General features: G+C 40.5%; 22 protein-coding genes across 33 annotated transcripts; 10 read left to right on the plus strand and 12 right to left on the minus strand.

Moving 5' to 3' along the window:
- Positions 1–7,196: 7,196 nt before the first annotated feature.
- Positions 7,197–10,938, minus strand: LOC119729039 (protein mab-21-like 2). Its single transcript, XM_038201533.1, has 4 exons — positions 10,460–10,938; positions 9,518–9,656; positions 8,852–9,029; positions 7,197–8,348 (listed from the first exon to the last, which is right to left on the minus strand). Exons 1-4 carry the CDS (start codon positions 10,907–10,909, stop codon positions 7,844–7,846), a joined length of 1,272 nt encoding a protein of 423 aa, XP_038057461.1. The 5' UTR covers positions 10,910–10,938; the 3' UTR covers positions 7,197–7,843.
- A 78-nt stretch (positions 10,939–11,016) lies between these two features.
- LOC119729037 (protein tilB homolog) lies at positions 11,017–18,732 on the plus strand. The gene is made up of 15 exons (XM_038201531.1): positions 11,017–11,132; positions 11,877–11,970; positions 12,506–12,579; positions 12,727–12,804; positions 13,202–13,298; positions 13,522–13,597; positions 13,994–14,104; positions 14,581–14,675; positions 15,003–15,095; positions 15,237–15,329; positions 15,646–15,726; positions 16,393–16,528; positions 16,949–17,044; positions 17,180–17,277; positions 17,555–18,732. The coding sequence occupies exons 1-15, from the start codon at positions 11,123–11,125 to the stop codon at positions 17,727–17,729; spliced, it is 1,407 nt and encodes a 468-aa protein (XP_038057459.1). The 5' UTR covers positions 11,017–11,122; the 3' UTR covers positions 17,730–18,732.
- Positions 18,286–23,365, minus strand: LOC119729038 (tektin-B1-like). The gene is made up of 6 exons (XM_038201532.1): positions 23,199–23,365; positions 22,487–22,927; positions 22,017–22,231; positions 21,078–21,300; positions 20,190–20,413; positions 18,286–19,593 (listed from the first exon to the last, which is right to left on the minus strand). The coding sequence occupies exons 2-6, from the start codon at positions 22,910–22,912 to the stop codon at positions 19,389–19,391; spliced, it is 1,293 nt and encodes a 430-aa protein (XP_038057460.1). The 5' UTR covers positions 22,913–22,927; positions 23,199–23,365; the 3' UTR covers positions 18,286–19,388.
- A 1,103-nt stretch (positions 23,366–24,468) lies between these two features.
- LOC119729042 (O(6)-methylguanine-induced apoptosis 2-like) lies at positions 24,469–33,904 on the minus strand. The gene is made up of 9 exons (XM_038201535.1): positions 33,577–33,904; positions 31,708–31,829; positions 31,187–31,291; positions 30,081–30,260; positions 29,519–29,630; positions 28,041–28,144; positions 27,036–27,103; positions 26,049–26,242; positions 24,469–25,054 (listed from the first exon to the last, which is right to left on the minus strand). Exons 1-9 carry the CDS (start codon positions 33,653–33,655, stop codon positions 24,978–24,980), a joined length of 1,041 nt encoding a protein of 346 aa, XP_038057463.1. The 5' UTR covers positions 33,656–33,904; the 3' UTR covers positions 24,469–24,977.
- Positions 33,905–35,140: 1,236 nt separating this feature from the next.
- LOC119729041 (ribonucleoside-diphosphate reductase subunit M2 B-like) lies at positions 35,141–41,162 on the plus strand. The gene is made up of 8 exons (XM_038201534.1): positions 35,141–35,416; positions 35,690–35,740; positions 36,793–36,849; positions 37,046–37,138; positions 37,624–37,928; positions 38,226–38,454; positions 39,003–39,221; positions 39,909–41,162. The coding sequence occupies exons 1-8, from the start codon at positions 35,321–35,323 to the stop codon at positions 40,059–40,061; spliced, it is 1,203 nt and encodes a 400-aa protein (XP_038057462.1). The 5' UTR covers positions 35,141–35,320; the 3' UTR covers positions 40,062–41,162.
- A 5,019-nt stretch (positions 41,163–46,181) lies between these two features.
- Positions 46,182–56,086, minus strand: LOC119729043 (probable E3 ubiquitin-protein ligase RNF144A). 2 transcript variants are annotated; one of them, XM_038201538.1, is made up of 9 exons: positions 55,950–56,018; positions 54,322–54,517; positions 53,264–53,368; positions 50,767–50,827; positions 50,543–50,652; positions 49,980–50,104; positions 48,748–48,892; positions 47,934–48,023; positions 46,182–47,375 (listed from the first exon to the last, which is right to left on the minus strand). In XM_038201538.1, the coding sequence occupies exons 2-9, from the start codon at positions 54,448–54,450 to the stop codon at positions 47,235–47,237; spliced, it is 906 nt and encodes a 301-aa protein (XP_038057466.1). In that variant the 5' UTR covers positions 54,451–54,517; positions 55,950–56,018; the 3' UTR covers positions 46,182–47,234. The 2 variants fall into 2 exon arrangements, with proteins under 2 accessions (XP_038057466.1, XP_038057464.1); XM_038201536.1 differs by lacking the exon at positions 55,950–56,018 and adding an exon at positions 56,020–56,086 and having other exon boundaries at positions 46,183–47,375.
- Positions 56,087–60,769: 4,683 nt separating this feature from the next.
- Positions 60,770–74,818, minus strand: LOC119729044 (patched domain-containing protein 3-like). 4 transcript variants are annotated; one of them, XM_038201542.1, is made up of 6 exons: positions 74,431–74,818; positions 69,974–71,904; positions 69,038–69,270; positions 67,190–68,714; positions 64,862–64,910; positions 60,770–62,354 (listed from the first exon to the last, which is right to left on the minus strand). In XM_038201542.1, the coding sequence occupies exons 2-5, from the start codon at positions 71,115–71,117 to the stop codon at positions 64,900–64,902; spliced, it is 2,913 nt and encodes a 970-aa protein (XP_038057470.1). In that variant the 5' UTR covers positions 71,118–71,904; positions 74,431–74,818; the 3' UTR covers positions 60,770–62,354; positions 64,862–64,899. The 4 variants fall into 4 exon arrangements, with proteins under 4 accessions (XP_038057470.1, XP_038057468.1, XP_038057467.1 ...); XM_038201540.1 differs by lacking the exon at positions 64,862–64,910 and having other exon boundaries at positions 74,551–74,818; XM_038201539.1 differs by lacking the exon at positions 64,862–64,910.
- A 1,444-nt stretch (positions 74,819–76,262) lies between these two features.
- Positions 76,263–81,685, plus strand: LOC119729046 (dTDP-glucose 4,6-dehydratase-like). 4 transcript variants are annotated; one of them, XM_038201547.1, is made up of 2 exons: positions 76,263–76,757; positions 79,989–81,685. In XM_038201547.1, the coding sequence occupies exon 2, from the start codon at positions 80,003–80,005 to the stop codon at positions 81,032–81,034; it is 1,032 nt and encodes a 343-aa protein (XP_038057475.1). In that variant the 5' UTR covers positions 76,263–76,757; positions 79,989–80,002; the 3' UTR covers positions 81,035–81,685. The 4 variants fall into 4 exon arrangements, with proteins under 4 accessions (XP_038057475.1, XP_038057474.1, XP_038057473.1 ...); XM_038201546.1 differs by having other exon boundaries at positions 76,267–76,757; positions 79,984–81,685; XM_038201545.1 differs by lacking the exon at positions 76,263–76,757 and adding an exon at positions 76,778–77,078 and having other exon boundaries at positions 79,984–81,685.
- A 4,258-nt stretch (positions 81,686–85,943) lies between these two features.
- On the plus strand, positions 85,944–100,969 carry LOC119729048 (vacuolar protein sorting-associated protein 28 homolog). The gene is made up of 7 exons (XM_038201548.1): positions 85,944–86,164; positions 90,048–90,079; positions 90,596–90,723; positions 91,608–91,713; positions 92,487–92,588; positions 93,784–93,929; positions 100,686–100,969. Exons 1-7 carry the CDS (start codon positions 86,122–86,124, stop codon positions 100,807–100,809), a joined length of 681 nt encoding a protein of 226 aa, XP_038057476.1. The 5' UTR covers positions 85,944–86,121; the 3' UTR covers positions 100,810–100,969.
- A 3,913-nt stretch (positions 100,970–104,882) lies between these two features.
- On the plus strand, positions 104,883–111,602 carry LOC119729049 (actin-5-like). Its single transcript, XM_038201549.1, has 6 exons — positions 104,883–106,032; positions 106,833–106,970; positions 108,300–108,539; positions 109,294–109,540; positions 109,817–109,957; positions 110,996–111,602. The coding sequence occupies exons 2-6, from the start codon at positions 106,845–106,847 to the stop codon at positions 111,370–111,372; spliced, it is 1,131 nt and encodes a 376-aa protein (XP_038057477.1). The 5' UTR covers positions 104,883–106,032; positions 106,833–106,844; the 3' UTR covers positions 111,373–111,602.
- A 2,257-nt stretch (positions 111,603–113,859) lies between these two features.
- LOC119729050 (meiotic recombination protein SPO11-like) lies at positions 113,860–149,657 on the minus strand. Of its 2 annotated transcripts, none has more exons than XM_038201552.1 (12): positions 149,546–149,657; positions 121,851–121,964; positions 121,110–121,198; positions 120,733–120,799; positions 119,875–119,983; positions 119,679–119,765; positions 119,475–119,511; positions 118,690–118,799; positions 118,049–118,148; positions 117,561–117,598; positions 117,077–117,265; positions 113,860–114,648 (listed from the first exon to the last, which is right to left on the minus strand). In XM_038201552.1, the coding sequence occupies exons 3-12, from the start codon at positions 121,171–121,173 to the stop codon at positions 114,529–114,531; spliced, it is 921 nt and encodes a 306-aa protein (XP_038057480.1). In that variant the 5' UTR covers positions 121,174–121,198; positions 121,851–121,964; positions 149,546–149,657; the 3' UTR covers positions 113,860–114,528. The 2 variants fall into 2 exon arrangements, with proteins under 2 accessions (XP_038057480.1, XP_038057479.1); XM_038201551.1 differs by lacking the exon at positions 149,546–149,657 and adding an exon at positions 122,440–122,661.
- Positions 149,658–153,314: 3,657 nt separating this feature from the next.
- Positions 153,315–166,515, minus strand: LOC119728101. Its single transcript, XM_038200174.1, has 11 exons — positions 166,253–166,515; positions 165,548–165,680; positions 164,614–164,888; positions 161,943–162,069; positions 159,674–159,830; positions 159,022–159,197; positions 158,665–158,806; positions 156,959–157,087; positions 156,457–156,542; positions 155,430–156,206; positions 153,315–154,812 (listed from the first exon to the last, which is right to left on the minus strand). Exons 1-11 carry the CDS (start codon positions 166,348–166,350, stop codon positions 154,504–154,506), a joined length of 2,409 nt encoding a protein of 802 aa, XP_038056102.1. The 5' UTR covers positions 166,351–166,515; the 3' UTR covers positions 153,315–154,503.
- A 4,946-nt stretch (positions 166,516–171,461) lies between these two features.
- Positions 171,462–181,718, minus strand: LOC119729052. The gene is made up of 6 exons (XM_038201553.1): positions 181,462–181,718; positions 179,895–180,078; positions 177,924–178,114; positions 175,911–176,120; positions 175,053–175,334; positions 171,462–174,159 (listed from the first exon to the last, which is right to left on the minus strand). The coding sequence occupies exons 1-6, from the start codon at positions 181,712–181,714 to the stop codon at positions 171,779–171,781; spliced, it is 3,501 nt and encodes a 1,166-aa protein (XP_038057481.1). The 5' UTR covers positions 181,715–181,718; the 3' UTR covers positions 171,462–171,778.
- A 2,280-nt stretch (positions 181,719–183,998) lies between these two features.
- Positions 183,999–188,683, minus strand: LOC119728102. The gene is made up of 6 exons (XM_038200175.1): positions 188,300–188,683; positions 187,719–187,767; positions 187,007–187,136; positions 186,026–186,157; positions 184,978–185,059; positions 183,999–184,482 (listed from the first exon to the last, which is right to left on the minus strand). The coding sequence occupies exons 1-6, from the start codon at positions 188,408–188,410 to the stop codon at positions 184,345–184,347; spliced, it is 642 nt and encodes a 213-aa protein (XP_038056103.1). The 5' UTR covers positions 188,411–188,683; the 3' UTR covers positions 183,999–184,344.
- A 2,890-nt stretch (positions 188,684–191,573) lies between these two features.
- On the minus strand, positions 191,574–195,971 carry LOC119728103 (transmembrane protein 179B-like). Its single transcript, XM_038200176.1, has 5 exons — positions 195,955–195,971; positions 195,581–195,799; positions 194,540–194,680; positions 193,385–193,463; positions 191,574–192,144 (listed from the first exon to the last, which is right to left on the minus strand). The coding sequence occupies exons 1-5, from the start codon at positions 195,969–195,971 to the stop codon at positions 192,004–192,006; spliced, it is 597 nt and encodes a 198-aa protein (XP_038056104.1). The 3' UTR covers positions 191,574–192,003.
- Positions 195,972–200,343: 4,372 nt separating this feature from the next.
- LOC119729053 (choline transporter-like protein 1) lies at positions 200,344–218,612 on the minus strand. Of its 3 annotated transcripts, none has more exons than XM_038201556.1 (18): positions 218,360–218,612; positions 216,025–216,122; positions 212,120–212,227; positions 211,492–211,634; positions 210,756–210,983; positions 209,683–209,761; positions 209,262–209,325; positions 208,933–209,091; positions 208,687–208,757; positions 208,186–208,305; positions 207,480–207,608; positions 206,717–206,877; positions 206,024–206,110; positions 205,643–205,758; positions 204,974–205,140; positions 202,683–202,775; positions 201,623–201,715; positions 200,344–201,131 (listed from the first exon to the last, which is right to left on the minus strand). In XM_038201556.1, the coding sequence occupies exons 2-18, from the start codon at positions 216,064–216,066 to the stop codon at positions 201,036–201,038; spliced, it is 1,956 nt and encodes a 651-aa protein (XP_038057484.1). In that variant the 5' UTR covers positions 216,067–216,122; positions 218,360–218,612; the 3' UTR covers positions 200,344–201,035. The 3 variants fall into 3 exon arrangements, with proteins under 3 accessions (XP_038057484.1, XP_038057483.1, XP_038057482.1); XM_038201555.1 differs by lacking the exon at positions 218,360–218,612 and adding an exon at positions 217,665–217,714 and having other exon boundaries at positions 216,025–216,124; XM_038201554.1 differs by lacking the exons at positions 216,025–216,122; positions 218,360–218,612 and adding an exon at positions 212,898–213,005.
- Positions 218,613–219,244: 632 nt separating this feature from the next.
- Positions 219,245–224,352, minus strand: LOC119729054. The gene is made up of 6 exons (XM_038201557.1): positions 224,068–224,352; positions 223,522–223,769; positions 222,535–222,603; positions 221,716–221,814; positions 221,114–221,242; positions 219,245–220,532 (listed from the first exon to the last, which is right to left on the minus strand). The coding sequence occupies exons 2-6, from the start codon at positions 223,753–223,755 to the stop codon at positions 220,296–220,298; spliced, it is 768 nt and encodes a 255-aa protein (XP_038057485.1). The 5' UTR covers positions 223,756–223,769; positions 224,068–224,352; the 3' UTR covers positions 219,245–220,295.
- A 956-nt stretch (positions 224,353–225,308) lies between these two features.
- Positions 225,309–232,482, plus strand: LOC119729058. Of its 2 annotated transcripts, none has more exons than XM_038201561.1 (7): positions 225,309–225,432; positions 227,972–228,216; positions 228,775–228,843; positions 229,244–229,366; positions 230,035–230,163; positions 230,636–230,753; positions 231,742–232,482. In XM_038201561.1, exons 2-6 carry the CDS (start codon positions 228,010–228,012, stop codon positions 230,699–230,701), a joined length of 594 nt encoding a protein of 197 aa, XP_038057489.1. In that variant the 5' UTR covers positions 225,309–225,432; positions 227,972–228,009; the 3' UTR covers positions 230,702–230,753; positions 231,742–232,482. The 2 variants fall into 2 exon arrangements, with proteins under 2 accessions (XP_038057489.1, XP_038057488.1); XM_038201560.1 differs by lacking the exon at positions 225,309–225,432 and adding an exon at positions 226,878–227,022.
- A 735-nt stretch (positions 232,483–233,217) lies between these two features.
- LOC119729055 lies at positions 233,218–239,431 on the plus strand. Its single transcript, XM_038201558.1, has 7 exons — positions 233,218–233,335; positions 233,968–234,216; positions 234,479–234,547; positions 234,901–235,035; positions 235,898–236,026; positions 236,519–236,675; positions 237,944–239,431. Exons 2-7 carry the CDS (start codon positions 234,010–234,012, stop codon positions 237,973–237,975), a joined length of 729 nt encoding a protein of 242 aa, XP_038057486.1. The 5' UTR covers positions 233,218–233,335; positions 233,968–234,009; the 3' UTR covers positions 237,976–239,431.
- A 1,638-nt stretch (positions 239,432–241,069) lies between these two features.
- LOC119729057 lies at positions 241,070–247,689 on the plus strand. Its single transcript, XM_038201559.1, has 7 exons — positions 241,070–241,144; positions 241,681–241,929; positions 242,195–242,263; positions 242,611–242,745; positions 244,076–244,204; positions 244,709–244,862; positions 246,105–247,689. The coding sequence occupies exons 2-7, from the start codon at positions 241,723–241,725 to the stop codon at positions 246,134–246,136; spliced, it is 726 nt and encodes a 241-aa protein (XP_038057487.1). The 5' UTR covers positions 241,070–241,144; positions 241,681–241,722; the 3' UTR covers positions 246,137–247,689.
- Positions 247,690–249,338: 1,649 nt separating this feature from the next.
- On the plus strand, positions 249,339–255,436 carry LOC119729059. The gene is made up of 6 exons (XM_038201562.1): positions 249,339–249,589; positions 249,852–249,920; positions 250,260–250,397; positions 251,730–251,858; positions 252,356–252,509; positions 253,947–255,436. The coding sequence occupies exons 1-6, from the start codon at positions 249,383–249,385 to the stop codon at positions 253,976–253,978; spliced, it is 729 nt and encodes a 242-aa protein (XP_038057490.1). The 5' UTR covers positions 249,339–249,382; the 3' UTR covers positions 253,979–255,436.
- Positions 255,437–257,101: 1,665 nt separating this feature from the next.
- Positions 257,102–261,651, plus strand: LOC119727377. The gene is made up of 6 exons (XM_038199246.1): positions 257,102–257,347; positions 257,611–257,679; positions 258,018–258,155; positions 259,490–259,618; positions 260,116–260,269; positions 261,540–261,651. The coding sequence occupies exons 1-6, from the start codon at positions 257,141–257,143 to the stop codon at positions 261,569–261,571; spliced, it is 729 nt and encodes a 242-aa protein (XP_038055174.1). The 5' UTR covers positions 257,102–257,140; the 3' UTR covers positions 261,572–261,651.
- Positions 261,652–262,086: the final 435 nt, after the last annotated feature.

Raw genomic sequence — 262,086 nt, forward strand, 5'->3', positions numbered from 1 at the left:
AGCTTTTCACGAATAGTATAGACGAGTATTATTAGCGGCCCCCGTCAATGGCGATATTGGACAAAAGGATTATATAATACGGGGGAAACTGGGGGGAAAAACCTGGGCCCTGAAATCTCTAGGCCATTGTTCGAGAGGAATGTACGACATCAAAAAGCTTTTCACGAATAGTATAGACGAATATTAGCGGCCCCCGATTCTCTAAAAGAAACAGTTTTGGAAGTTTTTTTCTTGCTCCCCCCCCCCCCCTACACACACACGTTTGTTTTACATACGTTATGTGGACATTCCTTTGTTTTCGTGTAGTTAAGAAAACTCGGTACAAAAAATAACTTTACTTAAACTGTAAAAACTCTTTCAACCCCAAATTTGTTTTTGTTGTTGATTTCCTTGAATGTGTCTCTTCACTGATTCTGCGATAGATAACACCACATTTTGTCAAAAACCCCGCACATCAGCAACAAACAAAAAAGGGTCAGCCATTTCTCAATGACTGCAGGCGGCAAAGTGTGTCAACAGAAACGAGGTACGGTACGCAAAGGGTTCAAGGATACAAAGGTTTATAAGTAACTGATTAAAAAATGTCTCACTTGCACTTGTCCATTCATGAAAACGACCACACTGTAAGTTGCCCCAGTGGCTTATTTCCGGACCATTGACAATGGTACGCGCACGCGTACACAGACTTGAAATTTGTTCCCCCCCCCCCGAATTATTTCCTTGCCCCCCCCTCCCAATTCCCCCCACCCCAGTGTTGGAGTCTGACGCCACCAGCGTCCCTGATAACAACCGATAAAAACTGATAAATAGATGTTTTCATCGGATGACCTCATTACATTCCGCCCAAGGGCGGATCCGGGGGGGGGGGCAAACGGGAGCCATGCCCCCCCCAAAAAAAAAAACGAACCCAATTTTTTTTAAAGTGACGTCGCAATAAAGGCAGACACTGCGTACTCCACCATCTTTCCTCAGAAATTGCCTCAGATCGCACCACAGAGCATCTAGAATCAATATTATTTTCGGGGCCCTTAAGCGGGCCCCAAACCCCACGCCGTAATTTTTGGGACCCACTTTTTGGGGATCGGGACCAATTTCTTTTTTAGTCCCCCCCCCCCCCCCTCCCCCCAAAAAATGTGTTCTGGATCCGCCCTTGATTCCGCCCCGATCTATAGCACAATGATTTCGCCATTGAAGGGGGCCTATGATATAGCATGCCCGGGTTGGTACATGGTCCGTATACTTAGAAAAATGTCTTTGGTCGTCCAATGAAACTTACAAGGACAGTTCGTCAGGCAAACATATATTTTAATTTGACTGGCCTAATAAGATAATATAAGGCATGACACATTCATGCATATGCAAAACTAAAAGTTTGAGTTCAAATTTATATAGTTTCACGTCATCTGACCTAGCTTCTTTTTGACCTCCGTTATAACATTGGAGTTTGGACCCATAGATAAGAAAAAAGTTTGTGCGACATCTAAAATGTATGGTGAATCACAACGCCGCCAGATTATGACGATAAAACAGAGGTTAGCCGGGGAGTCATGAAATAACAATGAAATAACGGTTAACCGCTATGCCTTGTTGGCCTTTGACTCGATGAGCATAATTGGAGGTGGGAAATGCAGGTAGATTTAAGAATCCGCCAGAGCTAGCTTTCCGACTGGTTTCGGTCTACAGTTTGATACTGCTCATGCTCAGTATATACTAAAGTGATAGAGTAAATCATTGTTGCTGGTTAATTAGATACAGAAAAACGCAGCGTTATGGGCATGGGTAACAGCGAAAAAGGCAAAGCTTGTTTGGGCGTGGACTAGGATTGTGTTAGGGTTATCGAAGTTTAAATTAAAAAAAAAATGTTTCAGGTGAAATCACACACATCTTTATGTATTAAATGTAGTGTAAGGGAAAGAGTGACATTTAGAACCAGTATCTCAATCTAACGTTGGATTTGAGATACTCTAAAAAGAAGAAGGATCGATCCAGTGGAAACTCAATCGAATGAAGTTCACTCAAAAACGTCTGGTGCCTATGGTTGCAGTCGGTGGGAGTGAATTTTCATTATTCCGGGAAATAAGAGCGTTAGTTAGCCTCAAAAACTGCCCCCCCCCCCCCCCCCCCCCGTGATATACTTAGGCCTATAACTAAAATCTACACTGGTTCCAAATATAACGCAGGCAAAAATATCATACCACATAATTATCTATGTGTGGAAAACTTTCTCAACTAGTAGGTGTAAAAGTGCATGGTTTATCTTGCCATCTTGACCTTTTTTTGTTGATATTTTGTTCACGTTAAGAAAAGCTGCAAACATGATACGTGGGGCATGGCCGACTCGATTCGGGATGGCCGACCCGAGATTCACATAGTTAAATGATGGAAGTACGATCGAAAACTGATTTTGTTCGAACAGTTTTATTGGTTGTTATAGTAAAAAAAAAAGAAGTCTGTCACGAGCCACACACACTGTAAAAACGTTGGGCATTAAAACGTTGGGCAAAGCTAAATTGTCCAGAAGTGGGTCATTTTTAGTGAAGATGTTGGTCATTTTTCATAATATTTACCCAACATCGGGTGCTCTAATTTGGTGAAAGACATCAGACAAAACTTGTAGAAAATTTGACCAGATCATCGTAACTTCCTTACCCTAACTGAGTTGGGTATTTTTTTGTCCTCTCAATTGACATTGGGCATACAAACGTTGGTTAAAGCTGAATTGTTCAGATGTTGGTCCTTTTTAGTGAAGATGTTGGTCTTTTTTTTAATAATATTTACCCAACTCCGGCTGCTCTCATTTGGTGAAAGGCAAAGCTGTGTTGGGTATTGATTGTTGTCCTCTAAATCGGGTAACATTGGGCATTGAAACGTTGGGTAAAGCTAAATTGTCTAGAATTTGGTAATCATAGTGTTACAGTAGAAGTTGGTCATTTTCCATAATATTTACCCAACACCTAATTTGGTGAAAGGCATTAGACATGCACAAATTGTAGAAAATTTGACCAGATCATCGCAACGTGGGCATCGAAATGTTTGGTAAAGCTGTAATGTCCACAAGTTGGTCATGCAGTTTTAGTGTGAGTTGGTTGTCATTTCCTAAACTATTGGTGCTCAATTACTTGGAAACGGCTGTCTGATCATTAGCTGGTAATTTATATTTTACCCATCTTCTGGTCAAAATGGCCTGCCAATGACAGTTGGTCATTAAGTGACCAAAAGTTGGGAAGTTAACATTTACACCAATTTAGGGCAAGCACCAATTTAGGGCAATGCACTCCATGATGATCGTTATAACTGATGCGATATTCTTGAAATTCGGCCTCAATTTGCACAATCGGATAATGCCCGAACCGAGCAGCAATCTGATTAGGACTTATGGCACAGTCGACAGCAAAACATCGAATCAGAAAAATCAACAATTTAAGGCATTTTTTGACAATAACCATTCTTCAAGTTTTAAATTAAAATAAGATTGAAACACAGTCGCAATGTTTTACACAAGTTTAATGATATGTTTAAATGGAGACCAACTTGGCAAATTTAGAAAGTTTTACTGCCGATTGACAAAAACAATCTTGAACATCCGTGACATTTATGTTTCCATTTATAGGAATAATTGTGACAGGAAGACTAACGAGGACGAAAAATAACACGGGTGTTGAGCAACGGGAAGCTTATAGATTTACAAACTTGTATAAAAGAGGACACGATATCAGACGTTCTTCACAGCATTTCGAATTTGTGAACATAAAAAAATAAATGAATAAAAAAAATCTAAATAAAATTGCAAAACCCGTGCTCTTCAAAAATGGATTTATGTATTTTTTTCTCAAAATGATTTTTCAATTGATATGTTTTGTATTGAAGGCAATGTACAACATTTGCTTTTGCTGCAATTTTTTTAAATAAATGGATTTGGAGGATTAGTATGTCTTAGCAAATGTTGTTAAACTGACTTGTTTCACTTTTTGGGCTTGTAGATGCTGGAAAAATCAAGAAAACCAATCGTGTTCTTGTAGTCTGGTTCCCTGACCCTGCACTTCAGATAAAACGGAGCAATTTATAGACTTTGTGGAATTGTAAGGTCAGAGAATCAGTTTAGCAGGCTTGTAATCCTTTACAGGTGTGTAATCAATCGCAAAGAAAATGTGGAATAGCAAAATATGAAAAAATAGGAGCAGTTTTTTAAGGAAAAAAACAACATTTTTTGATCATTTCGGTTTTTTTGGCTGTTTGCAAATGTTGTGTCTTCCCTTTAACGGAAAAATCAGTAATTATTCCTATGTATTGGGCGTCAGCAACCCTATGACAAGGGCTTTCGTTTCGGGCACAAAATGAGCCCTCCCTGCGAGAGCCGAATTCTTGTCTGGCCGCTATAATTCGAATTTTGTGGAGAAATAATACAGAGTAATTAACGTCGGTGGCTTTTTTTTTGTTCGATGTCTCACTCAAAATTGAAAAGCTTTAATTGCTATAGTAAAATTGCAGTTGAAAAAGAAAAAAAAAACCTTTTTTTTGCGGTGTGAACTCGAAAATAGCATTGGGATTGCATCTTCTTTATCCAACGTCATTTTTTTGTCTCATATACTTACCTGATTTGTCTTGAAGCGCCAACCGAATGGAACAAAATATGATGACGTTGGAGAAACATATCAACCCGCCGTATCGAAGGATCTCTAAAGTAGTCGGCATCTTAACAAAAACCGTTGTTTGATGGATTACACTGAGAGTGTGCGCGTCCGTTTCGTCTTCTTGCCCTTATATATCAGCTATACGGTGGGTCTGACCAGACATCATCAGTGACTGGACATCACCAGCGCTACGTCACTTGTATTTGTAACGGATAGCGTCATTATGCTAATAAGCATATATCCATTAGAAACACCCACAGTAGCAATAAAAAAAAATGTTTACATTATAGTCTTGAATATTCACGTACAAGCGTAAAAAGTGATCTATTTAGGTGTTGGATGACTCTTTTGGGTCACCGGAGCTTCATGACCTAATGCACCCCAAACGGCGTATTATTCAGATACATATGACAGACATCAGTCTTTGTTCGTTGTTCCAGTGTGATTTGATCTCTGTCCGTTTTACCTACTATTTATGAGTAGGGGGGGGGGGGATGCAAGGGCGGATCCAGGGGGGGGGGGGCCCAAAGGGGGCCATGCCCCCCCCCCCCCCAAACGAAACCATTTTTTTTATTTTTTATGTGACATCGCAATAAAGGCAGGCAATGAGTACACCACCATCTTTTCCTCGAAAAAAATTGGTTAAAGTGGTCAGAAATTGCCTCAGATCGCACCACAGAGCATCTAGAATCCAAAAAAATTTTGGGGCCCTTGCCCCGAACCCCACGCCGTAATTTTTCCGACCCACTTTTTTGGGGGACCAAAATTTTTTTTGGCCCCCCAAAAAATTGTGTTCTGGATCCGCCCTTGGGGGAATGCAAAAGTGTTGAATGATGAAAAACACAACGCTTGATCGTTGCTTCTATGCTTGTAACGAAACAAACCATGGAGGTAGAAAGGCAACAACGTCTCTCGTAGAAATAAATACCCCAAGCCACGGAGCCTATTCGGAACCAAACTTTTTGAAGTAATGGTTCAATTCGCTTGGTCTGTACCATTTTTCTTCTCCGTTTTTGAAATCCAATTAATAAATTTGGACCGTTGGAAAGTTCCTAGATAACATCAAAATCGGGATTTTCCCCCTCAAAAATGGGAGGGGGGGGTTGATGGTCCAATGGCCCATCCCCAGTTAAAAAAAGGGATTTACGATCATGTGGTCGGGGATCGTTTCGCAGTGATCCCGGCTTTCACCACGGGACGAGGCCGGTTTACTTCTTCAGACGAAAATTGACAGCGACTTACTACGGGTTTCAGGGAAATATTTACTCACTAGATAGGCCTTCGTGCACCAAAACAAACCTGTTTTTTATATTGCCAGGTTCTATTTGCGTGTGATTTTTTGTGGCTGCAATTGGCAAAAACAGGCATATGCATGCAGAGCTAGTTAACGGTGAGATTGTCTTTGTCTTCAGTTCTCCCGACAGCTGGCCGGCACACCGAAAGCACCAAACTGTTCACGTGTTGACGTCATGTACTGTTTTTGAACTGCAAATGCTAGCTAAGAAGCACGCGGTTGTGATGGTATCGACCAAAACGAGGCTACGATGATGTCACAACTTTAATCTTAGTCCATACAAGTGTCCCAAATCATGAAGTTTGTCCTACGGCGTGCGCGCGACGCACGGCCGTTTGGCTCGTAAACATAAATCGTTTCCATGAGTAATTCACGGGTAATTCTGCATTAGGCCCAAAAAAGTCTCCGGTTTCTGGTATGCGCGCGCGTCTCCGTAGCCATACGCGTCGGCAAAATGAAAAAGTTTTTTTTTTCAATGAAAGATGATGTCTCAAAACCGCCAAACTCACTGGTTTGACTGGAATCCTGCTGCTGCACAATTTTAACGTGTTTTTAGATTGGGTTATGGTCGAGAATAAGCTTTATGTGGCCTCTCTGGACTCCCATATATTTGCACTAAGTTTAGTCGGGCACCATTTGCAGTCATCAGCCGACATTTGAAGCAAAAAAATCAGATAAAAAAAAAAAAAAAAAGCCGCGTCGCCGCACCACCACTTTTTGGGCAAGCTCCATACCAGAAACCGGAGACTTTTTTTTGGCCTTAGGTAAAAAAAACGGTAAAAAAAAATCTCCCACAACCTTAAAATAGTGACTTTAAAACAGTATTCGAAACCAAGGAAGGATCCGGGGGGGGGGGGCAACGGGGGCCATGCCCCCCCCCCCCCAAAAAAAATCCAACCAATTTTTTTTTTTTTAAGTGACGTTGCAATAAAGGCAGGCACTGCGTACACCACCAACTTTTCCTTAAAAAAACATTGGTTAAAGTGGCCAGAAATTACCTCAGATCGCACCACAGAGCATCTAGAATCCCAAAACGCCGTAATTTTTTGAGCCACTTTTTTGGGGGACCAACAATTTGTTTGGTCTGCAATTTTTTTTAATCTGCAAATTAGCTCTTAAATCTTGTCCCGTATTATGTTGTGTGGCTTAATGGCATTTTGTGCAAGCTGCATGACTCTTCTCACACCGACCAACTATTTTTTTTTACGGTGAGGGCGCTGTCACTTCATTATTTTCTGGGCACAGACAGAATAAATATCATGTTGAATGAGGGCGTTTGGCAACTTTAATTCAATCTGAAAATTAAAATTGTCAAAAAGTACGACTTTCGAATCATAGATACCTGTAAATTAACGTCAAAAACCTGGCATTCACGTCTTTTGTACTCCGACTCAGGCGTCGCTACAGCGCCCCCTCTCGCTAAGAATCGGCCATTTGTGAAGTCCAACAAAGGGGCGGGGCTAAGACGGGCAGTACTTAATAACTTCACACCGAGTTCCAAGTCGAGAAGAAATGCTTTATAACAAGAAAACCACACAAACCTTTGCAAAGGGTTTCGAATAATTCTCTTTTGCATTATACCACCTTATTTTAAATAAATTGAGCAGAAAAGCATCATTTTAACAGTGGCTTTGTCACCAGAAACTACTTTGACAAAACAAGAAAACAGGATTTTAACTACAAAGTAATGCTTTCAATACCTGTCAAGACATGAAGAATAATTTTATACATCTCTCACGTTGAAGTGTATTTCTTTTTTTTACTGTCTAGAATTTTTTTCGTATAAAACTACTGCACAAAATAAACATACGTTTTTTAACCATATACAACCTCATTATAAATTAATGTTTATCTCTCTAGGAATTAATAGTTTATCTCTAGGAATTTCTTGCAGCCTCAAATTTGAAAATGTATTATGCTAAAATTTGGGACCACATGTGGTTTTTAACCGAGTGTATTCCTTCCGCCCTTTCACATCTCCCAAGAAGAAGGTTTTGTCCGGCCGCTGCACAACATCGTTCAGAATCGCCTTGAGATGGTCAGCCACGGGCTTGAGATCTCTCCTGTCGTAGCCGGCCAAGAGGTTCGTTTCGGGGAGGAAGAAGTGAGGGCACGCCCCTTTTAACAGGGCTTGGATGACCGCCAGGAATAGGTCCACGAAGGCGCGGCCCAGCTTGTCTGGTTCCCAGTCTTCATCCTGCGGATACTGCACGCACTGGTGGAGGAACACCGTGCGGATGATGCGGGGCCCGACCGGATTGAAATCCTCGTGGTTTTCCTCCTGCATCGCCAGGATGGCGTCGAGCGCCCGGCGTCGGCAAGTAGGATAACCGCGTCCTTCATCCGCCTGTGCTGCTAGGAGATTCTCTCCTGGGTACAAACAGCTGCACCAGAGTTTACGAGCATCCTCAGTCCCTTTAGGCCTATCGATTGGAGGGGGAGAAAATCATTATGACTTTTGAAATTCATTCATGAAACTAGCGGATTCTTTAGATTTTACAACTGGAAAAGCCTTTTGTAACCACAGCAGCCTGATCCAGCATTGGCCAAGTGAAAATGCCCATACATAGTGGCCACAACCTCGTTAAGTTTTAACAAATAAATAAATATTTAAGGTGTTTTCTGAAATCCTATAATCCTCGTATAAACTATCGAGGTTTCCACTTTTCCAGGTTACATATTTTGTTTTGTACTAAACATGAAATCTTTAAAAAAATAGTGAATGAAAACATCATTCTAAACACAAAAGTGTAAAAAATTTCCAATTATGACTAAACTTCAATACAAATTCATTAAAAAGAAATTAGGAAGACAGACAATAAACAAAATGATTTTTCTATGAATAATTAGGAAAACTTCATATAAAAACATATATCCCCACTCTCCCGTTCCATTTTAAGCCCCATGTACATGTTGATCCACAAACCTGATTGCAAAGAGGTAGAAATGTGGCTTGACGGACTCGATTCTGTCCAGCGACATCCAGGAGCAGTGCGGCCATTGGCTCAACGTCCCCTCCGGCCAAGCGTTCACATTGACGGCCGGTAAGAGACTAACAGTGTATGAGTTGCCTCTCATAAGCAGGGTAAGTGCCACAGCCGGACCTGAAAGTAGAACATGAAAAAGGCAAATTTTTATCTAAAAACTTCCTCAGCCATAAGCATGCAAAATACAGTGGATACTAACAAAAAATGAAAGATTAGTTTCTATTTTTCCCATTTTCCAATTTAAGTTCAAACTATGTTTCTAACTCTATCTCCTTTTCTTTGCATGAAAAACTGCAATTTCAGACTTCTGCATACATTAACCCACTTTTGTTATCTTTAACCAAACAAAACAAAAGCGTCAAATGAATATTTATGTGAGCATGCACCGTTTCAGGCATGGGAATGAACTTCAATGAACAAACCGAAAACTTGTGTAAAAACACGAAATAAGATGTGAAATCAGGCAAAAAAGCCCCAAAACAGGCTCAAAATACATAAAAACGCAGAAATTTGGGCAATAAGAAAGCAGGAATTCCTGTTTAAACAGGAAGATCTCATGCCTGACTATTTTTAAAGACTCTGAACTGGTTTATTCCCGCACTGACCCTGCAGCTCGACTGTGACCTGGTAGACGGTCGGCTCTCTCTCCCAGAAACATTCCTGCTCCAATGCATTCACTGCCTCCTCAAGGAGACGACAGAAGCGACGCAGCACTTTACCAGGCATCAGCAACGAACCTTGCTCCTAATAAATGCATATAAAGACATCCATTCAAACCATGAGATTGGTCTAAGAGATGACTGTGGACTCAAATGAACTTCTGGACAGTACTGCATATTTTTTAAATCTTAAGTTTTTTGGATTAGGATAGGAATATAGTAGATTTGAGATTCGAGTCACAGTACATGAAGTTCTCTAAATATTGAAGTATATGTAGTTTAAATACTATTATAAGATGGAATTTTACGTCGGGGTGATATAAATCAAATTAGGTTTTTTGCCCTTCACCGACATTTTTTAAACACTGTATACTTAGTGTGTTACCTCCCGAGTGAAAGTTGGAAAAAAAATTTTAAAAAAAAACGTCGGTGAAGGGCAAAAAACCTAATTTGATTAGTTTAAATACACTTTTTAGGAACAAAATACGTTTTCCACTAGGCCCTATTGACTTTATTTCAGTATTTTTCAACATGATTTTAACACAATTTGAATTAAAAAAAAGATGAAACAGAAATTAAAAAAATTGAAAGCATTCAACAAATTACTAAGGACATTAGAATTGATTTAATTAAAAATCACCAAATAATAAAAAGCGAGTTTGTGAAAAAACAAATTCATAGTATCATACTTCATTTTTACAAAAAAATGTTTGTTTGAAATCTGTAAAGAAAAAATACAAAACAAAAAAACCGGACAATTTGACAGAAACTGTTGTTACTTTTTAGGATTGTAATTTTTTTTGCATAACTACAGTACAACGGTCACAGAAAATTTAATTAATTTGCTCAAAAACAAAAAAGCAACATCGGGTAACCATGGCAACCTACATCCTCCTCCCTGCCGCATAAATCCTGCAGAAATGTGACAGCCGGGTCTGTCCTCAAGAAGCCGAAACCCGGCAGGGGCGCGACGTAAGGATTGTCACTCTGACATGAGTCCGTGTAGGTGAAGCACTTCTCATCCCCCGAGACGTCTTGCCTCTTACGGGTGAGAAGGTTGCGAAGCGGGACCAAAACATCGAACCTATGTCCGCCCGTCGCGGTCACCCCGAATGTGCAGTCCGAAGTTCTCGGTACTTCGCTCTGAAAACGGTCGTCCTTTTCGCCGACTAGCCGGAGAAGCGGCGCCAGAGCCCTGTCAATGAGTCGTTGGTGACACAGCTTGATGTTCTTCTTTTCTGGATAAACATGTCCTTCGAGATAACTGGTTACATTTGCAGTTAAACTTGGTTGAGCGTTGGCCATTTTGAGTACAGTTTCATGCTGAACACATTTCATGCATTTTGTCAGTGGAATGTTTAGGTGACAGTAATTGAACTACTGGTGGCGCTATTTATCAATAATCATGTGTCAGTGAACTATTGGTGGCGCTATCACAGAAATTCAATGTCGTGTAAAGTTTATTTACAACCGACCTGCCAACCAACTAAAACTTACAACTTGCCAACTGAATGATCAAAACATCCCTGCTGGATAAAACGGCCGCTAATTATGGTTCGAAGTAAGTTTCACATTTTACCGTTTCACTTTTTACTTTCCCGAGTTTGGATCGGCATGATCGGTGGGATAAAAACATCCGTTTCTAACTTGACAATCAATCATGATTGCAATACGCGTGGGCAACAATCCAACATTTTCATGATTTTGAATGGTGGGGGGAGGGGGTGTGCTTGGTTGGAAGGGAGGGTTTACACATGGTTTACGGCACTTGGAACATGTGATAGTTAAGAAGCAGAATCTGTTAACGCAATAGAAAAAAAATCTTTAATCAAAACAAAAACTGAAGGAAAGCGTTTTTATAAAGGCAGTGTATATTTTGCCGGAGACGGCAAACCTTTAGTAAACGTTAGTTTGCCGGATATGCACTGAACATGCGCAGTTACTGGTTTTTTGTACTTAAACATTTTCCGGTGACAAATTTTAGTCTGGCTCCATGCCAAAATTATCGTTGTAACCTCGTATTCACAAAATGGGATTCAGACCATTTTATAATTTCAGATTTTATTTACCTTTTAAAAAAAATCCTCCAGAGCCACAAATCTGAAAAAGAAAATGTAATACTCTGCAAAAACATGTTTGAGACATGTTAAAATAATAAAAGAAGAATATTCTTATTTATTTGGGGATGAGAAAATGGATACCTGTGTGAAACGATCTATGGACAGTGCTTTTATCAAAATGAATCATTTTAAGCACCTATCCTAGTTTCCTAGTATCATGACTGTTTGTTTTTAACCCCCTCCAGTTACAGAGGACCTTATCCGCAAGCGAGCGGAGCACAATAACATGGAGATATCAACGTTGGAGGAAATCTCTCTCCATCAGCAGGATATCGAGCGGTAAAGACCAGAAATAATATTTTTACACTTCAAACTGAGTTATTTCGTAGAAGTCTTGTATGGCTCTCTGTTTCTAAATAATCCCTCCACAAGTCATGCCTATAGTTACCATTATTACCAAATGGTGCTTTTTCCCCCAAAAGATGGACATGTGCCAGTCTAATCAATCTGTTTAAAATTCTCTGTTGCAAGAGCTTTGAAAACTCCATTTCCGTAAAATTTTAAGTGGGACCTCATGTTTGGATGGTTAAAAAACTTCAGAGAAGTTACATTTTTCTGGAAATTTTGTGGTAATTTTGGAGAATTTTTAGTTTAGGTCATTCATCATGCTTTTCTGCACTCAATGCCTCTGTCTGGATTGGTTCCATTTGTTATGAATATTCATCTTGTTTTGACCAATAGGATAGAGCATTTGGACAAATTGGAGCATTTTGCTGGCTGGAGAGTGAGTGTGGACCCCTATTATGCACTTGTTGTCTCAGCTGTCTGGATTGGTTCCATTTGTTATGAATATTCATCTCGTTTTGACCAATAGGATAGAGCATTTGGACAAATTGTGCCGTGAGCTGAAGATTCTCTATCTACAGAGCAACCTCATTCCCAAAATAGGTAAGGATGATTCCAGGAACTTTAAAGAATAAAATACCAATAATCATCGGGTGTCATAGAAACATTAGCAGCATTCAGTTTGGACATGGTAATGTATTTTGCATTCATGAAATGTGATCTTTGCTTGGCCTTTTTTTTTTTTGTCAGAGAATGTTGGCAGACTGAAGAAGATGGAGTATCTTAACATGGCGCTGAACAATGTGGAGAGAGTCGAGAACTTGGAAGGTGAGGAGAATTGCAAGATTTTGAGGAACTGTTAGCCATGTTTTGATGATTCCAGTGTTGTCATGATTTTTTAAAATTCCTAGCCTTAAATTGGTTGGGCTTGGTTCAAACCCAACCAAGTGAACAGTAGAGTAGGCTACATGTAGGTTGTGGGGCCCCATGGTCATCCATAAAATTTGTTTGTTTCGTACAGCTTCCTATGTTCATCGATTGAGGGCAGCAATTTAGGTAAAGTATCATGCTCAAGAACACAGAATTATAATTGACAAAATGACAAGCTGATATCACTGCTGCAAAGCAAGTTGTCTTTGTAACCGCTGGATTTGCATAGTTTGTTATCATACTCTCTAAAATTTGTGGAATAACAAACCTTTAATTCTTGCTTTATTTTGCCCAGGTTGCGAGTCGCTCAAGAAATTGGACCTCACCATTAACTTTGTAGGGGAGCTCACAAGCCTGGAGAGCCTGAAGGAGAACTACAATCTGAAGGAACTGTAAATAAGAGGCTTGAATCGAAGACTATTACTTGATTATAAGAAGTAGTGATAATGGAAACGTTTTGGGTCAATTAGTGAAGCCGTTAGCTCTTATAACAAATCAAATTCTGGTTCAGTACTCATGAAATCTGCTGGCTTGTAAGCCAAACTTTAACTTTAGATTTGTATTCGAAGATGCAGTAGTACAATTGATTTTTTGGATTGTTTTTCTTATTTTCAGGTTTTTAACCGGTAACCCTTGCACAAAGTTTGAAGGCTACAGGGAGTACGTCATTGCCGTCTTACCACAATTGAAGGTATTCTATTTATTTGAGGTGGTTTCATTGAAAAAAGTTCAAATCACAGAAACTAATTGCACATTTGATTGCACACTCTTCTTACCACTGCTCATCAGAGAGTAGCAATTGTAGCAAAGTCTCTTGCCTAGGGACATAGCACCATTATCTGGGCTTAGTTTTGACCTACACTCGGAATACTGCTGTTGCGCCTTCCTTATCAAAATTAACCTTTTTAAATCTGCTACCTGTGGCTTTGTTTTGTCGCAATGGTCACATATTGCTGAGATAAAAATTAAGAATGTGTTGACTGCGAACACTCTGTAAGCACTCTGTGAATACAAAGGCTTCCAGATTTGTATTGCAAGATTTCCGAACTCTCCTTCATGAAAAACTCAAACCTCATTATTTTAACAGTATCTTGACGGTAAAGAGGTAGATAAATCAGAGCGGATAAAAGCAATCCAAGCTTTGAGGAACATCCGACCGATGATCTTGCAACAAGAAGAAGACTACAGAATAAAAAGAGTAAGTAGTCAATACAGAAAAATATTTCAAGCCAGAAAGGGGAATACTGCGAAAACAAAGGAATGTCCACAGTAGGTATGTATGGTAAACATGGGTGTCGGTCCGAGTGTTCCATTTTGGTTAGGTTAACTGTTTAGTGCTGTCATATGAAAAGTCAGACTTCAATCTCAACCAAACTTGTTGACAATAATCTTTGGGTAGGGGACTTCAGATGACTGGAGACATTTGAGGTCAAAGGTCATCTAGGGGTCCAATGAGGTCATTGTTGATTTTGGTTAGGTCAACTGAAACATGCTATCCTTACTAACGGACTGTATAAATACTGCCGGCATGCCAGGGGGGTCGCGCAATTTTCATTTGCAGTATTTCTTTGTTTTTAAACTTGGCCTCAAATATCAAGAGTTAATTATCAGTAGATTAATAAAAGCCTGCAGAGGCTGTCCTTGAAATGCTCATTTTTCTTCTTGTTCGCTTAGGAAAAAGAGAAAGAAGCAAGTGAGAAATCGGAGAAGCAATCAAAGGAGACGAAGAAAGGGTTTGATGGCCGCTGGTACACGGACGTGAATGAAGGGTAAGTTCTTGAAACAGAAAATGGCGGAGTTGTAATCATGCCAATGACAAGTCTAAAACAAGCTAAATCCAATGAACGGTGTCAAATGAATGCCTTTGATACAGTTCATTTGAATCCCTTGTCCTTTGACTTGAGACTCAGACGATTCATGATTGACTTGTTCTAAAGACTTGAAAACAGCAGACTGGGAAGCACATATTTTTTTAATTGGGAAATCAGCGGCTGTGCATGCTTGAATTGAGAGTAGTTCATTGAGTGCGCATTTTGATACCATAATAACCAGATTTATATCAAAATTCAATTGTTAATGATTGACTTGCTTCACAGCGACTCATCAAAAGAGCAAGGCAGCACAAATGGCCATGGAAACAATGAAGATGATGAAGCGGAAACCATGGAAACAGAGGAGGACACAAGCAGGTTGGTTCCCTCTTTTTAAAATTTTGGAGACTTGTCAGATGCCTGTGATTCAACCTTTTTTTCTTTTCTCTTTTGAAGTAGAAAGGAGACAAGTGGAAAATTGAGGGATATATTTTGTATAATGACTTTTTCTCTTTGTAGTTTTTGGCAAGAGGAAACGGACTTCACACCTGAGTCGAGAATAGCGGTCCACGACCATGTCAAGAAGGCAAGAGAAAAAGACGAGAAGAAATCGTAAGTTAAATAATGAAAGGTTTGCGAAAACACAGGAACGTCGAGTTTATACCTCTGGTTCTTTTCAGAACCATTCTCTTAGTTGAGAAATTATTCGCACATGGTGTTTCCGCAAACCTTTCATTATTTAGTATCTCCACCATGCAAAGCCTCAAATCTTACAAATCATAAGTTGATATCATTATAATTCTTCTTGCTCTGTCAAAATCCTGTAGTCTAGTCTTGCCTTAAAGCGGTATTTTTCATCAGTCATACCCTGCCATTGCATTATTCTTGCTTTTTGTTGTCATTGCCTCTGTTGTCCCTGTTATTGTAGGAAACCCGGTCCTGATGTGCCCAAGCGGAGGATCCGGTTGAAGACGGATGACGGGAAGCTGCTGAACGTCAACGAGGCAAAGTGAGGCCAGTCGTTACTTGTCAAATCTAAACTTACAGACAAATCTAGCCATTTTCTGCGGCAGCACCAGGCTTGCATGAGTCGCGCTCGGGTAGTACACACGCACTCCGGCTCCCTCGACCAATAGGAACACCAAAATGCGCATGCGCCTCGTCTTTAAGAACGCGTGCAGCAGACGCGTGGGCGTGACACCGCCGCAATAAAAGCTTCTTATTCTGGTCGCCGGATTCCATTATATGAAATCTGTGCAGGAACAATAGGTTGTGTGTCAACAAAGGGGGCGCTTTTTGACCACTTTTCAAAAGATCCCCTGGATGGGGCACACTGCGAGTGCGTACTGGTTTGCACGCATTTAGCGTGAAGTATGCGCGACTTCATTTTTTCTGAATGTACGCAAAGCCATAGCGTCTTCACGTCAGCATCAGGCATTGCCGGTAATGCTATTCGAATGTCTCTCCCAGTAGTCTGCCCCAAATTCCCCCTTTTCTTGCCGTTGAGAGGGTACTTCTGCACTGAGCCAAAAGGGTTGTATAATTTCTGCATGCACATGCTGTTTCATATGCTTATAGCATGAAGTACAAATGACCAGTTTTCATCTGAATGCAGAGAAGATCTTACAATCGCATTAGTCACTTCTTTGAGGTTTTTTCCTCTTTTTTTTTGCAGAATCGATTTCTCACTGACAGACGACGAAGAGAACAACTGTTTATGCCTGGATGTTGCGTGCTACAAACACCTGGATACATCACTCCTTGACGTCGATGTCCAACCGACGCACGTCAAGGTGGTCATCAAAGGAAAGGTCAATAATTATTTCTTCGTTTTTCCCCCCCTCATTGACATTTAATGTTGTACCAACCATGAACTTCAACAAATTTGGAATTTTTTTTTCTGACAAATTTTAAATCTGTAAAAAGTTTTATTTTTATCAAACAAATTGTTTTCCCCATGGTGGTTGTCTGCAACCCTCTGTAAAAGGCTTTTGCACTTAGAATGTATAACAAGATATGCCTTGATTACCGTCGGGTTGCAAATAATTTGAAATTTGAAAGGTAATTCAAAGTTTGTAAAGTAACTTTTTCATATGGAACTCACTTCCAAAATTGCATTATTTTTACACTGCTAGAAAACTAACTATTTGAAACTCAAAACTTGAACAAGGAGAGAAATTGTTATGTCAAGATTGTGCATTTATATTTATGTGTGAATTCCCTGTTTATAGGTTTTCCAGTTAGTTTTGACGGAAGAGATCATGCCCGATAGCAGCAAGGCCCAGCGATCACAGACAACAGGTCATCTGCTCATCAAAATGCCTAAGGTAAAAGGTCCATTCACAAAGGTCAAAGGTCATTTGCCATGAGGTCATCTTTTGAGGGGTCAGCAGGAACTGCTAAATTTACAAAGTAAAAAAAAGAAAATTTTGATTCGTCTCTATTTTGATTTTTTCCTTTAGGTGAACCAGGTCATAAAAGCCAAAGTTACCAAGCCAGCTAATACCTCGAAAGAAGTCAGACCAGCAGATGAAGGACAACAGAAGAAATCAACAGGAAGGTTGGTCCTTATTGGTTATCTCTGCACCTCATACATATTCATGAACCTAGCTCTGCATTGTCATTGGTCCAGTCATTAGAATAGATATAAAGTAGACGATGTAAGTTTTTCTTTCAATCTGAATGTACACAAAGCAATATCTTCACTTGAGCATAAGGTGCATGGCATTTATGCATTCGAGTCCGTCCTACCTTTCTCTTTGAAACCAAGCGAGGGGGTACTTGTGCACGGAGTTAGTTCAAACTGACAACTCAAGATTTATTTTCTCTCTCCCCAGCACTTATGGAGGCACCTTGGAGGTCGATCCCACATCAGCGCAGAACGTGGACCTCATGGTAACGGAACAGTCTGGCCAACGCAGACCGTACGAGTGCGCCAAGAGGAAAGAGGCCGTGGATAGACCCAACAGCCAGGATTTTGTGGATGATCCAGATGTGCCTCCATTGATGTGAAATAAACTGTTGCATAAATAATACATTCCAGCAGCATTTTGAACATGAATGTACATACTTATTCCGTCCGAATCAAGATTTTAAAGGAATTATACAGAACTTTGGAAATTGTCAGTCATGTATTTTAAAGTTGTATTTTTTACGTGCTCTTTGTATGTGCAGAGCCTATATCTATAGCCAGTTGGAAAAAAACATACATGCATGTGTACACACACACTTGTTCCGTAGTTGTGGGGACTACACACGAGTTGTTCCATGGTACTACGGGGACCGAAGATGCTGTGGGGACAGCAGAAAGTCCCCATAACTCGGTCCTAATTTGCCTAACAATAAACAACTTCCCCATATACATTTTGTAATGTGGTGACACTACTTCGCAAGATTTTATCGTTTTCATGAATTTATTCTCTGATGTGGAATAATAAATGTTTGAACAAAACAATCTTCTGAGGAATCAATTTTTTCGAAAGTTTCAGAAGATTTGGAAGAGAGCATTATTACAAATGAGGGGAATATTAAATAATAAGACAAAGTGAATACACGTAGTTTCAAGTAATACTTTTACGACAATTTTTTTTATTAAGATATTCATGCATTGCTGACATTAAACAATTATAAGATGCAGTATACACACAATATTTACAGTGCCAGAAATTGCTAAATTGCTCAAAAGTGCATGTGAAAATTCATGGACCATGGTGGATTTCATAAAAAAACATGCAAAAGTGGTTGGTTAGAAGTGTATGAAGACATATCTAAACATGTTCCTCAATCCCATCCCCAGAAATTGTCTTCAGGCCCGTAAAAAAAATGACACAAACAATATTAAAATTAGTGTTGCTTCTCCCTAGTTGTAACTTTCAAAGACCCTGTGTAAACAGAGCATATTAAAATAGTAACATTGGCCCATTTGCGACAACAGTCCACTGTAATTGCAGCAATTTCCAAATAGAATTTTTTCCTTCACTAAAGTTGGTTTCATGTGATTATTTATTTGAAAAAATACAGATAAATATAAAAATCAGCTATAAATGCTGGCCTGCTGCGTTATTGGACGGAATTTCCGGGACGGGTAATAGTCGGCAAAACCGCCTTATTTTGGACGGAAACAAATTACCAGATCTCATGATAGTTAAATACACAATGACTAAAACAGTCTTGTTGGAATTATTAGTTATTTTTATACAAAAGGTGAAGAAGTATCAGAACTTCCATCCAGTACATTTTAAAAAAAAATTATATTCCTTCATGACTGAATGCACATTAATCCGTCAACTTGGTAGCAAAGATCTGGATTTTTGCAAGGAAAAAGGAAAATTTATGAAAGAAATTAAGTGTCGGTCAGTGTCAAAATTTGAGCATATAAACAAGTACAGTTGACTCTGTAGTCGACTTTAGTTGTACTTTGCATTAAGGTTCGGACTGTACAAATGTACATGAATCTGAGTCTGTTTTGTACACGTTTGGAGCATTTCGTAAGCCCTGAATTAGCCAAATTTAGCAATATGCCATTCAAAGTGGGGAAGACATTAAAGCCAACATACAAGCTAAAGCAAAGCCCGGTGCTGATTCGTTTGCTACCAAGTCAAAGGATTTCCACAAATGGTTAACAAGGTCCCCTTGTTGAATTTGAACCCCACCCCCTCGCTTACAACCCCCTCAGTATTGAATGGCGTTCATGGCGGTGTAGACCTCCCTGTCGGTGCGGAAGGTGCCCAGGTTCTTCTGGGTCTGGGTGACGGGGCGTGAGGTCAGCTGCTCCCGGACCCTCATGCACTTGTTGTCCAGGTCCAGCGAGTTGTTCTTGAGAACCAGGTCCTGCTTGATGCGGTACAGCTGCTTCTCGTTTGCATCCCGGATGTTGCTGTTGGAAAAAATAGGCAAATAGAGGATTAAATGTGGCACGATACACACGCGAAGAAATAGATTTGATAGGAAGGTTGATTCCCAAATGATGAACAAATTAAAATATAAACAAAGGATAAACTTTGGCATGGAAAATCATCAACAATGTCGGACAAGTGACAACATTTTTGAGCTAACAAATAACGAAGTACTGTGCAATATTTTGCTATCTCATTGTAAATTTCCACATGACAACCATGCACAAACAAAAGGAACTGACTACAATATAACCATGGGGTAATCTGGGCAAAAAGGCAATTAATTGATTAAACAGGAATTTTCTTTTTCTTGAAGTATTTGTTAAGGTTGCATTTTACAACTCATAGCATTCCTTGACTTTTTGCAGCTTTATGGTTAAAAATGTAAAATCAAATTACCATAACACAGCTGGGCTAAAACTGGCATGAAAAACAAGCCAAAAATATTTGGGGTACCAAAAAAGAAAAACTTCTTTCTTCAAGTACATGTACTTGTTAGGAATATTGTTTTTAAAACTCCAAGCTTTCTGTTCTTCGTTTAAACACTTTTTACAACATCCAACGAAGAGCAACTTACTGTGCGTCCTGCAGCTTTTTCTGCAACGCCTTGATGGAATCCTGGATCTCATGCACCTCGCCTACCAGGCCGTACTGGGCGTTGTCCCGGCACAGCTCCACGTTGGGTCGGTAGGTGCGGTTCTCTAGACGCGTCATGGCCAACATCAAGGGGTTCTGCTTGTCCTGGATGGCCCGCTCCAGATCCCGAATGTTCTTCTCCTGTTTTGCGATCTCTTCTTCTGTCTGTAATTTGGAGTAGAGAAATCAATAAGCAATTTGAAAACTGTTTGTCCATGTTCTCGTAAAAAGTTTTGGTATACTCTGTACTCAAACTATCTCTGCTTGATCAATTTATTTTTGAATGAAAAATAGCATTAATTTCAGTCAACACTTAATTTGGTCCTCCAAAAAATATTGTTTTCATTTCATTCTACATTTACTCTCAACTACTACAACATTACTACTGGGATCACAAATATGACATCGCTAATTCAATGCTGGAAGACAATGGAATCTGTAACTCATTGTGCCGTTTATTTTTACACTTTATGACTTGTTGAAACTTTAATTCAGTGAATGCTTAAAAAATAGCAAGTCGGGGATGTCCCAAAAAGGATTGACAGTACAGCGAGTTTTAGCTTGAAACCAAAACTTAGCAGCTTGAATTTGATCATGGGCACTTGGCATTTTTAATCGGGAGATATTGTCTCATCCTTTCTTCAATGGATCGATTTACATATTGCAATAAGCCCCGCCCATCTTTGGTTTGTACATTTCTAACAGTGCTTGTAACCGAGTGTGATCAAGCTACTGTGGTCACCTGACCAAAGCTTGCAATCTAATTGGCCAAAGGGCACTCTTTGATTGACAAATAGGAAGCATTCATTCTACTTTATCCTGGACTCACATTTTTCTTCTGCCACTCGTCCTCATCTTTGGCCTGCTCCATCTCGTGGATGCGTTTCCGTAGGGCAAACTCCGACGCCTGGCGTTGGGCTTCCAGGTCGTTATCAGTCTGCTTGATGGTGCTGTTGATGGCCTCCCGCAGGTGCGTGGAGGAGCGGATCTCGGCGTTGGCCCGGTCCGTGTTGTACTGGCTGAAGTCCTGCCATGTCTGGGGGGTCACACTCCTGTTATGATAAAAATACAAATCAAAGTTGAATTAGCCTTTATTTTAATACATTGTTTAACATTGTATGTGCTCCTTGATAAATCAATAAATTATTCAGTATAAGGGGGCATTCTAGAGAGTTTTAAGAAGGGGCACTTCGGGGCGGTACGGGCCGGGAAGGAATGACTTGAAAAAGCTTGAATTGTTGGCTGAATTCTGCCCGAGTTATTGTTGGCTGAATTATTCTGTCTAATTAAGATTAGATAGCAGAAATATAAAAATTAAAAGTAAAAATTGCAAAACATGCCTGTGCTTAATGATGCACTGTCTGTGTGCGATTTTAGTGTTTCATCCTGAACAAAATCTATAGGCCTACTTTTTGAAAATTGCTATTTTTCTAGCAATAAGTTATTCACTTTTGAATGAGATTTCAAACCAAATTATAGGCCCCATTTAGTAATAAAATAATTACTTATCAAATTTAAATTATATGCGGCATGACAAAGGAGCGCAAAGGCAACCCCAAAAATGAACATTTTCTGGAGAGTTCCAGATGTCCAAACTAGTAAAAAAAAAATTGATTTTGGCAAAAACAGAAAACAAATTTAAAATCAAATTTGGACTTAAGATGGGCATGGCTGGAATACGCAGTGTGGCTCAGGGGAGGATGCACATGTTGGCTTCTGGTCAAATGTGGGGCGGCCCGTATTGTAGACAATTTGTCATAAAACTGACCCCTTGGGTGTGCGTGTGGAGTTTGGCTGCAGGCAGATATCGGGCGAGTCGATGCTCAGGTCCTGGCAGTACGTGTCAATCTGCTTGGCTTCTGTCTTGTCCCGCAGGTCGGCGGCTAGTTGTTGGCGGGCCTCCTGGAGTAGACAGAGCTGCTCAAAGGCCGAGGCTACTTTGGCTTGAAGGGCCTCCTTGATGCCTTCGATCACGTCCACTTCCTGCGGTGGGAAAAACGATTTACTCATTGTTTGGTGAATGATTTTATGGTTAAAAAAGAAAGGATTATTTGTTGTTTTGATTTTGATTTTTTTTCTTGCCTTTACGGGCCTACAAGGGAAAAATATTAGAGGAATTTATCAAACAGCAAAATGTTTTTTGGTTATAATTCAAAGCGAACCTGAAACAGTGCAAATAAGACTTTCTCGATAATTGATGATTTTTTTCCAAAACAGACAAATGTAGTCTCTTTTCACCTTATTTAATTGCGCGCTTGCTTCATCATCAACAACGTCAATTTTCCTGCGTCCATCTCGGAGCGTTACGCACTCTGTGGCTACGTCAAGGGGCAGCGCTTTGGCCTCTAGCGCCCTCTCCGCCTCATCTTTGTCGCGGGACAGCCGCGCAATCTCCTCGTCCGTATCGGCAAGTGTCTTCTCCAGTGTTTCCCGCCATTTTTCGATGTCGTCGATGCGGTTGGACAGTCGCGTGGTGCTGTCGTGGATGCCCCAGGCCGTGCGGTTGTAGGTGTCGTTGCGCAACTGATGGGAGCTCTGCCGTGTGTCGTGCGAGCCGTCTCGGAGCTTCTCGGCGTTGGTCGCCAGGAGGTGGTTGTTGGTGTGCCAGTCTGATGGGGCATAGTGGGTTGCTGGCTTGCTGGCTATGTCTGCTCGGATAGACATGATTGATTGTGCTTCCTGCAAAGGCAAAAGTTAAGGTAAACAAAAAAATATAAAAACCTTTAACGAATACTACATGCTAAATTCAAAATCTGGAAATCAAACTTCCACCCCCCCCCCCTTCAAAAACAAAAATCTACCCCCGAAAATCTGCCATCCATTCCCGGGATCCCCAACATTAACACACACAGAAAGAAACACCGGTGCAAAAAAAAATCTTCTTATTTTATCGACACGAATATTTATTAAATGAATTCGACCCATCAAACAAATAAAGCAATTAACTTACCACAACTGTAATTAACAGAAACTGTAGATCAATGTGACTTTCTGTTACACAAGTCTCTTGATATAAATCTGATTTCGTTGTGATGTTTCTTGTCAACACTCAAACCACAGCGCGACGAATGCAATAATCACAGAATGCATGCGGTCGTATGATACTGTGTGTGGTGGCAAGACCAAAACACACTCCCCATATGTTCGTCACTAAGCAACAACAACATCTACCGAGACACCACAGAAAGGCGCCTTTGATTTGTCGGTTCCTCTCTATACAGCATCACTTAACCAATCGAATGACAGTTTATAGACCACACGGTAGCGTGTTGGAAGGCGTCGTGTTAGTGCCATGGAAACCGTGACGTTTACTGGGTTGAGACGCAGTTGGACGTTGGTGGCGCTTTTGTATAAACAGCGTCGTCTGCTATTGACGCTGGAATTTTACACAACAAATTGAAGTCCAAATATTATTAATTTGAGCGATTGCCACACTGTTCAATCTAAGAAAATACTAATAGAATTCGTATTTAAAAGGTAAACACTGGTGAAATCTCTAAAAAAATAATGCAAGTGTCATTTTAATTATGTTAATCCCAGCCAGTTTGGAGTCTAATTGTAAAAATGTCAACACCAAGAACAATTTTTTTTGGGTCAAAATGTTATCAGTTTATTTTGATATTCTGCATATATACAATAATTCACAAATTTACAAACACAAATATAATATCCAATTGTATGTACACATTATACAACAGTTGAAAATGAAAATATCTTGAAATAAAACTCACATGGAACAGGGAAAGATTTCCATATACGAAGTTCACTAATTTTCCTCTGTATTGACTAACAATCCCCCAGATAGCAATTTCATGTCATCAAAGTCAATTTGAGCAGTGAGAAAATACAAGCATTTTCTTAGAAAACACTTAGAATTTTTCAGTCCAATCTCATAGGGTTTGTACACAGGGTGTTGAGTGAACTTCGTATATGGAAATCTTTCCTGGAACAGCTTTATGCACCATAGAAGAAATTATTTTTAAATAAAAAAAAACCAAACAGGCCACTTCCTTATTGGTGGAGAAATTCTAGACCACAAACATGGCTTGAAGGGTCAGATTCCGTAAAGGTTTGGAATTTGTGGCCAATGTTTTGAGAATTTGCTTAATTGTACAACAGCCTGAGGAAAAGTGTTCATGAAGGTTGATGTGATTTTTTTTGTTGGGGTTGGGGTGTGGAGGTGGGGGTGGGGGTGGGGGATTGAGATTGGGGGATGGGGGAGTAGCTATAAATGGGGTGTGAATGTGGACACATGTACTTTCAAACTCAATTTTGCACAAGTTAGTAAACAAAAATCCTTCCCATTTTCGTAAGAGCACATGAAGTACATTAACGGCCGCCACACAGAAATTTTAAAAACACAAGAAAAATTACATATATTAACTTGGTGCTGAAACCAAGTGGGAGATGCCAATTCATTGTTTCTAACATATCTTCGTACTCTGTTTCATCATAGAACCCTCAAAGAAATCACATTTTACCAGTGACAATAAACATGACCATTTTGATTGGATGGATCTGATAGAAATGGTTTCTATCGGAAAAGAAACTCATGCTGAAGGGAGGTATGTTAACAGCTTCAATGATTGAAGCTATATGTGTACATGTCGTTAGAAAATGTCTGGGGTTAAAATTTGAATAAAACCTGGCCATCCCCTGGCCTGTTGTCTTTGACACTACGATAAAGGACTCTGAACATATAAACCGAATACATGGAAGTTTCTGTTGATCACGGACAGACCCATTTCTTTTGGGCGTTGTACAGGAAGGACTGGCCCTTGTTGGTGGGCTCTGGTCGGTAAGTTGCTGTAGAAAGAATGAAAAAAACAATGGTAATTAGAATGAGGAGATTTAATCTTTCGTCGTGTTGGGCTCTGTAATGAGAAGTTTTATACATGAACAAGAACAGTATACATGTTCAACCTGGGTTTGCACAAGAATATAGAATAAAAACCAAAATATGTCAACGGGAAAAGGCCAATATTGAATTTACATCACCCCAACGCAAATTCCATCTTATGAATAGTATGTTCACATTAGCCGTAGACTGGGGGGAAAAACAGGACAGCGTACTTCTAAAACATTGAATTTGAAGAGTTGGTACAAACTAAAGTGTCCGCAACTGCCAAAATTGAAAGAAGACACCAGCATACCCCTCATCAGGCATGCAACTGGGAATTTGGAAAAAAAAATTAAAAATTCCAAACCACACAAGACTTTGTACAGTGTTTGAATTTGTAATGGCATTCATGAGAAGTACAAAAACGAGGAATTGGCGGATCAAAGGAAAAGTTGCTTGCCTGCCTCATAAGGCTACAACTGATACTGTCTGGCCTCACTTCCCGAAGACTGATCTAAAGGTCTCTCTCAAAGATGGCCATCTTTGTGGGAGAACTGCAACTGCATATTTTACGATATCAAGCACGCATTGCGCAGTGTTGAAAATGTTCCAAACACGCACACTTGTTGCTAGAAATGTGTTCAAAATACGACGCTGCCAATGCGCGTTATGCAAGTTGACGCTCAAAATGCCGATGCACGTGGACGGTCTGTAGGAAATGACGTCATTTGAGAGCGACCTATACAGCATTTGGGTTTGTCATTTCCAATGAAATTACAACCGTTCCAGCATTTATTTCACTATCTCATTTTTAAAAATTCCTCTCTGTCTTATTAATAAATTCTTTTCAACATAATCATAAACTTGTGTCCTTATTTTTAAGTTCACAAAATCACTGCAATTTGTTACTAAGCCCCTCCCTAAAAAAAAAGGAAAAGAAATAAAAAGGAATATTCATACCTGGTCCTGGGTTATCGGATGTCCTATGGAGGTTTCCCGTCCATCGGCTTGTCGTCGATACAAACACTGCACCGGACATGTAATGCTTGGGGGCGCCCTTGTAGTTGACTAGCTCATAGCTGCCTGGGCCGGGCTCCGGTAAGGGAGGGGGGAGGGGCATCGCAGGGGCGGATATGCATAGATAGTGCTTTCTCCTGTGGGAATGGACGAAATAAATGATGCTGATAGTGTATACTGGCTATGACTTACAGGGTTAAATTTAATACTTGAAAAGAACAACTGCTAAAGCCAAGTGCTTTTATGTAAACATACATCCTGTCATTAAAACCCTTCTGCTATCTGAACAGTCACAGACAGTCAAAAATCGTCCTCTTCTTCTGCCATTCTGCACAGGCTAGTCACCAACAGTCAGATCATATTTTAAGCAAGTACTGTGACTAGTCAAATTCAGTCAACAGACAAAAACAGGCAAGTGGTATTCATAGCTGGCGTATCAATCACCTACAGTCAAAGCATAGCTGTGTCAAGTTACATAAACAGTCACAGCCAGTCAATCCTGCTTTATGTAGGCTGGGAGCCCTTAACTGTAAAAACAGTCACTTGATTGATTTTGACTGCAATGGCAACTTGGCACAAAATGTATATTTGCATAGAAGGGTAAACAGTATAATAAATAAATGTTTTCCTGGGTTAATAGGGCCTATTTCGTGAAGCCTCTAAGCACTAAATTCTGCTAGGCACATAGTATTCACTGGTCCACCATGAGATACCTAAATGTGGATGCTCTCTAAAACACTGCATGCTGGTTATGAAAATAGTGGTTGCAGAAATATTTCAAAGAGATGGCTAGACTATAAGGCAGTATGATGTGAGTAAGGATATGTAAAATGTAATAGAAAGCAGCTGAGCCATTACACAGAATGAAATTTTTTTTTTTTTAAGAAGGAAACAGAAATGATAAAACTTTTTACTGCTTTGGACACTTACGGCATGAGTAGCCTGTTAGCTGGTTCTTCAACGGGCTCATGAGGCCTGTACTGGCCCGGACCAGGATTCTACAAAACCAAATCCAAGAAGAAAATCACATCACATTAAATGAAAATATGGGACTCTCGGAAAATTTGGGACTCTCAGTACTGTGTATGAGAGTCCCAAAACTTCAGATAGTAAAAACATGCAAAAACAAGAAAACAGAGTGGCACATGAAACAACCAGTCCAACATCCCTTAGTTCTGCATCAATCAGCTGTGTCAAAAGAAACATCTGGTACCTAGCTCTATTTCTACACATTCTCTATAGTCATGCCACCAGACTACTGCAGGGTCGATCTTTTCAAAAAGTTGGACATATACCAGTCTAGTCTTAGACTTCAAATTAAAAATCACTTGACTTCACTCTCAGGTGCGAAATGTTGCAGAAAAGTCTCCTTAAAAATTGAATTGAGACCTCAACTTGGCTGGTGAAATACTGAGGACCTTGTCTTAGCCTCATGAAAATTTTGGAGAATTTTGTCGGCTAAAGAGTGAGTACAGTTGGCCTGATGTTGTTTGGCATGTTTTTCTGCACTCAAGGTACCAGTCTGACCAAATGCATGCTCCTATCTTCCTTTTTACATTGTGTAAAATGTCGGAATTTGATTCATTTTACGCTGTTCAAACTTTCAAAAATTTAAATGTAGAGGCAGGCCACAAAAGGCTTTTGTTCCAATAGTATAACCGTGTGTTACATCCTCATAGCTTGTGAAATTATACAAAAATAAATTGAAGGACAGTCTTTCTTGTTTTGCATTCATGCCCAGGTTCAAACCTCTGACCCAAAGACACTAATAATTTGTCCATATTCAATGAAAGTTAGTCAATTTTGGTGTGATTGGTGCAGTACATTTTGTTTTATTATGCAACTGACAGGCAGAGGCGCTAATTGGGGTACTGCAGACCCAAAGTTCAGGGTCTTTTAGCACAACCTGTCAGTGAGAGAGAATGTATGACTTACGTCGGCGGGCGTGACGGCCATTTGTCGTTTGGTTGTTGATTTGAAGCTACTGGTGGGTGCATTTGCGGACGGTTTGGTGAGACTGTCGCTGATATTGTACTGGCCTGTGGATTGCGAGGTCAAAACAATTAATGAACAAGACAATTTTTATAAATATAGATATTTTTACAGTTAAAGGGAATGTACATCATTGGCTTTCGCTGTAATTTTCAGAAATGAACTATTTGAGGGGTTAGTATAATAGATCAAATATTGTTACACTGACATGTTTGAAGTTTTGTGTCCGAAAATGCTGGAAAAACCAAGAAAAACAAAAAATGTTCAAGTAGTCTGGTTCCCTGACTCCACTAAAGATAAAATGGATCAATTTATAGATGCCGGAAAATTGTAGGGTAAGGGAACCAGTCTAGCTGACCTGCACCCGTTCATGAACATGTAACCAATAGCAAACACAATTTGGACTGAAACAAATGGTAAAAATGGAGCAGTTGTTGAAAAATAGTTAGGTTTTTCCAACGGTGGTCGGCCAACCACTGTTGGAAATGTATACAAAAATACCATTTTCTTGAAAATGACTTCACACCAGGTGCCATAATTTTACAGAATGCTTTAGACTGTCATGTACCAACATCCTAGTAAGGTATTTCGTAACAACTTGGTAGTTTTATTTTTCGATGTTTGCAAATGTTGTATTTTCCCTTTAATACTTTTTGCGTTGTTGAGTATTGGTACTGGTTTGCAGTAACGCCTATGTATTAGTCTCTAAATGAGGTCCCCACATGGAACAAATAGATTTAGGGTAGGAAGGGGTATTTTCGACGGGTGGAGAATCCGACTAGGGTCTGACTAGGATTGATTATATGCTGCAAACAAAGTAAGTGCGTAGTCATGTTATAATAGTAATAACAGTTAAGATCTCACTCTCTCAGTTACACTAGGCAGTGCTGGTTTTACTTATTCGGTCGAATTCTCCTCCTATCCCATCTGTTTATCAGTAAGTTGGGGGATAATCAACAGGAGGCAGAATCCGATCAATCAGTACTAAGCAAAAACAACTTGGATTTACCCCACCCGTTGTTTTTTTAGAATTCACTAGTCACCATCAAGAAGAATTAAAGTTAGCAAATTGTTTGAAAGTTTCTCCACTGACTTTCTTAACGCTATGCTTATGTGCATTTTTACACTAAAATACTATAATTTTCTTTGGATAATCATAAATTTTGTAATCAGAATGGAATTTTTTTCTTCTTCATAAAATTAGGTTAACTGCAGAACGTCAACTTACAATTAATAAATTCTCAGTTTCAAGGGAAGTGATACCTTATAGACGACAAGTAATATTAAAAATAATAATAGTAATATTGAAACCAGAATTGCCTATTATTACTGACTAAATGAAGATCTTTGTTGGCCCATCTACAAACAGGTTTGGAATGAGGAATACTTTGGAAGACCATCAATGAAGATGAAGCACTTACAAGGAGCAGGCGCTAACGTCTTGGGCCCCTGGAAATCTATTCTCTTAGATGTCGACTTGAATGATGCTTGGAACTGACTGCCATGGTGCTTGTGTAATCCGCTGTCTGATATCTGGATTTGAACCCAAAAAACCAAAAAAAATATATATTCACAAAAACCTACAATCAGCATCCGGGACACGTTCTCATTCAGCCGATTGCAGCTACGCAACGTCATGCACTGAACTGATGAATAATGGCAACCGCAGGCGCGCGTGCGTCGTGTCAACGCTTGCGCGCACCCATTCAAGGATTCGCCGAATTGCAAACCAACTGCTAACGGAAATTTCCAAAAATGCGTCACTTGACCCATCTTTGGAAATGGCTTTCGAAGTTTATTGTTTTCTTCAAAATGACAGCATGCCAGAAAGAATAATTTCACAGGGAGTTTAGTGCCATTACTATCTTTTAACCAAAACTTTTTTAAAAATAATTTTGTAAGTCACGTTTTGGATAGCTGCAAATGATGTACTCTATCTTTAAGCCAAAGTGACAGGCCTGTAAATGATGCCGATGTGCTCACATTGTACTGATTTGGAGCTGGTTGGTCCCCGCGCTTGTCCTGTGCAACCGCAATGGGCTTGTGGAATGAACTGGAGGCAGGTGCCTGGTTGCAGTCAGTCTGGGTCCTGAGTAGACTGGGGAGATTGTAGGCAGCTGAGCCGGGGCCTGGCGTACCTTTCTGCCTTGGCATTCTGCGGGTCTGGTAAACAGGAAACGGGAAACTTAATGCCCTGAGTAAGGTGCGGATTTGGTTAAATACTTTTAAATGCAGTTTTTTGTTAAAATTCTTGGAGCATGAGCCATTTTGTCTTACTTATCAATCTGTTATGTGCCAACAGAGTTTTAAAGGGAATATACAACATTTGCTTTTGCTGTAATTTTCAGAAATGGATGGATCTGGGGGTTAGATTTTTTTTAGCAAATATTGTCACACTGACCTGTTTAATGTTTTGTGTTCGTAGACGCTGGAAAAACCAAGAAAAAAATGCTGTTCTTGTAGTCTGGTTCCCTGACTTCACTTAAGGTCAGGGAACCAGTCTAGCTGGCTTGCACCGGTTCACGGATGTGTTACCGATTGCAAACACAATTTGGACTAAGTGAATTGTAAATTTGGGGGCAGTATTAGAAAGAAAAATAAAAGCCAGTCCTTTTTCAATGATTGTCAGTTGACCACCATTGGAAATTGATATAAAAATCCAATTTTCTTGAAAATGACAGCACAACAGCTCCCATGATTTTACAGGATGCTTGTGGCTATTATTCAATCACCGTCCAGTAAGGTATTTCATTATAATTCGGTAGTTGTGTTTTTTATGTTTGCAAATGTTGTATATTGCCTTTCACCATGCAAATCACAAGTCGGGCCAAAACAAAAGTAAGGGTATAAAAAAAATAACAAAGGAATTGATTCTTCAGTTAATTTGAATAGCTATAAACCATTTGACTTGAGACTTGGTGATTTTTAACAAACCTGGAAGGATTATGCTTTAGTCCCCCCCCCCTCCCCCCCCCCCCCCTCTTATAAAAATGTCTGGCTACACAATGGGTGCAAATATTTGTGCACCACAGTTTCTGAGGGGCGAGTGAACAACAAACCAGAAATTGAGGGATGTCAATCATTCTCACCTTGGATACAAAGCCAACGCCCACCCCTTTCTTGGAGAATGATGAACTATCCCTGACAGCTGCCACTCGGAGGTTGCCATACGTTCCTGGACCAGGGTTCTCATTCTAAGCAGAATCAAGCAAAGAACTTGTATATTAAAGCAATGGAAACAAATTCACTTATCCTTAAACTTTACAAAATACTTTTCGGGTCAAAATAGCATTGCAGTAAACTTTTTCAACATGACAACGATTATTAGAGTAAGGACCGTTCAAGACGCCGTGCTACTTTCGCGCCAAACTTAATTGAAATGAAAGCGGCAATAGCTTGACTACAGCACGGCAGTTGCTCCAAACGCGGAATATCAATTGCATGTTTTCACTACCTTAACTTTTGGGACTCTCACTCATACACAGAATTGAGAGTCCCAGATTTTCGGACTAGGATTGTCCCGACTATAGTTGGGGCCATTGCTATAGTTGGGGGTTATAACAGCTTCAATATATTCCTTCTGTGTGGAATTTTAAATGTTCACACTTACAACATTGACATCATGGTTGAATCTTTTTGTTGTCCCACCAAATCCTCTTTTATCTGTATTCGGTGTGACGATGGTTTGATATTTGGTTGGTATTGACGACGTAGCAGCAACAACACCAGGGCCTGTGGAGAAAGAAAAAACATAAAATGACAGGGTGTGAGGTCACATTGTATTTAATTGACAAGAGACAAAGTCTTGTTAGTTGTAAAACTAAAAACATTCATTTTAACTTAAGTTAGAATAAAGTCAATGAAAATGAAAGTCATGCAAGTAAAAAAAATGTTTGAAAATAACATTTTCCAATTTTGCAGTAGGCCTACCGGGTAGCTGGTATATGGTTAGAAAATCAAGATACTACATAATTTTTCACTTTCTAGCTTTTTCAATTAAATTATTTACATTTAACCTTTTAATCACAGTCATTGTGGTGTTCACTTAAAGAAATCAAAGAAAACTAGAAATGTGTTTGTGGACAAACACTGAGCTGTTTCGACCGTTTTATTAATGACTGCCGTAAAAGGAGTTTCATCCAGGTCGAATGAACATGTACATGCGTATTCTATACAAAAAGTGTCTATCCTACGTCCCTGACTATGCATGAAAAAGTTAGCCGGAAATCGGCTGAAACGGTCACTGTGGACAGGATTTGACCTCAGCAACACGTGCGCTGCGCGCGGGCTGACTGACATACGATATGTACAACGTACGTGCATGTACATGTACATTGTGGACTGTGCATGTTTTAAAGCAGAGTTATTGTCAACCTGAAGTTTTAAGCGTGCGCAGGGCATGTCCGAGTTTGCTTATTGCCTCGAAGCTTTGAAATATTTTAGACCTACCCTTAAATAGACAATTATAGTAAAAACTAATATAAAAACTGCCATGGTTGATTTTTCAGGAATTTTTTAAGGAAAAAGGTTTTTTTCATTATAACTTCCGGTCTGATGACGTCATCCACCTTAAACTTCGCACACATCTTAAATGGGTCAAGGTCATCATATACACCAATATTTAGGCGATTCCGACAAACTTCGCCACAGACATCTATTCAAAATACATTTTTGAAAATTTTCAACCTGTCGCTAGAGGGCGCTCGAAGATTGCATGACGTCATCGGTAGATGATTTGAAGAATACTATTAGCCAAGAGACTAACACAGTTAAAAGCAAGTTCATATCTATTACCACTTTTAAATAATAAGCCACTTCCGGTTTTGGCCTTTTTCGACCGGAAGCAAGGGTCACGTGATTTTACGCACACTGAATGAAATAAAGACCTCAACCTACTCTACCACTTGCTGGCAACAGAATGCTGCGGACGCGTACGGTTGATTTCTTATGCATTCTTAAATATTAAAATTGTCACAATTTAATTGCCTATAAATAAACACCGGATGACGTCATCATGACGTCATCATTACACAATGTTGTTTGAATTAGAGTCTTTGCTTGGACAAAGATTGGTGTAAATGAATTACTGGCAAAGAGTCGAAAATGCCCTCTGAAAATTGACATTTTTTTTTTAATTTCTGTGTACAAAGTCTATGGGACAAATTAAATATTCAAAATTCTATAATAAATCACGTGATGACGTCAGCATGACGAAAAGTTTCGGGACACATCTTCAGATGGTGGTCTAAGTGTGTGCCAGGTTTGAAGTCGATCGGATTTGAAAAAAAGCCAAAAGTGACTTGTAGAACGAAAACACGTGTTATCCTATGAGAAAAAAGTCTGAAAAATAAAAGAGAAAAAAAAAAATAACAGAAACAAGAGCTGTTTCGGTGTGTACACCGAAACAGCTAAATATTTTATCACGAAATAGATAAAATAATCGACACACCGTACAAGTTCCACTGAATTTTGGACCTACCTTTATGAAGTCTACCGGATCTTTCCCCACCCACAGACCTCCTGTAGCCAGGTTCTAATGTCTGCACACTATCTGCCATTTTATTTCGGCATAAAAGATAATTTACAAGGAAATTTTAAAATTTTTGAGCACGTTCCCCCAACAATTCTGTAAACATTGTCTTGCACCGTTGCACGCCTAATAGTTTACAAATATCACTGCGCGAGAGAACTATGTTTTATAATCTTGTTCTCCAAATGTGGACAAAATCATCCAAATGTGAATAATATTTGGATAAACTGTAATCATAATTACACGAAAACGTGTTTTTATCAGAAATAAGTTGTGTAAATCCAAAAATTGCATGAAAACTTATGGGGAGCGGAATGATATCGTTACTATGACTACAAAGTTGTCTATGATGGTTAGCCTTTTCACAAGCGAATAAAACACACTGCGGATGCGACTGTTCGATGAGACTACTAAAAACCGCCTGAAGCAAACGATTTTCGGATAATCGTTCCCAAAGTCGCCCCGGCCACTTATTTCGGTGAAATTCGAAAACAGCAAGGGGAGTCATCTTGTGTGATCTTTGAAAATGATCTTGCTGACTGGATTGCCCTGAAATATGCAACAACAACAAAAATAAAACAAATTGCACGGTCTAATATTTCGATGTGAAACGCACTGAAACAGACGGAGCTGAGGATTTAAATAGAATATGTCATGGCGTAAAATATTCTCTCCCCAAATCTTTTCGCGAATTAATATACCCCAGCTAAGTAAAATCATATGAATGTATTAAACTGTTATGTTAATAAACTCTTGCAAAAGTAGTTAATTTGATTAACCAAGGTAGTCATGTGTGCAGGGTGAGTCTTTTTTCTGACTGAAAAATTAACCTATTATACCGACTGGACTTTTTGCTTTCATACTACTAGGGCCACGCTTTCAGAGAAAATATGGAACATTTTATTATCACATCGAACTTTTAAAGTGAAGTTAAAATTCGGTAAGAAAACATCATTCGATGTATAATTTTTTTTCGACAGCAAAAAAATGTCGAGTATGGGGCGACCATTGGACCCCCCACCAAAATCAATACCCGTACCCTGTGCGCGCATGCAACACAATGTACAAGTTCTTCAAAAGGACTATACCAAACTATCGAAATGTTTCAGAAAAGGTTATGCAACGTATTATGTAAATGTGTACAAAATAAATAGTACCAAATTATCACTCATTTACCAATTGAATCAAATCTCTCTTCGTATTGATGAATCAATTTTTGTTAAAAAAAAACTTTTACTACAAGATTCATTAACAATAATTGTTAAGAGTTTGTGAACACCCCTGTTGGTCAGTATGGTCCTTTCCATCTCTCTAATCACGGTACATTGCACTCTCTGTGGTTGCAGCTGTTATCGCTATGTGCGTGTAAGATATTATGCAAATTATAAATAACCTATCACAGCGAGGTTTATTGAAGCGGAATTAAGAAAGACCAATCATCGACTTCAATTTTGGGTTAGCCCCGCCTAGCCCCGCAAAGCTAAAGCAGTGACCCTGCCGGGCCAACCACAACTGGGCGCGCCACGTATATCCCATAACCCGCGAAAATCAATTTTGGCGTTTGGAATTGTTCATTCGTCCTGTTGCTCCCGCCCTGGCCACATCTGTTCAACTAGCCCAGTATTTACCCCCATTAATAGTAATTCACATCCTCGTCTTTGCAGCTGTAAAGTAGCCCTTCAAATCACTCAAAATGTTGTCGATGCACTCACCAGATTCCACCGCTAACAAGATGAAGACCCTGACCAATAATATGCAAAATTCGAGAATCAGCGACCAAGAAAACCAGGTGAGTTTTTACATCTTTGTCAAGTTTGTGTTCACATTTTGATTGGAGGGAAAATTACTTTTTGGACAGAGAAACAAAGTTCTTCAACTCAGTCCAGATAGGCCTGTATCATAAGATATTATCGATATTGAGAGCTGTTTTTCTTGTGAAACTGAATGCTAAAAAACAAGCTAGGCCTATGCAGATTTTGGCTCCATTTCATCATGTTCATTTGGAAATGAAACGGTGGAGAGTTTAAGTTTGTGATTCCTTTTTTCCCCATTTCCGCCACAGCATCCAATGAGGACAAAACAAGTCAAAGTTCTTGGAGACAGCCAAAAGCAAGTAAGTGGAGTTGCCCCTTTGTTTTCCGACCTTAGGTAACATTTCGGTTAAAACCGGTAGGAATTTTTTGTTTTGAACGGTTCCTTGTGTAACCAGCTGATATTTGGGGTTACGCAAGGGGTTATTGTTGGCCCCGAGCGCGGGAAGGCTAACCGGCACAATGGATCCCATTGTTTGCGTAAAGCTGTACGCTCATTGAATATTCAACGATTGAGGATCAGAAAGTGAATGGTTTGGCACATAATGACTAGCTGTGTGTTGATTGCCCTGCTGCTAGTGCTACTCTGTCATGCTCAATGGTGATTGTTGTTGAGAGCGAATAGGTTTTTTTTATGTTTTGTATAAAAGAATAAATTGAGTTTTTGTTTCGTAGCATGTTCAGCCTGATTCACTATGCTGCTGCATATCATTTATCATCAAATAAAATAAATGGCATTTCAATCCAAATTTTTTTTTTTTTGTATAAATAAACTTTCATTGGGGACTAATTGATGCTTGGCCAAGCATTACAAAAAAGAATTTTGCCATGTTTACCAATGACAGTCTACATTTTGGCAAAAAGGTTGAAAATAACTTTGAATAAAGTAGAAAATTGAGAAATATTTGAATTTGATTAAATACATTTTTACTTCAACTAACAAACATCGATAGGCCAAGACCGACTTCATTTTTCATTTTCTATTTTTTTTTTGCTGTGATAGGCCCAATTGCCTAACATTAATTAATGACCTAACTTCCTGAATTTCCAATTAATTTTTGGAAACAAATCATGAAACAAAAAATAGGACACTTTGTTTTGTTTTCCCATTACAATTAGTAGAAGCCATCTTCATGATAAAATTACAACTGCGTCTTCAACGCCATCAGTTGCGTGTGCACACAGTGTGCAAAGTGTTCTAAGCATGCATGCATGTTGCTCGAAATTTCTACAAAATGCAGTTTAGCCAATGTACATCAGAAAAAGTTGACTCAAAAAATGCTAATGTTGTGACAATCTGTAGGCGGTGACGTCATCTGAGGCCTAATTTGTTGTCTTGTATTTCCATTTATAGAATATTATTCCCACAACGAAGACCCCATCGAAAGAGGAGAAAAGGAAAGAGCTGAAGGTAAGTAGACAAAAAGATTGATTTATCAATTTATAAAAAGAATTCAAACAGTTGTTACTGTTTCAACTTGGGTCACTTCACTCTAACTAAGCAAAACAATCAGATTATCATTCCATTGTTCAAAGTTATGAGTAGTTTGAAGAGGTTTCCTACCAAAGAGTTGCTTGTTTTTAACAAATCAACTTTTCTTCTACAGGAATTTAAGAAAAAGCAGCAAGATTTGCTACAAGATGAGCCACTTCTACGCGAGAACCCTCATCGGTTTGTCATCTTTCCCATTCAGTACAAGGTAAAGCCAATTAACAATGGGTTAACTTATCCTTTCACCAAAATGATATTGTCATGATTTCCAACATTCACAAAATGTTCCCACTGCCTTATGTGCTCAATGTGAAATGGTTTTATTTTCTTCTTCTTTTCCTGATCTGAGCCTGGGAATAAAGTGACCCACACCCTCATACTAGTGGGCATTACAAAATCACTTGACTCATCAACAAACAACATGCTTATATTAAAAAACTATCTTATGCTAGCATACATATTCTGTGCAAAGTTGTCCTCTCGGTCAAAAATCAATCAAGTGATTGTTTCTAACAGTTAAGAGTTCCCAGCCTACAGGATTGACTGGCTGTGACTGTTTGTGTTACTTGATACAGCTTTGCTTTGACTGTAGGTGATTGATAATTCAGCTGTAAATACCAACTGTTAGATATCTCATCATTTAATAAAAAAAAAAAAAAAAAGATATCTCATCATTGCCTATGTCAATTTCAGGACATCTGGGACATGTACAAGAAGGCAGAGGCGTCGTTCTGGACGGTCGAGGAAGTCGACCTCTCCAAGGACCTCCCAGACTGGGAGTCCCTCAAGCCGGACGAGAGGCACTTCATCTCCCACGTCTTGGCCTTCTTCGCCGCCAGCGACGGCATCGTGAACGAGAACCTCGTGGAGCGGTTCAGCCAGGAGGTTCAGGTGCCCGAGGCGCGGTGTTTCTACGGGTTCCAGATCGCCATCGAGAACATTCACTCCGAGATGTACAGCTTGTTGATTGACACCTACATCAGAGACCCCAAAGAAAGGTAGGCGTCCCAAATTTGGCTGTGGACTAAGATCTGAAGTTCAAGACAAATTTTTGATGCGACTTAAGATCAGAAGTTCAAGACAAATTTTTGATGTCTCAGACATCACATGCAGAAAGTTACAGAAAATTGGGTATTTCTATTCCAATAAAAGGCATCAGGAAATGTCACACAGTAAAATCTCTCATGAGTTGACGATGGCTAGGTAAATCAGGAATCTGCCGTGGATATTGTGGTTTGAATAGGAATACAGAACAATAATTAAAGCTAAAATATTTCATCTTTTTTCTTAAAAAGGACGTTCCTGTTCAATGCCATTGAGACCCTACCTTGCGTCAAGCAGAAGGCTGACTGGGCGCTGAACTGGATCAACTCGGACATGTCCACCTACGGCGAGAGGGTTGTGGCCTTCGCCGCTGTGGAGGGCATTTTCTTCTCGGGATCCTTCGCCTCCATCTTCTGGCTGAAGAAGAGAGGACTGATGCACGGCCTGACGTTCTCCAATGAGCTGATCAGTCGCGATGAGGTACATCGTAAAATATTAACTCGACTAACTGTGTAGGGAACAAGAAATCGTTCTTTGTATCTTGACTCTCAAGTCCCACGAAAAGTGTTGCTGGGCTCCTCCTTAAAAAAAATTGCAAAATGTACAAAACCTGACGAATTGGGAGGCTATGGGAAAGGGCTAATCAAACACTGTGTCCCTTTTAAGGGATTGAATCTCGAAACTCTTTGTAGTCCTAAGAAGTAGTTTCATCAGAATTGCACAGTTGAAAAACTCTTCACAAAGACAAAGAATTTGTTAAAGACAAACTATAACAAAGGAGAATTTAAGGTTTTAGGATTGTACAAATCTGTACTGAACCTTTAAAAAAAATGTTCATCAAAAAGTCACAAAAAGTCCCACCATTTGGAAATGGTCAATGGTCACACTGTATCATACACCAAGAAAATGTTTTCAAACTTTATAAATTAACAAGGTCTTGACTAACATTTGATTAGGTGTTCCATACCAAACCTCAACATATTCGAATGCTATAATGCAACTCCTTTTTTTTTCTTTCCATTTTCCAGGGTCTGCACTGTGACTTTGCCTGCCTCATGTTCAGCCATCTCGTCCACAAACCCTCAGAGGAACGCATCAAGTTCATCATCAAGGAGGCTGTCAAGATCGAGCAGGAGTTCCTCACGGACGCGCTGCCGTGCTCGCTCATCGGAATGAACGCCAAGCTCATGAAGCAGTACATCGAGTTTGTGGCCGACAGGTTGCTCCTAGAGCTCAAATGCACGAAGGTACGTTCCAAGCTAGTGTGATTAAATAGCTCCTGGCAATATTTGCAAGGTAGTAAAGACCTTGGAAACATCTGTGAAAACATTTCAGTATCGAACAGCTGAATACTGAAATAGATACAATGTCTTAACACCACCCCTAACCGGATTCTTCAAAGTCAATCAGTATGAATGCAAGGATTAATGAATGCATAAGGCCAAATTAAATAACAGTTCTGCTTCCGGTTACCCTACCTACCCTATTTTGACAGCCCCTACCCTAATTACTTCGGGGAAAATGAGGGGGAAACCATCAAAAATCATCAATTACTACTGTTTACCCTTGACTGCACGCAGACACCTCCATATGATCGTACACAAAAAAATTGCCCTACCTACCTTATTTTCAAATGCCATGTAATCGGAAGCAGAACTATTTTTTTTTTGTGCCTAAATAGAAAGAATATCTTGAAGCCAACCCTAACCAAATTCTTCCAAGCCAATCGGGATGATTGCAAAGGATTAATGAATGTTCAACTCGTTGAAAGGTTTAACTGCATAATCGATTATTTTCTGGCACACTTGTGTATTTTGAATTAATCGGGAAGGTGCCAGCAAGACTGCTGAGGGTGTTATGAGAGAAATATTGCAAATTTATTTTGGATTTGCACTGTGTTCATGGCTTTGTGTTTCCCTGCCTTTCTCCTACAGATCTGGAATGTCGAGAACCCCTTTGATTTCATGGAAAACATCTCTCTGGAAGGCAAGACCAACTTCTTCGAGAAGAGGGTCGGCGAGTACCAGAAATCGGGCGTCATGGCGTCCAAAGAGGAGCAGGTATTCAGGTTAGACGCAGACTTCTAAATAAAGCACTGAAATAAACCAGATATAATCCTTATCCCTGTCTGGAATGTCGAGAAGCCCTTCGATTTCATGGAAACATCTCCCTGGAAGGCAAGACCAACTTCTTTGCTATGCAATATCATTTTGGAGAGCGGATATGAGTGGGTGTAGAAAATGACTTATCGAGAATCTATCTTAATGCAATAAGTTTTGGACACTCCTTACTCGTGGTGCTTATTTTTATCCGAATGTTTGTCCAATTTTGTGTAACGTTTTATACCTCATTTCTTACAAAAAAAATTACGAAACAATTGTGAGTTTTTATCAAGTGTGTCTGAGTGCGAGTCTTTTGATAACAATTTTCAATTTGAGTAGAGCTGAGCGTTGGAACTGAGCGTTGGGCAGAGACTAACAAACGTCATGGGCCAATGCATGCTGGGAAAACCAGTACGCAGGGCAGCTTTCGCGTTTGTTTCGTTTGAACAAAGAGAAACGTGAGCAACAGGGAACACATACTTATTTATCAATCCTGTACAAAAAGAGCATGTTTTACCAAAGTCGGACACTTTTTGAAATTTTTAATAAAAAATAGTTTAAATAGACGTGTACATTCCAATCGTACCTGTGACCTTATGTTACAAAAAAAACAAAATCTGTCCGAACTTTACATACTCTAAATTTGAGGTTACAAACAGTAATGTAGATGTTTTCCTAATAGTGCCTTCGTATTGTAAATGTTAACTTGATATGTTATAGTTTTATTGTAAATATCAGTCTTTGTGTAGCGATTTTATAAAGTTTGAGTTCATACTGACCAGCAAATCCACTGCCACAACGCAAAATATTACAGCAGACGAAAAACATACAAATCCTAGCTTGAAAATATTGCTCTATTAGTTGTTTACTTTGCTTCAGTAGTTCTTGTACATGTAAACTTTTGATAAAGGCTGGATATCGGGACCAAAACTGAATATTATTGCTTTTTGATAAATTTGACATTTTTTTATTGTGTACTTCATGAAACTTTTGTATCATGCATTTTATTTGTACTCAAATTTCTTTTTAAATGGTAGTGCCGTTTGTGCCTTAATACTGAAAGTAGAAATTTTAAACCAATAATTATATTTACTAAAGTAGAAGAGTTGAAACCACTTGTAATAAGCTATGATGATTGCATTAATTTCTGACTGAAATTCATTTTGTGCGGGTTATCATTTTTAGCTGTGATTTAATTTTAGTTAAATTTGTTTTTTATATTCCTGCTTTTGCCCATTTTTTGGGCCTGGCAGTAGATGTACATGTACAAGCCTATTTCTGCCCAACTGCCAAAGTTTGGTGTTGAAAAGACGACATAAATTCCGAATGTCTTCTCATCCTACCATTTATGGTACATGTAATTTGATTTTGCATCGGAGATGTAAATTATTGAAATACAAGGTTTTGCTCTTAACTGTTAATTTAACAGCCCTCTAAAAGCAATGTTACAAGCATAGCAGAGCGTACAATACAAAATGTATTACATGTACATAGATGAATGACAAAAACCTTGTATTTGAAACAATTTTTTTGCAAGTTGTTGAGTGTAAATAATTTGAGCCCATCATTCCTTAAAAATAAAAAAAAAATAAAAAAAAAATAAACGTGATTGTGTTATGTGTTGCTGTATTGAAGTCTGTACGGATTAGGCACAAGCTTATTGGCCTTGCTTGGATTAGTAACTGATTTATGAATTATAAACGGCCTCAAAACTAGCTGAGCTTCTGAACTTAACAAAATTAAAGGGGCCATGAGATGTAATTGTCTTCGGAACATTTTGTGCAACTTTCTACTTTCATGAGGGATGAAAACTCTGACATTCTTTTTTGGTTAATTTTATTGAAAAGTGCACTTTAAACTTAAAAAAAATGCCCTTGTAAATGGAAAATTGAAAATAAGGTTAAATAGGAAACAAGCTTTTTTAACAATTGCATTAACAATTAAAAAATACAAGCCCTTTAAAAAGATGTGAATTAAAGGGAAAATACAACATTTGCAAACATCAAAAAATAAAACTACCAAATCATTTTGAAATACCTTGCTGGACTGTTAGTGAATGACAGTGTAAAGCATCCTGTAAAATCATGGCACCTGGTATACTGTCATTTTCAAGAAAAGTGGTATTTTTGTATCAATTTCCAACGCTGATCGGCCGACCAGCGTTGGAAAAAAACTGGCTTTTTTCAAATACTGGCCCCAGTTGACCATCGCACTTGTTTGCAATCGATTACATACCTATGAACGGGTACAAGCCAGCTAGACTGGTTCCCTGACCTTACAATTCCCCAATATATGTAAACTGCTCTGTTTCTTCTTAAATTGAGTCAGGGAACCAGACTACAGGAAAATGATTGTTTTTCTTGGTTTTTATAGCATTTTCGAACCCAAAACCTCAAAAAAGTCAGTGTAACCATATATTTGCTATATATTTCTAACCCCCCAATTCCATCCATTTTTGAAAATTACAGCAAAAGCAAATGATGTATATTCCCTTTAAATGAGCAGATATAATATGCACGAGGTGTTAAAAGTTGTAATTGTGCTTTGGGGAAAACAAAGGAGATGACATGTGCATGTACTTTCGTCCAATATCATGGCATCACCCAAAAACAAAAGTTTTACGCTTATGTGCGCATTAATTTGCCTAAGATTTAATCACTGAAGAAAACCCGCCAAGGTATTTTTGCTTTGAGATACATTTTGGGGTGTGCAAAAAGACATCTAGAACCACTGTGGCTATTAAGATCATCCTTTTTTAATAAGATCGCTGTTCTAAGTTGAAAAGTAACACTAGAGAAGGCTAAAAAAACCTACAATTTTGAAAACAGCTACAGGGAGAATGGACAGTTTGAACTGTAACTAACACCTTGCTAACATTTTCATTTAGACAAAAAAAAAGTGATATACATGTACATGTACTGTACATGTACATGTACAAGTCTTATCTTTTTCACGACTGGTTAAGGAGCATAAAATTAGAGACACTGTTTACGTACCTGTCCAATTGCCCAAGGGTCAAACCACAGTGCTGTGCTTTGTGCGACACTGAAGACGCTTTCTCTTTTTTAAATCCTCACCACAAAAGATAGGGAAGTGCGGCTCTCGATTTCACATCTAATAACAAATTCATCTGCAGAATGACACAGTCGTGGCAAAATTGTCCACAGTGTAACACTGAGTTGAACACTATCAGTGAAAGGCAGTGACTGTCGGAAACAAATAATTAGTAAACAAATTCAACACGCTTAATACAAAAACTCAATCTTTTAAAATACTGTGGCAAATTCTTTAGTCAAGTTTAAATATAGTGCTTTATTTGACAATCTGCATTTAATTAATTCACAGTTGTGTGTTTTTTCCCCCTCTACACGCGTGCAAGATGACAGTTTTCATAAAATGTTATATTTTCCTCGACCTCGAATTACCTAAAAATGGAGCAATACATCTACTGCTCATAACACATTCGTGACTGGATTTGGGATAAACAGAAATAAAAAATGCAAAAGAAAAATTGCAAAGAAGAATTGCAACTTCGAATAATTGGCGTACACTCGAGTTGTCGTAAATGTCATTCACATGAAATTGACAAAGAACTGGTTGCAATGTTTATCGCAGACCTACATTCAATTGAAATTATCCCTAACTTCTGGTGGTTTTGGTTTGTTTTAAATATCAAACACCATTAAATCCAAACCACAATTTGGTGTTTACCTTGGTCCCTATTTATACAAAAATACAAGTATTGTTGCATGTACAATACATTTCATGGTAGTTTAAACAGTTTGCATGGGTATAGCAAAGATACAAAAGAACACCGATTTATGGATCACATATCTGACCCGGCCACCACAAAATGGGCATAACGTTGGACAATTGAGTTGATTTTATTTCTGGATTCTTCAGAACATCATGGAGTTAATAGCTCCATGTTCAGAACAAGCGCTTTCTAATGGACTATGGACTCTTAACATTTAGGGGTACTGAGTTTGGTAACAGAAATATAGACCGCCTACTACATTTAAGTTGTAGAACTAATTTTTGAGAAAATGGCATTTAAAATCCCGCCGTTGTGTGACGGTGAATGAACAGTCAACTAATTAAACGGGATGAAAGTAAGGGTTAAAGATACTTGATGGAACAAAGAAACATGGGAAAGCTAGGGCAGAACAGAACTTGAGGTTCGTCTGAAAACAAAAATCTACTACCCCTTCAAATTTTGGCTTTGTCCCACTGTCCTGCTGAAAATGGCAACTTCCAACATAATGGTCATTTTGTGATGACAGGCAAGGGTGGATCCAGAAAGAGAGGTTACTGCCAGGAGGCGAAGGTGTGATGGGGGCAGAAGGTGGGGGGGGGGGGGGGACAAAAGGGTTCTCTCAAGTGAAAAATTTCCTTATTTGATGAAGGTTTGCGGAAACACCATGTGCGAATAATTTCTCAACTAAGAGAATGGTTCTGAAAAGAACCAGAGGTATAAACTCGACGTTCCGGTCAGTATGCTCTGACCGTCTTCAGGAGAGTCGTGTAGGCGGTCAGAGCATACTGACCGGAACGTCGAGTTTATACCTCTGGTTCTTTTCAGAACCATTCTCTTAGTTGAGAAATTATTCGCACATGGTGTTTCCGCAAACCTTCATTATTTAGTATCTTCACCATGCAAAGCCTCAAATCTTACTTTCCTTATTTGAGAAAAATTGGGTCACTGCCAGGGGGCAGGCGTCCCCTCTGCACCCCCTGGGTACGCCACTGAACAGGTCACATCATACAGGGAGTGAATTTACTATTCACCCTATGGTATAAAAGACTTAATACATCAGAACCCTGAAGCAATGCCAAATGGGGTTCCACATGCGTTTTTCTTGTAATAAATTTCTTACCACGTTTTCGCTTATCCAAATTTTAGTTTGGTAAAATACTAGACCGAGCAACAAAAGGAAAGTGACTATATTTTCATGTAGGATTTTCCTTAATTATTATCGGACAGCGCCCTAAAGTCCAGTAAGTCGGCTACGCTACTCTTTCTCGTGCATGTACTTATGCAATGCTGTAGGTTCGGCTACATTTTTTTATTTTAACACTTTTGAAAGACACAATTGTGAAGTGCGAGTCGTAATTAGAACTCAAACATATTTCAAGAAAGACTATAAAATATAATTGCAAAGAAATTGAAAAGAAAGAAAAACATAATGTGTGTGACAATTAGCCCGTTTGCATTTCCCGCGTTTGCATTTTGTTGTTTTTAGAAAGTGGCGTAGAAGTGATTGCTTTTCACACAAAATGTAACAATTCAAGGAATGTATATGTACATGTTTACAGTGCAGTAGGGATCAAAACATTTGCGAAAAATTAGACATATATGACCAAAATATACACATACATGTTCATTAACAACAACAAAACAAAAACAACAAAATAACATTTTCAAAAAAATAAACAGAAGTATGTACAAAACACAATACAAAGGAACATAAAATTAAATTTAATACGCAAATTATATTGTATTGTAATATTGTGCAATTTAGGCATTATGTGGTTGAAATGTTTACTAACAATGTTGAACAACTGGTGGCATGTTTCTTGGATGAAAAATAATCCTCCGAAACAGAAAAAAAAACATTCTTGCAATGCTGTATGCAACATTGATGTCAGATTAAAATATACACAAGAAATGAAATTAAAGATATAGTCCATCATTTGTAATTTGTGCATTTTGTTCGTTTGAAGCAACAAAAGTGTTCAAAATCTAATGAATGATACTGAACAACTAACCTGATAAAGTTTCAGCTCAGCTTCAGCTGTATATTTCGAGAAAAAACAGCATTCTAGGATCTCAATTTCAAATCAAAAGTTGCTGAATCATGTTTTGAATTGTTTTGAATTGCAGCTATACGCGATGTTGCGCACTGATCCGACGAATTATAGCAACCGCGGGCATGTGCGTCGTGCCAATGCTTGTGCGTGCTGCGCCGAATAACAAAACGAACTACTAATTTAAATTTTCCTACAGTGCGTCTTAAGACGCACCGTTGGAAAGGCCTTCTTTCGTTCATTACTTCAAAATGATAGCTTGCCAGAAAGATTAATTTCACAGGGAGTTTAGTCCACTTACTATCTTTCAACCAAGTATGTTTTTCAACAATAATACGCCAGTTACTTCTTCGGATGGCTGCAAATGATGGACTATAGCTTTAACTCATTTTTCATTCAATTAATTCATGCGCATTAAAACTTATAATGGCCATGACAAAACTACTGCTTTCCCCTCATCCAATAAACATATAAATAAAAACAAAAGCATATATACATATATAGATATATATAAATAAAAGAGTTATTTTTTTGTCAAAATTACCCATGAAGTTGCTCAAGAATAGTAATCATACACTTTGTGTACGATTTATTTTAGGAAATAGAAAAGGCTATTCTGGGGATATTATGGCAGTGAGTGAACATGTATTCAGAGGTTTTGTAATCAAGTCATCGAAAAGTCCATCACAAGTAAATTCTGACACAAGTCCGGTGAAACGTCACTATCGAAGTGATTACCGAAGATCTGCCAAAATCGGTCGTTGGCACAGCAACAGGATCACGCCGATGCAAACATGGCCGCCACTCACTACGGACTTGTATACTCTCTGAGCATTTTTGTGTTGTTTCGTTAGGACATTGGACCAAAAAAATCCACAGGTGTGTTTTTTATTTGTATGATTATAGTCCGCAGCGAAAGAGTTGAACGTTGTGAGGGAGCATTTATTGACCAATTTTCCGAACGGTTTTACTTCGCTTCGAATACACATGCAGTACCATTCTATTTTTCCCTCGGCTTTCGCCTCGGGAAAAATCAAATGCTCCATGGATCACCTCGGGAGGCTAGTTTTACTACACCACTCGAAGCAGTCACTATTTGTATGCTGTGTGGTATGAGAACAAAATGGCGTCCTGTCAATCAAACAGAGCTCACTGACCAATTAGGTCACAACTTTTGATCAGGTGACCTAACATCGTGATGCAATTGGTCAAACTCGGTCACAAGGGGGTGAGAAATGTACACAAACCATTGGGGCGGGCCTACAGTCAAATCTAGAATGGTCCATTGGCTTTTGATCACTTCAGGGGTTTTTTTTGGTTGGGGGGGGGACAAATTTTTCCAGACCTCCGTTACGCCGGGGGTAGGTCATCATCTTCGTCGCAGCATCGACACCATTTGCATTTACAGCAGAGGATGCAGGGGGCGACGAGCAAGAGAAACGGGGAGGCTAACAGGAGGAGGAGACCAAAGCCGGCAAAGATACCAACCACCTGTCGGGTAAACAAAACCGACCAATCACAAGTCAATAACCAATACAACGTAAACAAATCTGACCAATCACAAGTCAATAAACACGACGACACCTGCTTCATGACACTGTTCTTGCATTACATACAGGAGTGCTTAGACAATTTTTTTTTGGAACATATTCTTTGTACACTTAAAGTAGCTGTGGCAGAATGTTTCTGTAAGGAAGGGGGGCCACAATATGCAAAAAAATCTGCAACTGCATGGTACCACACTTGATGCATTTTTTCTCTCTTGTGAATCTGGCTAAAAAAAAAAAATTCAATCAAACTAAATTTCAAGTCAAGCTCTATTATGTCAATTAAGGTCAAGTTTTATATAATTCAAATATGACCTGCTTAACTCTTGGACTACAAAACTAATTGCCTTAATTAAACAGAATGATCTTCAAGCCGATATAGGATCACTGTCTCTAGCGAGTTTTGTTTCAAGCTGAAAAAAAAATGGCTCATGGACGTTGGACACAAAGTGTTCCTATTTTGTTTTGGAAAGATAGAGTCTCAATTTTGCTCTTTATATACCTGTGTTCTGTGCCATATAACTGACGCTCTGGAGTGACCTAGCTTGTTTTTGCACGGTCCTTTGTCGTAGTGTCGCAGTAAAAAATCATCCTGTAAAAAAGTACGAATAGAAAATGACCTTCACAACCCAGATAATTTTTTTTTTTTTCGAGAGGAATCTTTTTTATCAATTTACAAGAACCCAACAGCAACATTGGAGGATTTTTCAGTTCCCTATTAATTTTTTCCCCTGAGTAGCTCATCAGAAGTTTTCCAACCACAAGTCTTAACTGCATTTTTTTGTTTATATTCTCAAAGTATTTCTTCAGGATTGCAAACTACAGTGCTTTGGGGAATTTTGGAAAGACAAAATATTTATTAAAAAGACAGAATATATCGGCCGAATCTTAAAATCAGGTCAAACACAACAAATATTGACTCTTGACAGTCACTTGTAAATCATTCGTATGATACTTCTCACTTTAAATTCGTGTCTTAATTTGCAACATCCGAGGCCCAGCCAAGGAGCGATATTTGCTTCGAGGACGGGCCGTGTACAGTGGCCAAGTTCACGTTCAACACACGGTGTGTACAAAACCAATGGGAACCCCTGACGTGTATACACGACCACCGCCAGACAATCGGGGAAAGTTTGACAGTTAAAAAGAACAATCGTCACCCGCCCCTGCAACATATATTGCCCGATCGTGTTTTAACGTCCTAAGGCAAAAGAACAATCGTCACCCGCCCCTGCAAAATATATTGCCCGATTGTGTTTAAACGTCCTAAGGCGTTAACTGGTTAAAAAGCGTAAAGATGGTGATGGAATACTTACGTCAAGGTTTGCAAGGCAGTACCAGCAGAAGACGTGCTTGCATCGTTTGCACATCATTTGCGCGCACCCCTCGTCCCGTTCGATGGGTATATGGCACATGGGACATCGCTTGATCTTCGCAACCTCTTCGTTGTCAAATGGTATGCTGGAAACAGAACGGCGGGCAAAATTAAAATGTGGCTGTAACTTTCCGTAGAGGCGCTCTCCCTGATAATTGTGGAACTATTCAGTACATTTGTATACTTTTTAATGGTAATCAAGTTGGTGGTGAATTTACATGTAACTACATGTGACCTGAAATATCAAGGTGCATACCTACATGAATGATCCTACATATTACATGTGCATCACGTCTGAAGTGGATGATAGTTCTCACGATTAGTGTGCGACGGTTAAAAGAAGATCTATGGCAGCGAGCTCGTCACAATGTGCTTGAAATTTTCTCCATTTTTCAAGACACCTTACATGGACAAATTTACGATTCTGGTGAGCTTTACTGTATATTTTATGAATGTCCCAACTCTCAGGAATACAACGGTGTAAAGGAAAGTGTTCAGCGATATGCATTTCAGGAGATATTTGGAATCAAAATCTATCAGGCATGCCTTGTGAAGCGACCCTTCGCGTATTTAGCCACCCCCAAAGCAGGGCTTTATTAGCGACAGTTCAAGACCGATTTTAAAAGTAAAGCCAAATTACAGCCCTGTTTTGTACGGCTACCAAATACTATACTTTAACCCTAACCGCCCCAACTCCATCAAAATCAAAATCAAGTGGATTTTGGAGGACTTGGTCCAGATGGCGTGGAGTGACTATTGATGGAGTATGATGGACTTGGGCCTAATGACCTGAAGCTGTGCTAGGGGTATCCGATTGATTTTGCCTAGCTTCCTGTACTGCTATTGTGAAAAAAGCCATGTGATAAAAACCAGTGCGTCGGTGGTGGGTTCCATTATGTCATGTACAGTTTTGTGGTAGACGCACAGTGATTGATGGATTTTTATGAAATTGGTCCAGTTCCCAGTAAAAGACGCTAGGGAGTTGGGGTAAAACAATTTGCCTTTTTACAGACAAGTGACAATCTATTCTGCTTACAAGCTCTGTACATAAAAAACACCACAGTTACAAGCAAATGTCTACAGCAATGTAATACTACTGAGCCATTCTAACCTTGCGACTAACACATGTAAGCAAATTTGCTTAGTAATTTCTCCGTAAGCTTCCATTCTTACCCTAAAGCCTCCAAGACCTGAGATGAGCTGGAGCCGGCCTTGTGTGTCAGCGTGCCCATGTACTCCCCACACGACAGATTGGCGTGCCAATTCGACTTACATATCGAACAGAAATTTGTGCCACACTGTTTAAGAAACAAAGAAGTCAAAATGAGGGTTTGGTTTTTGAAGAAGCTTGGATGGCCAATGAGACTAACAAAACAAGTTGAATAGTAATTTGTATTAAGAATTATGGCAAAGTCGAAATAAGACTTCGATTTTGAGAAAACGTTGATGTTTAATTCCTTTGTCCAAAAAACTGCCATGCGATTTTGAAAGAAAAGTTGAAGAAGTTGACCCGACCCAACATGCCGTGCGTGATGCCATTGAAGCTACTTTTGAGTTACAAGTCGTTGAAAACAAATCTTACACAACAGCCAACATTTTCAAAATTTCAATATTAATGAAAGATTTCAAACTGACTAGTGTATCAAAATGAAGGGCTGATTATGTTCGCTTTAATACAAATGAAAAATTAATTTCAATTAATTAATTCAAATTTGATTTCAATTTTCGACACTTACAGTCGGGCAGTGTACTGGTTTAGCTTTAGACGGGTCCCCGGTGCAGACATGACAGATAGTCTCACAGCCGACTTCAGGGCACCAGGTTCGATTAGGATCTAGGTCTACCTCTGAGGGACAGAGTACAAAAAAAACTGGAGTTACCATGGAAACATATATTTAATTTTTTTTTTTTTTTAAATGTACGCTATAAATTAAAACTCTTATCGAAAGCGTGTTCTTACCTAGTTCAAATTTGACATGCTTGTATCTTTCAAATACGTCATTCCCAACAAGGAGTTTGACCTGAAATAAATAAAAGTTAATAACCCGTGGATATATGTAAAGTATTAAAGAGTGTAAGGTTATACACCTTTTTCAGTTTAAGGTTATACAGAAGAAAGAAAGAAAGGTGTTTAACCTTTTCTTGGCAGTGTGTCAAAAAACAAAAACAAAACAAAACAAAACACCAAACCAAACCAAATCTGATGCGATTAAAAGCAGGGTGACCATTTTAGTCGAATTTCGGCTAAAATTGACAGAATTTTTCGAAAAAAAACCACCAAGTTTGACAGAAAATTTAGCTGAATGTACTTTTTTTAGCCGATTTCTAGCAGAATTCTGTAAATATATGTCAGATTTGAAAAACATAGCCAATTAGTTTTGAAAAAGCTTCAATTTGAGGTTCCCTGACGTGTATTAGTGCACAGTAAAGTACTTTAGAACACTGCAAGCCAGGCTAGACACGTGCACATTTTTTTATTTATTTTTTATTTCATTTTTTAAAGGAAATTTTATGATTTTTGTTTTTGTTGAAGGAAATTTTAATAACATCTGCATGTGATTATAAGTGTTCATAATGTGTTTCGCATAATAATAGGTGATTTAGCAGATTTTTGTAAAATCTAGCAGATTTTTGAAGTGCATCTAGCAGAATTTTGCCATTACCTTACGGTCATTACCTTAAAAGACTGAAGTGCAGCAAAATACATAGAAATGCGCACAAAAAATATACTGTTACCAAAAATTTTACAAATCAGCAGTTCTGAATTCATTAATTTTTTACGATTTTTTTTCTCTTCGCTGTGCAAGTTTATTCTTGCAAACCTGCTGATGACAATGCTACATGTGTTTTCAACGTTACTTTCATTTTTCATTGATCTTACTGCGTTCAAATCTACAGGTACCCACACTGGTCTCAATGAAATTTTTTTTTTCTGCATGACAGTCCTTATAAACATGGCTTACATTAATCGTTCCGGTGACACAAGACTTACTGGTAATTCCTAAGGCCGATAGCGATATTTTGTTTGGGACAGAACAAAGCCACAAATTTTGCTTAAAGAGAATGTACATCATTGGCTTTCACTGTAATTTTCAGAAATGAACTAGTTGAGGGGTTAGTATAATAGATCAAAATATTGTTACACTGACGTGTTTGAAGTTTTGTGTCCGAAAATGCTCGAAAAAACCAAGAAAAACAAAAATGTGCAAGTAGTCTGGTTCCCTGACTCCACTAAAGATGAAATGGATCAATTTATAGATGCCGGAAAATTGTAAGGTAAGGGAACCAGTCAAGCTGGCCTGCACGCCCATTCATGAACATGTAACCAATAGCAAGCACAATTTGAACTGAAACAAATGGTAAATATGGAGCAGTAGTTGAACAATAGTTAGGTTTTTCCAACGGTGGTCGGCCGACCACCGTTGGAAATGTATACAAAATTACCATTTTCTTGAAAATGACTTCACACCAGGTGCCGTAATTTTACAGAATGCTTGTGACTGTCACTTACCAACATCCTAGTAAGGTATTTCGTAAAAACTTGGTAGTTTTATTTTTCGATGTTTGCAAATGTTGTATATTCCCTTTAAGATATAGGATCATTTTCAGTTCATGCGTTTTGATCGTTTCCAATAATGGCACCACTCAAAATCCCAAAGACGAATGTTCAAAACCTAACCTGTTGAAGTTTCAGCTCGGTGGACATTACACTGTTCGAGAAAACAGTGAAAAACTACGCAAAACCTTTTGATCACAAAACAGGATTTCAAAACCGTTGAAAACCGCAGATAACGGTCGGCGTATTTCACAGATCAGTAAAGATATATTTGTTGGCTTTTTGGTACGCATTTTTGCAACTAATAAGGATTCTGTGTTTCAGGCCGAATTTCTGTGCTAGCATTTTAAGCACAGAATGAAGACTTGAACCAATATTATAGAGCTGCCAGAGAGAATATATTACTTACCAAATTCACATGGTAAGCACATAACAGATTAGAAACTGTCACAATGTAAATTGCATGAGGCATTGGCTGGTATGCTGTTTTAGCTAAGGAAGTATTTTCAGTGCGTTCAAAATTGGATTTTGATCTCCACCGACGTGTTTTTTTCAATAAACACTGTATACTCAGTGTTGTACCGAGTGATTGCAAAAAACCAAAATTCACAAACTTGCCGGTTGGGACTCGAACCCACGACCTTCTGCATTACTAGTCTAGACGTCTTACCACTCGACCACCAAGCTTACCAGGGTCGGCTGGCTGGCTCTGATATAGCAGCGGGTACCGCAACCAAACTATTCATAAGATGGATTTTTCAGTGCCAAGTAAATTTGTGCTTAACAGTCCCAAAAATTCTGTGGTATAGTAGAGCCATGAAAACAGGCTCTGAAGTTGTCCGTGGGTAAAACAAAGCACTCCACTGGCTGATCTTAACGTTGCACAGTTTGTGAGTCTCACCTCGTTGCCATGGATTTTGCCTTTTTCTCGACACGCCGCGTCCGGGCAGGTGACGCTACTCACGGCACCTTCTTGGATCAGAATTGACAAGTACTGACGAAGACACTGCACGTTGGAAGGAGAAACAAACACCAGTTTAGAACAGACTGTTGCCATTTCAAAAACAGACTCACCAAACTATACGCAGTGAGCTCGTCACAAGATTTATAGTTAGCTGTGAGCCGTACATACTGCATGAGCCCATTTTTTTCCCACAACGTGTAACCAACCATTACGTAAAGCCCAATTTTTTTTAAAAAATTGTGTTGTGTTGCCCTCACATAAAAAGTATCAGGCAGGTCGGTTGGTCGGGAATTTTTATTTTTATTGGGGGGGGGGGGGAGGGGGAGAATACATAGAACACATGCTTTTAATTGACGAATAAATGGAAAGAATGGCCACTTGTCGGTTACCAGTTCTCCTCTACAAACATACCCGAAAAATTTAGGCTTACATGTACTGCACGACTAACTATACTGTGTATATGTATTCATGCGATACAATGTTAAGTACACATGTATATGTTGTATGCAGTATATCACACCATATGCCCCAGGCCACATTTTTGAAAGTAGCGTTTTGAGAAAAAAATTCAGGTTTTTGACCCCAGTGATGACCCTTGACCCCAGTTTGGTCATGTGACATGTTGGGGTTGGGCTACTGATACTTATGACAAAGTTTGGTTGAAATCGGTTAAAATATGTACTGAGGAGCAACAGACATTGTCAATGGTTGCTACTACCCAACTAACTAAGTAACGGACTAACGGAGAGACACGATGATTTGTTGAGCTGCTATCCCGCAGCTAACAAAAATTAAGTACAACTTATTTTGCCTAACAATTGTAACATGTTCAGAATAGCTGCCAGGCATGTAACTCCACAAAAAAAAGAGTAAATTCAAATCTTTCCAAGACTTTGTACAGTGTTTTTCTATTTTTAATGGCACGCATGGGAAATTATAAAAGAGGAAATCAGCTGCTCTGAAGAAATGTTGCATGCTTGAGCATAGTTACTCACCGAAAGGCAGTACACACAGCTACACCCCTGCATCTGATGCAGGTCCTTCATGGAGTATTCACACAGGCAGAGTTTGCAGGTTATGAGGGGGTCCAGAGCCAGCTCCCCGCTCACCGTACTAATCGCCATGGCAATGATGGTTGCTACGTGCAGACAGTGACTACTTCTGGGACGCACGTCAAAAGGTTACGTAAATCTGCGACAAAGACAATCTTCAGTATTTAAGCACTTTTTTTTATGGAGCTAGTGAAGGTTTGCGGTAACACCATGTAGAAATCTCTTTTGGGAAGATGTGTGGTTCTGAAAAGAACCGTTGGATTGTACAATTAAGCACTTGAATTACGACTAATCTAATACTAGTCCGAAAATTTGGGACTCTCAATACTGTGTATGAGAGCATTGAAAACATGCGCTACAAGAAAATAGACTGGCACCTGAAACAACTAGTCCAACACCGCTTCAGTACTGCATCAATCAACTGTGCCAATAAAGAAACATGCGGCACGAACCAGGAACTAGTCTCTATTTCTACATATTTCTCTAGTCCGAGTAACTTGGACCCAACTTATCGCCTTTTATAACATTTGGACATGGACCATGTGACTGTCCAAATGTTAAAAGAGGCGATAAGATCGGTCCAAGTTACTCGGACTAATATTTCTCCATAGTCAGCCATCAGACTAATGACATGAAGGCAGGGGATATTTTGCCGGAGACGGCAAACCTTTAGTAAACGTTAGTTTGCCAGATATGCACTGAGCTGAACATGCGCAGTTACTGTTTTTTTGTACTCAAAAACATTTTCTGGTGACAAATTTTAGTCTGGCTCCATGCCAATATTATCGTTGTAACCTCGTATTCACAAGATGGGATTCAGACCATTTTATAATTTCGGACTTTATTTCCCTTTAAAAAAAAATCCTCCAGAGCCACAAATCTGAAAAAGAAAATGTAATACTCTGCAATAAAATGTTTGAGACATGTTAAAATAATAAAAGAAGAATATTCTTATTTATTTGGGGATGGGGAAAAAAACCTTTAAAATGTGGCGGGGATCGGGATCGAACCCGAGTCATCCCGCTCACTAAAGCCTTTGCTTAACCACTACACCAAACGTGCTACACAACTTTTGGTGGGAATTTGATACATCTTATAATTCAGCCCTATCTTAAAGAGTACAGCGCCCTCTGTTGATATGGATTGCCGCCGGCAAACCTTTAGTAAACGTTACTTTGCCGTCATTACATCCGGCAAAATATCCACTATCTATCTGACATGAACAGAATGACACTGAATAAGAGGTCAATCTTTTGAAACAGATTTCCCATTTTTCATCCTTGCTTTTACCACGTTTAATGTCTTAGGCCTAGAAATTTACATTAACAAATCTCGGACCCAAACTGACATGACCGACTCGGTCCCAGTTCAGGCCTGTACAAAATGTCATCACAATCCCACTTGCAGTTGTTGCACTGCATTGTTTTGCACCACTGCACTGCATGACACACGACGGTGAATCCACACACGACCAACGAACATGATCGAGATTGATTGCAGCAGTATTGCACATAAACAAGATAAACAAAGCCGACAAAACTTTATCAAGCAATCAGTATAACACTCCTTACTCATCGTTTAAATTTATATTTTTCCCCCCGTCAAAACAGCTTGAAAACATAGACAAAATCTGTGATTTACCAAGCATTATGCACACACCGATGCGTCACACACGTACGGAACATGTACATTCGAAAATACATGTACAATATAATATGTACAAGTTCCGGGGGTTTTAATGGACGGTACCAATTGATGTTAGGGGTTCCAAGTATACAAGAACACAAATGATCACTCCATTGCACTTAATTTTTGTCCATAATTCATAATTTGCATAGCTAAATACTTCAATAGAAAATCATTTTCTATAATTATTTTGTAAAAAAATATGTTTTCAGACAATCATTACTGGGATACTTCACATACATCTAGAGTTTTACCCTCATAACGAAAGTTGGACGATGCTGTATCCATTTTTTTTCTCGCCGTGAATCTAAAGAGGGCGCTATGCAATCTGAACGTGGGAAAAATGCGAGGGCCAGTGTACAAACGTGTCATAACCGGTTGGAGGGGGGGGGGGGCAATAAAAACAAACCAAATTCGTTTATTCAATCCCATAGGCTTAAATCAACATCAGAAGATCATTCACCTTCCTCTATACATTTTTTCAGGAGTGTTTAATTTTGTCTCGCAGTGGTTATAAAGTTTTTAGATACATAAATGTATATATTTATGTTAACATTTCTCTGCTGGCATGAGGGTTTGCAAGTCTAAGGGTGCATACCTGCAAATAAACTCCCATAGACACTAGTGCTAAATGCCCGTACTTCAAAATTCTTTTAAAAATACTCAAAACTCTCACAGGTATTCAAGCTGCACAGAAAAATGATGATCAATGTGTCATCTTTCATTTTCTTTTCAATTTATGGTGGGTTGACCATTGACTTTTCGAGATATTTTCACGCAAAGAAGACGACCCCTATTTTCCCCAAAGCGGAAAAGTAGCCATCTTGAAAAACGATCCCTCCACAACATGGCAAAATAGCGCCACTTTCGAGCCCAATAGCATCCAAAATGCTCAGAATTGGAAGCCCCAAGTCCGGGCTAGAGGTTCACTACCATATCTCTTCAATTCCCCAATTTTACGGCGCTCAGAACTCTCTAATATAGAATATTTTGAGGGTATAACTTTTATTCATGAGCTTGGCGGATCGATTTACAGGTGTGTACCCCTAAGGACTATAGTGATTTTTTGTTGCTTTTGCCAACCCTTGCCCATGCAGGTTTAGGTTTGTCCTGTAATTTGTTTTTTTTTTTCTTGTATCATTTATGTCCTTTTCAAGTAGTGTTTGTATTATATTTTTTCGACTATTATTGTTTTATATCAATTTGTTGTTTTTAAAGGCAAAATAAATAATAATAACAAATTTAAAAAATGAAGAAATTCGATGACGCCTACCCGGCCGCCACATCACGGTTTTATTAGTACCTGTACAAACAAAAGATTATTTGTAAGGGTATATTCAGACACATACTCCCTTTCGCAATAGGGATATGTATATATATAACCGGTGAGCACCGTTGTACTTTTAATATTCACACTTTATAACAGACTTGAGATTGGCTGTTGTTAATTGTAACAAACTGCCAGAAAGTTTGCCAAAAGACAGTTGACAAATCAGTGTAGCAACTTCATAGGCCAAAAAAGAGAGAAAGTCTCCGGTTTCTGGTATGGAGCTTGCCCAAAAAGTGGTGCGGCGACGCGGCTTTTTTTTTTTTTTACCTGATTTTTTTTGCGTCAAATGTCGGCTAATGACTGCAAATGGTGCCCGACTAAACTTAGTGCAAATATATGGGAGTCCAGAGAGGCCACATAAAGCTTATTCTCGACCATAACCCAATCTGAAAACACGTTAAAATTGTGCAGCAGCATGATTCCAGTCAAACCAGTGAGTTTGGCGGTTTTGAGACATCATCTTTCATTGAAAAAAAAACTTTTTCATTTTGCCGACGCGCATGGCTACGGCGACGCGCGCGCATACCAGAAACCGGAGACTTTTTTTTTTGGCCTAAGGAACAAACCAGCCAAAACACAAACCATTAATTTCATGTCTTCTTTTTACAAATCCTTTATTACTAACTTTAACTACACTAGCTACCGGGCGATGGCCTGCATAATTGACACAAATCAGGCCAATAATAATGGTTACAAGTTTGAAAGTAATCATGCTTCTTGCGAAAGGGGGAGATTTATACATCAGGCTATTAGAAAAAAATGTGGACAAACTGGACACATGATTTTGGAATGGCATCAATGTACAGATTCATCTAAAAAAAGTTGAAGGAGGTAATTTACATTTCCAGAATTAAAACAGAGGTAGAAAAGTTTTTGTTGTTGTATTTTTGAGGTATATACAGGGGGCGGATGTCACCAATGTTTATTATTTAAAATACTGTGTACGTGGCACTCTTACAAATTTGGGGTCAGAGACTTCTGATGTTAAACGTGCACCAAATGTATTCTCTGTTTGTACACACAGTGTCACTTTGGTCTTCGGCAACAATATTACGAATGTCCAAAATGCACTTACAACATGAACACAATTCATTATTTAGATCAAAGCCCACTGAATTCAAATTACTTTTAATCATGAAATATAACAAAGATTTATGCAAATCATGAAGACAATATAGTTCCGTTTTCCCGCTGAAACATTCGCAGGGTCTGCCACACTGGATTTTCAGCGTTTCATGAATAAAACTAAGTTAAAAACATCATAAAAATGGAATAAAAACTACTTGGGATATTTCTCGGAATAATTAGCATCTTGATTGTAAATGCAAGTTGACGCAAAAATGGCTAAAATCAAATAATTTTCTATATGTCCTTTTTTCGATGTGGTAAATCTACCAAAATACGCTCCATCACTTTAATTATCGTTTATAAGTGTGGAGGCCTGAAAATACCAACAAAATAAGGAAATACAAACAGAAACGGGTAATCGGGGAATTGTGATGTCACACAAGATTTTTTATGTGAAAATTAAAAATGAAAATAAATAGAAAGTAATAATTACCTGAAAATAAATAAATAGTAATAATTGCCTGAAATAAGCGATGACGGAAATGAACACACTTTAATATTTTGGTCTTCTGTCAAAAATCCAAAAAATCCCTTACCTTCCATCAATAACATAATCACTCAATATTGCAAATAACACTTAGCCAACCATAACACCCCCTTTTTGAAAAAAAAATCCCACCTCATCCTCCCCTCCCCCTTTGGAAAATCCTGGATCCATCCTGAATATCATCAAGATTTATAATTTGATCATCACGCCTTACATTTCACTGCTGCCTTGCCTTCAAGAATTTTTTTTATGAAACCTCCAATTGTGGAAATTTAGGATCCAAAGTGCGACATTTTTCCTGGACAATTATGATTAAGAATGACTTCAAGCATTTCTTTTTAAATTGTTGGGCGGGTAGTTTGCTATTCATAATCACTCTTCGAGGACAACTGCATCAGAATTATCAAATTCATAGATCTCAGATGCAAGTAACTAGGGATAGGAAAAAAAAAAAGTGGACCCCAAATTTATAGAAATATAACCTATGTCCATGTTTGCTATCTTTAATAGATGATCTATTATGCGATGCAAAATATAACCCAGAACTTTTCCCCCCAATTTTTAAAATAGAATAACCCACGTCCATGTGTTTGCCATCTTTAACAGACGATCGCATGATGCAACATATAACCCATAACACATTTGTTTTTCATTTCAATGTTCAAAGATCAAATGTTATCTTCAATAAACATATTTATAGGTTGGAAGGCAATATTATATAATGTACAAGTACCAACACTGACATAACTTACATGACAGGGGGGGGGGGGGGGGGGGGGTTAAAGAGTAGAATAAGTAAGGGGGGGGGGGGGCATTAAAGGCCTTTTCCCCCACTCCCACACCCTTGTGCCCTCCCCACAAATTTGGGGAAGGTAAAATTAAGCTCTCTATAGTTTATGCCAATTGAGTGCCCCACCCCCAACATTGCATGTACATGCCCCAATAACGCCTCTGTTCATTAAAGGGAATAAACAACATTTGCAAACATCGAAAAATAAAACTACCAAGTTTTTACGAAATACCTTACTAGGATGTTGGTAAATGACAGTCTAAAGCATTCTGTAAAATTATGGCACCTGGTGTGAAGTCGTTTTCAAGAAAATTGTATTTGTGTATACTTTTCCAACGGTGGTCGGCCGACCACCGTTGGAAAAACCTAACTATTTTTCAACTACTGCTCCAAATTTACCCTTTTTTTAGTCCAAATTTTGTTTGCTATTGGTTACATGTTCATGAACGGGTGCAGGCCAGCTAGACTGGTTCCCTTACCTTACAATTTTCTGGCATCTATAAATTGATCCATTTTATCTTTAGTGGAGTCAGGGAACCAGACTACTTGAACATTTTTGTTTTTCTTGGTTTTTCCTGCATTTTCGAACAAAAAATTTCAAGCATGTAAGTGTAACAATATTTGATCTATTATACCTACCCCTTTCATTTCTGAAAATTACAGCAAAAGCCAATGATGTACATTCCCTTTAAGAAACAAATCCAATAAACTGCATTCAATGTGCCTCACTGACAGAATGTGTGCGTGAAGTAATTCATAAGAATGCGATAAGAAACTGCCCAAACATTTATGATAAATGATAAAAACATGCATTGCATGTATATTCAGGCGTAAAATTGCATTAAATACTTTTACAGTTAAAAGTCACACAACCACATACACACAACAAATTTTTTGAAATAATATCGTTTCCTCTTTGCCGCATAAATGTCTTTCTGGTTTTCTTCTGTTTGTTTGGTTTTTTTTTTTTAAACAATGAATTCCCTGTTTAAATCAGGCTGTCCTGTGCATACACTAGATGCAGCATTTTTTGTGTTTAATTTATTACATAAAAAGGTTTGTTTTTTCGACCATCTAATTCTGTAAAAAGCAAGATGCGTATACTTCCGAGGAAGTACTATAAACATATCCCCAGCACAGCCCTGTGAATATATGTGCGGCATTCTGGCAAAATGAGACAGAACTGGGCAGAGATCGAAATAAGGGTTTGCGGGTGATAGAAAAGAGAATAAAATCCTCCTTACATTACTGTTTGCTGCACTTTAATCGGACATTCCGTTGAAAAATTATGGCTGATTAAGAGTTTGCATTTATCGACATGTCAAGAAAGTAAATTACTGAGGAAAAAAGTTCATAAAAGTTTCGAGTTATGCATTAGTGAAAGTGAAAGATGCCAACTGTTTTTCCTTAAAAAAAAAACATGTTTTTCCCCCCACATACTCTATACTTCATGTACATCTTATGATGTGTAGTTGACATCAAATTATCAGGCATGCAACTCGTAAGTCACACAAAAAAAGAGGAAATTAACATCTTTCCAAGACTTTGTACAGTGTTTTTCTATTTTCAATGACACACATGGGAGGTCAAAAAAGAGGAAATCAGCTGATCCGAGGAAAAGTTGCATGCCTGAATTATACAAATCTCTATAAATCTGAAAATCAAAATAAAATCACCCCCTTTCAGTTTTTTGCATTCGTCTACACTACAACCAGTGCCCACTTTCGTCACAATTCGCCAGAACGCCTCGCATGTCAAGTACTCCTTAGGAAAAAAAAAAATAATAGTTCTGCTTCCGGTTTCCCTACCTACAGTATTCTGACAGCCCGTACCCTAATTTTTTTTATTGGAAAAGTGAGGAGAAATTACCAAAAACCATCAATTTCTACATTTTGCCCTCGACTACATGCAGACACCTCCATATGATTGTACACAAACAAATTGGCAAAAAAAAAAAATTCCTACCTAAGGAAATTTCCTGTCTGACATAACATGTACATTGAACAGTTTGAAACATAAGGTATATAGTTCTCCGAGCCACTAATAACTCGCCACAGAAATTTCGTGTCGCAGTGTCACTGCAAATTTTCACATAACTCAAACCAAACCAAGCATACCTAATATTACATACCCATTTGTACATTAATATTTGCATTTACACTATAAAACTGCATTGTTCATTAATAACATTAATGACTATCTAATAGTCCACATTAGGTGTATTTTTTTATTTTATAATTTATCTTTTTTTTAGAATTTAGATTTTTTGCACCGTTGTACTTTTGCTAACTTCTCAACTCTTCTGCCCTGAAAAACCTTCAGGATAAACAGTGAATATTGTTTCCCACAAAAACAGTGTCGTGTCAAATTATAGATACTGGTAGGTACATTGAAAAAAAGTCTGATACCTATGACATCACCGAAGATTTCTTTGAGATTAACATCTAGGCTTCAGGGAACTCTGCAAAGATGTCCGCCTCGGCAGGACTCGACTAGCAACAGTCTGTGCATCTGTTGGTCGGATCGTGCACGCCCTTCTCTTCACAGCTTCGCTACTGAAAATATCAAGTCACATCTATATGTGTAAGTGTTCACAGGCATGTACATGTAGTAGAGGGGCCGTGGGGTGGGGGTCAGAGGGCTCTATGCTATGTCCGTTCATTGTTCATGTGGGGATAATCATATTTGTCAGAAAAAGCTTTAAAAAAACTGCACAAGAGCAGAAGTAATTTGGCCAGTGTTTGAAAGAAGTTTAACAAATTCCTCCTGCCAGGGCATTTTATTATTCGATTCTTGGTGAGAAACACAACTTTTTTTTTTCACGTTATGTAAGGCCCAAATAGTACTTTGAACCTGCACCAGTTACACAACAATGAACAGTCGTAATCTTTCAATGTCAAGGTACATTCAACAAGTACTTTAACAGAGATTAAAAAAATAATGTACATAAAGATGTGCGTGTGCAAGGCACCAGTGACCTCAACAAAACGGTGTCGCAATACATAAGTGTAGTGGTGGTGAAGACATTGTCACAATTGAGTGGCGCCACAAAAATAAAAAAAAAATGCAACAGGATACTGGCGCTGCTTGATACTTTTCTGTAATTACTTTCTTTTGATACTTTGTACAGCCTTGTCGTTAAAAGTATGCAACAGTACAAGTGCATTTTATCATTTTCCAGCACTATAAGCTCTGAAAATACAACTATTTTGTCCTTATCTAAGTCAGCACAGATTCCCCACTTTCAGTGCCACGGAGACAGGAAGGCCAATTCAAGGGGGCTCCCTAATTTTAAGCACCGAAATTTGGTAAGCACAGATAAGTTTTGCTATAGCAAAGGAGCTTACTGACAACAATGAGGTACTATACGAGGCATCGCCTCTCCCACTTGGTGGGAGGTGGCTTCGGGGATTAACCCCCCCCTCCCCCCCCCCCCCCAAAAAAAAACCCCAAAAAACTGTTGCATTAAGATATGTACTTGAGGTAAAAAAAAAAATAAAGTGCACAGAAGAGAAGGAGCAATGCCCCAACATAAAAAACCCAAATGCTGTTTCTAGCTGGTAAGTTAAAAAGCCATTCACTTATTCAAGACCAGGGCCCATTTTTCTTTCGGCTCTGCTTTACCGTTAGCGAAAAAAACCCTGCTTACTATAGCAGAAAATTCCATGCTTACGGCAAGTGTATTTCACGGGTTAGCGAGGAATTATGGCCTATGCGCATGCGTACATCCAGTAACTAAGGATCGTCTTCTAAGCTTACAGGGTTAGCACAGAATTTTTCTGCTAGCAGAGTTAGCACAGAATAGAGACAGTAAGCGCGGAATTCAGTTTAGCAGAGCCTTGAAATCGGGCCGTTGTCTACGTGAAGTGCAGCTGAGTTTGTAAGCAGTTCAAGCAGTTTATATTAGGACATTGCATGTACTCATAGGCTCGGGGAGTCTGCGAGTCACAATCAGTAAGTCAGCCAGTCATGGTCAGGTCAAGGATTAATGTGCCCTCATCATGCTGTGCAAGTTACGTGGACAGTTTGTTAGTAATGTACACATACCCATGATACATGTACCACATGTACGCATAATAACATGCTATCTGATGCTGGTTGCAATTTGGTAAAGTTTCAGGGACCTGTTCGGCACAATTGCAGAATACCCCGCCACTCGATCTATCCACCTCGTAGCCGGCTATGAGGTCACGGTTGATTGACCTCAATAAACCTTCTCAGTGCTACATGCATGTGCAGCGTCATGCTCCACTGCACTCTCACTCCATATCCGCGTAGCCGCCAACAGGGTGGTTGGTTCGGACTTGGAATTTTTTCAGCAACTCCCATTCATTTTGTGTTGCTTCGTTCTCAAATAATGGACCCCCACTCAGTATCCGCGTAGCTGGCATGGAAGTTGGATTGTTTCTTTTCCAGTGATTCCAATCGCGTAGCCAGAGATTTTAGGGGTGTATTTCCGAGTGGCGGGGTATTCTGCAATTACTCCGTTTGTTAGTAATGTACACATACCCATGATACCACATGTACGCATAATACCATGCTATCTGATGCTGGTTGCAATTTGGTCAAGTTTCAGGGACTTGTTCTTGTCCAAACTTCAAGAGACTGTGTATGTGTTTCTGTCTTGTATTACGCTCGAGGACAGACACACAAAGGGAGAACAAAAGATCCTTTCAGTCCTTGAACGACGGTGCTTTTGTTCGAAACTGTCCTCGATCGAACGTTTACGTGCTTAGTCTATGGGAAAGTGTTAAAGTACAGGGACAAAGGGAAACACAATAGGTGGTCCTCAGGCGTATAGTAAAACACGACTGCATGTACATGTATGTGGTTTGGTCGACATTTGCATGGTACCATGGGTGAAACTGTGCTGTGAAATTTCAGACCCTGTTCGGGAAAGCTTATCAGGGGATGAGGGATGGGCTAGAAGAATTGTTCTTTGAAGGAGGACATTTGTAACAAGTGCTTCAGAGAAAGTGCAGAAAAACATGTTAACTTGCACGTTACGCATGCAGACATTCCAACACCTCAAAACGAAAGAAAATATTAACTGTATACATACCTGTATCGAAGGTTATTTATAGGGTGTTAACAGAAAATCTACAGAAAGGCTAGTCAGACAAAAGTAATAAAAAAACAACACAGGTGAGTTTTTGGAAAATCAAGATCGTGAAAATTAGAGTCACAGTGGAAGGGCGTGGGGGGGGGGACAGACAAATAAACAAACTAGAGAAAAATCTGACTTGTTCACATTCTTGCCAATGAGATTGCATCGATTGTTTTTATGTACATGCAACTTACGCCACCTGAAATAATTACGAAAGTTACACCATCAGTATAAGTTGGGGACTTATTCACTGTGAAACTTTCTATGAAATGCATCAGAGCTAAAGAGTCGTGCAATGTGAAATGTTGCACAACTTGGGCGATAAATTGTGGGGCGAGTGGAGAGTGGAGTTACGCCGTGGCGTTATAACTTTCGTGAAATCGGCTGCAGGGCCCAATTTTCTTGGAGATTGTAAGCGCAGCGATTTTGCGAAAAAAGCACAGAAAATATTTGCCAAGTTAAAACCGGACTGCTGACCTGTCAAATGTCATATGAATGACGTGCTCAGTGCGAACTAGTGAGAACCAGGCACGGCTACAAAAGTTTTGGCAATTGCGTGCGGCCAGCAGCCGATTTCACGAAACCTCATGCAACGGCACAACTCGGCAACTCCGCTTTGCGCCACAATTTACTGTGTAAGTTGCGCAACATTTCACGCTGAGCAACAGTTCACTTTTGACAGATTTCTTGACAGTCACAAAGTGCAATAAATTATACGCATGACGCAAGCAATGCACTTTTTTTTGTGTGAAATGAGCTGCTGGCCTTGATGAGGTATTATTCCAAAGATAAACAGTAGACACACACCTTCCTTAAAAAGAACTTAATACAAAAAGCAAACAGTTTAGGGATTGACATACAAATGTATCAGATAAAGGTATCCATCACCCATGAACATGTGTCAACATTATTACGTGTATGTTAGATAAGGCTGAAACATTAGGCCGAAGAAAAAAAAAATTCTGCTTCCGATTACATGCCTTTCAAAAATAGGGTCGGTCGGTCGGAATTTTTTTTTTTGGCCAATTTTTTTTATGCAGAATGGGTTTCAATTATATGCGAAGTTTTAGCCTGAACTATTTCCATTGCACTACGAAAGCTATACACAAAATGACCACAAAAAAAGTGAATAAAACCTACCTTAATTATTGTCAATATATTTGCGTTCGATAATTCTTAAAAAATAAAGTCACCGTGACATCGAATTGCGAGGTATGATGACAGATCGCGAAAGCGAATTTGGTTTCTTTTGAAAAAAAAAAGCGAATGTAAGTAAGAAAACAAATAAATACAAGCATTTTTTGACGCAAATGGGTTGTTGAGAGGTATTTTGTGAAGACAGAAAAGACAACAAGCTTTTATTTATTTTAGAAAGCTAGGTAAAATCAATGGGATACCCCTAGCACTGCTTCAGGCCATTAGGCCCAAGTCCATCATACTCCATCAATATTTAGTCACGCCAGGCCTCCTGGACCAAGTCCCCCCAAAATCCACCCAAATGGGGGATGGATTTTGATGGAGTTGGGGTGGTTAGGGTTAGTGGAATTCAAAAATCCACTGCCCAGGGTGAACAATAAGGACATGTAATGTTTGTTAGTATACACATATTGAGTGGCTCAGAGTGGAATGGGAGGAATATTATCGTAAAGTAAAATCTGGACTTTTCTATTTCACGAGGCGTAATTTCACAATCTAAAGCCACTCAATATTTAATTTAAACAACTGACATATAGATCCTTGTCATTTGATTTACAGTTAAAATGAACTTCTATTTCAATACAAAATTGGTGGGAAACCGAACCTAACTCTGTAGCTACTGCCTCTTGGGAACAATACGCGCTACGCACAACGCTCAGCCTCAGCGCGCAGACCGGCATGCATTTTCCCACAAATACCACGCCATGGAACAAGGATGATTAATAGTAACTAGTGTTAAATATTAAATCCCATTCACATGGGAATGGGCATTGTGGGAGCAACAATGAATGTCACGTGATGTGAGTTCCACCAATCAAATAACAAGGATCTGTATTTTACTTTATACAATAGAAAATGTTAGCTTTATCATTAATTCAATCGACCGATTGAAAGACAAGCTCACCATGCATGAAAATCGCATACTCAGAATGCAGTGCAACTATAATAAAAGGTTCATTTATAAAACAGTTACCAATTCGAGAATGTTTCCCTTCTTTGGTAATTTCAATCCGTCATCATTGGTCCAGTCTAAACTATCCGTCTCGGCAAAAACTTCATGCAAAATTGGTTTTGTGCTCAAAATACCTTCGATTTCTTTGGGTTCCTCATCGATGGACGATTCGTCCTTGTTGCTATCTATAGTTTGTTGGTCTTTTTCAGGTGGCGTCCTTGGCATCTGATCCAGGCTTATCTGGACATCGTCCGCTTTTGTTGCTTTGTCCTCTTGGGTTTTCGTCGTGAGGTCTGCTGGAGGCTTGGGCTTGGACTTTCCAAGGCGCATGCAGGGTCTGAGAAGCGTCAGCAGCACAGGGAGAAAGAGTATACCGTGCAGGAGCCCCAGGGTCATGACGAGAAACATGGTCTTGAAGAAACTGCGGAAGATGTAGGCCGGGGACGTGGCGATTGCGGCGATGCCAAGGATGGTGGAGGACGCCCCCTGGAGGATGGGCATGCCTAGGCTGTGCAAGGCAAAGATGGCGGCTTCGTTGCCGGTATCGCACGGGGCCGTGACAAAGGAGTAGGTGATATGGGCTGAGAAGTCCACACTGAATCCGATGCAGAGGATGATGTTGATCATGGAGACTCCGTCCATGCTGACGTCCCACATGGACATGAAACCGATGACGCCCAGCTCGATGGAGATGACGCAAACGGTGATCATGACGGCTGATACGGGATGGGGAATGAACACCAGCGAAATGATACACATGCAGACGGTAGCGATGATCAGATTCTGCATGGTGTTAGGGAGAACCACCAAATACTGCTCGAAGAATTCAAAGGGAGGGGAAGAGACTATGAGCGGCAGCTGGGCACTGTCTGCAGTCGCTCGTACGTCCAGCATCAATTTGCTCTCCTCCGTTGTCGTGCTGACGTTCCCAGGCATGAAGATCAAGCGCGAGGCGGAAATCACATTCCGACCGGAAATGTTTTCAAATTTCACATCCAGGACAAATGGTTCAAAGAGGGGGTTCGTCAAAAAGTCTTGCTGAAGTGTAGTAAGAAACGTCTGTTCATCTAGCCCTGTAGTGTTATCCGAGTCACTTTGGGTATTCTCCGTCTTGAGATACTCGAGATATTTTCTCAACCACGAATCCGTGAATCTCGAATCGTAAATGTTGTCAAGGTCCTCAAAGTTCCTCGTGACATTCTCAATCTGCTCTTGCGTGTCCTTTTCCCAGTACGCCACCGGCTCGGTAATAACCACAGAAATCGGTGCAGCGAATGCTGTGAAATACTCCGCTCGCTCGATCATGTAGTGGTGGGCATACGAATCATCGGAAAAAATATCTTTATACTGCATCCCTTCTGTCATGTGAAGACATCCGAATACGGCCCCACCAACATAAACGCAGTACAAGACAATCGTAGCGATCTTGGCGATGGGTGTAGTGATGAGGGGGCCGTAGTAGTCCTTGAAAAATCTCATGACAGCGTGGTCTTTGGGTTCCCCTGTGGGAGACTGCTTGGACACCCCTCCAGCACACATGAGACGGTAAATCTTCGAGGGGGCCTCGTCCCTGGGTAGTACGGGTTTGAGGGTCGTGCAGTGCTTGCGTTTGGCCTCCCTCCGTCCGGTGTAAACCATACATGCTCCGAAGAATGAAATCTGCGGACACGAATATCAGGGGTTTTAAGTGTCACAGTGAAGCATGTTCGGTAAGATAGAGGTAGAGGGGGTGTTTGCAAACCTTGTCTACGGGATTGTGGTCCAAGGCCATCACAAGTCAAATCATAAGTCAATCACAAGTCAATCACAAGTAAGGTTCCAGTAACAGGAAACTCACAATGAGACAGGAACGCTTTTGTGACATTTCATTTGACGCTTGAGACTGCCACTGGGCTTGAGACTGGACGACTTGTGATTGACTTGCGATGACTTGCGACTGACTTGCGATTGCTTAGACTTGACGACAATTGAACCTCGCTTACCTGGTACAGATAATCAAAGATGATGGCCACTCCGCTGTACAGACAGAACACCCTGATCGCCGGTAGTGTGGTGATGGAACCGATGCCGAAGGCCAGGGCGTCAGTGATGCTAGTGATGGTGATGGACACGGCTGCCTCGGCGTACGTCTGGCCAAGCCGCTCCTCAACCGGGAGCTTGATGGATGTCTTGCGCCAGGCAGCCAGCATGATAAACATGTCATCGATGCCGATGCCTGTGTGAACAGAATGTGCAATGAGAATGAAGGCTGCTTCAGAATTTCACGGCTGCGGCTGGCAATTACACATGCACCTATAGAAGTGGCTGCGTCCTCCCATAGACTCGTGTTTTACATCAGACACGGCTTTCATAATATACATGTAAGGCTGAGCAAAGGAATGGACGTAAACTGGTTCTGAACCTGCAACCTCCAAAGTACAGTACCGGTGTAGTGTGCAATTTGGACTTAATAAAATACGGACTCCTTGGCTGTATTGCGTATGGCCAAGTGAAGAAAAAGTTCCAAAGTGAAGATAAAACTGGCCATGTGTACTGTGAGGGTTATAGTCCATATAAGGTAAAAGAGACCAGATAACATAGGAGCCCAAATTTCATAGGACACCGGTTCACAAAGACCTGAGCTTCATGAACGTGTATCTAGCCCTACTGGTCAGTTGGTCAGAGCACCGAGTATGGCATTGCAAAGTCACAGGTTTAAAGGGAAGATACAACATTTGCAAACATCAAAAAACGAAATGATCAAATTATCACAAAATATTTTACTGGATTGTTAGGGAATGACAGTCCAAAGCATCCTGTAAAATTGGGGCTCCTGGTGTGCTGACATTTTCAAGAAAACTTTTATTTTTCCAACGCTGGTCAGCTGACCAGCATTGGAGAAAACCTTCCAAGTGAGGGAGTACCATAGATCCACTCACCTATTGCAAGAAATGGCATGGATGCTGAGACCTCGTTGAAGGGCAAACCGCAGTACGATAGTAGGCCCATGGACGATGCTATCGCTAACATGGCCGATATGACGCCAAACTGTCCCAGCCATGGCTTACTGAACACCCAGTCTGACATCATGCATGAGAACACCGCAAAGCATATCAGGAGACTGAAAGTGAGGCAAAACCGAGGCATGACGCGGGTTGCCATGGCGATGAGCTCGTCTGACAGTGTAGTGGAGGCGAACACCGCCACCTCGATGTAAAGGTACTGGCCGTATAAGGTCTGAAAGGCACTCAAGAATGCTCGCTCCCACTCTTCTGCCAAGACACGTTCCTCCTCTGTTCCGGAGCGCAGGAAGTACATGATGTTCAGTGCCTTGGCAGACTTGATGATGTCAGAGTTTTCGTGAAGGACGACACCCCCTAGCGATGCACCGATATTGACACTGATGTTCTGTGGCCCGGTGGGAATGAGCAGGCTGAAGTCAGGAACACTTTCCAGGTCAAATGGGAAAATGTTTGAGCTTCCGTCAAAAAAATCTGGAAATTCAAAGGAAATATCCGACGGAGAAAATGAGAGGTCGGTGAGATCGAGGTAGGAGAATGGATACGTGAGGTTCTTGGTGGTCACGCTCTTGGACGAGTAGTTCAATAGTTTCAAGACGGGATCTTCTAGACACTCGTCGTGGGTGAAATGACAACATATGTCAGCATAGGTTATGCTGGTGTTGGCACCCCAGGCCTGTAATTCCAGGGATCTTAGCACGTGGTCTAAATGAATGATCTCGGCCATGACCTCCTCCCGGAGAATGTTACTGTTATCTCTCGCGGTGACCACAACGCTGCCGCCATACTCTTGAGTCGTCAGGACACGATTTGGGAGAAACTTCTCGTAGTTGACGGGGAACAGCCTGGACATCTCTGCCACCTCGTCCCGAGCCCGGCTGTTGTCCGGGGTGAAGAGGTACGCGGCGTCAGTCTCGATAGTCAGGAAAATCATCCCCGAGCTCAAGCAGCCCGCAATAATGAGCGGAACGATGAGGAATATGCCCGGGCGCCGTGCAATCAAACGACCGTATCGGTAGAAGAGTCGACTAATCAGTTGGTTAAAACAGTCCCACTTTGCCATTTTTTTTTAAATTTTCTCGTTCAATTTGTATACGAAGCTCCACTTAAACTCTTTTTTTTCTGGGTCAGTTTTAAGGTGCACGCTCACTGCATTTTGGAATCAGAATTGGTCCGTGCATTTTACCACGTACTCTTATAAAACTAGGCTGTGCAGTATGCAATACAAAACATGCTTTTGCACAGTCATGTCTTATCTTGTGTGCATTGTACATACAATCAAGTTTTTGTGTACACAGTTTCAGAAGCATTCAGCAAGTGTGTAAACAAAAAACCATTCTTGTCTTCCAAACACATCGATTGTTTAAAACAGTTCAAGGTTCTTATTCCTCCTTGGCCTAACTGCCAAACGTGCTTATTCTCTGAACAATTTTTTTTGCTGCCCATTCTGCAGTCTGAAGATATTAAAGAACTTGGCAAGAGGTACAAGAGGGGTAAACTGTTTAAACATTGCACAATGCTGTACAGTCATGACATTAGTCCATAATGTTGTTATCGCCACTGGAGGCCTTGTTGCATCAACTGAATTCTAACATCATCTGATTACAATTTACATTCTGAGTCTGAGAATGTGGAATGGCAATCATGTTTTGACTCATACATCACATGGATGGCGATCCAAACTTTGCGAGGTCCGTGAACCCAGTTTCCTGCAGGGCTGATGATTATTTTATCACATGTTTTTCCTCATCTGTTTCCCTGACAAGGGTTTCGAAAAATCAGTCACCGTGTGCGGTGTGACTGTCCCTGGATGGTCAACAAGCAGGAAAACGTAAACTCCATATCCACCACTGCATTGAGGAAAAAAGAACGATTTCACACTTGTTAAATCCACCTACTTGGATGTATGGGCTGCATGCAAAACTTGACAAGCATGACAAGTACATGAGGAATTTAACTTTTTCGTCTCTAAAAGTCTAACTGCTACTTTGTACTTAGTGCTACAGCAAAAGTTTTACCTCAAATAATTTCACAGTAACTGAAATTTCATCAAGCTTTAAACTTTCCCGTTCATAACTTTTGGGACTCTGACCCATACAAAGCAATATAGGCCTACACTAATACAGCAATCGAGAGTCCCAAATTTTCGGGGAAAGATTCCCATATATCTGGCCATCACTTTCACCCTGTTGTACTGCATGAGACTGGTCTGAAAATTTTGTAGGGGGCCTAAGTATTTTCTCAGTAAATATTTCAATATTCTCCCTGCTAAATTTGACTTTTTAGGACATATTATCCCTTACTGATGGCTGATACTAGCGATAGGTCACTGAAGGGAAAAATTAGAAATGGCAAGATTGAAGATATGAGAATCTTTCCATTTTGGGACCAGGAATAGGATGACCGTAGACCGCGCCACGACCCTATGTGGCCAGGTAATGGAGCTAGGATTGTTGTGCCCATTCTTGAAAATCACGCATTCTCGAGAATGGGTATGCACATTCTTGAGAATGTGCAACTGGATCCTTGCTCAATCTTGGCAAAAAATAACTCTTCCAGATTGAGCGCACATTCTTGAGAATGCGCGACAAGATAACGGTCTTGTCGATGCCGAGCACCGGCTGCGCTTGGCAAGTCTAGCTGCATCCTCGTTCACTGATTCTTAATAATTATACTGTTGCAACGCAAGGCGCTGAAAAGTAGAGTGGACATGAAGAGTATACGCGTATTGGGGGAGGGGACCGGGGGAAAAAACAAGAATAAATAAGAAAGAATTCCGATTTTTGGGATAATAAAAGAGGGGGGGGGGACGTAAGAATGAAGAATGTGAAGAATGAGAATGAATACTGCGACATCCCATAGTGCTAATGCTATTTCCCATTTAAATTGCCACCAATTTATTGTTCACACCCCACCATAACGTCGCAGAGCTGGATTCTATCTAGTCAAAAGAGCAATTTTGGCAGCTTCTGGACATCGTTTTTTTTTTCGTGGCACCCATATGATACATACAGGGACTTGTACTTGTCTAGCCTAAACAAAGCACTTCCCAGACTAGTTCCCAGTCCTCCGTTATTACAAAACTTCCCATAAGTAGCTAGTAGGCAGGTAAAAAGCAATAATAACAGGTTTAATATGATTCAAATTATCGTAGTTATACGAGTACAGAAGCATAGAACATTTCTTTCCTCTTTATATGAATTGTTTCCCTTTTAACCGCTATACAATTCATTTAACATAATTATGTCGTGCAATGTTTGTTATGATTGGGCAAAATTCATAAATTGTGCACGTGATATTCCCACCCAATCTTAAGAATGAGCGCTCATTCTTAAGAACGCGTGCTCGTTCTTAAGAATGGGCGCTCATTCTTAAGAATGCGCGCCCATTCTCGAGAATGCGTGATTTTCAAGAATGGGCACAACAGGATCAATTCAAGGATTGACCATTATTAGTAGAGAAAGGACCTGGATTGACAGACGAGACTGCCTTTGTTTCATTCATTCATTCATTCTTTATTATTTTTACCACATCTCATTTCATTATGTGACAAGGCATATTGTTGATGTACCCTAACGTGGCGCGCCCCCTAACGTGGCGCACTTTGATTTTTCGCCTGTAGCGCCTAGCTAGAGCAAAAGTTTTAACTGAAATTTCACAGAAAGTGAAATTTCATCAAGTTATAAACACTCCCGTTCATAAATCGCAAATTTATTTACCCGCTACCAAGTTAAAAGAAAAACTTATTTTGGCGTGATTTTCCGATTTTATTTTCAAGTGCAAAGTGAACCCTTTGAAAATGCCCCGAAAAATAAGAAAATAATTTTGTGACAAACATCTGGCTGGGTATGTAAGTAGAGATAATAATGATTTATCAGAATTTATCAAGTTTTCAGAAATTCTTAAATGTTAATTTGGAATTTCCCGAGATTTATTTAAGTGCGCCACGTTAGGGAACACTCCGCCAAATTGTGCCCAATTTCCGGACGCCACCGTTTTTTAATTTCGGCTTAAATTTTATGAAACCGAAATTGTTCACAGAGGTTAAACAGCAAGCATTAATAAGGTAAAAGTACCAGTATTTCACTGCATGAATTTGAGGTTTGTCAACAAAGAGGTTTGGCAACACTACACGAGGAAATTTGGGTATGCTTCGAAGTGCGCCACGTTAGGGTACACCACCATAAATACATAACATAGGCCTACATGTAGTTTTGGGTATTATAAAGTTCGAGCTTGTTTTACAAAATATATTTATACACTTTGGACGCATTAATATTATTTTCTAATAAATTAGAGATGGTGGAAGGGGATCCCCAAAAAGCGGAGCTTGTCGAGTAGAGATCCCCTTTAACATGGATTAATTCAAAACTTACCACTAGCACTAGCAGTAAAAAACTAGTGACTCCTGACTGCATGTTAACTTATAATTTAGGTTCTTTCGATTTCACGAATTCGCCATCTAACTAAATGACTGCATACAAATTACAACTTACAAGGCGCGGCGCAGCAGGCAGGCCGGGCGTCGAGTCGATGCATGTCATACACTGCGCACTGAATCATGTGTGTCGTACGGCCCGGAACCTTAGCTACGTACACAACAATGTACATTTGCACGGTGTACAATGTAGGCCTACATTACACATTTTATGCAGCCCCAGTCCGTACGACTACATGTACATGTCTGCATGTACATGTACACATGTACGTGACCGCTAAAGCCCGGTTCGTTCATACATGTACTTGTACTTCACGCGAAAGCGAAATTGAAAACGAAGCGAAATTCGTGACGTCAACAATACGGCGCGTCCAAGGGGGCGCTCTCCGGGTTTCACATGCTGTTTATGACCAGTACCAAGGAGGTTTGGTTTTTCGGCGTATACTTGTTTGTTGGTTGGTCGGGGTATTAATGTTTGTTAAAATAACAAGATAACTCAAAAAGTTATGGACGGATTTTCATGAATCTTTTTTTAGGGGTGGTCCTGATTGGTACAAGTACAAATCGATTTAGATTTTGGAAGTGATCCGGATCTGAGTCTGGATTGGGATTATAGGGCCAGATTCCACAATTTTGCTTTTAACTCCACATTAACCACTTGACGCCGGGATTTTATCATGCCTCACTTTACCGGCTTACACGCATGACTGCACAGTGGCCTTTGTCCGGTAGCTGCACGGCGTGGCCCGCAGGCCGCATAACACGGCGTATGACGGCTTAAACAACATACCAGGACGGATCAGCGGAAAGTCGCCAACATTGCTAAAGTTTTAATAAATTGCAGAATATGAGCAATCCTGTTGACATGTTAAAATGTGCCATTAAATGAAGTTCAGTGTAATTATGTGCGACTGCATGCGAGTATTTCTTTTGTGAACTGACATTATGGCGGGGAATTGTTCAGACTTGGCGGAGGTTTGCGCTCTCTGTATGCTTTCTATTGGGAAGAGCTTCACTCATGCAAGGGTCAGTAGTGTTGTTGTTAGGCACCAATAAGGCACCTTAAAGCCTAATATAGAAAAGCTGGTCCTGTAGTTCACCATATTATATTAGTTGATTGAGAATGGCCATTCACTGGAATCTTTTCATGCATCAGTCTATGTACACACAATGGGTACAGCGCTAGTGGTGTACGGGGGGGGGGGGACAAAAATCTTGAATTGCACACCAACGATATAAAAGTTTCCCTCAGCACCCCTGGTGCCCCCCCCCCCAGAAGTTTAACCCTGGTTGTACGACAATACTGAATGGGTCGGATTTGGCCCACAGTTGGCGTTTTGTTTGTTATTATTCGGGATGACCGGCAGTTTCAGTGGCCGGGATAACCTCCGAAAGTCTTTCGACTTATTTCCAGTGGGGTCCTTTGGTAGATGTGGACCTATAGGACATTACAATTTGGCAGGAATTATAGTTATACAGGTTGGAAGAAAACCGCAGCATTAATGATAATCGAGGGAAAACCGCGGGATCAGGCAGGGACTGAAAACCAAATCCGCAAAAGTTGGCCCAGGCGGGATTCGAACCCGGGTCACAGAGGTGGAAGGCACTTAGCCTACTTAAGGTTATGGCCGACGCAACAGTAGGAGGGCGCTATTTGCGCCCTCCTATTGTATTTGCCATCAAATAGGCAAAATTATATTACGCCAATCTCATCCCGTGCACGATATATAGCACGTGCATGCCCAGCTCCATTATGACATGACAGTCGGTGAATCGGGTCCAATTACAAAGCTGACGGAAGAAATAAGAAAGAGATGATATTTTCAACACGATATATTAGCGATGTCTGATGTACTGCATTTCTAATATACAAGGGCACGGGCCTATTATCATTTTACATTAATATTTCGTGTGCTTCTTTGACGTGCATGACCAATATTTATTATCATAACAATAGGTTTTCGCACAGTCACGATCGCCGCTATTATTATGCTCCTGACGGCAAGATCACGACCGGACGGGCGCGGCGGGCAGTACAGGCCCTTGGCCTAAGTTCTTAAAATCACGCACGCGACGCAACCGCATAATAGGGGCCCGTCCTATACGTACTCGATTCATGCTTATTAATTATGCACGATCACATGCACATCCTTCGCAACATGGTCAAGAACAGTAACCGGCCGGCTGCAGCATTTTTAACAGGGAACAACGAGCCTTCTTTTCATGACCAGAAAGGGGAGAAAAATTGTGTGTGGCTTTGTTAAGGTGAGCGATTCATTTTGTTTGTATAGTGTTGTGTAGGTTGGTCTATAAAAGCTCCATGGTCAATAATGGAGCTCCACCGGCGTTCAAGACTAGAGCAGATGCCATCGGATCACGGTCACACCAGATAGTACGAAACACATGGAGCTTTAGGAGTCGGTCACGCTTAACACGTGGACTCCGAACGCGCTGCTAGCTAGCTACTACATGTACAGCCACGTTTCCTGCCGCCATTGACATTCATGGACAACATTGTATTTGTAATATGCCTATACGCACGTGGACATGATTTTAATGGATTCGTCACAGACGGAAAACCATGAGGTTGGTGTTTTTGTACGTCCGGGAGTGAAAGAAACGCTTGTGTGGTGCCCTGACGATTGCACGCGTTAGTCATGTCAGTCAAGCACCGGCGACCAGTATAAACCCGCACTGCAGCCTAGCACACGTCGGACAAAAATGTGCCTGTCAGTGTCAACAAAAGAAAACTGCCAGTCACGGTGAACAATCATGAAAAAAAAACCTCGATCACGGCTGAAGGAACGGTGTAAAAACATATTTTCTATACTAATGTATCCAACATTTACAATTACATGTACATCGAAACTGCAGTGCAATATCGAAGTTCACGGCGGTGAGAGGTTTTGTCTGTTTTCCTTCCTATGAATGAAAATAAGAAACCTTTTAAGGAGATGATTTTCACGCTCTTTAGGCACTTAAATCTGGCCGCTAATGTACAGACGTAATACTACAATAGTAATACAAAACATTTTGGAAAGAATTTTGCAACCGGACGCCAGTTTTTCTTCATATATCATCCCAATAAAGGTCAGTCATTGAAAAAATATAAGACACGAATCTAGGACTGAGAAACATTTCCAATTTTGAGGAAATACTTCAATTGTTCGATTCTCTCTAGCAGTATAGGCTTTGTACACAACCCCTATAACGTGGCGTCCGGATACTACATTCTTTCTGAGATGTTTTATCGTTATTATAGAGAAAAGGGTCCACTTTATTAAAGACCATGCAGATGACTTGTATTTGTGGCTTATAATTGTTTACATGACGAAGGTCTGCGTTCATCATGCACGTTCCTAACAAAAATATGAAACAAAAGAAAAAGTCTGTACCATACATGGGGATTGTGCAATTGAATTGCTGATTTGACAAAACGAGTAGGCCTTTATAATAAGGCATGATGAGAATGTGACCCAGACACAGTAAGTCACAATTTAAGCCTCCAGAGTTGTACAGTTTCAATAATTATCATGCAGATATCAATTATCTGCTGGAATTTAGTCACAACATTTATATCAATTGATAAATTCATATTATACATTAAAAAGTGTATACATGTATACAGCCGTGTGGTTGCGAAGGGCGATTTCTAAACACTTTATTTTGAATTAAACTATGCACACAAGACATATGTTCACGTTGGCGGGCGAGGTGTGAAAATTAATTTCTCCCCTTTGGAAGACCGTATCTTCATGCAACTTTCAGGGTTTCCCTCATAATGATCCGAGTTTGTGGTAAAAATCGTTGTGATATGTTCATTACTTTTCGTTGAAATTCGAAAAAAAATAAGCCTATTTGAAAGTTGTAGCACTGGCGTTTGCAATATCTGTCAATCTTTTCAAGCCTCATGGATATTAATGAGGTTCCTATCTATTATGGTGTACAGCAACAATTTGACTAGTAGCCTCCTTCACGAGTTATTAATTAATAAATATCTCCCTTTTTGCCGGTTTCCATTGGTCGATACCGAGACCCGCGCCAAGTCACGCCTAGTGACGCTAATGAATATGCTAATATGCCTTTCGTCACTGTGTTGCCGGGCCGATATCGGTCAACCGTAGCGCCTATACGGCGCTTCGCTGAACCATGCACGTTGGTTGGGTGGCAAAAACATCCTTGACGAAATTTTCCCTGGAGTCCAAAAAGTTACATCAATCTTCAAATTATTTTTTCTACCGTGTATTCCCGTATTATTCCCAACACCACCACTTAAATTCCACAAATTCAACATCCGGCCCATACTGCGAGGAATGAGCGTAAAACACGTACAAAATTTTATGACTGCGAATAGTCGTGCATGTTTGAGCAACGTCCCTATATAGTCAGGTGGCGCCCCCTCGGCCTCCCCCGCACCGCTATTCGAATTAAAGCTACCCCCCCCCCCACAAAAAAAATGAATGTTGACAAGAAAGTGCCGCCGCTTTGACATTTCCGCAATTCATAATCACCCTCGTTTCTTTTCAATGAACCGTTCATGCATGATTCCTATTGTTAATAAGAACAATCGCCTCCATGTTTCAACTGGCTGACATGAACGGGACGAAGTCAATTCACTAGTACCATATAAAGAGCTATTAATTTAAACAGCTAATCGCTCCCTGGTATAGTACATCATCTGCTGTCGAGTGGCGATCATCGGACGTGGTAATAGTCTTTGGGGATATGTTGCCAGCCTAGTGGTTAGGGTTTGTGACTCATGATCATGAGAGTCAGGGGTTCGAATCCAGCTGCTGGTCATAGTTGTGTCCTTAGGCATGCCACTTCACCCCTAAATGTCTCTCTCCACCCAGGAGTATAAATGGGTATACCGGCTTAGCTGCATGGGGAGTAAACCTGCGATGGACTAGCGTCCCATTCAGGGGGAATAGAAATATTCTCAGTCGTTTCATGCTACAGAAACTGGAGACAAATGCCGGCCGGATATGGGCCATGCACATTGGCTCGTGACAGAATACTAACTAGTCTCTTTACTAGTCTCTTTGTTTTAGTAATTCCGAAGCACTGCCCAAAACTGCGTGCGGCATGCATGCCAATGAACGCAGAACTATACCGGTACACTACGGTTTTGCCATGTGTGTCGGAGCCTACAGTGTGACTAGGTTCAAGTCTACTCTATGACATATGTAATAAAATGCACGTGACCGGCGATTACATATAGCATGGGTTCGATTAGCTTCCCCGTGTATGTAACCACACACGAGGAAGAAACTAAATGATGCTCAGAATCGAACGCTGCGGTAAAGCGTGTGTTATAACATGCATGTAACCGTATAGGCAGACTTGATTCCTGTCACCGTTTTATAAGCTTTATTTTCTTGAATTATTTAATAGGAATCTCACAAAACGTTGTAGTGGTGGGTTTGTATGCAGATGGATATACTTTGAGAATTTATAATGTACACACTGATAACTGACGTTGTCATTTCAGCTCAGACTACGAAAGGAAGATGATGTCACTCAATGGAACGAAGAACGGCTCCGCCGGTTCAACTTGCGATTGCAAGAACACCCATGTATTGGTGACTGGAGGGGCAGGCTACATCGGGTCCATTCTCGTACCCCTCCTGCTGGACGAGGGGTACATGGTCACCGTCTTTGATAACTTCAGTTGGGGGATTCAGTCGCTTTGCGGCCCCGTCGCAGCCAACCCCAACTTGAAAGTTGTCCGGGGTGATGTGTGCGACCCGGAGGCACTGTCCGAAGTGATGGCTGACTGCGACGCCGTCATTCACTTGGCGGCCATCGTCGGCTACCCGGCCTGCGAGAAAGAACCCAAACTAGCCCGCCAAGTCAACGAAGACGGCACAGCGCACGTGGCCAGGCTGTTACGGCGAGATCAGAAGCTCATCTATGCCTCCACCGGGTCATGCTACGGAGCGGTCGACGGCACCTGCACGGAGGATACTCCCATTAGCCCGCTGACCCTCTACGGGAGCACCAAGGCAAACGGGGAAAAATCGGTGGTGAGTGTTGGTGGGGTTGGTCTCCGTCTAGCGACTGTCTTCGGTACTGCTCCACGCATGAGGATGGACCTCCTAGTCAACGATCTGACGCACCGTGCGGTCAGCCAGAAACATTTCAGCTTGTACCAAGGCAGTTTCAGGCGCACGTTCCTCCACGTCCACGACGCGGCCACCGCGTTTATCTTAGCACTGCGTAACTACGACAAGATGCGCGGGAAGGCCTACAACGTGGGCCACGAGTCCATGAACATGACCAAGTCAGAGCTGGCCTCTCTCATCCAGGCTCTTGTACCGGGCTGTAAAATCACCCACTCTGATGAGGGAGAAGATCTGGACAAGCGCAACTACGAGGTCTCGTACTTGAAACTCCGACAGCTCGGGTTCTGGCCGAGCATAACCGTCCGGGATGGGATCCTGGAACTTCTCAAGACAGTCCCCTTCATGTCCGATGAGGAAGTGGCTCGAGCCCGGAATGCCAACCCGGTGAAAATCCTCATCAAAGACAATGGTGTCTGAACAATATTCCCATGAAGGAACGGTCGAATGAAATGCATGTAAGATGAAATATTACACGAACGAAATAGAACGAAATATTACAAGAACTAGAGCGATAGAAATATTCTAAGCTATAAATATGGCGAGCCAAAGTAGCATTTATATAGCATCAGCAAAGTCTTCAAAACAGTTAAGTGCTATCGACGATGTCTGTAATGTATTAAAAGATATCTTTAAATGATTTAAAGATATCTCTAAAAGATTTAGAGATATCTTTTAATCAATAAAAGATATCTCTAAATCTTTAAGAGATATCTCTAAATGAATTAGAGATGTCTCTAAATACTTTAAAGATATCTTTAAATCATTGACAATAAAGCCCATTCGTGTGTCATTTATTTATCAAAACAATTCGTCTTTGAAACGATTGGTCGAAATCTAATATTCAGAGATATCTCTAAATCATTAGAGAATATCTCTAAATCATTTAGAGATAATCTTTAAATTGTTTTAAGACTTTGCTAATGCTATGTAAATGTTACTTTGGCTCACTTTATATAAATAACACAACGGGATTATTCTGATAAGACTGGAATAAAAATAATTACGCCGTCTGAAATATTTTTGCTTTTGAGCGTAAACAATACCTTCGATCAAAAGGAGGGATTTTTTTTTAAATTAAGTTTCAAGAGAGAAACAAGAATATTATACCATTGGTGAGATATATTAATAGGTGTGTATATAACTATTCAGTTGAGCAACAGTGCTAGTATGATTTGAATAAAGTCATGTAGCTGCAAAATATTATCCAGTGCGCACAATTAAAGGTATGTTTTCTTTTCAACTCGTATTATATTTTTGAAATGTTGGAACATCGTTCATAAAGAGTTTAGTATGCACCTTGTGCACTATAGTTTTCCAAATGGATTTATTTTTGCTGATAAGTTATAAAGGACAAAATATTTAAAGATGTCAGAATAGTGCAACTGAGGGAACTGTACAATTTGTATGGGTCGTTTGAATGTGATCAGTTTTTGAACCACAATTGTCCTTCATGTTTGAAGAAGTGTGATTCTCCTTGTAGATGTATTGCAAAGGTTTCGTGATAACATCCCACTTTAACAATTCACAAAATTAGAACGGATATTAGCGTACAGTATTAAAGGAGCACTAGGTCCTGAAATCCCCGAAAATGTCATGTTTTGGATTGTTTACTTAGCCTATTTCAAACATCTGGTTGAAAGGAAACCAACCTAATGTCTTACAGTTCCCGAGAAAAGACGGAAAAAAACCCGCTAAGCTTGTTTACATCGGACACGACGGAGTACGAATACGTTTTTCGTGTCGCTCTCAGTGTACGATATACACCTTGTGTGTCTCGGGAACAGCGGTGACAAATCACCAACTGCAAAAAAAGTGGTTTCTTCAACGTCCGCAAAAGGCGTTCAAAGCGCGTTTTGTAGCCCAATTGGGCTGTTCCAGGACCTTGTGTCCCGGCTTAAACCTTTATGTTAAAATGAAATAGAAAATTGTCGAAATGTTATTATAAAGGTAAAGAACATTAGGAATGTATATTAACGCTAAAGTATAGCGGCATTATATCTGTAAGTTTTCATCAAAGGAAAACTCAGTCGCCGTTTGCTTCTGTGGGAAAACAGTTGATTTGTGAGTCGAGTTTTGTTTGAGTCGTGTTTATTCACTCATTTTTGTTAATCAGTGTTAAAGGTACGTCCTATATGAACCACTTGTTTTAAACTAGCTAATCAACTAAATTTAATGGTAATTTTTCTTCCACGGTTTTAGGGGAACAAATGCAGAACTAAGATGTGGTTTTCTCGTATCAAGGAAACATAATTAATGGTGATGGGAGGTCAAGGTGTGAAAATATAGAACCACCGAATGGTGTGTGATTCTTTTGGACTATATTCTGTGAGACTTGTGATTGTGTGAAATATCTTTGTATACAAAGGGGCCCGTGGCCCCCTCCCCCCCAAAAAAACCCGATTTTTTTTTAGTGACTTCGCAGTAAAGGCAGGCAATGAGTACACCACCATCTTTTCCTAAAATAAACATTGGTTAAAGTGGTCAGAAATTGCCTCAGATCGCACCACAGAGCATCTAGAGTCCAAAAAAAAATTGGGTCACACTTTTTTGGGGACCAATTATTTTTTGCCCCCCCCCCAACAAAGTTTGTGTTCTGGATCCGCCCTTGAAAAGCACATACCTCAAAAAAGGATGTTTTTGACGCTAGAGGACGCTCTTCCGTGTTCTTACCAATTCATTCACATTTCATAAAGCCGTATAGGGTCAACAGAATTAAGGGGATTGGAATAGAGATTAATATAGTCAACTTCCCAGGTCCTCTTCTGTTTCAATACTAAAAAAAACCAATACTTTAAACAGAACTTCATTGGCAAGCGGCAAATTTCAGGGTTTAAGTTTTTTTCGTGGGGGCCATTATAGTCTTTGTTATAGACCATGGCTCCCCAACTTTTTCGTAGACCCCATATTGTTCGTAGGCTGGGCCTTGAGTTAACGTCACAATTCTTAGTAATACCGTCGATATTCTTCAACAATCCGTCCATATTCTTGACAAACTGATGTGGTTCGTATAGAGAAACATTATAGGAATAGTCGTGGCTATCCATCCTGAAACCATAGTGCATTCTTAGAGAAAGTCGATTTCTCCACGAACCTTGACGCCGGTTCATTGTGATCGATTGATTCTTGGTAAACCGTGGCCTATTCGTGGCTCCCACCGTGAATGTGTGACTGGGGCTTTAAGGATTTTTATGAGGAAAAACTTCAGGGTAAAGCATGCATAGCTGTTTTATTATACGAAACACACTGGAATTTGGCGTAAGGCATGACTAGTTTCAATGAAAGCTGCGGTCCCACTCCTAACTATAGGTTGGGTGTAACCGCAGGATGAACCTTGCTATTTGTTAATGTTGAGTACGGAATGTTAGTAGCAACGTCAATGAAACTTTTAAATGGAAAAACACCTTCAGGGGAAAGATATGAACAAGTGGACCAACCGTAACGTGACTATCTCGAATCTTTGTTCAGACAGTGAAATACTAAATTCGCCTCTTTGTGACTTTGCCCCTATTGAAAGATCGAATGAACAATTCCTGGCAAGCATAAACTACTCTGCCACCATTGTCATGGCCGAGGTTATTGCTTTTTGTGGCGTAACTCCACTGGCGCCACGATGCATGCTGTGCACTGAGCTCATAAAAACATAGACATGTCATGATTTTAGATAGTTTGAGACAAATATCGATTCTGCACTGCCTGAAGATTTAGAAAATACCTCCTCTGAATATTTTACAGTGTTTGTGCTAGACGTTCGAAGCGCCGCGCTTAGCTAAAAACGCAAAAAAAAAAAAAACACGAACAATACGGAACGGGACATATTTTTCGAGCAAGCAAAACGCTGCTGGCTGGAACACATTTTTTGCCCGGGAGTAGGGGGTGCTGAAGCATATTCCAGCACCCCAATCCAAAAAGTTGGGTGTGCTGCAGCACTCCGTCGGCACCCCCCGTTCACGCGGGCTTGCATTTTTCTGCAGTAGCTCGAGATCAGCGCAATTTGGTCTCTACCTAATTCACAGGTAGGCCTACCCATTAATACTCCTGGGTGGAGAGAGGCAATTGTAGTAAAGTGCCTTGCCCAAGAACACAAGCACCATGTTTCCCGCCAGCGTTCGAACTCAAGTATACCACAGGCTAAAGCGCCCCACATTTTCAAGTATACCAGCAATGTTCACTGAGTTTGACAGCGGATCAAGCTCCGTGTCAGGCTTGAATAAGACGGCTTTTCCCAAGAATAAGGTATAATGGCGAAGCCAACTTAAAGAATATTGTTGCAGATACCGACCCTCGTATCTCCAATGTAAAATACTGTTAAGTTTTTCCTCTACCTGTTTGACAGATCATACTCATAGAGTTAGAGGTTATCCTCCGCAGGCATCCATCGCATGACCATTGATAACGGATACGCCGGGATTTTCAAAGCTATTGGTAATAAATGGCGTCGCTAAAGAAATTTCGCAAGCGCCAGTATACAAATATATACACTTAACATGGTTTGAGGGTGAACAGTCGATATTAGCTCCCCTCGGCCTCGGTTAGTATTGAAAATTGACTATATAGTTCCCGCACTGCATGGTATTACATGTATATTGTTGATGTACCCTAACGTGGCGCGGCCCCCAACGTGGCGCACTTTGATTTTTCGCCTGTAGCGCCTACCTAGAGCAAAAGTTTTAACTGAAATTTCACAGAAAGTAAAATTTCATCAAGTTCTAAACACTCCTGTTCATAAATCGCGAGTTTATTTACCCGTAACAAAGTTACAAGAAAAAGTTATTTTGGCGTGATTTTCCGATTTTATTTTCAAGTGCAAAGTGAACCCTTTGAAAATGCCCCGAAAAATAAGAAAATAATTTTCTGACAAACATCTGGCTGGGTATGTAAGTAGAGATAATAATTATTTATCAGAATTTATCAAGTTTACAGAAATTCTTCAATGTTAATCTGGAATTTTCCGAGATTTATTCAAGTGCGCCACGTTAGGGAACACTCCGCCAATTTGTGCCCAATTTCCGGACGCCACCGTTTTTGAATTTCGGATTAAATTTTATGAAACCGAAATTGTTCACAGAGGATAAATAGCAAGCGTTAATAAGGTAAAAGTACTAGTATTTTACTGCATGAATTTGAGGTTTGTCAACAAAGAGGTTTGGCAACACTATACGAGGAAATTTGGGTAAGCTTCGAAGTGCGCCACGTTAATAGGGAACACGACTATATATTATGAGATGACATCATTTCTAAAAATAGTGATAACAGCAGGCAGGTGAACCAGTCTATTTACAGTCTTGTCTCCAAGCGTCTACATCAGATTGTATGGCTTAAATTGTAGATTGGAACCAGACTGTTGTACGCGGCCTAGTTGTAAGGCAAAATTTGACATCGGACCTAATTTGCAATTGCCAGTAGATTATTCCAACAATTTTCCAGTGTTTACTGGCAAACAGACGGGTTTACTAATATCGTTGTAGTTTAACACATTTTTAGAAGCCATCTTTTGTCGAAGAAGAATGTTTTCTACGGTGCCTACGACACAAAGTTCGCAAAATCAAAGTGAGTACACAAAGTCATAGCCCGACTGCGTCTGGCCGTACAGTACTATCGCAAGCTCTGTAGTACGGCCAGACGCCCGATGCTTCCACAGAGACTGAATTTTGTTGGCCGCCGATGTAGCGATTTTGCTACATCTTTCGATCGCGATTATCTATTCATCCAGGACACAAATTTCCAAAGTTAAGGTTCGTAGTCGTAGAGCAACTCATACCTTTTCGAAAAAAACGTTCTTTGGTCTCAATATTTTTATCCATCTGGCCACAAGACGAATTTCAGTCATCAGATTCCACAAATATCGTCCCCCATGCGATCCCCCATGCGATTTCAAAATGGCGGCCGCGCTGTAATGTATGCAATATGCAGGCGCGGCGCGCCCGCGCAAATCATGAATATGCATAACAGTCTGTGACGTATGACCTCGTGTTTTTGGACGTGCGTGCGGCGGGGCCGTACGTCCAAAAACACGAGGTCATACGTCACAGACTGTTATGCATATTCATGAGTTTGTGCGGGCGCGCCTGCATATTGCATACATTACAGCACGGCCACCATTTTGAAATCGCATGGGGGATCGCATGGGGGACGATATTTGTGGAATCTGATGACTGAAATTCGTCTTGTGGCCAGATGGATAAAAATATTGAGACCAAAGAACGTTTTTTTCGAAAAGGTATGAGTTGCTCTACGACTACGAACCTTAACTTTGGAAATTTGTGTCCTGGATGAATAGATAATCGCGATCGAAAGATGTAGCAAAATCGCTACATCGGCGGCCAACAAAATTCAGTCTCTGTGGAAGCATCGGGCATCTGGCCGTACTACAGAGCTTGCGATAGTACTGTACGGCCAGACGCAGTCGGGCTAACAAAGTCAGTAGTAGCCCCCAAAAATGTGGCCAGTAAAAGGCCACACTTCCACCATCATGTACAAAACATGCAGAACTTTGTCAAATTTTGATTTTCACATTTAGGCTTAGTTTGTAGTTTATTTTTGCTTTAGAAGCATACTCGGAACAACTATAGAATGCAGGGCCACTACACTCTACATCCGCGCCTCCGTACGGCTGCGTGGAGGCGTGGAGCCGCAGTCGACCTACCTCCGAGAATTGCCCCCTCTATCGGCGCGCGTCTCTGCGACTCCACGCCTCCGCGACTCCAGTGCCCCGCGTCTCTGCGACTCCGCGACTCCGCGCCTCCGCGACTCCAGTGCCCCGCGTCTTCGCGACTCCGCGACTCCAGTGCCTCGTCGCCCTCCTCCCTTCCTTTGCGAGGAAATTAAAAATGGATATGGATGCTTCGTTCTCAAAAAATTACCGCCGAGAATTGCGCCCTCTATGGGTGGCGCGCGTCTCTGCGACTCCGCGCCTCCGCGACTCCAGTGCCCCGCGTCTAGTCTCTGCGACTCCGCGACTCCGCGCCTCCGCGACTCCGTGCCCCCGTGCCCCCATGCCCCGACACATTTACAAGCGCGCCCTCCCTTCCGATCATTGATGAGAAGACAAGTGCATTCGCTGTACTTAGCACTTTTTGCAGGTTTGCATATTATTATATTGTAGCCTATTACTCCTATCCTCACATCGCCGGCCTCGATCCACACCTCCAAGCAGAAAAAAAACCCTTGCTCCGGCGTGGCCCTGCATTCTATAGTTGCTCCGCATACTCACCCTCTTTATAGGCTAATCAGAAAGTGCTGCTTTTTTCAGATGTCTATTTTTCGTGAAATTTCCAGATTCGTTTGCACACGTTTGTGTATCAAAATTTCAACATGAAATTTCACAAAAATTAGACATCTGAAAAAGGCAGCACTTTGTGATTAGCCTATAAAGAGGGTGAGTATGCTTCTAACGCAAAAATAAATTACAAACTAAGCTAGTCCCACTAACTGGGGCGCTAGAACTCCTTTTTTGAAATTTGAGATGTTGGTCTGTCGTACTAGCGTCCCACTATGGAAGTATTGTCAATGTTACAATTTTAAAGTTCACCACAAAAATCACGCAAAATACTTGACAAAATACCTTTAAAAGCACCTACTGGCATTTCCACTTGTCAAGGACGAAGTAATGGGGCTTCAATGATACTCACGAATATTTTTTTGGTTGAAAATCCGTGAAATTCAACCACTATTGCACAGGGGGGTCAGACAAGTCGACCGTTGAGACAACTCGACTCGGGACAAGTCGACCGTTGAGAAACTCGACCGTTGAGACAACTCGACCGCATGTGCGATAAATGGAAAGACAAGTCGACCGTTGAGAGTTTTTGTTGTTGCATATAACAGAGCCGCAGCGTGATTGTCCGTGCACATCGTTCGTTTTTTCCCCGGTCAATTAATGTGGCCGTACCGTGCACGGTGGCATCGTTTGTGCCGGGCCTGTGCGCCCACTTGGCGCGTGCGCCCACTTGTCGACGCCCCACGTCGGTGCCGGGCCGGGCCCGGTCCTCGCGGGCGGGGCGCGCCGGCCCGACGCGACGGCCACCGGATTGGAGCGCCCTCTGTGCATCGAGTATGCCCGCGCCTCGCCCGGGACCGGTCCTGCCACAGATTTTTGGAACTTTTTCCACTCCACGTGTATACATTACATTTCCATTAAGTCGAGCTGTCTCAACGGTCGAGTGATCCCGCGTCGAGTTGTCTCAACGGTCGACTTGTCTCAGCGGTCGAGTTGTCTCAACGGTCGACTTGTCTCAACGGTCGAGTTGTCTCAACGGTCGACTTGTCCTGAGTCGAGTTGTCTCAACGGTCGACTTGTCTCAACGGTCGAGTTGTCTCAACGGTCGACTTGTCTCAACGGTCGAGTTGTCTCAACGGTCGACTTGTCCTGAATCGAGTTGTCTCAACGGTCGACTTGTCTCAGCGGTCGAGTTGTCTCAACGGTCGACTTGTCTCAACGGTCGAGTTGTCTCAACGGTCGACTTGTCCTGAGTCGAGTTGTCTCAACGGTCGACTTGTCTCAACGGTCGAGTTGTCTCAACGGTCGACTTGTCTCAACGGTCGACTTGTCTCAACGGTCGACTTGTCCTGAATCGAGTTGTCTCAACGGTCGACTTGTCTGACATTCATTGCACAGACATCATACAGCGATCATTCAAAAATGTTATGGCTGTGATCTACTAATGCCTTGTCTATGGTAGTATGGTCGTACATCATGTACACATACAAACACGTACGTGAAGCAGGGGCCGGGACACGACTGTGACCAATGCCGAAAAACAAACTCTGCATGTAGATCAGGGGATGCGCCTACGACTGTATTCTTGTACCGCGCCTTGTCATGAAACAGTCGTAGGCACATCCCCCGATCTACATGCGGAGTTTGTTTTTCGGCACTGGTCACGTGTCACTGGTCACGGTCCGGTCGTGTTTTAGCCTCTTGCAATCTCTTAACCCTGGACAGCGTTTACAAGAAATATTTATCAAAAATCGTCAACGGCTTCCCTTTGGGAAGCAGGTACTTCCCCGCACAACGCAAGACCCTATTCATAGCAATACAACAAAAAGCCATGTGCCAGACAGTGTCCAGGCAGTTGCCAGATAGTGCCTGGCGGCTGTGGTTTGCAGTTATGAAGGGAGATGGCTGTGTCAAGTTACAGGTGTTTGTTAATGTTTCAATGAGACTTGGCAGGAGGCCTGGTCGAAAGTTTGTTGACACAGCTTGGGTGAAGCCCTGGCTGCAAAGTTCATTGAACCAGCTGATTTTGCATGGGTTGAATGAGGATTAGATGGGAGGTGACCTTTATTGGCCCTCAATTTTTTTTTTCTCCAAAAAATTGGGATACGCGATGCTCAAGGGGCATCAGGTCACTCTGCGGAGGGTTAATTAACGTTTGTTTGAATTGATTTTCCCTCTTTTATCACAACTGTTTGATTTTGTTATAATTACCAGGTTCATCAGCCAATAGACCTGAGCTTTATGAGGTGAGTGAGATACGGGATTAAAATTTGATTCATAAATACCTAAGACAGTTTTACCCATTCCTATTGGTCGAGATAATTCCTATTGGTCGCGGATAATGACCCTCGCCTTCGGCTCAGGCCATAACCAGTGTCCATTCCCCAAACCGGTCTTTAACGGACTTGTTTAAAACCGGCCAAACATATATTTATGCCCTTAATAATGTCATGAAATACTGGTGTTTTGTACCATCCTCACCCATTGTAAACATTCTATGGATGAGTATTGCGTAAGTAGAACTATGCCAGAGCTCTGCCAAGAACTTTGATGACCTTATGAAAAGGCAGCTCTAACTTCAGAGTTAATATGTGTCAAATATTTACAGGGGACAGTTTTACAAATTTTACATTTAATTTGTCGGGTTCTACATGGAGGTCTCTCGCATATGACTTAGCTGGCCAATGGTCGTGCGATGATTTTTTTTAACCTAAAAATGTTGTTTGATTCACTCTGTGGTACCCTTTTTTTGTTCTCCTCAGGAGGTAAAGCTGTTCCGGAATTTCCGGGAACGAGAAAAGTATGACAACATGGCAGAGCTTTTCGCGGTGATAAACACGCTACAGTGGTTGGAGAAGGCCTACATACGGGACGCCATCACACCGAAAGAGTAGGTTTTTATCCCTCCTATGCAAACATACATTCTGTGACAACTGGTCCTTTTCGTCAAAATCAATCAAGTGACTGTTTTCAACAGTTAAGAATTCCAAGCCCACATAAAGCAGGATCGACTGGCTGTGACTGTTTTATGTAACTTGATACAGCTTTGCTTCGACTGTGGGTAATTGATAAGCCAGCTGTGCCCACAACTTGCCTGCTTTGTCTGTTCGTGGTCTGTTGACTGAGTTTGAATAGTTTCAGTACTTCCTTGACATATGATCTGACTGCTGGTGACAGCGTGTGTTAAAAGTATATCATGGGGAGTGGGTTGACATTTTGACTGACTGTGACTGTTTAAATAGCAGGAGGGTTAAGAAACAAGTATAGACTGTTTGCATTGAGCAGCCATCTTTGAGGTGCATTGTGAAATGTTATGCCAAAAAGAAAAGTCTCCGGTTTCTGGTATGGAGCTTGCCCCAAAAGTGGTGCGGCGACGCGGCTTTTTAAAAAAAAAAATTTTACTTTTTTTCTTCAAATGTTGGCTGATGACTGCAAATGGTGCCCGACTAAATTTAGTGCAAAATATATGGGAGTCCAGAGAGGCCACATAAAGCTTATACTCAATCGTAACCCCATCTAAAAACACGTTAAAATTGTGCAGCAACAGGATTCCAGTCAAACCAGTGAGTTTGGCAGTTTTGAGACATCATCTTACATTGAGAGAAAAACCTTTTTCATTTTGCCGATGCGCATGGCTACGGCGACGCGCGCGCATACCAGAAACTGGAGACTTTTTTGGGGGGGGCCTTACTTCATAAAGTGACTCTTTTTGTTAAAAGATCTTGCTTGAAAAAAAAATGCATTAATTGTAAAATAATTTTGTTCTCAATTCAGGTACACAGCAGCCTGTTCCAAGTTATTAGTGCAATACAAAGCGGCCTTCAAGCAAGTACAGAGTGATCAGATACCAACAGTCGAGGCTTTCATGAAGAAATACAGGGTAAGTCGACGAATTTGATTTTTTAGTTAACCCACAAGTGCGTGTAATACATTGGTTTTATTCTCTGAAAAATCAATAAAACTACAATAGTGCTCATGCCGTTTCATGCGCTACAGTGAGTAATAAAACATTTTGAGAAGCATACTAACTTAAAGAGGTTGTGGAATGCTCGAAGACATTTCCGTCATTCTTCGGGTATATTTAACCTAAGGTGTGATGAAATAAAAATGACTATTGTGTCTGTCATGAAATGAGTACAAAAGGTACTTTTGAGAGCTGTTTTTCAGGTCCTGTTTCGACCCAAATGTGCAATTTGTGTAAAAGTCGTCGTTGGGGGCAGCAAACAAAACATAATAAATCGTGACGTTAATAAACAGGACTCGTTTATACTACACTGCATCGGGAGTCCTGTTTATTACGTCACGATTTAATATGTTTATTTTGCTTTTGTTTTTTTGTGCATTTTCTTCATTTCCAATAATAACCCCCAGGGCTCGCGAAATCGGCTGCCCAACGTCCCTGGACAACCAAAATATCTTGTCGGACGACCAAAAGTTCGAGGTTGCCAGCCCGATGGGCAACCATTTTTTTCACCAATACTCACAAATTTTTACACTTTATTTTAGTCCATGGGATTTTCGAAAGTTCCAGAATCCCAGCAACTGATCCTATGCCTTAAGTTAGATGACAAATGCAAAACTCCCAAGATGTGTTAAATTCAAAACAGTATATTGATATAATCTTGCGCATAATTGTTTTGAAAATTATTTCAGATGGATTGCCCGGCAGCTATGGAGAGGATCAAGGAAGATCGGCCAATCACAATCAAGAATGACGACGGCAACACGAGTGAATGCATCGCGCAAATCGTATCGGTAAGATATCTCCAAAATCAGTCAAGTGCGTATGCTGTGTGCTGTTGACATGAAAAACTAAAGCCTGCCGCACCCCTCTCCGATTTTACCAGTTAACCAGTTTATTGGGCCATTGCATGTACAGATCGGAGAGGTGTACGGAGAGGATTAACCCTAACCCCCTAGGCCCTTGTTGCTTACAACCATCCTCAATCCTCCAAAATCCTCCAACATTTTGCAACTCCGCCTACATTTTTCAAAATTGTCAGACAGTCCTGCCTCAACATGCATTCATCCTCAATCCTCCACAAGGGCGGATCCAGGGGGGGCCAAAGGGGGCCATGGCCCCCCCCAAAACGAAATCATTTTTTTTTTTTTTTTATGTGACATCGCAATAACGGCAGGCACTGAGTACACCACCATCTTTTCCTTAAAACAAACATTGGTTAAAGTGGTCAGAAATTGCCTCAGATCGCACCACAGAGCATCTAAAATCGAAAAAAAATTCGGGGCCCTTAAGCGGGCCCCGAACCCCACGCCGTAATTTTTTGACCAACTTTTTGACATCGCAATAAAGGCAGGCAATGAGTACACCACCATCTTTTCCTTAAAAAAAACATTGGTTAAAGTGGTCAGAAATTGCCTCAGATCGCACCACAGAGCATCTAGAATCCAAAAATTTTTCGGGGCCCTTAAGCGGGCCCCGAACCCCACGCCGTAATTTTTTTGACCCACTTTTTTGGGGGACCAAAAAATTTTTTGGCCCCCCCCAAAATTGTGTTCTGGATCCGCCCTTGATCCTCCAAAATCCTCCTCATCCCAAAACTTTGCACTCGTGTTTAAATGAAGGATAACCAACGCCAAATCCTTCAAAATCATCAGACAGTCCTGCCTCAAAATGCATTCATCCTCAATCCTCCAAAATCCTCTTGTGCTTCATTCACCATTCATCCTCAATCCTCCAAAATCCTCTTGTGCTTCAATCACCATTCATCCTCAATCCTCCAAAATCCTCTTGTGCTTCAATCACCATTCATCCTCAATCCTCCAGAATCCTCATTTGATTCAATCACCATTCATCCTCAATCCTCTAGAATCCTCCAAAACCGCCAGGAGGATTTTGGAGGAGTGAGGTGGGTTAGGGTTAAGTGCTTTGAGGGTACGATTTTTTTAAACACCCTGTAGCGTTTTTCTGTCTTTTTTTCACCCTCCTCAGCTGTTCATTACTGTCATGGACAAACTGCGACTGGACATGAAGGCTGTCGACGAGATTGAACCAGAGCTGAGAGAGCTCGGCGAAACCATGAACAAAATGAACTTACTGACGGAAGACTTCCAAGGGAAAGAGAAAGTTAGCTCTTGGTGAGTAGAAACATTTGCCATTTATCCGGAAACGTACCTACTGAATTTACGAGAAAATCCTGGCTCAAAGTGAAGATAGGATTAGTACCAAATACCCTGTGAAATAATGCCGCCTGAAATTTGGATCATTCGGAAGAAAACAATCACTGAATGTGGTTTTAAAAAGTGTGCCGGTGGGCACACTTTTTTAACCTACTTTAGCAACTAAGCTCCTTCAATATATCAGTATTACTCGACTATTCGATTTTATTTTGATAGCGATAGCAATTTTTTAATCATATCGAAATATCGAAATTTTCAATACTGAGGAATGATATCAAAAATATCAAAAAATGCGTCAGATTATCAACAAAATAAATCTCCTGTTTGTGCTTTTACTTCGTGTTTATCGTTTGCTGTATAATGAAATAAAACTTGGCAGCAACTTGGGCTTGTGACTAAAAATAAAAACATCATGAAATGCCGAGTGCCATTGCTTTGTGCTCTGCGTTCGCTGGAATTCGCGGTCTCCCCCAATGTAAAACCTCAAAAGAAACCGCCCATTCTTGACAAACTTTTAGTGCTGAGATTGGTTTTAAAATGTGCGAGCAATTAATATGCTCCAGAGAAAGCGGTGGAAAATTAGGATTTCAGATTTTTGTTTTTTGTTTTTTTGTTTAATCAAAGTGTCATCTTTTTGGTCTTTAACTTTTACATGGGATAATCGATATATTGAATATTCTTGGTGTTGGATTTCCGATTTATCGATTATTGAAAATTCTGATATCGACGGAGCTTATTAGCAACGGAATCCAGTTACGAGACCCCAAGAAATGTGCATATGTTTTTCTCTGTTTTTCTCATTAAATGTACAGTATCCACTGAGCCGAAACTTCAACAAAGTTGTTTGGCACCTTTCTCAAGATTTTGAGCAATTTTGTTGTTTCAAAATTGACTTTTCAGGGTAATATTGCTAAAACTGTATGGCGTCGTACAGAACTCGGGAAAAAATCACTTTTTTTTCCAACAATAAATTTGGGTTAAAAAATCTGAGAGAATTCTTGTATCCAATTTGAAAACATTGAAAAAAAAATCTAAATAAAGGTCAGATATTAGGGATCCCTCGAGAAAAAGTGTGTTTTTATTGACTAGAATTTTTTTATAAAATTAAGGACAGCATATTGTACGGGACGGGCCCAAATGTGAGTCGTACGGGACATCTCTGAGAAATATCATAGTTTGGACTGAAACAGTGCACTAATCAACCATTTCATTTTCAGGTCACGATGTCTGCAGTTGATCACATCTACATCATTGATGTCGTAACATTAACAGTGCAATCATCTTGTGTTACCTTAGTTCAACAGAAAAGTACTTGTGTGACAGTGTCCTGTGTGTCATATGGGACAAAGCCATCTGTCGTTCGGGACGCAACTCTAATAATGCATTTGAAAAGAGAAATCCACAAATCCCTTTAATTTGACCCAAAATACCACATTTCCATTAAAACCCACTCATTTCATCGCTTTAGCTGGATTATTCAGGTATGCAATTCCCCCATCAGCTGATATTTCAGAGAATTTCTAAAAAAAAAAATATTTTTTTAAAACTTTCTAATATGGAATCAACCTCACTGTGACTGACATTACATAAAAGTGACACAGCAAAAAACACTTACAAAATTGCAATTTCTCTTCAACTGAAAGGCTCAGTAGATACGGTTCCATTAATTAATCATAGTAGATCAGTGTGTACATATGAGGAAATGTAAAATGAGATTTTTTAATTAATTAAAATAATTAGAACAGACCGGTATATGCAATTGAGACTCTGTGATTGACATTACCGTGACTGACATTACACATCCAACTGTGTGTTGAGGCACAGGGCTTACCTTTTTAATTTCCAAAAGTGACCATATTCAACAATAAAGTAATTTTTCAGCATCAAAACGCAGTCAGAAACAAGTAATCACAGCAATTAAAAACCTAAACAACATGTACATACTTGTTTGTCCATAGGCCCCCCCCCCCCCCAAGTTCTGCTTCCGGTTATCCGACCTAACCTATTTTTACGGCTGTGACCCTAACATTTTTATCAGCAAGTTAAAACAAATGGATACTCCATTATTTTGGAGAATTATCGACTGTAAATATATTTGACTTTAAAGGCAAGTTTTCATCACTTTTTGTGGCATTTCTTTTTATAGCTTTCGTAGCGCAAGTGGAAATAGTTCAGGCTGAGATTCGCATCTAGTTGAATACCCCATGCAATCAGCATAAAAAAAGGCCCCCCCCCCCCAAAGAGATGGTCAAAATAACCCGGCCCTTTTAGGGTTAAGCATGTCACTGTGCTGCTGTCAGTAGCATCTGTGGTGGGGTGGACCAGCAGATTTCACAGGTTGTGATCAGCGCCACCTTGCGTCGGCCGTGGAGAGTAGGGTTCAAAATCTGGCCGTGGCTGAAATCAAGTCTAATACAGTTCTTGACACCACAGCAGGTGTCGTAAGCCAACTGGAGAAATGGCTACTGTGGACAGGTGGCCACATTTTCTCCGAAAATAGGATGTAAATTAGCATTTAGATCATGAAATTCTGGCAAAGACTATCCGCAGGAGTCATTACGACACCACAGCAGGTGTCGTAAGCCAACTGGAGAAAAGGCCACTGCGAACAGGTGACCACATTTCCTGCGATCATTTACATCATGAAATTCTGGCAAAGATTATCCACAGGAGTCATGCAGATGGTGCTGATGGTTGCACATGCACTACGTTGTAATATTACATTGTAATTATTCCCCGACATGCCTGAAGAATTTGTAAAATCAATGATCGCTCGGCCGGTTTCAGACGCTACAGGAAGTAACAGTCAGCATGGTTTCGGCCGCTGCAGAGACTAATCGGTTAATTGCTTAAAGGGAATATACAACATCCAATTTTCAGAAATGTATGGAATTGGGGGGGTTAGTATTTTGGTGACTGCTCTATGTTCCGACACCCTATGTTCCGACAACCTAGATTGTGTTACTCCCGGTTAGGGTTAGGGTTAGGGTTAGGGTTAGGGTTAGGGTTAGGGTTAGGGTTAGGGTTAGGAATAGGAATATGTGCAGTCGGAAAATAGGGGTGTCGGAACATAGAGGTGTAACCAGTATTTTATAGCAAATATTGTTACACTGACTTGTTTGAAGTTTTGTGTTCGTAGATGCTGGGAAAAAACAAGAAAAACAATCATGTTCCCGTAGTCTGGTTCCCTGACCCCACTTAAGGTGAAACAGAGCAATTTATAGACATCGGAGAATTGTAAGGTCATTGAACCAGTCCAGCTGGCTTGCATCTGTTCATAGGTGTGTAATCAATTGCAAAAAAATGCGGACTAACTAAATATGGTAAATTGGGGGCAGTATTTGTAAAATCTGTTTTTCTTCCCCAACGCTGGTCGGCCAACCAGTGTTAGAAATTGATACAAAATACCACATTTCTTGAAAATGTCAGCACACCCATGTGCTATGATTTTATAGGATTCTTAAGACTGTCATTCACTAACAATCCAGTAAGGTTTTTTTTTTCAAAATAATTTGGTAGTTTTTTTTTTGGGGGGGGGCAAATGTTGTATATATATTCTCTTTAAATGCCAAAAAAAAAAAAAAGGAAAAAAAACAATATGTTCACAAGCTTGCCGAGATGGAACTCAAAATTTAAATAACATGCGATCCGGTCAGGTTTGTTTTTCAACGAATCAAGGATGTTGGGAAACCACAAAGCAACTGAAACACATGAATGCATACATCGCATCCCAGGTTTTTTTCATTGACAATCATTGATGTACCACATGTACACGCACCGAAACAATACTGAACCAATGCTGATGTGTTGGGTTGGAAGATTTGTAGCGTTGGGTACCGATCAGATATTGTATTTGACTTCCATACCCTCTTCACCCGAAACCCAAGCTCACCTTTACTTCCGTGACAGTTGAGGCGTTTTTGTTTCTGATGGAAATATTGTGACTCACAAAAGGTTTCCTAACCTCTTCTCAGGGTTGTAGCTATGCTGGCCAGTGCTGGCCAGCGTTCCAACTCACCGGCCAGCACTTGGGGTGAAAATGAAGCTTGCCGGCAGGCACAAATTTTTCTGCCATTACGTGGCAATTTTGAAGTTTTGACCGAGAAAATAGGCTTAAAAACTTGGTGTTGTCTCACTTTCCTCCATTTTTGTTTAAAATGTACTTTTTTTAAATAAAAATTTAAAATGAAAAATATGAGAATTTTTGGCTTATTTTTAACCAAAACAGGAACTAAATGGGATCAAGATAACAAATGTGTAGGTTTTATCAATGCAACTTTTATTGGAGTTTGTTACACATAAAGTATCATTATCTTTAATACAGTTCCTATTTAGAATTAAACGCAAAAAAACCAAATGTTACTATTGGACCCCTAATTTATAGAATGACCCAAAACCATCAAGAATTTAAAACCTCATAATTTGCTCAAGATTAAAATTACAGTTAAGCACAACTGCACATATATGGCATACAAATGTGTACATGTGCTCGGTTGGCCGGCACTAAAAATTTTCTAGCTACAACCCTGGCCTTCAAAAATGCCTGGTCTACCCTCCGAGTGGAAATTGATCTGAATGGTGGCACCATCTCTTACCTCCCCTCCCCCCCCCCCCCATTTGTCTCAGCTGGCCTTATTATCAAAGATGACACATTTCGCAGGTCTTTCCACCGATCACTAGAACCATTTACACAGGCGTGATAAGGGCAGTGTTTGAACACTGGCACTTGGCCTGTACTCATGATCGCTCTGTATATAATTTGTAAATACATTCATGGTACAAAAACCTTTTTTTTCCCCTGAATGCCAGCTGTGCGCCTAAAATTGCTACTTGAACAAGTATTTGCACAGATCTAGCCTTTTTTCCCCCAGAAGTTGCCAAAATGTGACAGTGAAATACTGTAAGTCTTCCTGTACAATTGTAGAGGCACTCTTGCAGTTTCAACAAAAAAACATCAAGATCCCCGATCTGGTTCAAATTTGGGCATATATCAAGGCTTACATTTGTGAGACAGGGCCAGCTACTGGTATATACATGTACATTTACTTTGTCTCCTGTATTTTCTAAGAACTTGTAGAATATTACAATTACTTGTACTACCAATATAGCAGGTTTGTGCAATACAGGGGGAGTGTGGCCAAGTGGTTTGGGTTCGACTGACTCATGTTCAAAGGTCGGGGGTTTGAATCCAGCTGCTGGCCATTGTGTTGTGTCCTTGGGCAAGCCACTTCACCCCCACTTGCCTCACTCTGCCAAAGAGAATTAATGGGTACGGGCATTAGCTGGGGAGTATACCTATGACGGACTGGCATCCCATCGAGGATTTGGAGGATTTGGGAAGGTTAGGGTTAGTGCCAGTAGCCCTTACCATGCAGAATTCGACAATATCCTACATGTATGTAATTTACAATGTGCATTTCGCCCAGAGGTTATGGTTAAAGGTACATGTAAGGCCAAAAAAAAAAGTCTCCGGTTTCTGGTATGCGCGCGCGTCGCCATAGCCATGCGCGTCGGCAAAATGAAAAAGTTTTTTTTCAATGAAAGATGATGTCTCAAAACCGCCAAACTCACTGGTTTGACTGGAATCAACCTGCTGCACAATTTTAACGTGTTTTTAGATTGGGTTATGGTCGAGAATAAGCTTTATGTGGCCTCTGTGGACTCCCATATATTTGCACTAAGTTTAGTCGGGCACCATTTGCAGTCATCAGCCGACATTGGAAGCAAAAAAATCAGGTAAAAAAAAAAAAAATGCCGCGTCGCCGCACCACTTTTTGGGCAAGCTCCATACCAGAAACCGGAGACTTTTTTGGGGGGGGGGCCTAATATACGGTACAACATTTGCAAACAGCAAAAAACAAAACTACCAAATTATTATGAAATACCTTACTTAACTGTAATACCTAACTTGACTGTAAGTCAGCAATAGTCTCAAGCATCCTGTGAAATTATGGCACCTGGTAAGCTGTCATTTTCAAGAAAAGTGGAATTTTTATATGAATTAAAAAAAACTGACCTTTTCCCCCCAAATCCGCTCCGTTCACAAGTACCCCCTCACCGGCAAAGAAAGTACAGTTGGGGGTGACCGAGCTACGCCATCTTGACTGCAATATTTTGCCGCGAAGCCCGGCCACTGCATGTACATAGAACAAATCCCCTGGTGTACGTGCGTCACACACAAGGAACGGTGCGCGTCAACCAGCTAAATGTCCCGCCCATGGGACGTCGTTGCTAGGTAAAAGGGCGCCCTCTTTCGTTGGCGCACGGAGCCCATAGTGCCCCCAATACCAAATTTGGTTAGTCCGCCTATTGTTTGCAATCGGTTACACATCTGTGTAAAAGCAAATGTTGTATATTACCTTTAACCCTAACGTACCTGAATCCATCAAAATCTACACCCCTGTTTCGGGAGATTTCGGCGGATTCAGGATACCTCCATATTGCACAAACTGCAGGATTTTGATGGATTCAGGATACCTCTATACTGAGCTGTTTGGGGACTTTGGCGGATTCAGGATCTCAACAGATTTACTCCCGCCTAACTGGTGGATTCTGATGGACTCAATGGCCACCAACATTTTCTTGCATGGCCAAATGGATGGATTTTGGTGAAATCAGGATACTTTCTAGTAAAAGAGCCCAAGGGGTTAGGGTTAATGTGCCAGTTGTATCAGTGTTGATCTGCAGTTATTTTTCTTTGACGCTCTTATCCAGGCTGAAGACCATGTCCTCCATGCGAGCCTCAGATGAACTCGACGAGGACCAAATCAGACAGATGCTCCACGACCTGGACTCGGCCTATCAGAGCTTTATACGGATGCTCGGAACCGGTTCGTGAGTGAATACTGCGAGGCAGTGATTCTCGGTTACTGAAGAAAATATTTGCAATATTTTTGCTTTGTTTCCCCCCCCTTTTTTTTTTTTAAGAAATTGATTGGTACTGCAGTCCAATTCAATTCAAATCACAAGTCTGGTTACATTAAGTCGCAGTTGATAAACAGTGACAAATGAATGCCATTTATGACCGACTGGTGGGGACTTCTAAGGCACCCGACTAAAATCCTGACAACTGTCATTTTGATTTAGACATTTTAGTGTGTCCATTCTTTCTTTAATTTAACCCTAACCGCCCCGAATCCTTCAGAATCCTCTTTGCCAAAGTGAAGGAATTTGGAGGATTGAGGTTACATGGCAAAAGTGCGTTTACTGATTTCGTAGGATGCACTTTGTCAAGGTCTTGGACCAGACTAGTGTTGTTTTTGCTCAGCCATGCATAAATATAGGCCTGGATTATGCTTGAAATCCTCCGCACTGCTCCAGGATGTCACTGGCCAAGCCTCGACATATTAACAGTCATTGCCGCAGGATTTTGCAGGATTTAGGCAGTGGTCACCCCTCCACGGACCATATTCAAGAAATAATGGAGGAATTTGCAGGATTGAGGCTTTATGCTATTTTTTTCATGAGGCCAATTGGAGGATTATTGCAGGATTGAGGCTACGTCCTAGCAAAAAAGGCCTAGGGAGTTAGGGTTAAATATAGGCCTACATTATGAGGCTAAAAACCTTTGTCTTCAGTAAAGATCCTGTTCTAAAAGTTTTGTGCAAATTTATATCAAATGAAACTTTACACCTGAAATTGTATATTTACCTCACATGCTTTCCTCTTCTTCATCTCGGTTGACTGATGTGTAGATAAACCCACAAGGTGAATAATTGTAGGGCTTGACACTTGAGATGGGTTCGTCACAAATTCATGAATTTGGGTTAGGCCAAAAAAAAAAAGTCTCCGGTTTCTGGTATGCGCGCGCGTCGCCGTAGCCATGCGCGTCGGCAAAATGAAAAAAAAAAATTTTCAATGAAAGATGATGTCTCAAAACCGCCAAACTCACTGGTTTGACTGGAATCCTGCTGCTGCACAATTTTAATGTGTTTTTAGATGGGGTTATGATCGAGAATAAGCTTTATGTGGCCTCTCTGGACTCCCATATATTTGCACTAAGTTCAGTAGGGCACCATTTGCAGTCATCAGCCGACATTTGAAGCAAAAAAGTCAGGTAAAAAAAAAAAAAAAGCCGCGTCGCCGCACCACTTGGGCAAGCTCCATACCAGAAACCGGAGACCTTTTTTTGCCTTATACAAACCTCAATTTTTTTACAAACACTGACAAAAAGCTGTTTTGTTTCACTCATTAGCACCCCCTCTACGTTGTATTACATTGTATCTTAGACGCTGATGAATCCACAAAACTAACTGAGCGCTCGGGCAGTTTTGGGCGATACTGGGAGTAATAGAAAGAGCATTTGCAGGCCCTACAGGGAGTAATAGGCAGGGCGTTTGAGGGCAGTAACCCTATCCATCAGATGTGTATAATATCACATATAAATGTCAGTATGACAAGAGATACGGATGTAAATGCAATGTGATACGTATCCTGAGTGTGAAGTTACATCATTCGTCTATAATTCACCTGTTTTTGCCCCAATTCTGAACTGTAAGGGCATCCTAATAGCACTTTACAGCTCATAAGTCATTTTTTTTTTCAGCAGATGTAGTTAACTTTCTCTTGTTTCACCGCTAAGATCCATTTTCAAGTTTTCCATCGACTGACAGATGGTCTTTTCAGAGATTGTGTTAACAAAGTTTGTTGATAATTGTCTCCGGGATGATTAACGTCCTTGCTCCGCTCACCATTTAGTTAATGGTCTTTGCAAACTCTTGCAGAAATTGATGCCCTAGATCGGCTAGCGTATTTCAAGGTTAGTGATTAGTTCTTGGCTCGTGCACATATGTAGTCCAGGCGTGCAACTTTTCCTCGGATCAGCTGATTTTTCAATTCACGCTTTTGCCATTACAAAAAGGAAAAAAACACTGTAAAAAGTTTTGTACGGCAAGGAACTTCCCCCCTTTTTTTTGTTACTTCCAAGTTGAATGCATTGTGTACATGTTGTTTGTGATAAGAGGATTCTATGCTCATCCGGTAAAATTGGAATTTCTTTGTCTGCATCCGATTTTCATGAAACTCAAGTTTACCATGCATCGCACCGCTGCGACGCGTCGTATCCCAACGTCGGTCGCAGCTGCGACACTTACTGCGATCCGTTTCACAAAACACGTCGTAAGTGTGACTGTTTTGTGTATTTATTCAGCCTACAGTAAATAGTCGTCTGATATTCAACAAAGAGTCGTTGGATCTCCTCTCAAAATTTTTTTAAACGTATAACAATATGACAGACGTGTGATTCAATTTTAAATGGAAAACAAGTTCTCTGTGGACTGTATAGCTACTTTGAAATTTCAACTGCAATATTCCACGCTAATTCATAATTATTCTATGCATTTTCCATTTACAAATTTACACACATTGTCTCGGTATTATAGTCTTGTTTCTGTATTTTTTTATGGCACGAAACAGGCTACGAAAAGGACGCTTCTTATTTTGCGATGACCACTAGACACGTCGTAACTTGCGACATGTTTTGAGCGGTTGTCGGGTTGCGACGCGTCGCAGCACTTCGTGAAATTGGGTGCAGGACTGTTATGAGCACATACAAGGATGTACATGCGTGTAATTTTATTTTTTTATTCAAATGAAATTGAATCCAGATCGACACACTTAGGTCAATGTATTTATTTGTCTTTAATAGACGGGGCTAAAAACAAACACCCCCTCCCCAAAAAAGAGTGTTTAGGGTAATTAATGAACCCAATCTACCGAGATTTTTTTAGGCCAAACCAAAGTTTGTATTTTCACATTTGGCCAACAATGTAAAATAAAGTATAAAGGAATTTAATTATTTTTAACTTGTGTTTGTATGTAATTGGTTAATTAAACAATAAAAGAGGTTAATTAAAGGGAATATACAACATTTGGTTTTGCTCTAATTTTCAGAAATAAATGGATTTGGAGGATTAGTATGCTATAGAAAATATTGTTAAACTGACTTGTTTCATGTTTTGGGCTTGTAAATGCTGGGAAAAGTAAGAAAACCAATTTTGTTCTTGTAGTCTGGCTCCCTGATCCCACTTAAGATGAAACGGAGCAATTTACAGACTTTGGAGAATTGTAAGGTCAAAGAATCAGTCTAGCAGGCTTGTACCCCTTCACAGGTGTGTAATCAATTGCAAAGAAAAATGCGGAATAACTAAATATAAAAAATTAAAAGCAATTTTTGAAAAAAAACCCAGTTTTCTCCAACGATGGTCGGTCGACCAGCGTTGGAAAAATACAAGTTTTCTTGATAATGTCAGCACACCAGGAGCCACGATTTTACAGAATGCTTTAGAATGTCATTCACTAACGACCCAGTAAGATATTTTGTTATAATTTGATCATTTCGTTTTTTGATGTTTGCAAATGTTGTATTTTCCCTTTAAACAGAGTACTGTTCAATGCATCCTTATGTTAACAAAGTAAGTATGAAAGACCGACAGACAAAAACAAAAAAAAGTTAAAAAGTACCGGTAAAATAATATGCCTACCTTTCCACCTGGATAATTTTACGGTCTTTAACGGAAACACAATGCCTCTTTGGCCATCCAATACTGTCCTCAAATAAACACAAAGTGTTACAATAATTTAGTAATTTTTTTTTTTCACTAGTATAAATATGATACGAATGCATGAACGCCAGGGTTCGACTTCAGCGGTAGCCTGCTAGCCAAATGCTAGTCAAAAGTATTACCACTGTGACCGATTGTGTCACTGAACTCTCAAGAAATCCTTCAACTTTCGTCCTGGTTGTAAAACGAGTGCACTTACACGACATACTTTTTTGTAATGGGCTCCAAGATTACTGACACAATGTACTTTTTTCAGCGGCGGCGGAACGGGTTTGAAACTAGGGGGGGGGGGGGGGGGGGCATCACCCAAAAGGGGCACTTGCTCAGCATTTTTTTTGGGGGGGGGGGGGGCTGGTACCATCTTCCAACATAGGGGGGCGCTCTTCAAAACTGATGATTATATGCTAACTATGCATTCTGTGCCCCTTTTCAGGGCGTATTGTGGGGCTTTGTTTTCATATTCCTCGTTTATATCAAAACTATCTATACCATTATTGGGAAATGGTTACTTCTAAGAAATAGAAAGATACTTTAAGGGCATTTTTCTTATCTCGAAGGGGCACTTTTATGCTCGAGGCGAGGGGGCACCTTTATGGCCGCAAAAGGGGCACTTGGGCAAATCTGGGGGGGGGGGGAAATGCCCCCCCCCCACAAATTAACAAAGCAAAGAAGGCCAAATCTGGGGGGAAAGATTTCACAAAAATAAAACTGTACAAAATTTGTATGTGTGACACTGTTTTTCAAGCTCAGAATCTTGCTAAGAATTTTTTAATTATTTAGTAGATTAGCTGCCTGTAAATAGTGTATTGAGTAAACATTGATAGTGACATATATGATATTCTTCATAATCTTTGGAACATTGTAAAGAAGCATGTAAATAAATAATATTACACTGTAATGACGTCTCGGATTGAATAATTACAGATCATGTTGAATTCCGACTTGGACATGAGTGGGCACTTGCTGGCACCTACTGAAAATAGACACCGCTGTTTTTCTGTGAAAATCTGACACAAAGAGAAAAGAAATTCCAATTAGCATCTATACTCCAATACCCTGTGAAACTAACGGCACATATATATTAATTCATGTAAAACAAACCGAAGTAAAAAACCCCTAAAAATTGAATTCGCAAAACTAATTACCTTGGACCTTGATCCACCTGGTACCAACACGTTGCCATTTTGCCACCCCCCCCTCCCCCCTCCCTCCCCTTCTATCCGCTGTCAAATTCAGACACCCCAACACTACGAAGAACCAATGGTTAAAAGACTTAACTAGCCACTCCTTAGTCCGAGGGCATCTTTGTCTGCATTGGGACGGAGGTGCGAAGTTATTAAACCAGTGGCATTAAAAGACGTGATTGGTTGACACCGCAGCGTCAGTAGATGGTTAGTGCTCGGTCGGTCGGTATCGGAGTTTTGGGACAGTGTCTGCGAAGAGAAAGGACGGGATCGTTGTCAAGTGGATTTCATTTTGAGTCGAGAGGATTATACATTGTAAGTGATACAGTTTCTTCTAATTTCTGTGTTTGAGGTTTTGCTTTTTAAGTTGATCGAAGAAATTGATTGGAGTGGGGTTTGAACCTACGAACTCCAGAATGTTGTTCCGGTGCTCTACCAACTGAGCTCAGTGTCCAGCCCTATGTAGCGGTTCCCCATTTCGTCAGTGTCTTTGTCATTTGTGTTTAATTTTAACACACGATGACACAATTTCTGGCAATGTACATAATTTTTAAGTAAACCCCAATGGGAAAAAATGACATGGTTCACTTTGACCAAAAATTGGCTCGGCCAACGAAATAGACTGGAGCTAGGTTTAAATCTGAAACTTCTGATTCAAACCCTGCACAAATCAGTGTCTTTTGCCTTGGATAGAATCTGTCTTGGAAGCAAATGTAAATGAGATGCTTCGTGAAATGACCGTTTTGGGTTGAAGAATTGACATCAATTATTAAGTTAGAACTAGACTTTAAGGTAGAATTGAAACCAACTGAAAGAGACTCGCAAAAATCTGATGGTAAATATTTTGAAAACAAAAATATGCATATGATGAGAAACAGAAAGATAAAAAAGCAAAATGTAGCCACACAAAAAAAATCCCAGAATATAAGAAGCGTAAACTCCAGAGTATGTGTTATAAACTTCTGTGGCAGTTTGTAACATAATTGAAAGTAGTACTTCACAAAATTGTTCATTGAAATTCATTTGCCAAAGAATTAATGATTTTTTGAGGAAGTATGTTTCACTATGAATGGTTGGATTAACCTTAATCCCCCTTAATCCCCCTTAATCCTCAGCCGTAATCCAGTATGGGTGATGAGGAGAACGCAGCGTTGGTCATTGACAATGGATCAGGCATGTGCAAGGGTGGATTCGCCGGGGACGATGCGCCGAGATGCGTCTTCCCCTCCATAGTCGGTCGCCCCAGGCATCAGGTAAGCTGCCCCTGTCACAGTGTTTATATTTATGTATTAATAACACCCCTGCTAATTGTGCCCCAACTCGGCTCCCTGGGGAGTATAAAATACAGCTCAGTGCTGCCATTTTTCATTCTGGTGCAAACACAATCTTTGCCCTCAGAGGTAAGGTAAAGGTTAAGGTCCCATAGCCATTACTGGCCGTAGGGGCAGTGGGATGTTAGAGGTCCACTGTGTCTTGGGCGCGGCATATGAGTGGCGGGGTCCAGTCCTCTCCTCTCGCCGTCTTGTTTTCCCTGAACGAATCAGGTACCCATTTTACTGCTGGGTCGTCAGAGAGAGTTTTCCAGTTTTTGGTCCAAATGGGATTCAAACCGCCAACCTTCCACTCCATAGCTCCACGCTCTAACCGCTCGGCTACAAGGCCCTTCTCAGGTACTGGTACCTATATCTCTCCTGGGTGGAGAGAACCTATTAGTGACAAAGGGTGTTGCCCTAGGTCACATGCACCACTGCAAATATTAACGCAATTTACACTTAACAGTATTTTAATCTTTGCTCATTGTAGTTAAGTATTATTATTATTTTAGTATTATTTATTTCTGGTAATGAAACCAAGGATTCCTAAAAAGCGCCCTAGGCACTGTAGATCACAAGCCTGAAGAAACCTGTAGAGAGGAGACAATGAGAAGAAATTACAGTTTTAGAGGTGGGAGGAAAACCCCAGAAGATATTCTGGGGAAAACCCACGGAATCAGGTAGGGACTGAAAACCCAATCCTTATTGGCCCAGGCAGGATTTGAACCCGGGTCACAGCGGTGGAAGGCGAGGAAAGTACCACTCCGTCAACCTGACTCCATTACAAGTCAACGGCAAGTCAACATACAAGCTATTCAAGTGGTATTCAATGTGACATGGGCATTCTTTTTGTCATTGTTGGTTATTGTGATGGCCATTGTCAGATGTGCAACATGTGACCATATGACTTGTGATTTTAATTGAGATTTTCATTGTGATTCCACTTTCGACTTATGACTGACTTGTGATCGACTCGATTACAATTTTGTCTCAGCACAGATCATGATCTATCTTGTCAACTAGCAGTGTTGTAGGACTCGAGTCCAGAACTCGGACTCGGACTGATTTTAGCTGCCTTGCACTGAAATGGCTGCATCGAACTGTATACTCCCCAGGGAGCTGAGATTGTATTTGGAATGTTTCATTGGCCCAATGATCAGGGGTAATAACAATGATCTTTAAAGCGCTATGTAAAAAGCTGTTATTATTATTGTACATCATGGGTTTTCCAATGGAACTTAAAATAGATGCTGTTTTGAATTGAAACAGGGTGTGATGGTCGGCATGGGACAGAAGGACAGCTACGTCGGGGAGGAAGCCCAGAGCAAGAGAGGTATCCTGACCCTCAAGTATCCCATCGAGCACGGCGTGGTCACCAACTGGGATGATATGGAGAGGGTCTGGCACCACACCTTCTACAATGAGCTACGGGTGGCCCCAGAGGAACACCCCATACTACTGACCGAGGCTCCGCTGAACCCAAAAGGCAATAGAGAGAAGATGGTCCAGGTACGATTACCTTAAAAAAAAACAAATTAAATATGCAAATATTTCTGGCAAGATTGTGCCTTGTACATGATTATTAACTCTGAGCAGTAGGACTGTACAGAATTCTTGAAACCATGTCCACTCTTTCAATAAACATACAGCTAAACTATTAAAAAATTCAGTTGAAATGAGGCCATATCCTAATCAGGATTTAAACCTGACCGGCATAGTACCTATGTAGATATGTATTAATTGTATTAATGTCATCACAAGTCAATCGCAAGTCAATTACAAGCCAATCACAAGTGAATTACAAGTCAATCACAAGCCAATCACAAGTCACATCAAAAGTCAATCACAAGTCAATGACAAGTCAATGACAAGTCAAACACAAGTCAATCACAAGTCAATCACAAGTCAATCACAAGTCCATCACAAGCCAATCACAAGTCACATTGCAAGTCAAGTGACAAGCTATCAAATGAACTACATTGTATAACATTCCTTTGTCATTGACCTGTAATTTGACTTGTGAATGACATATATGATTAACTTGTGATTGACTGGTGATTAAGTTGCATTTGACTTGTGATTGTGTTTGACATGTGATGGACATGTGATTGTCATATGATAGACTTGTGACTGACTTATGATTAACATGTGATGGACTCATGATTGACTCATGATTGACTTGCTTACAACTCTGGGCAGATGGTTCTTCTTGAACCTAACATCCAATTTTCAAAGTCTTTTCCGCTTTTTTTCCCTCCTACAGATCATGTTTGAGACTTTTAATTCGCCAGCCTGCTATGTTGCCATCCAGGCCGTCCTATCGCTCTACGCATCGGGACGCACCACCGGAATCGTTCTAGATTCCGGTGACGGCGTCTCACACACCGTACCCATCTACGAGGGTTACGCTCTGCCCCACGCCATCTGCAGGCTGGACCTGGCTGGCCGGGACATGACCGATTACTTGATGAAGATTATGACTGAGAGAGGCTACTCCTTCACGACAACAGGTTAGCATTAAAAATGTTGGTAATTTTCCCCCCACTTTTTTTGCAGAAGGTACCAAATTATAATTAATCAAAATCCCCCCCCAACCAAAAAACATCAGTTCTTCAAAATTTGATAATTAAAGTCAACATTCTTTCAGTTCTTGTTCCTGCAAAAAATAAATCAGTCCAGAACTGCCAACTGCCATGGCATATATACCATTTTCATGAAATCATCTACGGTTCCGTACCTGTTTGCAAACTTTCAAAGCAAAGTTGTCTTTTCTTTTTTGTTTACAGCTGAGCGTGAGATTGTACGTGACATTAAGGAGAAGCTGTGTTATGTGGCAATGGACTTTGAACAGGAGATGAAAATTAGCGTCGGTAGCTCCACCATCGAGAAGAGCTATGAGCTACCAGATGGGCAGATTATCACTATAGGTATGTTCGCAGCGTAGGGCTTGTAATACTAATAAAGTACTTTTTTAGGGGGGGGGGGGTGGTGGGCTAGTGGTTGGGGTCTGTGACTCACGATCAGAGGGTCAGGGTTCAAATCCAGCTGCTGGCCATATGTTGTGTCCTCGGGCAAGCCACTTCAACCCACTTGCCTCTCTCCACCCAGGAGTATAAATAGGTACCACCATTAGCTGGGGAGTTACCTGCGATGGACTGGCATCCCATCCAGGGGAATAGAAATATTCTCATCGTTTTATGCAAAAGGAAACCGGAGATGGGCCATATTGGTTGCAACAAACTTTATTATTAATTTTTTGTGTGTGTGTGCATTTTTGAGCATCAAATTATTAAAAATGCTCTCATGTGCTTTACATATCCAATAATGATTAAGAAGATGGAAATAAAAAATAAATATGAGATAAAATAACTAAAATTGCCTGGTAAGGTGCTGTGAAGGATTTTTTAATAACAGGTTGATTAATTGTCTTTGTACGATAGAATGTTGCTATAATAAACATGATGGGGTCCACAATAGGTTGTTCGGAAAAAGTGTTGCAACCTGACACCACTTTTTTTCTTCATATATTATCTCAATGAAGGTCAGTCATTGCAAATATGATGATAAGACATGAATCTGTTACTGAGAAAAAAATTCCAATTTTGTTAGGAAATACCCTGAAAATTTTCTTGACTCGCCATAGACTTTGTACACAACCGCTGAAGTGGCATCAGGTTGCAACATTTTTTCCCGATTGTTCAGTGTAGCTGTCATTCATTATGCCAGGGTGCCAGTGACTAGTGCAATTTTTCAACTCCTCCAAAAAAAAAATTGTAGTCTTGACTTCTATTACTTTTTCTCGGATTGAAAGATTCTGCTGCCCAAGCACGTACATATTTATACAATATTGAACTCATAAACAAACCACCTAGTGTCAGTTGGAACATTTCAGGATTTTTTCATCCTCCGACACCTCAAACCAAATTTACATTCTCGGTTTTTGTTTTTGTCGTCACCCTCTCCAGGCAACGAGCGTTTCCGCTGCCCAGAGCTCATGTTCCAGCCGTCCTTCATCGGCATCGAGTCGGCCGGCCTCCAAGAGACCACCTACCAGAGCATCATGAAGTGCGACGTGGACATCCGCAAGGACCTCTACGCCAACATGGTCCTCTCCGGCGGCTCCACCATGTTCCCGGGCATCGCCGATCGCATGCAGCGCGAACTGACCACCCTGGCCCCCAACACCATGAAGATCAAAGTGGTGGCGCCCCCCGAGCGCAAGTACTCGGTGTGGATCGGGGGCTCCATCCTGTCCTCCCTGTCCACCTTCCAGCAGATGTGGATCAGCAAGCAGGAGTACGACGAGTTGGGGCCAGGCATTGTGCACAGGAAGTGTTTCTAGTACCCCATGTCACGGTAAAATCGGCTTACATGTACACCCAAAATTTTTCCCAAAATCCAAGATACGTTGTAAATCTTTAAAATTTCTGTAAGAAATCTGCAACTCTAAATTGCCCAGTCCCTGAATCTTTCTATAAGTGATTCTCTAGACTCCTACTGATTCTCCCCCCCCCCACCGCCCCAGTTCAGAAGCTGACTAAAATTATACTAGTACAATGGGGGGCGTAAAATCAACTTAAAATGGCATGCTCAAAGTTCCTAATTTTAATTTCAAATTGCCTTTTAATGCATGACCATCATAGATATATTTCAAACGGGACAAGTGCCGAAACTATCCCCCCCCCCTCTTTCTTGGAGCTTGATCCGCCCCTACTAATATTGCCAAGTGTAGTCTTGCAAAGTGGAAGGACCCAAAACCACCTCCCACTATCTATCCCAAATTCTGTATTAACCCTAAAAGGGCTGGGTTATTTTGACCATCTCTCAGCGCGGGGGGGCATTGAGTGACGAAAAAATGTGAAACTCGGTACATGCATAGAGCAGCTCGTCATGAACATACCCAAGAAATTTCATGACTATAGGTCAAAGGGTTTTGGAATTTTGGCTAATTAATTATTCATATGTATGAATGGTAATTGTGCTCTGTGTACTCGACGTATATGGGAAAATTCAGTTTTCATGGTGCGTAGCGCCAAAAATTTGTGAAGGGGGGGGCGGATTCCCCCCCCCCCCCCCCCCCCGGCCCTTTTAGGGTTAAACTACATCCCCCTAAGTCTGCTGGGGTAGCTAGTGCTTATCTTTTAAGGAAGAATTTGTTTGCAAGGATTGATGCAGTATGGCCTAACTTTCCCAAAGCTCAAACTTTTTCTGCAATTAAAAAAAATATGGCATTTTATTCCGCACAAACAATTCGACTGAAGTGGCATAAAATCTTGACTGTACTTACGTGATCACTGCTTTGTGTAATATGCTTCTACATAGATGTTAATTTCTGTACACTTTACTTGTAATATCTCTGTATAGAAACCATGGCTGTATTTTGTGACGGGTTAATTAGTTTGACATTTGAAACAGTTATAAGCAATGAGCCAGTTCGGCATTCCGATGAAGTAGTCCAGGTCAAAGGTCACTCCCGATAAAATTGCCGACGGGATGTTACGCAATGTTACGCGAACGCCCATTCTGTTCGTAGTTAACACGCGAGCGTCGTGCGCCTGTCTACGTGCGCGTTCATGCGCCTTCGATGATCATTCGACCCGTTACCCATATCGTTGTGCGCATGTGCAGTTGAAATACGAAACTGGCTTATAATACATGTATATTTGCAAATTGTTTAAAGATCGACTGTTTTGCGGTTGTTTAGACTGACTCGAAAGACCAATCATTGTCTTAAACTGAATTCTATTTGGGACAATCTGTGTCGTTCCTCATGCTATTTGGTTTGGCGCAATGCTGGATTAACGTATGAAACGCCAATTTGAAAAAGTTGGCCGTGATTTGTATAGAACTAGTTTGGTTTGGTTTTACGCTAAAGGTTAATATGTGTTTTGTCATCTAATTAAAATAAATTCCTGTGGATATTTTCAGATTGGCAAATTTTCAACTTGGTTTATCTGATATTCAGTCACATTTCACTGTTAATTTATTTAGTTTGTTGAGAATGGCAAATAAATCTTTGCATCATAGAAAGTATCCGACTAGTCTCTCCCTGTGTACTGAATACAAGTCCTAGTCTGGTATCCAATGCCCTAATGTATGCTCAGTTATATATATAGCAATGAAAGGTACTGATGATCTCTTGCGAAATTTTCTAAGTATGAACCTAATCTTTATATATAAGAAACGAACGCTTGTTGTTGGGGGGACCCGAGTGGCTCAACAGGTTAAGTCGCTGCCTGGCAGAACTGCTCCGGTGGCCGAGAACCGCTCCCCAAACAGGATCAAGCTCCAGCAGGGTAACGAGCTAGCTAAATGAGCTAGCTTGAAGAAGAGTTTTGCTTTTATTTTATTTATTTAATATGCCCAAGTAAAATAAAATTTCCCTTACCAGGATTTGAACCCTGGACCATGCGGTCCAGAGCCCAGTGTCCTAACCACTGGACTACTTGATTTTCTTACTAACATATGCTCGGACCTTATATTTATCTTACAGCATGGAATACAGATAATATAATTTAATTAAAAAAGTACATTGCTGGGGTTTGAACCCAGAACCCCTCAGTCCAGAGTTCAGAGCTCTAACCACTGGGCCATTTGGTTTTCTTAGTAAGATGTGCTCGGACCATATACTTATCTAACAGCATGGAATAATGGAATTAAAAAAAAAAAAATAAGTAAAGAAATTACACCTTTCAAACTCTTTCATTCATTCACACATGTTAAAAACAAAAATTCATATCACAGCTTCAAGTCGTTTTAATTGTTTTTTAAGGCAAAGAAAATATTACAAACTTTTATACAGATATGCAGAACTGACATACATATATATATGTTTCAGCTTAATATTTTTTAAAAACTAAGTAAAGAAAATCTGAAAATTGTAGTTTCTTAAATCCCAGCAACAAAATATTGGAAAAGTCAAATAGATTTATCTACACTTCATTAACAAATTTGAAATAATTTAAAATGTTAAATAAGTTAAAATAGAATTTATAAAATAAACTATTCACAAGATACAACTTACTCCACTATTTACAAATATATCCTCTGTAGTATTTTTTTCACATGGCAGAAATGTAAAAACATGACTTTTTTTTACAATAAATAATACCAATATAGTATTCCTTTGGCAATAAAAAATATCTGAATTTCAATTTTTAAATCAGTATTCGAACTTGCATAGATGGGTAAATTGATATATGTGACCAGTCACTGCAAAATCAGCGTGAAGTCATACTTTTTAGGCATCGAGATATTGTTATTTTTGGATTTTGCAGAACAAAAGCTTTCTAATGCATATAACATTTGGGGCTACTGAGTTCAGTAACGGAAATATAGAAATATAGTAACAGAAATATGTAAAAGTAATTTCCCTGTGTTGTATAACAGTTAATGAACAGTCAACTAAAAAGAAAATAGCACACCGCTTCCGTTAAATTTGCCCATGGATTTAGGTGGTCGTAAAATCACAAGATAGACCGAGTGAGAATGCACTTATCTAGATCCATCCTCCATACTTGATCTTGCTAGGGACGTAGACCTTGGTCAGGTAGTCCCTTGAGATGGCTGTCAAGCATTGGATCTCGGCTTTTCTACCCAGGTCCAGCAGAACCTGCATCTATTGAGAAACAAAGTGCAAATTTACGGCCGGATATTTTAGAGGGAAAAAAAATCATTATTATGTCCAGAAATCGTATTGGAATGTGTTCTAGGGTCCTATAGGCATCTTTTCAGCAAGTTTGAAGCAATTTCATTTTTTGACCAAAATTGAAAAAAACACAAGGGGTAGGCCTTACTTTTTTGATGAAATTTGGCCAAAAAATGTTTTTCCTCCAAACTATGCAGAAATACCTTTCAAGGCAAGAGGAGCATCAATCAATATTCAAACACCCAATATATTGAAGATTTGGACAAAAATCTTTGATTTTTAGAGGGGAAAAAAAAATCATTATTTTTGCCTGATTTCACCCCAAATTTTCGTCAAAATTTCAATTTGAAAAGCACATCTGTCCAGAAATCGTATTGGAATGTGTTTTAGGGTCCTATAGGCATCTTTCCAGCAAGTTTGAAGCAATTTCATTTTTTGACCAAAATTGAAAAAAACCACAAGGGGTAAGCCTTACTTTTTTAATGAAATTTGGCCACAAAATGTTTTTCCTCCAAACTATGCAGAAATACCTTTCAAGGCAAGAGGAGCATCAATCAATATTCAAACACCCAATATATTGAAGATTTGGACAAAAATCTTTGATTTTTAGAGGGAAAAAAAATCATTATTTTTGCCTGATTTCACCCCAAATTTTCATCGAAATTTCAATTTGAAAAGCACATCTGTCCAGAAATCGTATTGGAATGTGTTCTAGGGTCCTATAGGCATCTTTTCAGCAAGTTTGAAGTAATTTAATTTTTTGACCAAAATTGAAAAAAACACAAGGGGTAAGGCTTACTTTTTTGATGAAATTTGGCCAAAAAATGTTTTTCCTCCAAACTATGCAGAAATACCTTTCAAGGCAAGAGGAGCATCAATCAATATTCAAACACCCAATATATTAAAGATTTGGACAAAAATCTTCGATTTTTAGAGGGGAAAAAAAAATATTATTTTTGCCTGATTTCACCCCAAATTTTCGTCGAAATTTCAATTTGAAAAGCACATCTGTCCAGAAATGGTATTGGAATGTGTTCTAGGGTACTATAGGCATCTTTTCAGCAAGTTTGAAGTAATTTAATTTTTTGACCAAAATTGAAAAAAACACAAGGGGTAAGGCTTACTTTTTTGATGAAATTTGGCCAAAAAATGTTTTTCCTCCAAACTATGCAGAAATACCTTTCAAGGCAAGAGGAGCATCAATCAATATTCAAACACCCAATATATTAAAGATTTGGACAAAAATCTTCGATTTTTAGAGGGGAAAAAAAAATATTATTTTTGCCTGATTTCACCCCAAATTTTCGTCGAAATTTCAATTTGAAAAGCACATCTGTCCAGAAATGGTATTGGAATGTGTTCTAGGGTACTATAGGCATCTTTTCAGCAAGTTTGAAGCAATTCCATTTTAATTAAATTTTAATTTCTTAAAATGTTTACAACAAAATTCACCAGAGTTGGAATGTGCTGACATTTTTAGTGAATGTGAAGAGTTGATTTCCAAGACGTGACATATCTATTTGAAAAAGGTAAAAATTTTGCACATGTATGAAACTTTAAAGATTAAAAGCCGTTTCTAAACTTCTTTTTTCGCTTAATTGGATTCTAAAGTTGTGTTTAAGTATATAACAGCCGTCAAAATTGCTTCTGGGCAACCAGCAGAGAGCAGGATTCTAAACAGGAACAAAATGGCGTATATAGCGTATATCGCATTTTCGAAATAAACTCTTCACTTGCAGTTCAGATATACTTGCTGAGATGCAACACATCCTTCGCATCACGTATATAAACCGGCTTAAATAAGAAAGAAATGGAAGTCGTGTGACCTGAATTTTTTTTTTAATACTAGCTTTTTGAGAAAATTACTTCACTTAATGTCCCTTAACATTTAAAAAAAATTTGCACAGCTGAGAAATAAAAGGATTTGTGTGTGTGTGTGAAGAAGACAATGTCAGACAGAAAAGGGAGCGGGGTGGGGTTGGGGAAAGGGGGCGGGGGCGGGGGAAGGAGGAGCGGCATGGGTGTCGCAAGGGGGGCACTAGCCCCCCCCTGGAAAAGCAAAAACAAAAGGAGAAGAAAAAAAAGGAGGGAAAAAAAGGGGAAAAAAAACAAAAGAAAAAGAGGCGAAAAGTCATATTGCTGTTAATTTAATTGGTGGGGGGGGGGGGGGTGGGCAAATGTCCCTGCCCACCCTTGAAAAAATGATAAATTGAGAATATGCTGGAAAAGTACAGGGATTTCGGGGAGAAAATGTGCTTTGCCCCCCTCTAGAAAAAAATCCTGCCGACGCCCATGAGGAGGGGGAAATGGGGGTGGGGGGGGGGACCAAAACTCCTCTGAGTCCTATAGAACTGCCCCTGGCCCAATTAACCCCAGTTTATCCCCTACAAGTCCTTACCTCTTTCATCCAGTCTGGGAGATGTTTATAGTAGGGCCTCCTCATCAGTTCCTTGGCCTTCCTGAGGTCAGACTTACTGAGTGGGATCAGGGCATCTCTGGGCACTTGGAGTCGATCGATGTCTGAGGGAAGGATGCCCAACCAGCGGATGCATGGAACAGTCAGGCTGTGAGACTCGTAGGACATGGACTGTATAGTATTCATATTTGAAAATCAGAAAAACAACATCAATATGAACATAAAATTGAAGATATTTCAAAATGAAACGAGAAATTACACACAAACTTTTATTCGGGGCTTTGTTTTATAAAAAAAAAATGGATTTTCCTTTGCCCAATTATAATGACAAAAAAAAATAAAATAAAATCTTAAATTCTGTTGAGTGATTTTGTTTCCGAGGATTCTCAGAAAATTTAGGTTACACTTGAAATCATGAAAAGGGGAAATTCTCATTTTATAAATTTTTCAAGAAAACTGGTTTTACCTTGGAACCAAACTTGTAAACACAAAGTATCTCCAGACCTGGACAGAAAATCAGATCATCGATGGATATGTTAAAATTTATATTTTTCTTAATCCTAATTTAAAGGAGCATTTACTTGCTGCTCAGAATTTTGAAATACACACTCAATTGCGAAGATAGAATAACAGTATTTAGTCCTTGGAAAGACTGAAGAAATATGATTACAGTTTATCACAACTCTTTTGCTCTGTTGCCCAATAAAATGGAATTTAATATACAAACAGGAATTGACCTATCGCCGTTTGCGAGTTACCCAAGCCCCTTAGACAACCCTATGGAGTTTTTGTACACTAATATCTGTTTGTCTCAGATTTTTCGCGTTCCGCGTCCATTTGTATATCATGTAATTGGACAATATTTCACAAGCTGCGTTGACGCGATTCTAACGCGGTTCAACCGCGATAAGTCAATTGCTACCATTCTCAACATTTCTTCTTCATAGTTCTTACCATGAGGGTCAGCATCAACCAGACCCAGGATTGGTATCTGTAAGGTGGTCCACAGTTTCCTGACCATCAGCCGAGTGTTCACATCAGGAAACCCTTTCCCCTATTCGAAGTAAAGCAACAAAGCTGGGTATTAGTGCAGGTGACATCATTTTACATGAATCAATTTGTATTCAAAAGTGTTGCATATTGGTGCAGGGGTCCTTAAAGTTTTTTTTGGAGGACATCCTGTTTTGGGAAGAAATTTGCAGATACACCATGTGATGTGACTTATTGTTAAACAAAAATTGGATTTTAGAAGGATCAGAGGTTTTCTTTAACTTAACATAGTGAGAAATTTTAATTGAACACATTTTATGGCTCCACCCGCTGTTTGACACTTTTAAGTTCACATTTACAATATTGGCTCAAGAGTGTCCCCATTGTTTTCTTATTCCGTAACTATGCTACTGCACCTTTAATATTTTATGGCAATAAGTTAGAAAATGAGGTCTAAGTCAGTGCACAATTTTAAGATTCTTTACAATGATTTTCTACTGGAACAAAATAGGAAATGAAAAATAGAATCTCCAATCTGCATTGAGTCTGTACTCGTACAAGCTAGACAGACCGACAGACCAACAGACTGTAGGGCACACACTCACAGTGATGATGATGCAAGGCCACATGTCTTCTAGCATTCCATCATCCAGTAGTTTCTGAAACGTTGCATCCTTCTCCACGACAAGCACAAACCTGGCTCGTGATTGCACGTCTTGAACAGAATACTTAAAGAAAATTATCGGGATCACAAAACGTCCTTTCTCATAACACAAGAAATATCTGCTTTAAGTCTCAAATATTGAGGCCACTGTGACACTGAGCAATAAAGTAGTATACAACATTTGCAAACATCAAAAAAAATAAAAATAATAACTACAAAATTATTATGTAATATATTATTTGACTTTAAGTGAATAATAGCCTCAAGTATCCTGTGAAATCATGGCACCTGGTGTGCTGTCATTTACAAACAAAGTGGAATTGTTGTATCATTTTCAAACGATGGTCGGCTGACTTTTTTTAAAAACTGCCCCCAATTTACCAAATTTAGTTAGTCCACATTTTGTTTGCAATCGGGTACATACCCGACTGAACGGGTGCAAGCCAGCTAGTCTGGTTCCCTAACTTGACAATTCCCCGATGTCTATATAAATTGCTCCGTTTCGTCTGAAGTAGGGTCATGAACCAGACTACAAGAACAGCATTTTTTTCTTAGTTTTTCCAGCATCTCATGAACACAAAACTTTAAACAGATCAGTGTAACAATATTTGCTATAAAATACTAACCCCCAAATCCATCCATTTCTGAAAATTACAGCAAAAGCAACTGTTGCATATTACCTTTAAAACTTGGTTTGAAAACTGCAATTTATTTTTCAAAGGATACTGCTAATGTCCTGTACATGGACAGGTACAAGTACGCCCTGGAAGTAAACCAAATATTTTCGACGTGAATAAAATATTGAATTGATAATGAATTTTTTTTAAATACATGACTGATGAATTTTGAACTCTATAACAAAATTTGGACACTTTAAGTCAGTTTTTAGAATTACAGTTGAATGTTTTTGTCCTGATGTTAGCCACTTACAGTTTTTGAGGTGCTACAGTCAACGTGATTGCCATCGACTTCAGTGAACTTCAGATCGCCAGCAATGAACCCTTTTGAAGTGGCAAGCTAAAAATACAATGACCATAATTTTAGTTCATTTCTTTACTGTCAAGTAGCTGTACATATTTATTCCACCTCGAAAGTGACTTCAGAATATTATGAAATGATCACGCACCACATGCAAACTTCTCCTTGGAACATTCAACATGCAGCAAATGTTCTCCATCGTCTCATCCAGCGTGGACTGGCTTCCAAACAACTTGGTGTCATTGTAGTACAGATCTCTGTGACAAATACAAAAAAGTCAACCGTATTTTTTTTAAAAAGATATTGGATTTGGTAAAAGTCCGTCCTGAGCGGATTGCTATTGTATGTTTTTAAAAAAAATTTAAAATATTTTTAGCAGGAAACAACTGAATCTATTTTGATTCCTTTTTGATAGGATGCCAGTCTATCAAAGGCTAATGCCGGTGCCGATTTGTATTCCTATGTGGAGAAAGGAAAATAGGGGTAAAGTACCTAGCCCGTGGAAACAGAACACTGCCATTAGTTGGATTGGAACCCCTGACCCTCCCATTAGACTTGAGGAAAAAAGGGGTAAAGTGCCTTGCTCGTGGACACAAACCGCTGCCATTAGCAGGATTGGTTAACCCCTGACCCTCCCATCAGACCTTAGGAAAATAGGGGTAAAGTGCCTTGCCCATGGACACAAAACACTGCCATTAGCAGGATTGGAACCCCTGACCCTCCCATCAGACTTTAGGAAAATAGGGGTAAAGTGCCTTGCTCGTGGACACAAACCGCTGCCATTAGCGGGATTGGTTAACCCCTGACCCTCCCATCAGACCTAAGGAAAATACGGGTAAAGTGTCTTGCCCATGGACACAAAACACTGCCATCAGCAGGATTGGAACCCTGACCCTCCCATCAGACCTTAGGAAAATAGGGGTAAAGTGCCTTGCTCGTGGACATTTTTTTCTCTGGAAAAAGTAGCAAAGCCATATCATTGTATATACCACAGTTTTATACTCACCGTTTTGTTGAGTACGTGTTGCTTTGGACAAGTGTGTAACACATGGCCACGACTCTCAAAGTGATGCCTGTAAAGGAATCAATCAGCAAAATTAACAAACTGTGGAACATTAATCATGCAGCCAGAAAAATCAGGTCCATATTTATAATAGTCAACCTGTCAATTAAAAAAAACAAAAACCAACACTATTTAAACCTACAAAATTCAGTATGCTTCAAGAAAATGCCATTGGCTTTCTTTTTAGGTTAGTTAGATCCTACAACCTTCACTGCATGCGTACAACAGGGTACAGGTTATGCTAATAAGTAATATCTGCAATTATTTTTGCCTATAAGTGTCGGTAAGGAGCAAGAGCACTCCTACTGACAGTTACTGACCAAATTTCTTCACCGAGTTGGCTGCATCAAACCGAACCTCTGTGAGGGCTGGTTTGCCTTTCATCTCTAGACCTACGTCATCTGTGAATCTAAAAGAAAAATAACAAACATAGTGTTTTTAAACCTCATTCAAGTTTAAAAACAGTTCCAAGAGGGAATGGTATCATGTACCTTATATCATACAGAACATTCAGCATTTGGAAAAAAATGTATTTAAAAAAAAAGATGAATTTAGATGTCATCCACTTCGAACATGTTGGCGTCATGTTGTTACGGGCCCAGTTTCCTCCTGTAGAGAACAAAATCATTTATTTGACCTACCAAACTACTTGGCAACATTAAGAACATGCAAGTAAATCATAGATAGAGGGCAAGGTTTTGAATTTTTGAGGGAAATTGGGGGTAAAATGATGATGACAACGACAAAACGCAAAGATGGCGCTTGCCACAATGTACTGTGAACGGGCAAGGTGCGCTGAATCGCATGGCACCAACTGTAAACCACGTACCCCCTAAGAAACTGTTCAAATTACCCAAAAAGGTGTCATTCTAATTGAAAGAAGTCCACTGTAGGTTGAAAAGGTCATTTTTTAATGATAAAAAACACTTGTGACTGTAATTTGATCGTAACTACACGATCATCAACACTTTAATTAAAAGCAAGAACATTCTTTTCACAAACTTATGTTTGAAATTTGCCAACTACAACACTACAGTAAATCAAGTTCCTTAAGAACTTACTGAATATTATCCCATCTGCTTCTGCTGTTGTACGTCAGTAAGGGTGGCTGTTGATGAGATATGCTCGTCAAAATATCCTCAATCACACTTTCCAGCTGTCTCAAAACATCCTCTCTGCAATTAAAAAAAAAAACCCGCATAAACATCAACAAAGTGTCATTAATTTTTCTGGAATGAGTTGTCATAAAGGTGTTGGAATTGGAGGAGAAAATTAAGACATAGGCGGCCTGGAGAGTCAAGAAAATTTTCTAAGTATTTCCTAACAAAATTGAAAATATTTCTCAGTCCCAGATTCATCATAATTTTTGCAATTGAATGACCTTCATTGAGATGATAGCCTAGCCTTTATGAAGAAAAAAGTGGCGTCAGGTTGCAACATTTTTTTCCTAATTTTTTTGCCGTCCAGTTTGGGTTTATGGAGTCTCGAGCGGGAACAATCTGGACAAATTTGGACACAAAGTTTACGGTAAGGCCGATAGTTTTGAAAAGTTCAAAAGCAGTTTTAATTGATTTTAAGTTTTGAGCCCCGCAGTATAGGCCTAGAAATAAAAACCGGCGACATTTTCTTTGGTTCATTTGTTGCTGTTACCTTGAAACGTTGCGTGTTCTCGTTGTTGAAAGTTCGCTAGTACCACTACCAGTCCCACAATTGTTATCAGAAAAACACCTCCGTTTTATCTGCTTGATCTTCTCTTCTCGTTGCAAAATCTCCTGCAATTCAATCAATTTCTCCCACTTACTGGAGCTACACTCTCTACTTGCGGCCATTTTGTTTTTGTCGTCTGCTCGGTGAGGTGACGTCATAAAAGTTTTGGACGAATTCATTTCTAAAATTAATAGGGTCAGAAGAAGCAGTCTCTTTAATAACGCGGGATAATAATTATAAAATAAAAAATCAATAACAGCTAGATACCTCTTTTATTTGAAAAACTAAAGATACCACGTTGTCTTTCAAATTAATATGTTTAAAAATTAATTTGATAAGGATACTACTATATGAGTGATATATAATGAACACCCCTCCTTACTTTTTGTTATGATGATCCTTTTCTGGGGAAAAAGAGGGCGCTATATCATGTTAATGGTTTCTGTCAGGAAGAATTTCTGTGGACTGAGACTTCATTAGGCAGTTTTGTCTCCGTGATGACAAAAATTAGTTTTCAATGAAAACAACATTCTTTTTTTGTCTTTATACTTTATAGACTTGTTCAACCAGTCATGCCCAATCACTAGGCGAGATTTCATATCAGTGCGACAGGTATTTAATAAGTTATTGTTCAAGTAACTTGAGTGTTGTTTCTGCGTGTTAAATAGTCATGAAGAATTTTTGTAGACTAGGACTTCATTTTAGGCAGGTTTTTCTTCGTGATGACAAAATTTATTTTCAGTGACGACAACCTTTGTTTGTTATAATACTTTATATGCTTGTTTTACCAGTCATTATCAATCACTAGCCGAGATTTCATATCAGTACGACAGGTATTGAATAAATTATTGTTCAAGCAACATGTGTGTTGTTTCTGTGTGTTAAATAGTCATGAAGAATTTCTGTAGACCGGGACTTCATTTTAGGCAGGTTTTTCTCCGTGATGACACAAATTTATTTTCAATGGCGACAACCTTTGTTTGTCTTAATACTTTATAGACTAGTTTTGCCAGTCATGGCCAATCACTAGGCGAGATTTCATATCAGCGCGACATGTTGTTAATACGTTATTGTTCAAGCAACGTGTATGTTGTTTCTGCGTGTTAAATAGTCATGAAGAATTTCTGCAGACTGGGACTTCATTTTAGGCAGGTTTTTCTCCGTGATGACCCAAATTTATTTTCAATGACGACAACCTTTGTTTGTCTTAATACTTTATAGGCTAGTTTTTGCCAGTCATAGCCAATCACTAGACGAGATTTATTATCAGTACGACAAGTAATGAATAAGTTATTGTTCAAGCAACGTGAGTGTTGTTTCTGCGTGTTCAATGGGCAGGAAGAATTTCTGCAGACTGGGACTTCATTTAGGCAGGTTTTTCTTCGTGATGACAAAAATTATTTTCAGTGACGACAACCTTTGTTTGTTTTAATACTTTATATGCTTGTTTTACCATTCATGCCCAATCAGTAGCCGATATTTCATATCAGTGCAACATGTATTTAATAAGTTATTGTTCAAGCAACATGTGTGTTGTTTCTCCATGATAAATAGTCATGAAGAATTTCTGCAGACTGGGACTTCATTTTAGGCAGGTTTTTCTCCGTGATGACAGCAAATAATTTTCAATGACGACAACTTTGTTTTTCTGAATACTTTATAAGCTTGTTGTACCAGTCATGACCAATCACTAGGCGAGATTCCATATAAGTACGACAGCTATTTATTAAGTTATTGTTCAAGCAACGTGTGTTTTGTTACTGCTTGTTCAATCATCATGAAGAATTTCTGCAGACTGGGACTTCATTTTAGGCGGTTTTTTCTCCACGACAACAACCTTTGTTTATTAAACTTTTTTTATAGGCTTATTTTCCTTGTCATGACCAATTACTAGGCGAGATTTCATATCAGTATTACTTGTATCTATTAGGTAATTGTTCAAGCAACGTTTGTTTTGTTCGCTTGGGTGAAATTTCAATCCAGCATACGACTGGTATTAATATGTAAAAGAGGGCGCTATATCAAATTAACGGTTCGTATTTTATTTTCTTCGTAGTGAATAAATGCAATTGATATTGAGGGCGCTAGAACATGTTAACGGTTTACACTTCCCTATTTTAAAAGAGAGGGCGCTATGTCAATTTTACAGCTTGTTTTCCGTTATTTATGTCCGACAAACGACAGAAAGGGTGCTACATAACAATAAAAAGTTTGGCATTTTTGTTGAGGGTAAAAGGCTTTCTCTGAGGCGCATTTCCTTATATTCAGACGGAGTAAAGTGAACTCTTCTTCCCAAAGTTCAGCCTGGCGACAAAGTGACGCAATTTATGTTAGTCCTGTCAACGCCAACATCGGTTCGAGTTTCATCTAACGCCCGGGGTACGCGTCACGTACAATCAAGAAACTATTCCAAAAACATAACAGCACCGTTTAAGTCTACCAGAAAATTCTCGAGGCACCGGCGGGTGCGAAATCCGCGAGTAAAATGTGCATTTTGTTTTCATTGCGACGTCAAGTGTTAGCAAACAACCACGGGCGGTACTGTTATGGAAATAACTTTCGAAGCCTGGAGAATGAAATACAATATGATGCTGTACTTTTACGAGGGTGTAGTTGCAGAATGCATGAGAGACAGACGATTTGGGTTTAATCTGAAAAGATGACAAAAAATAATCGATAGCTCTAGAAACTTCATCTAATATTGTTTAAACATTTAATTTGAACAAAAAATGAAAAGTTGAAGAAAGAAATTGACTGGAGTGGGGTTTGAACCTGCGACCTCTGGACAAGGGCGGATCGGGGGGGGGGGCAAAGGGGGCCATGGCCCCCCCCCCTAAAACGAAACCATTTTTTTTTTTTTTTAATGTGACATCGCAATAAAGGCAGGCAATGAGTACACCACCATCTTTTCCTCAAAAAACATTGGTTAAGGTGGTCAGAAATTGCCTCAGATCGCACCACAGAGCATCTAGAATCCAAAAATTTTTCGGGGCCCTTAAGCGGGCCCCGAACCCCACGCCGTAATTTTTTGACCCACTTTTTGGGGGGACCAATTTTTTTTTTTGGCTCCCCCCCCGAAATTGTGTTCTGGATCCGCCCTTGCCTCTGGATAGCCGCTCCGGTGTTCTACCAACTGAGCTATCCAGCCCTATGTTGGCGGTTCCCCAATTAGTCAACATCTTTGTTCAAGGGGCACTATAAGCCATCAACCCATATGCCATACAGCCAGGGATCATGCCCAAAGTCACGATACAGACCTGGGAAATAACAAAATTTAATGGGGATCACTCGGAGATGATACGGCTTTTTATGACAATTTTAATTTAAAAGTTTGGTTTATTTGCCCCCCCCCCCCAAGTACTACACGAACACTGTAATTAAATGAAAATAAATAGTAACAATAATAATAGGTTACATTGAGGTTAAATTGAGGTAACATTTTTTTACTCTTTTACTCTTTCAGCAGTTTTTTTGTAGGCCCCTCGAAATCCATTTAGTGAATCCTAAGAATAGGGTCTGAAAATCTTCTGCTTCACCGAACGGTTTTGATCCTTGCATTCATTTTCCTCTTGTTATACCTTACCTAAAATAATTCGAAGCTAATTGTATGTAAATGGAGTTACGATTTTAAAGGAGTCTTTTGCTCAAGTGACAAATATCGATACACAAAGAAATAAAAATAATGTTTACATTGTGTACTTGGATAATCTTCGACATTTTCTCCGCTCCTGTCATTCTTATAAAAACACTTTATAACTCTGGCTTCGAGTTTACATATCCCTGCAGAAAATCACTTTCCTAATAACTATTTAGTTGGAGAAAAATGGAGTATTAAAATCCCCCTTAGACAAACAATCACCCACGACTACGGTGCACATTCATCAACGTCTCCTCGCTGTCTGACTGATGCGGCAGTAATACGAAAATAATACGGGTAGAGTAAACACCGGAACGTTTAGCGTGAAAACACCGGAAAATGACCCGGTGGGATGAGTGCACTATACGGCGGGGTCCATCTCGCAAAGTACGCTGGCTTCGAAACTCGTGCCCCCGCTGCGACGATTGCCAATTACGTGTTGATGACGCATAATATAAGTGCTAAGTGGGCGAGGCTGCATACTGAAGAAGTGTTTTAAAGCACATCGTGAAATTTTCAAAGTTCAAGTCTCGGAATTGCTGAGCAGGCGATTTCACAAAGCTACTGATGGAGCTGAAATTGCTTTGATTAATTTATGCACTGGACATTCATGTACGTAGGCCTACTGCCATAAAACCTCAAAGAAGCATTTTGAAATGTAGAATATTATCCTTGGTTGTAGCGAGAGATTAATGAGGCAAGACCGAACCATTAACACCACGTTCCCAGGGCTAACTTTAGTTTCAACCTCCCCACTAAGAAATGGGAGCGTACTACACTCGACACCATGGGACCGAGGTTGAGACAACTAAGGCTAAAACAAACAATTTATTACGATTATAACTCGATTTGGAACGAAATCCTGACATACAGCTTAATATTGGAACCCCGGGCATGCAGAGACAACTGAATTTGGAAGCTAAATGCCAAAGGTCAAGATCAATATATGATGTCCAAAGGCCGGCGTGAAGAAGGTTGTGGTTATGGGACATTTATTTGGTAAGTTATAAACTCTCTGATTCTGCTAAACCACCCGCAAACCGGTCATCCAATCCACAAACTACTGACCGTACAAACCACGACACATGTTGTGTTTCATAACCCGCTCTACCGCAACAACAACTGCAGCGGGAGTGAGCGGCAATACCGCGGGTGGCCATGCCCCACATCAGAGAGCGGAGCTCAGGAAAGAAAATAATATGTAACCCGTGGATGCATGCCCGAAGGACCATTGACCCCCTTTCTTAAAACCACGATGCCCTCCCCCCCCAAAAAAAAAATGCATGGCACTTTTACCGTAAAAGATGCACTTAAAGGCGTGTGGTTTTGGACGGAAGCTCCGTTGACATGGGCTTTGGAAGCAATAGAATAAAACTATTTGATATTATGAGGAGAATGGAAGAATATTGCTCCCTCAATTTCTTTCAATATTGCTTGAAACAGTTTTTCCGTTAGAATCTGTATCTGTATCTGTATCATATAGTCGGCAAAGCAGAAACACCGGGGCGAGCTCCTTCTCTTAGCGATAAGCATTACTGGGTTCTTTTACGTGCGTTAGGCCTTATATACAACACACGGGACCTCCGGCTTTTCGTCCCATCCGAAGGACGAAGCAAGAAGCAAGAATGAAGCAAGAAAGAAGTAAGAATGGTTAAGTGCCTTACTTAAGGGCACAAGTGTCCCGGGCTCGAACCCACGTCACTGTTGCCTCTAAAACACCAGAACATGAGTCCGGTGCTCTTAACCGCTAGGCCATGACACTCCACACAGCAAAACCTGCATCCTTGACTACGGTAACATATTGCCTACATCTTTCACGGTCTATCACAGTTATCACACCTTTTGGCAAAAGTCTTCTACAAGATATGCATTTGCAAATTTTAAGAACATTCAACTATAATGATGCAAGAGCGTAAACTATTTCCAGAGTGAAATTCTTTGCCCAAAATTCAGGTGTGTTCAAGCTGACTGCCAGACTTGGAGAGAGATTTTCAGAAGAATCCGTCCAATGAGTTCGTCGCAATGAGATGACATGCTCATAATTCCCGATTATTTAAAACAGAATAAGACAGCTCTTCTTCAGAAAGGGATTTAACACGCTGATGAACATTTCTGTCAAATTCATGCCTTTCCTAGCGGGCCTGTCATTTCACTGATATTCCAATTGTTGTCCAAATATGTAGACTTGCTTTCTTGTCGTCAGGTGTTTAGTGTCGTCAGCTCACTCGTACCGACTCGAGTCTGTCACAGCGGGGACTAGCGCCAACACACTTCGGACAGATGTAAATTTCCCCCTCAATTTGGCCGGAGGTGTAGTGGTTAGCACACAAAATGGCTCCCTTATTTAGCCCGGAGCCAATAGGAAAAATTGCATTTTTCGGCGCTTGGGGCATAACACATTGGTAAAAATTCCTAAATATTTATTTTTTTTATCATGAAGAATTGGCACTACATAGTACCAAATTTGTCATTTTTTTTGTCAAGGTGAACAGGCTTGCAAAACACTACATGAAATGCTCAATTTTTTTTATTGATAAAAAAACAACAATCACGATTTTTAATTTCGTACTTAATAATATAGCTCATTATATAGCAAAAGTTGTACAATATACGATAATGACAAATAATTTACAAGCTTAAAATTTGACACAGGACTCTAAGTAACCTTGGAACACAATGATAAACTCTGAATTCCAGAAATGATGGGGAAAATGAACCGTTATATCAGAACATCAAAAACAAGGTGTTGAATTAGCAAACTCGTCCTTCGTAACGTGCCATTAACTTGTACTGACAAATAAGTACTTTTGAAAATAGTTTAAAAAAAATATTTTAAACAGGTCGGGCTTATTTATTACTAGTCCACTGTGAACAGTACAGGGTAAGCCCAAAAGTTGTGCAAGCAGATATCCTTTAACTTACCAAAAACTACTCAACATGAGTATTTCATCTTGATGGAGCATATTAATTACACTCTTGTGTATAATCAGTGAAAATGCCATGGAAATCCGTTCATGCAAACCAGAGATCTAACAGATTATATAAGGCTATGGGTTTTCCACCCATTTCAATGGATGGGATTTACACAGTTAACTTAATTTACATCAGAGTGAAAATCTGATGCACTGATATCACTAACCGATGTGTAAATCCCATTGGAATGGGTGAAAAACCCAACAGCTTTTACAATCTGTTAGATATCTGGTTCAGATGAACGGATTTCCATGGCATTTTCACTGAAATACACAAGAGTATAATAAATATGCTCCATCAAGACGACTGCTCATGATATTAAGTAGTTTTGAGAAACTAAAGGGTATCTGCTTGCACAACTTTTGGGGGGTCACCCTTTATAATGTCCGGTCACAGTAGTGTGAAAGTTAGACTCTATAACTACGGACCCATCGGTTCCATTGCGCATGCCTCAGTGCACAGACTTAGACACATTGACACAAGTCACGTGTGTTATAGAGTCCATTATATGGTAAGAGAGACCAGATTTCATAGGAGTAAAAATCTAATATGACACCGGGCAATTAAACTTTGAGAAAAAATAATATGGCGGACGCATACTAAAAATTGCTATTTTTTATGAGCAACAACAAGTAAGTATACAAATTTGGGAAAATGATTTAACCCCCAAAATGAAATGAATTCAACAAAAACATTTCCCCTCGATTAATTAATAATATACCACTTCCATTTTTAACGCAGATCCCTTAAGCGTTTGCGCCTTTATATGTGGTTAACGAGAGCAGTCATTACTATATTAATTTGAAAAACATCTACATTTACATTAAATAAATAGTATTTACAAAAATCCATAACACATTTATAAGAAAGGTTTTTTTCGGTGGGTTTTTATACAATTTCAGAACAATCTCCTATAGGAACTGGGTAGCAGCGTATACATTGTTTAATGAAGAATTTTATGCGCCAAAAATGGAAATATAAAGACAAAAATATTCATGATTCGTGCATTGGAATTATATTGCGTTTGTTTTTTGGGGTATCTGAGGATTATTTGATGCCTAATTATTTTGAATTCTAATGTTTTAGTGTCGACTTTCCAACCACGCGCTTCACATAATGAAGCCACAAATTAATAAATTTGACGCAGAAAATGTCCACGCAACGACAATTGAGTATACCAAGTGACGTTAACTATAGGCCTATGCATTCGACTGCATGCTTTGTAATGTCTCAAATTATTGTAAGGCTTAAAACTTGAATAACGAAAGAACTCATAGTCAGTCATAGCAACCAGTTTTTCTGCTCACTTTTGTATTTAAAAAAAAAATGTTTTGTTGTCAGCCAACATTGTTCAAATCTCTCCTCCATGAACCAGCAGGAGTCCCTTATCTTTGGTATAAAGTCTTCTCTGTCATCATAACACGAGTTCGTCATTGGCTGATGTCCACACGACGTCACTGGCTGATCATTCTGAGCAGCCAATCAGCTCCTTCGAAACATTCCACTCCCACTGAAAGAACACTGGAGTCCACATCCAATGAAAGCACTCGTTTTGAACGGACTCACGATGCGTTGGGAACGCAGCCCAGCAACGCGCCTGCGTAGAGCCGCGACCGCATCGGCCATTTCTGTAAAAAGTTGAAATGGGAAGAGACAAAGAAGAAATTTAAATGATGAATCAAAAGAAACCGAAGCTCCAACATGCAAAAATTACAACGAGACACACAGAATGTTTACAACATTTTGGTAATTCTGTAAAGACAGGTTCACCTCGAAAGTTCAAAGGTCTTTGAACAGGAAAATTCTGTAAAATTATTGCATTAGCCATCGGACCAATCACAGTCCTCGACACATAGCGCTCGACAGCTGCTTAGAAGGTTTCCCGCGGAGTGGGACAGTTGGAAGCCTCACCTACGGAGGCCAAGACGGGACAGGTGTGACAACGATAATAATACTTTTCCTTTGCGTGCAAATCTTCGTCAAAAAGTTAACAGAAAAAGTCTATGTTTTCAGAATTGTGCTATCAAAATACCGTATAGGGCGACGTTTGGAACACCAACGATGACAGTATTTTTCCTTTAGTCTGTAAGTACCTCTATATTGGTTTCAAATATAGCAATGCCTATATTTGGCAAAAAAACCCAAAGTTTTGCTCATATTGTCAAAATAACAGCTACTACATCACTTGACTATATACCCAAACCGCACACGATGCGCATTTTAACACTTTGTCCTCCTGTTATTATGGAGGGCCACATCTGTTAAAATTAGATAGCACTTTGTTGTGACAATACTGAAGGATACTCATTCTCTAAATGCAGGCCCATACGCTTGGGGGGGGGGGGGGTCGAAAAAAAAACCCCAAAACACCATCATATTGCACCACAGAGCAACTAAAATCAAACATTTTCCCGGGGCCATTGAGCGGGCCCCGCACCCCACGCCGTCAGGGCTTCGCGCTCGGATATAAAAAATTCCACTTTGGGATTTGAAGACAAGACCCCCCCCCCCGACCCAAGTCTGGGATCAGGGAAAGGGCCTGGAAATGTACATCAAACTACAAAACACTCAATAAAATTGAGCAGATAATAGGGCCTATATACACACATGTTCGGTGCTTTTGTCTTAAGTAATGCACCAGGTGTTGGGAAACAAGAGACAAACGGAAGGTGTATTATCACCTCATTAATCTAATTGTAATACAAATTTAATATTGTTTATTTCCCGAGAGCTTAGTTTGTTTGATATCGTTAAGTTATAAATCTGTTATCTCGTTTTGCGCGTGAACAAAATATGGAAGCGTGAAACAATAATCTGATTTGCAGAAATTAGTAATCACGTGTAATGCATCATTTGACGAAGTAATAGAAGACATTTGAAGGGAAAGAAGGAAATGTGAACGACAATAATTATTGTTTAATTTGAAAAAAAAAGACCTCGGGGCTCATCTGAGCGGTCTCAACATTTTCAGCAGAGATTGGTTCGTCGGTTAATGGCGCAATTTTAATGAAACAAACAAGGAAAACCTTCTCGATTTTTTTTATCGTGCGTACTTGAGAAATTCGACAACGTGCCAGTGTTTCTGTCACGTGAGCAGGTTAAATTGTGTCTCAAAGAATATTTAAAACAAGTTTATTTGGTTGTCAAAACCTCAATCCAAAACTTTACTATCTGGTGTTGTTTCAGTATACTGTATACTATATGCTCTACACTGCAATGTCATGTGCTAGTTTTCTGTACCGAACTGTAAATAAGTGTAAACTGTCGCATTACATTATCTATACGACACTCCATTCTGACAAGCATTTAGAAAAGGGCACAATATTTCATTTCCTACCGGTATTAATTGTCACTAATTGTCATGTTTTTGTTTCAAGAATGTATATACGCCTCTAAACTAGACCAGTGATGTGACGACTTCTCCGTCTTTCAATCGCCAAGCCTCGTTAAAGGGGGAAAGAGATCTATAGTACAAAAAAAGAGTTGAGTTCTTAACGATGCGAGACCGGCGTCGAAGTTTTGCTTGGACATTTCAGCGAGCTCGTGATAAGCATAGCGTGACTGGGAGGATGGATGGATGGGGGGCCGGGACGGGCTGGGGGAGGGTCGTTGGCCGCGCTGACACCCGGTGGCATGGTGGGCTCGCTTGAACCCTTTAGAGAGCAATGCTTTAGTTTCTAATGGCAGGGATGGCAGTATTGTTCTTCTTTTTTACATTAAGGAAAGAGGCTACGAGAACCCTTCGTAAGACGAGTTCACGTTTTAACAGAAAAGCTAAAAAGCAAAAAGCAGCGAAAGGAGAAATAGACAATGGCGGAGGCAAAATACATCAGTTTCAAATGAGCATAGGAACCGAGGTTCCCCCAGAAAATGACTTTTAACGAAAAGGCCATCAGTGTAATAAATGGCTGATATATTGATAGCCTCGGTTTGACTTTTTTTGTAATACGACGACTGTTCAATGATTGACTTACACTATTTTCAGAGAAAAAAATTACGGAAAGAGAATGGGCTTTTGCACTTTTCAAAACGTCTTTCGTAAAATTATTATGTCCGAAAAACAGATGCGAACTTCCGCTTGGTATCCCACATGGACCTGTTGTGCCGAAAACAAGATAAATTTGTCTTCAAACTTATTTGCTTTTTATAAATTTAAGGTATACTGCGTATCATTGTTCACAACTAGATTTTGTTTTCATGAAAAGGTGTCACCCTTACAAAGACCCAAAAACCATCACTGAAAGTATATTTTTGTTTCGATTCATTCTTTTCAATTTCATGTGATGGTGCAACTAAAATAATCATCCATATCAGCACTGGCGAGGAGCGATATCACCATGGCCACTTGGTTCTTGATCTGTTGTCTGAAAGTTATCCGTCAGCGGATGTATCCCTCCGCATCAGGAAAATAAAAGTCAGTATCAAATAGCAGATGAATAAAAAGCAACGCAAACCGTTGACAAAATATTAGTGACATGTTGACAAAATGAAAACGGTGATGTAACCCAGGCCACTGGATTTTTTTTTTTACTTAAGCGAGAGAGTTTCCTACCTGATTATATTTTAAGATCTGGTGCCCTGACTCTTTTTGCTTAGAACGAATGGTGTTATAGGCCAAATTCGTGCTAGAAACGCAGCAATATTTTGTTATCAATAGAATGTTTCAATTTTGGGCAAAATGCATATTTGAAATGTCATTATCTTAGAGGTCGATCATCGGCCACCATATTTATTGCCAATTTCGTATAATTATGACATCATCGATTTTTCTCGGGATTCAAAGTCAGTATAATTATCCACCCATGTCAAATAATAGTTCTCGCTCCTTTCCATGATGCACGAGTAAGAAGACCTAAAGTTTCTCGTTCGATTTTACAGTCCGACGGTTTGCAGTTTAGTTTTTCATTCCCGTATGTGAAAGGCCAAGAAAGAAACCTTAATAGCGAGTCCAACGGATGAGTCGGCAGGGCTGGGCTGGCATGGAATGCCGGAGAACAGAATTGGCAGCTACGGAGCTTTAAAAACTAGAGCTTAGCGAGAAAGTTCCCTGGCAGACGACAAATTCGAACTTTTGATTATACGAAGCCGTATATATAACCATGCAGGTCATGCACCCTAACCCACCCCTACTTAGTATCGATCATTAATATTCTCGGTTTTTTTTCTCTCAATCCAAACCAAATTTGACGAGTATCGTGTCGGGCGCAAATGGCGCGTGTAATGGCCCAGTATCGATCATTAATCATCGTTTTATCGAATGTCGACGGACGACTGGACGTTAACCGGATTCTCAAGTGCATGGCGGCTTCCAATATCATTTATCACTCTACTTGGGGCCTCCACTGATATCGATCACACAATGTTGAATACTGCATTGATGGTTGAAGTGGTGACTTCGAAAAAGGAGTTCAGAGTTTGGAGCAGTTAGTTACAAAATATTTCCGTGACCCTAAAGGAAATTTCAGAGCTCTAACTGTGGTCAGTGATGACTAGGGAACAGTCGAACCTAGCTAGGCATTATGGCCAGATTTGTGCGCCTGGAAATCAGTCAAAAATCTAGCTAGGATTGGCGGGACGGAAATATCCGCGGCGGTGAGTGGGAAACAATATTCGAACGCTGATGATGATAGATTTTCGGTGAGTTCTCGAGAACTAGAGGAACACGATATTCTGACTACAATATCGTTATAAAGGTTGCAAGAGAGCCACTGTTTTTTTTAATTACGGGATGAGCCAAAAAATCTCATCAATGCAGTGAGCTAAATATTTTTTTAAAAGTTGGTAGTTATTGTTGGGCAATGTAATTCTGTCCGACGATTGACATGAAATCGACTCAATATTTAGTGAATTTCAGTAAGATATTTTTTTTACCAGTTTTTGGGAAGAATTTGTTTCAAAAGGTCCATCGATGCTGTTTTGAACAACGCTGAGCAAAAATGGAGTAACAATTGCCCATATTCTGTTAAATGGTGTTTAGGAAATTAGTTCATTATTCATCAATTTATCATTAGGCCTAAATACAACTATAGTTTGCATCCACACAGACTTCTCTCCACATCTTCACAACATTACTCTAACACCCAGGGTTTTGCGCACGGAGATCGAAGCGGGAGGCATGCTCCCTTTACCCCGCCGGCGGGTCAAGAACCGCCGTTGCCCCCGGTATCCCTTGACGGGGCGCCCGGTGCCGGGATCCGCCTGGACTAGTCCCGGGCGCCATGGGCCTATAATGCCGCGGCTGTCCCGCACAATTAGGCCGACTGGCTTGCTGAGAGACACGCAGATGACATTTTTTTTTAAACTCGGATATTGGGTGGCTGCGCAACTGGTTTATTGACCCCGTAGGCTGAAGGCATCCCAAGGCGATGGAAGATATAGTGATGGAATTTTACAAGGCGTAACGCGAACACTGACATTGGTGAAAAAAAATAATATGCAGTGATGTAGAAGTAGATGATCAAAAATGAGACATGCGCCATTTCTGAAAACTCGGCCCAATCTCTGGATAAGGATCATAATGTGGCTCAAGAATCTCTTTGAACCGCTATAACGTTGTGAACAGCTGGATATTTTCGAATGTTGCCGCCATTAAAGGGTTTGACATTACTGAAACAGAACATTTTCCTGTAGGCCCATTAAATGAGTGTTTCTCAATTTGCGGCTGTACATCAAACACATTGCATCCTGACCTGTACCGGTACATTTTAATTAATGAAGACATATTTAAGATATTGATTTCAAGTTAATTGTTCGAACAAGTAAAATTTGCAGCTAAATAATTTTGGAGCCAGAGATGAAACGACGCCGAGTTTTTCCAAATGGCCCATTCAAGTTAAAGCAGTTTTCAACTCTAAATCACCATGGCGACAAGTCTCGATTCCACCAACCAATGACCTCCCGTGATTTACGCGCTACATGTCAGAACCCCCCTCGCATCAAGTCGTAAATTCACGGAGCCTCATCCCTTCTGCCATCGCCAAGATGATCGGGCCATAAAACTGTCTCCGTAGAGGTGATTACGACCGAACGAAGCTCTTCGCTTCCTGCGTTCAGGTTCTCAGCTCGTACATGACTACTCGGGGAAAAATTATGAGTGTGAGAGTTTCACGGACGGATGGAGAGAGTGTCAAAGGTCAGCTAGTCTCGATATAAATATTATTAATTGCTTCCAGGTGAAATGATGTCAGGAAGGGATGATGATCACCTTGAAATGTAACGCTGCTCGTCATGACTACGCATGCAAAAGAACTTGCGAAGTACATGTTTATGTACATTTCACATGTACATGTTCAACATGTTTAACATGTTGGCTTGAAACTGACGCGAGAGGGCGCATATTTGTGCAAGATATACTGCACAGGATGCTTGGGTTCAGACTTGAGAGGCAAGTCTAGACATCCACACCCGTGTTTCAATACTGCCTTTGGCATCTTGATAAAACTGCCGTGAGTTGTAAAAACTATGCATGACAAAATCAGCACCGAAGGATAAATATAATTATGTTGCGGACGACGCGTACTATGTCACAAAACTGGTAACTTTAGTATCATCTGAAAATGTGAGTAGACCGGTTTAGAAACAAGAGGAGTTTATGAGCTATCTCTTCTTTTTTTTAGAAAAGCCTTTTTCCTGAATTGAAGATTGAGCCATCACTCGTCGATCTTGAAGAGTTCTAAACTAGATCTGCAACGACGCGTGACGCACCTCAAAAGAAACCCTCACAGATATTCGATGCCATTGCGGTGGCGCTATTCCCCAGACAACATCGCCCACTTATTATATCGGGTGTGAATGCCGCGTGAAGCCTTTGGGGGGGGGGGGAAATCGGGTGAGGCCTAGGATCATCTTGGCTGGTGATCAGAAGACTGTGTGGAATAGCCGACCTACTTTTTAAAGTCAAGTAATTTCTGAAGACAAACGGATACGTCACTGTCGTATAGACCTTTCTATGCTTGGTTGGCAAACTGCACATTACTATCTTAATTCCATAAACGTCTCTTAGACGTTTTATAGTGAAATTTCTTCAATCGTAAAGATCGAGTTTTCACACGGGCTTCGTGAAGTGTTTCATTTTTCAGACTATTTCAATCGAAAATGAGAGGGATTTTCACTCTAAAACGTCTAGTCCCTAATTTCACTCTTGGAATTTAGAGAGTGTATTGCCCGGAACCACGGGTTGCAAAACTATGGAAGGTCCAACACTGCAAAAATGAAGAATAGTAATTACAGATAACCAAAATATTATTTGATTATTGGAAATTCAACATTGTCAACAGAGCTACAACATAATTTCTAGACATGCCTTTTTACTATATATTGAGGGCGTTATGGGAAATTGTTTGGAAAAAAAATATGTTGCCAACCGCGGCTTCAATTTATGCACTTGCGGCAGCCCAAAATGGCGTCAATGTTTACAAACAAAAGAAAGGTCTATAGTCTGCCAATTACCATTGCAAACTATAGCAACGGCCATCTTTACAAATCAAATGGGTAATTTCAAAAAGTATTAGAAATACTATGAAATTATTAAAATAATATTGCATTAACAGCCATTACTAAAAACCAAACATTAACAAAATTATCTCCATAAATGAGTGTGAGAAATGGTTTTCGGCAACAATTGTCACAGACCACTGTTGACTTTACGCAACGAAATTGATGGCTACCCCCTCCCCGCCCAACAAAAAAGGGCCTACTTTTTCCCCATTTTTAATTTTACTGTAGAAGTAGGGCCTAATATTCCTCAAGGTAATTTAATTTAGTTTGAGAAACAAACCACATACGTTGCTTGAACAAAAGCTGGGAAACATCTCACCTAAATGGACTGGTTATGTCCAACTATAATAAACATTTAACACCTATCTCGCGAGTTGGCGTTGTGCCATCAGGCCGGACCGGCGGCGCCCGGTGCATGCGCCGTGCCCCGGGCGTGCGTTTGATCTGTCTTCGGTACCGTCTCGCGGAGCCCGGCAAGAAATTTCAACGGCTTCTTAGGTTTCCCAAGTTTTGATTTCTAATCCTCCATATGTCAAGACCCTGGTGAATACTGGAGGGATGATATTGTATGGAGTTCTTCAGGCAATGAGTTGTCGCCACTTTGCTATTTTTGCCGGCAGGATGGTGAACTTGAAGATGATGTGAAAATTGCGTGTCGCTCGGAATTACTTCTTGTTGAAGATGACGAACCACTCAAATATTTCTTTTCGAAAGTTGGTCCTGGCTTTCAGTTTTGATTATATTGAAAACTGGCATTTGTTCAATTTACAATTTTAATATTTTGCTATTTTTTTGCATTTTTGTTTTTGGGGGGGGGGGGTAAATTGAATTATGGGTTTTCTTCTATCACTGTTCAAAGAAGAAAACAGAATTCGATGGGCTTCGATCGGATTAAAAACTAGGTTATCAATAAAAATTTAAGGATAATCAGATTTTTTTCTAGAGTTTCTCATGATAATAATAGAACAGTTTTTAAATAAAAATCAAAGGAATTTTTAATTTTAATTCAAAAGTGGGAATTTAAATTTAAAAAAAATTAACCGTGTAAGAGAAAAGAAATCACGAAACTTATATAGAAACCCAACTTTTTCTGATAGTCACATAGAGTAATTTCTTTTGCAATGCAGCAATAAAATCGTCAACATATTAACGGAAAAGGTCGTAAATATTGTTCAATGTTCTAAAAAAAATTTTTAGAAAATCGATGAAACATATACTTTTCGCCGACACTGCGTAATGTGCCTAAAACCCATATGTTAAATTAATGACTTTACCAAAAACTATTATGATATAAACTTCTTTCACTTTTATAACCGCGGTTAATATAGGCATACATGTTCTGCATGGATATACTACGGTGTTTAAATTACACTGTATGGTGTTGAAATTACACAATAATAGGGTTGTCATTTAATACTGTATAGCGTTACTGAAACACACAAAGCAGTGTAATCTAGCATTTTTAGTTTTCTTTCAGAGTGTGATTTAACCCTCTAAACTATTATAATAATCCATCATGGTTTCGTTCGTGACTCTTCGCAAATTGGTCTCATCAGTGGAGGCCCGGTTGCCTAAATATTACGGGTAACACCGATTGCGGTTAACGAACCGGGCCCCGGTACCGTCACGTACGGGCACGGGACGGGGGAAAAGTTGGGCGAGTAGCCCGGTCAAGGACAGGCCTGGTACTGGTAATCATAACAACTCGGAACTAGTTGTTGTGTTTAAAGTTGACTGTGAAATTACAGGTAATTTTATTTTTTTCTCGGGGAGGGCTACTTGGAAATAAGAACTGAATTAATTTTGACAACTGAACTTTAGGGGAACTTCAGATAAAGCAGAACAGCATTAAAAGCAGGATGTCAAATGAATTAGTCAAGGAATTACATTTTGGAAAAATTAATGAATGCGATCAAGTCCTAACTTTTTTTTTTAAGATACAAAGATTGCAAACGACTAAATTTTAGAAATATCTTGCCCTTCAAAAAAAATATATTCAACTCAAAAAAATAGTATAAAGGCCTATTCTCCACTGTGTCACTGTGGTAAGTTTAGCCAATCAGCGGTTGGCAAACTATCACATCATCACAAATCAAATACAAGAATTGTTGTGTTTAGCATCTCAATAAGCTTGGCCCGGGCCACGCAGGTGTAATTCTTACACGGGGACAGCCCCGGTGTACGGTTTAACCTGATCGGGCACGGCGCGCAAAGATCAAGGGTTACCGGACGACTGAGTGACCGGGTGTCAGTGGCCCCAATCAGCGGTCATCAGGTGTGTAGACTGACCAGGGCTGACCACCCCAATTCGGCCAGGTGACCTGGGCTAGCTTGTGTGGTCTGAGATGGTTTTTGGTCATTGTCTCTGCTCCCCCCTTTAAATGTAGGTCATTTCGGAAGCGTTTGAGCTTTTTTTTTTATAAAAAAAAACGTATAGCAGCGCTGCTTTTTGGCAATCAAAGCAATGTAACTTATACAATGTAAACCAAATTGTACAAGTCTTTGACTTCTTATTTGGTCATAGCCTTTTCAAAAAGTAAACAAGACTTAAGTTGAACTACAGTTTGTAAATTGAATCTTTATGAGTGCTATAACGGCCGCGCCGAACGATTCCTTCTATAGTAGAAAAGCACTGAAACAAAATGAAACTTAACAAATTGCTTTGCAAGCACACTAGACCTTTTGTATACCTTTAATTTCCCCCATAAAGCCACATTTAATAATAAAAAAAAGAAGATATTAGTTTTGGCTATTAAACCTATTGTTTATAAATGTATGGTGTTTCTGCTTTAATTAAATATACGACTTCGAGATACGATTCGTTGGTAACTACGCGATAATGTCATCTTAACAGGGAAAAAATGATGCCACGTTCACCTATAAATTATTTCTGTCCTGTATATGGCTTGCCCTGAACGAACATCGTATTACAACAAAGCAGTGGGCAACATACATAAATCACCTAAACGAGGCAATAACACTAAAAGCAGACTCATTAATGACTCCATCTCATTTCTGCCGTCTGAACATTTTAACTAATCGAAAAACCCTCTAATATCATAGATTTGCCCCGAGTCCCTTGTGCGTTTACAGTACCCCGAAACTCATTAATCATCTTGCATCAGACTCTATGCGCTTAAGTTGTTTAATGTTTATCTAACATATAACTGCCTTTTAGTGGCGAAATAATGATGCGAATGTCTAAACAACTTTGTCAATTCTGTGCTCGTAGAAAAAAAAGTTGTCTTGAGTTTGGATAAGGGTTTTTAAACGGCAATTATTTTCCTCGCCTGTATTTGTTTTCGCTTGGCCCACTTGGTGTGCCGTCCTTCATGTTTCATTTTTTGTTGGTCATGTTCGCGGGCCGCGCCACGTTGTTCCATTAACCGAATTCGCCGGCTCGGAATCTGTCAACAGTCGGGCTTACGAACAGCGCGAAATTAAACAAACAGTGTACGGTCCGGAGGCGAATATAAACGGCAGGCGAAGGACGGGCGGCGACCGCTCGTTCCGGAATTAAGTTTCGATGAAGATTTTTGCTCAAACTGATACTTTGGAGGGTGAAAGTGCATCCTTAATGACTTTTTTGATGTTCTGCGCCCCCCCCCCCCATTTCCCCCCTAAAAAGGCACCATAGACTCAAAGGCAACGCAAGCACATGGAGAAAACACAATTTTGAAATAAGCTCATTTATTTTAAGGTAATATAATACAACATTTGCTTTTACTGTAATATTCAGAAATTGATGGATTTGGGGGTTAGCATTTTATAGCAAATATTGTTACACTGACCTGTTTAAAGTTTTGTGTTCACAGATGCTGAAAAAAATTGTTGTTCTTGTAGTCTGGTTCTCTGACTCTATCTCAGACAAAACGGAACAATTTATAGACGATAGGGAATTGTCACGTCAGGGAACCAGACTAGCTGGCTTGCACCCCTTCACGGATGTGTACCCGATTGCAGACAAAATGTGGACAAACTAAAATTGGTAAATTTAGGGCAGTGTTTGATAAAAAAGCCAGGTTTTTATTTTGGAAATTGCTACAAAATTTTTTAGCTTTCGACTATAATTATTCCCATTCACAATAGATTTTCCATTCACTTATATGCTGTTTTTTTTTGCTCATGAATTGTTGCACCGAACATACCACACATTTCTAGTTAAAGGTCGCTGTTTTATGGTAAATCTGGCTTCAGTTTTTTTAACCTTAAATTCAACCTAATAAATGTAAAAGTTTTTATTACAAGTATATAATAAACTGAAGTTCCACTAACAAGTACACTACACGAAAAAGGGACTCTACGGCCAGGTGTGCGTACAGCCAGCGTCTCGCCCGCCGTGAAACGGTGTCTTCGCCCCGGGCAGATCTCAGCTCGTTACACGCTAACAAAAAGCCGCCACTCCGTTTCCCCCTGTAGTCTTTCCGCACGTGCGCCAAAAATAGACCCACAGAGCTATTTATTACCTATACCAATCAAAAGGGGTACAAAAACAAAAGGGCTGGTATCCCCGCCGGTTAACTGCCGACACAGCGTGTTGCTGTTCAGGTATGCCCCTGGCTGCTTTTTAATTAGACAAACCGAAGAGTTACCGAATTGGAATCCTTAAAACAAATCACCGTGCGTGAGTTCAGTTCGTTTTCTTACGAGATATTTTGCCGATTCGTAGGCCTGCTTGGTACCGAGCGTGCGCATCTATCTGGGGCTAAGTGCACGTGCGTGCGCCCGGTGCATGCTTGGTTGTACTTAGTTTGTTTCCGGACGTCTTGGGTGTTGTTTTAAGGCGATTGTTTTAGGAGAGAGGTTAACAAGGGGCAGATTGCCCCAAGTGAATCCCGGGACCCTGTCTCAGATCAATGAACTCCGTTTGTTCCCTTTTGAGGAGAATTAAGTTTGTTAACTTTTCTTTTTAGAAACTTCGTAATTCTGCAATTGCGCGGGAATGATACGAGTACAATTTCCTAGACAGACCGAACATGATACTTGGCAAATTTAATTGTCAATCAAAATAAAACTATAATAACCAGTCACAGGCAGTATTTTTAATAACTTGGTATTAGTTTCGAGCTTGATAACATTTTATTTAAGTTCGATGAAATTGGACCGTTTCGAAAGTAGACATTAAAGGTAAAAACCCACCGGCCGGATTTTCAAATCAGTGCAGTGAAAGTGGTCCTCTTATTCTTTAGTCCTTCAAAAGAGATTGCTTCATTTTTCTTTGTAAAAAATACCCAAACGAGTTATCATCGTCATGAGACAGACGGATATCCTATCTGAATAGGTATGATAATTTGCCGCAAACTGTCTTCAAAAAGGAAGTTGTAGTGCAAGTTTTTAGAGGTCATTGTTTTAACCAAATAATTAGCTGAGCCCGATTGCAGTGCACTTTTGAGTCGAGTTCAAGGCTCTAGTACCCGACACGCGCGCGTGATGCCCGGTCACTAGCACTGAGCTGACCACGGTGAATCGGTCATTGAAGTTATACTTTTCAAGGCTGGCCTGAGATTGTTTTTGTTTTAGAGGATAAAAACTACAGGGTGCATTTTAAAAATGCCCTAGATCTTTTTTGGAACAGTGTTTTTAACTGATAGGTCAGTGCTCAATAGAAATTTAGATGTAAAAGAAAGTGCTAATTTTGAAATTGTTCCTTTTTTTTTTAAAGCCATAATTTCTTCTCATTCTCTCTACAGGTTTCTTCAGGCTTTCGAGCTACAGTGCCTATATGGCACTTTTGAGGAATCCTTGGTTTCATTACCAGAAAGAAATAAAATAAAACAGTCGAAAATGACTCTTAGCTCCATATTTTTATCTTTCACAACAACTATAATTATGTGCCGACTGCAACATTTATGGTGAATGATAATCAAATTAAAACACAAATCGAATAAAAAACAAGAACAGTAAATTCAAACGTTTCAGTTCTCTGTATTTGAAAACAAAAACAAAGGCAGAGACTTGAACTGAATGACAAGGGATGAAAAGGGCGGATCTAGCTATCAGGAAATGGGGGGGGGGGGTGAAATAAAGAGTAGTGATTAATTAAAAGGCGAGGAAAATGTTGACATCTACGATGATTTCTCCTGCATTCTAAAGCAAACCAAGAATAAATTTAGGAACTTTAGCTTTCCATTTATTATTTTCGGCCCCATTTTACTAGTTTCATATCATACGTCTACGGCTGAACAGGGAGGGGGGGGGGGGGGGTGCAACCCCCACCCCCGGATCCGCTACTGAATGAGGGTCTATAGTTTTGTTCTCTCGAAAATCGCATGCAGCCTGCCGTCCTAGTATATTGTGTGAATATCCATTTCAGAGCTCAACTTCCTCCTTTGTAAGAATAGACTTCAGTATTTTGTGTTTAATCCATCTATAAGTAACATACATTTTGGTGATATTGTGATTTTGAATACCCACTTTCTTGGGTATTTAAAGTTACAGTTTTGGAAAACAAATTATTGCTCAATATTGTCGAGCTCGTTCCACGACAAGTTGTTTCTGTTTTTAGATCACCATTGCACCTGCGACTGTTCCTGATTCTTTGGATATTGGGTAACACTTTTACTGTCCTTGTATAACTGCTCCTTTGGAGACTCAAGAGTCATCGCAACCGAAAGTGGAATGACCTCTTCGAGAGAATGGTATATCGAGAGCGTAGACTCCGGCTCGGGAAACTTAAGAAGCCGCCGACAGGCGCGGTCCGCGACGGCCGTTAAGTTATCACGATGACAACTCAGTTGGTTTCGAATTGTAAGCCGGCCGTTCAATGAACAAGAGCGTTAGTACAACAGTTTACCAAGTCTTCAAAACTACCTTGCTAAAAGGTACCAGAATCTTTTTCTCTACAAATGTGGCTGTGTTTACTCTTGAAATACCATCGTCAAATACTGCCTAATTACAGTTTCTTTATATTTCTTAAGAACGAACTAGAACTCTACTTGCTATAGGCCTACGGAACATACTGTTCGTTTTAGCTTTCGGTTAGATTTCTATTTACCGTTTATTTTCCCAGTCAATAACCCTGACTAGAAAATATCTAACCAAGAGTTTGGGTGATTTTCAGTTGTACCTGTCTGACGGTATGATGTATGGTCAATTCAACCACTGATTCAGTTTTAAAAAGTGCATATAGCAGTTGCGTATTGCTTATGTCGTTTTGGAAAAAAATTGCAGGCGGAGGGGGGGGGGGGGTATTTTGAAAAGTGTATAGAGCAGTTGCCTATCCAGCGGAGGCGGGGCGGGGCGTTGCAATTTTCCCATGTTGGCGTTTTGGTATTTTTTTCTAGGAATACTGATTACACTTGCTCCCTAACACTGGTACTACTTGTTTTACCCTCTTTTGACAAACGAACAAATTGAGACTACCTTTTAGGGGAAAAAATACTCTTTTCTTCATCCCGAACCGAAACCTATAGATACACTACTGATGATGTTATTTCTTGGTTGATAACCAATTTTCATTTTATTTAAAGGAAATTTCAGCGGTTTTGGTATATAACAAACATATTTCCAAATTGCGACTTATTAGGGCGGTGAAAACATTTTTCTACTACAAATTTTAGGCGATAACTTCTATAGCCTACAGCTAAGTAACAGAAATGTTTATATAAATAAAAAAAACCCTTTATCTTTGATGGTAAATTAATGTCCAAATTGAAAGACAGTAACATTCACTCTAAAATTGCAATTTTTTATTTCTCAGACGATTATATTACATTTTGTATAGTTGCGAGGTGGAAAGAAGTGTATAGTTTATGTCCCTATATAATGTACAGACTATGGTCTCAAACCACTTACTTTATATATGGTTTTAAACTTTTATTGGTAGATAAAGCGAGCCGAGTACGTGAAGTTTTAAAAGAAGCGACCGTGGTTAAGAGTGATTCAAGACTGAACTACTCCCTCACACGCAGCCGTTGAAAGACGCTGACAGCCCGCCGGGGCAGGCCGGCCTATTTGCGGTCGGCTCACACGATTCTCGTAAAAAAAAAATCCGCAATTTGTGTTTATACGCGTTGAACTTGATTCACGGCCGAGGATGGCATAAAGACATCATTCACACTGGGCCTAAAGAGCCAAGGGCGTAGGAAAAGCGCCCATAAACCACCGGCGCAGCACTTCGCACACTTTGTCATAATATTGACTTCGGATGGTTTGGAGACATTTACGATTTTTTTATTGCTGAATTATGGTTAGTGAAAAAAATATAGGGTGCCAGCCTCACCACTGTATACTTAAGTACCGTGTGCACACTTTTTAGAATCTGAGTAGGAAGACTGCAGTGACAGGTTTTAGTTACACTGATATTATATCCTTAATAACTGGACCTAAGCACAGATTAGATCAACAGTTTAATTAATGGACATTAGATCAATAAGCAAGCGTCGTTTTACCGTCAATGTGTTTGTTTTAATCACTGAAATAACGATGGAGTTTTTGTTTTATATTCTAATTCAGTCATTTTTGGGGGAAAATGGCTTATGGGCGGCATTGGGCCAAAACAAGTTCTCGAGATTCCGAAGATGATCTTAAAATTATTTTTTTTAATGATCAAAAAGTTGTCTTTTAATAAGGGAAAGTTTTAGGAGACTATATACCCAAATAGACTGTGAAGTTGCTATTAAAGATTGTCTATAGTTGGATGATACATAGTCAATCATGGCTTCAGACGTGGGCTTCCTGCTAAATATTATAATGTTGTAAATTTCAGACAAAAAAATTCAGGGGAATTATCATGTTTAAGAAAACATCATCGAAAGCAATTTAGGACGACGGCATCAGAACACGATTTCTTTACAATGACGATATCAAGTGTTTAAACATTTGTGAAAGACGAATGCTATTCCAAAGTACGACATTGCGTGATGCGTAGACGCCACTGATATAATAACTAGGGAATGGAAGGATGGGTGTTTTATAAAACCGTATTACATACAATTTCTTCAATAGTTAGATATCGTAATTAATTATCATTATTGGTTGAATGAACTCTGTATTTTGTCGGAGATCAAAATTGTATGTCGGTGGTCGCAAGAGTGGATGGTCTTGCGTGCGTTTTTGATCTATAGTATAACTGTATTTTCAAATTGCAGAAACTGCTGCATTTTGTAATTCGTTACATGCACTAACTTGCTGTAACCCTAATGGTTTGTTTTCCCTAAAGATGCTGAATTTGAATTTAAGACGACGAATTTGAAAGAAATCTGACCTTGACAGGGTGAAGGTATCCATCAGCTTTCAGTCGGTGTTTGCGGTCCGAGTTGGCCGCCGTCTCTCCCCCGTCCTTCCCCCCGTTAGCTTTGGCCTCTCGCCCCGGTCTCAGCAACGCTCCGAGCGCCGGCACGTCGGCGTCTCCGTCTAGGGTCTTCATGAGGTGGGCGATGTAGGTGGTTGCCAGCACCAGGACGTCGAGTTTGGAGAGCTTGGTGTCGGGAGGAACGGAAGGGAGGGACCGCTGAAGGTCTAGGAAAGCGTCTCGGAGCGTCTTGACGCGCGAGCGCTCACGGGCGGCGTTGCAGACCTCACCGACAGACTCGGAGGAAGACGACGGGGAGGAATTCGCCGCGGCCCGGGCGGCTGACGCGGCCGCGGCTGCGGCCGCTGCCGCTGCCGCCGTGGACGCGTTACTGGGTCTACCGCGCCCGCGTTTAGCGGGCTTGGGCTCGCCGTCTGAAGAGGAGTCGGCGGGCTCCTTGCGCTTACGGCCCCGCTTCTTGGGCTTGGGCTGCTCGGTGTTGGCTTGGTTGCTGTCGTTCCGTTCCCCGAGCAGGGTCAGCACCGTCGCGTCGATTTGGTCAGTGTCAAGCGATAATTCGGGCTGCTTCGTCATGATTCCACAGTTCTCAAAACTCAGTTTTGTAAACTGCCTGGCGATTTAACAAAATAATGCCTTATTAATGTCATAAAACTCCGTACTGGCTAGAGAGAACAAATCTTTCTGAAAACCCGAAGAAAAACGCAAGTCGAAAATGTTCAGGCGAGCGTCGAAAATATCGCCACGTTTGCTACTGATCCTCCATGACCATTCACATTGTTTTAACTCACTGGGAAGAGCAGCCCAGCGACCAATCAGAAGGCGCGTAAGAACAGGGCCACTGCATTTCTCAAACAGGGGAGTCTAGAACGCCCGGCACGATGAGGGTGAACTTGAACAACACAGCTGCAAGGCTATCGCAATACGATACTTCGAAAGACAGCGTGAAATAACCCCCCTCTGGCCTAACTGAAGTGCACGGTCAACATTAAGTCATGCCATAGTTTGTGGCTCTTCTTAGTAGGGAAACACTGCCCACCGGGAATAACCATTGGGTCATCAAGTTCTCTTTTAGGGGGGAAAAAGAGGCAGCTAAAAGCAAACTCTGAACCCTAAAGCTACATATTCTAAAAATATATATATATTTTTTATATACATGCGAAAGCATTGTGCACATCTATTGTCCAGAGTAGGCCTTATCGTAATGGAGCGGTTGTTTTGTAAATAGACCATTATCATGTTGCGGCCATCTTGATTTTTCCCATTCAACTCAACGTAACCACGTTTTAACGTTTTTGCACAAAAAAATTCAGTACTGGTATTGGATACAAGGAACGCGACCAAAATGGTGGCAGCATGATAAAGGTCCATACACTCTAAAAATACTCTAGTTAAATTTGACTAGAATTCAGTCAAAGTTGCACCCATCTGACCCTTGCTGTAGTCAGCTGGTTGTGCGTTTGACTGCTTTAGTCAAATCTAACTAGGTGTTTTTACAGTGTACAGCTGGCCCAATGCTTTCACCATTAATGGGGGCCACCGTGAGTGTACAGCTAGCGACGAATCTGTGCCCAAATTACACGAACAATTTTCTACAACGAACAGCACCACCTATAGTGTCACATCGTATCCAGCCCACTCCGTAAAAAGAGGACAGTGTTTTTTAGTTCTAATTCTAAGAATCGGAGTCATGATACTATAGGCCTAACTGGGGCTGCATCCGAATCAACTGTCTAGAGCCTAGGTCTGCGCCCATTGAAAATACGCGGGGACGCGCTGACAATAGACGTAGCCGTAGCTCTCGAAGCCCGTTTCGGACATGTCGACACGGCCTGATCGCACACGTCAGCCTGTGAGTAAAGCCATAGCCCATAAATATATCATAAAATAGGGTCCATGGACATAGACTGAAATGGTTTCTATCTTTCTGAAGGGGGCAGCAATTTCTCATGAAACTACTACGAGGAAGCCATTTTGGTCGTGTTCCCTGAATGTATTTTATAAATTGTAAACTGTCGAATGGGATGGTGCCAGACTATATTTATGCATTCTAGCCTCACTTTCAATTTTTGTTTTTAATGTGGCTTAAAACATTATAGGGTATGTTTAATCGCAAATTTTAAATTATTCGTGAGAGCAGACTGTTATTAATTGGTAATTAACTTTATGCCATTGCTTTCATTTCTCTTCGTAAACTCCAAAAAATGAAGATTTTACCTCGCTTTCAATTTAATATGGCTGACTGGTTGAGCATTAAATATCTCTTCAACAGGACCTCTCTATAGATGGGCGCTGACATCCGGGAGCTTCTTACATCACATTGTCTAGTTCCCAGACCTATTTACTTAAAACTCAGTGGTTCTTGAGTCTGGAGTCACTTGGGAAAAAAAATTCCATACCTGGACATCACTTGACACCCTTTGCACAAACCCCATGAGACTGGTTTGAAAAAAAATGCCAAAGTGTTTTCTCAGTAAAATGCTTCAATATTTTCCCTGCTTAATTTGACTGTTTAGGACATGTTATCGCTTTCTGATGGCTGATACTCACTGCAGGGAACATTAGCGATGTCCATGTATATGGAATTCTATAACGTGAATGGTAACTCATCACAACCGATGAAAACTGGTGTGCAAATGAATAGATGTTTTAATCGGCTGACGTCATCCCAAAAATATACAAAAAACTCTCACCATTTTCTTCCCATTTCCTTCACCAATTTTCTCCGTCTCGGTTTCTTCTCTTCAATAACCAAAGTCACAGCTGACTTGAGAAGATCAGAGACAGGCCTCTCTCCTCTTGCAGTGATCACCAAGACTCCATCATCTATCATCTCGGTTGGCTGCCACCGTCATCTTCAGGCCCCGGGACCAATAAAGGGGCTGGTCTTTCCCAACAACCGCGATGAGTGAGGTGACGGAACGAACCGGGGCTACCCCAGCGGTGGTGTACCGGGGGAGTAAGGCATCATCCCACCCGGTAACTGTCCTGTCGTCTCGGTGTACGGATCCAGTGACCGCTGCATGGTTGGCCTGTGAACTTTCAACTTATTTTCAGTCCAACATTTTGTTTCAACAATGTCAGACAATTGGCCTTTTGGGATACGGCTCACACAATGGGAGTGCACGGGTAAATTTGGGTAAATACAAATGCGCTCACACACTCCACAAATAAAAAGTGCTGTTCTATTCTCTCAGAAAGGCTTATTCGGATCCAGTGACTGCCCAGCCCGTGCACTATCGTCTTGACTTCACTCTCAGGTGCACATTTTGTCCACAAGAATAGTCAGGACTTCGTCTTTAACTGTAAACAAAAACCCAACGGAATTTAAAGTCGACTTTCTAAAGAAAGGATCTGCACAAAAGAAGGAGGCTTTTGTGTTTGCGCTATCGTGACTGGGGGCTTGGCAGGCGCAATCTATAAGACACGTAGTCTTCATTATCGTCTTTTTTTTAATTTCGATACCAAAACAACATTCGTGGAGGGTCCGATTATATGAATCTACACTCACTGTTACGTACTCCTTCAAACAGTCAACTTCAAATCCAGTTTGGCGGATATTAACCTTCAAAATTTACTTTCCAAAGCGCACTTCAAAATTTAGCTTGCTACACTTCCACACTGACCTGTGCGTGATAACCGCCAAATGGAGGTGATTGCACAGTATTGAGCAGAAGCAGAAGTCATATGGTCATTTCTTGGCAGTTTACCATTCTCGGTCACTGTCACTGACAGTATAATAGAGATCAGTGTTCTCAATAGTCTGGAGGTGATTTTCACGAACATATATAGGGGAAAGTCGTTTCTAATAAGTACTCTGTTTTCGCTGAAATATTGCGACAGCTACACTAAAATGAACAAAAAATTGATGTGGGTTCATGGCCATAATACACATAGTATACAATGCGAAAAACACGTAGATGGCTTCAAGTTCATCATCAGTGTAGGCTACCTTGTGAAATCCTGTCCAACATCCGGTATCCTTGCACAACTCTGTCCATAGCATCGGTCGCTTTATGTTAATAGCGCCCTCAACGGTCGTCCACGAAGCGTGTATGATCCCATGGGAATATGGATGAGCGGGATAGACATTAGAACCATTGACCTTAAAGCTGCATCCTTAATGCTCCACTTTTAAAAAAAAACACACCAAATTTTCCCGATTTTACCAATCTCTGAAGTGGTGCTAAGTTTATCTCTTGATATCAATATCCTGCATTGTAATCGATATGTGCGATCACAGCGACTACGCACATCCGGACTCGGAGCCAATGAAGTTAATTGGCTGGCGCGATCATTGTGCAGAAATGATATTTCGCACATTGATTTATGGTTCGGGAGTGAGAATTCATCATCTGCGATGGGCGATATGATGTGGGAAACGAAGAACTGATTGTTTAAAGGGCACTACTTAGTATTATAACTTTAAAGGGGCAGGATCGGAATTTCTGTCTAATTGGACGGGAAGTGTCATTATTCTCGCGTATAGAAATATGGGACGAAATCAGAACACCCCTATATCAAAATAAACTGGACCGCACAAAATGTTCTAGAATTTGGTATTGGTTTCGTTTCATGAAGTGTCATAAATTATGGGTTCTTAATTATTGCCACTAATTCCCCTGTAAAACACAAACAAAAATAATAATAGTGTAACAAGGTTATGGGTAAGACAGTTTTTTTTTCAAAGATGGAGCTGAAATTAACAACAAAATAATTAACAAATGACACTTTAAACCAATCAAATCGATCACGAAATAGAAGGTAAAAACTACTGGAGGTGAAGAATACTACTTCCCCTAACCATTAACCATGACACATACGTCTAAAATAAAGCTCTTTAGGGACTTTTTGTGGTCAACTTTTGACTCCCGAGCAATTCCGTTCCCGAGTGATCAGCGCGCATAGCTCGTCACGCCTTGCCCGTGGCCGCGACGTCAGACGCCCCACCAGATCGCGGCTCTAATTTGCGCTGCCATTTCACGGTCTGCCGTTGCCTCTGCGTTAGTTTACGGCCGCGATGACTGAATGGACGACATCACGCTCGTCGACGCGTCACGGCCGGATTCTCGCTGGGATGTGGACCGAATTGTGTCCCATATAACATCTTTTTTTCCTGGCTGAACTTGTTATTTATCGGCTCAAAATGTCAAGGAGTCCCCCCCTTACCAAACTATATGTACAAACATCTTGAAAACTCAGTGATACGAGAAACTGAAAAGTCCACACACGCCGATTATTACAGCAGCAACTTCCACCAGCGATGTTTTTTATTTGCTGGATATTTTAGTGGACACACTGTTAGGCATTCATCATTAACTTCAACTAGACATCTTCTCTTAGAATTCAAATTATTACATTAATACGCCATAAGGAGTTCGGTGATTCAACTGCACATGCGCACATCGAGAGTTGACTATTTGCACGTCAGTGTAAACACAGCAATACCAATTCGATCTGCATTTGAAAAAAAAGACTGAATGTAAGATTTTGTTTGCATTGTGTACTCTTTTTCGGAAGACGAATTCCATCAATTTTTTTGTTGTTGTCACGCAAAAAGCGATTTGTCACTCCCGACGAACATATCATCAAACTGTACTAGGATGTGCGCAGGCGCAGCTTTGACATGATTTACAATGGGCGAACCAAACTCAAGTGTGCACGTGTCCGATTATTAAAAGTTCAAAATAGTCCAATTTTTTTTTTATCTTCGGCTAATAAGCAGAACTTGCCGGACCCCCTGGGCATCTACTCTTCCGGTGTTACATTGGATCGTGTCCCTCGAGGGAGAAAGGGCGCAACGGGTGGGCGTACACCAACCCCCTGCGGGGGTCGAGGGTCGTGTTTGCATAACCAGCGAGTCCACCTGGGGACGAGGTTGCCGCGGGCAACGACCGGGCACTATCAGGGATTTACGAAATCTTGGTCTCGTTTTCAGTATCGGCTTCAAGAGAAAGAGAACTTACATCATATCCTTATCCACAACGTTATCAATAAAACGGGGATTAATAGTACATACAATGATTTTTCATCTTGATTATGTGTATCAATTCCTGATTATGCAAATAGTTTTAATAAGTATCTACGTGATTAAACGTACCATTTTTAAGCAAGTTTATACCATTTACGTATTGTTTTTAGTTAATTTTTTTTCGTCTGCCAAACTGTAAAGGCCTGCATAACAACACGTTTCATCACTAAATAAGTACAGAGTCTTCTTTGCTATTTAGTTCTGCGCCTGAAAAGAATACTGACGGGTGCCATAAAATAAAAGATTACAAATTAGGTCCTTGGAATGATAGTACATGAATGCTTATGAATGCAATGGTAAGAATAATTTCACGAGGTGACAGATGGTGGAATGGAACATTTCATCTGCCACCGAATGAGATCATTCTTTCCATTGCACGAAATGTGAAACATTCAGTATTTGTCTTATACATGTACAACACCTGAATAAATTCTCATCATCTGATTGGTCAGAACCACCAATCGTGTGACCGTGCAATGGAACTTACATTCACCGTGCAATAGAACTTTCTGCGGTGCGGACGGGCCGCGGGACGAATAATTATTCAATGACATGTGACCAACGACCCACCAATCAGATGACGGGAATTTATTCAGGCGTTGTATGACACGGAATATGCAATGCACTAAATCAAGAAAGAAAGCTTGTGCAAATATAACTATAGGTGCTGCATTTGCGATACACATTTTATCTTTTACTCGTGCTTTCAATTCTTCTTATTCGGCAGATCTCAAAGCTAATTTCTTATTCTGAGCGACTGGAACAGTGCTTTTGTCACCGTCCGTTACCGAAGTGTCTGAGGTTGCTCCGTGCTTGCCTCTTGGGGGCGCTGTGCACTCAGGCTCCCTTTTCAAGTAGTGTTTTTTCCCGCTCGTTTTCAACGCCCTACTCTGAGTGTGCTGGTAACTCATTTTCTTGAGTTCTCAATTTATACATTTTGTTCAGGTAGTCAGCATTTGCGGGCTGTGCTGGCGAGCAAGTTCGAGCGAGGACCAGCGACCAGTGGTTGTTTTGTGACGTAACTTACACCTGCGAATAGCAACATGCCTGGTCACAAAACTTTTGGGTCCCGGTGTAGCATGAATTTAGGCTTTATGAAATACAGACTCAATGTTGGTATTGTGCATGCTCATGCATAGATAATAAAGAGAGGGACCGGTTACGTAAGAGGGTTTAATCAATAAAAGGGGAAAAGAGACCGATTTTCATACGAGTCGGATTTTCATATGACACCGGCTCCCTGCATTATGATGCGCGCTGCTATTGGTATCCAGCAATTTATCTCAGTTAGTTGCTAATGGAGATCAATGTCAATGCAACCGTGCCGGGGCCCCAGACTCAATTCCTTAATAATAATAGTCGACTAGAGTAGTCCAACAATCCTGCGTTCGAGTGAAGTAAGTCGAGCTATGGCTAACCCTATCGATCGAACTTGCTCTATAGCCGTATGCACGAACCTTGCGCACGAAATGCCCGTACATTTTTCTTTTAAATGGAAAGTTGTCATTAGTAAAGACTTAGTAAAGAGGATTTGCTGTCACCAGATAGATCGGATGGGTCAAGCGAACCTGACCATTTTGGCTCTGATCGTGCTTCCCTCTTGGGGGCGCACTATGTGCTTCAAGCCTCCTCGTCTGGCCTCCAACCATTCCGGAACGCGTCCACCTTCTCCGCCTGGAAGTCGGTCAGCTCCAGCTGCTTGCGCACCGTCTCGCTGTTCAGCAGCATCAGCAGCGAGCCGTTGATCTGGTAGAGTTGGAAACGGTTCACGATGTTCTCGTCCAGCCTGAGCAGGCGAAGACACTGCGCCAGCTCGGAGCTGGTCAGCGTGCTGATGTCCTTCGGGATGTGGTTGACGCGCGTGATGCGCCGTGTAGGCTTGCAAGGCGTGATGGGACGGCTCTGCACCGTAGCAGACGCCTCTGGAGGCTGAAATATTATGATATTCAAGACTGATGCTTCAGGTAAAGTTCATTATATTTTTTTCTCTAATAATCCAGTTTGGTATCCAACTATGTATACACATCAAAACGATGTTCTTCTTTGGAGATATAAACGATCCGAACAAATGTAGGGATGCTGCGTAGCACTGTAGAGCATTGTAAAACATTAATAGCAAAAGTTAAACAGTGCTCATCGGATAGTAGTTGTGTAACGATGCGAGAGATATGGATGACAAATCTTAAAAGGTATATCAATAATATTGTAGATTATATTCTACTCAGTATAAAAGTAGACCATTCAAAATTCTAAACTTTACGATGCACCATTGTGTTACAGCAAAATGTATGCTTCAACCTATATGTGCGAATATTTCCACTTTTAGGAACTACTTTTTCATTGCATGCAGTTTGCGGATAACCATTACTTTTTATACCTCCTCACTGACTTATATACATGTGCGAGCGCGCGGTTGGAATTTCAAACCGGTTTATGAGGTGCGCACATAAACTTCAACTTACTCGAACAGCGGACATATTTAATGGGGACACTGATGTAAGACTGCATGTTTAAACAGAGAACGAAGGCTATACCGGGAGTCTTACCTTGCTTGCATCGTGTGATGATGGCGAGTCAGAAGAATCAACCTTCTCTATCAGACTCTCTGCTGATTTGGAGGAAGCAGTCAGCCTTTTTTTCCCCATTCCTTTCGTCGGATACAGAGGCTTCAGGTACTCGGCCGAGGCGGATGCAGGCCGGCCGCACCAGATCGGCGCCTCGTGAGACCGCTCCAGTCGTCCCGGTGACCGGTTCCTGCTCCGAAGAGTTTCGTGGACCGTGCTGAAACTGTGGCTTACACTCAAGTTGATTCGCTGGTTATCTGGGAAAATCGTGCGAGTCCGTGGGACCGGTGGCGCGCGGCGAGGCATGGGCGGTGGGGAGGACTCGGGCGTGGTCGGTTTGGGCGCGGTCGGTTCCGAGAACGCCACCGGGGGATCCGGTTCGATGTTCCCGTACACGACATCCGTATTACATTCCGGCCGCACGGGCGTGGTCCGCGGGGGAGGGGGCGGGGGCTTGCGGGTGGGCGGGGCGTCATGTGACTCGGGATTCGCAACTGGCATCTTGATCTCATCCATTTGGGCGTAGCTCGATTGTTGGGAGGTGAACTCTACAGGCGGGTCGGGGTGGGGAGGGATTGGGAGCGCCATTCGCGGGACGGGCTCATTTGTTGGGCAATCAGATGCGGATGGCGTTGCCCCGCCCGGTCGCCCTGTAACATATTCTCTTAGGTCGAAGGGGTTCGTGTACGGTCCACAGTCTGGCTCGCGGTCTTCGTTGTCCTCGTTCTCTGTTTTCGATGCCATGCGGAACGGACCAGCCTGCATTCAAATGAAACGAGGTTGATGGATGATGAGGAAATGACGTCACTGGACATCCTGAACACACGTTGTTGTTGTTGTTGTTGTTGTTTTTAAATACAACACGCATGTGCAATGGTTTTGAGGGCGCTTTGTATATGAAGTTCATGTCTGCTTATTTTGTTTTTAATTAATGCATGAAAAAGTAAAGCAAAATAATGTAATACATCGAAATTGAACAGCCACAAAAACATCGGTGAATTTAATATACCGTAGGCCTTTGCAGTTCTTCAAATAGCTGCTGCATGTTACGTGCCTGGATTTGGGATGGTAGCGTGCCGAATCTGCGGAACTGACCTAAATTGTGTAAACGAACAAACAAACAAACAAGTACAAACAAACAGCCAATACAAGTCCAAAAGCAGATGCCATTGACGATAAAACTTTTGGCCCAAGAACAACATCAACCTGTGTGCATGTATGACCTACCACTCCACTTATACTACAAACAAAAGTTACCTCGATTTCGTGAATAAGGCAAATTGATTGTAAAAAATGACAAACGAAATTTTCAGAAGCTATCGAATTAATTAATTTAGCAGTTGATATTTAGCTATCGCCGGTTTTCTGTCATCTCAGGTTCAACTTCCGAATTTCATTCTGGATGAGAAATTAATCACTTTGTTCATTCGTGATAAGTAATTCACAGAGACATAGTGGGAACCAATTTACCGGGAGGGATTGTCTTGTAGACACATATGTTTTGTCCATACCTGTGCCGGGGTTTGCTTCCGGTGGTAGAGGCGGGAGCTCCCGTTGGTCCATCCGCTTTTTCACGTCCGGATTGACGTGCAAACGGCAAAACCCGTTGTCTTCACAGTCATCAACCTCGTTATCTGCGCCTAAAGCGGAGCCAACATAGGGATGTCCCCCAAAACATAATGCTCGTGTACTTTGCTATTATTAAGCTCTGTCAGGAGCTCCCACAAGTCACTTGCTGGTCGGTCTGTCGGTCTGTCGGTCTGTCGGTCGGTCTGTCGGTCCCGAAAATTGACCAAAAGTATGGTGTTCCACATGTGCCATTTGTCAGCTCTGGCAGGGATCATTTGATCGATTTCATGCAAGACTGTCATGCAAGACTTCTAGCAACACGGCCAGAGCTTATTGTGCACTCGCACTCGTCCAGATATCTTGTGAGTGAAAGCTTTTCGCGCTGTCACACTGTACGTGTACACACATTCTGGAATTTGTATTCTTGTGGAGACATTTCTTTGTTCTCGTGTAGTACAGTTTTCGAGTTTGAAATTGAAGTTTCAAAATGCTCAGAATTTATTTCCTGGGCTGAAATTTGGACTAAATGTCCCTTTTCTAAAACTCTTCCATTTGCGACCGATCAACCTACCTTGGAAATTCCTAGTTTTTGAGTAAAATCCATATATCTATTTCGTGAAATTCTTGTGGAGACGTATTCATCTATAGAAATGTTCTTGTGGAGACGTATACAATCTTGTGTTCCCTATTGTGTGCATGTCTCCTTAAGGTAGTAAATTCCAGCACCCATTGCGTGAGATGTGTTCACGTGGGTCTGAAAATAACTGAATGTAAATTCGACGTTAAGAGCAGTATATTCTATTCGTCTTTAAGAGAGTACTTTGTTTCAAGGTAATCACGCGCTGTCAACCATTTTAACCGATTTACTTGGCAATTCAGAAACCTTTGCCCGAATAGATGTATACTACATGTAGATCCGTACGAATTTGTGACATTTTAAAATAGAACCAGAACAAGAAGACAAATCAAGCAAACTTAAGCTGATCTCTGAGCTTGTCCATGCAACTGATGCAGATAATAGCTATTCACCAAATGTCTTTCCGGATTTAGAACCCCTATAGTCGTTACGGGGTTTTCATATACGATAGCACTGCCCAGATCCCTTCATAACCAGTCTACAACTAGTCTAGGCCACAAGCAGTGATGTAGTGCCTTGATGCTCAAGCTGGGCCGTAAGGCTGCCTTAAGGCTAGATTTAAGGGCCTAGGCCTGGGTCTTAAGGCTTGAGAGCAAAAGCCTTGGTATTGGCCTTCAGGGATCAAATCCTTGCAATTTTGAGTCAAGGCTCTTCAAGGCCCATAGATTTTGGCATTATCTGGATCCTTTTCATATTAAATGTTTGTATTTTTTCCGTTCTGCAAACATCACAGATCCGAGTCAGCTCCCCAGAAAGTCTGTCATCTACTCGCACCCCGGATTTGTGTGTTGACACACTTTCAGTTTCACAGCATACCACACTTATTACATTACCATAATCTCATTTTATAAGAATGTATTGGGAAGGGGCATACAAGTAACAGCCAGCCAGTCAATGAGTCAGTGAGATATGGACACAGAGGACACTTTATAGTTGGCCCTCTGGGAACAGCAAAAACAAGCAATAACTTTATCAACTACGAACTGACTATAGAACAACTGCCCACCCTACCTAGAGAAAGGTCGGGGGCGCTTATGCTGCGAGTCTTGCTGGGCATACCCGTCACATGTGTCGGTCCTGCCGTAGAGATCGGTGGCTCCTCCGTCCGGGCAAACGCCACCAATGGTGTGGCAAACTCGCAGATAAAGAGCTCCTAAAGAAGAGGAAAAACATCAGAGTAGGTTTTTATACCCACCTTTCCATAAACACTTCTTAGTCTGTCACGGTATAGGTTTGGATCCGGATGGCGGGGGGGGGGGGGACATCCCCCCCCCCAATTTGTGGGGCTGGGGAAGGTAATGGCAATCGGTTCTCCGCAGTTACTTATCCCAGTGCGTATACTTTTAAATAAACGAAAAAAACACTGACCACGGGTATTTTATCCATGCAACAGTCGCCGAACATGTCCAACAGGGACATGTATGTCGCCCTCTTGTGGACCATGTCCTGGCAGATCTGGAACAGCACGTTGGCGTTCTTGGTCAGCACCACCCAGGGCACGGCGGCTGTTTGGTGTCGTGCCGACCTGGCCTTAGCCCCATTGCCTACAGAGGAAAAAAAATGCAAAGTCACTTTTTGATTTAGGGCCTACGAAAAATTTGGTGGCCTACGAAACATTTGAAAGTGTGCCAACAGGCTTTCAGAGCTACCAGTTTGGCCTGGCTTGCTTAGTACAGCTTAGCATCAACGTTAACATGTATGTCGCCCTCTTGTGGATCATGTCCTGGCAGATCTGGAACAGCACGTTGGCGTTCTTGGTCAGCACCACCCAGGGCACGGCGGCTGTTTGGTGTCGTGCCGACCTGGTGGCCTACGAACCATTTGAAAGTGTGCCAACATGCTTTCAGAGCTACCAGTTTGGCCTGGCTTGCTTAGTACAGCTTAGCATCAATGTTAACATGTATGTCGCCCTCTTGTGAAATTGGTGCTGGTTCAAAGTGTGGAGTTGGGCCTATCCTGCGGAACACAGGCGCCTGGCGCCTACGGAACACCTAATCCGGCCCTGAATCGCTCCACTTACCAAGAGGCTGGGCAAGAGCGCCTACATCCACCGCAGTGCCGACCAGGAACTCGTGGGTGATCTCGCGCTCTAGGACCAGGGTGCCTTCCAGCTGGGGGAGTAGCTTGAGCAGGTCCGACTCGGGGTGAAGGTGTGACTGGGGATCCCTTAGGGTCACCTGTAAAGGGGAGGAACAGTGAGGGTTTAACAAAAGTGAATAAGGTATACAGGGTGACCCAAAAAAATTGCCTTTTTTTTCCAAAAATGTGATCGATGAATATTTATGTTAAGCATATCAGATTAAAGCTGAGAGCTTTTTCTTTCAAATACTGAAAAAAAAATCATGAAAACAGCACATTGGGTTGCTGAGAAAATGCCAATTAATGTCCATTCCAATGGCATTACCAAAGTTAACTTAAGGGATTTCACACTGTACAGCAGTATACAAATAATGAATGTTTGTGAGTGCAATGGTAAGAATAGTTTCATGAGGTGACAGATGAAATGTTCCATTTCACGAGGCGAAGCCGAGTGGAATGGAATATTACATCTGTCACCGAATGAACTTATTCTTTCCATTGCACGAACGTGAAACATTCATTATTTGTTTTATATAACACCTGAATAAATCCTTGTCATCTGATTGGTTGACTTTTAAAAGCCAATGTTCAACAGGTTGAGAACTATAATATTCAATTAATCTCACCTTAAAACTTTTCCATAAGTTTAGAACTCAAATAGTTCAATAAGTTCAGAACTTTTATTGCCAATTTAAACACCACAGCGCCACCATCGGCAACATGTGCAGTGACAGTGCAATGGTACTTCTAATCACAGTGCAATAGTACTACTGCGCGTTGCGCGCCGTGCATTGGTACGAATAATTCAAGACATGTGATCAACGATCCACCAATCAGATGACGGGGATTTATTCAGGTGTTGTATAATATACATTAGTGCATGAAATGCATGTAACGCACTGTGTCCTAATCCTTGTAAACATCACGGCACATAATATGACAAGAGTATGTAAACCTTTTAATTTCCACCTATACAGGTATCTTATCCTTTTTAGTTCTATTTCCAACCTTTATCAGCATTATAAATACATTATGTCAAAATATTAAAGAAATTGCACAAAATAATAAAAAATAATTGCACGGAGGGTTAATTTACAGTAACATGTTTCACTGTTTGAAGCTCCTTTGGAAAGGATAAAAAAATCACTTCTTTTACATATTTAGCATTTTCTCAGCAACCCAATGTTCTGTTTTCATGATTTTTTTCCAGTATTTGAAAGAAAACAACACTCAATTTTTATCTGATATCAAAAACATAAACATTACCCATCACGTTTTTGAAAAAAAGGCAAATGTTTCAGGGTAGCATTTTTTTGGGGGGTCACCCTGTATCATGCTCCATGTTAGTAGCAAATCCGAGCATGTTATCACTGTACACTAACATCAAAGGCCCCCTTCAATGGCGAAAAAGCACTGTGTCAGCTATTGTACAAAGCAACTTCCACATGGCGGAATATCTGAATAATAGCTTATCACAAAGCTTTTGAGCCATTGAAGGGGCATTTGTGAGTTAACAATAACAGCATACTCGGAATGGCCTATGATAGAAATAGAACTTTGAAAATTCACGATCACGGCAACATCGAACTTCTGCGGGGCTACTGTCTAATTTACAAAGAGTGAAATTCGGGACTAGACGTTTCAGAGTGAAAATCACTCTCATTTCCGATTAAAATAGTCTGAAAAATGAACCACTTCAGTCGAAGCTCGAGCGAAAACTCGATCTTTACGATTGAAGAAATTTCACTCTAAAACGTTTAGTACCTAGTTTTTGACTGTGGGAGTGAATCTTCATTCGATCGAATGGAGTGAATTTGCACTCTTTGCAATTAAGAGAGTAGCTGGTATGATTGGGGTTGCTCATGACCAAAATTGTACAAAAAAACCCATATGGCCGCATTTTACTACATTTTACAGCATTACTTTATACTGTCAACAGCAGTAACAGATCTGCCCCCCTCCCGTTCAGCCGCTGACTAATATTATGAAACTAGTAAACTTGGGCCAAAAATAATTAATGGAATGTTAAAGTTCCTAAATTTAATTTCAAATGCTTCAAAGGTAAACATTTTGGAATATTTAAATTTCGGATTTTGGAATTTGATTCTAAATTCCCGATTCTAGCGGCCGAGATGAAGTCAAAAGTTGGCGACACACGGCACCTGCAGCCGAGGTTTTATAAAATTGTTTCACCGGAGGAGGTTGTATACCTTGCACGGTAAGACGAACCGCTTGAGCATGTCTTGCAAAGTGTACCCCTCCGGGTCGGGAATAGCCTCGAACCCTCCTGCCCACTTCATGCTCAGCATCACCTCTTCACCGTCCGGCTTGCGACATCTGAGATAATTGAAAAGTCGTCATCAGAATCAAACGATTATCCCAAGTTTAAACCATTGCTATGACGTCACACTATTGTTAAAATTGTGGATTCGGATCTACGAATCTCTTACACTGGTCACAAAGTGTGGATTCGGAACGACGAATCTTTAGTAAAGTGTGGATTCGGAATTACGAATCTACACTTTAAACACGTCGGACAATTGTTCTCCATAATGAGCATGAATAGGCCCGTCTGCGTGAAGTTTGCTTTCCAAAAAATACCAATGCATCTTCACTCTCAGATTCTTCGCCGTCACTGCAAAATCTACTTTTAGTCAGAAAGAAATCGTCGTCTGAACTATCCATTTTGACGTAACGAGCCTATACACACAAAATGACTTGGTTGTACGGGTGTGGCGATGCACGTGCTAAACACGCCAGGAACAAATGTTGCAGCCTGACGCGCCTCGTGAATTCTTAAATTACGAATCCACACTTTCTCGTGTATTCTCCTTAACATAGTCAGGTTGACGAAGTGGTGTTTTCTCGCCTGCCAGTACTATTGACGTTTATCATTCGAATTCACAGTTTCTAATGCTCATTTTTGTCAAGCAAACCTCGATTTAGTGCACTTGTCAGACAATTTGAAATTCATTTCAAGCACATTTAAACGATGTGCACTCGTTTTCGTCCGGTTCAAGAGTATTCAATTTCGTCTCGTCTACGCAAAACCTTGTTATTCAGAAATCAAATTCGTCTCATTGATTTATATAAGACGAATTCGATCTGTGAATGCTGCCATTCGGCAACAACTTAGACAAATTTGGTCTGCCATGACGAATATTCGAGACCGGGGACTAAAGAGGGTGACCAAACTTTAAAATTGAATGGTAAATGAATACTGGTTTTGGTAAAAGCCTGTGAGTTTTTTTTCGTGGACAAAATTGAATGTTAGAGGCGGTGAATTTGAATGAAAAAATCTTTTAAGATCTATGAAAATCTATGAGTCGCGTCGGCTTCGAATCTCATCCAGGCTTGAATGTGTTTTTTTTTCCCTGGAATATCTTCAGGGTTTCTTCGTACACCTCTATTATATTGCACACACCCTTGTCATGTCCTCTCTAAGCTACCGTGATGTATGTGGAACTTTGGACCTTTGCTTTCATTCTCGTTAACAGGGGCGTAGCACGGTCATTTTCATGGGGGGGGGGGGTTTAACAGTTTTTTGAAAAGGGCACTTTTCATCCGTGGTGAAAATCTAGAAAGGTTTGGGGGTGCTGTTCAAAACCGACAATTATGCACACGCAGGGCCAATACATGGTGCTTTTTAGGGCGATACATGTCCGAAATTCTGAAAAAGGCACCCGAAACGGCAGATGCCACAAAAAAGGGCACCTGCACTTCTTGTTTCAATAGGGCACTTGTTCATAAGAAAGGGTACTTCGTAAAAAAGGGCACTTTTTACAAATTATTGGGGAAGTAATCCTGTTGAAAAAGGGCATTTGCATGGAAAAAGGCAGTCTTTACAAAATATTGGGGGGGGGGGGGGTAAATACCCCCTTTACCCCCCCCCCCCCCCCCCCCCCCGCTGGCTACGCCAATGGTTAATAACACATAGTTTTTTAATCAAAGGTTGAGCAAAAGGACATTCTTCAAAACGTGTATACATGAAACCTTACAGTGAGCCCAAGGGGACATACGATTTTTTTTTTTTCAATTTAACTGTCACGGTCTCACGGTCTCGTTCCAACGAGTTAACGACTTGTTTGCTATGGGAACAATACATCATGTCATGGGAACGAGAATATACGCTTTCGCATGTCCCTTTCGGGACTCCGTAGAGCACAGACAAGAACATTGCCTCTGTGCGTGTAAAATAAGCAGCTTTATGTTTAGACTTGGCCAAGTCTGGGTTGCGCTCGGTCTGTGCCTAAATCCACTCACAGCGCATATCGCATACGTCCTTACAGTACATAACGCGCGCCCTCATGCGTCGAATCCGGACCATCATGTTAAAAACGTACATGTACATGTTATTTTCAAGTGAATTGCTAACTTTTGCACCACATGTATGCACATGCTCTGCAGTACATGCACACAAATGTACGTGTAATACGCGTGTTGTACAATGTACATGCAGCGTGTGCGCATTGTTATACGGCACTGAAGTGGAACGCGCGCTGAAGTGTACCTTGTCAGGCATCTGGAAAGACGTAAACTAAGTGATTTTCGCAACTTTTTTTTTAAGATACCGACTTAAGGCAATTCCGACTTGAGTCAAGTCTACTTTATGTTATGCAGTAGTACTGTTTGCCATAATTATGTTAACACATTGAATACAGTGGACGTAGTGTCACACCTAACTGAACCTGATAAAAAAAACAGTCTACAAAAATGTTTACAGAATGTCAGAAAAGGTAGGATGAATTCAAAGTTGATCGAACCAGAATATACTTTTCACTGCTACTATTTATTATTTATTTATGCTGGGATGCTATTCTGTGCGAGTGGTTGACAAGCCTTGAAATGTAGCCAACGGATGCGAGGAAGCTGAGAGCTTACCTGAGGAAGCCGCGGTCTTCCAACCACGACTCGCACATGGCCAGCCCAAGTATCTCCAAGATGTCGTCCTTGTCCGGCCCTTCGCCCTTCTTACACGGCCGCTTCTTGACCCGGACGAAGTGCGGGGTCAACTCGGCCAACTTGCGGACGCTCTTGAAGTATTTGGGCATCTTGTCGCCCGCTTGGTGCACCGGATCGAAGCGACCGGAGAAGTTCTTGGGGAAGCAGATACGAATGGGCTCCGGGGGATCAGGGTACCTGCTGCCGTCCCCCTCCTACACGGTAACATTTCCAAAAAAACCCTATTTATCCAATGAAAGTAGCGGAATTGGCTCATGAATATGAATGAGTTGAAATAAAAGCCATTAGTACCCATAGAACTTAAAATAACGCTCGCTCGCGCGCACGTCGTGCGCGTTCTTCAAACTGAGGGCAAGTTCACGCAAGAACTATTGTTGACCATTGGTTAACCATAGTTCGACTTAAATTAGACCGAACTCTGTCTAGTCGACGATGGTTGACTACGCTAGTCGACTATTTGGAACCAACCTACTGGGGTTGGTTGCATCGCTGGTATAAACCAATAGCCGCGCGCATTCATAACGTACAACAGGGAGCCAAGATCCAGAAGTTTTGCGATGACATTTTGACCAGCGTTTGACAAGACGTTCGCACGTTGCTCAGTCGTAAGGTACGCAACGAATCAACCACTAGTCGACGAATGGTCCTTGCCCGAAAATGGCCTATGGCGCGCATGCCTTAAGCTTCTGGTTTTTGTTACACTTCTTGGCCGAAGAGCAGTCAGCGCGCGTACGACATGCGCGCAAGCGTGGTAATACGCGGTCATTAAGGGCTTTTATTGACCGATCCACTACTATACGCCCCGCCAACAGCACCAGCGCCATTATTGAGGTATAAAGACTTTATTACTAACCACAATTTTAGTCAGTACCATATCCACGCGCTGGATTTCGTGCATCTTGATGACGTCCATGGCGGAAAAGCAGGAATTAGTCGTGTTGCCATAGTAACCCTCGCAGATGCGGACCAATGTGGGCAGCTTATATCTGCCGTTTAGAAATCAAATATAATTGTATTTCACTTCGAAAATTGGTCGAATAATAACGTCAATATATCAAGCGTATAGCGGCAAATGCAAGAAAATGCCAGCAAAATGCAGTTGAAGCTCAGACAAGAAAAACAATGGGAATCGACAACAAGATAATATTTACTTCAATAATTAAACAAAACTTCGATCCAAGGCTGCACTTGGTGGCCATCTTAGAAAATGATGACCACCTATGTTTTTTCCGTTTATTGTTTTCCCTGCTATAAGACACATTCATATTTTGCGTCACTTATCTACTACACTAATACGCTATTGGCATATAGAAAATTAAAAGCAACGTTCGTAGACCTTAAGACCAGCACCAGCAGAAGCAGCAACAGCAGAGTCGGAAGCGGCGCAGCAGCAAAAGAGCCTGCAGAAGTAGCAGCAGCAGCAAGTGAAGCACCAGCAAAAGCAGCAGTATATGAGCAGCAGCAGTCGCAGCAGTAGAAACATAAGTTTAAGCAGCAGCAAGGAGTTTTGTATACAGTACGCAGCCGCAGCAGCAACACAAGCCAATATCTGACTTACTTTTCAATAAGCTGAAGCGGACTGTAAGACGTATCAAGCCAGTCCAGACTCCCCATGGCTGAAGCGTAGCACCCTTGGCTAGCCAGAGTCGTCGTCATCACCCCTTCCAGAATTAATCCTCGTCGTTTTTCGTCGAAAAAAAAAAGGCAGCACAACCACCAAAGGTCTAAAAAAATCTTTCCTCAGGTGAACAAACGTATCTTACAGAATAGTAAGAACTCTGTGACACGGTTTTCTTTTATACTGCCGATTATCGCAGCACCACCAAGTGTGATTCACTTGGTCGGTAAATCTTAGATGTGGATTTTGTGTTTACTGATGTCCCTTCATTTGATGAACGATGTTGATTCCTCCGATCAATCTAAAACTAATTTAAATGTTGCAGAACTGCATCACACTGCCCGGCAGATGGTTCCCCAATGTCGACGATGTCGCCCCTGAAAAACACTTTTCTGAAAAATCGGCGTTTCCCGCTAAATTGAACATCCCGTATCTGAATGTACCAATCGTAACGTGTCGTGGATTCGAAGGGCTCCAGTTAATATGATGGTGAACGCAATACCATCGAAAATATATCGGTTCTTTTTCCGCAGGGCAAAACAGGACTTAACCACTAATTCACATTACATCTACAGCGAGGTACATAGGCCTACTAATACACAGCTAACCAAAACTACACTGCACAGCTCACTAAAACTCCCAAGTAAACTGCACTGCTACATGTATTATGAAAACAAGTCATATACAGCAACAATATCATACACAGTAGTAGCGCGAAAACGTGACCACACTTCCGCTATAAATCCTTTCACGTCGATCCTTCCTCTTGCGTTTCGGACTAGGAGCTATGATCGCTATCGCTAGTTTCAGTCTCTTGCAGTTTCAACATTTGTGTATTATTATTTTCTTCCATTTCACTGTTGATGTTTCAAAGCACTTTTCGTTTTGGGGAATTTTATCAGCAATTTCATTTCCCTTATACGGCTGTATGTACATGTTTCGCGCGCGCGCGTGCTCGCTCGGGCTCATTTGCCGAAAGTGGAAGACACAAATTGTCAAATTTGGGCAATCTAATTAGTCGTTGTTCAGAGCTAGTCCAGCTATGATTACTTCAAACTATAAATGGGAACATTTTATTTACAACTACAGTACATGTACATAGTGAACTCTGTCACGAGCCAATGTGGCCCATCAGGCCGGCGTTTACCTCCGGTTTCAGTAGCATGAAACGACTGAGAATATTTCCATTCCCACTGGACGGGATGCTAGTCCATCTCCCCAGTTACTCCCCAGCAAATGCCGGTACCCTTTTATACTCCTGGGTGGAGACAGGCAGGTGGGGATAAAGTGGCTTGCCCAAGGACACAACATATGGCCAGCAGTTTGATTCGAACCCCTGATCCTCTGATCATGCGTCACAAACCCTAACCACTAGGCTACACTCTCCCCTCTACAACTACATTTCCAATAATTTCCTTGTACAAAAAAATTTCACAGAAAGTATCCCAACATTTAAAAAGCAGAAATCAAAAACAAATTTTAGATATCTCTTAAAAAATAAAAAAAATCTACAACCAGGCTTGCGAAGATGTAGGCCATCTAAATTCAAACACGGGAAACAAAGTTGATTTACTGTGGCCATCCTTTATTTTGGGGGCAATCTAGGGGCAGTTAAATTAATGGTTCCATCCATGATAACATCTCGGCTGATACTCAAAACGTGCTTGAAAATCACACTGGGAAAGCAGTCCATATTTTGTTTCGATGTTACTCACATTTTTACAAATTTTCCCAACAATGTTTTGGAAATTCCCATATGGTGGCACGTTGATTAAATATGTCCAACACTCACAGTATAAACAGAGCAAGGTGTGCTTGATTTCAATGTGCCACTTATTATAATATCACTTTCGGTACAACACACATCACCTCAGAAAATTTCCAGATACATTGTACATGTAGCTCATATAGAAATGTGCCACCATAAACGGACCATCACCGGCCATGAAATGGAAACCTCTGTTGTGCTTCCGGCCGTAGGCGGGTGGGTGAAGCAATGAATAATTCATTAGTTTTGATGGGACAATAATGTTTATTCATGAGAAAAGGACTATGACGTCACAGCATTGTTGCTATTTAGTCAACTAGTCACAAATTTTAAAAGAAGGGCTGTCGTCGAGCTGCCGCAGTAATCCAGTGGATAGTAAGATGAGCTATGGATCAAAAGACCCCTGGTTCGAATCCACATGAATGATCCAGGAAATTAGCTTCACCCAAATACGGAGAAAAGTGCCTCGCGGCCCAACACAAAATACCTAGAAAGCACTCAGAGAGCGCAAACATCCGCCATGGCTAAACAATTACCCGCCATATTGTCAGTACAACCAAAAGAAATACTGGCATAAATGGTGAAGAATCCTTTTCAAAAAATCCTGGATCCAGACCAAGATCCGGATCACTTCCAAAATCTAATCGATTCGTACTTGTACCAAAGGACCACCCCTAACAAACTTTGAAGGCAAATCCGTACGTAAGTTTTTGACAGACAAACCGACAAACTAACCACATCCGATGAAAACATAACCTCCTTGTCTGAGGTAATAATACACAAAGACAAAACAGAAACAAGATGACTAAACTAAACCAACCCAAACAACCCCACCCCCCCCAAAAAAAAAAATGATAAAGGGGAAACCCCAAACAAATCACCGTGGCCCTCAACATATAGACATTGAAACTTTGAAAAGAAAAGCACATATGTTTCATTTAATGTCGAAAAGGCGCAGTAGCTTTTTTTATTCAATAATAAAGCATATATGCATACTATTACTCTTAATGTACAGGGTGACCCTAAAAATGCAACCTTGAAATATTTGTCTTTTTTTTCAAAAACGTGATCTGTGAATTGTTATGTTTTAAGTAGCAGATTCAAGCTGAGAGCTTTTTTCTTTCAAATACTGAAAAAAAATCATAAAAATGGCAGATTGGGTTGCTGAGATAATGCCAATTATGTAAAAGAAGTGATTTTTCATCCTTTCCAATTGTGCCTCAAACAGTGAAACATGTTCCTGTAAGCCCACTGTGCAATTGTCTATCATTTGTGCAATTTCTTTATTTTTTTGCTATATTTATGATGCCGAAAAGGTTTAAAATATGACTTACAGGATAAGATACCTGTTCAGGTGGAAAATAAAAGGTATTTCCATCGAGAACTCATTTGTACTCATGTCATATTATGTGCCGTGTTGTTTGTAAGGATTAGGACACAATGCGCTACTTGCATTTCATGCACAAAAAGGTACAGAATAAAATCATGAACTGTGGTGTGCCATTGGAATGGACCAAAAATGAGGTGTTTGACATAATTGGCATTTTCTCAGCAACCCAATGTGCTAGTTTCATGAATGGACCGATCCAGTAAGCCCCGCCCACTGCGCGCACTGGGCAAATTAACACGCGCTCCTCTCCAATGCCACACTGCATTTTCCTGCCGCGCGCATCATACGCGCGTGCACGCATGTCGGAATTTTGTGCACGCACGTCGGACGTAAATCAAGGTTGTGATTGGTCAGACCACCATGGGGCGGTGCTTACTGGATCGGTCCATTGTTTCAGTATTTGAAAGAAAAAGCTCTCAGCTTGAATCTGATAGCCAAAACGTAATGAACAAATCATGTTTTTGAAGAAGAAAAAAAGGCAAATGTTTTAGGGTTGCAATTTTTTTGGTCACCCTGTATATATAAAACGCAAAATGTTTGCCATTTTATAATACATGTATATAATATCAAGATACACAGTGTTAGAACTACAGATATTATGTTGCCTTTAAAAATTCAATAATCCTGCAGATGTTAGTATCAAACATTAGGGGAAAAACCAACCAACAACCCAGTTTTCAAAAAACTTCTTTAAAAAGTAATATGAGCCGAACGCTTTCTGGGGGTAATAAGCTATTTTCAACACAAAAATGGTTAACATGTGTATACAGAATGTGTTTTTTTACACCTAGTGTTGTAATGATGTTTCTTCCGAACAAGAAAAGGGCATTTTAAACGACAGTTTGAAAGGTACTACATTTATTTCAGAAACGAAAAGTACAACTGTACTCCACATTTTGGGACAGAAAACTCTTTGAATAAAACTAGACAGTTCAAAAAATTTCAAAACTGTAATACATTTCTAAATGTATGAAATATTTAAAAGATCATATTCACACATCATTTATTTCACTGTGAATAGTCTAAAAAAATGTACAAATATGAATACTTCGGCGTTTTTCTAAAGTACATCATTCCTGCTTATGCAAGCATTCAAGCTTAATAACAGCAAAACTAGCAAAACACCAGATTTATAGCGTAACATAAAAACTGAAAGTGCATTGCGTTTTTGCACACACGAAATAATATACAGGCTAGAAAAAGTAAATACATTGTAAAAAGTACATGTCACTTTCATGTATAAACACTATATATGCATGTAAAATGGCAAGTCAAAACGAAAGGCAAAGTTAAACAAATATTTCGCACGCACAGTGTGCAGTATATAGGTCATCTAAAAAAATATACATTCAGTGTGCTATTTATTTTCACACTGATATTGTACATGTAGGTTAAAAAAACAACCACCTCCCAACTCCCAGATAAGCAAACTCGACATGATAACCATTCGCTTCCAACTCATAGGAAGACATGAAGGATGAAGATTTATACATGTACAAGTAATTAGATATATTCATAAAACGTATGTACATGTACATGTACATGTACATGCAAAGATTAGTTGCATAAAAAATATAAAGTTTGTGAACTAACATAACATGTATTTTCAGTAAAGAAAGCGTATAAAGCATTAGAAATTCACAAATTTATGTTAAAAAAGCACCGTACGCATTCAACCTCAGGAGGAAATGCATAAAGAAGGAAACCCACATTTGACAGGAATTTTAACCTACTTACCTAACTGATTTAAACTGTGTTTTTTTTTTATAATGTAGTGAAGTGTAGCTCTTCAACCAAACGTGGTGAAAAAAATCTTTTAAAAAAATCGAAAGAATAGTGTTATTATGCTAAATTTGAATAGAAGTCTCCGTAATCACTGTTGTCTACTGTTGTAATTCTAGTGTAGTAATGTTTTCTATCAAACTCCGGAGCTCAGTCAAGCGGATGGAATAAAGCCGTCCGTGGACAAAAGGGTTTGGCACATGAAATTTTTAAACTACCATATCTCAGAGACGTAGTAATTTGCAAACAATTTTTGTCACTTATGTTTAAAGATCAATATTTTAATACCATCAAATTGAATTTCTGAAATATGCTCAACAAGTAGGTGAAAAGTGCTGTCAAATGCTGGTTTCCTTCTGTTTGCAACACCCTGTAGATGAAATTTGTGATTGAAACTTGTGATTAAAACTTGTGATTGAAACTTGTGAGTTGAGATTGAAACTCTTGGTGAGTTGAGATTGACTTGTGATTGACTTGACAAAGACTCTGCAAACTGGAACCTCATCAGAGTTATGTGCTGACAAATTCAGTTGTTAAACAGGGCCACATTTTCAGCCACGAGGTTGTTTGGGATTCTGCCCAGGGACTTCCTGGGTGGCTTCCTGTGAGGCGAGGAGGGGTTAGGGGAGGGCGACAGGAGGGCCAGCCTAGCACTCAAGGGAGTCAGGGGCTTGTTCTCTTTGCCCGGCCCAGAGCTCAAAACTCCGCCCTGCCCCAGCTTCGCCTTGGGGCTGGTGAAGCTTTTACTGTGAGGTGAATTGGGAGTTGGGTGAGAAACAGGCTGGTGGTTTGTGTTTTCAGACTCGATAAGTGTGTTGCTTTGAGCTCTCTTAAAAGGCAACGCAGTTTTCTGAGTTTTAGCGGCACTGATAGATCCCCCAACAGACTTCGACTCTGGAGTCGTCAAAGTGGGACCAAGGTGGCTACTTTTGCTGCCGCCGTACTTATAGATCGGTTTGACGTCATGAGGGAAATACGCGGGGGAAGCAGAGGCAGCGTTGGGCAAATTATCTGACGTCCTGGTCATGCTAAGCCTATCATCTCTTTTGCTCATGTTTGCAACTTCTGAAATTTGGACAGGTTTCACAGGACAGACTGACTGACAAGTTGCAGTTTCACCAGATGGACTGGGATTGGTTTCATCACAGCGACTTCTGGTGTTAAGGTTATAGTGAGTTACATTTTGTGCTCCTTGGACATCTTGAGAAAGCTTGTTGGAGCCAGGAATATCGGCCCCTGTCGCCTTCCCAGCAGTCTCAGAGGATGGTTCTGCCTCCTCAGTTGACCGTTTGGAAGAGGACGCTTCAACATCTTTGCCCCTTTCAGCCTTGGTAACAACAGATCTCCTTGCACTTGCTGATTTAGCGGGCAGGCTAATACCGTCTGCTTGTTTCATTGGGTGGGGTTTACACACTTTCCTACTCACAGTGTTTGTTTCTGTACCAGGAATTATAAATTCTGTGCAGGGTCCGTAATCTTCACTTTCGGTACTGGAATCACAGGCAAGGACGGTTTCGGTACAAACACTTTCTGGAATTTCCACTCTTTCATTTTTCGACTGTTCCATTTCAGTAGTGGCAGGTTTCTCATCGGATACGTCATGGCATGATTTAGTTTCATTCTCTTCCGGCTTGTGCTTGTAGGCAGGGCTGGGCAGTTTATTTTCTAGGGGTTTCTGTTGATGTTTAATTGTCCCAGGCGAAGCTTTGGTTTTCGGAATGAGTAACTGTTTACATTTTGTTGTATTTAAACCGCAAACTTCCTCCGACTTACTTTTCAGTTGTTCTGCATTGTCAACAGTCTCAGGACAGTTTTGAGTAGCAATGCCAGTGCCGGAAACCAGGCTACTTAGAACTTCCTGGTTATCAAGATCTTTATCAAACCTCAGCTGTCTCTTAGAGATGCGCGGTGCGGGCTGCCTGTCTAAAATCTGATCGTATATTTTCTGGACTTCGTATGCGCTCATCTTGCCGGCACTTTCGGGGGAATCAATGCAATCGGGCATTTGAGCCAGATCGGCCGACACTTGGCTGATCTCCATATCACTTACGGTTTCAGGGGTCTCGGTATTTGGACGAGTAGGTGTTTGGGGGGCCTCGGTGCCACTGGCAAAATGTACAGTGACTTGCTGGCTAGGGTGGATTTCATAGTGAGCTGGCTTCAGCTCTCTGGTAGTTGATGGCGTGTTCGGTTGAGAAAAGGATCGGATTCGATTCGCAGATTTCATTTGAGTTGACCGACCGCTTTCAAATTTCAAGCACGCCTGGCACGGAGTCCTGTATTTAGCGGCACACGATCGGGCGGAATACAAACTCACTTTGGACTCATCGGCCAGTAATGACTGAGCGAGGACAAGGTCTTTACTCTTGTCATACCTATCAACCAAGTCAGTGGCAAACCCTGACAGCTGGTACATTTGAAAACTACACGTGCAAGGTTCTGGGGAATCCTTGGACGGCGAAGATATAGGTTTTGATGGCTTGTCCGTTTTCCCCAAGTGGTCTAACGATTTGAACTTTCCTGATAGCTGTGTATTACTTTCACATTCACTTTCCATTGTGAGCAAACAGCCTAAGCTCTTGCTCCTGAGCGGGGGCGCTGTTCGCCAATCCAGGGATCCTGGTTGGGTCTTAAGAGGTGAATACTTACAGGGGGTTCCCGCCCTATCGGAGCCGGGGTCCTGCATGTGCAGACCTGGCTTCCCATCCAGGGGGCACTTTTGTGGGGAAGGGGTCCTGGAGCGGTGGAAAATCTCTGCGTTCACGTCGCCATGGCGACTGAGGGTCGAGAGTCGGTTGGACTTGCCGTGTTGACAGACGTCACTTTTGTCGTCTTGGGCTCTGAAACAGAACGATATAGCTCCTCTGGGGTGGAAGAATCGGTAGTAGAAGATCATAGCGGTCACACCTGTGGGGAATTGACAAAACAGGCTAACCATGACGCATTTCCAGTTGACTTTGCAAGCAAAAATTGATTATTTAACTCAAGCTTTCCATGAAGGGTCTGTTTTCAAAAAAATAAAAATTTGCATCTGAGAAAGTTAATTTTCATGACAAGGTTTTGCTCTTTACCAACGTTATTTTAAAACACTCTTGAGTCACTGCTGTTCAAGAGCTGGCGAGAAAATTCACAAGATTGCTTGGGTGGGACTCGAACCCTTGACCTCCTGCTTACGAGATCAGACAATCTCAACCACTCTACCACCAAGCTTGCCCTGGGGTCAGCAGCACTCAGCAGACAGGTTGGAATCTGTCATATCAGTGAGTACCACAAACAATGAACTGTTTTCGAACCAGCCAGCTGACTCCGGCAAGCTCTTTGGTTCAGTGTTTAAGGAATCTGCAGAAGTAAAACAGGATGTCGACAAATCAAATTAGGTTTTGCCCTTCACCGACGTTTAAACACTGTATACTCAGTGTGTTACCTCCCGAGTGAAAGTTCGAAAAAAATCACTCGGGTGGGACTCGAACCCACGACCCCCTGCTTTCTAGTGCAGATGTCTTACCACTCGACCACCGAGCTAATGGGATCGGTTGGCCGGTTCGAATCTGATGTACATAGCAGCGGGTACCGCATAAACTATTATAAGATGGAATTTTTTTGGATGTCGATGGATGTCGACAGTTTGAGCCCAACCTGTGCAAGCTTGTTAAATTCTTCCTTGCCAGCTATCGGACGACACCCCTTTCACTAGATTGCATACACTGCTTCAAAAAAAAAAAAAAAAAAAAAAAAAAAAAAAAAAAAAAGCAAAAAAAACCCCGGCATTTTAGATGCTAGGAAAAGAAGTGTTAGCTCACCTATGATGAAACCACCAAACACCACTATGAACCCGAGAAACGTGTACCAATCCTCCAGCATCCCGAAGCGATGCCACAGCAGCAGCAACACGATGTTCTCCACGGCAACAATCAGGTAGAAGATGCTGATGCGGTACCTGGTATTGCCCTCCTTGAGGTTGAAGAAGCAGAAGACGTAGACGGTGCCGATGACGCAGTTGAAGAGCCTCTCCTCAGGCCAGGAGTCGCAGAAATCGGTGCGCTGGAAGTACACCCAGGCCACCATGGCAAGCCAGTGCAGGCCTGGTGAGAGACGAGAAAGTAACAGACAGTTAAGCCCGTCTCCAGCCAGCATGGTTCTTGCTGGTTCTGTTATCTCTATTTCCGTTCCCCTTGGATGGGATTTGAGTTAATCACAAGTCACTCAACGTCTATTATCCCTCCCCTGGGGCGGGTGGGGAGGCAAATGGGGGTAAACTGGCTTGCCCAAGGACACAGCATATGGCTAGTAGCTGAATTTGAAACCCTTACCCTCTATCATGAATCACAAACCCTTACCATAATGCCAAACCCCCCATATTGCCAGAGCAAAATTATTGGGTGTCAAAAAGTGAGGTTACTAGAGCTTTCAAGAAAAAAAAAGCGCCCGGCAGGTGGTGTCCCTAAGCAAGCGCCTTTACTGCAATTGACCCAAAAGAGAAATTACCACGGCTGTGTATACTCTCCATGGAATTGAAATAAACCTTCAAAACGATTATAGTGAGTCTTAATATTAGGTTAAGCAAGTCGATGCTTCAGGTATCATGCAGTATAAGTCTTGATAGATAACCCTTAATTTTATACAAGTACCTCAGTCGGTGGTAACATATAAGAACTTACCCACTACCAGAAATGTGTAGGCCTTGAAGGCGGAAGCAAACAGCACCAATGCCACAACACGGGATGAGATCATTCCGATGCGCCAAATGGTCTGAAGGATAGCGCCAGGCCACGATATGCCATTCTTGTCGGTCCGCACACGGCGATGGGCGCGACTGTAGGCAACCACCGCCCAGCAGAGGGAAAAAAGCGATACTGTACCAGCAATACCTTCAAAACAGAAAATAGATAAGGCAATATATTTGACATGAATGTTTTTGCTTCAAACTGCCCAGCAAAGGGCAGAAAATAGAAAATAGATAAGGCAATATTTTTGACATGAATGTTTTTGCTTCAAACTGCCCAGCAGAGGGAAAAAAGCGATACTGTACCAGCAATACCTTCAAAACAGAAAATAGATAAGGCAATATTTTTGACATGGATGTTTTTGCTTCAAACTGCCCAGCAGAGGGCAGAAAATAGATAAGGCAATATTTTTGACATGGATGTTTTTGCTTCAAACTGCCCAGCAGAGGGGAAAAAGCGATACTGTACCAGCAATACCTTCGAAACAGAAAATAGATAAGGCAATATTTTTGACATGAATGTTTTTGCTTCAAACTGCCCAGCAGAAGGCAGAAAATAGAAAATAGATAAGGCAATATTTTTGACATGAATGTTTTTGCTTCAAACTGCCCAGCAGAGGGGAAAAAAGCGATACTGTACCAGCAATACCTTCAAAACAGAAAATAGATAAGGCAATATTTTTGACATGAATGTTTTTGCTTGAAACTGCCCAGCAGAGGGCAGAAAATAGACAATAGATAAGGCAATATTTTTGACATGGATGTTTTTGCTTCAAACTGCCCAGCAGAGGGAAAAAAGCGATACTGTACCAGCAATACCTTCGAAACAGAAAATAGATAAGGCAATATTTTTGACATGAATGTTTTTGCTTCAAACTGCCCAGCAGAGGGCAGAAAATAGAAAATAGATAAGACAATATTTTTGACATGGATGTTTTTGCTTCAAACTGCCCAGCAGAGGGAAAAAAGCGATACTGTACCAGCAATACCTTCAAAACAGAAAATAGATAAGGCAATATTTTTGACATGAATGTTTTTGCTTCAAACTGCCCAGCAGAGGGCAGAAAATAGATAAGGCAATATTTTTGACATGGATGTTTTTGCTTCATACTGTACCAGCAATACCTTCGAAACAGAAAATAGATAAGGCAATATTTTGGACATGAATGTTTTTGCTTCAAACTGCCCAGCAGAGGGAAAAAAGCGATACTGTACCAGCAATACCTTGAAACAGAAAATAGATAAGGCAATATTTTTGAAATGAATGTTTTTGCTTCAAACTGCCCAGCAGAGGGCAGAAAATAGACAATAGATAAGGCAATATTTTTGACATGGATGTTTTTGCTTCAAACTGCCCAGCAGAGGGAAAAAAGCGATACTGTACCAGCAATACCTTCAAAACAGAAAATAGATAAGGCAATATTTTTGACATGAATGTTTTTGCTTCAAACTGCCCAGCAGAGGGCAGAAAATAGAAAATAGATAAGGCAATATTTTTGGCATGAATCTTTTTGCTTCAAACTTTTTTATATGTGCAAATTCATTACATGGTTCCCACTTCCTTCAACCATGTCTCAAATGCCCACATCTTACATTAGAGCTAGAGCAAATTTTCTCCAAGATTTCAGCTGAATGCATACAGATTAGAAAGACATCTATGCTCAGTACATCTACCAAGTTTTAGTCCTTTTCAACAGGACTACAGTGTGTGGAAAACACCGGACAAAAGTCATAAAAACAAGATGCAAACGAAAAGAAAATCTCTTGCTGTTTTTTGAAGAAAATGGGGGGGGGGGGGTTCGAGTCTGTCACACACTTAGAGGGAGTCTGAGGAATTGTTGATGAAGCTGTTGATTGGTCAATTTGGCTGTCATGTTTTTGTAAAACAATAACGGGCCACATTGGCTCGTGACAGACTTTACTCATTGAAGAGGACATCACTTCTCACCGGTGAAGAGGTTTTCGTCGTTGGTAGCCACCATGATGTACAGCTGCAAGACAACCTGGGGCGCCGATTCCAGAAAGGACTCGAACAGACGCAGCATGCAGACGTCGCTCTGCTGGTGATGTAGGCGCTCAAAGTCCAGCGGGTCCCTGCTCCGCCGCGCCTCCAGGCCCGTCTCGAAGACAGTCACATACCTTAGAGGTGACAAGAATCAGGAAATGGAAATACTTGTAAATTAAATATCCATTTTAAAAATGTATTTTGTATGTAAACTAAAACTGTCTGGTAGACAACTGCCAGCTGGGTACATTTTATAATACATCGGATTACATCCGGAGACAAAATTCTGAAATCGACCAAGGTAAATGAATTTCTATCGGGTGAAAGTACAGAACTCAAAATGGCAAGGACAGTACATCTTTACATTGGGCAAATGGGTGATGGATGTTAGATGAATTAAGGCAGTGGACATTTGGCTGGCGCCGGTTTTTGTAGTAAACGCTGTTTTCACAGAGGTTTTCTCTTACTGGCTTATATATAATCAAGTGATATCGACCGCAACAGCTTTCGTTTATTAAACCCTAGTGTGCCAGAGGCTACCTTTGATTTCTCTTGCAAACTAGAAAGCCTCTGTGAAAATACTAAAAATGAATTAATGAATTGAATGATTGAATAGTTGAAAACAGTTAAAATTATCTACATATAACATTGATGGTCATCATGGTGCCTCTCTAGTCCGAAAATTTGGGACTCTCAATACTGTGTTAGTGTATGACTAGGAGAGTCTCAAAACTTCAGATAGTGAAAACATGCAATACAAGAAAATAGACTGACACATGAAAAAAACAGTCCAACATCCCTTTAGTATACTGCATCAATCAACTGTGTCAAAAGAAGCGTCTGGTACCTGATCTCTATTTCTACACATTCTCTCCACAGTCATCAGGTCATGCCACCAGACTACTGAAGGGTCAATCTTTTCAAAAAGTTGGACATGCACCAGTCTAGTCTTAGGTTTCAAATTGAAGTCACTTTGCGTCACTCTCAGGTGCAAAATGTTGAAGACACCTTGTCTCCTTTAAAAATTGAATTGAGACCTCAAACTTGGCTGGTGAAATACTGAAGACCTTGTCTTTGCCTAGCCTTGGTCAAGGCGCTAGTTGTTTTTTATCCGGCCGTAGCGCGGTAATGCATGCAGTCATAATGTCTATGCGCTATGCATGCAGTACAGTGCATTAAAAATACAGCACGAACAGCGACCTCACGCGGCCACTATATTTATGCAAATCAGTTGGACCCAATATAGCGCCTCGGTTCAATCGTCCATGTGAGGTTTTGGGGGTGGTGCTCATTATGTTAATAGCCTTAGCTGACCTTAAATGTCGTTTTCTTATTGGTCGATCGTTGCAGGGAAACTTGCTTAGTAAAACGTGGCACCGTACATAATCCATACATGTACACGTACACGTTATGTGTCTCTGCACACGGCACCAATGCACAAAAACTGTGGTTCCTGTCACGTCCGCAAAAGGCGAATAGCTAGCTGCAAACAATTTGATGACGTCCGGATTTACCAAGGTGTGATTGGACACTCCACATATTAGCCCCGCCTACACTTATCTGTATTCGCATACGAGGTCGTGCGCTAGAAATCCAGCGCAAAATAAAGAAAAACATAAGCTTTTGCCGACGATTGAACCAAGGCGCGATATTGGGTCCAACTAATTTGCATAGAAATGGTGGCCGCATGAGGTCGCTGTTCGCGCTGTATTTTTAATGCACTGCATAATGCATGGCCCTAGCGAGGATATCGTTTACGCGCCACGGCCGGGATGAATAACATTTAGCGCCTTGACCAAGGCTAGTCTTTGCCTCATGAACATTTTGGACAATTTTGTGGGCTAAAGAGTGAGTAAAGTTGGTCTGATTTTGTTTGCATGTTTTCGCACTCAAGACAAGGTCCCAGTCTGGTACCTCTCTACGGGTCCAATAAGGCAACAATGGAAGACCCATCTCCAGCCTGTCATGTCTTCATCTGCCAAGTACCAGCGCACACTAAACACTTGAATGATGATAGAGGGCAGCAGTGTAAAGCCCAGAGTGAGGCAGCCCCAGCCTGGCTCACCGTGGACGAAATATTGACTCGCTGCCAGGCCATCTGAGGAAATAAAAAAAAACACAAATATTATATTATAGGGGCCTAAGCATCGGAACAAAATCTTGTCTTCAAGATGGACAACTAAATAGGCCTCATTGCTTTACCCCTTTTTTTTTGTTTTTTAAATTTGCGTGTTTCATTTTGTCATCTTCGTCATTGTTTCCCCCAACCAAAATTTCCCCCGAGTTTCTGAAAAAATTCAAAACTCTGCCTGCTTTCCACGACTTTCCAGTTGATTTTCAATATTGTCAAGTAAGAAACTAAGGTGAGTCCTAGTCCCACTATCTGGGTCGCTAGAACTCCTTTTTTGACATTTGGGATGTGACTGTCGTACTAGTATGACGGTAACATTCCAAATGTCAAAAAAAGGAGTTTTACTTTTAGTGAACCAGTTAGTGGGACTAGGTGAGTCCAATCAATAAACCTAAACATCGCTAATAAAACATAAAATTAAGTAGATTTTGGAACGGGGCCTGTAACTTAAGTTAACTCTTCCATGTCCACAATCGGCAAAAATGTAGGCCTAAAGATACCAAGTTTAACCGATCAAAATGATAGAGACTTTCTTTATATTATTAGGGGCGTAAATATACACAAAAAGCAAACACATACATAGGCTACATTGTATTTGTAGGCCTAATAAAACATTTCAGCGATTGTGTAGTTAAGAGGGCCAATTGGAGTGACTTATTTTACCAAACAAGTTTGGGCCATTGTTTTAACGCAGTGGCTATTGTTACGGCAGCCGTAACGCATTTCCCATTTTCTATCGTTACGGTAGACTGCAACTTTTATAAAAACATAAAAGAAAAATATAAAATTAGAAAAGAAAATATAAAATTAGAAGGAAAAAAGTGAATTTGAACGTTACGAAATTCGGACTTTATTTCCCTTTTAAAAAAAATCCTCCAAAGCCTCAGGTTAGAAAAGGAAAAAAATTCGAGTGCAAAACTGAGATTCGAACCCGCAACCTCGTGGTGCAAAATCCATCCCTCTATCGACTGAGCTGTCGCACTGCTCGCTAAAACGTGTGGAAACAAATAATTATATTCCTGCGTGCGTATCAAAAAAGTATCGTAGAGGGCGCTAAACAACGACTGCCGTAACGATAGCCACTTCGTTGTTTTAAAGGCTCGTCTCGTGGAATAGAGAGATGAGACTGAGAGGGCCGGGTTTCGATTTTTTGAGGGAAATTTTGGAACGAAAATTAAGATGGCGATCACTGCACCGCGACGCAGGTCGCACAGTGTACATGTATGCACAAAACCGTGTTGATTCGCATGGCACCGTCCGTTGGTTTGTAATGTTACACTTGTTGTACATCATTGTCATGCAATGTCATGGAATGCCAATGCATGTCGTGTGACTGTGAGTGTGACTTACCCGTTGCAATGTCGGCAGCGAATGTGACCATCGAAATCAGAACGATAGTGGCGTCAAACACGTTAAATGTGTTAGTCCGGGCGAAGAAATGTCTCTCACACTCTCTACATGGCGGCAATGTCTCATCCAGATCATTATTTTCGATGCGGATTGGCGATTCGCCGCCAGTTTCCTTCACAATTTCAGCACTTTCTTTAGCCATGTTTTTCCCGGCGGTGTTTTGAAATAGATTGACAGGTCCTTCTGAGGTCATTGAGCATGCGTACTATGCGAAGCTGTTAGTCTGGCTCCCAGACCAAAAGTTCTGACTACAACAGTTAGTCAATTTCAGGGGGATCGTCGGGTCAGGCAACCAGACTAAGCCGTTATATAGCCTCTTTTCGAGTCTTGGAATTTTCCGTTCAGCAGTAGACCGTTTTTTCTAAGGGCTGTGAAATAATGAAAACATACACTACATGTAAAAGTACCATAGATTTCAATAAATCTGAAAATTAAATTAGCCTTAACCCCCTAGAGTGTGTGTGAAAAATTATATTAAAGGGAAAATACAACATTTGCAAACATCAAAAAATAAAACTACCAAATCATTTTGAAATACCTTGCTGGACTGTTAGTCATGATAGTATAAAGCATCCTGTATAATCATGGCACCTGGTATACTGTCATTTTCAAGAAAAGTGGTATTTTTGTATCAATTTCCAACGCTGATCGGCCGACCAGCGTTGGAAATTGATACAAAAATACCGGCTTTTTTTTCAAAAACTGGCCCCAATTGACCATCGCACTTGTTTGCAATCGATTACACACCTATGAAAGGGGTACAAGCCAGCTAGACTGGTTCCCTGCCCTTACAATTCCCCAATGTATGTAAACTGCTCTGTTTCTTCTTATATGGAGTCAGGGAACCAGACTACAGGAAAATGATTGTTTTTCTTGGTTTTTAAAGCATTTTCGAACCCAAAACCTCAAAAAAGTCAGTGTAACTATATTTGCTATACATTTCCAACCCCCAATTCCATCCATTTCTGAAAATTACAGCAAAAGCTTAATGATGTATATTCCCTTTAAAGGGAATATTTTCCCATTAAAACTATATATACTACCACAAACCAGAATTTTCTTAAATTCAAACATATCCAGTACTTAGTATCCATATATTAACATGGAATATCACAATGAACAACACGGTGACAAACATTTTAATTTTTTCCCTTGAGGTGTTTATTGTAAATCGTATCAAATGAAGTTGGCATGACCGCCAACTATGATCATTTCTGCACATGAAAAAAACCCTGCAATATATTAAAGCATACTAACCACGAATTAGCCTTTTAGAGCAACCTTAACAAGACTTTAGAGCAAACTTAACAGGACATTAACTCAATTTCAATGGATTAAACTATTGAAACGTTTTAGGAATAAATTTTAACTGTAACCATAACCATTCATTAAAAAAAAAAGCAAGTAAGCTCTCGTCAAAAACAAGTTATTAAACTAATGTGTAAACATAATTATATCCGAGTACGTGACCCGTGTAGCGTGTAATGGGCTGATCCAGTAAGCACCACCCCATGGTGTTCTGACCAATCACAGCCGTGATTTATGTCCGACGTGCGTGCACTAAAGTCCAACATGCGTGCACGCCATAGACGCGCGTATGATGCGCGCGGAAGGAAAGTGCAGCGTGGCATTGGAGAGGAGCACGTGTTAATTTGCCCACGTACGTGCGCACTGGGCGGAGCTTACTGGATCGGTCCATTACCAGTGCAGCCCCAGCTCAACTTCCCTTTCCCCCTGTTCCTCCCTCCCCCCGTCAGAATTCTGAGAAGACAAAAAAGATGCCCCCCTCCCCACCGTTTCATAAATGAGACCCCAAGCACCCCTTTGTATTCTGCAAACTAGACCTCTAGTTACAACGTATATTAGCATACGACTACAAAACGTGGGTTTTTTTTCATTCAGAGCACGGTACGCCCATCGGGGCCGGTGTCACATGAAAATCCGACTCCTATGAAAATCGGACCCTTATTTCCCTATTATTGGTTGATCCCTCGCACGTGACAGGTCACTCTCCCGAAGCGATCCTAAAAAAAGCATAGTATTGTACTCACGCGTGCGCAGTACTACCAATGAGTCCACATTTCACGGAGTCGGATATTCACGCTACACCGGCCCCCTTCAATGGCGAATTAACATGGACGTTGCCAGGATTTTTTTCCAGGGGGCAAAGCACATTTCCCCCAAAACTCCTGAACTTTTTTTTTTTTAACATATTGTCAATGTATCGTTTTTCCGAGCGTGGGCAGGGGAACATTTGCCCTATCCCCCCCCCCCCCCAATCAAATGAACAGTAATATGGCTTCGCACCTCTTCCCCCCCCCTTTTTTCTTTCCTTTTCCCGGGGGGGGGGGAGGGAGGAAAGGAAAGCCCCCCCCCCCCTCGCGACGCCCATGATGGCGAACAGTTCACATACTCCGTCATGGGTCACTTTTTTGTGCAATAGCTGACACAATGCTTCCACCATTGAAGGGGGGTCTAGGATGCCCAGAATGGTCTTTATGCACCGCTGTTAAAAATAGATATACAATTTTGATAGATTTGTATTCAATACATTACAGTCATGCATTAAAATCAGTTCAAGACGTGGTTGTAGGAGTGCTTACATTTTGCTACTCAAATTTCATTGACACAAATTGCGTAGGCCTAGATCAACAATAAGCTTTCGTCAGAATTTCAATATGATCACTGATGGGCCTTAGAGTACTTTAAATCCACCCAGTGACCAGGCTTACAGGCCTAAAATTGTTTTTACAAGTTCCGTCTTTTTATTCCATTTGACATGGATACCTTTTTAGTTTATTTACTAGGTGGTGTTTTTTTTTTTTAGATTGGGACATCCACCGGGGTTGGCTTGCCTGCCTGGCTCGACTGCCGTGGACTGCGTCGTCGGATGATCAGGTCCCAGACGAAACACCAGACGGTCAGACCCGTCCAAAACAGAAAGGACACCCAGGCCGCAGCCTGTTTCGAAATTGAAAAAAAAAACCAGATAATCGTTTCTAATTTTACCAGAATATTTTGCCTTCTCTGTTTATGCTGAAAATCGTCAAGAACATGCATGCGCAGTTAATTTGGAGCAACGAATTGAGCGTAGTTGCACACGCTTCCACTTTAAAGGGCCATAAAGCGAACTTTTCAAGCGAAATATCCAAAATTCTGTCAAGCGACTTTTTGTGCTGAAATAGCTGTAACGCTGAGTTTTTCCCCCGGAAATGACATCACCTTTTTGCTCATGAATATGAAAATTCGCATTAGCGTAAAACAAAAAAAGGCGCCAATTCTTGATAACTTGAAAATGGCACAACGAAAATTGAAAAAGGGTTAAATGGGTCACAAAGTTGCACTTCCAAGGACTGTATTTAAAGAAAATGACACTGCATGGGCCCTTTAACGTAAAGCTGAATTCAGATTGCAATTGAACGAGCTTATAGGATTAAAGGAAATCTGCATTTTTACCTCAGCAGTTTTCGTCATATCGTAGAAAGACTTCCCATCGTAATAATCGTTCCAACCTATGTTGTTTTGAAGGTAGCGGCAGCTGAAAAAATATGGAAACGAAAAAATAAGTAATGTCAAATCGTGTAAAAACCATTCTTTATGGTGTGTTGAGAGGTGAAATTCTTCTAGCGCATGCCATGGCTTTAAAAGGCTTCCGAAGGTGTTGTATGAAGATGTGCGCGTCCGCGATGTAAAGAAAAATTACACTAAAAAATTTCGATCCCTGACTGGGGAGGTATTACCTTACCCTAAAATTATCCGGTATTAGAGCATTTTGAGGGCCGTAAATTTGAGGATTTGTAAAAAAAAAAAGGACGGAAGCCGTGCAGAGGACTGCGAGCTCGTATTTCTGTGAAATTTGGATGAAATTAGCTCTGTTTGCAATGGAGAGTATCCTTTTTCAAAATGGCGAAACAGTGCTGAAGGACTACTTTTAGGGGTGGTCATCTTTGGATGGAATTTTCTCCCAAAAGTTATTGGTTAACCCCCCATGCATGGGAACGAGGTTGACGACCTTTTGTGTGAATCGCTTACGTTTAAAGGCATATGGATCAGTTGCATTTATCCCAACCTACCGAATTATTATCAAAAAGCTCGCTTGGATTAAAGATGGTCCTGGCACTAAACACCCCGTAAAATTATTCCGTCTGGTTTGCTGTCATTTAGAAGAAATCAAGAAATATAGTTGATTTCCAAACGATCAGTCAATTGACTGATTTTTGGAAATACACAGTGCCATGGACGAAATCGTGTTTCGTGATCAAAAGGTCTGGCCTGTTATTTTTTCACTCACAGTTTGCTTGAAAAGTGTGACTCCTTCTTGAGCTGAAACTTCAACAGGTTATAGGTTTCAAAACATTCTTCTTTGGATTTCGAGTGGTGTTGTTAATTGGAAAAGAATGCCGAAAAATGCATGGAAAAGCAAATGATCCTATTTATATGCCTGAACAAAACAAAGAGTGTTCAACCTATAACCGAGCGGGAGATCGGTGATTTATGAACGTACTCTGCTCCTGGCTGATAGCAACCCAGCTGGTTGCAGAATGAAGCCAATCCAGCAGAAACAATTGCAGCCGTCACAAGCCAAAGGATTGATAACAGCGCAAGTCCACCGACGATGACTATTGTGATCACTCCTCTGCGACCAAAACAAAAAAAGCGTTTAAGTTAGCAAAGTATATACTTTGCTATACTTGAACGCTCTTACATCAACACCAGTTAATGGACCGATCCAGTAAGCCCCTCCCACTGCGCACGTGGGGCAAATTAACACGTGCTCCTCTCTAGACTTGACTCAAGTCGGAATTGGGTATTAAGTCGGTATCTTAAAAAAAAAGTAGCAAACATCACGACGCGACGCAGATTTGGCGCCTTTAGAACACCATAGTAGACAGATTCGGCGATTAATTATGCAAGACTGCGCATGACCTCGAGAAACCGACCAATCAGCAGGCGCCTTCTATACGCGCGTAATTCGAGCTCCCCGCGTACGTGCGTGAACATCACGCCCACGATGAGTAGCATTCTTGTGCAGGTTGTTGTATTACAAAAACGCGGCATCGAAATTGACCAATCACAATAATCTTAATTAGTCCTGATTTCGGAATGAAATGACATCACGCATGCTTAGAAATATCAGACGATATACAGGAGACTTTACTCCGTGAATAACAGGTGTTATCTTGTGTGCAGCTAATCCTAGCAGGCTACGGTCTGAAGTGAACTTAACTGCCCTAGTCGTATCTCCCTCTTTTTCTTCCTTTTTTGAGTCTCTCTCGCCTCTCTTGCTCTTTTTTTTTTAAGGAAAAAGGGGGACCCCGGCCGTACCCCTCATGCCATGATGCCCCCCCCCCCGATCCACCCTGGCAACTGCCCCGTGACGAAATATCTGAACAACAGCTAGTACAATGCTTTTGCCATTGAAGGGGGCCTTCATGATAGAATTGATAGCGTGCCCAGATTGGTCTACATGTATTTTTATACTCACGTGCCACGATTAGGCTTCAAGTAAACGAAAAACCGGTAGGCCGCAATCACTGGTGAAAGGACCACAGAAATGATGGGTATAGCCAGGCAGTAGTTACAGGTCGATGGTGCGGCGTCATTGAAATCGTAATCTACAGCAAGAAAAACAAATTCTTAAAATGGGAATTGCTAACTTTTGCACCACATGCATGCACATGCTCTGCAATACATGCACACACACATGTTCGTATAATACGCGTGTTGTACAATGTACATACAGCGTGTGCGCATTGTTATACGGCACTGAAGTGGAACGCGCGCTGAAGTGTACCTTGTCGTGCTTCTGGAAAGACGTAAACTAAGTTATTTTTGCGATTTTTTTTTTAAGAAACCGACTGAAAGCAATTCCGACTTGAGTCAAGTCTAACCTCGGGGAAAAAAAATTGCTTTAACGTAGTGACGTAACAATAGAAATCTCCATGCACGCGCGACCGTTAGCACGTCCACGCCGTGATAGTGCTTAAGGTTAGCAATTATTCTGCTATGCTAAACATATCTTTTTTGCTAACTGTTAAGCAGCGCCCTGAAATTGGGCCCAGACCCAGTAGGCTGGTTCCAAATAGTCGACAGAGTTCGGGCTAACTTTAATAGTCGAACTATGGTTAGCAACAGTTCTTGCGCCAACTTGCTCTTGGTTACAGCAGGTTACAGGAAAGCAAATGTCCATCACTTACTCGAATTACATGAAACGTCTACGGACAAAATGCACAGGTGAATCTTGGCCTATTGGGAAAAGAACAGCAGAAATTAAAGGAAAATAAAGACATTTTGAGAGACCCTTTCCTCAGCTCAGGCTTGTCATCCTGACCAACATTTTATTTTTTTGTTGGTGTAGCTTCGATCCCCCCCCCCCCCGCCATGGTATGGTGTTCTTAAAAGGACAAGACCGTCGTTTCCCCCCAAACGTTTCAGTGGTAGTTCTCGTTTCAAACGTCGTGGTTCACAAGTTGTCCCTCGTTGTTCATAACATTTTTTTTGGTCAAACATAGCAGTGCACTTTTTTTTTTCAAACGTCGAAGTTCACTTCAGCTTTTGTCCGTTCACCGACAACAAAACACAGATCGTGGTTCATTAATCCGTTGTTTTCACTTTTCAAACGTCGTAGTTTGGTTTCTGTCGAGCGTAGTTCCCAGTTTCAAACGCCGTGGTTCACTTGGTTAAACGTTGTAAAACGTTCACCACCTACTCGCACGAATGGCATTTTCCCTTGGTATGGCGTCGTTATAGCCGTTCAAACGTATGGTCATAAACTCACCCGTGTTACGCCAACCGTCGTGGCTACGGCGATGCCAGTGCACAAGGTAACCACTAGTGTTATCACCTCTACCGCGATCTTCACAAGGGCCAAAAGCGAGCGATCTGCCATGACTGTACGTGGATTGGAAGCAAACTACAATATTGACGATAACAACTGAGTGACACGAATCCACTGGCAATCCTGGGCCGAAACAACAGCCCGAGAACTCGCGTCTGTCCTGATTCTGTGAATGAACAGATTTACTCTCAGTGGCCGAGCTGGGTTGCAGTACGTGTGGTGCCTGAACTTTGCACTCCGTGAGGGTATGATTAACAATCCGGGTTAATGATAATGTGTCAAATTCACCGTTATTCTATAACGGCACACAGACCCTTCAGTTTAAACTATTGTGTTTACCTATGGCAACCCTTTCGCACAATTGAAAAAATGCGGTAGTGACGGGACGTTTTTTGAGGACTCATACATGTATAGCCCTTGTTTGATAACATGCCCGATAAAAAACAAACGCATACATCCTGACCACAGGAGAAAACAAGCACATGCATGTACTTGAACTTGGGACACAAATAGTCGCATCATACTTATTGCCGATGTTTAGGTGGTGTGTGTGCCCCGCGAATGTTGGGAAGTTGCACAAATGGCTTGCTTTCCCTCTACGTTTGCGGAGCCTCATGCAGTTACCACAAAGGAAACAATAGATCAGATGTCATAATTATTTCTGATAATGGCGGATGCTAATTTGCATAATGTGCATAAAATATATACATAATCATTGTAGAAATGGCTGTAATGCATTCGTTTTGACCCTAAGAACATGGGTTTAGATACCTCGTTTGTAACGATTTTATTGGACACATTTATGCAAAGATATAGATTGAAGTTAAATTTTAGATAATGGCGGATGCTAATTTGCATATTATGCACAAAATACATAAATTAATCATTAAAAATGGCTTTAATGAATTTTTTGACCCAAAAACATGGTCAAGGCACCTCGATTGATAAGTTTGGAGAAAATGCTGCAGAGATATGTAGAAAACTTATATTTTACCTTATGGCGGAAGCTAATTTGTACATTAATTGTTTTTAGAAAAAAATGCTCAAGGGTGCCAAGTGGCACCCGTCGGAATATTGATCTACAAGGTCCAAATGTGGTGCGATCTGAAGCAATTTCTGAGCATTTTAACCAATTGTTTTGAGCAAAAGATGGTGGTGTACGCAGTGGCTGCCTTTTTTGCAAGGTCACTAAAAAAAAAGAGAAACAAAACATTGGGTTCGAGTTACTTTGTGGCCCCATTGCCCTCCTGGATCCGCCGTTGCTAGGTTGTGAGAGAGGTGTTCAGTAGGCCTATAGCAAAACTTAATTTTTGCACAACGAAACAAAAAATTGGTAGTGACGTCAGAGAGGACCAATATAGAAAGCCCTTGTTTGATAACAAACTCAATAAAAGCAAATACACGCACATACTGAAAGATACTTGATCTTGGGACACAAATATTGACTATTGACCCACAAATGCTGACTTTTGAACTTCCGACCCGGCCAGACCCGGTTGTAATTCCAGACGGTTTGTAGGCTTATGATCATGTCTAAAAAAAAAAATCAAATTGGAAAAAAATAATGTTATCGTATTTGTTTTGAATTTCGCACGAGTCTAATATGGGCGAAGGGAAACGACCATATTCACTGTATAAAAGTACGTAAATGTCGAGTATCCAATATGAACCTAATACCAACACCAACAAAGACCCATAATTATTGTGTACAAAGTCTATGGGCAAATAAAAACATCGAATGTCGAATGTCGAATGTACACCATCCAAATGGAGGCTCCATCTGTTAATGCTAAAGTTTTGCCTTTAAGATAAAATAATTATGACAAACATTATTTATTTCTACGGCTATACAACTTTAACGTTTTTTTGGTAATAAACACATTACAACCAACAACTGCCGTTTCCACAGGCATAACGGAGTAGTCTGGAGCCTGGCCGTGCTTTAAAACACTGTTTGTTTTTGTCTGCGGTGTCTGGGGTAAAAACGAAATCAATAGGTTTTGGCGTGAGATCCGAAAAAAAACCCACACGATTTGTTTCCTTTAAAATTATAATATTACAATTTTTATTTCTCCAATAGGCCTATGCAGTATCACATTGCATAAACATGTAAATTATTAAGCAAAATGGAACAAAGAAGGATTAATTTATAATTCCCGAATGACCGTTAAAACACGTAACTGATATGCCAACATGTTTAAAATAAAATCACCAATTAATTACAAGATAGGCCTATATATCCACAGCTTGCTACTGCTGTCTCGAATCAGGATACGGGAACTTGTGCAGCAACTTTCCCACTCAGGGGTTACTGGTAGAAAACCATGGTTAAGTAAGCCCTGGGGAGGAGGATACGAGAAACCCATAACAATCAAACTTATTGACCACCATTTCCGTCATGTTCCCTGTATCCAATAACAGTACTGAATGATAATTTTTTTGTGTGCAAAAAGGAACCAGACTATTTTTTCTATAGCCTCGCTTTGGTTAGGTTTATTTGAATGGGAAAAACATCAAGATGGTCGCAACATGATAATGGTCTATTAAGGGCGTGGTTGTCATTGTCAAATTTTGACCGAACGGTGGCGCTGTGGCGACGCCAATTCGGAGTAAGGGACAGTAGAAATACCACATTTATCGAAGTAATTTAGAAAGTTAGTTTCAGTCTCAAAATGAAATATTTTAACAAAGTAAAAATATCGGCCTATTTTTTTAATCACAGCAACACGTGAACTGATGTCAGTAGCCCTACTCACACTTGTTTGCACCCCTCAAAATGCCGTCGCCATTCACCCAAAAATGTGGCCTGTAGAGCCTTAAAGTTGACCCCTGGTGGCGCGCTTCCGGACCCCTCGAATAGGAAAATTAGCATGTAAAAGTCGGAGTTTTTAAAAACTACTTTCGGGACAATGATTTCTACATTGAAATCAACCTCGTAAAGGCCTTTGTAAAACTGTCACCAGCATCTCAATTTATAGAAACTGAAAAGTCGCATGACGTGAAAGGGAAATATCGTGCCAAACATTGACCTCTCACTTCCGAAAATCTAAAATTTCGTACAAAGATGAAAATTCATGAACTAATTTTGTGGCGGTCATTGGGTAAAATATTAAATTTAAATAGGAGACTAAAATGTCTTTTGGGACACATAATTTTGCTGAATAAACTTGAAGGACTCATTCACATTTACAAACAAATCTAAAATGACCGTTGATAGGAACTGTATTCAAGCAAGCCTGACTAAATCTAGAATCCAGGTAGGGAAATCTTTGCGTCGTTATAATTTTCGTTCTCACGCAAGTACGCGACGTGAAAACAAACGTGATCGAACAAGCCGAGACCTAAGTATAAAATCCGGATGTGAAAGGTCGTAGGTATAATTCGTTTTCACCCATCTGAAACTGATTTCTCTTCATTATATTTTCTTGTGGAATGCCACGATTGAAAATTCCAACATGAATGTTTCTTGGGGGTGAATATGGTTAGAAATCATTCTGTCAAAAAGTATAGCAAGAGAAAGGGCAACCCAGTGTGTAAAGTGCCCACAGAAGAGTAGCAGAGGGCGGTCCGGAAGCTCAAAGTCAAAATGGCGCATTTTCAGGCTCTATATATGGCTGCCCCACTCACTAAGTTGGTATGATCGTTTAGATTGGGACATCGACAGGCGTGCTGCCGGCCGCAGCGTTCTTTTCCCGTAGGCTAGGGCGGCGGCGACTTTTTAGAAATAAGACGGAGAACCAGACGGCTAAGGCAGTCCACAGCACAAACGACACCCAGGCTGCACTCTGTCAAGTCAAATTGGGGGACAAGATGAACAACGAAAGTTAAAAGAAGTGTCTAGGAAGAGGCTTTTCTTTTGAACCTTGGTTTCGTTCCGGCTATAGGTAAAGGTAAAGGGGACGAACCTGTACTCACAGGAACGGAGTGCCCATCTCTCTTTCATAGCGATTGGGCCAGAGTCATATGCTGCTGTGGGGGGACCGCCACACCTCCTCCACAGCGAGTCTGTTACCTTCCCAGCATTGAACAATGCCGGTACCCATTTAACACCTGGATTGAGAGGAGTAATTGAGGTGCAATGCCTTACTCAAGGGCACAACACGCATGGCCACGGTGGGGTTCGAACCCACAACCTCTCGATCACGAATCCTGAGCTCCACCGCTAGACCACACGTGCCCCACACGTGTCCGGCTTTAGGCTTCAGGGGATGATATGCTTTTGGCTTGCTACAAGCTCACTTTTCTATTTCAGGTACACCAAACCATATACATGTAATATGAGGCCAATTTTTATTTGTTTTTGACAACAGGGGCAGAGATGATTGGAAAATGACCATTGGGCGCCAAATAATAATACAACAGACATTTCGCTATGTTAACACTAACAAATCAGTATACAGGGCGAGTAAAAAGAAACGAATCCCACATTTCGGGACCATTGTTTTAGTAAAGTTCTGCATGTAGCACTTTCAAAATCTAGGATATGAAAGCCCAATTCATAAGCACCAATTTCATAATTTCTTTTAGTACAAGAATCATTCAAATAACTCATGTAATTTTCAAGTTACGGAATTGTAAACACAACCACCGTTTTAAAGTTCTGTCCACGGATCACAAAACGGTAAGTGTTCTTTCAGCAAAACGAAAACAAATCAAAGGGATGTGTGTGAATTGTTTTCGATTTGCTGAAAGAACGCACACCTTTTTTGTGATCCGTGGGCAGAACTTTAAAACGGTGGTTGTGTTTAAAATTCCGTAACTTGAAAATTACATGAGTGATTTGAATGATTCTTGTTCTAAAAGAAAGCTTATGAACGGGGCTTTCATATCCTAGATTTTGAAAGTGCTACATGCAGTACTTCACTAAAACAATGGTCCCGACATTTGGTTTTCGTTATTTTGTTGACTCACCCTGTATAAGCGTAGCTTTTTGCTATAATGCGGAATGCTATATAGACAAGGGTCACCCTTTCAAGTTTTCAAATTTTAAAAGCACAATTTCGGATTCAAAAGAGAAACCCATACCTCGGCAGTTTTCGTCATATCGTAGAAGGCTGATCCGTCGAAATCGGGGTCCCAACCTAGTTTCTGAAAATGGACGCAGCTGCAATTTAAAAACAGCATCACAATGCCAGGTATTAACATACAAAGTATTCCATCTGCTAGTCTTCCTTAGTTTAAAAAAACAAAATTGGTATATTAGGCTAAATAGAAATCATGCTTGGGCTAGTCCTTGTAATTAATGTCGGACAAAAAAAAAGTTTCTTGTTTACAAAATATCGTTCACCAATAATTTCTATAGGCGAAATTCAATTGTGATATAATTTTCGTGCTCCAAGTGACAAATATGACGGCAGGTTGTTTTGCTTTTCTTTTAAGTGCCGCTCATAGCTTGCCAACCGTTGATAGGCCAAAAGCTACGGTGGTGTACTAAGGCGCGTAGCCAGGGTCAGTTTGTTTGCCCGTTCCAATTACATTTTTTCCTCCCGTTTAAACCACTTTCATCATCTGGCTTTTGCTTCTATCAGCGTCCCGATTTTGAATTTTTAACCTCCATTTTGCTGCAAATTGCCACTCTGCACGCCCAGCTACGCAACCGGCTGTACTTAAATTTGATGAAATTATCTTTGTTTATCCAATTTCGCATACACTGTAAGTACTCCCTGGCCAAAATTGACCCAGAATCTGCGTCTATATCTGCACAACCCTTTTCCGGGTCACAATTTAACCTTTTCTGGTCAAAATAACCTTTTTCCAGGTCAAAAATGACATTTTCTGGATCATTTTGATCATTTTTTTGACCCTGAAACGTCATGTGCAGATATAGACTCATATCGGGGTCAATTTGACCCCGGAGTTTTTAGAGTGTATTTCACATTCAAACGATGATGGTGTCTGCATGTGATGTCAATTTATTTTCACCTATATGGCGTACATTCTAGACATGTTCTCAAAACAAAAACAAAAAAACATTTAAAAAAGAGAGATATGTCTGTTTCGGAAGAATACACAGTTGATATTTAGTTCCTGTAATAGAGGTATCTGTATTAGAAATTCTTATTTCCTCGTTTAATAGAGATATCTCTGTTAAAAACAGAGATGTCTTTGCAATTAAGTTTATTTCATTTCTTAATAGAGATATTTTGGAATTAAAGGTAAGTATGCATGCCATACACCTACTCTATTTTGCTGGGTAGGGGGCACGCATCATTCAGCTTGTTGCACAGGGACGTTAGGCCGGCCGATATGATAGCAGCCACAACGAGCACGAGAATGGCAAACAACACAACCCCAACAGTTACAATAATGCGTAGCACTTTTCTGCAAAGGACAAGAGAAGAAAACAAATCATGATTTACTTAAGCAACGGTTTCGCACATGATGTAAATGTTGATTAGCACAAAAAAAAAACCGAAGAGCCAAACTTTTTCGAGTCTTGCGCATCTTTTGATACCAGAAATACAAAATTCTGTTTCGGCGCCGTGTAACTATTAATTTTCCTGCATACACAAAGCAGAATAACCGTTGGTGTATACACTGCAAAAACTGTAGTGTTAATTTAACACCATTCGGTATCTATATAGGACAACACCAGTAAAATGTAACACCAGATGGTCCTATATAGATACCAATGGTGTACATTTAACACTCCAGTTTTTGCAGTGTATGAATAATTAATTAGCCGACAATTCAAAAACCCTATAACTTGTAGTCATGAAATTTCATTCTATGCATGGATCGAGTTTCATATTTTTTTCGTCACTCTATGGCTGAGATTTAAGGAGGAGGGGGCGGATTCCGCCCCCGGATGTGAGTGAGATGGTCAAAATGACCCGGCTCATTCAGGGTTAATAATAATAAAGGAGGGTTAATGGTGCATTTCGAGCATGGGCGTCGCGAGGGGGGGGGGGGGGGGCTGGGGAGGGCGCTGGCCCTCCCCCCCCCCAAAAAAAAAAGATAAAAAAGGGGGGGGGGGAGAAAAAAAGAGGTGCAAAATCATAATTGTTGTTTATTTAATGGGTTGGGGGCAAATGTCCCTGCCCACCCTCGAAAATATGATCAATAGGGAAAATGCTGGAAAATATAGGGATTTTTTGGGGGAAAACATGGGTTTTGCCCCCCCCCCCCCTTCTAGAAAAAAATCCTGGCGACGCCCATGATTTCGAGAATGTCAAAAATACAATTTATTGCTGGTCCTGTCATTAGTGTTCACTGACTCACATTTTGTCCGGCTTCAGATTGACGACGACCCGGTAGACGGCAATCACCGGCGCGATCAGAACGGCAAGAATTTGGATGGCCAGGCAAAAGTTACAGGCAGATGGCAACGCGTCCGTGAACAGGTAGTAGTTTTTCTGACCTTTGGGAGTTTTCAGAGTGCAAAAAAACACAACAAAAAATGGTAAAAAGACCGACAAGTGTACACACTTCAGTGTAGGCCTTAATTTAAAGTTTTTGGCATTTAGTTCACAAATTGCTACATCTCAGAATATCATTTTTTTTCTTCAATCTTTGATTTTTCAGATAGAAACCAAGTTGCTCATCAGCTTCAATAAACGGGATTTGTATAATTATTATTAAGGGAAATGTTACACCAGGGAGACTTCCCCATAATGTGGGGAGTCAGGTTGCTGTATAGCGGTACTTTCCTCGCCTTCCACCGCTGTGACCCGGGTTCGAATTCCGCCTGGACCAATGTGGATTAGGTTTTCAGTTCCTCCCTGATTCCGTGGGTTTTCCTCAGAATACTCTCCTGGGCTTTTCCTCCCACCTCTGAAACTGTAATTTTTTACATTGTGTTCTCTTTACTGGGCCCCAACGGGAGACCAGTGGATGCCACTGAATGGGCTAGCCAATTAAAAGAAGAAATAAAACAATAAATAAATAGACGTGTGCACAAAAAATTCCTTAAGGACCCTTACCTTATTTTTAAATACACCTATACCCCTCACCAATTTTGTAAATGTGGGTTTTACATCTAGAGGAATCGACTTAACCTAATTTTTGCGACGCTATAAAAATAGGACTTGAAACTGTAGGGAGACATTCTAATGACTCCCCTATCTCGCTATTAAAGGTATAACTTTCAAAGATAACGTGTCTCGGAGTCCCTAATCATGCAGGAGCTGAGTACGGGGCTAGACCATAATCGTAAAATGTCAGATAAGCTTGCCACCTCGCGTATATAGCATACACTGCTCACCTTTCAGTGTACATTTGACGTCGGCTGAAAGATAGCACAACGATTTCATCCGGGCCTGGGGGAAAAGGAAAACGATGATTGGACAGAGTTATAAACCTGAACGTATAGTTTTGACAACATTACTATAATTGAAGGTTTGGTTAAAGAACAAGTCACCAAGAAAAACAATATCGATAGCATCATATCTCTTTGTTCCTTGTGCTTTGAATTAGCACATGAGATAAGACATTCTAACATTACAACACTTGTTATTGTCACCCATTTGGTATATATAGCCGTGGCCTGAATACTAGACGGTATATCGGAGCCCCAGGACATGGTTCCAAATGGAGAATTTAGTTATTGCTTATAAAATTACACGAGGCCTGTGGGTGTGTTGGGTTCTTATAGCTTACCCGCGTCACGCCGACCATGGCGGCTACACCAATCCCCGTACCCATCGCGGCCAGTAGAATAAGCATCTCTACAACAATCCTCACAAGAACCAACATGGACGAACGATCTGCCATATCGTGAATCTTTAGGGCTTAACACTGACGAAAATGACGGTGCTACACGTAGTAGGATGGCACAAAATCCAGCCGATACAAAAGCTTCATAACAGTTACACCATGCATAGAATACACGACGTGTTACGCCTCAGCTCATTTCATATGTGGAGCCGAAATGAGTCACGTATACGTGTTTATGTACTATATACCATCCCGCATTCATAATTTTATATCCAGTTATACATTAACCCCATGAACACTGGTATGCAACGGTACCTGCCATTCGTAGACATTTTGACCCCATGACGTCAACATACTCGACACTATTGGTACTTAAGTACTCTGCAGGGGAGTTTTAACAGGAGGTTATAGTAACCAGTTTCATTTTGCAGTTAGTCTGGATGTCAAAGTCCACTTTGGAGATGGACAGTGAATTACGGTCCGCACGAAATGTGTTGGCACTTTCTTGTCATTTGGACCGTGAAGATCAATATTCCGACGGGTGCCAAGCTTGGCACCCTTGAGCAAAACACGTGCTTTATTTCTGCTGCCTTTAAACGCTGGCGCGTTTTCCTCCGAAACGCGAAACGCACAGACAATTATGATTCCATGACGCGCACGCACGAAAAAACCGCGCTGTGTAAAAACAAGTAGAAATCCCATGATTGACATGCATGTACACAACAAACGACCAAAAGTAAAAAGAAATAGGCCTAAAACCGTGATACCTAAATTCTACAAGATGTCCAACTCCAGGCTAACCAAGGTTTAATTTGATGGAAACATCAGGTTATTTCTTTGAGCTTTAATATGGCGCTGGTCCGCAACATACTTCGGCTTGCCTAACGGGTGTAATTAACAGGTAGGGCCCAACAGGTAGGGTGATAAAATAATTAAAGTCAAATCTTTCGAAACGGTTTTAATAATGCCAGCAACTTGTATGTTGCACGGTACAAACCAATAACCTGGATCACAACGGTCATTGTGCATTAATTCACTGAGTGACAATTGTGGGATCAGAATGATATAATCCCATGGAGCGATATTATTATCTTTATTTTATAGTGCAATGATGTACGTGTAATCATCAAGTACATAGGCTAGACTCTCTGGTCCGGATCTGAGCCGCCATACCGGATAATACGCAGTGAAGATATATGTTGCGCATGCATTTTGCAACAGTTTAACGTTGCACTAAATTCCCATTCGTCACTCGAACCACCCCAATATGCAACGCAGCGTATTGTATACCGTTGTCACATGAAAATCCGACTCCTATGAAAAATCTGACCCCTTTTCCCTTATTATTGGTTAATCCCTCGCACGTGACAGGTCACTCTCCCGAAACGATCCTAAAAATAGCATAGTATCGTACTCACGCGTGCGCAGTACTACCAATGAGTCCACATTTCATGGAGTCGGATATTCACGCTACACCGTCACTTCCGATTTGTTCGTAATGCTTCGGTCATTGCGTAGTCTAATTAGGACATCCGTTCCGATATGAGAACGAAAACACACTTTCATGTTTTGGGACTTAATAGCTAAACATTTCGACGATACAAACAGGGAAAGTCACTTGATGTGTTTGGAATCATCTAAACATAGTTCGCTATAGTGTTGAATATCAGCCAGCCTAATTTCGTGGAAAGAGGGCAGGGTTTTGATTTATGAACGGAACTTGTAAAACACCATAATGTCCTCAACTACACGATTACCCATGTTTCATTTCATCAGTGTCAATGTGACTAACTATCATGACAAGGAGCAGTACGCCTTATATCCATTCAGCTTTTTTCAGGTGTACTGATCCGAGTTAATTTTTGATTGGAAAACAAGTTTGTTAAAAACATGTTTAATGTAAATCCAACAAGCATCTTTTACGAAGAGAAGGCCTATAATGTAGGGATCTGTAATGCAACTTAAGTTAAGGGGAACATCATTCGGATTTTCATAAGCTAGTTTGTTGTAACATCTTAAAAGAACCTGAAAAAGTCCCCCTCCGGTAAAAATGTGCCAAATGCATTATTTTTGGCCTTTCTTATTTTAGCAGATACGGTGGGTTGTCAGCTGGGGTTCGTCCCGGCAGCATACATGTCCCTATTTTCATCCAGCACCCTCGGTCTCCCCATTAAATTGGATCGAGAATCATTGCAAAGCGCCCTCAGTCACCACGACCATGACACGGGTCGCCGGTCATCTTACCTACGGAGTCCCGGAGACGACACCGCGGGCGAGTTCCACGTCAACCTACTGCTGTGGGAGCTGGAAAGCCAGATGAAGAAATACCAGGAGATCAAACGTCAAAAGCTGGTGCACAGCCAGCGTCAGTGCGAAACCAACGGACCGCAGGCGGGCACCAGCGTCAGCTACGAGTGGCTTCGGCGCGACGCCCCCAAGAGTCGAGAGTTGGACATCTCGAGGGACACGAGGCGGGTAATTCAAAAGCTGTGCAGGGAAACGAGGCCCAGCGACCTGGACCGGTTGCGATCCACCTTCGCAAGCGTCTTGGCGGCACGGGAGCCCCCACCTGAAGACGTCCCGATGATATTCGCGGAAGTCCTGAAATCTTTCTCGAGCGTCAATCAGCAACCCAAGAGAAAGGTGGGCAAATTGAGAGCGGCGTTAAATCTTCTTGGCACGCTGAGGCGCTTGATGAAGCCAAACAGGGTCGAGCCTACAAATGACACCGAGAAGCCATTGTCCCCACGGGTCCTTGAAGGCACTTCACCGTGCAGAGAGCACTTGTTTTTAGCGAGAAGAGAGCACTTGCATTGCCTCATCAACTTGGAAGATGAAGTCCAACCGTCCGACTTTGCGTTGTCTCTCTGTGAACGTCAAACGGATCACAATTCGAACAAAGAAACTGGAGATGATGATCTGGAAATGCAGCTGCGCGTGGGAAGGATGGCTTGGCAAAGTTCCAAGGAGGACGTCCCGTGTGACACAGCACGCAAACCAGACTACGAGGCCAACAAGCCATTGCAGGATATGGAGGTGATCGATCTGGTTTCGAACTCGTCGTCTGAGGAAGCTCTTCTCGCTAAAAGTGGTCCGACTTCGCCCATCCGCGTCTGAACAATATTTTGAGTAAAGGGCAATGGGTCTTTCGCTCCCCCCTCACACCCCTCCCCATTTCATAGACATACATTTCGAGTGACAGTGAAGCAGTGATAGTGAACTGCACGTTTCGAATAAGTCTGCATCTGTTGCACGTCTTGTAGTTTGTGATGCAACATTTTATTGCCTTTTTTGCACAAAAGCAGTGACAGTGAACTGCACGTTTTGAGTAAGTCTGCATCTATTGCATGTCTTGTAGTTTGTGATACAACATTTTTATTGCCTTTTTTGCACAAAATCATGGAAACTCATTGCATGTACATGCATGAAATTTTATTTATGCATTTTGCTTATATTGTCAGTCTTTTTAAGCAATGATTTGGACTCTTCAGTATAAAAAAAGTATCGTTGCCGATCTTTGAAATTTGTAATCCCACAAAGAAAGGACGTTTTGGCTATTGTCTTTTTAAGACACACTGACAACAAATCATTCAATGTACATGTGTTATCCATTCCATTTCGCCTGATGTTACAGACTAATAGTGAATACAATCTGCTTTTTACTATAGGCTGTGTAAAAAATGGTTAAAAGGCTGTTCATCAAGAATATTTACATTTATAATGTTGAAAGAAAAACGGAGACAAAAACCGTGTGGATAGCATGAGGTACACCTCAGTGCCCATACTACAATCATGTACATGTATATACAAATCAATTACATTATACAATTATGGCAAGTCCTCGATGCTTTAAAGACATTACTGTTTTCAAGTTTTATAACTCGTTGCGTAATTAAAGCACTTCTGAACATGATTATTGAAACGCGGAGATTTCACTGTAGCGATTTCCAGTTTTTAAAACGACCTTATAACTATAAATTAGACTGATTTCGGGTGGTTTAAATGATGTGTCCAGAGCAGTCTACATTTTGTCGGTAGCTGCATGAAGAGCGGCTCGCTTAGTCTGTCTTTTCATGTCCTTGATGTCTTGTGCTTTCTTGGCATTGTCGACAAAGTTCTGGAAAAAGGAAGAAAAATACCTCGACAGTTCAGTACAAATCTACTTTGTGTGGTGGTCTGCGACGGTAAGATTGCGATTACCAAATGTGTCAAAATATTTCGCATGAAGAGCCTAGAAAAGGCTTTATCAACCAAAAAGAGTATTTAAACCGTATTCACATATACCTAGGACAGTTTACCAATTCCTATTGGTCGATAGTCTGTCACGTGACGGATGATAAAGACTGGCTGGCTGGTCTTTAACACGTTTCAAGTGTCAATTTGGATTCCTGTGTAATCCAGTACCGACAAGATTTTTGACCGTAAAGGTATTTATGAATGGGAAAAAATATGTGCTTGGCCGGTATTAAACACTATGTTTAAGACCAGTTGGAGAATTCGGCTAGGGTAATTATCAGCATCCAGACTCCAGCCGGTCTTTAAACAGAGTGTTTAATACTGACCAAGCACATATTTATTCCCTTTAGTAAATGTTATCCTAATATTTACCATGAGATCCTTGCTCATGTAATATGGCTTCGTGATGCCGTCATTCCTTTCACAGTCTTCACAGAAACACAGGAAAAGCGTATCAATCGCCATCTAAAATCAGATGTAAATTTCAATAAAATGGTCAAATTAGCACAAACATTTCGCTTTAATGCATTCCTAAACCATTTCTACATACAAAGTTATTTTAAAAAAATAGTTTTTAAACTGAAATAAAATGCAATAAAACTTACTTACAGTATAAAGAAAAAGCAGATGACGAGCTTTGTTTTATTCTCGATTCTAGGACTAAATGCGCTATATTATTTTTTACGTTGGATTTCGTAAAATGCATATTTGTGAATACATATCATTTCAAATACAGATATAAATGTACAGTTCCTTGCAACGTAAATGTGGCTTCCCGAATAAATGTGAACATCTTTTCTGCTTATTTCATGATAGGTTCATAAGGAGATAATATACAACATTTGCTTTTGCTGTAATTTTCAGAAAAGAATGGATTCGGGGGTAAGTATTTTGTGTAACAAAGTATTACACTGATCTGTTGAAAGTTTTGTGTCGTTAGATGCTGGAAAACCAAGAAACAAAATGCCGTTTTTTTAGTCTGGTTCCCCGACCCTGCTTCAGACAAGACGGAAGAAATTATACATCAGGGAATTGTAAGGTCACTGGGAACCAGACTAGCTGGCTTGCACCCGTTCACGGATGTGTAACCGACTGCCTATGCCGACTGCAAACAAAATGTGGACTGTGACTAAATTTGGTAAATTGGGGGCAGTATTTAAAAAAACAAATTGGCCGACCATTTTTGGAAATTGATACCAAAACTTCTCTTTTCTTGAAAATGACAGCACACCAGGTGCCATGATTTTCACAGGATGCTTGAGACTATCATTCACATCCAGTCAAGTAAGGTATTTCATAAAAATTGTGTGGTTTTGTATTTTGATGTTCGCAAATGTTGTATATTACCTAGAAATCGATTGAAAAAACCACCAAAAATGGACCGCACAGTTTGGTACTGTTTTAATGTGACGAAAATTATTTGAGTCTGTACCTCGTACACCGACAGGAAGATATGACTGAGAAGAAAGGCGAAGATGGCGGCCAATGTGATGGGTACAAATTCGTAGTGTATATCGGGCTTGTCCTGAAATACAACCAAACATGTGACATCAAACTGAAGTTAGTTAGATTGGGGAGGAAAGAAGAAGACATCTTCTAGCTGTTTCAGTAGAGAATCATTTGGTGTAACCAAAAAGGTAATTAAGCATGTTTTACAAGGAAATTGGCTTTTGCGCTTTGGTCAAACCCGTCACTGAGAACTCTGTGCTTACAGAGAAAGTGCAGGGCCCAGTTTAATAGCGCTACTTGACAGCCAATTTTGTGATATAGCCTCCGTCTATTTCATAGAGATGGTATAAGCAGTTAGCATAGCAAAAGCATGCTTAACCCAAGATAAAAAAAAATTGCTTAAATCAGTGACGTAATATAGAAATCTCCATGCGTGCGCAACAGTGTTGTAGGTCTCGAGACCGGTCTCGGTCTCGAGACCACTTTTTGCTGGTCTCGGTCTCGGTCTCGGAAGCTGTGGTCTCGGTCTTGGTCTCGGTCTCGGTCCCCTTTGGTCTCGATATTTTGGCTGGTCTCGGGTCGAGACCGGCAATATGTAGCTTTTACAGCTCGATCGATTACTTTGTGTTCACTTCGTTCAGTACCGTTGTTAGTTAAAACATTTGCTAGCCCGTAGATCAAGCTTGTTATATATCGTGGTCGGTTTGCCGGACTCGACTGCACGTTGGAAAGTCCCCAAAGTACATGTAAAGCTGCAGCAGTACCAGTCACTGAACGATTTGGAGCAAGTTCGGCATTTATCTGTTGAGTCAGGCACATAAAGCAAAGTATGAACTTGTAACAATTTATGCAATAAGGGTCAACCATTTTCGGGGATTGTGTAGTTTAGCCCACCCCTGTGGGCGTAATCACTTGCATTTTGTATTCTAATAATAAATGAGGTGCTTCAAATTAGTTTTATTTTCGACCCCACACAATGTTCTCTTTAATTTGGGACAGTATTTTGAAGAAAAAGTAAATTTTTCTACCTGATTTTCCAGCATTGAACTCACACACTCTTACCAGTTACCACTCACTGTTGCCATGAGAGTGTATGATGAGACCCCATTTTCTGGCTGCTCCTTTTGAAGTACCCCATTATTCCTCAAAAATTAAAATCCCGTTCAAAAAAAAAAAAATCCATATCTGGCACATTCTGGCTACCACCTCGCAACTTGTGGGTCTACATGTACAAGTCAACATGCTATGACAGAAATTTAAAAATTAATTCAACATTTTCCAGGTCCCATTTTTTAAAATCAAGTACACAAGTCTTATTAGAAGTTAAGTCCTATATTTATTTTAGGAAAAAAGAAAAAGAAAAAAAGGCACAATGTAAAATTAAAATTGCATCTTTAAATATCCGTTAGAAGTCATAGCTGAAACCAAGGGGTGACTGTGGAGTTTAGGATCCGAGTTCCTATAACAGATGAAACATCTACCTTTAACTTTTTACTTTTGTCACGATTGGGTGCAGACAACATGTCAAAGCCCATATTTCTTAAGTGTAACTACTTTTTGCTTAAGTAAGGTGTCATGTATCAATTTGTCAACACTGCCACTGGTCAACATTTTGGTCTGTATTCTTTGTGAATAGAAGGGTTACATTTTTCAACTATAATAACGTGTCTTGTTTTTTTATTTCGACTATTGTTATTTATTATCAGCGGTCTCGGTCTCGGTCTCGGTCTCGGACCATATTGGTCTCGGTCTCGGTCCGCCTTGAAGGGGCTGGTCTCAGTCTCGGTCTCGGTCTCGAATCTTCAGGTCTCGGTCTTGGTCTCGGTCTCGGACTATCCGGTCTCGACTACAACACTGGTGCGCAACCGTTGGCACGTCCACACCATGAAAAAGTGCTCAAGCAGCAGCATAATATTCTGCTCTAGCAAGTACAACATTTCTGCTAACTGTTAAGCAGCGCTATGAAATTGGACCTTGCAAATTATTTCTCTGCTCATGCCGCTACAAGCATAAGAATGTAATGTGACATTGAAGCACAACATTCCGTGGCTAAGCAGGACCGTGAAATTTGGCACTGGAGCCGTTTGCTTGCTTAGCAAAAAAGATATATGAAAACCAGCCACGAGCAGTATATATCCCAAAGCATTTTGACTGGTAGCCTGCTTTTTTTTTTAAAGCTTCAAGAAAATGGCCCCTGGGCGTTCGGGTAAGAAATTGATTATGGCAGCGAAAAAAGTCATCATTTGATAAAAGAGTTCATCGTTTTCAACCGACCTTTAGAAGCTGCATGCCCACGACCACCACCGCAGCCACCACCACCGCCTTGCCGAGTAAAAGCACGAAGTCCCCCACGGAGTTGATGGCAGCGACCCGCAGGGCGTTGGAAACGATGAGAGTGAAGGCCTTCCGTGCGGCCTTGCAAAAACTGTAGCCGTATATAGCTGGGTAGTATAGGAGTGAAGATTAATTGAATTTGAAATTGGCAAGTGAAGTTTAAAGTGGAAGATTCGTCTGCATAATCGTAGTCAAGAAGACGGTCATTACAAGTCAGGTACAAGTCGTACAGTCTAAAGTCAAGCTATTCAAATGCATTGTGACAAAGATACTTTGTCGTCATTGTTCTTTCCTTGTTATACATGTGACCAGACTTGTGACTTGACTTATGATTGACTCGTGACGTGCAAATGTGACAACGTGACTACACCATACTGCCTTTGCGATATACATAATCATTTTTATATTACCAAACGGTGTTGTTAAACGTTCGTTGGTTAGCATTTTTTAACAACAAAATCGAGGGATCCCAACTAACCAAACTTTGAAATGGACTCGGCATTTTGAATACGGAGTATAACATAAATAAGGCATAATTGTTGAGCTCTTTCAAGAAAAAGACAACTTGACAATTGTGATTTGTAAAGACAGCTATGGTTTTGACTGTACCGATTTCAATGTAGGCATTTCTGTTGATGAAGCGGAGGACTTTCTCGAACAGCCAGAGACAACACTGAAGGCACTTCAAGATGTAAGCCACGATGTCGCTCTGTGAATGTTTGAGCCTGCGAACCAAGATAACATAAAACAATTTTTAAGGATTAATCGCCTGTGATAAAGCGGTCCAACAATTAATGCAGAAAACTTCGGGTGGAAAGCATTATGAGACATATTTCAAGCAAAATATTCCCCAACAATTTTATTTTGCAAGACACACGTGCGGATACAGTCAAGCGAGTTGTCGGGTTAAACCCATGCCAATTCAATGTCATGCTGCCACAACACTTTTTTTTATCAAAGAACTGTCGATTCCTAACAATCCGTACAAACCTGTTTTGGATATAGCCGAGTATGATGCGAGCCAGCATAACCAGTGCAATGATGAAGGAACCAAAGGCTAGAGATCCCAGATGATATCTGCAAGAATGCAAGAGGTATTATAAGTTATTATGATTGAATAGTACACGTATACATTAATGCTGTTAATGCGATGTCGAAACACAGTCTGTTCTATCTAACTCCTGAAATTTATAAAGAAACGATGAGATTTTGTTGGTATAAAGGCATACATTTTAATAATCATCATTTTGTTAATCTCCAAGGAGCACACAATCTCATAAACGAATGTTCTGATGATCCGAAGTCAACTATTCCCGATGTAACAAATAGCAAACGTGAATGACACAAAACTATTCTTTCCCATACAAGTTGTTTTGTGATATTTTAAGAGAGCGCTGTTTAACCATGCATTAATGGTTAAACTGGAACCTTTTCCCCAAACCTCGATTTCGTTACAGAACTGGTTCATTTCTGACTACATCTCTTTTCAAAGTTTTTTTTTATATTCCAACGATATAAAAAATTCCAAGCTTTGGCCTCACAAATGCAATGTGTTTGTGGCAGAAAACAGAGCAAAAAGTGTTTCCCCATGTCAGGGTCTGAAAGCCTGAAGCTGCTGAAGCCTGTAGCCGAAGCTGGGGACAATTAAGCCAGCGTTTCAAAAAGCCATTAATATCACTGCACCTGATAATGCGCTGGATTGATTTCAGGATTGGCCAGTTGAGACGACTCTTGTCCCGCGCAAAGAACCAGGCTGCAACAGCGCCCGCTATGGCGCACTGCTGGCAGGCAACTAGGAACTGGGAGCCCCACAGCAGGCCGAAGAGATGGTACCACCACATATACTGAAAAAGAGGGAATTCAATTCAATGGACAAAATCTTTATGGTAATCTCTCCTGCCTATGGTGGCCCATTGGGGACACAACAGTATTCACATAAGGCTAGTAACAACTTATGCCAGAGCGAAAATAGTCCACAAATAGCCCAGAAATTGCGATGCCATAAAATCAATGTGCGGCTTAAAACAATCGCATCGTAGGAGAAAAATCACAGCTCTGATGTACTAACTCGGCCAAAACAGGATGACAAAACACAAAACAGAATGACAAGGACAAGACCAAAACACCACAAACAGATATACATGTACTATGGGACTGACAACACACTGAATGGATTCCGATAACATAAGGGAAAAGTTAAACTGAAAATAAAAAATTATCAAAGAGTGAAAGAAAGACAAAAAATAAGAGTAAAGAAGAGAAACTCAAAGGAACTATGTCACAAAATGAGAGATAAGAGCTTGTTTATAAGATCGCTTGAAACGATCTTATGTAAATTGCCAACCTGATCTCATCAGCTCATTCAACTAAGTGAACAAACAAAACAACAGCCAGATGAACTCTGAATCTTTTGGTTTTGTGCATGTGTGCCTAGGCCTATACTTACTGGTCCTAATTCGTTGGATTTGTAGGTAACAAAGCCGGTCTCGTTGTCAAGTTCGGGCTTGCCAGCAGTCACCAGGTACAGATACACGAAGCCCCAGTAAGCACATAGAACTGCCATGGCAAGAATCGTCTACAGAGCAAAACAAGAGGTAACCTTATTTTGCCATAAGGACCAACGTAATGTTCGAGCTTGAGGATAATGAGCCTTGTTCGATGAAGAGCTTCAATTGGTACTGCAGTGGAGTTATAAGTTTTATTAAAACTTGTGCGAAGTTAGTATCACATAGGTGTTTTAATGTACAGGCATTAATTGCAGTCACTGTGTGGACTTGTGAACAAAAGATGTCCACGCACAGTGCAGGATAGCAAAGCGATGTGTGGACTTGTACAGGTCCACACAAGGTTTCCACCTCTCTGAAAAACAGTTTAAGAGGTTTTTTGGGTTAGGGATATCAATCGCAAAATAAAGAGGGGCACTCAAGGAAATCATGATCAAAAAAGAGAGTGTTCTCAGCGCGATTAAAATGAGTTTCTCCTCCGGTTTTTCTTAACTACTCGAAAACAAAGGAATGTCCACACTAGTATGTAACGTAAACGGGTGTCTGCTGGTTCCAAACGTAAAGAGATTATTTCTGTTTTGGATAGACGTCATACCTCGGAAAGAGATAACGCAAAACAACCTTTTTAATTTCCAACAAGTATTTTACCCAGACAGGTTGAAGAAGCAGGAACGGAATATCTGCGACAGCCTTGCCGGCCTCCTTGAACAGCGCCACCACAAGGGCGATGCGTTTGCGCATGACGAGTAGCACCAAATGCAGAATGACCTGAAAAAATTGTGTAGAAGAGTGAAGTATTGTAACTGAAATAAATAAGATTACCAAACGGTGTTACATTTGCCACCACGGCAATATGTGAAGTGCACTGTTAATAGCATAGCTCACAATTACAAGAGTTCAAAAAAACTGTAATGGTGATTGTTGTCAAATAATTTGTTGATTTGGTGTTAAATAATTTATTATTTTGTTAAATCCATTGCAATTCAGTTTTTAACTGCGATAATGGATGAAATAAACCAATATGAATGAATGAATGAATGAATGAAACGAACAAAAAGAATTATTTTGTGACGGAAGCTAAATATTGACGACAGCAAACAGGTATAAAACCCCGCCTCGAAATATCTTGAGCAAAGCAATGTGACTCACCGTAACACCACTAGCGATTCCAGCGTAGGCCAGCATGGTCTTAACTGTGTGCTCTTGATTATCTTTCGGAGCTGAACAAAATAAAATAAAGTAAAGAGAGGTTGACACTCGATCTTCGGATCCAGTTTAATACCACAGGATCATTAGAATGGCAATATTAAAAGCTTGTTTATCAATATGATCATTTTCCTCGGTTGCACACCGTTATTCTAGCACATCCAAACTTGAACACCCAAAGGAACTCACCATTAGCTGGCAAAGCGTCTAGGATCGATTTTTCCTGCCACCAACGATACCACAGGTATCCGGTCCCACCCGAGCTCCCGATCATAAACACAAACACCATGGTCCAGATAAGGACACCAGCGAAGAACCGGAGCAAAATCAATACGACTATGGCTAGACCTGAACAGAGACAAGAAACGTTCGCGTCAAGACTTTTTTTCTCAAGAAAAGAAAAATCACGACCAAAAGCTTAAACCTCTGCTCGAAACACAGAAACAACTTAAAACAAGTATTGTTTTGATATACAGGAAAGGAAAAAGTAAATAGAAAAAAGCAGAGATAAGTCTTACCGAATGAAATCAAACAAAGGTAGAGAATCTCGCGCCAGGAATTTTCGACATCTGCCACGGCTCTCTGAAGGTACGAAGACAAGAGTGTATTTTAGGCAAAGAACAACTGTTGTTGTAATTTCTGTCTCTTTATAAAGGCGTCGCTGTGTTTCTTCCCCCTGTGCAAGCCACTTATTTGCATCATACGTCTTATAACATAGTTATTATACTAGGTGTATGTATCTACAATTTGGATTGTTTTATTCTTCAAAAAGACACGGAATGTCATGTGAAGTAATGCATCGAAATGGCTGAAATTTCGATAGCAGAATCTATCTTGGATAATGATGACTAGTTACCATGTGGCCAAACTAATCTTAGTTATCAAACTAAGTCATGCTAATTACTACATCTAGTTACAGAAATCACTAGCAACGTTTACCTTTAACCAGTCGCTGTCAAGCAAGGAAGACGCGATGCCAATGGCGGACGATGGAATGCAACGGTTGAAGATGGCAGTGCTATTCGAGGAGAATAAAAAATGGAAATTTTTTTAAGGGAAAATGCAAATATTTGATTAAACGGTCACTTTATGTACGAAACGGCCTAATATTTAGGTTTTGTGGATGAGAAAAGGAATCGTCTCCCAATCTGTACACAAGTTGATATGATTGGTGAATTTTTTAAAAGTCAAAAACGTTAGCACGGGATTGTGATTTTTGGTAAAATTTCTAATTTTATTTTCTGAATTGAGAAAGAAAGAAACGGTTCCATTTGAGTAATTCAGGCGAATCGAACTGAAGTCAAGTTGGCTTGTTGCCAATTTCCTCGCAGTCGACTTCTGCAACCCAGGGCAAGTTCGAGCGCCAACAAATGGTTGGTTAGTGTCAAACAGTGCGCATGCGCTGTAACATTAAAGTGCGAACGACTCTAGTCGAATCATTGTCAACATTATGGCGGTCACGAGTATGTTTGGATTGTTTACGTTCTTTGACCTGTTGAATGAACCAGAAGATACCTCCGAGGTCCATCAGTACGTGGCACAACTCGCTACCTTAAATTTCTTGTCAATGGTTCCCTTTGCACTTAAGTATTGGAACGAAACGAGGCTATTGATAGCCAGCGATGCGACCAAGCCCAATAGGCTGGTTCCAAATAAAAGTAGTTGACTAGTGTAGTCCAACCATCGTCGACTAGACAGAGTTCAGGCTAACTTAGTCGAACTATGGTTAACAATAGTTCTTGCGCGAACTCGCCCCTGGTTTCGTATCCAACAGAGAGGTCGATATCATTGTCTCTGAGGTGCCTGTGTAGTTTAAAGACATCCTTGTTTTGTTACCAGAAAGAATTTGGAGAAATAAGAATAACATTGACAAAGAAAAGGTATCTCCTAGCATAATGATGACCTGATGCAATCTGAACAAGATTCGAGCTCACGCCACAGCAGGCAGCCTTGTCAGACTAACCGGAAATCAACTTATGAAAGATTTCAACAGGATTCGAACCCAGACTCACCTGGCATCCAAAGGTGTACCAGGGCAAGCGGCGAGGTGACCTTGCTGGGCCGCGGCGTAGTCACTGGGCTCGAGGTTGTAGTCGCACAGGAAGATGGAGCGATTCTCGGCCAGCTCCGTGATGTCATTTTTGATCAGGAGGGCAACATCCGGGCACTCGGAGACACACAGCATCTTGGTGGGTGTCGCTGGGTTTATAATTGACTCCGGGTTAAAGGTGAACACGTACCTGAATGGAATAAAGAAACAGATTATTTCGCATGAACGTACATGATCACACTTCGGACAGTTTTGACAAGATTGATGTGAGACCTTTTCCTTTTCCGAGGTAAATGACTACAATTTGACTTCACGAGTAAGATTTCGTATGTCCTTCCATCTCTTTGTGTTGTGTTTTGGGGATGAGATAGCTTACTCGATGTTTTTAACAGTATACCAAGTTTATCTTCAAAGTAAAGGTATACAGATAAAGGTTTACAGTGCTACCGCAAAACATGTATTCATTCCGCACATGCACAATGCAAATTGTTTCCTGTTACAATTTTGTTTATGACTTTAGATATCAAAACTGTACGTACTATTAAAGTTATCTTACAAAAAGAGACAGACATGGGCGTCGGACGACTTTGGACTACTTTTGTTGGGTTGCACCACTCCAAAAATTACATCCTCAACAACAGATTAAGACAAAATTTAAGTGAGAGTAGGTATTACTGCAAGGAAGAGGGGATACTTACGGTCTATCGATCAGGTTTTGCCCGGACAGGTTGACCCCCGGGATTAGCCCGTTGTTCTTGCCACAGACGTTGCCGTAGCTATCGGCGCCAAAGATGATTCGCTCAGGCTGGCCGTCCATGATAGACACCACGGCAATGTATCCCTGGAATGAGAGAAGAGATTTCTGGAAATAAATATCTTGACATAGCTATTTGCCAAACCTTTTTCAAAGTTTGTTATCAGTGGCCTTCAAAATTGTAGAGAGTCAATACCTTATCGTCATGTTTAACCTTATAATGTCATCGGTTTTGCATGGGCATTTCGCCACACTCTCTAAATTCCAAAGAGTGAAAATTCACTCCATTCGAGTGAAGATTCACTCCCACAGTCGGAAACTAGGGACTAGACGTTTTAGAGTGAAATTTCTTCAATCGTAAAGATCGAGTTTTCACTCGAGCTTCGACTGAAGTGGTTCTTTTTTTCAGACTATTTCAATCGAAAATGAGAGTGATTTTCACTCTAAAACGTCTAGTCCCTAATTTCACTCTTTCGAATTTAGAGATCAAGTTTCTCATCTGTTTTGGGATGTTTGAAAAGTTATTAAATGTCACTTATATTTATTGAGTATTAGGCGGGTGTTTTTCTTACCATTCCAACCCAAAAGGCCAAGAAGAGAAACAGGCAGATGACGTCACGGCAGCTGCGGTCGTCAAGGGGACCGTCAAAACCATCATCAACTTGCTCCACTCCGTCACCCTGCCAGACGAGAAAGAATCAATACATGGCACCTCATTCAGGAGACGGCCATAATAGATCGTGCTCCCTGAATCCACGGTACATTTGTTTACAATCCAGAAATAAAAGGCTTCTAGCTATTTTGTAATGATCGCAAAAATCGAACATTATCTTGCTTGTGGGGAAAAAAACACCCCACTACCCAAAAAATCGAGACGATTCTTCAGTAATTTATTATTATTATTTTTATCAGAGCTCTTAATGGTTGAGGTGTAATTTGCTTTTATTGTATATAGTTTTCATCACCCACCATCTTAGGTTAAAGAACAAAGGTCTCCTCGCCTCGTTTTCGATTCAATATGCCGGACACTGTTTAATTTCATCTTTAATGTCCTCTTTGAAAGTTCAATGAGAGGATTTGGAGTTTAGTTCGAAAAAACATGTTAAGACTATTATGCGTTCACTACATACGTATTCAAAAATGTTCGCCTGACGAACATCTCTTAATCAGTGCTATTTACATTGTTTTAATTGTCATGATGGAGGCTCAATTCCTCTACATTTCATCATCTTAAGTACATTTCGTAGTCACATTTTACCAATTTACACCAAGGAGCATGCTTTGCCTTTTTCAAGCACAATACATCAAAAAATAAGCAGAAAACATGTGGAGACAAAGTGTTTCATATACCCCGATAGTGGTTTCTTTATTTGCACCCGTTCCCGCCTCGTTTGCGACCAGATCTCCACCAATCGGAGCTGTCACGGTGTACTTCACACTCATTACTTTTCCCCGGCCTTTAATGTCACATGGGTTGTTTTTGGCGTCGCCCCCACAAGCAACCAACATCGCATCGCCGAGTCGACAGGTTTTGTGGCGCGTTCTATGCGTGTGTTGGTATCCGTTTCCATGCGCGTTTTATTAGCACGCGTATGATTGAATCGCGCGCGTGCGGACGACAAAAGAACAATGGATGTTTGTGAAGAAACAATGACATGCAAATATTTCTGTTACGTCACAGTATCACTTTTAGACTGGTACCACTGTCTTTTTTTCTTTCAAGTTGAAAGTAAGCAGTGATGTTCTTCGAAACGTTTTGAAAATATCAAATTTTTTTATTTTAAAGGAAAAGAGCTTATCAGTGTACAACGTTGTGAAACTTTAAATCAGAAAGGTTTTCAACTTTAAAGAAGTAGTAAAGGCAGCATTAAAAATTATTAATGAATCGTATGAGCACAGTAGCAATTTTTTCTGTTGTTGATTTTATCCCTATATGCTGTTTTCAGCTTAAATTTCACATTACAGTTACTTCCTCAGTAAAAAAAACAAAAACAAGCTCGATCGGGAATATCTCGGAAGTTGCGGGCCAATTAATTCGTGTATATCCATGAGTTACATGATAATGCCAAGTAATTTCAGGCAGGAGTAGTGTTTTGAGTTAAAGAAAACAACAGGTTTTGACCCCAGTGACCAGATGATGGCCTTTGACCCCAGTTTGTCATGTGACATGTTGGGGCTGGGCTACTGATACTGATACAAAGTTTGGTTGAAATCGGTCAAAATGTGTAGGAGCAATAGACAATGTCAACGTTTGTTACTAGCTATATAACGGACTAACGGAGAGATATGATGACTTGTTTGGCTGCTATCCTGCAGCTAAAAAGAGAAATCTGCTGATTAGCCTATGGCTTTTAAATATAGCGTTCTTTGTAATACTTTGAATTTTGTGTGTTGCCTTGAGGGCCAAGGTTTTTCAGCCACTGTATCGCAAAAAGAAGAAATGTTGGTTTTATAGCCTCGACAAAAAGTACATAAACCGCTCAGCTAGATTGCCGTGTGCTTAATGACCCGCGCTTCATTACACGCATTTCATACTAATGGGAATCTACAGCAAATACAATGACAAATGGGAGGCAATTAGTCAACTCAAAAGATGTCCACTGCTTTCGAAGGCAATAAAATCGCTTAATTTATGAAATAGGTGACGTTGAGCTTGTGGTTAGACTTGACACAAGTCCATTCAAGGATCCGGTCCACGCATCTTGGCAGTCGAGTTCAGATCATTTTCAATACTCAAGGATTAAATCCTCATACTTCAAAATCTGTACAAAATCATTCAACATGACCAGGACTACTTCATTCTTTCCATAGTGATAATTAAAACCTATCGTTTGCATGCAGAGCAATCGCAGTTGATAAAGCTTTCTTAAATATCACCAAAATGTTGTCGAGTGCACACAACTCCTAATGATAAGAAAATACAGTACAGTAATAGGAAGAGTTATGTACATGTACAGGGAAAGAATAATTCCACTGATAATTCCTGGTACACAAGGAAAAGTGCTTGATTCCTTATTGGAAAGAAACACGGACTATGGAGGGAAAAAAAGATTGGAGGGTGTTAAGATCAAAGGAAGGAAACAACGAAAAAACAAGCAAGGCAAAGATTAACAAGAAAATGCAAGCCTTGTAAACAACACACAAAACTCTTATTCACGAGTCGGCCATATTAAATTGAAAGCGAGGTAAATCTTCATCTTTGAAACTCGCGAAGAAAAATGAAATCAATGACATAAAGTTAATGACAAATAAATACCATTCTTCTTTTATGAATAATTTAACATTTGTGATTGAATATACCCAATATTTTAAGCCACATTAACTAAAAAATGAAAATGAGGCTACAAGGCATAAATAGTCTGGCACCATCCCATTCAACAGTTCACAATTTATACAATATCTTCAGGGAACACGACAAAAATGTCATCCTCGTGAATGAGGTCCATTCAACTGATTTAGAATGGCTATTTACTGGGAGTCGTTCCGTGAATCTGTTGGCATCTTGACCGTATTCAGCCCATTACGGGTGAACCTACACGATTGCACTGCCCGGCACTCTTTATCAGCCTAAACCAGACTACATGAATAAGCCACAAGTGATAGGTGAGTCAGTCAGTCAGTCAGGTACGCACACAGCAAAAACTGTAGTGTTAATTTAACACCGTTTGGAATCCACATAGGACAACACCAGTAAAATTTAACACCAGATGGTCCTATATATATATATAGATACCAATGGTGTAAATTTAACACTGCAATTTTGCAGTGCAGAGAACACTATTCGGTGGCCTTCTGCAATTGGGACCAGCAAATATTTCATTAAAGGGAAGATACAACATTTGCAAACATAAAAAAACCCCGAAATGATCAAATTATCACGAAATACCTTACTGAATTGTTAGGTACTGACATTCTAAAGCATCCTTCAAAATCGTGGCTCCTGGTGTGCTTACATTTTGAAGAAAAAATGTATTTTTCCCAACGCTGGTCGGCCGACCAGCGTTGGAGAAAACTGGCTTATTTCCAACAACTGTTCCTAATTTTTCATATTTAGTTATTCTGACTTTTCTTTGCAATTGATTACATACCTATGAATGGGTACAAGCCTGCTAGACTGATTCTCTGACCTTACAATTCCCGAAAGTGTATTAATTGCTCCGTTTCATCTTAAGTGGGGTCAGGGAACCAGACTACAAGATCATGATAGGTTTTCTTGGTTTGTCCAGCATCTACAAGCCCAAAACGTGAAACAAGTCAGTTTAACAATATTTTCTCTAACATACTAATCCTCCAAATCCATTTGTTTCTGAAAATTCCAGCAAAAGCAAATGCTGTACATTCCCTTTAAAGTAATGTGACTCAGGGGTATATACTGAAGATGATTAATCTTGTTTGTCGGAAAAAAAGTGCATCCGCGTCGGTCAATGTTAATCTTTAAGAAAGAAAATCCACGAGAGTTATCTACTTGTACACCTACCTTTAAAGGTTTAACGCGAGTATCGCAATCGCAACAACCCATGGTGGTTGTTTATGCTTGGGATCTACATGACGTCATACTGCAAAGTGGCTGCCAAACTCTGAATTTAGAAAATGTAAATGAAACATGTCAATTCAAACACATTCAAAATGAGGATGTTGTACCTGCGCCTGTGACTGCTTAGAAAGCTTCTCTTAAACACCGTCAGACTACCGACGGTTACCCTTTTGTATACAGAAAGTACTATGTTGTATATCCTTGCAAGCAAGTTCCTACCTTTAGGCAAAGGAGGCTTTGTAGAATAAGATTTGGGAATGCCTATTACGGTTCTGCTGTAAATGTCAGTAAACAAAATTGATCAACATTTTTAATCACTTTTATTCTATTTCAAGTGCCGTATAACAAGCACCTGTTACCGCCATTTTGAGGAGTCAAGATCGGCCCAAGGTGGTGCTGCGTAAACAAACATCTCTTATTAATGCTGCAAATCTTCGCTCGACGGATCATCTGTAAAATTGTATTCAGGAAAATTAGGACACAGTTTTCCGTATCAATGGAAATATAAAAGTGTGAAATTTAAAGGAAAACCATTTTTTTTTAATTATGGTATAATTATGGCCATCTTTGCGATGATCAGACATTGGGGAATGTCAAAAAGTGTTATGAATACGTGCGAAAATTTCTTAACCAACCCCAAATATACATCTTTGTCTATTTTATACAAAATGATAATAAAGCTACAGTAACTCACATGTTGAAGAGGTATCTGTTATAGAGAAGGCAGCCCGAAAATATCCTTTATTAATACCTTTGAACCATTTCTGCCACTAGTCTTCGCAGAAAATTATGTGTGGAAAATTGAAAAGCGAAAGCGCATCGTGAAGACGGTCGCAATACACAACAGCCGGGTTGTCTCGTCGAAAACCATTTAATAATTCAAGACCTAATTCATTTTTTTTCATGCAAAAACACCCGTAACAAACTAATGAAGCAACCAAGAGTTGCATTGTGCCTCTCACTTTAAAGCACACCATTAGGAATGAATTACTAAAGGGAGAGATATCGATCATCGTGATGCAGCGCGGGTAATTCCATTGTTGTCTGTATAGCTTGTCAGGTGAGCGGAGATCATGGTAACAATAGAATTAACATAACATTAACAACGGCTTGTGAATAAAAAATCCAGTCGATATTAAGCTTCCCGTATACATGTACATGTATATATGTATTATTTTTGTCGAAGTATCTTTTGGTGTGTCTAAAACAAACTTGGATTTTTTTGTTTTTTTTTATTTAAAAAAAAGTTTATTGTAAATATATGCAAAAATGAACTCATTAACAATTACCTCTTGACTCTAAATTCAATGTCTTGTACGTTTGTTTCTGGTATTTTTGTAGGCTTTCTGCAGCTTTTTCTTTGCATTGATTCCTTCTTTAAACGCAATGTTTTCTCAGTCTTTTCTGATTGTTTTTTGATTACTCAGCCCAGATACGTCCGGGACATCCTTAATTTCTGTATCATATTATTATCTTTTTGAAATTTAGATCTACATAGTTATTGTGAAGCACTGGTCAGACTACCCAGGTGGAAAAACAAAATGCCAAAAATACTTTTTACGCCAAACAACTATTTTCCTTACCTCTGATGTGAAGTTATAAATGCTCCTTTTGGGAAAAAAAGTGCGGATGTTTCGGATGTTTGTAACTGTTCACATCTTGTGTATTATCTGTGTATATTATACCAATCTCTGAGAAACAGCGCGTCGTTTTGATCCGTCGCCAAGTGCAGCCGCGCGTCTGCGTATAATACGCGTATAATCTATTGTTCTTGAGTGTGACGAAAGGTACGCATTGTGTCCTATCCGACGCGTCATCATGCCTGGTAGAACGAAAGCTGATAATTCCTGCTGCTAGAGTTTGTCAAGTTAATACATAAGACCAATACGTACTTGGTACTTGGTACTTGGTTGGTTCTTCTCCTAAGGACTTCCACAAGGGAGTATTAACAAGGAGGCCAGAAACACCGGGGCACTCGAAACCCCTTCTCTGAGTGTTACTGGGTTATTTTATGTGCGTTAGTCCTGAAATACAACACACAGCTTAACGTCCCATCCGAAGGACGAAGCAATAATGGTTAAGTGCCTTGCTTAAGGGCACAAGTGTCCGAGCCCGGGCTCGAATCCACGCCACTGTTGCCCCTGAAACAACAGGGCATGAGTCCGGTGTTCTTAACCGGTAGGCCATGACACTCCACGTTGTAAGTGTATTAATACAGCACTTTTCTCTCTATTCTTGCGGTTCTTTCTTCGAAAATGACACCATCACACAGGCCTACCTTGACTGAAGAAGAGCTGGATCTATTCCACGAGTCAGTTTCAACATTACATGCCCATGGCTACACGCACTTATTCGGGGATTTGACTCTAGAATTATAGAGTGATTAAGACACCATCAGTCCATCGAATCCATACGCAGACAGAACTATATCTTCAAGGATTAAAACCCAGTCTGGCTTCTACGTGTACAGTCCGTATTAAACAACAACCACTAGCGACACACAGACATTAAGGCGAACACTGCTGGGGGTATTATAACGCAGAGATCAACAGGTCCTTTCACTGCAGGAGACATTACCAGTCTACCGCGTCACTCGTTACCATGGGTACGGTTGTCATTGGTAGGCCTGGCTCATTGTAATTTTGTTCTGTAGGCCTTCTTAAGGTGACCAACCTCCGTATCCTCTTTGGCAGTGAAACGCCACTAGATGGCGCACTTGCTTCAAATTCTGAGCGAATACGGGCGCTTACAACCACGTCATTTTGCGGCGAACGAATGGGGACGCTATATAACCACTCCATATTTAGGTACAAACTGCCGGACACGATTCTCCGTCAGGTTGTTGAAATAGGTTTACGTATATGTTGCCACATAAAACCAAGCTCGATCGTATATATCTCGAAGCTGCGGGCCAACGAATTCGTGTTCATGTATGAGTCACGTAATTGTGCCATGTAATTTCTGGAAGGTGTGTTTTGAGTAAAAAACAAATCAGGTTTTTGACCCGAGTGACCCCCTGATGACCTTTGACAACCGAACTGGGCTACGGATACTTTTGACAATATTTGGTTGAAATCGGTCACAATATGTAGGAGCAATAGACAATTTCAACGTTTGTTACTAACTAACTAATTAACTAACGGACTAACGGAGAGACACCATGATTTGTTGAGCTGCTATCCCGCAGCTAAAAACGCGATACATTTATGCAATTTCTAATGTTTAGATTACAGTGAAATTGATAAATGGCTTCAATAAACGTTCTTGTTTCGATTATTTTGTTCGCAGAAACAAATGGCGTCGACAGCGCCCCCATCGTTTAAAAAATATGTCCTAGTGGCCACAGATGAATTTCAAATTGAATCCAAGATTCTGCAGTGCTAAGCCATTGCATGAATTAAGGACCTTTCCTTTTTTAAGTCCTCTCAACAAAAGTTCCAAGTTTCATTAATAATTTGAAATTCATCTAGGTCCATTCTAAATCGATTTTTTTCGTTCGTTCCTTCTTTTTTTTGGGGGGGGGGGAATAATCCTTCATTGTCATATTTTGCGTAGTCTACAATTATTAGTCATTCATTTATGATTGTAAGTAGTAACTATACTTTACATGTCACTGAGGTTTTTTGTTTTTGCTTCGCTTGGCGTGGAAAGAGGATGTTTCAATAGATACTAAATCGAAGTCTACCGATTTTAATTTTAAAAAAATACTTTGGTATATAATTCTTTACATTCTTTAGAATACCTTCTTATCTTATAAGGAAACAATTCACAGTAAAGAAAAAAAAGAATTCACGTCAAAATGATTAAAGCATTCATAATTCTAGCGATGTGCAATGTACATGCAGTGCAAAATAGAAATATCACGTGACCACAGCATCAACTGTTGTAAGCAATTGTGACAAAATCTGCAGGTGTTTGCAAATAAAAAGAGCTAGTATAACCTTATATAAAATTCAAGCAATAATACACTACTTGCTTAATTAATAAGATTTCCACTTATGCAGTATATAGTCATTACAAATTTACAATGGATTAGAATGTGCAAGGTGATAATCTAAAGAACTGATTCATTTTATGGACAAGCTCTCATTGAATCTGTTTTAAACTATTTCATTGTAAAACAAACCGCCACAATCTATGAAAAAGTAAACGCGGATAAGGAAGTAGGTATTCTACATCGTCAAGTTGGAGCAAACATATTCCCAATCCCCCAGTTAAATTTTGGGTTCAGGCAGGTTGACTGTCTGTACGGTGCCGGGCATCGCCGGCTGGGTCATCATCACATTGGGTGCATTTTGGGCGGGATGGTAGTAGCCGGCCGGGGCAGGGGGACCGGCGGTTGCACCTCCACGGTACAGCACAACGTGGGCATGTGTGGCTGCGTAGGCTGGGGGTCCTGGTGCGGGTGTTACCACCGTGGTCGGGTATGCGGGCGCTGTCATGTACTGAATCTGCGTAAAATCGCGACAGGGAGAAAAACAAAGTTACTTGCAACTGCACACAATTACAAGCAATACTTTGTTTCGAATTTAAGTGGGAATTTAAAAGAATCAAACTTCTGTAAATATTTAATATTTTGTTCGTTAATAATAACATTCATTATCTGCTGTGTGTATTTCCCAATGAGTTGAACTGTTAAGGAGCAATAAAAAATGTTGACGACACGCTGTTTATTAAAAGGGCTCTTCGAGTGCTGCTTTTCGGCGCGATAAGTTTTGGCTTGAAAAAAAATGCCTTGGATTACGTCTGCCCAAAACTTAGACTGAAAATAAAGAAGAATAAAGTAATCTTGACCTTGATATGTGTTTCGAACACTCAAGGCATTAGTTTACGTTTACATTATTTTTGGAAGAAAGGTTTGTTATCATTGCAGCCTATGGCAAATCACTCAGTGGTCTACAACCATATCGAGGCTAGCTCGTCAAACCGAGCTTCCCAGCCATTTGTTGGTGGGCACTGGCTCAATACAGAGCTGGCACTGAACGCCCTCACAATGGACTCTCGATTCTTTCACCGTGGTCGGGACGCTTACCGTGGGGGTGTTTTGGGAGGGCAGCTCGCCCCTGATCAGGCAGCAGTAGACGGCAGACACTATGGCGATGATCAGCTCCGCCAGGCTGACGACCGTCACTATGCCGTCCATGGCCATCACCAGCGTCCCCTGGTGGAAAAAGCATAACCGGCAGACTTAAACACTACCGATAAGATAACTAATTCAGGGTACCAGGCTTCATGGCAGTCTGCCTACCGTATAGGCGGAGATACCCTGAATAAACTGTTCTGGAAAAGCCGAAAATAAAAAAAAAACTTGTGACTGATCATATTTGCTATTAATTTAATGCATATTTAACAAATGGGCGTCTGCAGGGGTGTCGATGGGGTGGTTGGGCAAATGTCCCCCGCCTTCCCTCGAAAAAATGATAAATTGAGAATGTGCTAGAGAAAGTACAATGATTTGGGGGGAAATGTGCTTAGCCCCCTCCCCTAGCAAAAAATAATGGTGACGGCCATACTTGATCATTATCATTTCGTTGCTTGTGGGTATCCTACGGCCAAATAGTTCAAATAAGTTATTTTGGCCATTTTTAATTATCTTGTTAGTTACTCCTTTAAAAAAATTAACATTGAACCTACGTTGTAATATTGGTCAGTGGCGATGGAGATGCCTGCATATATAATATTTCCACCTGCCATGACTGCGGCTAGAATAGACATCACCATCCATCCTACGGCCTGAGAAAAGAATGGAGGCAACATGAAAAAAATACAACGCAACAGGAAAATGACTATGTACCCAACCCAATTTGCCCGCAATCGGGACCCCCGATTGTCCCTCTTTTGTTTGTACTTTTTAGGAAGACCTCCCATATGTTTTGTACACGAATCCAAAATTGGGCACCTCGGGAATGGGAACCATATTGTCCTATATTGTTCGACGTCCCCTATTGAATGCAGAAACAAACTCAACCCAACCCAACACGACCCGACCCGACTCGACTCGACCGAACCGACCTCAGCCCAACCTAACCCAACCCGACTCAACCCACCCCAACCCAACCCACCCCAACCCAACGCAACCCAACCAAACTTCTTTAGGAAGACCTCCTATACGCTTTGTACACGATCGTCAATCATGGACCTTCGGGACCCAACCCAACTTAACCCAAATCAACCCAACCCTACCCAACCCAACCCAACTTGAAACTCAACAAACTGAATCCAAGTCAAGGACGTCAAAATTCATGTACACAATCGCAATAACATGACTAAAACCAACACATAACAGCTTTGTTTGTTTTACTTACTGTAACGTTTATTGCGTTCTTTATTTAGCCCTTTTGGGGTAAATTTCGTAACAACATCTCCCTTTAAAAAATCAACTGGATTCTTAAGGCATGCTTGCAAGACCTTTGTTCTGAAGGGAATTCTGGCCCTTTCAGTGAAATATCTTACCACACATCTTCGAGAAGAAGGAGACACGCACGCAGAAACGACACCCAGGATCCCGGCCGGAAGGTAAAACTGAAAAGTAACCACAGGTTTGAAAAAAAAACTCGCCGAATAAAATTGGACTCGTGCGGAATATCAGCTTATATTATGTATAGATCATCGAAAGCCGTGGATGCTGGTTGAATGGTAACTTAGATGTTATCAAAGATTACTAAGCACCTCATCCGAAATGCCAAAAAGACCACCTCTTTTTACTAAGCGTCTCGTCAAAAAGGTGACATGAGGAAAGATGTTTGATGGTTCTGTCCTACTCGAGAACAAGTCCACAGTAAGTTATGGCGAAAAATCGATTTTCATTTCCTCCTTCTGGATACCGTCCAACCACAACAGAAAATACCGCGTGACTATTACAATACTGCACTTATCTTGCCTATGTTTACACAATTTTACGAATTGTTGCAACCAATTTTTAGAGTGCATCGACGGACGACGGCATGGTAGCTTCTCAATTTTTGTGAAATATTCTTGGCCACAAGCCAGTCTGACGGAAGGTCACATGCTTTTCGAATGAGTTGTGGCAAACAAATTCCTTTTTTTTCTGTCCATCTCCTTTTCAACAGTTGTGACTGGAATTGTAAAAGGCCTCTTGGGCAATTCCACGGAGAAGTGGACAAGGCTGAACAATTGCAGCAGTATCACATTTTCAGAACTACAAGAAATGCGGTACCAAATTAAAGGGGACAACAAGATCTTTCAATAGCGTGGTACGCCGGTGGGATGGAATGTAGTTAAGACTTTTTTTTCTGGGTGCTTCCTAGGTTTTTTTTTAAAGCGGACTCGTGATGGACTCGGCCACAACATCGCACAATAGCAGAAATTCTTCACGCCTATACATATATCCTTGTTTTATCTCAGTAAATAACCCATATACAGGGAGTTAGGACCCCGATTCCCTCTGAAAAAAAAAATGCCCAAAGAAAAACCACTCACCATAAGACCTCCCCAAATTGGACAGGCTACGACGCTAAGAGTAGAAAATGCGATGATATTCACAGTACCCGCAACGGCGGATCCGGCCGCCAGAATTATCTGGAGGATGCCCAGTGTTTTGGCCCCGCAGGCGTACCTGCTGGGCCCAAGAGGGGCGAAGGCCTGCGCCGGGGGAGCCGCTTGCATCTGAACGGCCTGGTGAGATTGGTACGCGGGAACTTGACTCGGCTGCATCTTCGCTTTAATTTCTACCAAATTGAAAAAAAAACCCAGCGATTTCGGAAGAGAATGTAGTATTTTTTTGGGGAAAAACACTCTACAAAGCACTCGAAAAGATGACACGCGGCTTTAGTACTTAATTAAAAGTCACTAGATTTCCTAAATTTATGTTATTATTTTTTTTAATAGCTTACAATCGTTTCCACGACGACTTTGGCTCTTTTGTTTTTCAATTTAATTTTAATATTGAATTAAAAATCAATCAACAAAGAAAAATGTCAACTACAATTAAAAATGGAATTAAAATTCGAACTAAAATGCACTTACGCTGCTTTCTGGAAAAAAGTCGGCTCAAAAATACGCTGCGAATATGAGCTAACTCCAAAATGGCCGACCAAAGGGACAATAAAATGACGGATGACAAAAAATGCGATGCTGCCGTGCAGTGCTGTGCTTGTAACCACTGAGCAGCTAATGCCAGCAAGTTCGTCCTGCACAAAACAGTTCAAAGTACAAGTAGATAGTGTTTTTATTGGATAAATTTACGGACCGGACTATTTTTAGGTTTATCACGTCATCTGTTAATGAATGACCCAATATTTAGGTCTACAGCAAAGTCCAATATATAGAACAGACTGTCATGTACTAAAAGAATGGGGAAATATTTGACAAGACTGGCCAAAGACGATAGTCTGCTGTCTTTTTTTAATGCATTTTCTTGTTCTCTCTGCATATTAAACATCAGCGTCTTGGTACAAGACACTAGACTTGCCAACGAGTCCTTTGCTTGTTTTTTTTTGTTTTGTTATTATCAATAGCAACATTGGATCGGTGGGAAATTAAGCGGATGCATTCATCAGTATATTATTTACCAATACAAACAACAATGAAATTTCAATCTCCCACACACAGGTAACAAACGTTTAACACACAAGATTAAATATTTTATATTTTAGATACTTTTTAAGGAATAACCAATAGTTACCATTTTTCAATAGTTGTATATGGTTTCAATTTGTTTCTCTTTGCAAGTATTTTCCGTGAAAGCATTTTCATTGAGAACAATATATTTGATAAATTTATCAATTTATTTTGTGTACACAAAACAACAATTGAAGAAAAAAACAACGATAAATAGCACGTGCAAAATAGTCCATTTATCATGAGATCATAATTGCTGTATTATGAAAACCATGTGTGACAAGGTCTACAGGTTTTGGTAAAAGAGTTAAAAGGACAATATATGAGGTTAGTATTTTCTCTGATATTTCCCTTAAGAAGAATTATGTTTGAAGTATCGCATAATCCAGTGGCGTAGATATCTGTACACACTATGTCATGTATTTGAATTTGAATTCATTTTATGACCCATTCAGGAGGAAAAAGGAAGATTCACGTTTATCAAGTTGAATAGTATATAGAACAGAGTATAATAATTATTAGATAGACGATATTTGTTGAGTGTACCGAGGGCGTTCGCTATTTACGCATGCACTAATCACGGCGGCGTATGCTACCCAGAGTGCTTTGCGAATTCACCATTTCCTTTTCAGGCTTTTGAGAAAGAGATAAACTTAACAACTCGTACGGCCTAGCCAGATTGACTGCATATGGAATAAGGCTGTATGACGCGGGCACTGGGGATCGGCGCGCCGGACCTATGCTGACCATACAGATGATGAGTGAGCGAGTGTAAGTACATGTAAACAGTCACCAACGACCCTTGCCTGATATAAAGGGCAGTTGGTACGAGCAGACGCTTTGCATATTTCCAGTTAATATTTTCCAGAACTGTTTTCTTTGGCAGTGGTATATATTACATTAGATCGTCAACAGATTTTAGTCACCAGTTAACCAGTAGAGTTCAAGTGGTCACCGTATGACAGGGGAACGTAGGCCGGGACAGATCTGTTTTACTGTGAACTTCGCACCCTACCGTTGTTATGGTCACCGACCCGCCATTTTGTTTAATCTACTCAAATAAGAGCTTCAAAGGTAGTTTTCGTTCACTATTAAAAAACGATTGCACTTAATCGTTTTTTTCCCTTTTACGAAACTGCTGACGAAATGGGTCGACCCAGTTACACTGTTTAGCGCCATTAAAGTCAATATTAGTCATTGTGCTGTGCCATTAAGAAACCCGAGGCTTAATTTGCACTTTCAAAACAAAACAAGCTAAGCATTTCGTCACCGACACCACGAAGTAACACTCTACCGTGTTAAAGCATATTTTTTTCGATTTTCAGTTTTTTGGATTTTTAAACATTATTCATCAAGACCTACCATTGCACGAAGTTTCAAAGCTTCAAGAGCTTTACTTTAATAATTACGCTAAGTATCCATGGCAACTTTTGCGCAAAAGTGACAATTTTCGTTTTCACGAAGTAACACTCAAGTTCCATTTTCCATTGCAATGCATGGCGCGCACTCTGCTCATAAGTGAGCAAAAACGTTTTCACGAAGTAACACTCTTCTTGTAACAAGTTGTATGAGCGCGCGCGCGCTGACCTGAAGTTGCACTTTCCTCGTGTTAAATACATTGAAGAGTGTTACTTCGTGAAAACGAAAATTTACAGTTCCGCAGCTTTTTCGGTTTCACGAAGTAACACGCATCTTTTTTCTCTTATTTCTTGTTTATTTGATACACAAACGAGTGAAAAACAGCAGATTTAATAAATTCAATTCATCAAGTGTCCACAACGAGAAACCCAACTGAAAATACTCTGTCGTTTTGACGCAAAGTGTTGTTTTAGAAGGCGTTCAACTTTAGTTGCCGTTTTCTCCGATTGCTAGTTTTTACTGGTATGTAGATGGGTGTTACTTCGTGGTGTCGGTGACGATTTTATGCGATTTTATTTCGTCTATAATATGTTTAACAAGCTCGGCTAACCGAAATGAGTTCCCTCTGTGTGGCATACCAGCTAGAGATACGTGTCGAAGGCCTCTATTTTATTTAGGATACCCAGATGTCCTGATCTAAATTGGGAAATCGTTTGGAAACTATACTTTGAACCCCGACAATTATGTTATTTATAAACGCAGCTGACAAAGGTCACTTTTAACAAATGCCCCGCCCGCAACTACGTTGTGAACCTCGTCTTGACATCATACAATGTATTAGCATTAATATCAGATAATTATACCAGAGCTGCTATTTATTAGCCATTTTGGTTTCTGTTTTTGGCGAAGTGAAACGGTGCTGTTGAACCGGGGCTCTGTTTTTCATTTCGGGAGAGTAAATACTTTGATATAAGCCTACATTCTCATTCGGCTGTGAACAGGGTGAGTCTGCAAGAAAGTAGCCCGGATTAACGATATCCTTTTCTTAAAAAGCCATCACATTTGATACACCAATCAAGCATGTCTTTAAAGAGCATGTTCTTCCACTCGTCTGAGAAAAAGAATTACCGAAATTGATCCGTGCTATCAAAGGTTATGCACGTTTTACTAAAGAACCCATTTTTATAATCAAGACTGAAACCTTATTTCTGCTGTCAAATGTTGAATATGAGGAACAAGACACTTTTCTTCTTTTCTGAAATACTGATGGCGATTTTTGTGTGTTTTCCTGTGCCAGTTCTCGTTTATTCATGGCGGTGGGAAAACGTCCATGTTTCATTGTACTCAATGGATATTCATCAGTTCAGAACGGTAAATGATCAGTGTTGGACAGCCCATCGAGTTTTGTGATTTTTTTTATTGGAAATAGACATAACTTACTTAATGCAAATTACGTAACATGTTCACAGTTAAAAGTCAATATGATGTACTTTATCCATATGTGTTTATTTTAATAGAAAGAAGCGAGCCAAATATGTTAAAAACATTGTTCATATTCGGTCAATTTCTTTTTGACTCGCCCTGTATACGTTCGTGTTGTGGTGGTGGCTGTGTTAGTGGTGGTGGTAGTAGTAGTATGGGTGGTGTTGGATGTGGTGTGAGTGGTGGAATGTGTGGTAGAGGTGGTGGGTGTGGTGTTGGTGTGTGTGTTGTGATAGTGGTCGCTGGGTGGAGGTTCTGGTGGTAGTGTGTGAAGGGTATGGGTGGTGGAAGTTGTTGTAGTTGGTATATGGTGTTGGTGGTGGTGTTGTGGATGGTGGTTGTCGTCGTAGTTGTCGTGATAATTTAGGTTTTTGCTGGCTGATTATTATCATATCATCGTCAAGATATCATTGAAAAGTCTTGGACACGTTTCTTGTATTTTAATCAAATAAACATGGTTTCATTTCAGTCTTAGAGCTAGCATTTAAGTACGCCTAAGTCAGCAAGATGCAACCCGTTGCCGAGATTCAACCAGCGCAGCTGCAGATGCCTACCCCGGAGCCCTCTCGGCGGAGCAAGTACTCCTGCTCGGTCAAGTCGCTCGGAGCTCTGCAGATGATCATCGCGGTAGCCTCGGCCGGTTTTGGCGTCGGGACAGCCCTTGTGTGGCCCTCTCTTAGCATTATAGGATCCGGCGTGTGGGGAGGCCTTCTCGTATGTTTTTAAGTTCTGTTTGGTATTTGCATAATTTTTTATACTAAACCACAGTGGAAAAGATAGTCAATCGTATTTATAAAGCAAATCCGGACAAAGGACAAATCTGCGATGGCCATACAGCCAAATATCTTTACTATGACGTACTCTGACTGTGTGCCACATTTTAGGCCTTTATCATGAAATGAACAATTTCATCATATTGTGCACCAATCTGCCTGACTAACTAGTCTCGGACAGCGACTGGTCTATTCAATGGAGGTTTTTTAATGCATCTGGTTTACGCAATGGTCGGAGTATAAGGCGTTACGAGGTATAGACAATTTCGAGACCTGCACTTGCGGAGGCCCCATTTAATGGCGAATGCACTGTGCTAGCTATTGTATCGTAAGCTACTGCCATATGACGGTTCGTGAACAATAGTTTTCCCAACGCTTTCGTCATCGAAAAGGGCCTCTAGTCATCTCACCAGAGTAAGCTTATGGTCCTCATTCAAGGAGAGTTCTACTCCTTACTTTCATCATTAAAACTTGTGTGTGGTTATTTTTTTCATGTTAGTTTTACTTCCCAGCTGGCATCCTCGGCTTATTGTCCGTAACAACGGCCGTCGGTGCGCGGAAATGCTTGGTAAGTGTCCACATCAACCATGAGTTGAGCCACGGAACCTCTACACAAGGATAGGCCTAAACGACTTCCAAAATTTTTGCTTAGAGGCGTGATAACTGCACGTGCGCGTATAGAACAGGAACATTTTGTTAAGGTTGTTCGGTTTCTTGTTCCACGGAGAGAACTTGCACACTTTTGAATCAGTCAAAGATGAACATTTTTTATTAAACTGATAGAAAAGTCTTCACGCTCTATAGGGACCTAATCGGCACCGGGAAAAAGTCGGTGTGATTAACTTGTTTTATGAGCGCCCGAGAAAGTCAGGTTGTTTTGAGAGGATTATACATGCACGTTAACATCAAATTTAATGGGTTTTTTTTGTTTATTTTGTTTGTTTGCTTGTTTTTTTTACTTACCGTAGGCCATCGCATGCCTGGTCATGTCCATCCTTTCTGCAGTAATGGCTGTCGGCAATGTTGCAGTGTATGGCCTCTCCATCCAAACCGACCTTGCTCTCTTCCGTTTTAAGGTCTATGATGGAAGTGTAAGCTAAAGATCCAATGGACCGATCCAGCAAGCACCGCCCCATGGTGTTCTGACCAATCTCAACCGTGATTTATGTCCGACATGCGCGCACTAAAGTCCGACATGCGTGCACGCGCGTATGATGCGCGCGGAAGGAAAATGCAGCGTGGCATTGGAGAGGAGCACGTGTTAATGTGCCCACGTGCGCACTGGGCGGAGCTTACTGGATCGGTCAAATTCAGTGCACACTTATAATTCCCATGATTTTTGTTCGGTAATTAACAGAAAAAAACCTGTCAGCTTTAATCTGATACCAAACCCGTACAAATTCACAGATCAAGTTTTGGAAAAAAGGCAAATGTTCAGGGTTCCATTTTTTTTTGGGGGGGGGGTTCATCCTGTATATGCAAATACATAACAATTAGTGTCTCAAAGCTCATAACAATTAGTGTCCCAAGTATTACCCCTGATCATCAAGCCATGAGATCAGCGCATTGTGGTCTCTCGCTCCCCAAGTACATTGTATACCCCTTTATACTCCGGTGTGGAGAGAGGCAATTGTAGTAAAGTGTCTCGCCCAAGAACACAAGCACCGTGTTCGCCGTCAGGGTTCCGAACCCACGTACCACGGCACACGAGTTGCACATGCATAGCTTAACTAATAAACCTCTGTCCTGTAACCGATAGTGGGATTTGCCGGTGGCCTTGGACTCCATCCTTGTGATTTTTTCCTCGACTGAAGTCTTCGTGTCAATCGTTGCTGCTGTCTACTGCTGCTTCGTCATGGGTGAAGAACAACCGAACGACAACACTGCGGTAAACAAAAGCAAATAAATTGTCTTACTTACAGAAACTGTCATTTCAAGTCTCATTTTTATGGGAAAGGATGCACAGTTCAAGACGACTCTTTCATAATTGTGCATAAAATGTCAACGGAGAGTTAGTATTTTTTTTTAAACAACTTTCTCAATTTTTTTTCTCAGTCCAACATTATGAAGTTTTATGTAACATTTAAAATGCATGCATGGCTATCGGAAATGAGTTGAAGAGGCAAAAACTTATTACTGACTTCCCTCGAAACGCTACTTTGTAATTGTTTCCACGCAGCTATGTAGTGATTTTCGCATTGTAAATGGTATCATTGTAACGATTATCAATATCCTTGAAATTAGGTATCCCATCACAGTTTAATTTGTCTATGGAAAGATGACACCCCATCGTAATCTTATCTCAATCAATTACTCATAAAGCACCTGTCATTTGATCTTTCTGTGGCTGTGATTAACAGATCAAGTACGACGCAACTCAAGTCGACCCACAGGGGATGGCATACAGCAAACCAGTCGATCCCTAACCACCAGGCCGCTCAGGCACGTTCGCGACTAGCCAGGCTGCTGGTACACAAGGTAATTAAACAATGCACAAAAGGTAGACCATGTGAAACATGGTGCTTAGAATTTAAACTCTCTCCAAAGGACCAATTTTCGACACGTTTAGTGTTAGCCATTAACAAATTGGCATGGCATGAATTCTATATTGGCATCAGGGGGCAGAGTTGTGATGACTCAAATCAATGACTTGACTCTTGAGTCCGACTCGAGTCACAATTTTGGGTGACTCGACTCGACTCGAGTCCCCAAGGGTAAATGACTCCACTCGACTCGAGTCACTGCGAACAAATGTCTCGACGCGACTCGAGTACCTCATCAGAAGACTCGACTCGACTCAAGCGCAGGCCAATACGACTCGAGTCCCAAAAATAAAAGCAAAACTTTGCGAAAAGTATTTGCGATGATCGACTTACGGTGCAAAATTTATGTTCACGTCACTTTGCGAATAAAGTAAGGTACAGCAGCCGCTTGTCATGTACAAACTTACAACGTGTCACAGATTCCCATCTCATGGTTTCTAGAACGCACATACCGGATTATAATCTCTTTTCCAATTCGTTGTTTCATCATTGGCTTTGGAAGATTTCTTTTTAGATCATTTTATACTGGCGCGATTTGAGGCAATTGCTGACAACCGTAACCACTTTTTATTGAGGAAATAATGGCGGTGTACGCGGTGCCCGCCTTCATTGCGACGTCACTTACAAAACAATTGGTTTCGGGTGTGTTTTTTTTAGGGGGGGCATGGCCCCCGTTGCCCCCCCCCCACCTCCCGGGATCCGTCCTTGGCTTCAGAATGAAATACGTGTGTATACGGGCTGAAAGTCAGCGTAACCGTTTCATGTTTTGTTGTTACTGTCTTGTTGCATTGCAGGATATGGGAAAGGGCAACATAAACTTTGTTTCATGTTTTGTTGTTACTGTCTTGTTGCATTGCAGATATGAGAAAGGGCAACATAAACTTTGTTTCATGTTTTGTTGTTACTGTCTTGTTGCATTGCAGATATGGGAAAGGGTAACATAAACTTTGCGTGATTCTGCATTCAGCAAACAGCCGTCGTGTAGCTCCAAACGACATCGGGCAATTTTTTTAAAAACAAATTGGTAACTTATAAAGCAACTTAATCCATAATTTCTTAGATTCCTAATACAGATTGTACTGTCAATATTCCATTACTACAAATTAATTTGCTAAGCTTTCAAGTTAACAAGGAAATCCTTATGTTTTTATCATTTTTATATGTTTTTGTCATTTTCTAAAATCCATGTGAGTACATGTATATCCATTTTGTGTTGTATTTGCTGTTCGTTTTTTTGAAGTACCTATGCAAGTATTAATTGCCCAAATTGCTAGGTTAAAAGCCATTGTGGAATGAATATGAGAGTCATTTTCTCAACTTCCAATTTAACATTATTAACATTTTTGGTAATTTTTTAAAATTCATTAACATATCATTTTTGTGTTGTATTTGCTTTTCACGTACATGTATATAAAATTCCTATGAAAATATTAACTGCCAAAATTGTTGATCTTAAAATGATTGAGATCAGAGATATGAGTATGAGATTCACTTGCTAAACTTCTAATTTTACAAACTAATACTATATTACGTCTGTTTTCGAATTATCTATTATCATCTTTGTGTTGTTTTTTTTGTGTCCATGTATTTTAAATTCCCATTGCAAGTATTAACTGCTAAAATTAATAGGCTTAAAGAGTATGAAATCATTTTTGTTTAAGTGACTTAAAATATACTACAGAGTATAACTGACGAAATTATTGTTGAAAAGCATACTTGGTTTAATAAAGATGATGATTGTACTAAACTCCTTGTGGAATTATTCTTTCTGGCATGTTGTCATTTTGTAGAAAGCAATGAAAGATATTTTGCAACTCATTTTAGATTAAAAAAAGAAAATATCTATAAACATCAGATAACATCGAGTGCGTGAGTCAGTTTCAGACAATATTGGGCTCTTTTTAAATTTGCGCTTAACAAACTAATGTCCAGTCCTCTGTGACATTTGGTGTCAATCTTGACTCCGACAATTTGCAACAGCTTTCCCTCTCCAAAATTCCTGTTCCGTAAATATTTTCTTTGTCGGTATATGTGAAATATTAAGGGAATAAATGTGTGCTTGGGAGTTGTTAAATACTGTTTACCTCAGACCGGATTTCATGGGAGTCCGAATTTCATGTGAGACTGAAAAAGTGTTTAAGTCCAGCAAGCCATCTTTACCATCCGTTTAAGACCGGCCACGTGACGGGCTCTCGACCTATGGGAACGAGTAAACTGTCTTAGGTATTTATGGATAGATCGTCAAAAGATTTGTTATCATCAAAATAATCAAAAGGATCAAAAGGCTCACCAGTTCACCTCAAGTATTAGGTCACCGTATGACAGTGGTACGTAGGCCATACTAACAGAGCTGTTCAACTGCATGGACTTCGCAACCTAACAAATGCCCCGCCCAGAGTGACACTTTGTACCTTGTCTTTGCAAAATCAGAACTGCTGTTTAGCCATTTTGGCGAAGCGAAACGGTGCTGTTGAAACGGGGCTCTGGTTTTCATCTCGGGACAGTCAATACTTTGGTGTGAGCCTACATTCTTATTCGGCTGTGTAAATATGTTGATGCGGAGGATGTTGTGATCGTGGTGGTTGAGGTGGTGGAGGTAGTGTGGTAGTAGAAGTAGTAGTGGTGGTGGTGGATGTGGCGGTTCGAGATGGTTGTGGTAGAAGTGGTGGTAGAGGTGGTGTGTATGGTTTTGGTGGTGGATGTTGTGATAGTGGTGGTTGTGGTGGCTGTTGTGGAGTGGGTGGTGGAGGTAGTGTGGTACCGGTAGTAGAAGTAGGTGGTGGTGGATGTGGTGGTTTGAGGTGGTTGTGGTAGAAGTGGTGGTAGAGGTGGTGTGAATGGTTTTGGTGGTGGATGTTAATTGTGATAGTGGTGGTTGTGGTGGCTGTTGTGAAGGGGTGGCGGTAGTGGTGGTAGTGATGATAGTAATAGTAGTAGTGTGTGTGGTGGTGGATGGGTGGTGGTGGAAGTACTGGTCAAGGTGGTGTGTATGATGATGTTGGTGGTGGTTGTCGTAGCTGTCTTAAAAATTCAGATTTTGGCACAAGTACACTGTTTACTGTCACATCATACAGACAAAATATCACGAAAAAATAGACTCGGTTCATGAGTCTTGTATTGTAATCAAAGTTGCTTTGTTTTTATTTCAGTCTTATAGAGGCTAGAGCATTAAAGTGCGCCAAGACAGCAAGATGCAACCCGCTGCGATGAATCAACAAGTGCAGATGCAGATGCCTACCCCGGCGCCCTCCCAGCGCAGTAGGTACTCCTGTGCAGTCAAGTCGCTCGGAATTTTGCAAATCATCATTGCAGGAATCTCGGCCGTGTTGGGCATCGCCACAGGCGTTGTCTGGCTCACTATTGCCGTTATAGCATCCGGCGTGTGGGGAGGTCTTTTGGTATGTTTTTAATTATTTGTTTTTTTTTTTTTAAGCCTTGCATATGAAATACATCCTTACCTGACGTGTTCTGCGTTAACGTAGCCGGTACTAGCATGTATGTACATGTAGTGTGAATGTCGAATAAGTATCTGGCTACTTATTCGATGTTGAATGTCGAACGGCGCACAGGGAATTGTAAGGTCAGAAAATCAGCCACAATTTTGTTTCGTTTTTTATGTTTGCAAAGGTTGAATCTTTCCCTGTTTTTATTTAATTTCAGTTTTACCTTCCGGCTGGAATCCTTGGTGTGTTGTCCGTTACCATGGCTGTTAGTTCTCGGAGATGCTTGGTAGGTTTTCCACATCAAGACTTAGTAGAAAATGATGAAGAGGAACATGTTGTGAAGGCATGTTTCGTGTTCCATGGAGGGAACTTGTCACAGTTTTGAAATCAGTCATGCGATGAAGTCTTTTTAAAGACAACTGGTAGAAAAAGGAATTATAGACGCTGAAAGGGGATCAAATCATGGCAAGTTATTGCCGTTTAAAACAAATGGGGAAAAGATCATTTTTATTGAGAGTATTGTTTTATGAGCACACATGAAAGTCGGGTTGTTTTGAGAGTAATTTACGCAAAATCTAATGTTTTTCTTTGTTTGTTTGTTTGATTGTTTGTTTGTTTCTTACTTTTTACTTTCCGCAGGCCATCGCAAGCCTGGTCATGTCCATCCTTTCTGCAGTAATGGCTTTCAGCAATATTGCAGTGTATGGTTGGGCCATTGCAACCGATATATACCTCAGCAAGGAATATCATAACGGCCACTATGATTATAGAGATGTAAGATGAGAGCCAATATTGTTCCCAACAGAGAAAAAATCTGAGCACGCAATCACTTTTCACTTACAGAGGCCCCCACTAATGGCGAAAGCATTGTGCTAGCTAATGTTCAGATATCCGTGCAGGTCATGTTACAAATTGTCCAGTACTGACACAATGAAGAGGACCGCACTGAATATACAGTCGCTGTGTGATTGGTTTGGTGCAATAAAACAAAATGTAAATGTCTCAAATGGAAAAAAAAAATTGTTTGTCAAACCGTGAATACTAATTGTATAGACCATTATCATGTTGCAGCCATCTTGATTTTTTCCCATTCAAATAAACGTAACCAAAGCGAGGCTGAAAGGATAGTCTGTTTCCTTTTTGCACAAAAAAATGTCATTCAGTGCTGTTATTGTTTACATAACTTGTGTATAATATTACACAACTTGTTCATTTTTGTTTACACAACTGGCTGCTAGGTTCATATAGTACACAACCGAAATAACAGTGCCTGATCGTCAGATCATGAGTCCAGTTTTTGCAGCAGCTCGAGGTCAGCGCATTTATATTGCTGGGTAGAGAGAGGCAATTTAAGTAAAGTGTCTTGCCCAAAAACACAAGCATATCCCCCACGAATAACGGTACATGAGTCGAACACCGTTACCATAATGTCAAGGGAAATGTTTTGAGAATTGTTCCTTTGATGATGCAAGCATGGCATTTGGCACACAGTCAGAGTTTATATGTATTAAGAAAGATATTTGGCTGAAGGTCCATCGCAGATTCGTTCTTTGAAAATGAAGAAAGAATAACAAGCAATATTCAAAGTTTTATCTGCCGTACAAAAACTAATAAACCTCTGTCCTCTAACCAATAGCCGTCTGCGCCGCTGGCGTTGGATTCCCTCCTGGTGATTGCTTCCGTGCTTGAACTCGTCGTGTCAATCACTGCCGCTGTGTACTGCTGCTTCGTCATGAGTGAATATCAACTGAACAACACCACCACGGTAAACAAGAGCAAAGAAATGGTCATCTTACTAAAAGAAACTGTCATTTCAAGTCTCATTTCATGGTGAAGAACAATCTATGAAAAAAGATGCACAGTTCCAGACGACTTGTGTGTAGAAAGTCTTTGGAGACTCAGAAACATGTTAGAATAACGTTCTTAAAAAAATTGTTTCTCAGTCCCACATAGTTGAGGTTTATATATTTAACAACATTTGAAATGCACGCATGACTTTCGAAAATGGGTTGATGAGGCTTCTTTGTTTCTATACAACTGTGCTGTGATTTTCGCTATAAATGGTATCATTATTATTGCTTGAAAATTGTATCATTATTATTGCTTGAGATTAGGTATCCAATATTTATCACTGTTTCATTTGTTGTGACGTGGAAAAAGCTCATCTATGGAAAGTGACACTTCATCGTAATCATATCTCAATCAATTACTCATAAAGCACCTGTCATTTTGATCCTCCTGTTGCTGTGATTAACAGGTCCAGTACGTCTCCACTCAAGCCACCCCACAGGTGATGGTGTACAACCAGCCAGCCGCCGTACCCTACACACCTGCAGGCGCCCCTGGCATGTTCGTGACTAACCAGGCCCCAGTTCAACAGCAGGCCTTCGGGGCCAGCGCTGCTGGTGCACAAGGTAATTAACACATTATACGAAATTCTATCCCATGTCCAAATGGTGTCTAGAATTTAAACATTCTAGACACAGCTGTTTTTAATAATAATGATAATAATGGCTTCTTGTACAGCGCTCATGTTCGTCACGAAGTGACGCTCGATCCTGGCGCTCTATTATTACCCTGGCTTTTAGCGCGGCTGCCATTACAGCGCTCAAGCTTTTGAAGGAATTTCTTCCTACCAGGTACCCATTAACTACACCTGGGTGGAGAGAGGCAATCGTAGTAAAGTGCATTGCCCTTGAAGCGCACAAGCACCATGTTCCCCGTCAGGATTCGAACCCATGTACCACGGCACACGTACGAGTCGAACATTAACACCGTAATTGTTGGACCACAGCACCCCACATGTATAGTCTAAACCATTTTTTTTTAAATTCCACGGCATGGAAGTCCATTAGTGGCATCAGGCCCATAACCTATAAAATTTCAAGTAATTATTTTGGAGTTCAGAGATTATTTGGTAATAAAAAATAGAGATAGTATTTACCCTGTCTTTCGACTGGAACCCCGTGTCATTTTAGTCACTTTTACAGTTATACTTCAGGGTACTTACAGGCTTTTGTGCAATGCCTATAAACATGCCACGGACATTAGGAGACTGATAAAATCATGGGGTAGGTTTGACAAAAGTCGGTGCAATCAAGCATGATAAAACATAAAATACTATCAAACATGGCGGGAATTTTGACCGTCGGGGAGCGCTGTGGCCTTGCACTCTACAACTGTTACATTGAATTGAAAATCTTTAGGTTGTTCTCCAGGTAGTGAGTTCGATTCCAGCCTTGGGTTGGGGGCGTGCGTCCTTGGGCAGGACACTTTGTCAGAACTTGCTTCTTCCCACCCTTGGTAATATTGGAACCTGTGAGGGGAAAGGTGGTTATCGTGTTTGAATTTAAGCTGTTTGTGGTTTAAAAAAATGGCTGGATTGAGTTGTATATTTCCAGGGTTCTGAGAGGGTATATGGAATTGGTTATAGTCCAATGAGCAGGGGTAATAATAATTATAAAGCGCTTTGATCTATAAACACCTAGTTTTATTATTAAGTACATTAGTGAAAACAATTGTTACGGTTAAGATCCAAACGCTTTTCTGACAATCTCAGCCTGGTTTAGGGAGCTTGAGCAGGGTTTACAGTGCAGCTTGGTTAAGTAAGCATTAACAAAACAAGCAGGCGGAAGCTCAGCGTTAACATTTCATGTTTGTTTTCTATATGGTTGGATTTCAGATATGGAAAAGGATACCATGAACTTTACTTGAGTCTGCATTCAGAAAACAGCCGTCGTGCATAGCTTGTGCGACTTCGGGCAAAATCAGTTTAAAGATCAATAAATCCTTAGATTCTTAATACAGATTGTACTGTTTAAATTTCTTTGTTCAAAATTCACTTGCTAAACTTCTAATTTAAGTTAATAATCCTTTATTAGGTTTGTTTTGTTATTTTCTAAAATCCATTTTAGTATATCATTTTTGCGTTGTTGTTACTTTCCATGTTTACGTAATTGAAAATTCATATGCAAATATGAACTGCCAAATTTGTTAGGCTTCAATGATTAAGAAATAAGTATGAGATCAAATATTAAAAAAAGTGCATCATAACTATGCAATTAGACCTCTAACCTTGATAAATATAATTCACGCTTATGTATATATTTGCTTCGATTAAGACAACGCATTGCCTTTTAAAGTAATTTTGTGAGTATTTTTCGCTGTTTGTTTTCTGAAAGTTAGTGTTTTTTCTAAGTTGACTAGGCCTCCTTGTGTCATACATAGTACGGAGCCCTTCGCAAAAAATCCTCGAGATCCGACATTATATAGCTGGGTTAGAGTTGTGAAGAGCACAAATCCTGGCTTAATATATATATATATATTAACAATATAATGTTTAGTACTCCACTCTATCTGTTTTTTCGCTAATAATATTACTCTACTGTACCTAGAGTGACTGTCATCAGTCTTGTATCTGTGGTTTTTTTCCCCAGTAATACTATATCATTACTCTAATCTACCTTGAGTAACCACCATCAGTCTTGTATCTTTTTTCAGTTATACTCATATTAGTACTCGACTCTTCCTCAAGTGACTGCCATCAATTTTTACCAGTAATAATTATTACTCTACTCTACCCAGAGTGACCGCCATCAGTCTTGTGTCTGGGTTATTTCCAGTAATAATATATTATTACTCTACTGTCTCTACCTAGAGTGACCGCCATCAGTCTTGTATCTGGTTTTATACCAGAAATGATATATTATTACCTACTCATCCTAGAGTGACCGCCATCAGTCTTTTATCTGTTATTTTTGTCATTAATATATATTAATACTCTACTCTATCTATAGATTGACCGCTATCATTCTTGAATCTGGGTTTTTTTCAGTGTTATTACTCTACTGTACTTCAAGTGACTGCCATACATCAGTCTTGCATCTACTTTTGGTAATAATATGTTAATCGCCATATGCAGCAGTAAAACATGCATTTAATAAAAATGCTACGAAGTTGGAAATTATGGGCCGATGTGTCTAAAGAATTTCATTTATTTGGTAATTTAATTCTTACATAATCATTGAAAACAATAATTTAAAGCTGTTTTCGGACACAATAGTTTAAGATGTTGAGCAATGATCCTTATGTTGGTATTAAGGCTCAGATAGTTTAAAATAGTTTGGCGCAATTCAACCAGAAAGTCATTGAATTGCCTCTTTTAATTGTACCGGTGTACTGTCGTATTCACATACCTTCGTTATTCTTAATTGCTGCAATGTTAATTTGTAGAAAATTACCTTAAAAATAAAATTAAAGTGTAAACTGACAGAAATATCTGTTGACTGTTTGAATGTATACGTAAAATCCTGTGGATACTCCTTTCCACTGAAATTAGATTATCTCCAGGCCTTCGGTATATTTCTCTTCCTTCTGTCATTGAACTTTACCAGATGCTCAAAAGGCTATAAGTAGTCTCCATAACCTATCAATGCAATAGTTTGAACTTGGTGTTTGGTTTGATCAAGTGACGATGCTGAACCCACACTTGATAAGTGGCAACTCAGTTTTGATATTTGTTTTCGAAAACAATTCTCGATAAACATCACATAACACGGAAAACATCACAGTTGCAGGATTCATAGTCGTACCAGCATTATCTTTCCAGGATTGCTGATCGGCCATTTTGATTTCCAGTATAGGGGGAAAACCGTTTTGTTTAGACTAGGGGCTCGAGGCAACCTTCATTTGGAGAGCAGAGTTAAGCCTATATTTTTTCTCCATTTCACTGGTTGTTAAGACCTGTTGTCGTTTTTTTTTTTTTTTTTTTTGTAATAGTTGATTATGTTTGAGGTAGGCCTACTCCCTTGTGGTTCAACGTTCATGTTGGCCTGTAAGCATGCATTATAGAATGCACATTTTGCAGTGACTGTCTTTCACGGTTGTACAAAGTCCAATGTACAATACACAGTTCAATTGCAAGTGTGCCAACCTCGTTCCCAGCCTCGACTTTCATTTCAAGTAGACGCGAGACTAGGCTGCTTGATTCCCATATTCTGATTCATTGGCAATGACAAGTAAATGATTCATATCATGTACTCGTCAATCGTGACGTTAATAATTAACATGATAAATTCCCCTCGCAAAAAAAAAATCGGTATAATATTGAAGATTAGTTGGGTGCGATGATTCACTGCATCTCTTGGAAAAATAATTTGTTTTGTAAAAAAATAGCCAATATTTTTGGATATACGAATGATCCAATACCGCGACGAGAGCGCCTTGCGTACCCCACAAATGTCATGGGGAACTGTACGTGCAGAAAGTCTCTATTTCATTTAGGGCCAAGTTCGGGCAAGGACCATGAGTCGACTAGTGGTTGATTTGTGACGTACCTTACGCCTGCGCACTGGTAACAACGTGCAAACGTCTCTAGTCAAACGCTGGTCAAAATGTCATCGCAAAACTTCTGGATCCTGGCTCTCTGCAAGCGTTATGAAAGCGCGCGGCTATTGGTTACCAGCGAAGCAACCAACCACAGTAGGCTGGTTCCAAATAGTCGACTAGCGTAGTCAACCACCGTCGACTAGACAGAGTTCGGGCAAACGTTAGTTAACCATTGGTCAACTATAGTCCTCGCGCGAACTTGGCCTAGGATGACCCACGTTATCTAAATTGGGAAATCGTTTGAAATCTACACTTTGTACCCCGATACAGATTTCTCATCGTCGTCATGTACTTCAGTGTCAATTGTCAACTTCACTGTCGTAGATTACTAATTAACAAATGCCCCACATTCGGTGACACTGTTTACCTCGTCTTTGCAATATCAGTTAACCACCAGGCTGTTCAGTCATTTCGGTTTTGGTTTTTAGCGAAGCGAAACGGTTCAGTTTGAAACGGGGCTCTGGTTTTCATTTCGGGATAGTAATATACTTTTGAGGTGAGCCTACATTCTTATTATTTTGGCTGTGAATATATGAGGATGCGGTGGATGTTGTGATAGTGGTGGTTGTTGTGGTGGTGAAAGTGGTGGCAGAGGTGCTGTGTATGGGTTTGGTGGTGGATGTTGTGATAGTAGTGATGGTGGTGGCTGTTGTGGAGGTGTTGGTGGTAGTAGTGGTATGGGTGTATATGGTGGTGGTGTATGTGGTGGTGGTGTATGTGGTGGTGCAATTGGTGGTGGTGGAAGTGGTGGTAGAGGTGGTGTGTCTGGTGTATGTTGGTGGTGGTGTTGGTGGTGGATGTTGTGACAGTGGTGGTTGTGGTGGCTGCTGTTGTGGTGGTGGTGCAAATAGTGGTAGAGGTGATGTGTCTGGTTTTGGTGGTGGTGTTACGTGTAGTAGTTGTCGTCGCAGATGACTTAATATTAGTAGAAGTACTGGCTGTTTATTGTCATATCATCGACAAAATATCATGAAAAAAAGACTCGGTACACGATTATTGTATTTTTATCAAAGTTGCTTTCTTTTATTTCAGTCTTATAGAGGCTAGAGCATTAAAGTACACCAAGACAGCAAGATGCAACCCGTTGCGATGAATCAACCAGTGCAGATGCAGATGCCTACCCCGGCGCCCTCCCAGCGCAGTAGGTACTCCTGTGCGGTCAAGTCGCTCGGAACTATGCAGATCATCAATGCAGGAATCTCGGCCGCGTTGGGCATCGCCACATTCTTTGTCTGGACCACTATTGCCGTTATAGCATCCGGCGTGTGGGGAGGTCTTTTGGTAAGGTTTTAATTATTCATTGTTTTTTTTTTAAGTCTTGCATATGAAATACATCCTTACCTGACGTGGTCTGCGTTAACGTAGCCGGTACTAGCATATGTACATGTAGTGTGAATGTCGAATAAGTAACTGCATGGCTACTTATTCAATGTTGAATGTCGAATGGCGCACAGGGAATTGTAAGGTCAGAGAATCAGCCACACTTTTGTTTCGTATTTTCATATTTGCAAAGGTTGAATCTTTCCCTGTTTTTATTCAATTTCAGTTTTACCTTCCTGCTGGAATCCTTGGTGTGTTGTCCGTTACCAGGGCTGTTAATTCGCGGAGATGCTTGGTAGGTTTTCCACATCAAGACTTAGTAGAAAATGATGAAGGGGAACATGTTGTGAAAGCATGTTTCGTGTTCCATGGAGGGAACTTGCCACACTTTTGAAATCTTTTTAAAGATAACTGATAGAAAGAGAAATTATAGACACTGAAAGGGGATCAAATCATGGCAAGTTATTGCCGTTTAAAACAAAATAAAAATGGGGAAAAGGTAATTTTTATTGACGGCATTGTTTTACGAGCACACATGAAAGTCAGGTTGTTTTGAGAGTAATTTACGCAAAATCTAATGTTTTTCTTTGTTTGTTTGTTTGATTGATTGTTTGTTTGTTTCTTACTTTTTACTTTCCGCAGGCCATCGCAAGCCTGGTCATGTCCATCCTTTCTGCAGTAATGGCTTTCAGCAATATTGCAGTGTATGGTGTGGCCATTGCACACGACCTAGCTCTCGCCTATTCTGACTATCACGGCCCCTATTTTTATGGAGATGTAAGATGATAGCCAATATTGTTCCCAACAGAGACAAATCCGAGCATGCAATCACTGTTCACTCACCAATTCTCAAATGAATTTCCTTGTGGAGACATTCCTTTGTTCTCGTGTAGTAAAGTGTTCAATTTTGAAAGTGAAGTTTCAAAATGCTCTTATTTTAACCAGAATTAGTTTCCTTGGCTGAATTTTGGACTTAATATCCCTTTTCTAAAACTCTTCCATTTGCGACGGATCAACCCACCTCGGAAATTCCTAGTTTTTGAGTAAACCCCATATATCTATTTCTTTAAAACCTTGTGGAGACCTATTCATCTATAGAAGTTGCCCTGTGGAGACCTTTACAATGCTGTGTTCCCTATTGTGTGTGAGTCTCCACAAGGATACGAATTTGTGGTCACGGATGCCCCAATCAATGACGATAGCCTTGCGCCAGCTATTGTTCAGATATCCGTCCAGGTCATGTGACAAATTGTCCTGTACTGACACAATGAAGGGGACCGCACTGAATATACAGTCGTTGTGTGGTCGGTTTGGTGCATTAAAACACATTGTAAATGCCTCAAATAGAAAAAAAAAATGTTTTTCAAACCGCGAATACTTGTATAGACCATTATCATGTTCCGGTCATTTTGATTTTTTCCCATTTAAATCAACGTAACCAAAGCGAGGCTGGAAGGAACAATAGTCTGGTTCCTTTTTGCACCAAAATTTGTCATTCAGTACTGGTATTGGATACAGGGAACATGACTGAAATGATGGAATCATGTTAAAGATCTATTATTTTGAGGATTCATCATTTATCAAGGAAAAGAGCTAAATTGATACTCAACTCTCTCCCTTAAAAAATGCACATGAATCTAATTTGTATTTTGCTTGTATATGCGAAATACATAATTACCATTCGATTATAGCGCTTTACACCAAAGGTCTCGAAGCGCTTCACAATTATTACCCCTGATCATCAGATCATGAGACCAGTTTTTGCAGCAGCTCTGGGTCAGCGCATTCTGGTCTCTACCCTCACACATGTATTGCTGGGTGGAGAGAGGCAATTTTAGTAAAGTGTCTTGCCCAAGAACACAAGCATATCCCGCACGAATAACGGCACATGAGTCGAACACCGTTACCATAATGTCAAGGGAAATGTTTGGAGAATTGTTCTTTTGATGATGCAGCATGGCATTTGGCACACAGTCAGAGTTTATATGTATTAAGCAAGATATTTGGCTATCGGACCATCGCAGAAAATGAAGGAAGAATAACAAGCAATATTCAAAGTTTTATCTGCCGTACAAAAACTAATAACCCTCTGTCTTCTCACCAATAGCCGTCTGGGCCGCTGGCGATGGATTCCCTCTTGGTGTTTACTTCCGTGCTTGAACTCATCGTGTCAATCACTGCCTCTGCGTACTGCTGCTTCGTCATGAGTGAATATCAACTGAACAACACCACCACGGTAAACAAGAGCAAAGAAATGGTCGTCTTACTTAAAGAAACCGTCATTTCAAGTCTCATTTCATGGTGAAGAACAATCTATGAAAAAAAGATGCACAGTTCCAGACGACTATTGTGTGTAGAAAGTCCTTGGGGACTCAGAAACATTTAGAATTACGTTCTAAAAAAAAATGGTTTCTCAGTCCCACATTGTTGAGGTTTATATATTCAACAACATTTGAAATGCACGCATGGCTATCAAAAATGGGCTGATGAGGCGGAAGCTCACTGCCTTCCCGCGAAAAGCTTCTTTGTTTCTATATACATGTAGCTGTGCAGTGATTTTCCCTACAAATTGTATCATTATTATTGCTTGAGATTAGGTATCCAATATTTATCACAGTTTCATTTGTTGTGACGTGGAAAAAGCTCATCTATGGAAAGCGACACTTTATCGTAATCATATCTCAATCAATTACTCATAAAGCACCTGTCATTTTGATTCTTCTGTTGCTGTGATTAACAGGTCCAGTACGTCTCCACTCAAGCCACCCCACAGGTGATGGTGTACAACCAGCCAGCCGCCGTACCCTACACACCAGACGCCCCAGGCACGTTCGTGACTAACCAGGCCCCAGTTCAACAGCAGGCCTTCGGGGCCAGCGCTGCTGGTGAACAAGGTAATAAACACACTATACGAAATTCTATCCCATGTCAAAATGGTGCCTAAAATTTAAACATTCTTGAAACAGCTGTTTTTAATAATAATAATAATAATAATGGCTTCTTGTACAGCGCTCATGTCCGTCACGCTCGATCCTGGCGCTCTATTATTACCCTGGCTTTAGCGCGGCTGCCATTACAGCGCTCAAGCTTTTGAAGGAATTTCTTCCTACCAGGTACCCATTAACTACACCTGGGTGGAGAGAGGCAATCGTAGTAAAGTGCATTGCCCTTGAAGCGCACAAGCACCATGTTCCCCGTCAGGATTCGAACCCATGTACCACGGCACACGTACGAGTCGAACATTGACACCGTAATTTGTTGGACCACAGCACCCCACATGTTTAGTCTGAACCATTTTTTAAAAATTCCACGGCATGGAAGTCCGTTAGTGGCATCAGGCCCATAACCTATAAAATTTCAAGTATATATTTTGGAGTTCATTTAAGAGATTATTTGGTAATAAAAAATAGAGATAGTATTTACCCTGTCCTTCGACCGGAACCCCGTGTCATTTTAGTCACTTTTACAGTTATACTTCAGGGTACTTACAGGCTTTTGTGCAATGCCTATAAACATGCCACGGACATTAGGATACTGATAAAAACATGGGGTAGGTTTGACAAAAGTCGGTGCAATCAAGCATAATAAAACATAAAATACTATCAAACATGGCGTGAATTTTGACCGTCGGGGAGCGCTGTGGCCTTGCAATCTACAACTGCTACATTGAATTGAAAATCTTTAGGTTGTTCTCTAGGTAGTGGGTTCGATTCCAGCCTTGGGATGGGGGCGTGTGTCCTTGGGCAGGACACTTTGTCACAACTTGCTTCTTCCCACCCTGGGTAATATTGGAACCTGTGAGGGGAAAGGTGGTTATTGTGTTTGAATTTAAGCTGTTCGTGTTTAAAAAAATGGCTGGATTGAGTTGTATATTTCCAGGGAGCTGAGAGGGTATATGGAATTGGTTATAGCCCAATGAGCAGGGGTAATAATAATTATAAAAGCGCTTTGATCTATAAACACCTAGTTTTATTATTAAGTACATTAGTGAAAACAATTTCTGACGATCTCAGCCCGGTTTAGGGAGCTTGAGCAGGGTTTACAGTGCAGCTTGGTTAAGTAAGCATTAATAAAACAAGCAGGCGGAAGCTCAGCGTTAATATTTCATGTTTGTTTTCTATATGGTTGGATTTCAGATATGGAAAAGGATACCATGAACTTTACTTGAGTCTGCATTCAGAAAACAGCCGTCGTGCATAGCTTGAGCGACTTCGGGCGAAATTAGTTTGTTTTCGTCATTAAAAAAAAGATTATCAATAAATCCTTACATTCCTAATACGGATTGTACTGTTAAAATTTCTTTATTCAAAATTCACTTGCTAAACTTCCAATTAAAGATAATAATCCTATACAAGGTTTGTTCTTTTCTAACAATCCATTTTAGTATATCCTTTTTTAATGTTCACGTTATTGAAAATTCCTATGTAAGTATTAACTGCCAAATTTGTTAGGCTCAAATGATTAAGAAATGAGTATGAGAATAAATATTTAAAAAAGTGCATCATAACTGTGAAATTAAACCTCTCACCTTGATAAATATATATTCACGCTCGTGTACATATTTGCTTCGATTAAGACAACGCATTGCCTTTCTAAATAATTGTGTAAGTATTTTTCGCTGTTTGTTTTCTGAAAGTTATTTTTTTTTCTAAGTTGACTAGGCCTTCCTTGTCTCATACATAGTACTGAACCCTTCGCAAAAAAACCCAAAGATTCAACATTATATAGCTGGGTTAGAACTGTGAAGAGCACGATTCCTGGCTTAATCATTTTTTTTATAATATAATTTTTAGTACTCCACTCTACCTATAGAGTGACTGCCATCAGTTTTGTATCTGTTTTCAGCTGCGTGTAGTACCTCAATAATCATCATATCTCCCCGTTAGTCCGTTAGCTAGTAACAAACGTTGACATTGTCTATTGCTCCTACATATTTTGACAGTAGCCCAGCCCCAACATGCAACATGACCAGTCAAAGGTAATCATGGGGCCACTGGGGACAAAAACCTGATGTTTACTCAAAAAAAAAACTTCCAGAAATTTGAAAACACAATCACGTGACTCATGCATGAACACGAATTCGTTGGCCCGCAGCTTCCGAGATCCGACCGAGCTTGTTCAGTAAGCTTGTTCAGTAATGATATATTATTACTCTACCTTGAGTGACCGTCATCCGTCTTGTATCTGTTTTTTCCCAGTAATAATGTATTAGTACTTTACTCTATACAGAGTGACCGCCATCAGCCTTCTGTCTTGGTTATTTCTAGTAATAATATATTATTACTCTACTCTACATAAAGTGACCGTCATCAGTCTTGTATCTGGGTTTATTCCAGTAATGATATATTATTACTCTACTCTTCCTAGAGTGACCGCTATCAGTCCTGTATCTGTTTTTTTTCCAGTAATAAATTATTATTACTCTACTCTACCCAAAGTGACTGTCATGCACCAGTCTTGTATCTGTTTTTAGCAATAATATGTTAATCGCCATGTGCAGCTGTAAAAAATGCATTTAATCAAAATGCTATACGAAGTGGGACCTTGTCGGCCAATGTGTCTAAAGAATATCTTTTAACTTAAAGCTGTTTTCAGACAAAATAATTCAAGATGTTGAAAAATGATCCTTGGTATTTAGGCTCAGATAGTTTAAACTTTTGGCGCAATTCAACCAAAAAGTAATTAAATTGCCTCTTTTCATTAAACCGGTGTACTGTCGTATTGGCCTTCGTTATTCTTAAATGCTGCAATGTTAATTTGTAGAAAATGACCTTAAAAAATAAAATTAAAGTGTAAACTGAAAGAAATATCCTATAGACTATTTTGATTGTATACGTAAAATCCCGTGGATTCTCCGTTCCATTAAATTTAGATTATCTTCAGGCCTTCGGTATATTTCTCTTCCTTCTGTCATTGAACTTTACCAGATACTCAAAAGGCTATAAAAAGTCTCCATAACCTATCAATGCAATAGTTTGAAAGTGGTGTTTGGTTTGATCAAGTGACGATGCTGAACCCACATTTGATAAGTGGCAACTCAGTTTTGATATTTGTTTTCGAAAACATTCTCGATAAACATCACATAACACGGAAAACATCACAGTTGCGGGGTTCATAGTCGTACCAGCATTATCTTTGCAGGATTGCTGATCGGCCATTTTGATTTCTAGTATAGGGGGAAAACAGTTTTGTTTAGACTAGGGGCTAGAGGCAACCTTCATTTGGAGAGCAGAGTAAAGCCTATATTTTTTTCTCCATTTCACTGGTTGTTAAGACCTGTTGTCGTTTTTTTTTTTTTTTTTTTTTTTAAATAGTTGATTATGTTTGAGGTAGGCCTACTCCCTTGTGGTTCAACGTTCATGTTGGCCTGTAAGCATGCATTATAGAATTCACATTGTGCTGTGACTGTCATTCACGGTTGTACAAAGTCCATTGTACAATACACAGTTCAGGTGCAAGTAGGTCAACCTCGTTCCCAGCCTCGACTTTCATTTCAAGTAGACGCGAGACTAGGCTGCTTGAGTCCCATATTCTGATTCATTGGCAATGACGAGTATTCATATCATGTACTCGTCAATCGTGACGTTAATAATTAACATGCTCAATTCCCCTTACAAAAAAAATCGGTATAATATTGAAGATTAGTTGGGTGCGATGATTCACTGCATCTCCTGAAAAATCATTTAGTTGTAAAAAAAAGCCAATATTTTTGGATATACGAATGATCCAATACCACGACGAGAGCGCCTAGCATACCGCACGAACGTTATGGCATGCTAGTTATAGAGGTACATGCCGAAAGCCTCTCTTTCATTTAGGACACCCAGATTTCCTGACCCACGTTATCTAAATTGGGAAATCGTTTGAAATCTATACTTTGTACCCCAATACAGATTTCTCATCGTCGTCATGTACTTCAGTGTCAATTGTCAACGTCACTGTTGTAGATTACTAATTAACAAATGCCCCACATTCGGTGACACTGTGTACCTCGTCTTTGCAATATCAGTTAACCACCAGGCTGTTCAGTCATTTCGGTTTTGGTTTTTAGCGAAGCGAAACGGTTCAGTTTGAAACGGGGCTCTGGTTTTTATTTCGGGATAGTCAAATACTTTTGAGGTGAGCCAACATTCTTATTATTTTGGCTGTGTATATATGTTGATGCGTGGATGTTGTGATAGTGGTGGTTGTTGTGGTGGTGAAAGTGGTGGCAGAGGTGCTGTGTATGGGTTTGGTGGTGGATGTTGTGATAGTAGTGATGGTGGTGGCTGTTGTGGAGGTGTTGGTGGTATGTGTGTATATGGTGGTGGAGTAAAAGACTCGGTACACGATTATTGTATTTTTATCAAAGTTGCTTTGTTTTATTTCAGTCTTATAGAGGCTATAGAGCATTAAAGTACACCAAGACAGCAAGATGCAACCCGTTGCGATGAATCAACCAGTGCAGATGCAGATGCCTACCCCGGCGCCCTCCCGGCGCAGTAGGTACTCCTGTGCAGTCAAGTCGCTCGGAATTATGCAGATCATCATTGCAGGAATCTCGGCCGGGTTGGGCATCGCCACAGGCGTCGTCTGGCCCACTATTGCCATTATAGCATCCGGCGTGTGGGGAGGTCTTTTGGTATGTTTTTAATTATTCATTGTTTTTTTTTTAAAGTCTTGCATATGAAATACATCCTTACCTGACGTGTTCTGCGTTAACGTAGCCGGTACTAGCATATGTACATGTAGTGTGAATGTCGAATAAGTAACTGGCTACTTATTCAATGTTGAATGTCGAATGGCGCACAGGGAATTGTAAGGTCAGAGAATCAGCCACAATTTTGTTTCGTTTTTTTATATTTGCAAAGGTTGAATCTTTCCCTGTTTTTATTCAATTTCAGTTTTACCTTCCTGCTGGAATCCTTGGTGTGTTGTCCGTTACCAGGGCTGTTAATTCGCGGAGATGCTTGGTAGGTTTTCCACATCAAGACTTAGTAGAAAATGATGAAGGGGAACATGTTGTGAAAGCATGTTTCGTGTTCCATGGAGGGAACTTGCCACACTTTTGAAATCTTTTTAAAGATAACTGATAGAAAGAGAAATTATAGACACTGAAAGGGGATCAAATCATGGCAAGTTATTGCCGTTTAAAACAAAATAAAAATGGGGAAAAGGTAATTTTTATTGACGGCATTGTTTTACGAGCACACATGAAAGTCAGGTTGTTTTGAGAGTAATTTACGCAAAATCTCATGTTTTTCTTTGTTTGTTTGATTGTTTGTTTGTTTCTTACTTTTTACTTTCCGCAGGCCATCGCAAGCCTGGTCATGTCCATCCTTTCTGCAGTAGTGGCTTTCAGCAATATTGCAGTGTATGGTGTGGCCATTGCAACCGACCTAGCTATCGCCTATTCTCACTATCATTACGGCCCCTATTTTTATGGAAATGTAAGATGAGAGCCAATATTGTTCCCAACAGAGACAAATCCGAGCACGCAATCACTGTTCACTCACCAATTCTCAAATTTGTATCCTTGTGGAGACATTCCTTTGTTCTCGTGTAGTAAAGTGTTCAATTTTGAAAGTGAAGTTTCAAAATGCTCTTATTTTAACCAGAATTAGTTTCCTTGGCTGAATTTTGGATAATATCCCTTTTCTAAAACTTTTCCATTTGCGACGGATCAACCCACCTTGGAAATTCCTAGTTTTTGAGTAAAACCCATATATCTATTTCGTGAAAACCTTGTGGAGACCTATTCATCTATAGAAATTGCCCTGTGGAGACCTTTACAATGTTGTGTTCCCTATTGTGTGTGAGTTTCCACAAGGATACGAATTTGTGGTCACGGATGCCCCAATCAATGGCGAAAGCCTTGCGCCAGCTATTGTTCAGATATCCGTCCAGGTCATGTGACAAATTGTTCAGTACTGACACAATGAAGGGGACCGCACTGAATATACAGTCGTAGCTCGATCGGTTTGGTGCATTAAAACAAATTGTAAATGCCTCAAATAGAAAAAAAAATTATTTGTTTTTCAAACCGCGAATACTTGTATAGACCATTTTTACGATGCGGACATCTTGATATTTTTCCCATTTAAATCAACGTAACCAAAGCGAGGCTGGAAGGAAAAATAGTCTGGTTCCTTTTTGCACCAAAAATTGTCATTCAGTACTGTTATTGGATACAGGGAACATGACTGAAATGATGGAATCATGATAAAGATCTATTATTTTGAGGATTCATCATTTATCAAGCAAAACAAGTAAATTGATACTCAACTCTCTCCCTTAAAAATGCACATGAATCTAATTTGTATTTTGCTTGTATATGCGAAATACATAATTACCATTCGATTATAGCGCTTTACACCAAAGGTCTCGAAGCGCTTCACATTTATTACCCCTGATCATCAGATCATGAGACCAGATTTGCAGCAGCTCTGGGTCAGCGCATTCTGGTCTCTTCCCTCACACATATATTGCTGGGTGGAGAGAGGCAATTTTAGTAAAGTGTCTAGCCCAAGAACACAAGCATATCCCCCACGAATAACGGTACATGAGTCGAACACCGTTACCATAATATCAAGGGAAATGTTTGGAGAATTGTTCTTTTGATGATGCAAGCATGGCATTTGGCACACAGTCAGAGTTTATATGTATTAAGAAAGATATTTGGCTATCGGACCATCGCAGAAAATGAAGGAAGAATAACAAGCAATATTCAAAGTTTTATCTGCCGTACAAAAACTAATAAACCTCTGTCCTCTAACCAATAGCCGTCTGTGCCGCTGGCGTTGGATTCCCTCTTGGTGTTTACTTCCGTGCTTGAACTCATCGTGTCAATCACTGCCGCTGTGTACTGCTGCTTCGTCATGAGTGAATATCAACTGAACAACACCACCACGGTAAACAAGAGCAAAGAAATGGTCGTCTTACTTAAAGAAACTGTCATTTCAAGTCTCATTTCATGGTGAAGAACAATCTATGAAAACAGATGCACGGTCTTAGACGACTCTTTAATAATTGTGTATAAAAATCAATGGAGAGTCAGGAACATTTTAAAACTACTTTAAAAAAAAAAGGTTTTCAGTGCCACATTGTGGAGATTTATTCATCAACATTTGAAGTACATGCTTGGCTATCGAAAATGGGTTAAAGAGACGGAAGCTTACTGACTTCCATCGAAAAGCTTCTTTGTTTCTATACAGCTATGCAGTAATTTTCGCTATAAATTGTATCATTGTTATTCCTTGAGATTAGGTATCCGATATTTATCACAGTTTAATTTGTTATGACGTGAAAAGCTCATCTATGGAAAGTGACACCACACCGCAATGATTATTCAATCAATGCCTTTAAAAAGTACCTTTCATTTTCATCATTCTGTTGCTATGATTAACAGATCCAGTACGTCTCCACTCAAGCCACCCCACAGGTGATGGTGTACAACCAGCCAGCCGCCCCACCCTACACGCCAGGCGCCCCTGGCATGTTCGTGACTAACCAGGCCCCGATCCAACAGCCAGCCTACGGGGCCAGTGCTGCTGGTGCACAAGGTCATTAACAATTGTACAAAATGGTATACCATGTAAAAATGGTGCCTAAACATGTTTAGTCTGAGCCATTAAAACAAAATTACACAGCATGGAGGTCTGTTAGTGGCATCCCATTAAAACAAAATTGCACAGCATGGAAGTCTGTTATGGGCATCAGGCCTGACTTATAAATTCAAGTATATATGTTCGTTTTTGAGATACTTTGGTGATAAAAAAACAGAGATAAAAGTGTGTATTTATCCTGTCTTTCGACTTAAACCCCGTGTCATTTTGTTAACTTTTACAGTTTATACTTGAGGGTACTAACAGGCTTTTGTGCGATGCCTATAAACATTGTCACGGACATTATGAGACTAGACATCCACAAATAAAAGCATGTCGTTGCGTTTGACAAATGTTGGTGCAATCAATTATTATTAGGTATAATAAAAAAAAAGGTGAAGTACACTAAAACATGGCAGGAATTGTGACCGTCGGGGTGCGCTGCGGCCTCGTAATCTACAGTTCTATAGGTTATGGGTTCGATTCCATGGTTCGATTGGGAGTTCTGCGGTGCGTGTGCCCTTGGGCAAGACACTTAGTCACAACTTGCTTCTTCCCACCCTGAGTAATATTGGAACCTGTGAGGGGCACGGTGGTTATTATTTTTGAGTTTTTGCTGTTTGTGCCTTAAAAATGGCTGGATCGGGCTGTGTACTTCTAGGGAGCTGATTGGTATATGGATTTCTTTTATCCCAATGAGCAGGGGTAATGATAATTATGGCTTTAATCTTTGTTTCAAAGCTCTTAATAAACACCTACACTTTCAAAACACTGGTTAAAATTTTGTTAGCTAAAAAAGTTAATAACAATTTAAACAACATTGTGTAAATTTTTAAAATTTTACTAATGTTGGGTACATTTTTACCCAACGTTGGGTAAACTTGGTTAATTTTTTTAACCAACTTTTTAACCAACTGCTGGCTGTTCACCGGTTAATCAGCAGTTGGTTAAATTAGTCATTTTTACCCAACGTTGATTCAATTTAACCAAATTTAACCAACGTTGGGTGGGTTTAACTATTTTAACTTACCGTTGGTTACCAGTCGAATAGCCCAGCAGTTGGTTAAAAAGTTGGTTAAAAAATTTGAACCAATTTTACACAACGTTGTGTAAAAATGTACCCAACATTGGTTAAATTGGAGAAAAAAATTACCCAATGTTGGTTAAAATTTTAACCAACTTTTTAACCAACCAAATTTTAACCAGTGTTTTGAGAGTATAATTTTATTATTTAAATACATTTGTGAATTCAATTAATTGTTTAGACTCAAACGCTTTTCTGACGACCTCAGCCGGGTTTACAGTGCGGCTTGGTTAAGTAAGCATTAACAAAACAAACAGGCGGAAGCTCAGCGTTAACATTTCATGTTTGTTTTCTATATGGTTGGATTTCAGATATGGAAAAGAATACCATGAACTTTGCTTGAGTCTGCATTCGGAAAACAGCCGTCGTGCATAGCTTGAGCGACTTCGGGCGAAATCAGTTTGTTTTCGTCATTAAAAAAAAAATTATCAATAAATCCTTAGATTCTTAATACGGATTGTACTTTAAAATGTCTTTATTCAAAATTCACTTGCTAAACTTCCAATTAAAGATAATAATCCTATGTAAGGTTTGTTTGGTTATTTTCTAAAAATCCATTTAGTATATCCTTTCCATGTTCACGTAATTGAACATTCCTATGTAAGTATTAACTGCCAAATTTGTTAGGCTCAAATAATTAAGAAATGAGTATGAGATCAAATATTATAAAAGTGCATCATAACTGTGAAATTAAACCTCTAACCTTGATAAATATAATTCACGCTTATGTATATTTTTGCTTCGATTAAGACAACGCATTGCCTTTTAAAGTAATTTTGTGAGTATTTTTCGCTGTTTGTTTTCTGAAAGTTAGTGTTTTTTCTAAGTTGACTAGGCCTCCTTGTGTCATACATAGTACGGAGCCCTTCGCAAAAAAATCCTCGAGATCCGACATTATATAGCTGGGTTAGAGTTGTGAAGAGCACAAATCCTGGCTTAATATATATATATTTTTTTACAATATAATGTTTAGTACTCCACTCTATCTGTTTTTTCGCTAATGATATTACTCTACTGTACCTAGAGTGACTGTCATCAGTCTTGTATCTGTGTTTTTTTTTTCCAGTAATACTATATCATTACTCTAATCTACCTTGAGTAACCATCATCAGTCTTGTATCTTTTTTCAGTCATACTCATATTAGTACTCGACTCTTCCTCAAGTGACTGCCATCAATTTTTATCAGTAATTATTATTACTCTACTCTACCCAGAGTGACCGCCATCAGTCTTGTGTCTGGGTTATTTCCAGTAATAATATATTATTACTCTACTGTCTCTACCTAGAGTGACCGCCATCAGTCTTGTATCTGGTTTTATACCAGTAATGATATATTATTACCTACTCATTCTAGAGTGACCGCCATCAGTCTCTTATCTGTTATTTTTTTTCATTAATATATATTAATACTGTACTCTATCTATAGATTGACCGCTATCATTCTTGTATCTGGGTTTTTTTTCCAGTGTTATTACTCTACTGTACTTCAAGTGACTGCCATACATCAGTCTTGCATCTGCTTTTGGTAATAATATGTTAATCGCCATATGCAGCAGTAAAAAATGCATTCGATAAAAATGCTACGAAGTTGGACATTATCGGCCGATGTGTCAAAAGAATATCATTTATTTGTTAATGTAATTACCATAATCATTGAAAACAGTAATTTAAAGCTGTTTTCGGACACAGTAGTTTAAGATGTTGAGCAATGATCCTTATGTTGGTATTAAGGCTCCGATAGTTTAAAATAGTTTGGCGCAATTCAACCAGAAAGTCATTGAATTGCCTCTTTTCATTAAACTGGTGTACTGTTGTATTCACATACCTTCGTTATTCTTAAATGCTGTAATGTTAATTTGTTGAAAATGACTTTAAAAATAAAATTAAAGTGTAAACTGACAGAAGTATCCGTTGACTGTTTGAATGTATACGTAAAATCCTGTGGATACTCCTTTCCACTGAAATTAGATTATCTCCAGGCCTTCGGTATATTTCTCTTCCTTCTGTCATTGAACTTTACCAGATACTCAAAAGGCTATAAGTAGTCTCCATAACCTATCAATGCAATAGTTTGAAAGTGGTGTTTGGTTTGATCAAGTGACGATGCTGAACCCACATTTGATAAGTGGCAACTCAGTTTTGATATTTGTTTTCGAAAACATTCTCGATAAACATCACATAACACGGAAAACATCACAGTTGCGGGGTTCATAGTCGTACCAGCATTATCTTTGCAGGATTGCTGATCGGCCATTTTGATTTCTAGTATAGGGGGAAAACAGTTTTGTTTAGACTAGGGGCTAGAGACAACCTTCATTTGGAGCAGAGTTAAGCCTATATTTTTTCTCCATTTCACTGGTTGTTAAGACCTGTTGTCGTTTTTTTTTTTTTTTTTTTTTGAAATAGTTGATTATGTTTGAGGTAGGCCTACTCCCTTGTGGTTCAACGTTCATGTTGGCCTGTAAGCATGCATTATAGAATTCACATTGTGCTGTGACTGTCTTTCACGGTTGTACAAAGTCCATTGTACAATACACAGTTCAGGTGCAAGTAGGTCAACCTCGTTCCCAGCCTCGACTTTCATTTCAAGTAGACGCGAGACTAGGCTGCTTGAGTCCCATATTCTGATTCATTGGCAATGACGAGTATTCATATCATGTACTCGTCAATCGTGACGTTAATAATTAACATGCTCAATTCCCCTTACAAAAAAAATCGGTATAATATTGAAGATTAGTTGGGTGCGATGATTCACTGCATCTCCTGAAAAAATCATTTATTTTGTAAAAAAAAGCCAATATTTTTGGATATACGAATGATCCAATACCACGACGAGAGCGCCTAGCATACCGCACGAACGTCATTGAATGCTAGCTATAGAGGTACATGCCGAAAGCTTCTCTTTCATTTAGGACACCCAGATTTCCTGACCCACGTTATCTAAATTGGGAAATCGTTTGAAATCTATACTTTGTACCCCAATACAGATTTCTCATCGTCGTCATGTACTCCAGTGTCAATTGTCAACGTCACTGTCGTGGATTACTTATTAACAAATGCCCCACACTCGGTGACACTGTGTACCTCGTCTTTGCAATATCAGTTAACCACCAGGCTGTTCAGTCATTTTGGTTTTGGTTTTTAGCGAAGCGAAACGGTTCAGTTTGAAACGGGGCTCTGGTTTTCATTTCGGGATAGTGACATACTTTTGAGGTGAGCCTACATTCTTATTATTTTGGCTGTGTATATATGTTGATGGATGTTGTGATAGTGGTGGTTGTGGTGGTGGTTGTGGTGGTGGTAGAGGTGCTGTGTATGGGTTTGGTGGTGGATGTTGTGATAGTAGTGATGGTGGTGGCTGTTGTGGAGGTGTTGGTGGTATGTGTGTATATGGTGGTGGAGTAAAAGACTCGGTACACGATTATTGTATTTTTATCAAAGTTGCTTTGTTTTATTTCCGTCTTATAGAGGCTATAGAGCATTAAAGTACACCAAGACAGCAAGATGCAACCCGTTGCGATGAATCAACCAGTGCAGATGCAGATGCCTACCCCGGCGCCCTCCCGGCGCAGTAGGTACTCCTGTGCAGTCAAGTCGCTCGGAATTATGCAGATCATCATTGCAGGAATCTCGGCCGGGTTGGGCATCGCCACAGGCGTTGTCTGGCCCACTATTGCCGTTATAGCATCCGGCGTGTGGGGAGGTCTTTTGGTATGTTTTTAATTATTCATTGTTTTTTTTTTTAAAGTCTTGCATATGAAATACATCCTTACCTGACGTGTTCTGCGTTAACGTAGCCGGTACTAGCATATGTACATGTAGTGTGAATGTCGAATAAGTAACTGGCTACTTATTCAATGTTGAATGTCGAATGGCGCACAGGGAATTGTAAGGTCAGAGAATCGGCCACAATTTTGTTTCGTTTTTTTATATTTGCAAAGGTTGAATCTTTCCCTGTTTTTATTCAATTTCAGTTTTACCTTCCTGCTGGAATCCTTGGTGTGTTGTCCGTTACCATGGCTGTTAATTCGCGGAGATGCTTGGTAGGTTTTCCACATCAAGACTAAGTAGAAAATGATGAAGGGGAACATGTTGTGAAGCATGTTTCGTGTTCCATGGAGGGAACTTGCCACACTTTTGAAATCTTTTTAAAGATAACTGATAGAAAGAGAAATTATAGACACTGAAAGGGGATCAAATCATGGCAAGTTATTGCCGTTTAAAACAAAATAAAAATGGGGAAAGGGTAATTTTTATTGACGGCATTGTTTTACGAGCACACATGAAAGTCAGGTTGTTTTGAGAGTAATTTACGCAAAATCTCATGTTTTTCTTTGTTTGTTTGATTGTTTGTTTGTTTCTTACTTTTTACTTTCTGCAGGCCATCGCAAGCCTGGTCATGTCCATCCTTTCTGCAGTAGTGGCTTTCAGCAATATTGCAGTGTATGGTGTGGCCATTGCAACCGACCTAGCTATCGCCTATTCTCACTATCATTACAGCCCCTATTTTTATGGAAATGTAAGATGAGAGCCAATATTGTTCCCAACAGAGACAAATCCGAGCACGCAATCACTGTTCACTCACCAATTCTCAAATTTGTATCCTTGTGGAGACATTCCTTTGTTCTCGTGTAGTAAAGTGTTCAATTTTGAAAGTGAAGTTTCAAAATGCTCTTATTTTAACCAGAATTAGTTTCCTTGGCTGAATTTTGGACTTAATATCCCTTTTCTAAAACTTTTCCATTTGCGACGGATCAACCCACCTTGGAAATTCCTAGTTTTTGAGTAAAACCCATATATCTATTTCGTGAAAACCTTGTGGAGACCTATTCATCTATAGAAATTGCCCTGTGGAGACCTTTACAATGTTGTGTTCCCTATTGTGTGTGAGTTTCCACAAGGATACGAATTTGTGGTCACGGATGCCCCAATCAATGACGAAAGCCTTGCGCCAGCTATTGTTCAGATATCCGTCCAGGTCATGTGACAAATTGTTCAGTACTGACACAATGAAGGGGACCGCACTGAATATACAGTCGTAGCTCGATCGGTTTGGTGCATTAAAACAAATTGTAAATGCCTCAAATAGACAAAAAAATTATTTGTTTTTCAAACCGTGAATACTTGTATAGACCATTTTTACGATGCGGACATCTTGATATTTTTCCCATTTAAATCAACGTAACCAAAGCGAGGCTGGAAGGGAAAATAGTCTGGTTCCTTTTTGCACCAAAAATTGTCATTCAGTACTGTTATTGGATACAGGGAACATGACTGAAATGATGGAATCATGATAAAGATCTATTATTTTGAGGATTCATCATTTATCAAGGAAAACAAGTAAATTGATACTCAACTCTCTCCCTTAAAAATGCACATGAATCTAATTTGTATTTTGCTTGTATATGCGAAATACATAATTACCATTCGATTATAGCGCTTTACACCAAAGGTCTCGAAGCGCTTCACAATTATTACCCCTGATCATCAGATCATGAGACCAGATTTGCAGCAGCTCTGGGTCAGCGCATTCTGGTCTCTTCCCTCACACATATATTGCTGGGTGGAGAGAGGCAATTTTAGTAAAGTGTCTTGCCCAAGAACACAAGCATATCCCCCACGAATAACGGTACATGAGTCGAACACCGTTACCATAATATCAAGGGAAATGTTTGGAGAATTGTTCTTTTGATGATGCAAGCATGGCATTTGGCACACAGTCAGAGTTTATATGTATTAAGAAAGATATTTGGCTATCGGACCATCGCAGAAAATGAAGGAAGAATAACAAGCAATATTCAAAGTTTTATCTGCCGTACAAAAACTAATAAACCTCTGTCCTCTAACCAATAGCCGTCTGTGCCGCTGACGTTGGATTCCCTCTTGGTGTTTACTTCCGTGCTTGATCTCATCGTGTCAATCACTGCCGCTGCGTACTGCTGCTTCGTCATGAGTGAATATCAACTGAACAACACCACCACGGTAAACAAGAGCAAAGAAATTGTCGTCTTACTTAAAGAAACCGTCATTTCAAGTCCCTTTTTATGGTGAAGAACAATCTATGAAAAAAAGATGCACAGTTCCATACGACTATTGTGTGTAGAAAGTCCTTGGGGACTCAGAAACATTTAGAATTACGTTCTTAAAAAAATGGTTTCTCAGTCCCACATTGTTGAGGTTTATATATTCAACAACATTTGAAATGCACGCATGGCTATCGAAAATGGGCTGATGAGGCGGAAGCTCACTGCCTTCCCGCGAAAAGCTTCTTTGTTTCTTTATAGCTGTGCAGTGATTTTCGCTACAACTTGTATCATTATTATTGCTTGAGATTAGGTATCCAATATTTATCACAGTTTCATTTGTTGTGACGTGGAAAAAGCTCATCTATGGAAAGCGACACTTTATCGTAATCATATCTCAATCAATTACTCATAAAGCACCTGTCATTTTGATCCTCCTGTTGTTGTGATTAACAGGTCCAGTACGTCTCCACTCAAGCCACCCCACAGGTGATGGTGTACAACCAGCCAGCCGCCGTACCCTACACAACAGGCGCCCCAGGCACGTTCGTGACTAACCAGGCCCCAGTTCAACAGCAGGCCTTCGGGGCCAGCGCTGCTGGTGCACAAGGTAATAAACACATTATACGAAATTCTATCCCATGTCAAAATGGTGCCTAGAATTTAAACATTCTTGAAAACAGCTGTTTTAATAATAATAATAATAATGGCTTCTTGTACAGCGCTCATGTCCGTCACGAAGTGACGCTCGATCCTGGCGCTCTATTATTATTACCCTGGCTTTAGCGCGGCTGCCATTACAGCGCTCAAGCTTTTGAAGGTTTTTCATCCTACCAGGTACCCATTAACCACACCTGGGTGGAGAGAGGCAATCGTAGTAAAGTGCCTTGCCCAAGTGCACAAGCACCATGTTCCCCGTCAGGATTCGAACCCCATGTACCGCGGCACACGTACGAGTCGAACATTGACACCGTAATTGTTGGACCACAGCACCCCACATGTTTAGTCTGAACCATTTTTTAAAAATTCCACGGCATGGAAGTCCGTTAGTGGCATCAGGCCCATAACCTATAAAATTTCAAGTATATATTTTGGAGTTCATTTAAGAGATTATTTGGTAATAAAAAATAGAGATAGTATTTACCCTGTCTTTCGACCGGAACCCCGTGTCATTTTAGTCACTTTTACAGTTATACTTCAGGGTACTTACAGGCTTTTGTGCAATGCCTATAAACATGCCACGGACATTAGGAGACTGATAAAAACATGGGGTAGGTTTGACAAAAGTCGGTGCAATCAAGCATAATAAAATGTAATATACTATCAAACTGGCGGGAATTTTGACCGTCGGGGAGCGCTGTGGCCTTGCAATCTACAACTGTTACATTGAATTGAAAATCTTTAGGTTGTTCTCCAGGTAGTGGGTTCGATTCCAGCCTTGGGTTGGGGGCGTGTGTCCTTGGGCAGGACACTTTGTCACAACTTGCTTCTTCCCACTCTGGGTAATATTGGAACCTGTGAGGGGAACGGTGGTTATCGTGTTTGGATTTAAGCTGTTTGTGGTTTTAAAAATGGCTGGATTGAGTTGTATATTACCAGGGAGCTGAAAGGGTATATGGAATTGGTTATAGCCCAATGAGCAAGGGTAATAATAATTATAAAAGCGCTTTGATCTATAAACACCTAGTTTTATTATTAAGTACATTAGTGAAAACAATTGTTACGTTAAGATCCAAACGCTTTCCTGACGATCTCAGCCTGGTTTAGGGAGCTTGAGCAGGGTTTACAGTGCAGCTTGGTTAAGTAAGCATTAACAAAACAAGCAGACGGAAGCTCAGCGTTAACATTTCATGTTTGTTTTATATATGGTTGGATTTCAGATATGGAAAAGGATACCATGAACTTTACTTGAGTCTGCATTCAGAAAACAGCCGTCGTGCATAGCTTGAGCGACTTCGGGCAAAATTAGTTTGTTTTCGTCATTAAAAAAAAGATTATCAATAAATCCTTACATTCCTAATACGGATTGTACTGTTAAAATTTCTTTATTCAAAATTCACTTGCTAAACTTCCAATTAAAGATAATAATCCTATACAAGGTTTGTTCTTTTCTAAAAATCCATTTTAGTATATCATTTTTTAATGTTCACGTTATTGAAAATTCCTATGTAAGTATTAACTGCCAAATTTGTTAGGCTCAAATGATTAAGAAATGAGTATGAGAAGAAATATTTAAAAAAGTGCATCATAACTGTGAAATTAAACCTCTCACCTTGATAAATATAAATTCACGCTCGTGTAGCCCAGCCCCAACACGTCACATGACCAAACTGGAGTCAAAGGACATCATGGGGTTACTGGGGACAAAAACCTGATGTTTACTCAAAATAAAACTTCCAGAAATTTGAAAACACAATCACGTGACTC

The sequence above is a fragment of the Patiria miniata genome, unplaced genomic scaffold (assembly GCF_015706575.1).
Source record: "Patiria miniata isolate m_02_andy unplaced genomic scaffold, ASM1570657v1 HiC_scaffold_20, whole genome shotgun sequence".
Classification (NCBI taxonomy): domain Eukaryota; kingdom Metazoa; phylum Echinodermata; class Asteroidea; order Valvatida; family Asterinidae; genus Patiria; species Patiria miniata.

Coding starts and splice junctions, on each gene's coding strand:
- LOC119729039 (XM_038201533.1), bottom strand. CDS start 10,909: ATGAAATGTGTTCAGCATGAAACTGTACTCAAAATGGCCAACGCTCAA. Junction 9,657..10,459: donor TATGCGGCAGGGAGGAGGAT/GTAGGTTGCCAT, acceptor TGCATTTATTAG/GAGCAAGGTTCGTTGCTGAT. Junction 8,349..8,851: donor TTCTACCTCTTTGCAATCAG/GTTTGTGGATCA, acceptor TCCAATCGATAG/GCCTAAAGGGACTGAGGATG.
- LOC119729037 (XM_038201531.1), top strand. Junction 14,105..14,580: donor AAGACTACAGAATAAAAAGA/GTAAGTAGTCAA, acceptor TTGTTCGCTTAG/GAAAAAGAGAAAGAAGCAAG. Junction 15,330..15,645: donor GAAAAAGACGAGAAGAAATC/GTAAGTTAAATA, acceptor CTGTTATTGTAG/GAAACCCGGTCCTGATGTGC.
- LOC119729038 (XM_038201532.1), bottom strand. CDS start 22,912: ATGTCTATCCGAGCAGACATAGCCAGCAAGCCAGCAACCCACTATGCC. Junction 22,232..22,486: donor CAAGCGCGCAATTAAATAAG/GTGAAAAGAGAC, acceptor TTCCCACCGCAG/GAAGTGGACGTGATCGAAGG. Junction 21,301..22,016: donor TCCACACGCACACCCAAGGG/GTCAGTTTTATG, acceptor TTATCATAACAG/GAGTGTGACCCCCCAGACAT.
- LOC119729042 (XM_038201535.1), bottom strand. CDS start 33,655: ATGGCAGATAGTGTGCAGACATTAGAACCTGGCTACAGGAGGTCTGTG. Junction 31,830..33,576: donor ATCCGGTAGACTTCATAAAG/GTAGGTCCAAAA, acceptor CTTTCTCCACAG/GCCCTGGTGTTGTTGCTGCT. Junction 29,631..30,080: donor CAGCTCCAAATCAGTACAAT/GTGAGCACATCG, acceptor GTTCAAATCCAG/ATATCAGACAGCGGATTACA.
- LOC119729041 (XM_038201534.1), top strand. CDS start 35,321: ATGTTGTCGATGCACTCACCAGATTCCACCGCTAACAAGATGAAGACC. Junction 35,741..36,792: donor TTGGAGACAGCCAAAAGCAA/GTAAGTGGAGTT, acceptor TTCCATTTATAG/AATATTATTCCCACAACGAA. Junction 38,455..39,002: donor AGCTGATCAGTCGCGATGAG/GTACATCGTAAA, acceptor TCCATTTTCCAG/GGTCTGCACTGTGACTTTGC.
- LOC119729043 (XM_038201538.1), bottom strand. CDS start 54,450: ATGGCGATTAGTACGGTGAGCGGGGAGCTGGCTCTGGACCCCCTCATA. Junction 53,369..54,321: donor GCTGTGTGTACTGCCTTTCG/GTGAGTAACTAT, acceptor TCCAACGTGCAG/TGTCTTCGTCAGTACTTGTC. Junction 47,376..47,933: donor TTATATGGCACAGAACACAG/GTATATAAAGAG, acceptor TTTACCCGACAG/GTGGTTGGTATCTTTGCCGG.
- LOC119729044 (XM_038201540.1), bottom strand. CDS start 71,117: ATGGCAAAGTGGGACTGTTTTAACCAACTGATTAGTCGACTCTTCTAC. Junction 69,271..69,973: donor CATGCCATTTCTTGCAATAG/GTGAGTGGATCT, acceptor CTGTTCACACAG/GCATCGGCATCGATGACATG. Junction 68,715..69,037: donor TCTTTGATTATCTGTACCAG/GTAAGCGAGGTT, acceptor TCGTGTCCGCAG/ATTTCATTCTTCGGAGCATG.
- LOC119729046 (XM_038201544.1), top strand. CDS start 77,348: ATGTACATCGAAACTGCAGTGCAATATCGAAGTTCACGGCG. Junction 77,389..79,983: donor CAATATCGAAGTTCACGGCG/GTGAGAGGTTTT, acceptor TTGTCATTTCAG/CTCAGACTACGAAAGGAAGA.
- LOC119729048 (XM_038201548.1), top strand. CDS start 86,122: ATGTTTTCTACGGTGCCTACGACACAAAGTTCGCAAAATCAAA. Junction 90,724..91,607: donor GACGCCATCACACCGAAAGA/GTAGGTTTTTAT, acceptor TTCTCAATTCAG/GTACACAGCAGCCTGTTCCA. Junction 91,714..92,486: donor CTTTCATGAAGAAATACAGG/GTAAGTCGACGA, acceptor AAATTATTTCAG/ATGGATTGCCCGGCAGCTAT.
- LOC119729049 (XM_038201549.1), top strand. CDS start 106,845: ATGGGTGATGAGGAGAACGCAGCGTTGGTCATTGACAATGGATCAGGC. Junction 106,971..108,299: donor TCGGTCGCCCCAGGCATCAG/GTAAGCTGCCCC, acceptor GAATTGAAACAG/GGTGTGATGGTCGGCATGGG. Junction 109,541..109,816: donor CTACTCCTTCACGACAACAG/GTTAGCATTAAA, acceptor TTTTGTTTACAG/CTGAGCGTGAGATTGTACGT.
- LOC119729050 (XM_038201551.1), bottom strand. CDS start 122,654: ATGACGTCACCTCACCGAGCAGACGACAAAAACAAAATGGCCGCAAGT. Junction 119,766..119,874: donor CAAGGAGAAGTTTGCATGTG/GTGCGTGATCAT, acceptor TTGTATTTTTAG/CTTGCCACTTCAAAAGGGTT. Junction 117,599..118,048: donor GGTTGATGCTGACCCTCATG/GTAAGAACTATG, acceptor TTTTCTGTCCAG/GTCTGGAGATACTTTGTGTT.
- LOC119728101 (XM_038200174.1), bottom strand. CDS start 166,350: ATGACGACGACTCTGGCTAGCCAAGGGTGCTACGCTTCAGCCATGGGG. Junction 164,889..165,547: donor TGGTACTGACTAAAATTGTG/GTTAGTAATAAA, acceptor GTTACCGTGTAG/GAGGGGGACGGCAGCAGGTA. Junction 162,070..164,613: donor GAAGACCGCGGCTTCCTCAG/GTAAGCTCTCAG, acceptor CAATTATCTCAG/ATGTCGCAAGCCGGACGGTG.
- LOC119729052 (XM_038201553.1), bottom strand. CDS start 181,714: ATGACCTCAGAAGGACCTGTCAATCTATTTCAAAACACCGCCGGGAAA. Junction 176,121..177,923: donor CGACGAAAACCTCTTCACCG/GTGAGAAGTGAT, acceptor TCTGTTTTGAAG/GTATTGCTGGTACAGTATCG. Junction 175,335..175,910: donor CTACACATTTCTGGTAGTGG/GTAAGTTCTTAT, acceptor GTCTCTCACCAG/GCCTGCACTGGCTTGCCATG.
- LOC119728102 (XM_038200175.1), bottom strand. CDS start 188,410: ATGGCAGATCGCTCGCTTTTGGCCCTTGTGAAGATCGCGGTAGAGGTG. Junction 187,768..188,299: donor CGACGGTTGGCGTAACACGG/GTGAGTTTATGA, acceptor TTTTCCCAATAG/GCCAAGATTCACCTGTGCAT. Junction 185,060..186,025: donor TGCTATCAGCCAGGAGCAGA/GTACGTTCATAA, acceptor ATATTTTTTCAG/CTGCCGCTACCTTCAAAACA.
- LOC119728103 (XM_038200176.1), bottom strand. Junction 193,464..194,539: donor CCCCTACCCAGCAAAATAGA/GTAGGTGTATGG, acceptor TTTAAATTGCAG/CTGCGTCCATTTTCAGAAAC. Junction 192,145..193,384: donor ATATGACGAAAACTGCCGAG/GTATGGGTTTCT, acceptor TTGACTTGACAG/AGTGCAGCCTGGGTGTCGTT.
- LOC119729053 (XM_038201554.1), bottom strand. CDS start 212,990: ATGAGTGTGAAGTACACCGTGACAGCTCCGATTGGTGGAGATCTGGTC. Junction 209,762..210,755: donor GGTACACCTTTGGATGCCAG/GTGAGTCTGGGT, acceptor CTCCTCGAATAG/CACTGCCATCTTCAACCGTT. Junction 208,306..208,686: donor GAATCGCTAGTGGTGTTACG/GTGAGTCACATT, acceptor CAATTTTTTCAG/GTCATTCTGCATTTGGTGCT.
- LOC119729054 (XM_038201557.1), bottom strand. CDS start 223,755: ATGCAGCCGAGTCAAGTTCCCGCGTACCAATCTCACCAGGCCGTTCAG. Junction 222,604..223,521: donor CAATTTGGGGAGGTCTTATG/GTGAGTGGTTTT, acceptor GTTACTTTTCAG/TTTTACCTTCCGGCCGGGAT. Junction 221,815..222,534: donor CTTCTTCTCGAAGATGTGTG/GTAAGATATTTC, acceptor TTCTTTTCTCAG/GCCGTAGGATGGATGGTGAT.
- LOC119729058 (XM_038201561.1), top strand. CDS start 228,010: ATGCAACCCGTTGCCGAGATTCAACCAGCGCAGCTGCAGATGCCTACC. Junction 228,844..229,243: donor TCGGTGCGCGGAAATGCTTG/GTAAGTGTCCAC, acceptor TACTTACCGTAG/GCCATCGCATGCCTGGTCAT. Junction 230,164..230,635: donor AACCGAACGACAACACTGCG/GTAAACAAAAGC, acceptor TGTGATTAACAG/ATCAAGTACGACGCAACTCA.
- LOC119729055 (XM_038201558.1), top strand. CDS start 234,010: ATGCAACCCGCTGCGATGAATCAACAAGTGCAGATGCAGATGCCTACC. Junction 234,217..234,478: donor GCGTGTGGGGAGGTCTTTTG/GTATGTTTTTAA, acceptor ATTTAATTTCAG/TTTTACCTTCCGGCTGGAAT. Junction 234,548..234,900: donor TTAGTTCTCGGAGATGCTTG/GTAGGTTTTCCA, acceptor TACTTTCCGCAG/GCCATCGCAAGCCTGGTCAT.
- LOC119729057 (XM_038201559.1), top strand. CDS start 241,723: ATGCAACCCGTTGCGATGAATCAACCAGTGCAGATGCAGATGCCTACC. Junction 241,930..242,194: donor GCGTGTGGGGAGGTCTTTTG/GTAAGGTTTTAA, acceptor ATTCAATTTCAG/TTTTACCTTCCTGCTGGAAT. Junction 242,264..242,610: donor TTAATTCGCGGAGATGCTTG/GTAGGTTTTCCA, acceptor TACTTTCCGCAG/GCCATCGCAAGCCTGGTCAT.
- LOC119729059 (XM_038201562.1), top strand. CDS start 249,383: ATGCAACCCGTTGCGATGAATCAACCAGTGCAGATGCAGATGCCTACC. Junction 249,921..250,259: donor TTAATTCGCGGAGATGCTTG/GTAGGTTTTCCA, acceptor TACTTTCCGCAG/GCCATCGCAAGCCTGGTCAT. Junction 250,398..251,729: donor GCCCCTATTTTTATGGAAAT/GTAAGATGAGAG, acceptor TCTAACCAATAG/CCGTCTGTGCCGCTGGCGTT.
- LOC119727377 (XM_038199246.1), top strand. CDS start 257,141: ATGCAACCCGTTGCGATGAATCAACCAGTGCAGATGCAGATGCCTACC. Junction 258,156..259,489: donor GCCCCTATTTTTATGGAAAT/GTAAGATGAGAG, acceptor TCTAACCAATAG/CCGTCTGTGCCGCTGACGTT. Junction 259,619..260,115: donor AACTGAACAACACCACCACG/GTAAACAAGAGC, acceptor TGTGATTAACAG/GTCCAGTACGTCTCCACTCA.